The sequence below is a fragment of the Eschrichtius robustus genome, chromosome 13 (genome assembly GCF_028021215.1).
Source record: "Eschrichtius robustus isolate mEscRob2 chromosome 13, mEscRob2.pri, whole genome shotgun sequence".
Classification (NCBI taxonomy): domain Eukaryota; kingdom Metazoa; phylum Chordata; class Mammalia; order Artiodactyla; family Eschrichtiidae; genus Eschrichtius; species Eschrichtius robustus.
Genome location: NC_090836.1, coordinates 11948036 through 12193076, shown reverse-complemented (window position 1 = coordinate 12193076; position 245041 = coordinate 11948036). Strand labels below are relative to the sequence as shown.

Below are 245041 nucleotides of genomic sequence, written 5' to 3'. Positions count from 1 at the left end.
TGCAGCAAGAGTCCTTCCTTGGAATCTGGAGGTTTACAATCTGTCTGTGTCTCTGTGTCCAGCACAAGGAGACTTTATACACAGGGATGAGGTCGTGGCATGGAAGTTCTTGGTCATTCATTCATTCAGGAAACATATTTGACCTTCTCCTTTTATTCCAGGGACCGGGCTTAATGTAGGCGGTAGAGACATACGGTCTCTGCCAAACCTTGAATCTTATAGGAGAGAGAGAAATGGAAAGAGGTAAGTGGGCGTGGGGACCAAGCAGCATCCTTGACACCAGGCAAACTTAGCAACTCTAAGGTCGACCAGAAAATTGTTTTTAATGCTCACAGGGCACTGATGAAAAACTTCTCAGTTGAAGGCTCCAGTGTTTGTATTCGATCATAGACTCTACGTGGTTAAATATTTCTTGACCTTTAAACAGATGTGTGGCCTCGGCTTGTCCACTTAACAGTGTGGATGTGTAATACCAGTGATGGCAGTGACTAAGAATGGTACCGGTCAAATTCCTTCTCTGCTCTTTTCTAGCTGTAAATTAATTAATGTCTCCAAGCCTCTGTTTCATTAATAAATCGTTAATCATAATATCCACCTCAAGGAGTTGTTAGAATGATTTTTTTAATGAAATTTGTCAAGAACCTAGCACAGTGGTTCATATAGTAGATTTTCAACATATAACCTCTACCTTCAATTTTTCCCCCCTCTCTCTACTTGCTTAATTAGTCAGAACTAAAGCATTTCAAACACAGGACTTTCATGTGCAATAAGCATACTTAAGATGATTTTTTTCAAGAATTGATTATAGAATTTTTCAAATGTACACAAAAGTAGAGAGAATAGCTTATGAATCCCCATCGAGTCATCATCAGTTTCAAGAATTACCAATATTTTCCCAATCTTGTTTCATCCATCTTCTACCAACTTTGTTTGTTTTACCAGATTGTTTTAAAAGAGTTTCCAAATATCCTTTCACCTGTATATACCTCGATACATCTTTTTTTAAATTTTTTTTTTATTGAAGTATAGTTGATAGAAGATGTTGTGTTTCAGGTATACAGCAAAGTGATTCAGTTTTATATATACATATATATATATGTAAACATATATATATATTCTTTTTCAGATCTTTTCCATTATAGGTTATTACAAGATATTAAATATAGTTCCCTATGCTATAGGTCCTTGTCGTTTATCTATTTTTATATATAGTAGTGTGTATCTGTTAATCCCAAACTCCTAACTTATCCCTCTCCCCCCCTTAACCAGTTGACAATCAGTTTATGTAAAGGGCCAGACAGTAAATAGTTCACACTTGGCAGGCAACCCTCTCTCTGTTGCAACTACTCACCTGTGCTGTTGTAGCACGAAAGCCGCCATAGACAGTATGCAAGGCCACGGGCAGGATGTGTTCCAATAAAAGTTTATTTTTCTTTGCAGCTATTGTTTGCTTGCCCCTGCTCTAGCAGATAAGGATTTTTTAAAAATCATAACTAAAATACCATTATCATAGCAAATGAAATTAATGAAAAGTCCTTAATATCAACTAACAACAGGTTCATTTTATTAAAAATCTCCCTAGCTGTTTCAAAAAAATATTTTACGTTAGTTTTTTCACGTTGGGATCCATAAAGGTCCATATGTTTACACATGCCTGAAACATCACTCTAGTCTCTTTTAACCTATACCGTTTCACCCATACACACTTTTTTTCTATGACATTTATTTGTGGAAGAAATTGAGTCATTTTTCCTACATAGTTCCTCAATGAATTTAGCTGATTGACTGAATATTCATGGTTATGTTTAATTTGTTCTTATATTTTCCATATTTCCTGGAATTTGGTAGTTAGACCCAGAAGATAATTAGAGTCAGGTTTAATATTTGCCCAAGATAATTTATGTAGCCAGTCTCCCAAAGGAGAATTTAGATGTGGAGAATAATACACTGAGATTCCAGCTCCAGTGATCAGTAATGAGACTAGATTATAATGCCACACTTGGCATTAGTTTTAATCACCCACTCCCACCTCAAACCCCCAGAATGACAGAAAATTACTTCTATAAAGAATTGGGAAACAGGAAAGAATATCCTCGGTGAACCAGAAATTATGAGGCAATTCTGAAAGACAGAAAACAGATGGGATCAGACTAAAAGAGAGAATAGTAGCCCAAAGCAATTGTAGAAGAGGACTGATGGAAAAGGTAGGAAGGGTTCTGGGGGAGCTCCAAGCTCAGAAGGAGCAGATAAAGGGGCAAGAGAAAATCTTAGCGTTAATCAACACTAGGGTGGAGGCTACCATTGCCAACGAGAGTACACAGACTTAGGGGGAATGGAGCCAGCTCAAACCCTGGCCTGGCTCTGCCTCTGACCAAGGCTGAGGCAGCCATTGCCAGCATGCACATTCCTGCCCACACTTGGGAGGAGGGGAACTAGCTCCAGGGTGGAGACCACCGGAACCAGCGGGAGCGAAACCAGCTGAGTAGTGTGGCAACAGCCCCCACTGGCCCTGACCCAGCCTCTAACCAAGTCACGCATACCAGGGAAAAAGTGAAGCCAGCACAAAAGTGCAGCCCCAAACCCTCAGGCCCTGGCTATGATGCAAACCAAGGTACAGACTACCACCAATCTGGGAGAAACCCAACTCCCTCAGGGCTCCTGCTTCAGCCCCTTGGGTCCCAACTCTGCTCCCGACAGGGTGATAACAGCCATTGAGCATAGGAGAAGCTCCAGCTTGCACCTGGCTCTGGCTCTAGCTGCTCCAGCTCCAGCCCTACCTCCTACCAAGGTGGGGCTGCCAGCACACCTGTGGGAAGACATGCTCATTTCAGATCCAACTCTCCCACCAAACCCACTGGGTACCAGAGACTGTACAGGATGCTGCATTCAAGGACACCACTTTAAGACCACAATAAGTAACTGTTTCACTAATTTCATGGGGACAGAGAAAGTTAAATTGAGAAGACAAAGGAATTTGTTTAAAATGAAAGAACAAGAAAGAAAAAAACCCAGATGAAGCAGAGATAAATAATTTACCAGATAAAGAGTTCAAAGCATTAGTAGTAAGAATGCTGACTGAACTCGGGAAAAGAATAGATGAACACAGTGGAAATTTTGACAAGGAACTAGAAAATATAAAAAAGAACCAGTCATCACTGAAGAATACAATAACTAAAATGAAAAATATACTAGAAGGAATTAACGGCAGATTAGTTGATACAGAAGAACACGTAAGTGGCCTGGAAGATAGAATAATGGAAATCACCCAATCAGAATACAATAAGAAAAACAAATTTAAACAATGAGGATACATAAGGATAGCTTAAGGGACTTCTGGGACAACATCAATCATACTAACATTAGCATTATAGTGGTCCCAGAAGGAGAGGAGAGAGAGCAAGGGGTAGAAGGTGTATTTAATGAAATTGTGGCTGAAAACTCTCTGAACCTGAGGAAGGAAATAGATTTCCAGGTACAGGAAGCACAGAGAGTCATCAAGCAAGATGAATCCAAAGAGACCCGTAGGGCTTCCCTGGTGGCGCAGTGGTTGAGAATCTGCCTGCCAATGCAGGGGACACGGGTTCAAGCCCTGGTCTGGGAAGATCCCACATGCCGCGGAGCAACTAGGCCTGTGAGCCACAACTACTGAGCCTGAGCGTCTGGAGCCTGTGCTCCGCAACAAGAGAGGCCGCGATAGTGAGAGGCCCGCGCACCGCGATGAAGAGTGGCCCCTGCTCGCCGCAACTAGAGAAAGCCCTTGCACAGAAACAAAGACCCAACACAGCCAAAAATAAATTAATTAATTAATTTAAAAAAATATTTAAAAGAGTGTTAGAAGCATATTCACCAGTTACAAAAAACTCAAAATTATATGAACTATTAAAAACAAAAACAAAAAAACAAAGAGACCCGTATAAGACATCTCATAATTAAAATGACAAAAGCTAAAGAGAATTTCAAAGGCAGCAAGAGAAAAACAAAGAGTCACATATAAGGTAACCCCCATAAGGCTAACCGCTGATTTTTCTGCAGGAACTTTGCAGGCCAGAAGGGAGTGGCATGACATACTTAAAGTTTTAAAAGGGGAAAACCTACAACTTAAGATACTATACCTTCAAGGTTATCATTCAGAATTGGAGAGAGAAAGAGCTTCTCAGAAAAGCAAAAACTAAAAGAGTTCATCAGTACTAACCCAACCTTAAAAGAAGTGTTAAAGGGTCTTCTTTAAGTGAAAAAAGAAAAGGCTACAACAAAAAATAAGAAATCATAGGAAAGGAAAAATTCCCCTGGTAAAGGCAAATATATAGTAGAGGCTATAGTGGCTTAGGGGCTAGGATTCCAGGCTTTCACAGCCGTGGCCTGGATTCAATCCCTAGTTGGCAAACTGAGATGCCACAAGCCACGTGGCACAGCCAAGAAAAAAAAAAATACCCTTAAAAAAAAAAAGACTAGGGCAGGAAAAATACAAAATAAACCCGGAGCACCTTGTGTTGACAGAAGGTAATGAAGTGCTCAAAAACAAACAAAAAAAAGTTGGGGGCATGTCAAAATGACACAGAAGCCAACCTGAAAGAACTCCCAAATGGTTAAAGCTGGAAGAAATTTAGCAATAAAATAAATAATGAAACTTAAAGGATAAAGTAGATATCCATGATTCCATACCAAAATAAATGTGATTAAATATACAAATAGATGATGGAGATGAGATAACACTTCCTTATAGGATAATCCAATTAAGAAGTGTAGAAAAATGCAGGAAAAAGAAAATGGCTATGAGAACACCAGAGTAATAATTTTTACGGACAATATCCATCAATTAATGCTAAAATTAGTGGGTGACAGTTTAAGGACAAACAGGATGTTTGTATAGTTTCAAAGTATCTCCCCTCAAATGTTTATTATTACAAAGGGAAAGTAGTCATTTAAAGTGGAAGAGCCTCCGACACCACCTTAACCAGATAATTAAACCTAACTTCACCAGTAACAAGACATATTAACATCCTGTACCCCCTCATACAGTGTCTTGAGAGGGTCTCTTCACCTATGTGATATTTTTCCTTAATATGCATAACCTCAATCTCATCATGTGAAAACATCAGACAAAATCAAATTGAGGGACATTCTACAAAACACTTGACCAGTTCTAGGAATAAAGTTGGAGGAAATAGTGAGACCCTATGAGAATTAGCTTAGGAGATTCTATCCTAGGTTGAAGGACTAGGAAATGAAAAATGTTTGAAGTTACAGAGATGATCAGTAGAGGTACTGATGGGGATGGAAAAAGATATTCCATGCAAATGGAAATCAAAAGAAAGCTGGAGTAGCAATACTCATATCAGAAAAAATAGACTTTAAAATAAAGACTGTCACAAGAGACAAGGAAGGACACTACATAATTATCAAGGGATCAATCCAAGAAGAAGATATATAACAATTGTGAATATTTATGCACCCAAAATAGGAGCACCTCAATACATAAGGCAGATGCTAACAGCCATAAAAAGGGAAATCGACAGTAACACAGTAATAGTGGGAGACTTTCACACTCCACTTACACCAATGGATAGATCATCCAGACAGAAAATTAATAAGGAAACACAAGCCTTAAATGACACATTAGACCAGATAGACTTAGTTGATATTTATAGGATATTCCATCCAAAAGCATCAGAATACACTTTCTTCTGAAGTACACACGGAACATTCTCCAGGATAGATCACATCTTGGGTCACAAATCAAGCCTCGGTAAATTTAAGAAGGTTGAAATCGCACCAAGCGTCTTTTCCGACCACAATGCTATGAGATTAGAAATCAATTACAAGAAAAAAAAACTGTATAAAACACAAACACATGGAGGCTAAACAATACACTACTAAAGAACCAAGAGATCACTGAAGAAATCAAAGAGGAAATCAAAAAATACCTAGAAACAAATGACAACAAAAACACAATGACCCAAAACCTATGGGGTGCAGCAAAAGCAGTTCTAAGAGGGAAGCTTATAGCACTAGAGGCGCTGATACCATTGATAATGGAAGGAGGTGGAGAACAAGGTAGAGAGTATTGTAGGTGAGCCAACTCTTCCTTTATCCTAGCAGGAGGTCAGATAATGTCAGATTGATAAAACGAGAAACAATAGTATAGGCATATTGGCTTGATTGATGCTGGCACCTTCAGAAGACCTAAAAACAGAAATAGTAAAAAGGGACAACGTCAGAGACATTGTACTAGAGGAAGAGAAGTGTAGGTCAGGTGATTTGCTTCTCATTATAAACACTGATTATATTCGTATTCTTTAAACTATGTGCATTAATTGCTTAGATTATTTTAAAAAATAAATAACAGGGGGAGGGGCAATATAGGGGTAGGGAATTAAGAGGTACAAATTATTAGATATAAAATAAGCTACAAGGATATGTTGTACAACACAGGGAATATAGCAAATATTTTATAATAGCTATAAATGGAGTAGAACCTTTAAAAATGGTGAATCACTATATTGTATACCTGTAACTTATATAATGTTATACATCGACTATAAAAATAAATTTTAAAAAATACAAAAATAAATAACAGATAGTATTCCATAAAAATTGGGACTACTATGTGTTTGAAAGACTCAGAATAAAATTTGTTTAAAATTTAGATGTTCCCCATGCATAGAAAATGAGATTTAATAAAACAAGGAAAAAATAATTCATGCAAATTTTTTTCAGAACCCTACCTATTGCACAAATGAAGTACACGTGTCTTTCTGAGAGCATCTTTTAAATGATCACGTAGCCTTTGTTTTTGTAAATGAGAAAAAAACAACAACCGAAATGATGTGGGAAATTGCTCCTTTTGTGCTTGAGTCACATGAATTTTTATTCAGCCAGCAGATGGTAGACCAGATGTTGGATAATATGTTCTGAAAATGACCTTGTTTTATTAAGTGGTGATAAGTTAACCATTATAGAAATAGAAGACTTTCCAGCCTAGAATTCTCATGGAGACTTTGTATTTGCAGCAATAGCACATTGTTTTCATGTTTGCTAAAAATGCCATTATCTTCTTTTCTGTATTTTTATAGAATATAAAACTTTGTGTATGTGCTTACATATACACATATATCATACAATGCAATCCCAGTTAAAACACATCTTATCTAGCACCTTTAAATAATTGCAGTTTAATATTGTGTAGATTATTCCATCAAATTGTTTAATGTATTAACCTGACCGCAGTGTAAATAGAGCTCACAGCAGAGAAACCAGTGACACACTCCTGGTTTATGTCCTAATATTTGGGCAGACTCATGACTCAGAACACATTTGTTACAAAAGACATGAGTTATCACTTCCAGTTCCATGTTTCTTTTGAAATAAATAATCAGATCTTGTGGTTTGTGATTAGGGCACATGTTTGGTAAGAGTGGGAATTGCACAAGAACCTTCTGCAGCTTCTAAAGAGATCCTAGATTACTCAGTCACTCATTCAGCTTAGAAACAAACATTCTATAGAGCAGTATTTCTCACTCTGTGATTCTGTGATCAAGGATCTTTTTTCATTTCAAATTGACCAGACAATGATACTTTTATAAAACACAGAAGCACACGCTTAGATGTTATGGCGATGTCCATCTGCCACTGCAAACCAGGACCGGTCTGCAGAGGCCCTAGTAGAGAGGACCATACATTCAGAAATGTAGATTTCAGTCTCAGCTTTGCCGCAAGCTAAACCAAGAGCTTCTGGGCCAGTTGCTTAACCCTCAGGGCTGCTGCGAAGACCAAAGGAGTTTTTATAGGTAGAAGCTTTGTAAAGAGAGGAGAACTATATTCATATTAGTTATTATTCTGAACCTCTCTGGACCTCAATTTCAATCTGACTCAAAGAGAATTGGAGGAGGTGATCTGTAGAGTACTTTAAACTTTAATGATTCTGTGTATTGATGCATTTGTTTAAATAAAGCAAGGAGGGTGGACGGTGTGTGGATACAGTGTAGTGCCAAGAGGTTTCTAAGGAACTGGGCATAGAGCAGATAGTGCCTGGCCCGTTCTGTCTCCTCACCCTTGGCTCCCTGTGTTGACTGATAAGAAGACATCCGAACAAAGGCTGCTCTTGGACACTTACAGGCTCCACTTGGAAGAGAACTTTTGTGAATCCTGACCAGCAAGTTGGGCACCGGACTCAGCATTACCGTGGGAGCAAGAAGTCCTACATCCCACCACCCAGCCCCCTCCATGAGGCCTTTTTCTCCAGAGGAACAGTGTCCTGCCTTGATTCTGCCTTGTTGCTTGTAAACTTCTTCCCCAGTGAGAAGGCCCTGTTTCTCAGCTATAGGGAAAAGCGTCTACTCCAGCTAGTTTAAAAGTAAGGAGTTCATCAGTAGCTCCCCCAGTCTCTGGAAGAGCAGGAGAAGCGGACTTAGAGGCCACAAAACCAGGAGCCTGCAAAAATGAAACCTGGATTGTCACAACAGAGAACTGTTTCAGCGAAACACCACAGGACCCTGCTCCCCAGCACTGTTAAGAACTGTAATCCAGAAACCCACTACATTTGCCCCAAAGGACCAGATGCTTCTGCCATATGCATGCTGAAAATACCGTCTCCCCAAACACGGCCACCTCTCTCATTGCTCCAAGTTTTCCAAGATGATCTGCTCCATTTTCATATGGACATGCCGTATGCCACCACCAACCTGTCTCAACCAGTGAGAAGGAAGCCATGTAGTCCTTAAAAAAAAAAAAAAAAAAAAAAAACTAAAACTAAAACAAAGCAAAAAAAAACTCGAAGAAGAAAACCTATCCCATAGCGTTACATATAGGAGGTAATCAATAATACAGGTTGATGATTTCACTGCTGATATTGATCATGACTTTGCTTATGCTGATTCCACTGCCTAGAAATCTCTCCCACATTCTTCACTTGTGCTTTGAGATTCCTCTCAGGTATCATCTCCTCTTGCAGGACTTCTATGACCTCCCCTCCCCCATCCCCTCCATGCTCAGTGCCCATCCTCTGTGCCCCCCAAAGCGCCCTGTGCTTACCTCTGTCACAGCACTTACCACACTGTGAAGTGAACTGCTGACCTTCTAGGCCCCTTCAGACCATGAACTCCTCAAAGGCAGGGGCTATGGTTCATTCATCTATAGCCACAGAGCCTAGCACAGTGCCTGGAGTACAGTAGGCACTTCACACGTGCTTATTGAAATGCAACTGTGATTGAAATTGATTTGATTTCTTAACTATCCTTTGGCTGAAGGTCAATTGGGCCTGAGATTTGTCAGGAGCTCGCTAGGCTGGGAGAAAGATCTGAGCTGCTCATCGTCTGTGTAGCTGATTAAAGCAGCAAGCCAACAAAGAGAGCGAGGCCTCTAATCATTTACTGAGATGGTATAAGCAAGAGTCTGAAACCAGAGGAAACACCACCTCCCCCTGTTGCATTTCCCCCCACGGAACAGCACACCTGTTAAGGGTCAGGGGGACCAGCACGGATGGCATCACCTCACTGTTGAGGGAGCCTCCAACAAAAGGCTCTGGCTGTCTTCCTGACTCTGGGGTCAAGAGAGGGCAAGGGAGCAGGGCTAGGAGTGGAAAAGTACTGGGTCCTGGATCAAAATGGGGTAAAGTGTCTTCAAGTTTTCCTCTTCCTCCTCCTGATAAGGAGGTCTCCACAGAAACACCTGGAGGGATTCTCTAGCCAAGGCTTCAGATAAAGAGACCTAGGAATGAAGGCACGGGGCCAGGAATGCAAATGTACAAACAGTACGACTGGCCTGAGGGCCTGAGTCCTTGACTTCACCTCCCTCCAGAGATAGCAGTGCGTGACCTGTGCACCAGGCCTGGTGTAGGGCGGGCAACGTTCCCTGTGAGGCCTGCTAGGCAGGGCCTATGGAACTGCCTATGGTCGGGCCTGAAAAAATTCACACGTAAGTTTTTAACTAGGACCCATCCTCCTCAGTATTAAAAAACCAAAACACAGAATCAATAACCTAGAATGTCACAGCTGCCTCCCAGGCTTTCCAGGGATGTGCACACAGTAGTATATCCCTCTGGGGACGAATTCCTGAGAGAGGAGTCCAGACCCACAGCTCAGCTAAAGTGAAGAAGGAATGCATGCTTCTGTAATTAGGAGAGGCCAACAAAACTGACCTAGAATTTATCTATACCTTGGAAAAACTGATGCAGTTCTTCTGTAAAAAAGAGTAATTAAGAAAAAAACTCCAAAAGTTAATATGTGAGTTTTTTCTTCTCAACACCAACAGCCAGTTCTCTGACACCAACTGGGTGACCAACAATTCAATTCTATTCTGACAGGAGCTACCAACTCAGCACCGACTCCACAGGTTAAGGGCTCGGTCTCACAAGACTGTCTCCACGGCAGGTGCCTGTCACAAGTCCCAGAGGGCCACCCTGAAGCTATAATCCAGAGGTTCCCATGACCCCCTCCTCAGGGTCCATAATTTGCTAGGACAACTCACAGAACTTGAGAAAACACTTTATGTTTACCAGTTTATTATTGTTAAAAAGAAACAACAGGCCCCAAATGGAGTCATTTGTGCTGAGCCCATGTCACCAAAGTAAGACTTAATACCTAACCTTATATTCCCAACCCCTCAGGAAACTTCAACTAGTCGACCTGGAATTACCTAGTCAGCCCTAAGTGAGGTAATCCTCTTCCATTCCCTTTAGGAGGTGACCTTGCCTGAAGTAATGCATTCTTCGCTAATAATTTTCCCCCTTTCTGCCTTTAATTAATCTTTCCTTTTGTACAGCTTAGCAGAATGCCCTTCTATTTGCTAGATGGGATACTGCCTGAATCATTAATTATTTAATAAAGCCACTTTGATCCTTAAATTTACTTAATTGTATTTTTGTTATTTAATAGTTTGATGGCAGCAGCGGGACTGAGGGAGACTTTCGACAGCTTCAAAGACAAGGAGAAACACAGGAGTGGTACCCTGTGACCTGTTTGAGTTCACTGTCTTTCTCACCGTTTCCAAGGCCCATGGGTAAGTCCCTTCTTGGTTCTCAGCTCTGCCCTCTTCGCGTGGAGCTCCTAATCTAATTGGCTTTTTCCATAGATACTTATTTGGTTGGAAACCCCAGCCCTTGGTTTTGTCCCCAGATCCCCAGTTCCACATCGGGAACTGAAGGTAATTATTGGCCAGAGTTGGGCTGGGTCTGACTTAAAAACTGGACTAATCTGGATTCAGACTAGATCTGATTTAAATGGGACTGGGTTCAGTGTGAGGCCTTGAGTGAATAAAATTTTAAGTAAAGGCTATAGCTAATGGGAATCTCAGAAACAAACAAACAAACAAAAATCACAAAATTGGTGAGCATGGGAAGAGCATTTAATAGAAGCTGTTAGAATATTCACCACCTAACCCAAAGACTCTGGTGTTAGGACAAGTTGGTCACAGAATGGGTTAGATCAACACTAGGTCACCTGCCAACCTCAAGAAAATTTCTGTGCTGTGCGGTACCCTGCAAAACGCCACACAATCCCCAACCCAGCAGCACATCCCTTTTATGTATTATTTTGGCTCTGAAAGACCCAAAACTTTCTCTTAAAAAAAAAAAAAAGGGAATCCTTAAAACCCAAAGAGTTAAGCACGCTACCTTCCTACATACCTGCTTAAGAACTATGGTCCAAGAAGCTATAAATATCTACCAAATATGGTCAAAATCTTGTTAAAGACAATCTAGAATTTTGTGTCCTGAGAACTTGCCTTGATAACCATCAGGTTGGGGGCCCCAAAATATGGCCAGACAGAAATGTGGGTTGCCCCATCTGTGGCTAGATATGGCTGGGCAGAAATGTGGGTTGAACACCATTTGGTAAGGGTCCTACCACACTGCTGCCAGCCCTCAGGGAAATCACAGTGGCCAATATGAGGAATGTTCCAGTTGGTTAATATCATTTAAGAAGTGCATTTAAACACAAGGGGTACATATTTTAATTGGTATGAAGAAGCCTCCAAAATGTTTCAAAATTCCAAAATAGCCCATTAAAAGATTCATTGCAAAAGGCTAAAATGAAAAAAGTAAGGACATAAAAGGTACCTAAAACAAAAGACTATAGGACTGATGTAATTCCTATTGCTCCGCTCTATCCTCCTTTATTCGAGTAGTTATTCTAGCAATCCTCTGTCTGAATTGCCTTTCTATGCTGGAAAGACTATTAAACAGTTACCTTTCAAAGAGCTTGGCCTGACTTTCTGCCTCCCTGGGACATGCAGGCTGTTGGTTCTTTCTTTTGGCTATCTTTGGGAGTGACTCTGGATCTTGAGAAGGCAGTACCTTTTTCACTCTCTTTGAGGATGCCTTTGGGTCCATGAAGTTGTTTAATTTTGCTAGAAATATGTACTGTTTGTCCTGGCTGAAAACTGACAAGACAGTTAAAAGAATTTTTAAGTAGCTCTGTGGTCAAAAGTTGCTCAGAGATTGGAAGCTGATATTCAGATCCTGATAGGAATTTTTTTAAAGCCTTGTCCCCTAAAGAAATTAAAGATAATGCAGTTGGATGAGTAGATCAATCCATAATATCATTTAAGCCTCAACCCAATTTCTTATGGAATTGAGAGCAACTGTCACATCTTTACAAAACTAGGAAGACAGCTCTAGAGGCAATTCAAAAGTTCACTGTTTGTTCCTTTTTATCAATCCCCAAACCTCCCCTGTTTATCTTAAAAGGCTTGTAACTTACATTGTTTCCCTCTGTCTCTGAGATGTAAATGTTGAAGCACAAACTTCGGGATGTAATTCTTATCATAAGAAAAATGAAAGAGGGGAAGATCATTTGAAACTTAGGATCAAGGAAAAAAAAAAAAACCCAACAACTTAGATCCAACTTCTTCAATAACTAGTAAAATGAAAACTATTAGGTCTCTTTGTGTTTGGCTGTGTTTATGTGTTGTAGATGTGTGGCATTTACTACCTCTGGATGGTATTACTAAAATTAATAGTTTGTAAAAGAGCTCTATTTAATTGGCTTAAGTGCTTATATAAATTTAGTATTCATAAAAATTCTTATAAATGTAATAGAGACTAACCCAAATGTTTTTCAGGTTCACATGATCTGGGAAAATATTCAGTATTAACGCTAGTTTAAGTTTGCTGGTTTAATTAAAGCAAGCATGTCTTTAGGGTTATCAATGTTAAATGTAAAACTTTTATTCTACCTGGGTTTACTAATCAAATAAGGTCCTATTATCTCTGTTACAAAATTTGTCTGCCAGAAAAATAACTTTGGATGACGGATGACTCTGTCTAATGTCCCATGAAGTTCTTCTGGGTAGCTTAACCTAAATGTTGAGAACAAGTAAATTAAATAGATAAGAGTTTCTAGGTAAACTTTCTAAGCCATTTTTCCAAATCTTTCTGATATCCTAAAACCTTAGAACTTTGCTAAGTTAAATTAAATGAGGGAAATTCATTGAATATTTAGATCATTTCTAAATGAAAGACTGAAATATAAATTACTGACATAAGTTTATTCACTTTTTTTTTTTTTTAATTAATTTATTTATTTTTATATTTTATTTATGGCTGTGTTGGGTCTTCGTTTCTGTGCGAGGGCTTTCTCCAGTTGCGGCGAGCGGGGGCCACTCTTCATCGCGGTGCGCGGGCCTCTCACTGTCGCGGCCTCTCCCGTTGCGGAGCACAGGCTCCAGACGCCGCAGGCTCAGTAGTTGTGGCTCACGGGCCTAGTTGCTCCGCGGCATGTGGGATCTTCCCAGACCAGGGCTCGAACCCGTGTCCCCTGCATTGGCAGGCAGATTCTCAACCGCTGCGCCACCAGGGAAGCCCCAGTTTATTCACTTTTTGTTTCCTTTTTTATAGAGGAATTAGACATATTTGGATCTATTAGTAAACATGTTTTGTGCCAAGCTGAGAAATTTACTATAAAAAAGCATATCTCCAGAAATTACAAAAAGTATAAATTTGCCAGGCCATAGAATGCTAATATAAAGAACAATTTACAATTGCTTACTTCTTAGCTTTCACTAAAAATTAAGGGCTTCTAAGGATTAAAAATAATTCTAATATATGTGATTGAAGCTACTAAAAATAATAAGGAAAACATTTCCATATACAAGAAAAGATATGTGTTTTCAGTAAAATAGGTATAAGGAATGGAAATGCATTTTGTTAAAGGAAAAGAAAGTAATTTTGTCCTGGCTGGGAATAAGGGAAAAAATAGGACAAAAATGAATCCAAAATGTATGTATGCAAAAAGAAAATTTGGAAGTTTGTGGAAAAGGAATATTCAAAAAAGAATTTTAGGTGTAGTCAGGACAGTCTATGAATTAAAATAAATTTAATTAAGTAAATGAGCTTTCATATCAAAATTAAGCTGGTTCAAAATTATAATTTGGTTTTCTCTCTCTTTTTTACAAAGTTTTCTTGGACTTTTGGTCTGCTTTTGATAATAACAGATTGTAAAAGATTTTTCTTTATCTTTTAAGTTACGTACCCAGAAAACAAAGATTTTGTCTTTTATCAAAATAATTTCCTGTGCTTCATGTTATCTTTATCATCAGGTCTTTGATTACTTAAGTAAACCTATCTTCTCAATATTGAAAAGAGATAAATTTTACTCAGAAGTGTATAATTTTCTTTATTTGCCTCTGAAGTCTTTGTCCCTTTGGTTAAGTGGATAACTGAGTATAGTTTCACAGTGACCTATGGTCTTATATTTGACCAAGTGTTTTAAAACCTTTTTTGACATTTTTGACAAACTTTCTAAAATTCAAATTCTAAACAATGTCTTTTTGACCTTGAACTAATTTGGGTTTTTCCAACTTAGAAAAACCCAAGTTAGAACATCTGAAAAGATTCATTCTTTCTCCTTATAGAAAGAGAGATGTTACACTAATTAGACTTATCTGGCATATTAAATTACATGAGAAGCATTGTGAAATAAGTGATGATCAACCTTAGGTTATATTATGTGGGTGAATGTTACTAATATAAGTGTTCTAGACATTGTATAAAATTCCTAAAATTCAGATATGTCCTGCCATAATGTTATGTCATAAATCTAGTTATCTTGAAATGTTATGTGTCACAGAAATAACCAAATTTTCTTGTCAATTCCATTATAATGAACTTTCATCAGATCTTTAACAATGGGCATTTTAAGCCTCTTGTCATTTACAGGCAATTATTGTTTACTATAACAATTTTGCAAAAGTGTTCCTACAAAGGTGTTTGAGCTTTAGAAAAATTCATAGAAAGTACTCTGACAGGTACTGTAGAATACAGGTTTCTGATCACTTTAAGATCATAAAACTGAACTGGGTAAAAATTTCCAGAATTAATAGAAAAACAATTCAAGCAGAGTAAGAATTAACATGGGGCTAATTGAAATGATGAAGATGATTATAATTTTTATGAATTTTGCTCGTTCTTTTATGTTTTGCTTTTCCAGATTTAAGGAAACCTTTCTCTCTTTTCTCTTAAAGCTATCAAGGATTTAGTAAGATATGCCTTTGGAAACAAAGATGAAACATTTACTTTTTCTTCCTACCTAATCCCTCTAGAATTTGGAAACTTGTTAAGTATTCTTTTCATGGCAAAAGAGTTAGTTGTTTGCTAAGTTCAGTGAGAATCTGTTCTCCTTGTAACAGAACACAGTTGGAAATATTGACTATATCAACAAGGCTTTGACTGGAGTATCAAATTTGCAAGAGATATGCATAGACTCAGATATGACCAGACAGCTTTAAGGAACTGCTTGAACTTTGGATTGGCTACTTGACCAGGAGAGATTTTTTAAGAGTTCAATCTATTATTCTTTATAAAAAGTCCTAGCAAGGCAGTCTTTAAAAAGCTTATATGATCAAGCACTAGTCTTGCTGCACTCATGTAAATAATCAGATGAGGTTTGATGCAAATAAATTAGTTTTATTTTGATTATCTTTGATTAAAAACGGGGGCAAGTGTAGGAAAAAAAAATTATTTTTGCGCCTTTTTAGGTATCAGATTTTAGTCTTTAATGGTTTTGTTATCTCCCTGTAAACTGGACTGGATCCTGAATTCTCCTAGTTTCCTCAAACATCTGGCTACAACTTTCCAAACTAATGTTTTCCAACTTTCTCCCACCCTTCTGATTTAGAATCACTAAGAACAGAGGCTACTCTTGAATCTCCTTAGAAGGGACTGTACCAGGTCCTCCTTACTACCCAGATGGCAGCCAGACTCAATCTCCAATCCCTCTCCTCTCCCCAGAGGTGGAGGGGCAAGTCTGAAAGTTCTAACCCTGTAATCCCCTGGTTGGTTTTTCTGGTGACCAGCCCTCATCCTGAAACTATCTAGGGGCCCCCAGCCTTGGATCATCTCATTAGCATACAAAAGATACTCTTACTGCCCAGGAAATTCTCAGGGTTTTAGGAGCTCTGTGCCAGGAACAGGGGACAAAGACCAAATAGTTTTTTTTAATTATATCACTGTCAGGCTTGCTGAGGGTGGACATCTTGGGAATAGAATTAGGAGCTAACTTGCAGCTCCCAGAAACTGCTATCTTAAATGTGATGCTCAACAGATGGAAGATAGTAGTAGCAGTAGTACGTATGCTCATTATTTATGATTAATGTTGACTGGATACTGCATTGATTCCTAGGGTTGCTTGTAACAAAACCATAAACTTGGCGGCTTAAAACAACAGAAATTTATTCTCTCACAGTTCTAGATACTGGAGTCTGAAATTAAGGTGTCTGGGGGTTGTGCTTCCTCTGAAGTCTCTGAGGGAGACAGTTCCTCATCTCTTCTAGCTTCTGGTGGAGTAACCTCTGCCTCTGTTTTTACATGGCCTTCTCCTCTTCTCTCCAAGTCTACCCTCGTTGTCTCTTGTCTCTTAAAAGGACACTTGTCATTGAATTTAGGGCCCATCCAGATAGTTCAGAATGATCTCCTCTCAAGATCTTTAATTTAATTACATCTGCAAAGATTCTTTTGCCAAATAAGATCACATTCACAGAACATGGACATATCTTGGGGGCCATGATTTGATCTACTATAGATATATCCTGCCCTACTCATATAATTTCAAAAGGTGGGCACAAGCCTTCCCCTTTTGCTTTACTCATTCTCAAGGCAGAGAAATTTAGACACAAGTCTGGATGAAAGCCAGTGTGGAACCAGAGCATCCCTGCAGGAGACATGAATGCAGATCCTTGTTCTTTTCTTCCTCCTCTTGACTCTCTTGCTCCAGACTTCTGTGACCAGGAAGGCCCAGGGGACAAGGGTAGAATCCATTGAAAAGTACCACAGTGCTGGCTGCTGGAGATAGATAGGAAATGATTAGGCTTTAGGTGAGAAGGGTAAAAGAAATTGAGATTCCTAAGTCCAGCGCCAATCATAAGAATGGCAGATCAGATAGAAATTTGAACGCCTCTCTGGCACTTTATCAACACTATCTCATGAAGCTTCATGGCAATACTGCATTTTGTAACTGAGACTCCAGGGACTTAAAGCAACAACTTGCCACTACTAATTGGTGGAGACAGGGCTTGAAACCAAGGCTGCCTGTCTGCAAAGTCTCTAAATCTGTCAAGCCCAGCAGGGAAATTGAATAGCATTCTGTGAAGAATGGTGATACTCAGCAGAAGTAGCCATCTATGGAGTTGTAAGGGGAAAACCTCCTAACCACAAGATATCTAGAACTGTGGGATAACCATTTCCCTTTTTCCAGAGATCTTACAAAATTAGAAAGGCCTTTTCCGGGCCTTCCCTGGTGGCGCAGTGGTTAAGAATCCGCCTGCCAACTCAGGGGACACAGGTTCGATCCCTGCTCTGGGAAGATCCCACGTGCCGCGGAGCAACTAAGCCTGTGCACCACAACTACTGAGCCTGCGCTCTAGAGCCCCCGAGCCGCAGCTACTGAGCCCGCATGCCTAGAGCCCCTGCTCCGCAACAAGAGAAGCCACTGCGCCGAAGAGTAGCCCCCGCACACCGCAACTAGAGAAAGGAAAGACCCAATGCAGCCAAAAATAAATAAATAAATAAAGATCATTCACTTATTTAAAAAAAAAAAGAAGAGCTTCCTCACTTTAAAAAAGAAAAAGAAAAAAAGAAAGGCCTTTTCCCAACTCATCCATTTCTGTCTGCAACCCCAGCTTTCTTCAGTTTTCCTATGTTCGTTAAACATAGGTACTAGGGATATCCTTTAATTTAATCCACTACAACCTCTTAAGTAACCATTATCCTTGCTTTACAGACTCTGTAGCAATAAAGATGAGCAATTTGCCTAACATTACACAAGTACTGAAAGTACAGGCCAGTATTGGGACATAGGTTGCCCAGATACCAAAGCCAATGACGGAATTGAAACTTTGGGGTTATTATTCGCTCTCTCTTCTCAGTACTACTCATTTGGCACTTGTATTTATTCTTTAGTCATATTGGAGATATATATATGGTCATCATTGATTGGTCTAAAAGTTTCTTGCAGGCAGGACATTTGTCTTACACCTCCTTCACTCTTCTGTCACGAAGATACAGAAGTTTAGAGAGATAAGTTTCTTCTATATTTATCTGGGCTGGATATCTTCTTTCTGTTCTCCAGATCCAATCTGCCTAGTATGGCAGCATTGAGGATGAGAAGTAGTCAGATCCTGGGTGTATTCTGAAGGCAGATCCAGCAGGACTGGCTGACAGTTTAGAAGTGGAGATAAAAGAGTGAAGGTCAGTTGAAGGTCAATCAACTGAAGGTATTTGTCCTGAGGAACCGTAGGAAAGGAGTGGCCCTTTACTAAGCTGAGGAGGACTGAGGGAGGAGCAGTTTGAAGGAGTCAGTAGAGGTGATAGCAGTGCTTGAGAGTGAAAAGAAGATGGGGTCAAATCACGGAGGGCCTTGAACTCTACATTCATGGCTTTGGCCTGGTTTTTGTAAAGTAATGGGCGATCAGAGAGGCGAATGACACAAAGGAAGGTAAGTCTACATCAAGGAAGATGCAATAAAATGGCAGAGAACAAAAAGCCTCTTTCATTTTCAGCATCTGTGAGCAGACTATTACCAGAGTCATGTACCTTGTATGAGAGCAAATGAGAATTTGAAAATCCAAAAAGAGAATCGACAGGATTTAGTGACTGATTAGAACTGGGGGATGAGGAAATGGGAAAAGTCAAATGGAACTCCAAGTTTTGGAGCCAATATGACTGGAAGGTATTACATTCCTGGTGGAACACAGAAGTTCTGTTACCTCAGGAGACGTGACGTTGAGTATGGCTTTTGAGCTTTTGCAGGGTGGTGACCTTGTTTTTTTCACGCAAATACATCCCAAGCACGTGATAGGAAGCCAAAAATATTTGTTAGATACTTTTAAATGATTGAATAAACAAATTAGGAGATGATGGAACAGATTGGAACTTCATGCTAGAATGGAAATGATAACAAGACACTTACTGTAAACTTAGAAAGATATTTGCAAAGTATTAGTTGAGGTCTGTAGTGTAAACCCTGACAGATGTTTCTTTTTTTCTTCTTTGTACTGCAAGTGCCTGACTTACGCTTTAGTTGCTGAGGCAACCATTTCAAAGGCAGATATCCCGAATAAACACACGGCCAGCCACATGACTAGATAAGAGCCAGACACCTCCCTGCACTGAAGCTACTTTGTCTTAGAGGTCTTGACTGATTTCAGTAGCTGACCATTGGAACCACTTGTTTTTTCTCTTCCCACACTTTAAATTCCTGCTCTTATGTTTTAAAGTGACTGATAAAGAGTGAGCCTGCAAAGCCCTGGGACCCCTACCCTAGACCCCAGTAAAAACAGGACGCCAGGCCCTCAGCTCTCTTTCTCTACCCGTGACCGCACTGTGCGGCCCCAGGTGTGCTGTGTAATTTCTAGGTCCTGTAAGCAGTGAGCCTTTATTTTTTTTTCAAAGTTTCCTGATGGTTATTGCTGAAGGGCGTCTTGAGATCATAATAAGAACCACAACAATAACATTGGTTATTGATAGGCTGAGACCAGCACACAACAAGGTCACTAAGATAGATGAAACCTCTGTGGAAAATGAAGGACGAGAACAGAAACTTGAGGTCCCCTGCCTATAGAGGCAGGAAGCAGAAGGTCCATGAAAATGAGTGAAAGAAAATAAGAGGTGGCCTCATAAACACCAAAAAAGGAGGATGTTTGAAAATAGGGACCTGTCACCTGAGCCAAACACTGCAGAGGGCAAATAGAATCCAGATTTAAATTAAAAAATCAATGGTATGGCAATTAGGAGTAGACTTGTGAACTTCAAGAAGTTTCTGGAGAATGGGCGAAGGGCTCGCTATCAGATCGGAAAAGACTCCTACCTGCCCTGAGACCTTGGTGTATCCTTAAAATCATAATTTCAATTTTAGCAAATAATTCCTCCTACAGAATGCATGCTGACAAAGAGAATTACAAAAGTCGTGCTGCAATGCTGGGTCTTTGGGACCGTCTGCTGACTTCCTCCCATTTGATCTAGACTTTGTGCCTCAGCGAAACCTCTAATGACTACATGTCATGGATATTTGGGACCTCTCTTTGATCGTTTAAACTATGATTACTGAATCCACAAATGGCAGAGGTCTTCTGTATATCAAAGGAAACCACTCTGGAGCCTCCTGATTAAGATCTAACAAGGGTTGGGTAAAGGCTTTTGCTACATGCCCAACAAATCTACTTAAGTCAGTGGTTCTTTGTCTTTAATTAGATTCCCAAGCCTTACTGTAGAAATTCTGATGTCATAGAGACCAGGACTCTGTATTTTTGATAAGGATCTCAGGTGATTGTGATGCTGGTGGTTGTTAGAACTGGTATTTGTCATATAATCAGAACTTTCCTAATGTTTATTATTTTTTAGAAAATGATGCCCTGAGAGTTGTGTCTAAGTTTCTGTTTTCTTGCTACAATTTCAATCTTAGACTAGTGATCATTCTTTCCTATGTCCTGTAGAGTTCTCTTTTTTTTTTTTTTTTTTAAATACAAGGAACTGGATTGTTTTAACTTGGCTCCAAAGCCAAGGAGAGGATTTTGAAGGAGGACACAGGGTTGCCCTGAGGACAAGGGAAAAATCTTAGGTATGAGCTCAAAGATGCGTCTCTCAAGCATGCACACCATCAGCCCAGGGTCTCGCCCTTTCACCCAGCTCCCCTTGACTACCCAGTCGCCTGTCTCATAACCAGGATGAGGATCCTCTGGGCTAACCCCAGGTATGAGGGCCCAGAAGGGCCAGAGCAGGATTTACTCCACTGTCACACAGCCCTTTTCGACTTGGGTTCATCATCTAAACCACAGGATGCAGAAAATTATTTGAGTGACTATTTTCTTAATTCCCCCAAAGATGGTGCCTAACTAACTCCATTCTAGACGCATAAGAGAGGTTAACTCATTACATACAAAGGATGTCTTTGGCCCTTTAGGGCTAGATTTTCTCAAGGAATCCTGTTGAAAAAGTCTGGAAGATATCCAGGATACAACCATACTCACTCACCCTCGTTAGGCTTCTACACTCCTTAGAAGCGAGTCCTAAGAGAACACTTGCCCTGACCCTGGCTCCCGGTGGAAAACTTCAACAGTCACTTAATTGTCATACAACTTCTAATTGAAATCAAACTAACGTCTGTAAATTGGCCCTTATATTAAAATCCTTTTTTTTTCTTTTTGCCCATGCCACGTGGCATGCGGGATCTTAGTTCCCCCACCAGGGATAGCACCTGTGACCCCTGCGGTGGAAGCGCGGAGTCTTAACCACTGCACCGCCAGGGAAGTCCCTAAAAGTCATTTTTAATTTGGCAAAGCAATATATACTAGGTTCCATTCCGTACATAAATATAAATAATGTAGAAAATGAAATTGATGTGGCCTCCTTTAAATGCCTTAGTACACATTGGAAGCTCCACCCCACAACTTTGCTGAGAGAATCATGCATTATAAAAGGCCGCATCCCACAGGTTGTGAGAAGTAGCATTTTCAGTATCGTGGAGTTCTAAGTATTGTCAAAGTTCCCTTATGATTTCTTCTGTCATCCATGAATTATTTAAATACGTATTTTAAAATTTTTTAAATGTTTGAGGGAGGTTTTTGTTACCTTTGTGTTATTGATTCTGATTTAATTTTATTGTGATCTATTAATTCTTTGTATAAGTTGTGGATACTTGCTTGATAGCCTAGAACATGCTCGATTTCCATAAATGACTCTAGTGTGCTCAAAAAATAACATGTGCATTCTTTACGCAAGATAAATATTTTTGTTGCTGGCTCTGCCAACAGGAGGGGCATTTAAAACTCCTACCAAAACTAGTCCCTTCCTGTTTCTCAGTCCAAACCGAAAAGAAATTCCTTTCTGTGCGGCAGCATGGCCCTTTCTACAAGCTTTTAAACACACCCCTTTCCACTACCCTTCTTAGTGTCCCCTATGGTCTTAACCTCTTCACATCCAACACCATCCAAGCTGCACAACTATTAGCTGTTCCAGTGAGTGTGGGAGACATTCAGTCTTTTTTCTCCCATGCTACTTTTTTCTAACTTTCTATTTCTTTATTGCATGAGTAGCACATTTTTATTCCAGAAAATTTTGGAATCACAGATAAAGCAAAAAGAAAATGAAGAATACCCGTGTTTTCACATAGGTTTCTTTATAGAGGAAAACCACTCCTAATATTTTATATACACATCCATACTTATGCATCTATGCATCCACACTTAATTATTTTCTGTAAATGGGTAATATGCATAATACTCTGAATTTATGTTACTATGCTTTATCTAGCTCTCAAAGGTTCAGAGATATCCCACTTTCACAGCCAATGTGGCACTAATAATTTGGCAGGTATACGTTCCCTTGCTAATTTCTTTCCCGTGATGTCTCAACATGACCTCAGCTTATAATGCTGCCTCAGCAGGTGGTATTTGTGTCTATTCCAAAATGCATTCTGGTTAGATGCTTATCCGCCTAAGACCTACCCCTGTTTCCCGAGATCTCATCTTTCAGATAACCGCAATCATGAGAATTTTTAAATCTAAGAAATCACACAGATTGAGGTTTTGAAGAATCGGAACAGGAAATTGAGTCCATATTCTGAAACGGGCAGCTGCCCGCTCTTGCTAATTCTTTTTGTTCTGACTTCAGGATCTCAAGACAACTGTTTAGCCTGCCCTATATGGAGCATGTGTACCAGTCACGACAACATGGGTATTTCAGTTTGCACGAATTTCTTATTTCTTATTATAAATGAACGCATTGTAGCTTTTACTTTCATCTCCTCTTTTTATTTTATTTATTTTTTATTTTTTAATTTATTTTTGGCTGCGTTGCGTCTTCACCGCTAAGCACGGGCTTTCTCTAGTTGCGCCAAGTGGGGGCTACTCTTCATCGCGGTGCACGGGCTTCTCATTGCGGTGGCTTCTCTTGTTGCGGACCCCGGGCTCTAGAGTGCAGGCTCAGTAGTTGTGGCGCACGGGCTTATTTGCTCCGTGGCGTGTGGGATCTTCCCGGACCAGGGATCGAACCCGAGTCCCCTGCATTGGCAGGAGGATTCCTAACCACTGTGCCACCAGGGAAGTCCCTCATCTCCTATTTTTAAATTGAAGCAGTCCTCAAGAGATTGATCATCTCTTATTAGCTGATAATCAACTTCCTGCACCATCAAAGCTGAGGACCATGTGACATCACTTAGGCATTTTAACATTGGTAGTAGCCTATCTGGGCTCCCAGCCAGGATGTTCCTTGAGATACATTGTGTCACTCTGTCTACAGCAATTCCTGCTAAGTTCCACTCCCAATGAAACAAAAGTTTTGCCTCATCCTTGTATTATCACTTAATACCTTATTCTTTACATTTCATTTGAATGATAGGCCAATGAATTTCAAATAACTTTTTAGTAGTACAATTTTTTCAATTAAATAAAGCATGGAATTCTCATGCTTTTGAGTTAAACTGTGTGGACGGAGGAACTTCAAAACCTTTCCCCTGTCTGCCTCCTCTTTCTTCTTCCTTTTTATTTTTTACTTTGTTTTATTTATTTATTTTTTTTATTGTGGTATAGTTGTTTTACAATGTTGTGTTAGTTTCTACTGCACAGCGAAGTGGAGTTCCCTGTGCTATACAGCAGGTTCTCATTAGTTATCTATTTTATACATATTAGTGTATATATGTTAGTCCCAATCTCCCAGTTCATCCCACCCACCCCCCTCTCCCCCCTTGGTGTCCATACATTTGTTCTCTACATCTGTGTCTCTATTTCTGCCTTCCAAACCGGTTCATCTGTACCGTTTTTCTAGATTCCACAAATACGCACTAATATACAATATTTGTTTTTCTCTTTCTGACTTACTTCACTCTATATGCCAGTCTCTAGGTCCATCCACATCTCTACAAATGACCCAATTTTGTTCCTTTTTATGGCTGAGTAATATTCCATTGTATATATGTACCACATCTTTATCCATTCGTCTGTCGATGGACATTTAGGTTGTTTCTGTGACCTGGCTATTGTAAATAATGCTGCAGTGAACACTGGGGTGCATGTATCTTTTTGAAGTATGGTTTTCTCTGGGTATATGCCCAGTAGTGGGATTGCTGGGTCACATGGCAATTCTACTTTTAGTTTTTTAAGGAACTTCCATACTGCTCTCCATAGTGGCTGAATCCATTTACATTCCCACTAACAGTGCAGGAGGGTTCCCTTTTCTCCACACCCTCTCCAGCACTTATTGTTTGTAGATTTTTTGATGATGGCCATTCTGAGTGGTGGGAGGTGATACCTCATTGTAGTTTTGATTTGCATTTCTCTAATAATTAGTGATGTTGAGCATCTTTTCACGTGCCTTGTGGCCATCTGTTTGTCTTCTTTGGAGGAAAGTCCATTTAGGTCTTCCACCCATTTTTGACTGGGTAGTTTGTTTTTTTGGTATTGAGCTGCATGAGTTGTTTGTATATTTTGGAGATTAATCCTTTGTCAGTTGCTTCATCTGCAAATATTTTCTCCCATTCTGAGGGTTGTCTTTTCATCTTGTTTATGGTATCCTTTGCTGTGCAAAAGCTTTTAAGTTTCACTAGGTCCCATTTGTATATTTTTGTTTTTATTTCCATTACTCTAGTAGATGGGTCAAAAAAGATCTTGCTGTGATTTATGTCCAAGAGTGCTCTTCCTATGTTTTCCTCTAAGAGTTTTATAGTGTCTGGTCTTACATGTAGGTCTTTAATCCATTTTGAGTTTATTTTTGTGTATGGTGTTAGGGAGTGTTCTAATTTCATTCTTTTACATGTAGCTGTCCAGTTTTCCCAGCACCACTTATTGAAGAGACTGTCTTTTCTACATTGTATATCCTTGCCTCCTTTGCCATAGATTAGTTGACCATAGGTGCGTGGGTTTATCTCTGGGCTTTCTATCCTGTATCATTGATCTATATTTCTGTTTTTGTGCCAGTACCATACTGTTTTGATTACTGTAGCTTTGTAGTATAGTCTGAAGTCCAGGAGCCTGATTCCTCCAGCTCCGTTTTTCTTTCTCAAGATTGCTTTGGCTATTCGGGTCTTTTGTGTTTCCATACAAATTGTGAAATTTTTTGTTCTAGTTCTGTGAAAAATGCCATTGGTAGTTTGATAGGGATTGCATTGAATCTGTAGATTGCTTTGGGTAGTAGAGTCATTTTCACAATGTTGATTCTTCCAATCCAAGAACATGGTATATCTCTCCATCTGTTTGTATCACCTCTGATTTCTTTCACCAGTGTCTTATAGTTTTCTGCGTACAGGTCTTTTGACTCCTTAGGTAGGTTTATTCCTAGGTATTTTATTCTTTTTGTTGCAATGGTGAATGGGATTGTTTCCTTAATTTCTCTTTCTGATCTTTCATTGTTAATGTATAGGAATGCAAGAGATTTCTGTGCATTAATTTTGTATCCTGCAACTGTACCAAATTCATTGATGAGCTCTAGTAGTTTTCTGGTAGCATCTTTAGGATTCTCTATGTATAGTATCATGTCATCTGCAAACAGTGACAGTTTTACTTCTTCTTTTCCGATTTGTATTCCTTTTATTTCTCAAATAAACAATCTAACCTTATACCTAAAGGAACTAGAGAAAGAAGGACAAAGACAACCCAAAGTTAGTAGAAGGAAAGAAATCATAAAGATCAGAGCAGATATAAATGAAATAGAAACAAAGAAAACAATAGCAAAGATCAATAAAACTAAAAGCTGGATCTTTGAGAAGATAAACAAAATTGATAAACCGTTAGCCAGACTCATCAAGAAAAAGAGGGAGAAGACTCAAATTAATAAAATTAGAAATGCAAAAGGAGAAGTTACAACAGACACCGCAGAAATACAAAGCATCCTACAAGCAACTATATGCCAATAAAATGGACAACCTCGAAGAAATGGACAAATTCTTAGAAAGGTATAACCTTCCAAGACTGAACCAGGAAGAAATAGAAAATATGAACAGACCAATCACAAGTAATGAAATTGACACTGTGATTAAAAATCTTCCAACAAACAAAAGTCCAGGACCAGATGGCTTCACAGTTGAATTCTATCAAACATTTAGAGAAGAGCTAACACCCATCCTTCTCAAACTCTTCCAAAAAATTGCAGAGGAAGGAACACTCCCAAACTCATTCTATGAGGCCACCATCACCCTGATACCAAAACCAGACAAAGATACCACAAAAAAAGAAAATTACAGACCAATATCACTGATGAATATAGATGCAAAAATCCTCAACAAAATACTAGCAAACAGAATCCAACAACACATTAACAGGATCATACACCATGATCAAGTGGGATTTATCCCAGGGATGCAAGGATTCTTCAATATACGCAAATCAATCAATGTGATACACCATATTAACAAATTGAAGAATAAAAACCACATGATCATCTCAATAGATGCAGAAAAAGCTTCTGACAAAATTCAACACCATTTATGATAAAAACTCTCCAGAAAGTGGGCATAGAGGGAATCTACCTCAACATAATAAAGGCCATATGTGACAAACCCATAGCAACCATCATTCTCAATGGTGAAAAATGGAAAGCATTTCCTCTAAGATCAGGAATAAGACAAGGATGTCCACTCTCACCACTATTATTCAACATAGTTTTGGAAGTCCTAGCCACAGCAATCAGAGAAGAAAAAGAAATAAAAGGGAGCCTAGTTTTTCTTCTGCTCAGACCTACTCACTTTAAGAATCAGCTCTAGTTTCACCTCAACCAGGAAGATTTCTTTGATTAACCTCACCCCAAGCTATATACATCCTTCTTTGGAATTCCAAAAGTACCCCGTGTTTATCAGTCACTGAGCTTACCACACTGTATTATAATTATAGGTTTATGCCTTGACTGCTCTGAGACTGTGAGATCATTGAAAGCAGAGATTTTGTCTTATTCTTCTTTGTAATCCCTAAGGTCTAGCAAAGTTCCTGATACATATGTTTCTTTATGAATGAATAAATGAATATCTAAAGCACTAGTCAAACTTGAAGGTCAAAGACAGCTGTATTACTTTATGTTTATTTCCATATTGAATATGTATGCTTTCATATTTAGTTGCACAAACCTGCCCCTCTGATAACATAATTACACTTACAAAAAAAATAACAGGTAACATTCATTGGGCATGCTACATGTCCAAGATAACATTTGCAGATCTAATATCTAGTAAAAGTCCTATATCTAAAATATATAAAGTGGGACTTCCCTGGCAGTCCAGTGGTTAAGACTCTGCACTTCCACTGCATGGGGCACGGGTTCGATCCCTTGTCAGGGAACTAAGATCTTGTATGTCATGTGGCACAGCCAAAAGAAAAAAAAAGAATAAGGGAGGTAAGAATGGTAAGAAGGGAAGCAAAAATAAGTCATTCCCTAGGCCATCAGATCCTAGTGTCAACAAGAGTTGCTTGATGGAAAACATAATGGCTCAAAAGGCAGAGTGTCATTCTCTTAAGAGCTTCAGAATGTAAATACATATGTGAAGCTAGTGAAGCAATGTGGTTGAGAGGAAGAGCCAGAGACCAATCTTGGAGATCAAAGAGCAAGCGCATTGCTTTTACCTAGCTTATTGTTTATTTGGAGAGACTTAGTGGAGTCTCTTTCTTAAAGCCTGGGGCATTTAAAGTCATTACTCCAGTGGAATGATTGCATGACCATCATCCACACTGTCATGTAATCCACCTAAGCTGGAATTCAATTCCATACAACCCAGGTACCCTACTGTTTTGGGCTACTCTGGGGGAAAACAAAATTCATTTATGACTTTCCCTTGATTTCAAGGTGTTTGAGGAAAGTACAGACACATAAAACACACATGAAACAGAGAATAAGGGCGAAAATTAGTGGTATAAATAAGAAGTGCAACAATAGTTCAGGGAAGGAAAAGGTCAACATGGATGAACGCAGCTTCAGAGTAGAGCTCATTCCTCCCTCTCTGAAACTCATCGAACTCCTACTTGCATGGCACTTAGTATTATTCTGTCTTGCGTTGTAGTGATTTGTGTTCTTACCTAAATCCCACTACAAGATAGCGAGTTCTTAATCTAAGACGGTAGCCACAAACTTTCTAACCGGGACTCTTAACAGTATCTAGCATAAACTTACTTTTTACCAGGTGTTCCAAAATGCTTATTTGAAGGTGTCTGATTTGGGCCTAGAGCTGACCCTTAAATGATAGATTGTTTTGGAAAGGAAGAGAGGAAAGGGATAAGCTAGGAGAACAGTCTCGTCAAAAATGGAAAGAAAGGGCAAGATATTTCAGATCCAGTGGTCAAGCAGGAGGGGGTTCACCCAGGAAAGATACAATGAGATAGAAAGGCATATAGAGTCTTATTGCTAAGGCTGAGTTATGAAATTTCAGCTTTCTCATATGGGCTGGTCACTTTCAACAACACAGGCTAGGGGAAGTTCAAGTCTTCTGAGGTTTTTGAAATCCCAGCCCAGAGAAGATCGGGTTGATAGCAGGACATTAAGCAACCATGATTATTCTGAAAATGCTTCCTAGATGATTCATACACCCAACTTTTGCTTCTGGCAATTGAAAGGCTTTGAAGAAAAAGCATAACAACAACTACGAAAATTATATGAATGGAACTGTTAAAGCGTTTATTCAAAGTGAAAAGGCTTGATCTGAAATATACTTTATGTTTCAAAGTGTACAATAGCCAATTTAAAACTCCTAATTCTAGTTAGAATCTAGTAAGAGGATTTGTTCAGTCAAGACACCTTCAAATATTTTTTAATATAAAATGATATTTCCTATGGATATTGCAAAATTAAAATTTTAGATGAGAAAGCTGCCATATTCTTGTCATTGAATTTTGGGAAAATACTGACAGGTGGGGGGAAAAATCACCCCCAAGCCCACCAGACAGAGACATCCATTATAATATGCTCACATAATTTTTTTTATACATCTTTATTGGAGTATAATTACTTCACAATGCTGTGTTAGTTTCTGTTGCACAACAAAGCGAATCAGCCATATGCATACACAGGTCCCCATATCCCCTCCCTCTTCTTTCCTTTGCTTAGCCAGCTTCGCTTCCCCAATCCCATTTAAAAATAATATCCATTTGGGTATATAACAATGTATATATAAATATGCATGCAGTAAAACAAACTTGGTTATGATACAATTGCCAATTGATTCCCTTCCTCCCCCCAGTCACCATTATTCATTTCATTAACCTTGCAAACGGGTGTCTGTGATATTAAACTATTTCATTTTGGGACTCTTTTCATAGCATCACTGTAGGGTTTCCATATATATCCACTTTATCTTAACAGTGTCAATGCCGTTTGGCTCCCCATGCAATTTTTACTTAGTGGAAGCGATGCTTTCCTTCTCCACTCCATGGCCCATGCTGTCATCCAGCATCAGAACAAAGCTCTAATGGTCCCAAGTATCAAAATCTCCTTGAAATCTGTTTCTTCTGCTCTGCCTGAAACCCCTTTCTCTTTCAAAAGCTGAAACCAGGTTAACAAAGCAGGCAAATTATGGAAGAGACACCATGCTTTTCTTTCCATCCCGTCATCCTTCTCCCCACCTGCTCTGCTTTCCCCCAGGTGCCCACACACAAACCTACTTTTCCAGTGTCCTTCCTCAGTACAACCCAATTCAGGTAGATGAATACATGTGGACTCATGCATTCACCAGACACATCCAAACATGAATCCTAGTTTAGCTCAGCCAAAGGACCCACACTACCTAAGCATAATTAAAAATATCGATCATTCCCTAGAAGAAGAAGAATAAGAGGATGAGCTTCATGACTGCTGATAGATTGCCCCTGAGTCATTTGCTTTTCATAGCCAATTTTTAAAAACATGATGCACTATTCAAGAGGAGTTGTCAGGATGTAGAAAATCATTGCTCAATTTATTTGGCAATGAAAATGGCCATTATGGTTTTTATGCAACTTTGCTTCTGTTATGTAATTCTTGTTGCCATACTGTGTCAACCAAATTACTTGGTAGCAAGTGCTGAACAGGAAAGCACCTACAAGTTATCAACCACAGCAAGGACTCAATGTGGGTTGTACTGTGAAGAATGCAGCTTGAGAAATACACCTTGTGTCACTGGGCAAGAAGGGGAAGCAGAAAAAAACACAGTCTTGCTAATGGAATCACTGAAGGGCAAGCTGCTGCCTAGGTTGAAGAATCCACCTGAGAATACAGAACCCACTCAATTCCTAAATGTGGAGTGCTGAAGTTATTAAACTGACTGAAAGATTCTTCTCTAAATTTTTACATTATGGCTTCCCTATTCTTCTTAATTTTGACCTGTCATTCAGTCTGTTGGAGTATATCAAAGTAATTCTTTCAAAAATGATTCATAGAAGTTCTATTTTCTGAGTCCTTAAACATTTGTTACCTTAACACATGAACTAAAATTAACTCAGTATAAAATTTCATGGTCACAACCTTTTCTCTCAACAAAGTCTGCAGATGATTCTTCAACGGCCAAGTCAATCTGATTTTTACTATTTTGCAGGTAACATTTTCCATTTTCCCTTCACTGGAACGTTCACAGTTCCTTTTTTTTTCCCCCCTTATGTACCAATTCAGAGACTACTATTTTCTTAATAGTTGGTATGCAGTTACCCCTAGGGAGAGACTTACCTTTGTTGAGCAAAGGTTTTGATAAGCCTAAAATGTAAAGGTTTAACCTCCAGGACCAGGGCCCATAGACTGATGGGTTTAGGCTTGAGAGATGGGGTATATTTGACTGAACATGTCATGTGCCCATGAAGCTAGCCCCAGCCAAATGTGATCCTCATGATTTGATTTAGGTGAAACATTTTTGCCAAGACTACTACGTAGGTGATGTTGTGCACCTCCCATCACATCATATCAGGAAAAAACACTAAGATTTGTTTATTCAGTTCAGGAAAGTTTTCTTGGTAGTGTTTTGATCAGTGCTTCTATTCTATTCAATATTTAATTTGATTTAATCTTCAGTAAGAATATCATTCTTAGGCTGGACTTTAAATTCTTTTGTATCTCTCACCTTGACATTCCTTTTCCTTTTTATCTTTTCCCTCTAATTTTTGGAGGGCCTCATCAATTTTTCCTTCAAATTACTGACTCAATTTTCAACAGTGTCAATTTCTGCTCTTTACTATTAGCCTCCAATGGAAATATCAATTCTACTATGAAATTTTGAGTTTTCTATCAACCTTTTCTTATTCTGTCCATCTCCCCTTTCATCTCATGCATTTTCTTCTCAACCTGTTTTTCTTTATAAACTTTCTTCTCTTGGTAAAGAGAGGCGATTTTCTCATCTCCGATAGAATATGCTAAATTTTTTTTCCTAAAATTCCTCTGGGTTCCTAAAATCAGCTTTTAGAAATCTGAGCTTTCAGGATGATGTTCCTTTCCCCTCAGTCTGCAATATTTTTCGAAGACTCCATGTTGTGCTGGTTCTTGTTTCTGATTTAAATTGAAATCTTTAAATTGAAAGAGCTAGCAGACAGTGTGTGTTTCTCAACAGAGACAGTATTCAAATTTCTCTTGGCAACACTCCTCAGAACTCCCTTCTCAAACTGCAGTTTTCTGAAAGATTGATATGCACAGTTTGTAACAAAATTCCCTGTTTCCAGGAGATGTTCATCTAATTTACTCAGCTAGACTGAATTAGGATCTTTTCCCGGGTTATATTTACATGTTAATTTCTAGCCACTTTCCAAGAATTAACTGCCTATGATTTGTGTTCTTACTGTCTTCATTTTAAAATTATCAATAGCAAACTCGACTCACCAAATATTGATCAAGCACTTTTCATTTATTCATTGTTACACACCATTCAGGCTTAAATCCTTCCTCATAACCTGAAAGAAGATCGGGGACATTTAACACAGGAATATTTTGCATCCGTAGTCAAGGTTAAACACCAGTAAGAAAGGGTTGTGTTTTGCTAATTGTTTTTATTTGGCATTTGTACTTCTGTCTGTAGAATGAGGAGAAAATGCTAAGATGTTAAGAGTGGGAGAAGAAAAGTAAATTGAGGAACTTGGTGGCAGCTACTCCAGGATATAGCCACTTAATTTAGAAAAGAGGTAGAAAAAGAGAAATTATGAAGAAAAAGAGCTGTCAGGCAAAAAAAGATTACATCCCTTAAACAATGCAGAAAATGTTCTTGGCCCCAAAAGTATTCAGGAGTGCCTTTCTCAGCCTCTTTGGAAGTAAAGATAGAGACCAAGATGCCTATCAGCAGGGTAAAAAGTGTATAGTGGTCATCTGTAGAAAAAAAAATAATAATAATAAACCATGTAATTAGTATTCAACTTGTACAGAAACTTCTCTCCTAACCTCTGCTCCTGCTTCAGTCAGCCCATGCTTGATTCACATCTCACTCCTATACCCTTGTCCCAAAGCCAAGACATGCTAGTGGCCTTACAATCACTGACCAATGGCAGCCCCACTTTTCTGTACCCAATTTACAAGACACCTGCAGTCTGGAAATTATAATGGATTGCAGCTTTTATAAAGCACGAGCAAATGAGTTGCAGAGAGAATCGGCAGACAGCACAGAATTGTATTATAAGTCATCAAGGGACTTCCCTGGTGGCGCAGTTGTTAAGAATCCGCCTGCCAATGCAGGGGACATGGGTCTGATCCCTGGTCTGGGAAGATCCCACATGCCGTGGAGCAGCTAAGCCCGTGCACCACAACTACTGAACCTGCACTCTAGAGCCCGCGAGCCACAACTACTGAGCCCACGTGCTACAACTACTGAAGCCCACACGCCTAGAGCCCGTGCTCCACAACAAGAGAAGTCACTGCAGTGAGAAGCCCGCGCACCACAACGAAGAGTAGCCCCCGCTCACTGCAACTAGAGAAAGCCTGCGTGCAGCAAAGAAGACCCAATGCAGCCAAAAATAAATTAATTAATTAATTTTTTTTAAAAAGTCATCAAAACAAGCTCCGCAGGCATCAGGCTTGAGCCCAGGATTTCTGAGGAATGTGCATTTTTTCTTTGGTTCTGCAGCAATTTGAACTCAATATTCTGATCCCCATGTACCAAATGATCAGTTTAACTACCAAAACAACCTACACACAAAAAAATGGAGGAAAAGAATAAAAAAGAAAGGGAAAATTAGCTACAGAAGTAAATATACAGAAGAGAAAAAAGAAAGGGAAAATTAACTACAGAAGTAAATACACAGAAGAGAAGTTGAATAGTAGTCTAAAATATTACCCTACACATTTTTCTTCTGAGAAATTCATGTTTAACTTAGTAAATTTTGCACTACTAGGTTAATTCTAAGAGGCTAAGGCTTATTGCTCAAGGAAGAAGAAAACAAAAAGACCAAAGAGTAAAATTTGTGGTCTTGCGTAGACACAAACCATAATCTTCAAAGCCATTAAAATGTAAGGTTTGTGCACCTGAGAAAGAAAAATGTTTTGAAATATTCAAAAGCTTGGCTTGGACACTTAAAAGACACAGTTGGAATAAAAGGCCATAAAGTATATTCAAGAACAATAAATTGGAATAAGGACATATAATAAGGTATTTAGTAGATAATAAATGTTTGTAAGGTAATAATTTATAAGGATGTATAATAACTCTTATCCAAGCAACTAAAAAGTTTGAAGAGTGGTTAAGAGAAATACACAGTAGTTTGATGCAAGGACCAGCACCATCCTTCCTCTAGGGGTTGAGCTGCCTATTTGATGGGTGGGGCAGGATGTGGGAACATTTGGTAATAGAAACTCCAGACAGGTCTAGAGTTACCAGAGCAGAGGAGGTTATGTTTAAACTTCCCAGAATGTAGCTCATGAACTTGCAAGGAGTTATGTCTCCTACATGACATCTGAGTTGTAGACAAGCAATGACCGAAGGTGGCATCTGGGGAGGCTGACTGACACACACCAAGTCGGAGTATCTTTGACTCCCTACTCCACACACTCCCCCACAGGGCTCAGAGGGGTCTGATAATGAGCCAGAGGACCCAGCAGAATCCAAGTCTGGTTGGAGAGGTTGCCAAGAGTACCAAAAACAGCTGGCTGACTTCCCAAAAAATGTGTGTTTTACTTCCGTACTGAGAGGTGACATCCCAGCTGGAGGCTGCATTTCCCAGCCTCTTTAGCATCTAGGTATGGCAATATGTCTAGTTATTGCCAGTGGGATGGGAGCAGCAGTGATTGAGAAGCAGGAGAACTTTCCCATATTCTTTCCCCTTCTCTGGCTGGAAGAAAACATTCCAAGACCCCGAGTGATTGTTCCTGCATACAGTTTGACAACCACAATGAATTCACAAGGGGTACCTAGGATATACTAAATATTCACAGGAAATAATATTATCAGTAGGACCTACCACAATGAACTAAAGGGGGCATTTGAGATATTATAAATCTTTGAGGAAAACATAGTACCATCTGGGACACCGAGTAAATTACTACTTCTCAATTGTTTGGCCCTAACTAATTAATAAAAGAAACTGTTAGATATTTCTTTGGGCCTGCAGCCCCAAGAATGTATTATTGAGACTCTCAGGGCACTATGAACAAGGAAAGAATAGAACATCTGCCTTAGAGAATGGTGGAACCACAGGTGAAAGGACACTGGATTCTTACATTTCTACATGAAAGAAAGCCAGCAACTAAGCAACTCCCACATTGGTCTGCAATATGAGTCAGAAATACATTTTGGTTGCATTCATCCCTTGAACTTTGGGAGTTTATTTGTCATTACCTAACTAATACACAGAGCACATAGGAATCCAGACCTGAGGCCAAGAGCTTCAGATGTCAACAGTGGATTCCTGCCACTGTTGTACCACAAGGAGGACAGAACAGATGAACTTCATCTCACTGGAGGCCACCAAGCCAAGAAGATGACTCACAGAATAGATGCCTCCTATTCAATGCCCAGTCAATACATAAGCCCCTGAAATGACGATCAACCTCAGGAAAGGGGGAAAGAATAAGGAGGTGAAGTTTGCTTAGAATTTAGCCCAAATGAGACTGAGTAGCCTTAAGTTTGGTATTCTCAAATTTCTACCATCGATGGATAAGTGTTTGAATGCTAAGTTAATTATACCTTTTGGGAAAAAACCAAATTTACATGATGTACGTTTTTTATTCTAGAACTGTAAAATTTTGAATCCACCACATATATGTTACAGCAAGGGAAGAAACATAGACAGAGACCACTGTCTCTGTTTCTACAACTGGTCCCCCAGCTCTAGTTATCCGTGACTTCTCTTTTCCTGTTCCCTTTGCTTTGGGCCAGCATCCCAGCTGGATGGCGTCCTTTGCCCATCAGAGTGAGGAGCCTGAGTCACTGGTGGGGCGGCCTAGGCGAGGTGACAGCACTTTAGTTAAGCTTTTCAGGAGGACATGGTGGTACAAGGGACTCTCCTGAGCTCCTTCTGCTGCTCCCTCCTGCTGAGTAGCAGTGCTGCATTCATTCAATTGTCAGGCTCAGTCACTCTGACCAACACTGTAATCCTATTCTTGCCCGTTTCTTTCAGAGGAGCCCAATAAAGGCCAGGCAGAAATTTAAAGTCCCAATTCAGTGAAACAGTTATTGTGTCTCTTGGTGGAAACATATCTCCTCCCTTGCTCACTGAAACTTCAAAACCAATAGGGTCCAGATTCATGAAAAGTTGGCAACAGGAAGTGGGTAATGAGTGGTAAGTGGCCCGAACCACACGTGTCTATCTACTACAGAAGTGATAAAAACATTGCACGGTCAACATCTTCTTTGGTCCCCCTCCCCTCAGCTTTGCTGAGTTTAGCTGCTCATCTCCCTCCTGGATATGTAAACTGACAATTTAAAGAAGGCAAGATTTATCATCCTCGAATTCAGTGATTCTCAACTGAGGGCAATTTTGCTCCCTAGGGGAACGTGTGGCAGTGTCTGAAGACGTTTCTGATAGTCCCAACTTAGAGGGAGGTTCCAGTGGATAAAGACCAGAGGATGCATAGGACCACACCCACAACAAAGAATTGCATGGTCCAAAATGTCACGGCACTGAGGCTGATAAACCCTGATCCACTTAATTTGTTTACATGTATAACTTGCTTCCCACACTAGAATGCAAGCTCTGTGAGGGCAGGGACTTTGTCCTGCTTACTGTTCTGTGCCTGGAACGTGGAAGTCAGCAAATATTTGATGACTAAATAATAGATGAATGAGTGTCTCTCGTAGTTCGCATCAGGCATTCTTACACATGATCGCATCCAACCACTTGCTTCTTGGATTGGAAGGGTTATAAGGTGAAGGAGGGTGGTGAAGGGTAGCATGACTGAAATATTTGGGGTGGCACAACATCCTTTTTTAAATTTTTTTTATTATCTATTTTATACATATTGGTGTGTATACATGTCAATCCCAATCTCCCAATTCATCCCACCACCACCACCCCGCTTTCCCCCCTTGGTGTCTATACGTTTGTTCTCTACAACTGTGTCTCTATTTCTGCCTTGCAAACCGGTTCATCTGTACCATTTTTCTAGATTCCACATGTATGCGTTAAAATACAATATTTGTTTTTCTCTTTCTGACTTACTTTCTGACTTCCTTGAATGTCCTAATGTAGTTCTCTTCCCGACATGGCACAATCAAAATGTTCATAATTTTCCTTCACTTTTATTTTCTAACTTGAAGAAAAATGGACATTGCAATTTTTAGTGTCCTCAGTTCCTTCATTCATGTCTATTCATTACATGATATTATCATCCAAGTACTGTGATAGGTGTTGTCACCAAACAAAATTATGACTTAGGATTCGTGTTTAACATTTTGCACAGAGATTTGATGTAATTGTTCTGTACCTTTTCTAGCGATTACAAATGTGTTTCCCTTTCTAGGAAATGTGCCTCTTTCCCCCCCTTGCCATTAACACTTCAGTTAAGCTTGGAAGAAAGATGGAGAAGAAGGCGGTGTCTCGGCCCCCAGCTGGGTTCCCTCACTGACCCTTAAGCAGAGCTCTATTGCAGCAATAACGCCAGCTTCCAGTACCTGTTTATTTATACAGTTTTATCCCTGCTTGCCTGTCATAGACATGCTGTTAATGGTCTTTATATCACTGGTACCTGACACAAAAGGTGGGCTCAACAGATGCGTACTGAATAAATAAAATGCCTTTTGCCTACTTCATAATGTCACCTAGGACACCCTCTGCCAACTTCACAATGTTACCCAAGGCATAGTTTTGCCTACTTCACAATGTCACTTTCAACTGATCCTGCACAGAAATGGGGACTTCACAGGGGTTTGGGGGATATATCTGGTTTCAGACCCGTCTGAATCACTCGCCAGTGGTGGATCCAGCCAATGAAGAGAAAAGCAAGCGATCCAGAGTCTTGAGCCGCAGCCAATGGATTTAGGTTAAACAGCCTGAGATGGAAGGGCACTAATCCTGGAGTTAGAAGAACCAGTGAAGACCTCTCCAGAATGGCGAAGAATCGGAGCTGCGTGTAGGCAGGGGTATGCATTTCTCCACGGCCCAGGGGGTCTCCTCCCAGCTGCTGCAGACGAGTGGCCGGCCCTAGAGGCTAGCGGTGTGGACATGAACTGATTTGTTCCAGCCCTGGGCCGCCAAACCTCCCGAGGAGTGAGGAGAAAGCAGCCAGAAGTGCAGGAGGGGAACTGTCCCAGCCCTGCCCACAGGGCGCTAGAGGGTCAGAAAGGACCCGCCCTTCCCCGACTGGGGCCCAACAGGGCGAAGGTTGTCCTCAAGGCCACGTGAGGCTTCCTCGCCTCTAAAAGCCCCAAACAGGCCGGGCTCATGAGAGAGGAAAGTTAAGGACGCCCCAAACTCTGCATCGCTGCGCCCCGCTACCGGCCGCAGAACCGCTCTGCCAACAGCCGCCTGGTCCAGCCGAGCGGGGATCGCGGCCGCCGAGCGATGTCCCGCCGCAGCCCGGACGGGAGCCTCGGGCTGCCCTCGCCGCCGGCCCCGCTGCTGCTGCTGCTGCTGCTGGCCGCCGTGGTGCCGCCGGGCCTGGCAGGTGAGCGGCGCGCCCCGCGGGCAGCCTGGGCGGGGGGCGCCGGGAGGGTCCCTGGACGCCCGCGCGCTCCCCGCTGGCCCGCGCCGCTCGGTGAGCTCCGGAGTCCGGTCAAGTTTACTTCCCGCGGGTGTGTCCGTCTGGCTTCTGGGTGGGCGCCAAGGAACGCGCTTCTGCCGGGGTTGCTCCAGCCCTGCTGGAGCTCGGGGATGGCCCCAGATGAGGGCATAGGGTGTGTGCTTCTGCGAACTTAAAAAGTGCTGGCCAGAATTCTTGGCAGACAAATCGGTTCAGCTCCTGCACGACTCTTGGCTTTGCTGAGCCTTGGCTGGTCCTAAAAGCGTCAGCCAAAGGACATATGAATATATTTATTCGCACCATAAAGAGGTATGATCCCGGAATGCCACTTTCTTTTTTTTTTTTTTTTTGCCTTAATTGACAATGACTTTGGTTTAAAATGATGAGAAGTGCAGCCTGGTATTGTCAGCTTGCTATGTGCCAGGCAGTGTGCGGAAGGATTTGTGTTCTTTCCTATAATGCTCACTACAATCCCAAGTAGGCTTATTATCCCCATAATACAGATGAGAAAGTTTGAGACTGAGAGATTTCAGTAATTTGCATAAAGATACACAGCCAATGAAGGCAGAGCTGAAATGCAAAAGGCCATTTACTTGACTACTCCCCTCTTAGTAAAACAGGTTTTAAAAAGGTTTTATCCCTACAGGTATTGACACTGACCCTTTGCCTCAAAAAAAAAAAAAAAGTTTGGGCTTTGTCACTTTCACTCCCAATGAATAAAACCAAGATTAAGTAAAAAAAAACCTGAAAGACTTGAAAAGTAATATTAAGAGAGGATTCGTTTCATTTTATTTCCTAATCCCTTTTCTGCGCTGACCTTGTGCAAGACTAAGGTGGGGTTCGGGAGAGCGACCCCTTCCTAAAAGCACCTGCTGGTTCTTGTTCCTCCACCTTCCATCAACAAGTGTGTGCAGTCACCAGATTTCAAGGCCTTTGCTTTCGCAACTTGCCCACTTATCATTCTTAAATCTTTCCAGTCTTTGAAGCTGCCTGGGCTTCTGAGCTCAGAAGTGACCAATCCCAGGCTCCTGACCCGTGATTTGCCTGCACATTCTGGAGGTGGTGGAGCCCGTGCCACCTTTTAGCCCATTGAGACTGCTCATTAGGACACACCTGGGACAGGCTAGGGAGTGCCCTGGAAATGGAAATGGCTTCTGTGTCTGGAGTGCTGGCGGAATCTTCTCTCCCTTTTCTGTTCTTCTTTTGGATTATTGGGATTGTTTTCAATGTTTCTGTAGATGTGAGGGGGCAGCCTGAGGAGTGAGGTGGAGACGTTGTTTTTCTGAAGATGGGGCACTGTTTATTCAAGAAAATATCAGCCTACAAGAAACAGCTTCTTAAACGGAGTTCCCCAAATAAGAAGCTTGAAGCCACGCCAGGTGGAGGAGTCAAGGCAAAGAGTGAGGGCACTTCTGCTGCAACTGATCCTGGTGGCACTGTGCCCAGCAATCTAGAAAGATGTCTTATCATGGCATTGAGGAATGGCTGGTGATGCCCACCCCGACTGTCTCAAAAGATGCGATCTCTGTTTCCTTTGTTCCACCCATATTAACCTGTTTTCTAATGCAGCTTTTGGGGTCTTTGTCTTACCCTCAACTGCTGGACTGCCAACAACTTTTGGGCAGAAAATGGGGCCTTTGCTACCCCTTGCTTTCCATGTTCTCTCTGAAATGCCCAGCTCAGTACTCAGCATTTAACGAGTGCCCGATAAACACTAAAGGGATTGTATTTTCAACCCCCTGGAATGAATTTTATATCTGCTAACATACACCTCTTTATCCAAAACCAACTTCTTTAATTTTTGATAGTCACGTTGTAGTTTCATTATTCTAGAAATCGGCAAACAACTACCAATTCATCCTAGCCATATATTTCAAACTATTATAGACTTCAGACATATAATCGCATTGCCTTTATCTTTCCAGACTTTCAAGCCCCACATGTGTTTTTAGGATGTCTTGTATAATTTTTCTTTTCTTTTCTTTTTTTTTTGCCGCATAGCTTGCAGCTCCTACCAGGGATTGAACTCGAGCCCTTGGCAGTGAAAGCTCGGAGTTCTAACCACTGGACCACCAGGGAATTACCAGTTTTTCTAAGTTGTATGTATAGTGCAGTCAGGTTGTCACCAGGGAAAGAGATAGGTTGGTTGCCAAGAGACTCGTAAGGTGGCATGTGCCTTGGTAAAACTGGTTCCAGATCTGGCCCTGGGACTTGCAGGACTAGACTCCAGAAATTCATTCTTTCCAGTTCTCCAGAGCTGATCAGATACAAGGAAGCTGATTTGTCCTGATAAACACACGTCTATTCATCAAAATACTAATTGTTGTTCATTTTTATCAGACTGGCTATTTGTGTAGCCTGCTCCAGGCACATCCTCACTGCAATCAAACTACACAGGATACAAGAATATCAGGGATTCTTAGGCTGGGGGCCTGATTCATCTGCGTCTCACTAGGACTGGACACTTCAGTCAGCCCATGGGTCCTCCTTACCAGACACTGCTTGCCCAAAAACCTGGTCACCAACTCCGTTTCCACTCTGCCGTGACTCACCAGTGCCACGTGAAACTAACAGATTGCCTCTCTAAAGAGGCTAATCCCTTTATGTGGCTGTCCCTTTATGAGGAGTTTACAGTCCTGGGAGTTGTTCAGTCTCCTTAACTGATGCAGCAGACCTATGGCTGAGGCCAATCTCAATTGATCCTTTGTCGCTGAGAACTTTCTTATTTCCAGATTCCCTCAGGAAGTTGCTCCCTATGTTCACTCTTTCTGTGGCAGGTCTTCATTCTTGGAAGTCAAGTATTAGAGAGATATGATGGAATTCCAAGACAGAAGCCGTAGAGCCAGACTGCCTATGTTTGAATCCTGGCTCCAATACTTACTAACCACATGACCTTCGGTCAATTATCTAACCTCTCCATGCCTCAATTTCCTCATCTGTAAAATGGGTATTATAATAATATCTATATCATAAGTTTGTTGTGAGGAACAGTACCTGGCACATAGTAGGGGCTATGTAATTGACCAGCCATTGGAGTTACTTTTCTCTGAAAAAGCATCATGGATCTCTTGATAAGGCAGAAGGATTGCTGATGATAATACATGTTCTGTGAAGTAATAACTTGGTATAAAAACAGAATTTTTTCTTAATCATGGCCTAACATTTCAGGGAGTTGGGGTCCATACCAGCACATTAAGCAGCTGTTTCAGAAAACACTTTCCTGGGTTATAACTGTCTGAAATCATCTTGACTATTTTTGCCAAAGTGCAGATTTTATTAACCATGGCTGCTTTAGAATTTCCCAACACTTTTCTGTCTTTCTGAGACTCACTAAGTCTTCCTACAGCTCATCCCCATTGTCTTAGTGTTTTAGACCCAAAAGAAGACAGCGCTCTGTGTGAACTCAAACGTTTTCTTGTGCTCTTTCTATACTAGCTTTTTTTTTTTTAATGTGGTATCTTTTTTTTTGAACTTTTTATTTTATATTGGAGTATAGCCGATTAACAATGTTGTGATAGTTTCAGGTGCACAGCAAAGTGACTCAGCCATACACGTATCCACTCTCCCCCTAACTGCCCCCCCATCCAGGTTGCTACATAACATTGAGCAGAGTTCCCTGTGCTATACGGTAGGTCCTGGCTGGTTACTGGTTTTAAATACAGCTGTGTGTATATGTCAAAACCAAACACCCTTACTATCCCTTCCCTCCACCCTTACCCCCTGGTAACCATAACTTCATTCTCTAAGTTTATGAGTTTGTTTCTGTTCTGTAAATAAGTTCATTTGTATAATTTCTTTTTACATTCCGCATATAAGCGATATCATACAATATTTCTCTTTCTCTGTGTGACTTACTTCACTCAGTATGACAATCTCTAGGTCCATCCATGTTGCTGCAAATGGCATTATTTCATTCTTTTTAATGGGTGAGTAATATTCCACTGTATATATGTACCACATCTTCTTTATCCACTCCTCTGTTGATGGGCATTTAGGTTGCTTCCATATCTTGGCTATTGTAAACAGTGCTGCAATGAACATTGGGGTGCATGTGTACTTTCGAGCCATGTTTTTCTGTGGATATATGCCCAAGAGTGGGATTGCAGGATCATATGGTAGCTCTATTTTTAGTTTTTTAAGAAACCTCCATACTGTTCTCCATAGCGGCTGTACCAATTTACATTCCCACCAACAGTGCAGGAGGGTTCCCTTCTCTCCACACCCTCTCCAGCATTTATTGTTTGTGGACTTTTTGATAATAGCCATTTTGACTGGTGTGAGGTGATATCTCACTGTAGTTTTGATTTGCGTTTCTCTAAAAATTCACGATGTTGAACATCTCTTCATGTGCCTCTTGGCCATCTGTATGTCTTCTTTGGAGAAATGTCTATTTAGGTCATCTGCCCATTTTTTGATTGGGTTGTTTGTTTTGATGATATTAAGCCACATGAGTTGTTTGTATATTTTGGAGACTAATCCCTTGTCCGTCACATCATTTGCAAACATTTTCTCCCATTCTGTGGGTTGTCTTTTCATTGTGTTTATGGTTTTCTTTGCTGTACAAAAGCTTTTGAATTTAATTAGGTCTCATTTGTTTATTCTTGTTTTTACTCCCATTACTCTGGGAGATGGATCGAAAAAGATATTGCTGCAATTTATGTCAGAGAGTGTTCTGCCTATGTTTTCCTCTAGGAGTTTTATAGTGTTTGTTCTCACATTTAGGTCTTTAATCCATTTTGAGCTTACTTTTTTGTATGGTGTTAAAGAATGATCTGATTTTATTTTTTTACATGTAGCTGTCCAGTTGTCCCAGCACCATTTGTTGAAGAGACTGTCTTTCCACCACTGTATAGTCTTGCCTCCTTTGTCATAGATTAATTGACCATAGATGCATAGGTTTATTTCTGGGCTTTCTATCCTGCTCCATTGATCTATATGTCTGTTTTTGTGCCAGTACCATATTGTTTTGATGACTATAGCTTTGTAGTGTAGTCTGAAGTCAGGAAGCCTGATTCCTCCAGCTCCGTTTTTCTTTCTCAAGACTGTTTTGGCTATTCGGGGTCTTTTGAGTCTCCATACAAATTTTAAGATTTTTTGTTCTAGTTCTGTGAAAAATGCCATTGGTAATTTGATAGGGATTGCAATAAATCTGTAGATTGCCTTGGGTAGTATAGTCATCTGGACAATATTGATTCTTCCAATCCAAGAACACGGTATATCTTTCCATCTGTTGGTGTTGTCTTCAATTTCTTGCATCAGCATCTTATAGTTTTCAGAGTACAGGTCTTTAGCCTCCTTAGGTAGGTTTATTCCTAGGTATTTTATTCTTTTTGATGTGATGGTAAATGGGATTGTTTCTTGAATTTGTCTTTCATTGTTAGTGTATAGAAATGCAACAGATTTCTGTGTATTAATTTTGTAACCTACAGCTTTACCAAATTCATTGATGAGCTCTAGTAGTTTTCTGGTAGTGTCTTTAGGATTTTCTATGCATAGTATCATGTCATCTGCAAACAGTGACAGTTTAACGTCTTTTCCAATTTGGATTCCTTTGATTTCTTTTTCTTCTCTGATTGCTGCAGCTAGGACTTCCAAAACTATGTTGAATAAAAGTGGTGAGAGTGGACATCCTTGTCTTGTTCCCGGCCTTAGAGGAAATGCTTTCCGCTTTACACTGTTGAGTATGATGTTAGCTATGGGTTTGTCATATATGGCCTTATTATGTTGAGGTAGGTTCCCTCTATGCCCACTTTCTGGAGAGTTTTTATTGTAAATTGATATTGAATTTTTATCAAAAGCTTTTTCTGCATCTATTGAGATGATCATATGGTTTTTCTTCAATTTGTTAATGAGGTGTATCACACTGATTGATTTGCAGATATTGAAAAATCCTTGCATTCCCTGGGATAAATCTCACTTGATTGTGGTGTATGATCCTTTTAATGTATTGTGCATTCGAATTGCTAGTATTTTGTTGAGGATATTTGCGTCTATGTTCCCTTGATCATTATGTGGTGTCCTTCTTTGTCTCTTGTAATAGTCTTTATTTTAAAGTCTATTTTGTCTGATATGAGAATTGCTACTGCAGCTTTCTTTTGATTTCCATTTGCGTGGAATATCTTTTTCCATCCACTCACTTTCAGTCTCTGTGTCCCTAGGTCTGAAGTGGGTCTCTTGTAGACAGCATATATATGGGTCTTGTTTTTGTATCCATTCAGCCAGTCTGTGTCTTTTGGTTGGAGCATTTAATCCATTTACATTTAAGGTAATTATCCATATGTACGTTCCTATTACCATTTTCTTAATTGTTTGGGGTTTGTTATTGTAGGTCTTTTCCTTGTCTTGTTTTCCTGCCTAGAGAAGTTCCTTTAGCATTTGTTGTAAAGCTGGTTTGGTGGTGCTGAATTCTCTTAGCTTTTGCTTGTCTGTAAAGGTTTTAACTTCTCTGTTGAATCTGAATGAGATCCTTGCTGGGTAGAGTAATCTTGATTGTAGGTTTTTCCCTTTCATCACTTTAAATATGTCCTGCCACTTCCTTCTGGCTTGCAGAGTTTCTGCTGAAAGATCAGCTGTTAACCTTATGGGGTCTTGCTCTTGTGGGCAGGGATGTGCTCAGTAAAACCTTAGTCCACTTGTCTGTTGATGGATGTGGCTGTGTTCCTTCCCTCTTGGTTGTTTGGCCTGAGGCAACCCAGCACTGGAGCCTACAGGCTGTTTGCTGTGGCTAACGGCAGTCTCCGGGAGGGCCCATGCCAATGAGTATTTCCAAGAAGTGCTGTTGTCAGTGCCAGTGTCCTTGTCCCTGTGATGAGCCACAGCCATCCCCCCCCCCGCCCCCCCCCCCCAGGAGACCCTCCAACGCTAGCAGGTAGGTCTGGTTCAGTGACCTCCTATGGGGTCACTGCTCCTTTCTCCTGGGTGCTAATGCACACAGGACTTTATGTGTGCCCTCCAAGAGTGGAGTCTCTGTTTCCCCCAGTCCTGTGAAAGTCCTGCAATCAAATTCTGCTGGCCTTCAAAGTCAGATTCTCTGTATCCCCAGGTTGGGAAGCCTGACATGGGGCTAAGAACCTTCACTCCAGTGGGTGGACTTCTGTGGTATAATTGATCTACAGTTTGTGAGTCGCCCACCCAGTGGTTATGGGATTTGATTTTATCATGATTGCGCCCCTCCTACCATCTCATTGTGGCTTCTCCTTTGTCTCTGGATGTGGGTATCTTTTTTGGTTGGTTCCAGCGACTTCCTGTTGATGTTGTTCAGCAGTTAGTTGTGATTCCGGTGCTCTTGCAAGAAGGGGTGAGTGCATGTCCTTCTACTCCACCATCTTGAACCAATCCAAGCTCTATGCTAGTGTGCTTATAAGAATGTATACAAGATAAGTTCCAGAAACGGGAAGAGCCTCAACTAAAGTGATACATAGGGAAGAAAAGGAAATAGATAAAAGCCTGAGGACTTGGTAAATGGCCAGGAGGGATGACTTCCAGATCAAAGTGGTGGATGTTTCTTGCCTTCATCAAGGTGAGAACTAAAGGAAAAGGCACTTATTTGAGGACTGGGAACAGGGTGACTTTAGTTTGGGACACATGGAGTTTGGAATATTTTGAGAAAATTTAGGGAGGTTCTCTCATAAAGACTAACATACAAATATTTTGACTGAACATTTATTATAGACTTTGACAGGGCAGAGACAAGCATAACACCACGTTTATTGATTAGACCTTAGCAAAAAAATTTGTTTTCAAATAGATAAGTTCCAGAAGAATTTCTGGGAGAAGTACTTATGAATCTTTATTATTAAATTTTGTTTCCTGGTCCTGAATCTGATAGCAAAGATCAAAAACTTTCTCTGGAAGAAAATTTAAAAGGTCTTCCTTCAGTATTGAAATTGAGGTAGAACATTTTAAGGAACTATTTCATGGTGATTTACTTTCCATAATATATTAACTGTTTATCACGTGAACTTAATCTTGGGTCTTGCTTCTGACATGCAAAATAGAAACTTTAGTTTTCACACTTATCTAGACATTATTTTTACTTTTGTCACCTGTTATGTTTTGTTGGATTCCAAATTTCAAAGCATTAACTATTGAAATAGCAAAAAATGTAGTAGCAACAATAATGGAATGAATCTCAAGGGATTAATTTTGTTTAACATTTTAAGAGTTTTTTTTAAAAATGCATTTGTTTCACCTTTTTTTTTAATAGAGAAGATTCCAGTTGCTCCTACAACTTATATTTCACAATCTTTTGATAATTTGGCTTTAAGATGTGGCTAGAAAATGTATTAATAATGTTATTATGTAGATTTTTTGTACTACTGTGAAACAGGAATTTACTTAATGTGGTTAAAAAATGAAACTAATAGAGGTAGTGAAATTATGAGGAAACTGGAGTCTAAAATTTGAAACTCTACGTCTGTATAGACAACAGATATGTTATCATCTTCTTGGGGAAAATTGTGAAAGTCTCTTGATTGAGAGAGACAGGCTTGCTCTGAAATTTGTCCTTCAGCCTTTCACACACAGCTACGATTCCAACGTAAGGTAGTGTCGAGTTACTCAAACCAGACCTAAGATATCAAAATTCTAATTTGCAATTAGAAATTAAGAATTAATATACTGTAGATGTGATGTGAATCTGTCTCCGGTGACCTTCCAGCCAGTGTGAAAGTTGGGGATTTAGGTGGCCATTTAATAAAGCATTGTGTTAAGCCCAAAGGAGCCAATACAATGAGATTTAAGATGCTACCCCTCATTCTTAAGAAGTTTGTAATGAAATTTATTGGACCAAATACACACAAATACATATAACTAAAGAGTGATCTAGATGAGCGGTGAGCTGAGTGCCAAATCAGAATGGGGCAAAGTTGACTTTCTGTTGATAAGACTTTTGGCAAGAACTCTGATTTAAGCCAGCAATGAAGAACAGGTACATTTTTAGGAGATGAAGGGAAAGAGATCATTCCAGCGCCAAGCAAATCTCCAGCATTTTTATGTATTAGTATTTTGTTTCCTTGAAGCTCTTTTTTTTTTTAAACTAATCCCTTTCAACCTGCCTTGTGTATCAGGCACATTATTCATCCCACCTCACGTCTTCTCACCTGCCTTTTATTCTAGTTTCTCGTATATAAGCTGAGGCACCTCACCTCAGCCAGACTGCAGGAGCCCCCTGCTTTCTACCTCAGAGCTCCTCCGAAATCATAACTGTTTAGCACTGGAGCATGTGCAAACCTGAGAGTGAAGGATTTAACACTTCATTTAACACTCCCTTTGACCTATGTGGGATGGGAGCAGTTGGATAAATGCTCCCTCTTCCATCCCTGCGATGGGATCTTCAGAGGCTTATTCTGCACACCTCCTTGGACCATCTCAAAATGCACTCTCCTGCTTTCCCTCCCTCCCTGTTTCACTCTCCTGGCCCCCTACTCCTGTTCTCTGGGAGCACTTCCCCAAATAATTCTCCTTTCATCAACAATCCCAGGCTCTGATTTCTGGAGGGAGTGAGAGCTAAAATACCTACTTACAGTTTTGCTGCCTAGAGGTTGATTATTCATGAATCAGTTATTTTCTTAGTGACTCTGATGAAGAGACAAAGCAAATCTAAAAACCAGGTATCAATTTACTGAAAGCCCTTTTGAAGAAGGAAAGGTGCAAAGCCAAGGTACACAGAGGGATGCTGAATGACCACGCTCATGGAGCATAAAAGAGAAAAGCAATTCAAGGATCACAGTCAGTAAATTATTAGCTAAAACCAATCTGGATAGATTAAGTTGCAATTTTATTGTTTTTATATTTTTCTCTGACATATTCTGCCTCTGCTCTCTCATGTTTCTTTTTTTCTCTGACTGACTATATCAGGCAAAAATTGTACTGCTCAGGGTTGAAAACTACTTCCTCTTTCATAAATGAGGTGCTAGCAAACTTAGGTTCCAAATATGGGAAAGAGTGATTTAGGCCACTTGTGATTATTTTACAAATTCTAAGACAGGGTCAGGAATTTTTTTTCAACTGAAAACAATTAACTCATAGAAAATATTAGAATAAACAGGTAAATAAAAGAAATTCTATTTGGGTGTTTGGGTTTTTAGAGAGAAATAGGAAAATGATGGGACCTCTTTCATCTTTATTTATAGAAGAAAAATACTCTGTTTTTAGAAAGTAATATTCCCATTCATTCAACAAATATTTATCAAGTGCATTGATTCTAAGGATGTTGATGTTAAAAATGTTTAAATCTGGGACTTCCCTGATGGCGCAGTGGTTAAGAATCCTCCTGCCAATGCAGGGGACACAGGTTTGATCCCTGGTCCGGGAAGATCCCACATGCCACGGAGCAGCTAAGCCCGTGCACCACAACTACTGAGCCTGCACTCTAGAGCCTGTGCTCCGCAACAAGAGAAGCCACCACAATAAGAAGCCTATGCACCGCAGCGAAGAGTAGCTCCCGCTCGCCACAACTAGAGAAAGCCCGCGCACAGCAATGAAGGCCCAACACAGCCCAAAAAAAAAAAAGTTTAAATCTCATTTTCATTTTCATGACCCTAGAAAAAATATCAACACATGGCCCTTGCCCCTTGGGCATCTGAACGTCCTCTAGGCTCCTTACCCAAGCTTGAAGACATAACGGCTTGAGTTATTTTAGATTAACTTCTGTGAATGTTCAGATAAATTTCACTTTTGGGTCAAGAACACACACAATTAAAGTAGATTCATCACAGAAACATTACTGTGCCAGCTACAGCACTCCCAGGATACAGGGTCATAAGCAGAAGTGGCCCCTGCCTTCACAGAGCTTGTATCGAGCTAGGTTGAGATTAGAATTATGTGATATTTTTCTACCTTTTTGCTATTACCCTTTCCGCACCATTCACCTCACAACATGGAGATGTTTTTTTAAAAATAGAAAAGCATAAGGCTTAAATTATTCGAGGATTTAAGAAAATCAGAAAAAAGCATGGAACTGGGCAACCAGGAAGAGTTGATACATGGAGAAAACATTGAGGAACAGAGGACATCAATTAGGGGTAGCAGGAGAAACTCAGAGTTTGGCTTAATTCTCAAAGCATTTGCTAAATTGGTCAGTGTGTTAGCAGTAAATTTTTCTCATTGAATTCTCTTGAGGACTGGGTAGAAGTTTTTTTTTTTCCATGCATGGGGGCACATGAGTGTCAAAAAAGCACAGATTTACAGAAGTTTATTATTTGTGGTCAGGAAAGTAGGTAGTACCAGCAACAGTGAAACAGCCACCCTTTTTCATTTCCTGCAAAGCTCACTGGAGGTGAGGGTGGGAGAGAAAGCATGAGAAAAGTTGGGGAGGGGCTGAGGCTGTGGCATTTGTGTCCCAAAATCAGTTCGGAAAACATACTTATTATATTTGGGAGGAGAAGAAAGGACATAACTATGGATGATGCCCACAATTGTCCAACTGTGGTCAATTGACTTAGTAACAGTTAGACTCATTCATCACCAGGAGCCTGTTGGCAAGTACTCTGCACCTGCCTATGTTTATCAATGCCATTACTTCCACTTTACCGTTTTTAAAGAAAGCCCACCAATATGGTCATGACTCAGTTCAGAATAAATTGACTTTCCCACTCAAGATCATTCTTTAAGGGTCATAATCAGCATTAGCTGATTAGCATAGCTTGACCAAGTCCCAGTGTATCACCCTCTTGGGCCAAGGTGCCACGATCCTCTAGTATTAAGTTTCTAATTTTAGTGCTCATTTCATAGACAATCTTTGCATCAAAAAAGATAAAATACTGAGTCAGTTTTGAATGTGGAAAATAGATAACCATATATAAATATTTAATCTGAGCTTTATAGTATCTTAACCACTAAAAACTTAGTGTGTCCAAAACTAAACTCATATTCCCTCCCAGACCTGTTTCCCATCTGCTCCCTCTCTCAGTGATGATACAACAACCATCCACTGAGTTACAGCCTAGAATCTGAGTCATTCTGGCCTCCTCCCACCTCTTTGATGACCTTAATATGTTTGTCTTTAACCTGAGCAGCTGTACAGTGGTTTCTTAGGCAGAGAAATAAATGCACTACATACCATTTCTTTTCTTCATTTCTTCTTTTTTCTTTTCTCTCTCTTCCTAAGTCTTCCTTCCTTTCATAGATGTTTATTGAGCACCTGTGGTGGGTCAGACACCATATCAAGTGCTGAGGAAACCATCTCTGGCCTCGAGTTCATAGGCTAGGAGCAGGGGCAGACATACAAATTACATTACAATGTGATAAAACTGGAAGAAGACCTGCTTTCAAAGTACATGGAGCTTGTAGAGCAAGTCAGTCCCTACAAAGGGGGTGTTGCTTCCTGAGTCTTAAAAAGCAATTTTGAGATTGCTAGGTATTTAACAAGAGAGAAAATCTCAGACATAGGAAACAGCATATGCAAAGTCAGAGGTGCTGGACCAGCTCATGGCAGGTTGGAGAGCTGTGTGTGCAATGGTTTCGAGATCACAAAGTGCATGGAGTGTTGGATGAAACTAGATAGGCAGGCAGAAACCAGGTCATGAATGCCAAGAGGGTAAGTCAAAGAATTTTAATTCTAGGAAGTAGAAGCCATTGAAGATTTGGGGTAATTAAGTAAACAAATCAGTTTTGCATTTTAGAAAGGTCACTCTGGCAAAGTATGAAGAATGGATTATTATCAGTAGAAGTGAAGTATACCAAATTTATATATTCAGGAGAATGTGAAACTTATACCATTGATTGTTAAAGGGTTTTAAAAGCTTTTTATTACATTTGGTAACAAAATTCTAGGCTTAGTTGTAAAATCCTGGGTTAACTATCATTTGGAAATTTAAATATACATTACAGTAAACATTTAGAAAATGTTTTTCTAAAATGTTCCATCTAGGTCAATAAACTTGTCTGTAGAAGTCTTTTATAAGGATAAAAAAAAAATTAAAAAAAGAATGGATTAAAGGTCAGAGAGACCTGGAAAAAAAGCCTCTTCATAGTTCAGACTAGTTGTGTTACCAAAACTAGCATAGAAATGTAGAGCTAAAGAGGCACTTACTAGTGGTAGAGATATTTACGAGGTTTTTGTTTGTTTGTTTGTTTTTTAATTTATTTTATTTTTTATTTTTGGCTGTGTTGGGTCTTCGTTGCTGTGTGCAGGCTTTCTTTAGTTGCGGCAAGCAGGGGCTACTCTTCGTTGAGGTGCGCAGGCTTCTCATTGCGGTGGCTTCTCTTGTTGCAGAGCCCGGGCTCTAGGCGAACAGGCTTCAGTAGTTGTGGCTCGCGGGCTCTAGAGCGCAGGCTCAGTAGTTGTGGCGCACGGGCTTAGCTGCTCCGCGGCATGTGGGATCTTCCCAGACCGGGGCTCGAACCCGTGTCCCCTGCATTGGCAGGTGGATTCTTAACCATTGCACCACCAGGGAAGCCCAGGAGGTTTTGATTAAACATGAGTTATGCAGGAGAGAGGAGACCTGGATGGACTTGGGTTTCAGGCTGAAAGATCACAGAGCTAGAAAGCAGAGGATGGTGGATGGATTGGGAGAGAATATGAATTTTGTTTTGCATATTTTTAATTTCTAGTGCTGATGGAATCATCCGGAAGGTGTTATCCGTTGTGCTCTTGGGTGTAAAGAGAAAGAGGAACCCATGGGAGAAATAGGAAAAGGCAAGCAAAGGAGGAGGTGACTCAGGAGAGATTGTTGTTCCATAGGCCATGGGAGGAAAGAGCTTTAAGAATAAGTGGGCACCAAGGTCAAATTCTTTCAGAAATTCACGTGGCATTAGGATTCAATGAACAAAATGTATTGTAAGAGGTTTCTATGTATCCTGAGAATAATTGGAACCACGCTTTTTGAAGTTTCTCTCCTCCTTGGAATCACAACTGCATATATTTTTGGCTACCAATTTATCCAAAAAGATAATTACTATTTCTCTTTTGGACTATATGGTGCCTTTTTAGCATCACACCTCCTCATCCAAAGCCTGTTTGCCTTTTGGAGCGCCGAAAAATGAAAAAATCTCTAGAAGCCCCCATTAAGTTGAACAGAACTGTTGCTCTTTGCATTGCTGTATATCAAGAAGATCCAGACTACTTATGGGAATGTTTGCAATCTGTGAAAAGGCTAACCTACCCTGGAATTAAAGTTGTCATGGTCATAGATGGAAACTCAGAAGATGACCTTTACATGATGGACATCTTCAGTGAAGTCATGGGCAGGGACAAATCAGCCACTTATATCTGGAAGAACAACTTCCACATGAAGGGTCCTGGTGAGACAGATGAGTCACATAAAGAAAGCTCACAACATGTCACCCAGTTGGTCTTATCCAACAAGAGTATTTGCATCATGCAAAAATGGGGTGGATAAGAGAAGTCATATACACGGCTTTCAGAGCACTGAGACGAAGTGTGGATTATGTACAGGTTTGTGATTCAGACACCATGCTTGACCCTGCCTCAACCGTGGAGATGGTAAAAGTTTTAGAAGAAGATCCCATGGTTGGAGATGTCAGGGGAGACGTCCAGATTTTAAACAAGTATGATTCCTGGATCACCTTCCTCAGCAGTGTGAGATACTGGATGGCTTTTAACATAGAAAGGGCCTGTCAGTCTTATTTTGGATGTGTCCAGTGCATTAGTGGACCTCTGGGAATGTACGGAAACTCCTTACTGCATGAATTTGTGGAAGACTGCTACAATCAAAAATTTATGGGCAGGGGACTTCCCTGGTGGTCCAGTGGGTAGGACTCTGTGCTCCCAATGCAGGGGGCCCGGGTTCTGTCTCTGGTTGGGGAACTAGATCCCACATGCATGCTGCAACAAGGGTCCCGCATGCCACAACTAAAGACACGGCATGAGCCAAAAATAAATAATAAACAAATAATTTAAAAAAAATTTATGGGCAGCCATTGTAGTTTTGGAGATGACAGGCATCTAACAAACTGAGTGCTGAGCCTGGGCTATGCAACAAAATACACAGCTCGATCCAAATGCCTTACTGAAACACCTAAGGGATGTCTCAGATGGTTAAACCAGCAGACCGGTTGGAGCAAGTCCTACTTCCGAGAGTGACTGTACAATGCCATGTGGTTTCATAAACATCACTTGCGGATGACCTATGAAGCAGTCATCCCTGGGTTCTTCCCTTTCTTTCTCATTGCCACAGTAATCCGGCTCTTCTACAGGAGTGAAATTTGGAACATCCTCCATTTCTTGTTAACTGTCCAGTTAGTGGGTCTCATAAAATCATCTTCTGCCAGCTGCCTTAGAGGAAATATCATCATGGTCTTCATGTCCCTCTACTCAATGTTATACATGTCAAGTTTACTTCCCACCAAGATGTTTGCAGTTGCAACAATAAGCAAAGCTGGGTGGGGCACATCTGGAAGGAAATCCATTGATAATTTCATAGGACTCATTCCAGTATCAGTTTGGTATACAATCCTCCTGGGTGGTGTGATTTTCACCATTTATAAGGAATCTAAAAAGCCATTCTCAGAATCCAAACAAGACAGCTTTAATTGTTGGAACATTGCTCTATGCAAGCTGTTGGGTCATGTTTTTGACACTGTATGTGATTCTCATCAAAAACTGTGGCAGGCGGAAGAAGGGACAACGGTATGACATGGTGCTTAATGTGTGATCTTACATGTGATGTTTGCAGTTACAGATGCAGACACACACAGAACCTTAGTTCCTCTAGGGACTGTGCGGTATTGTGGCATCAGATAATGCCACCAAAGGAGACACATCACTGCTGCTGGGACTTGAACAAAGACATTTGTATGGGTTTATTTTAATTCTGCCCAAGTAAAATGATACATGAAGAAGAAGAGCTCACATTTAATCTGATACTCCTATGAAAATGGGAAGAATTCTTTGTTTATGCACTTTTTCCTTATTGTACATCCGCCTAACAGTGTTTTGCCCTATATACCTCACTAGTCATGCTTTATGTGGGTAACCATGGAAGAAGAGGATTTTGGAAACTCAAGGAAATGTTCTTTCAACATATACAACCTAACTTATGGACTGTGTTGATAGCTAATTTTTTTTTAAGAAAGGGTTTTCTGTTCAACTCTACCAAATGAAATGCCGAAGGACATTTTACAGGCCGTTGTCTGTGCTGTATTTTTATATAATTGTACTGTGTTTTAAAATTTTGTATGCCAATTTTAAAACAAATTTTGTATATTTTATATTCTACTTCTCTGCCAAAGTACACCTGTTCTTCCTTTTTTTTTTTAATAAAATAGGTTCTGAAAAAATTCATACTTAAAAAATTTCTACCCAAAATGTGAAGCTTGGTTGACTGATGTTGTTCATGATAGAGAGAATAAAATGTTTCTCTCTCTCTCTCTCCCTTTAAAATTGAATAGTTTGTTTCTGTGAAAAACTATTTAAACTTTCAATATTTTAACTTTTTTTCATTTCTTTAGAAAAGGCCAATATACATGTCACACTTCGTGAGTAGAAATTCATACTTATGTGTACAAAAAAGAAGTCACTGAAAATCAAGGCCAAAGAGGTAGAAAAGTACAATTTTTTCATAAGACTGAAAAAAAAGAGGATGCTAGTTCTCAAAAGAAAACACTAGTAATCCAGCAGTGGACAAAATCTGAGTATTAAAGATAGTCTTTGGAGATTCTCACAGTGTTTTCCCAGGCTACGTAAAAAGGAAAGTGGGAAAAACTATCTGTACAATTTGGACAAATACAAAGCAGTTCATCATTTTGTTCTGTGACCTGTGTTCACCGGATCCTGTCTATATATTGAACATACTTTACCTACCTTTTTTTTTTCCAGCTTGTCAGTTCACTTTACATGTTAGTATGAGGTTTATATGGGTGAGTGGGATAAATTATAATAAGGCTAAGGCATACAGATTCAAAACTGGCAGAGTCAAACTCCACATTCCTCTTTAACTTTCTAGGGAAGATTTTTTCTGAATTATACAGATAATTGCTTCATCTCTTCTGTTCTGGCCTACATAAATGTGTTTACATAGTAGACATGATATCAAGGTTTGATAGTTATATCAAGAATTGGCACATAAAAAATTGATGGACCAGGTACCCTCAGCCTTGTTAATTTAGTTACTCTGGGGTCTCAGTTACCCAGTTTGACTTTTGACATGACCCATCTTGCCTTGTAGCTGGTGCTGTGTAGACCTGTGTTTAGAAACACAATTGAACACATGAAGAGTTGCATAAAAAGTGTTGTGATGAAGCATAAATGTGGAGAAGTATTCGACCATGTGTTTCTTGCCTTTCTGCTTCCTTTTTATGCAGATACCTATATTCCATCCATCCTGCTTAAGAAAAAACTGCACATTCTACCTTCAGAGTACAAAAAAGTTACATAATGTTCTACAACTTAGACTCTCACTGATTGGAATGCTTGTGAGAAACAAACAGACCACGCCATTAAATGAGTCTAAAGCTTGAGTTTGCCTTTTTGACTATTTATGTTCTAACTTAAGCTTTGATAACATTCAAATGCCAAATTCTCTCATTCTCATAAAACATTGAATTAATTGCCTATATTTATTCTAGCAATTATTCAATGTATTTCCAGTATAGGATGTACAGTATAATTGAATTTTTTTGTAAATAAGATATTTTTGATAAGGAAAAAAAAAAGAATTAAACAGGAGAGATAGGATAGAAAGTGAGAGAATATGGATGCTTTGGCCCAACTATTGAGGGGGATGGAAAGGGTCGCAGACCAGGGATATGAACCCTATTCTTGGTTGAATGACAAGGTGGGTGAGAGCTCCAGCTCCTGCCTTGCCCAGAATCCCGTCTCTAAGGATGAAGCGCTTAGATCCACCTCTTTGATGCTCCAACTACGCCCCTACCTTTGACCTGGTTCTTTGTGCTCTAGGCTCATCCCCCGTGGTCAAGGCTCTGGTTTTTTCCCACTTGTAACAAGGACAAACTATAGTGTGGCAGATTTCCCAATTCTGTTGTAATAGGACAGAACTCTTTAGAAGCAAATGTGCTGGAATTGTTGGTTACATAGAAAAAAAAAATGTTATCAGCAATTCAGTTCAATGACATCCTATCATTATTCCTTTTTCTTTTTTTCCAGGGGTCTACTATGCAACTGCATACTGGATGCCTACTGAGAAGAGAATACAAGTCAAAAATGTCCTAGACAGGAATGGGGATGCCTATGGCTTTTACAATAACTCTGTGAAAACCACAGGCTGGGGCATCCTGGAGATCAGAGCGGGGTACGGTTCTCAATCCCTGAGCAATGAGATCGTCATGTTTGCAGCCGGCTTTTTGGAGGGTTACCTCACTGCCCCGTAAGTACCCAGTCGTGGTGGAGAACTGCCAGGCAACCTCTGTCCCTTTCTTTGCCCAACAGTGGTTTTTTCTTCCTGGCATTGTACGCTAGAATTGAAAAGTTGCCATGGTCTTTCTCATATGATAGAAAGATTATCAGAATTACATTTGAACCTGTAGTCATACCTGCCTAGAAGGAGCAAAGCCCCCAATTGTGACACATTTTTAAATCTTTCCCTCTCATGAAACTCTCTTAAAAGACTGCTAAGCCATTTCATCTTACTAGTCATTTATTGTCGGGTAGAAAGCAAATGGAGGTGGAGTGGCTCTTTGAGGACCACAAACAGAGAAGATTAATTAAAAATAAAAATAAAATGTAAGAGCATTTATTTTCAACCATCTTAGAACAATACTTTCAAGTGGGCGAAGATTTTAAGTTGAAATTTTAATGTCTAACATGAATGTTCTTTCCAATTCTATTGTTATTTAATTCTTGTGTTCTTCCCTTGTCTTATGGAAATAACAAAAAATGTACTTATAATAATGCAATCATGACTCATCCTTTTTAGAGAACAGATCTTTGAGGAAAGGAAAGTTGCAACTCATTTAAACAAGCCTCATTCTTCCTTTGATATAAAATGTCTTGAGGACGTGGCTTTCTTCTTTTATGCTCTGTGACCTAGATTGTTGAGTGCAGTTTAACCAAACCTTATTTTGCACTGTTACCATCTTAGTCATAGTAAATGCAGTGCTGATCTTAATCTGTTTCTGAGTACTGGCAATTATATCAAATGTTGAACGACTAATTACTGGACTCTGGCTGCTCTTTTTTAAAATTTAAACTAAAAATTCCTGGGTTTGTTTTTATACCAAATTTTTGTTACCTTACCATACAAGTCCCCTTAATAGGGCACTCTCAATTTGGAGATGTAGAAAACTTGATAAACTAAATACGATTTAAAAAACATGTTTAAAACTGTATTCAACATGTAAAAATCTGAACTTTTCCTTTTCCCCTACAAATCTTTATTTCGGGATCCACTGGTTTCTGATTGCGTTCTTTAAATTGAGTTGCAAGTTTGGAGAAATGATTCAGATTGAAGTTGTGTGAACATAAATATATTCAATGAAGTCATGCGTAAGATACATATGAGTTATTAAGGGAAGCTATGTAACTTGAGTGGAGCATCTCTAATCTGTGTTAGAGATGCTAACATAGATTGAATGTTGAGAGCCTAAGCTTGTCTTCCTTGGACTTTGGCATCGCTACTAGAGAGCTCAGGGAGTGTGACCGAGGAGACTTCTGACAAAAGTGACCCTTCTGTTATTCTTATGTCTCAGGAAAACCCAAGTTTTAACATCTCACTTTGGGAAGTAGCTTTATCGTTTCTGCCTTATTCATAATATAAAGTACTGACCTATCCTTGAGTTCCTTTATCCATGACCGCAAGCTGTGCAGCTAAATAAATAAATAAATGCTACGATGTAAAAAAAAAGAAAGGAAGAAAGAAAACCAAAACCATCTTTAGAAGGGCATCTCCCAGAAGCTTCTTTTCTGACTGCATTGCTGAAAAGTCCAATAAGTAGGGGAATTTCTGAATCAGTAAGCATTCAAAGGCTCTGCTCTGTGCTTCACTCAAAGCTCAGAATAGTGGGATGTGACCCGGCAAGCTTAAAACAGACCCCTGGCAATGGGTTGGGGAAGAGGTAAGAGACAGAGGTGGTTACCAGTTTCCTGCCTTCCTCTTCTGATATGGTCTAGGAGGTGAAGGCTTACTACACATTCTGTTGCCCAAGAGTTTAATTTGGAGGAAGGAGAAATGCCAAATGGAGTAAAGAATCAGGGCTCACAGAGACAAGAGCTCTGGCAGGGAGATAGGACAGAGGGGAGGCTAGAAGAATTCACGTGATTGAGACCATCAGACCCAAGGCGCCACCCAGGAAGGACTGCAGCAGTAGGCACCCCGTGCACTGTCTCAACTGAGCAGAGAGGCAGTGGGGCTCCCTCCGAGCAAAGGTATCCAGCATTCTCTGAAGCAAGGCAGAAGAGCTTAAAATGTCAACATTCTGGAAGTTGTGACTGTAGCCACAAACCAATGGCGGAGAAAGAATACAAGTCATAGGCTAGAGTTCTTTGTTTTCAGCTACACAGGGACAGTTGTATGAGAAGCAATAGCATCTTCATACACAGACATCGTTTTATCAATTTAAAACATATACTGCTGGGGACTGTTTTGCAAAGGACAATTCCACGTACCAAGACACAGCCTTGGAGCCAGGGCAGAGAAGGTGAGTTTGTGCCAGAGGCCAAAAGAAAGATCTGCCTTGTTTTCTCTCATCTTGCGGAGTTGCTCAGGCAACTGCCAAGAGCAGTGGGAAGTATAGGGCTGCCACGTTTTTCCACATCACCACATTTAAAATGGAGTGGTGTGCCTTACATTCTCCCGCACCTCGGGGGGAGATGTGTGAAAAGACGAACATCGTGGGATGAACGACTGAGATAGGCAGATAAGGACGTTGGTTTGACGGCCTCAGAAAATATAATTTGCTTTTTCCAACCTATGAAATACTCGAGAGGCCAAATCAAAACACAAAGAAATACGCTCAAATCCTCCATCACTGCCTTCGAAGCACGCAGCAATTTGTTGCTTCTTTGAGCTTTTACGACACTTTTACGACGCTGTCCCGGGCCCGCCCTCTGTCCTGTATTCCGAAGCTCCCGGCCGTGTACGTGCGCGGCTCCTGCAGGGTTATCTCCCCGTGTGCGGCGGAGGCAGGTCCACCAGGGCCACAGCCTGGGGTAGGCATTCACTATTTTCAGGAGCTTCTCTCGCTGTCTTGCTCTTCTTCACACTCTCTTCTCCCTCTTCTTCCACTGGCCCACCCCCGGCCCCTGAGGAGCCCCTCACTGCGTGATGCGCCACGCAGACGTGCATTCCGGAGGGGCCCCTGAGGCTGGCTGTGGTGCCCCCTCAGCCTCCCGCACAGCCCCTTCCTAGCATCTCTTAGAGCTGTGATTCCTGAGAGCCAGATGCTGCCTCTTTCGTCTCCACCTATCAAAATCCTGCTCAACCTCCAAGACCCATCTCAGATGCTCTCTTTTTCTTGTTTTATGCTTTTTTTTTTTGAAATTACAGTATTTTATATTGTGTGCCAATATGATGATACATCATATAGCTGTTAGAAATGACTTTTTTTTATACATCTTTATTGGAGTATAATTGCTTTACGATGTTGTGTTAGTTTCTGCTCTACAACAAAGTGAATCCGTATATATGATGCTCTCTTCTTGATGAAGCTCTTTCTGATTCCATTTCCACTGGATCGGAGCCCCATCTCTCCCCCTCCACCACCTGTTAGTGCCTTGAGGACAGGGTCCCCATCTTATTCATCTTTATATACCCCAGATGCCTGGCACAGCACTTCTGCCCCCCAGTGGTTACTTAACTACACGCTTATGAAGTTTCATTGAATCCTGTTGTTGTTCCAGTTTTGTGAGAGATGAATCGGAAGTGTCAGCTATGCATTTCCATGTAATGCATTGTCTAGCAGCCTTGGCCAAATGGAATTTCTGCCTTCATTTTTTTTTAACTCTACTGGGTGGCTCCCTAAGAGTTGCAAATTAAGAGTCTCTGATGGCTCACGAATGATGTAAAAGCTGATAAACAGTCATTGATTTTTAATAAAATAAGTCAGGAAACCTTTCTGGAAAGAATGGTGATGGGGGTGTGAGGACCTGGTCTGCTCTAGTTTTTAACAAAGTGACTGATCTCTTGTGTTGCTGAGGCAGATGCAGAAATGACCTCCTCTGGAATTACCTAGCCAGTTTGGGTGCCACAATTCAATGCGACACGCCCTCGTTATACTACCTTGTGCCGGGCTCTGGGGATAGAGTGACAGTGGGGAGTGAGTTCCTGAGTACTCTCTCCACTTGTTTTAAGGTAATGTGTTGACACAACAGTTGCTAAAACTATGATGAAAAGAGGTTCTAGCAAGATTATGGCACAAGTAGAGAGAATAGTCAAAGGTGTAACCTTTTTGGGCGTTTGTCTTACCATCAAGAGATACTTCAAGAATCTCCTCCGTACCCCCAACTTGCTCCTTCTGATATTAGAAACTGAATATGGCTCCAGGTCAAGGCTGTAGCCAAAGCAAAGATAAGTAAGACACAGTCACACCCTTAAAATTATCAGATGACTAGCACTTATATTTTTATATATATATATATATATACACACACACACACACACACACACACACACACACATATATATATAATTTAAAATATGCCAGGCATTGTTCAAAACATTTTATATATGTTAAATTATTTAATCCACAGCCGTGCTGTGAGGTATATATTATTACTATCCCCATATTACTGATGAGAAAACTTGGGCACAGAGAAGTAAAGTAAGTAGCTGAAAGTCACAAAGCTAGTAAGCAGCAGCCAGAATTGGAAACCAGCTGTCCAGCTTCGGAGTCCGTGCACATGCACACACATACACACACACATGGATTAATCACAGCGGGAAATACTAAAGGAGCCTGATATGGCCTCAGACCCAGGAAGTAGGAAGTTGAAACAACTAGGAAAGAGTAGGAGAGATCACCTGACAAGCACTAAGTGATATGGTATTAACATAACGCAAAAAGATTCAGGGAAAAGTAGGTGTCCATGTGTCTTCGTGATTGTCACAAAGTGTGTGTGAGAGATGGAAAGATGGGCAAAGTCTCGGCCAACTTAGGAGGAAACTTACTGACTTGACACACCACAGGAGCTGAAACAAAATCTGACACATCCTTGACATGGAGACTGGTCTTGGCTCTGTTTGATGAGAATTTGGAAGCATGGAGAAGTTGGGAATCCTGCTTATGGTCGTAGAGCCTACAAGGAGGGATCAAGCTTTGAGTTCAGAATTCAAAGCCTCTGCTCTTATCTGCTGTCCTGTGTTGCTCCAGCACGCCAAAGCATAGGGCCCCAGGCTCAAAGATCAGAGAAGGGCCTCAGCCTTCTCAGGGGACTGTGAGTGGATTATGTTCCTCAGGACCCCTGGGCGGGGCAGGATCAGGTGAAGCCTCCACTTCTGATCTCAACGTGCAGGTTTCTCTTCCCCAGCTCTGAATATCAGAATCAAAAAATTTAGTCCCTGCCCCCCCAAAAAAAGAAAGAAAAAATTTTAATAATTCTAGCCTAGTTACCCTCCTTTATCTACCTCTGTCTTTACTGTTATAGGACCTCCTCAGCAGCCACCCCCACGTCAGGATGAATGTTCCTCTGTTTCAGGGTTTCTCAGCCTCAGCACTTCGGACATTTGGGATTGAATTATCCTTTGTTGTGCATTGTAGGAAGTTTAGCAGTATCCCTGGCCTCTACCCACTAGATGCCAGTTGCACCTTCCCTCCCCCTATTGTGACAACAAAATACGTCTCCAGACATTGCCAAATGCCCCTTGGAGGGAAAAATCACTCCGGTTGAGAAACACAGCCCTATATTGAAATAAGACTGAAACATTGAGAGGATCTGGAACTCTGGGTGGAGCTGGGCAGGGTGCAGTGATGGAGACTTTAGGTAAGAAGTATGAATTTTTGTTTCTTTACCTGAGTGAGCATTGGTAGGTCAATAGCCCACAAATTATTTTTTCCAAAAGCAGAGAACTTTATTTCCATTTAAATCATTTTAATTTTAAGAGCCCATTCCTCCTCATGGCAGGAAATGTTACCATAGTCATTTCAATAGGAACAAAATGTCATTGAAACTGAGTCAATTCAGAATGTTCCACTCCTCTTCCAAACACTTTTTTCCAGAATGGATTAGTGTCACTGAGGCATCTTGGAGGAAGGGGAGATGTTTAAGCAGTGATTGTCCTGTGTCCTTCTCTGGCACATTTACTGAAGTGGAACAGTCTCATTGAGTCTTTAGCTTGGGTGTTTCCCCACCTGACATCTGATGAGGCTTCCATGGTCTCCCTGGTCTCCAGTTGCAAAATCAATGCCATCGAGGTTGCAGTAGTCACCTCAAGTATAAGTCCTCTGCCCCCAGGAGGTCCATCAACTCCCAATGTCCTCTTATTCCACCCTAGGCCAGACAAGAAAGCCTTTGGCTGCTCCCTGAAACTCATGGAGGGGTGCAGGGGTGCTGCATTTGGCTCATGAGCCCAGACAGTCCTGGCAGCCATCTCTACTTCCCCATGCAACCTCAGAGGGAAAACGGAAAGGCTTTTGCTTCCCTAAGCAACTAAATCAAGTCATCCAACTCACCTGGAGTTTCTGCATTCCATTCACCTGAAATATGAGGCCAGGGCAGAGGGTCCCTTCCCTGTCACCCACATACCTGTCTAGCTTTATTGCTGTTCTCTCCCTCAGTTTTAGAGATGATAGAAAAGGGACCAACTTGATAGAAGAATAGGCATGGCAGCATAAAAGATATATGAACAGAAGTTAAATATGATAATTCAATTTTTAAAAAATATTTACAGATAATTTGAAGGAAAAGCACTCATGAGGTTTGTTGAATTCAAGGACCATAAAATAAAACATTTCAAAGGATTTTAATGTTCTTTGCCTCACTGGCAATAAAATTCTATTCTCATCTTATCAGTTTCAGTGCTGGAAACCATTAGATAAAGATACCTAAAAGTTCCACAGTGCTGACCTCTAGGTCGATAAAAAGCATCAAATAAAAACCACAACTCAGACTTTAGGTAAACTTCCAGTCCAGAGGGTGCAAGGGGCTCACAATTTGACCCACCTTGCTCCAAACTTAGAGCAAATAGTAGATAAAATGTATAGAAAGAGAGCATCATGGTAATATAGCTGGCCCCCCCAAACAAGATTAAAGATCTCTTGAACCAGAAATGAAGCAGAAAAGCAATGGGGTATGGATCTGCTGGGCCCTTGGCCTGAAGCAGGCAGAGACAGCCACTCCTGCTGGTGGGTGAAGGCCTCGGTGATCTGAGGGAGCTGAATCAAGGCTGGGAAGCAGAAGCAACCTTGCTGCTTTGGACTGTTTGGAAAAATAGGAGGCCACAGAATAACTTCTGCTGATGTGCACTCTGGTGTAGAGATGTATAAGAAACCGTGAGCTTGACGGGAGGCGGGGTGGGCAAAAGAACCAAATCATCCACGTGCTGGTTCCAGGACACATAAACGTGCAGCATTCCATAGGAAAGAAGTCCCCAAAGCCGCTATAAGACCTGGTTCTCAGGGAGTCCGATGGAAGTACCTAGAAGAAAATGAGAGGCAAGAAAGAGCGAGGGAGAAAGGAAGGGGGTGCGGGGGAAGAATTTAAGAATGTAAACAAACACATAACTTAAAATGCCTGAATACCAAGTTCAAAAAAGCACAAAGAAATTGAATGCTAAGAAAAAGTCAGCAAAATCAACAATAAAGTCATTAATACACTCCAGATTAATTTTGTAGATGGGTTTAACAAAGACTTTAAATATGCTTAAGGTACTCTAAGTTTTAAATGAAGGAAAACTTGGAAATTCCCTGGTGGTCCAGTGGTTAGGACTCTGCGCTTTCACTGCCGAGGGCGCAGGTTCAGTCCCTGGTTGGGGAACTAGGATCACTCAAGCTGCAGGTCACAACAACAACAACAACAACAAAATATATGTATACACACACACACACACACACACACACACACACATATATATGAAGGAAAACTTGAAAAATTTATGGAACAAAAAGGAAGAAATAAGACAGGTAGATATTTTAAAAGAACCTGCTTGAAATATCAAAATGAAAATATCATAAATTAAGGAAAACTTGAAAAATGTAGGGAACAAAAAGGAAGAAATAGGTGGATATTTTAAAAGAACCTGCTTGAAGTATCATAAATGAAAATTATGGAAATTAATTTTTAAAAATATCAATAAGTGGGCAAACCCTGGACTAGACAAACTCAGAGAAATAATTTCTGAATCAGACATTAGTACCGAGGGATTTATACAGTACACTACCCAAAGAGAGAAAGGGGTAAAAATAATGAGAGAGCTGTTATTAAATAGAGAAGTTTGATTGAGAAACTCCAACATATGTCTATTAGGAGTCCCAGAAAAAGAAACTGGAGGGAATTGCAGATAAGCAATAGTTGACAGGGTAATAGTTGAGAATTGATTAAAATTGAGAAAGACACGAGTCCTTAGTTGGAAGACACAGCCTATTAAATTGCTACAACACAGAGGATGAAACTACAGAAAGTTGAGGATAAAGGGAATAATTTTAAAAGCTATCAGAAAGAAAAATATTGATTACAAAGGAATCTCAGCTTGACTGATAGCATACCTCTCATTAGCAACAATATACCCAGAAGATACGAGGATGATATTTTTAAAGTACTGAGGAAGAATAACTAACTAGAGTTTTAAAACCGTTTAAATTATCCAAGAGCAAGGGCAAAATAATGATATTTTTAGATACATAAGTTAAAATATTTTACCATGCACAGACTTCTATTAAACTATTATAGGACATACATTAACAAAAATAGCAAGAGGGAACATTTGGGATATAAGGAACAATAGTTAACACAAAAAACAAAGAAGTTAATAAAATTTGATTGTAAAAGTTAAACAATAAAAATTATTTTAATATTTTTTTAAATGAAAAGGTAAAACTAAATCTTCGAACAATAACATGATGGGTGATGTCAATGGGTAGGTAAAGCTTGCTTAAATATGTATGTTTGGAGGAGGAGAGAAATAGAAAATTCATTTAGATTTTATATAAGAATTCCCTGGCAGTCCGGTGGGTAGGATTCCATGCTTCCATTGCATGGGACACGGGTTGATCCCTGGTCGGGGAATTAAGATCCTGCATGCCACGTGGTACTGCCCCCCCCAAAAAAAGTCATTTATATTTTATAATAAAATGCATAATAATCAATGTTTTCACAGTTTTTAATGATGATCACTAATGGAATAGAAATGCAGCTGACCCTTGAACAATGCTGGGGTTAGAGACGCTGAGTCCTCACCCCCAACCCTGCACAGTCAAAAATCCTCATGTAGACTTACGGTCGGCCCTCCATATCCAAAGAGTATGTATTTGCTGAAAAAAATCCATGTATAAGTGGACCCTTGCTGTACAAACTCATGTTGTTCAAGAGTCAATTGTACATTTTATATAAAGCTTCTAAATTAGCAGAAGTAAAAAGAAGGTTAATGAAAATGTTATTTAAACAGGGAAACCATAAAAGAGGGACAAAAAAAGGGATGGTAAATGGAAAACAGAAGGGACTGCAGAAATAAATCCAAGTATATTAAAATCACAACAGATGTAAATGGATTATTTTCATCAATTCAAAAACGTTTAATTGAGGAGATGTTCAAGGATACAGACTTGCAACTAGTAGATAAGTCCTGGAGAGCCAATGCACAGCATTGTGATTATAGTCAACAATACTGTATTATAAACTTCAGAGTTTCTAAGAGATTAGATCTTAATTGTTCTCACCACCAAAAAGGAATTACAATTATGTGACATGGTAGAGGTGTTAGCTGATGCTATGGTGATAATCACATTGCAATATATAAATGTATCAAATCACTATACAATGTTGTATGTCAGTTATAGCTCACCAAAAATGTTTACTGTATAGCGTATGAGGGACATTTAACTTTTTAAATAAGTTTTAAAGAATCTCAAATAGCCAATAATGCTGAGGGGAATGGAAATTAAAACAAAGAATCATTTCAGATACAACAGACTGTTGAAAATTTGAAAGTCTGACTGTGCCAAGTGTTGGCAAGGCTAAGGAGCAAGGAGAGATCTACCATGTAGTTGGGGAGAACGTAATTTGGTACAATCACTGTGGAGAACAATTTGGCAGTATCTAGTAACTATAGGTGTATAGAATATTCACCCCAGCAATTCTACTTTTATATGTATATGTATATATACACATACATACTAGAAAAACAAATGTGTAAAAAGAGACGTTTACAACAATGTTTGAAGTTGCATTGTAATAGCGAAAAATTAAAAACCAGTTAAATGTCTATCATAGGACTGCATAAATGAATTTTTATATAGTCATAACATGGAATACCATCAACACATGAAAAGAATAAATTTAAGCTGCAGATGATAACAGATAATTCTTTTAAAATATCATGTGGAGAAAAATAAACAAGTTAGGGTGGTAGATAGTATGATCTTATTTATATTTGTTCTGAAACATGATTAATAATATACATTATTTATGATTAAATATATATATAGAGAGAGAGATGGTATAAAAATGTGCATGAGAACAATAAGTCACTCATTCAAGACTGCAGTTGCCTCTGGGGAGAAGGGAGGACATTTAGTGTCAGCGGTTGAACTCTAGCTTATGTTTTATATCTTTTTTAAAAAATATGAAGCAAATATGGCAAAATATAATGATTTTATATAGTTGGGTAGTGGATACTTGGGTGTTTGTTATATTCTATGCTTTTCTATATGCTGGGAATATTTCCCAGTTTTATTTTTTTTTAATTAATTAATTTATTTATTTATTTTTGGCTGCACTGGGTCTTCGTTGCTATGCGCAGGCTTTCTCTAGTTGCGGCAAGCGGGGGCTACTCTTTGCTGCGGTGCGCGGGCTTCTCATTGCGGTGGCTTCTCTTGTTGCAGAGCCCCAGCTCTAGAGCACAGTCTCAGTAGCTGTGGCGCACGGGCTTAGTTGCTCCGCGGCCTGTGGGATCTTCTCGGACCAGGGATCGAACCCGTGTTCCCTGCATTGGCAGGCGGATTCTTAACCATTGCGCCACCAGGGAAGTCCCAGTATTTCCCAATTTTAAATTGTGCATTTGATTTATAAAAGAAGATAGGGAATGTTTGCCATAGGGAACATCCCAGTTAGCCAAAATACTGGGTAATTTACTGTGATGGGAAAATCCAAGCAGAAAAATGGAAATGTAACAATTTTCATCCCTCCTTTCAGACATATGTATGACCACTTCACAAACCTCTACCCACAGCTGATTAACAAACGTTCCGTGGTGGATAAAGTACAGGAGTTTTTAACGTAAGTATAATAGCTTTCCTCTTCTCATTGCTGTTGAGGCTTCAGGGCTTGAATCTGTCATTTCAAACAGCAATTTCTCCTTCACCAATTTCTTTTCCGTCTCTTAGGCAGGACTCTGGAGTAGTTCTGGTAGTTAAGTATAGCACCTTTTGGTAATGGCATGAAAACTGGTTGTGGACAAATGCCTGCTAATTTGTGCTCTTTCAGAGGTCAGGTTGAATATCCCATTATCAATTGCTGACACAGCTAGAGGAAGACCTCACCAGTGCAAGACAGGCAGAGTCAAACCCCTGGATCCCTTCCACCTGGGGGCTCCTCTCCTTGCAGAAATCCCTCCTCCTCCCTCTGAAAGGTGCTTCCGTTTCGTGGACCTGGCGACTCATCCTAGCTGGGGAGTTAGCTCATATCTAAAGTTATAATTCTTAACATCCTCCGAGAATATTTCCATTTTAGTAAAGTTTTCTGAAGACTAATAATTCTCAATATTCAGAAAATTTGTTTTATATTTGTGGAATGACAGACTATGAGACTAATTTGGGGATAAAGGAGCTCTTGGTTTGGTCCTCCAAATTATATACTAAGCAACCCCTTCGTCAGGTGCTAAGGTCCTACAGAGCATCTGGGCTAGATCCCATGAAGCAGTGACACTGTATTTTTAAATTGATCTAGAGATAGCCTGAACACATCAGAAATAGCTTTTAGTATACAAATTTATATCAACTCATCCTGCATAAAGTGCAGACAACAAAAAGAGAGAGAATGAAAGGACTATTAAAAAAAAAAAAAAAAAAGGACTTTTCCCCAGGACAGAGGCATTGAGGCTGTTATTAGCGACAACTGGAATAGGGCAAACCATAAACTATGAAAATGATCTGAGAGAAATACAAACAAATACACACCACCCGGTCCTTAAGAGCTTTTGTTTTTTCCTGTTGTTTATCACTTCTATCTACAAAGTAAAGTTAATCAACTTGTCCTTACCGATTTAGTGAAACATGATTTTGTATAAGATACATTTGAACAGTCTATCCTTGACTTTCTTAGGTCTCAGTATCACAGATAAGTAAATATTACACCTGTGTTTCTAGATAATTCTAGATAGAGCATGGGGGAAGTTATAATGGAAGAGTCATAGTCCTTGGGAGAAATCAAAAATCATTTAGGATTTGCTCTGATATCCTTTCAAAGTGATTGGAATGTTGTAAGATCCAGAATTTAAATTATACTAGCTAGCCTAAGTATCTGAATATATAATCTCTAAATACCTGGGTTTAATTTAGTTTTGGATGAACAACCATGGAGACCTCTAGTACAAATCTAATTTGTCTTCCAGGAAGCAAGATCAGTGGGCCCGGGATAACATCAAAAATAACAAGGATGACCCATCTTGGAGACACACAGGCTATGTTATGGCACAAATGGATGGGCTGTATGTAGGGGCAACGAAGAGGGCTATAGTAGAAGGAACAAAGGTAAGATTTTTTAAAAGCTACTCAGGATTTATATGGTATGGCAAGAATATTGAAATTATCTTTAAAATTATTGACACATTCCAATTAAGGAGAAGATCAAATTAGGACTAGAGAATAAATCTCTTGCACAGAAGAACTGTCTTATCTATCTCATTGCTAGCACCTGACTCAGTGTCAGGTTAACTCACAAATAAACCAGCTTGTTTCTGTGTTCTTTCAGTCTCATTCATGCTATATACTCTGGGGTAGGTTAAAGAGCCCCATATGAATGTACTGGCTATTTAATTAACCTAATAAAGCAAGTGTTTTAGACAATATGTTTGTTAAAGAGAAATGTCTAAGTTTTATAAAATGTACGCGTTCTATGCTTTCATCCTCCACAGCACGCACACACACACACAAACACATGCCCATGCAGCATAATTTTTTTGAGAGGTTTACTGAATCATTGAGGATTGAAAGGTACCGTGTAATATACTTCCAAAAATTAGGAAGATTTTATTTCCTGGGGGTAATATATATACCATACACACACACACACACACACACACACACACACACACACACACATGCCCATGCAGCATAATTTTTTTGAGAGGTTTACTGAATCATTGAGGATTGAAAGGTACCGTGTAATATACTTCCAAAAATTAGGAAGATTTTATTTCCTGGGGGTAATATATATACCATACACACACACACACACACACACACATACACACACACACTCACACTGGACAAAATATATAAAATGACAGTTTATAGAAAATAGATGCAAAAAATGCTCTTAATCATATGAACTTGGCCTTGCTAATAAAATTAGAAATACAAATTAAAATCATACTGAGAAATACTTTCTCACTTATCAATTTGGAAAAAATTCCAAACTGTGAGAGCGTACTGTGTTGGCAAGGCAATGGGGGGAAAGATGGGGGTGGGGGGAAAAGGTACTTCCCTAGAAGACTGGTGAGAATACAAAATGGTGTATCTGCTATGGACAGGAATTTTGGCACCCAGTACCAAAATCACACACTCATTTACCCTTTGACCCAGTAATCCCATTTCTAGGATTATCACAAAGGTTCACTGGCAACAATGCAAGCCTATTCATCACAGATAATTTATAATAGCGAAAAGACCAAAAACAGCCAAATACATGGAAGACTGGCTGCATAAATGATGTAGCTGTAAACAGGAATAAGGTGGATCTCCATGTACTATTACGGAATGACCTTCAGAATCTGTTATTAAGTGTGAAAATGGGAAGACCGGTGTATATCATGTGCTACCTTTTGCATAAGAAATTGAGATAGATAGATAGATAGATAGATAGATAGATAGATAGATAGATAGATAGATAGATAATAGATAAATAGATAGATAGATAGATAATAGATAGATTTGCTCATTGTTTCAAGGAGAAACAACAGTGAAAGAATAAGCCAAAAACTAAAAAATAAATGATTACCTATAAAAGAAGGAAGAAAAGAGAGTGGAGGGAACAGAGATGAAAGCTACATTTCTCTGAATGTAACTTGCTTTTTACATTTGACTTTGGAACTATGTAAATGCTGTTCATACTTAAAAAAAATTTTTTAAAGCAAAGCCGTTCCTAAGATCTGAAAACAAATTGACACAAATATACCTAATGGTGTATCAAGTTTGTGGCATAACCATACGGACAGCAGTTATTTCAAGTGACCTTAAAACACAGTTACTGTTGTACATCCTCAGTGGAATAGATGCTACAGACAAGAAGAATCACCAAAACCAAAACCAAAACAAATGACCTTGAATTGTAATCTTACTTTAGTAAAAATATTGATATTGCTATTTTGAAATTTGATAGAGTTCACTTGATATAGTAAGATAAAGCAAATAAGTATGTTAGATAACAAGATTTTCAGCATAAGAAAAATCAATGAAGTAAAGATCCTGTGTTTTGGTTTTTGTTTTTAAGTTGAAATATAGGTAGCAAATCATTACTTTTAAAAAATACACGTTTCCCAGGAATTCCCTGGTGGTCCAGTGGTTAGGACTCAGCACTTTCACTGCTGTGCCTGGGTTCAATCCCTGGTTGGGGAACTAAGATCCTGCAAACCTCATGGCACGGCCAAAAAAAAAAAAAAAAGTACACGTTTCCTTGCTTTGTCCCTTGAAAAAGCCTGGAAGTAATGACAATAGCCTAGACCCAGTATCATTCAGTCTTCACTAGGAGGATACGACATAGGGTAGGCAACAAGGTCTTAAGACACAAAAGCACTAACCATGAAGAAAAAGATTGACAAATTCAGCTAATTAAAATAAGAATTTCTTTTTATCAAAAGACAGTATAGAGAGTGAAAAGATAAGATGTAAACCAGGAGAAGATATTTGCAATACATTTAACTAACAAAGGATTTGTATCTAAAATACATAAAGAACATCGACAAATTGTTAAAAAGAAAATACTCAGTAGAAAAATGGGCAGTGGGCAAAAACATCGAGAGGAATTTCTTGGAAGAGGAAATACATATGGCCAATAAACAGGTGATGAAAGGCTCTATTTCAAGAAAATGCGTAGTAAAACCACAGTGAGATCCTATTACACACCAGAACTGGGAAATCCCAAGCACTATTGGAGTAAGTAAACTATTACAGCCACTTTGGAAAAGGATTGGACATTACTTGAAACATTTGAGGATAACACAGTCTACAACCTGGCAGATCCACTCAGATGTTACATAGTTTCTCAAAAATGGGGCGCAAGTACGTAAAAGTTCACAGTACCATTGTTTTGCTGTGAACCGGAAACACCCCAGATATTTATCATACGTATATTGTGACACTATATATTCATGTAATGGGATACCATATAGGAATGAAAATGAATGAACTATTTCCACATGATCAACATTGATAAATGTCAAAAAATAATTTTGAGCAAAAGAATGAACACAGTATGATTCTATTTGTACATATTCAAAACCAGGAAAAGTTTTAAAAATAATTGTTTAAGGATTTATACATAGATGATAAAATAATAAAAGCAAGTAATGAACAACATGAAATTTAGTAGAGTGGTTACTACTGGTAGGGAAGGGAAGGGAAATGAGATTGGTGACTTCTAAGGCACAGCTAATATTCTATTTTTTAAACTGTGAGGTGGGTAATAGGAGTTTATTATTTTTCCTTAAACTGTGCATATACATCTTTATTCTTTCATATGTATGATATCATTCTTAATTTTTAAAATAAAGGCAAGATATTTAAAAGCAAATTACAAACTGAAAGATATATTGCAATTCATCTTGGAGACAATGAACTAATCTCTCTAATACTTAAAGAACTCTTAAAAGTAGGTAAACAAGTATAACCTAGTAGAAAAACAGATAAAGCACATTCACAGTTCACAAAAAATAAATCCAAAGATTTTTAAACATATGCTCAGCGGTGCTCATAATAGAAAAAAATGCCAGTATAAACTACAATGAGATACTGTTTTTCACCTATCAAACTGGAAATAAACTAATTGTTTAGTATGTTGTTAGGCTGTACTAGTATAATTGAAATAAGCCCTATGAAGACAATTTGGAAACATCTATTAAAATCAAAATCATTTCTAGAGATCTATCCTACACACAGACTCACACACATACAAAACGATGTGTCCAAGTCTGACTATTGTTACATTATTTATATTAGCAAAAGACTAGAAACCACCTGAAAGTCTACCAATAAAATACTGGTTAAAAATATTATAATGCATCCATTCATTGAAATACTGTTTAAAAGCATGAGGAAGATTTTTATATCAAATATGGAAAGGTCCCCAAGATATGAAAAGATATTAAGAGAAAAAAATCAAGGTGAAGAGAAGTATATATAACACACTATCGTTTATGTTAAAAAATGTATTTGTAAGACATTTTTAGAAGTCTAGAGAGATACGCAAGAAACCAATAAAAGTGGTAAGCTGGAGACAGGGTGGGTCTTGAGTGAACAGAGGATAGGAGTGAAGAGAATTTCCACTATAGATCTTATAATTTAAAAAAAAATTGAATAACGAATGGATTACTTATTCAAAAACAAAACAAAGAGAATGTTTATATAAATAAATAATCAGGTTTGGGGTTTTTTTCTTGCTTTTGCTTTTGTTAAAATTGTCATGTGTATTTGTCTTCTCACCACCTCTGCCCGAAAACCAATTTGTTTGTAGATGCCTAGCCCTGGGCGACTCTGGTGGTTTGAATCTTGCTGGAGCAGTGCTCTCTAGTTAACACAGAGTTCATGTTCAAGCCTGATAATTGCTTCAGGTTTAATGCTGTCAAGTCTGTTAGTCCTGTGTTAAACATACGATCAAAATCAAAAGCACCTTAGTTGAATATTTTTGCTGTAAAGCAGTGCTTCTCAGCTGAGGATGACTTCTCACCAGAGGACATTTTGCAATGCCTAGAGACATTTTGGGTTGTCCAAATTGGGAGGGTGCTACTGATATCTAGTGGGTAGAGGCCAGGGATGCTGCTAAACTTCCTACAATGCCCAGCCCCCCTGCCCAACAAGAAAGACTTATTTGGCCCCAAATATCACTAGTGCCAAGACTGAAAAAACCTGCTGTAGAGGAATGCAAGCAAAGTGCTCTGTGTACTTTACTCTCATAGGACCCACTCCCAAAATCTGTGGCTAACAGGCTAAAACGTCTCACAAACTATAAAGTAATAAAAATCACTTTATAAACTACAATAAAATCTAGTGTATCTGTTACATTAGGGAACCTTCACAAAGGAATAATGTAATGGATACCTAACAAGAGGAGCCCTCACAATAGAAAATGACGTCTGATTGTCTGAAATCAATGTTAAGTGCAGTCTCTGTCTTTTCCCAGCCCATAACCCTGTTCCAGATTCAGTTCCTGAATGCTGTTGGAGATCTGCTGGACCTGATTCCCACACTTTCTCCCACAAAAAACTCCGGCCTGGAGGTTTTTAAGAGATGGGACATGGGACATTGCTCTGCTCTCATTAAGGTGAGACATGCGGCAGCCTTTCTCTTTGTCCTTCTTCTGGTCCATATGGACTTTTTCTATATGTCACCCAAGTATGGTAACATCTCACCACTCCCAGCTATAGTTATATATCAGCTCATGGGTTCCTCTGTCATAGAAGTTAAGAACTGGAAGGAACTGATGGAGGGAACTGGATGTACATGATGTTACCCGTTTCTTCCATCATTTTTCCCGTGCTCTATGTACCTGCCACTCCCACCATCCAGAATCTTCCATTTTGGAAGCTAGGACAGACTCTGTCTGTTTTGTGCACATTAAAGGTTGATTTTCCAGTAACAAAAACAGCAATAAACACCTTAATTGACATATCCCTCTACACTTCCTACATTTGTAGTCAGTTATCTGTATACTTCACTATGATTCTGGCTATAGGTTCTTCCTGGATTTGAGAACATCTTTTTTGCTCACTCAAGCTGGTACACGTATGCTGCCATGCTCAGGATATATAAACACTGGGACTTCAACATCATTGATAAAGACACCAGCAGTAGTCGCGTCTCTTTCAGCAGTTACCCAGGTAAATAAATTTAGAGAGACATCTGAGTACTTTGAGTACTATTTCAGGATAAAACCTTAGTGATTTAGAGTAACTGGAATGGAAGAAGAAAGGTTTAGTGATTAGCATACATTAATGAAAATTGGTTTTTAGAGTGCTATGAAATATAGCTCTAATACTTGAATTTAATAGAATGTCATAAACTATGTTAATAGGGTTGACAAAAGTTCACTTCCACAAATGCCAGTTGAGTATTTATTAAGCACGAGGCACTTGCCTAGGCTCTGCAGTGGAATCAAAGATGAGCGAGATAGATCCTGATCTCAGCATCTCCTTGAGAGCCTGTCTCCATTTCTCTTTTTTTATGATTTCTTTTTTTTTTTAATTGGAGTATAGTTGATTTATCCATTTCTCTTATTCTTTGCAATATCCACAGCAGTTTACCTAGTATGTGGCACCTAGTACTTAATAAATTTTTGCTGAATGGATGGGTGAATGAATGTACAAGCTTATAGATCTTACACAAACAAGATAAGTACTATACAGATAAGAACAATATTATTACTGGATACTGTATAGGCTACAAAAGAAGTGTAAGAAATGTTGTGAGTATTCAAAATAGGGACAGCTCACTTCTGATTGTTGGGAAAAAGGAAAAAGGTGAACATTTGAGATGAACCATGAACGATGACTAGAATTTGAGCAGGTAGAGATGGATGGGAAGGATGGTCTTTGTAGAGTTGGGATTGCAAACTCCTGTACCTAAAGGAGACAGAAGATGATGCAAATGAATAAAGGGGGCTGGTATAAGAAAATAGAAATGGAAACAATTGTAGCAAACACATGGTCCATTGACAGGGAGCCAGTCGGCTCCCACTGACTATTGTCACCCAGCCATGTGGAGATCAGTATTTCCATATCCTCTAGCTTCTCAAGAGAGAAATATGGATTTGAAAAACAAAACCCACCGTGTGAACCCCAAAACGTGTGTCTGCTAGCTGTAATTGCCCTCAACTGCAGGTTTGCAACCTCTTCAGGAAACATCATGAGCAAAGGCAAGGGGTAAATTCTTACCAAACATCTAAGTGTCCGATGCAGATGTGATGTGGACACTTTTGACCTTTAATTACATATATGCAACTTACAGGGTGGTTATACCAACCACCTGTCATATCTAGCTTTGTAAGAGTATTTGTGTCAGAGTATTATTGTCCCTTCTGGCACTGTTGTTCTTGATAATTTTTTTTTTTTTTAATCAATTTATTTATTTATTTATTTTTGGCTGTGTTGGGTCTTCGTTTCTGTGCAAGGGCTTCCTCTAGTTGCGGCAAGCGGGGGCCACTCTTCATCGCGGTGCGCAGGCCTCTCACTGTCGCGGCCTCTCTTGTTGCGGAGCATAGGCTCCAGACGCACAGGCTCAGTAGTTGTGGCTCACGGGCCCAGTTGCTCCGCGGCATGTGGGATCTTCCCAGACCAGGGCCCGAACCCGTGTCCCCTGCATTGGCAGGCGGATTCTCAACCACTGCACCACCAGGGAAGCCCTGTTCTTGATAATATTAACATCACCCTAGCGGGAATTCTCACCAGGGGAATAAAGTGATGTCTCTCTGTCCTTGTGACCTGATCCTTCCTTTGAGACCACTTTGATTTCATCTTTGTCATAGTTTGCTTAATTGTTTTAGTACTGAGGGGGACTGAGAACTCCCTTCTCCAAGTTAGACTGTGCTTTGATTCTTCTGTGTTCCTTTGGACTGAAATTTAAGGACAGCAAGATACTGAGACAGTCAAATATTCATACTCTTCCTCTTATTTGTGATAAAATGCAAAGTTCAGCTGTTACCTGAAATTTTTGCTTTGAAATCTCTGCAGAATGGTGTTCTTCCATAGTCTTAATAGTCTTGAATCCCAGAGGTAGTGATGGAGAAGGACATGGAGGGATTTCCTATGAAACTTTTGACCTTGCTCATATTTGCATATATAGCTTCCAGAATAGATAGATTTAGAAGTAGATATATAGATAATAGAGATTTGTAGCGCAATTAAACTGAGAGAAAACAAAAGACTTTTCTTTTTTTTTTTTTACTCCAAGATGTTTTTACAGGAGCCCGTGGAGCAATGTCATTCATAATTTCTCTAACTGGACTGCTTTGTTTTCAACAGCCAACATGAAGAAACACGTAGAATTTTATTTATATTACAAAGAATTGTTTAGTTACGGGATCAGCCATACGGAATTCATCGCACAGATATAAAACTAAGCTTTAGCATGAACTTTATGCCATGTGTATGTGCTGTTGATCCCGGAAATAAGCTAGGTGACTTGTTGCTTTTCTTTGGTGCAGGAGGACCATGATAGATTGAGTGGGTTAGGAGCGTGGTGTCAGTTTTGTACTCCAAGGGGCAGGACCTGGAGGCTCTTCCTGATACGGACAAGGATATTAAGAGTTATTGAGTCAGAACTGATAGATCAAGTCATGATATAATTTATTCATCTACAGTTTTCTATTAAAATGTGCTAAGCAGAGTATTTGTGATGAGAAAACAGGACAAATGCAGCCCCTATTCTAACAAACTTTACATTCTGGTGAAAAATAGACACAAATAAAAAAGCAGTGATTAAAGTGTGATTTGTGTAATAATAGAGAAGCCTAGTTTGGGGATGATGAGATAGCTTCTAAGAGAAAGTAAAATTTAGGTTGAGACACAAAGGCAAGTGTAAATTCCCCAGGCCAATGGGGATAATGGGGTGATAGAATGTTCCATGTGGAACAAGCAGCACATGTAAAGGCCTATAGGCAAGAGAAAGTGTGGAGAAGGCCAGGGAGAGGGAATGAAGGGCAATGCAAGACCATTAAGATGACAAGTGGAAGTGACATTAATAGATCTGCATTTTAGAATTACAAAATGTCTGGCCCACGAGAGGAGGACAAGAGAGGCTTCCAACAGAACACGTAGAAGCCTGAGGCAACAATCCAGGCAACTCAAACCACATAAAGTTTTGCAGATGGTCAGTCAATATACGGATGGAAGATTGATATTCCTCTTCAAGAAGAAAACAAGATGTCAAAAATGACCGCCGAATTCATATAGCAGTAATAGTGTTCCTGTTGTCCTTGCCAGAATCCTTGAGGGAAAATTGCCTAATAAGAACTGTTGGAAGGGCACTCCCAAAACTGTACTCTTAGCATAGGAGAATAGGAGGAACCATAGTAATCCTTCACAATACATTCATCAATATTGCAAAAGGATGTGCTGACCCCAGCTCACCCAGGCTTATCTAAGCCAATCTCATGCTCTGTGTTCACGAGAGTCCCAGCTGACTCCATAAAAATACAGGTAGTTATTCAAGGAAATAAATTAATATAATAACCCCCCTCTTAATCTAGAAAGGATTTAAGGTGGGGTCCAAGGTGGCAGAGTAGGAAGATTCTGAACTCACCTGCTCTCACAGACACACTAAATCTACAGCTACATTTGGATCATTTCCCTCTGAAAAAGATCTGAAAATGAAATGAACTGATTCCCACAACAGAGAATAAAAGGACCACACTGAGACAGGTAGGAGAGGTAGAGACATGGTCTTGCAAAAGACCCCACTTTATTGTGTGCAGCAACACGCGATAAGGAGGGATCTCATGAGACAGGTGCTTCTCCAGGAGGAGCAAGGGATTGGTGACCCCCACCAGGCACCCCAGCCCCTGGGATCCGCACCAGAATGATGAGCTCCCAAAACGTTTGGCTTAGATACCCAACACGGCTGATGTCCAAGGGTACCAAAGTGCTATAGGAAACTGAGATTCCCCTAGTAAAGGATTTGCACGTGGTCTTATTCACCCCAAGACCCAGCAAAATAGCAACAGTTTGGAAGGTGCCATGTGTGAGGAAGATTCATTTGCCAATCTAAAGGCTGGAGAGGCAGGGGGCAACTGAAATGGTCCTGAAGGCAGAGGCGCCGGCGGAAGCCATTGGTGCGGTCTCCACCTAGCATGCCAGCGCAGGTGGGTGGGCTCGGATGCAGCACCCTCCCACTGCCTAGCTGAACAGGCAGGGGGGAGTGGTGGTTGCAGTGTCCTACTTCCTTGCTGAAGTCTGCACATGCAGTGGTTGCAACACTCCCCTGCCCCCTGGCTGGGGCTGAAGAGCTGCCTTTCTGAAGCCAGTGAGCGGGCCCCATCCCCTCCACTCTCCAGCTGCCCTGCTAAAGCCAGTGAGCACATTCAATCCACATAGGGGACACCTCTTGATCCCCTGGCCTTGCTGGCCAGGGGCCCTGGCATTCCTGAGCTCCACAGGACGGTAACGATCAGGAAGACAGCTCTTGGCAGGCTACCACGCCCAGGGCACTGCACAGACAGCAAGCTGAAATAAAACCCAAGTATGCCTGTGAAAAAGACCTATTTACTTAGCCTGGTGCTTCAGCTTCAGACAGGCTTCAGGTTTCCCGTGCATCTAGAGGCTAAGGAGACATTGCCAGGGGACATAAGCTGGGAGTCACCATCCTTGTACATCCCCTTGGCCTCACTACAGCTCGGCAACACTTCCCAGGTAAACACTCCAGACACTTGTCTGGAGCCCCAGTTTTTGCAACTGTCACTAGGCCCTAGGCTGCCAAAGGTCACGCTTACCCTTGGGCTTAAGCGTCTGCTTTCACCTGTGTTCTCACTGCAGTGCTCCTTCCTTTCTACCCAAGGGCAGCAGGGGAGGTGACAAGTGAGCTTTACTCTGTATGCTCCCCCACTGGCCCCTGTGGCAGTCACGGCACCCCCTGCAGGCTCTGCACCACGTGTTCAGCAGTGCTGTGGGGAGGGCTGGCCCTGGCCCCTAAAAGGGCTTTAAAAACCTTGCTTTCTAACACAACCAGGCCTTTGTAACAGATCTCATGCCTCCAGTTGATGAGGTGACTTCCTACTCTCACGAGTCGTTAACAAGTTACAAGTTGGATGGGTATTCTGTGGAGCAGTTGAGACTGCTCTTCTGGCTCCTGCCTCAGGCTTCTCACCTCTCCTACCCACAGGCGGGAGTGTATCAAAGGTAGGGGTGTAGGCAGCATGCATAGAGACCACATTCTAGGAGAGCACTGATTATAGCATAGGAAGTCTGAGAGAAGACAGGCAAAAGTTGGAAATACGTTGATGTATGTTTACTCCATAAAATTCTGAATGTAATTAATGACCAGAAAAAGAATAATCATTCACATTTTTCTTAATACTGTGGGTAAGAGTTGCCATTGTGGTCATGATTAACAAAGCACAGTGATGATTTCTGAGAGAGTCATTAGAATTCAGTATTCACAGGTGACACGATAAACGTTGCAGAGTCATTAAGTAAATGGCGTTAAGGAACTGCAGAGGCAAAGAAATCTATGTTGTTTCAGTGCAAGCAGGTTACAAAGAGTCATGGCTTTGAGAGTAATAGTATTGCTGCTTTTTTCGCATGAAGGGAGATATAAAATTTTCCAGAAATAATGCATCGGACTATAAATACAAAGAGGTGGTACCTGGACATTACAAAGCATCTTCACATACACTGATTGGACGATAGACAAATACATTAGTATGTTTCTCTACTCATTATTCTAAATCTTCATTAATAAATCACTATACCTCACATGGGCCCTTGAATTTTGTCATATATTTCTTAATCAAATTGTTTATATAGGCAGGGGCCCTGCAAAAATTACTTGCCTGAAGCTCTGGATACTCTAAGAAAGGTGGCCCTGTATTATTGAAGCAAAAAAAGAAGCTTTTGAATAGCCATGGTCTGTTTTACCTAAGAGGTGATAGGGCAAAGGAAGATAAAAGCCCTGGCTAGTCCTCCGCCAGGATACTGTATACAGACAACTCTTGATTTTGGCTATGCAGTCAAGAATCCCATAGGGAATGACAGCATTGAAAAGGTAGGCATCACCACTGCATGAACACTGCAGTGCAGAGATCTACTTATCATCAAAAAGAACACAAATAACAAATGTTGGCGAGGATGTTGAGAAAGGGAACCCTCGTACACTGTTGGTGGGAATGTAAATTGGTGCAGCCACTGTGGAAAACATTATGGAAGTTTCTCAGAAAACTAAAAATACAACTACCATATGACCCAGGAATTCCACTCCTGGGTATATGTCCGAAAAGAACAATAACACTAACTTGAAAAGATACATGAACCCCAATGTTCGTAGCAGCTTTATTTACAATAGCCAAGACATGGAAGCACCCTAAGTGTCCATCAACAGATGAACGGATAAAGAAGATGTGGTACATATACACAATGGAATATTACTCAGCCATAATAAAGAATGAAATCTTGCCATTTGCAGCAACATGGATGGACTTGGAGGGCATTATGCTAAGTGAATTATTTCACTTATGTCAGACAGAGAAAGACAAATACTATGTGATATCACTTATATGTGGAATCTAAAAACTACAACAAACTAGTGAATATAACAAAAAAGAAGCAGACTCACAGATATAGAGAACAAACTAGTGGTTACCAGTGGGGAGGTGGGGGAGGGGTTTATAGGGTAGGGGGAGTGGAAGGTACAAACTATTGGGTGTAAGATAGGCTACAAGGATGTATTGTACAACATGGGGAATATAGCCAATATTTTGTAATAACTGTAAGTGGAATGTGACCTTTAGAAATTGTATTAAAAAATAAAAATAAATAAAATTTGTTCATGTCAAGAAAAAGATCTGCTGATTTCCATTGCATTGAAGGTTTAAGTCAATCAGAGATAATCAACCTGTCAGTAATACTGAGTCTTCCAACCCACAAATATTGTTTCTCTATTTATTTAGGTCTTCTTTAATTTGAGCAATGTTTTGTAGTTTTTAGTATATGGGTCTTACATACCTTAAATTAATTTGAATCCTAAATGATTTTTGATGCTACTGTAATCAGAATCAATTTTTATTCCTTTTTCCAATTGTTCATTGCTTGTATATATGCATTATTTATCTGTCGCTACATAACAAATCACCCCCAAAATTAGTGACTTGAAATGACAGTAACCATTTAGTATCTCATAGTCTCTATGGATAAGGAATTTAGATAGGGCCCAGTGAGGAGAGCTTGTCTCTACTTCTCTATATCTGGGGCTTTAGCTGAAGACTCAGAGACTGAGGGGCTGAAATCTCTGGTAACTTAACTAAAGCTAAAGGATGTACTTCCAAGGTGACTCACTTCCATGGTCAATAAGATGGTGCTGGGAAATTGATTCCCCTCCATGGGCCTCTTCACAGGACTGCTCAAGTATCCTCAGGACAGGATTCCTGGTTTCCCCCCGACCAAGTGATCTGAAAGAGCATGGCAGAGACAGCAATACCTATTATGACCTAGTCTCAGAAGTCATATACTGTCACTTCCACCACGTTCTATTTATTAGAAGGAAGTTATTATGATCAGCCCACATTCAAGAAAAGGAAATTAGAATCTATCTTTTTTTTTTTTTTTTTTTTTTTTTTTGGCTGCGTTGGGTCTTTGTTGCTGCGCGCAGGCTTTCTCTAGTTGCGGGGAGCAGGGGTTACTCTTCGTTGCGGTGCGCGGGCTTCTCATTGTGGTGGCTTCTCTTGTTGCGGAGCACGGGCTCTAGGCACGCGGGCTTCAGTAGTTGTGGCACACGGGCTCAGTAGTTGTGGCTCACGGGCTCTAGAGCACAGGCTCAGTAGTTGTGGCACACGGGCTTAGTTGCTCCGTGGCATGTGGGATCTTCCCGGACCAGGGCTCGAATCGTGTCCCCTGCATTGGCAGGCGGATTCTTAACCACTGCGCCACCAGGGAAGTCCCTAGAATCTATCTTTTAAAGGGAAAATTGTCAAGGAATTTGTGGAAAGTTAAACACCACCACAATATAGAAATATTATTTTTTTGTATATTTACTTTTTCTCTTGAGAACTTTCTAAGTTCATGTATCAATCTAATAGCTTTTTTGTGGATTTCTTGGGATTTTTCTAGATACATAATCAGGCCATCTTTGCATAAAGACAGTTTTACTTCTCCCTTACCTTGTATGTCTTTGTTTTCTTTCATGAATGTACTGGATAAGACCTCCAGGACACTGTAGACTAGAAGTGGCATGGAAATCTTTGCCTAGTTCCTGATCTTAAGGGGAAAAGTATTCAGTCATTCACCGTTAAGTATGATGTTAATTGTAGGCTTTTTGGTTACCCTTTATAAGGTTAAAGAAGATCCCATCTCTTCCTACTTTGCTTAATGTTTTTATCATGAATGAGTGCTGCATTTTGTGCAATTCTCAGCTTCTATCTATGATCATATGATATTCATCCTGTATTAATACGGTGAGTTCCACTGATTAATTTTCAGATATTAAATCAACTTGGCATTCCTGGGATAAACCCCACTTAATCATAATATATTATTCTTTTTTATTTATTTTTTATTCAACATACTAATATTTTGTTAAGGATTTTTTCATCTAGTATTCATGAAACATATTGGACTGTGGTTTCCTTTTCTTTTAATAGTTTTGGTATTGGGGTAAGCTTGTTCTTATAAACTGAATTTGGAATTATTTTTTCCCTCTGTGCTTTCTGAAGGAGTTTGTGTAGGACTGCAATTATTTTTTTCTTTAAATGTTTTAAAGAATTCATTGATTAAGCCATCTAGACATGGAATTTTATCTGTTGGAAAGTTTTTAATTATGAGTTCAATTTCTTTCATTAATATAGGTCTATTCAGGTTTTCTAATTCTTCTTGAGTCAGTTTTGAAAATTTGTGTCTTTCAAGGAATTTGTCCAGTGACTCTAATTTATCATGTTTATTGATATAAAGTTATTTATAATATTTTTATTTACCTTTTAATGTCTGTAGGCTCTGTAGCTAAGTACCTTTAATCATTCATGATATTACGTCTTTTTTCTTTATCAGTCTAGCTAGAGGTGTATAAATTTTATTGATATTTTCCAATAACCAGATTTTATTTTCATTGATTTGTTTCCTATTGTCCATTTTTCTTCCTCATTGATTTTCATTCTTATCTTTATGATTTTCTTTTTTTCTACTTACTTTGTGTTTAATCAGTGTAGTTTAATAGAGAGCCAAGGGGTTTGGCAGGGACTAGCTGAGATTTTAGAGCTAACTCTCTCGTGATTTTCTTGTTTCTAAGGTTGTCTCTAAATTTCCACTTGTTCTTCCAGCTCTGGATTTTGCCCTTTGATAGCTGGAGCAGTCTGAGCTGTATATGAGCTCGGAGGGGAGCACCCTCTGTCAAAGTTGCAGCAGACTTGTATATCTCACCAGTAAGAATTCGGTCTTACAAGGGTAAATCTCTCAGTTCTTTCTGGTTTTATCCCAAGCTCTTTGGCATCTCTCACATTCTCGCATAGTTAGTGGTCAGCCAGGAAACTAGGTAGAACTTATGTTCAGATTTTGGATCTCTGCTCTTCTATACTTCTCTCTTGCTTTCAAAATTTCCCCCTTTGGGACTTTCCTGGTGGTCCAGTGGTTAAGACTCCCTGCTTCCACTGCAGGGGGCATGGGTTCGATCCCTGGTCCGGGAACTAAGATCCCGCATGCCACGTGACGCAGCCAAAAAAAAAAAAAAAAATTCCCCCTTAAATTCTCAGATATCTACAGCACTGAACTTTGAAAACCATCTCAAGTCACTATGGCTGCAGTTTTCCACCACCAGAGCTGGCAGTGGGGGATTAAGGAATGCACTCAAGCAATGAAGCCACATACTCATATTCTTTTCTTCAACATTTTTTGTTTGTTTGTTTTGCCACACTGTGCGGCATGCAGGATCTTAGTTCCCCCACCAGGGATTGAACCTGTGTCCCCTGCAGTGGAAGTGCGGAGTCTCAGCCACTGAACAACCAGAGAAGTCCCCATACTCATATTCTTAACTAATAGGATCAGTGCTCAGTTTTCCCTGCCTTTGGTCATTTTCTAGTACCTTCAACTAGTTATTTTAAATAATTTTATACAGTGTTTATCCTTTTTACTTGTGGTGCTGCCATTGGAATACTCACCCTTGGTATGAGCATTTTTATTGCCTTTTAATGCGTTTTACCCAAATGTTTTCCATATTAACAAAAGTATCACAAGAGCTCCCCGTCGAAGCCTTCGCTAATTTTCAGGCTGAGTCAGCTACCCCTCCTTTCAGCTTCCTTGGTGCCTTGCGCACAGTTTCTTCAGAGCCCACGTTCTGTATTCATGTCTGCATCCTCAGGGCCAGCAGAGAGCCTTGCACATTGTAATCACTGAACAAATATTTATGCAGGGAAGGAGGAAAGGAGAAAAGGAAGGAAGGAGGAAAAGATAATGGGAAGAATAAAGAAAGGAAACAGGTAGACAGGTTACAGATAACCCCTTCTGATGTGGACAAGTGTAAACTGGAGAAAGACCGACGGGGAGTGCAGTGAGCGGTGGAGGAGGGGCTGCCTAAGAGGTCATCGTCAATCAATATATCACAAGCTCCTTGTTTTCTCTTCATCCTGCCCTCCCTTTTACACCCTTGATTTGAAGAGAAGAGTCCGAGATGTTCGTGAACTGGTATCAAGGCATCTCAGATGCAAACCTGTATGTTCAGCACAGGGACTGGACCCTGAAGCTGATCCTTTGGAGCCACCCTGGTGATGAATGACATGAACAGCACCCAACTAGTTTTATGGGAATTAGGCAGCACCCAAGTTTTAAGTGAGTTACCTTAAAATCGTTTGTGCTTAACTTGTTATTGAAATAAAAAGAAAAGAAGTAATGTTTGTTTAGCTCGTATTTATGTGCCTGGCATTATAACTGACACTCTGTGTATGCGTAAGACACATTTGGTGTGTATTATGTCACTTAATTTTCATAAAAACCTAGCAAGGAGGGTATTGTATCAGCATCTTTCAAATAAAGAAACAGGTTCAGAGAAGTTAAATAGCCAGCCCAAAACCACACTGCTCAGAAGTTGGGCACTGGGGTTCAAACACAACATATCTGACTATAAAATACCCATTTTTTGTTTTCAGAAATGGTTCTGTTTGTATCTAAGTTAAATGGTTAAAACTAAAAGAGCCATGAACTCAAAGGGCCTCCTGGGATGCCAGGTGGGTGGAGCTTTTGTGTGGGAACAAAAGCTGGAACCTATTCAAAGTGTTTTAATTGAGGATTACCGTAAATAATGATGATCCCTATGAGGCTGAGGCTTCATGCTTAATTATCTGTAAGTGGAGCTCTCTGGAACACACTTAGTGTGTTTCACCAAGCATGCATGTGTTCCTACTTTGCATTACATCTGGGCATCCCATCACCTCCCACACACATGTACATACCCCTTAAAATTTCCTGTGGAGCTTGCTAAAAATGCAGATTCTAACGTGCCATCCATAAGAATTCTTATTTAGTTGATCTGGGCTGGTGCATTTGTAACAAGCACCTTAGGTGATTCTAACACATTGGGTCCAAGCCCATCCTTTCAGACTCTGGCAGCCTTTCTGGTCTGGGTAGCCATGACTTTGCTCAGCGTTCTCCTGTTTGAAGTTCAAATACTTGAAAGTAGGTGCACAGGAAGATAAAAGAATGGTGTCAAAGCCCCAAGAAAATGTAGTCAAGTCTCCTTCATAATCCATAATGTTATTACTTTCATGCGTTATTAAATTGCCTCTGTAGTTGTAAACCTTTTTAATGTAATAGTATAATTATTTTTATTAATTTCATGTCACCTCTTTTATCTTAGATCCTTTGATCATAAGGCTGAAATATGTACAAACAATCTGTGATTTAACACATGCCAAGATTCATATCTTCTGCCTTTAAAAAGTAGAACCAAAGGAGGAGAAGAAATAAAAGTAGAACTAGGGCACCCATTCCAAAGGACCATAGATAGATTTTGTAGCACTTCATTTCTGCTTTCCTAAGTATCAATACCTTTCTTTTGTTTTGTATTCCTCTTTGGCACCATCCCAGGATACTGATGACTTCTGCCAGGCCACAGCTGTCTTGAACATCTTTCCCCACCTAGCTAAGGAAGCTTCCTCCCTTCTATCTTTCCAGAAATCCCACCTTATTTTCCACACTTTTCTTTTTCTTTTTATTTATTTTTATTTTTGCTGTGTTGGGTCTTCGTTTCTGTGCAAGGGCTTTCTCTAGTTGCGGCGAGCGGGGGCCACTCTTCATCGCGGTGCGTGGGCCTCTCACCCTCACGGCCTCTCTTGTTGCGGAGCACAGGCTCCAGATGCACAGGCTCTGCAGCTGTGGCTCATGGGCCCAGTTGCCCCGCGGCAAGTGGGATCCTCCCAGACCAGGGCTCGAACCCGTGTCCCCTGCATTGGCAGGCAGATTCTCAACCACTGCGCCACCAGGGAAGCCCTCCACACTTTTCTTGACTGACTGGTCATAAGGTGATTTTCCCCAACTCCACCCTGTCTAAACATGCAGCCCCCCATGATTCACTCTCTTCCCAATTGCTTCAAATGTATTTGCTCTATTGTGTATAAGTGTTGTCACTGTTTGCAATGACTACCTATCCGTTTCCCTCACATTTGTCAGGCGTATGTTGTAGTGGAAAAGGCATGTGTTGAGGTTCAGTCCTAAATTTATTCCTGACAATGCTGTTTATTAGCTTTAAATAGCTAAATATTTTTTTAATTAGCTCATCTAAGTGCTCTTTTTGTGAAGATCAAATGATGGTATCCATCCTTCTAAAGCAAGGTTTCTGGTGTGTCGTAGGTACACAGTAAATGTTAGTGACCACCATCTTCTCTTTCTTCCTTGGATTTAACAGTTATTTATTGAGCACCTACTATATGTCAAATCCTTTTCTTGGCGCTGGAGTGAACAAGACAGAAAAAGTTCCTGCCCTGGTGGAACTTACATGCTATGGGATAGATGGAAAAGGAAGCAGTGAACAAGCAAATAATATAGCCTAAAATAAATAATTTATTATTGAAGAAAAACAATTTTATGTGGATAATAACAGAATATTGGTTAAATGTAAGCCACCTCTTCATAATTACTTGCTATAATCTTTAAGAGATTATTACTATTATCTTAGAATTAGAATTATACTAATTCTTTTATTTGGACCACTGCAGGATATTCAAACTCCAGAGTATGGCTTCATGTGCTTGAATATCTAATAGTATGAATCCTTCATTGATCACCTTCCTATTGCAGGATTAAGCAGAAATGTGCTAAAAAAAAAAAAAAAATACACACTTGATAGAAGAATAATTACTGGAAAGTGAAGGGGAAATTGATTGGTTCCAGTTAGGATCTTGGCAGGAAGAGAAGTAAATGAATGCCATTCTGGAAGGTAGGAAGACTGAGTCCATTGCAGAGTAGACAGAATAAACGGCTGGAGGATTTCCTGGGATAACAAGGAGAGCACAGGCTGCCTTTTCTTAGGCAGGAAGCGGAAGACTTTCCCGCTGTAGACAGTAACCTTACATAGGAGTTCTGGTGGAGACTCAGAGGGGAGCAGAGGTGGGCAGAGAGGGCAGTCTGGGCATATGCCTTCTGAAGAAGCTCCTGAGGGAATTCTGATACAGTCTCTGGGCTGAGACCCATTGCACAGCGCTTGAGATACAGTAAGTGTTTAATAAAAATGTATTGACTATCAGACTGGCTTAGAGAAATCAGACAGCCCAGCATAGCTGGGTGCTTTCCACAGGTCTGAGAAGTGATACTGTTCCTCTTCAGCTGTGGGAAAAAGCGGAGCAGAAAGGCTGAGTATGGTGCCAAGATGTTATTTTGTTTTTTCTCTTTTTAAAAAAAAAGAAAGAAAAGAGTTCCTGAAGTGTCACATCCATCTGTGTTAAAATCAAATGGCAGGGCTTCCCTGGTGGCGCAGTGGTTAAGAATCTGCCTGCCAATGCAGGAGACATGGGTTCGAGCCCTGGTCCGGGAAGATCTCACATGCCGCAGAGCAACTAAGCCCATGCGCCACAACTACTGAGCCTGCACTCTAGAGCCCGCGAGCCACAGCTACGGAGCCTGCATGCCACAGCTACTGAGCCCGCGCACCTAGAGCCCGTGCTCCGCAACAAGAGAAGCCGCCGCAGTGAGAAGACTGTGCACTGCAACGAAGAGTAGCCCCCTGTCTCTGCAACTGGAGAAAGCCCGCGGGCAACACTGAGGACCCAGCGCAGCCAGAAATAAATAAATAAATAAATTTTTTAAAAAAGAGAGAAAAGAATCAAAGTAAAATAAAATAAAAATTTTTTAAAAATCAAATGGCAGTAAGACATTTCAAAACAAAATATGTGGTATAATTGGATTGCTATTATTATATTAGCTACTGCTGAACCTCCAAATTTTGTGCTGGAAGCATGTGATTATTATTGCTTTTGAGTCCACACGTCAGCTAAATGGTTCTTTCTGGTGTCTCCGCTGGGCACATCGTGCATCTGAGGTTGGCTGGGGTTGGGTGGGCAGCTCTGCTGACCTTGGATGAACTCTCTAGCACGTTGGGGGACTGGCCAGCTAGAGGCTGGCCCTCCTGCACGTGGTCTCCCATCCCAGAGACTAAATTAGACTGGGCTACTTTACACGGCTGTAACAGGGTGACAAGAGGTGAGAAGAAGTATGCAAGGTCTCCTGAGGCCTAGACTCAGAACTGGCGCATTTTGTTAGCCGAAGCAAGTTCCGGATCCAGCTCAGATTTAAGAGATGGGGAAACAGACAATGCCTCTTTCTGGGAGATGTTGCAAAGTCCCATTGCTGAGTATGGATAGAGGGAGGGGTGAGGAAACGCAGCACAGCTAGTTTTACAATCATGACCCACACTCCTGACCCTGAGTTGTATGTCATTTATGTCCTTTGTCAACACTGAATCTACTCTTTTGGAAGGAAGGAATGTGTGTGGTCTTCAGAGGTTTGGAGCAGCTAATGCATGTGATATGCAAATAAGCACATTTTAAATTTTTTATTTTATTTTTTAATGGTTTATAACATTATATAAGTTTTTTGTGTACCTAAATATTATATTTCGACTTCTGTATACACTACAGCGTGCTCATTCCCAAAGGTTTAGCTTCCATTCATCACCATGCAGTTGACCCCCTTTATCCATTTTGCCATCCCCCTGCCACCCTTCCCCTCTGGTAACTGCTACTCTGTTCACTGTATCTATGTGTTTGTTTTTGTTTGGTTTGTTCATTTATTTTTGTATTCCACATATGAGTGAAATCGTATGATACTTGTCTTTCCCCATCTGACTTACTTCACTTAGCATAATACATTCAAGGTCCATCCATGCTGTCACAAATGGCAAGATTTCATCTTTTTATGGCTTAGTAGTATTCCATCGCACACACACACACCCCACATCTTCTTTATCCATTCATGTGTGTATGGGCACTTAAGTTGTTTCCATATGTTAGCTATTTGTAAAGAATGCTGCAGTGAGCATAGGGCCGCATATATCTTTTTCCAATTAGTGTTTTCGTATTCTTTCAATAAATACCCAGAAGTGGAATAGCTGGGTCATATGTTAGTTCTATTCTTAATTTTTTGAGGAACTTCCATATTGTTTTCCACTGTGGCTGCACCACTTTACCTTCCCACCAACAGTGTATGAGGGTTCCCTTTTGTCCACGTTCCCTCCATCACTTGTTTTTTCTACCTTTTTGATGATGGCCATTCTAACAGGCATGAGGTGATATCTCATTGTGATTTTGATTTGCATTTCCCTAATAAGAGTGATGTTGAACTTCTTTGTATGTGCCTGTTGGCCATCTGTATGTCTTCTTTGGAAAAATGTCTTTTTAGCTTCTCTGCCCATTTTAAAATTGGGTTGTTTGTTTTTCTGTTGTTAAGTTGTATGAGTTCTTTATATATTTTGGACATTAACCTGTCATTGGATATATGATTTGCAAATATCTTCCCTCATTTGGTAGGTTGTCTTTTCAATTTGTTAATGGTTTCTTTTGCTCTGAAGAAGCTTTTTAGTTTGATGAGGTCCCATGTGTTTATTTTTGCTTTTGTTCCCCTTTCCTGAGGAGACATATTCAGAAAGATATTGCTAAAACCAATATCAAAGAGCATCTTGCCTATGTTTTCTTCTAGGAGTTTTATGGTTTCAGATCTTACATTCAAGTCTTTAATCCATTGTGAGTTGATTTTTGTGTATAATGTAAGATAGTGGTCTAGTTTCATTCTTTTGCATGTGGCTGTCCAGTTTTCCCAACACCATTTGTTAAACAGAGTATACTTTCTCCATTGTATGTTCTTTGTTCCTTTGTCATAAATTGATTGTCCATGTACATGTGAGTTTATTTCTGGGCTCTCAGTTCTCTTCCATTGATCTCTGTGTTTGTTTTTCTGCCAATATCATGCTGTTTTGATTACTATAGCTGTGTAATATCATTTGAAATCAAGGAGTGTGACACCTCCAGTTTTGTTCTTTTTTCTCAGGATTGTTTTGGCTATCTGGGGTCTATTGTAGTTCCATATAAATTTTAGGATTTTTGTTCCATTTCTGTGAAAAATGTCATTGGAATTTTGATAAGGAGTGTACTGAATCCAGAGATTGCTTTAAATAATATGGACATTTTAACAATGTTAATTCTTTCAGTCAATGAGCACAGAATATCTTTCCATTTGTGTCATCTTCAATTTATTTCAACAATGTCTTATAGTTTGCAGTATACAGGTCTTTCATCTCCATGCTTGAATTTATTCTTAGGGATTTTATTCTTTTTGATGCAATTATAAACGGAATTGATTTCTTAATTTCTCTTTCTGCACAACAGATTTTTGTATACTGATTTAGTACCCTGAAACTTGACTGTATTCATTTATTATTTCTAATAGTTTTTAGGTGATGTCTTTAGGGTTTTCTATACATAGTATCATGTCATCTGCAAACAGTGACAGTTTTACTTCTTCCTTTCCATTTTGGATGCCTTTTATTTCTTTTTCTTGCTCAATTGATCTGGCTAGGACTTCCAATATTATGTTGAATAAGAGTGGCAAGAGTGGATGCAGAAAAAGCTTTTGACAAAATTCAACATCCATTATGATAAAAACCCTCCAGAAAGTGGGCATAGAGGGAACATACCTCAACATAATAAGGGCCATATATGACAAACCCACAGCTAACATCATATTCAATGGTGAAAAGCTGAAAGCATGTCCTCTAAGATCAGGAACAAGACAAGGATGCCCATTCTCACCCCTTTTATCAGTGGTTTTTGTTTTTTTTTAGTACTATGTTTTTGTCTAGTACTTTTATGTAGATGTCAGAATGGCATCATCAAAAAGAACACAAATGACAAATGTTGGTGAGGGAAAGGGAACCCTTGTATATTGTTGGTGGGAATGTAATTGGTGCAGCCACTGTGGAAAACAGTATGGAGGTTTTTTAAAAACTTAAAAATAGAACTACTATATGACCCAGCAATTCCATTCCTGGGTATATATCAAAAAAAACAAAAACACTAACTTGAAAATATACATGCCCTCCAATGTTTATGGCAGCATTATTTACAATTGTCAAGATACGGAAGCAACCTAAGTGTCCATAAACAGATAAATGGATAAAGAAGAAGATGTGGGACATATATATATATATCACACACACATACACACACACATGCACACATATATGATGGAATGTTACTCAGCCATAAAAAAGAAATATTGCCATTTACAGTATTACTAGAATCTTCCCTCTTGATACTGCTTTTGCTTCATCCCATAGATTTTGGTAAGCCATATTTCCAGTTTCATTTGTCTCTAATTTTTTTTCATTTCTCCTTTGATATCTTTGTTGACCCAATAATTGTTCAGTAGCATGTTGCCTAGTTGCCACATATTTGTGATATTTCTGGCTTTCTGCTTGTAGTTGATCTCTAGTTTCACACCATTTTGATTGGAAAAGATGCTTGATATGATTTTAATCTTCCTAAATTTATTGAGACTTGTTCTGTGTCCCAACATATGGTCTATCCCTGAGGATGTTCCATGTGCACTTGAGAATAATGTGTATTTGGCTGCATTTGGATAGAATGTTTTATATATGTCTATCAAATCAATCTGGTCTAAGGTTCATTTAAGGCTGCTGTTTCCTTGTTGACTTTCTGTCTGGATGATCTAATACACTGATGTAAGTGGGGTATTAAAATCACCTACTATTATTTTGTTGTCTCCCTTTAGGTATGTTAATAATTGCTTTATATATTTCGGTGCTCCTATGTTAGGTCAATATATATTAATAATTGTTATGTCTTCTTGACGAATTGTCCTCTTTACCATTACTTAATGTCCATCTTTGTCTCTTGCTACCATTTTTGGCTTGAAGTCTATTTTTTCCCATGTGAGAATGGCTACACCCACTTTCTTTTGGCTGTCACTTGCTTGGAGTATCGACTTCCATTCCTTCACTTTGAGCCTATGTTTCTCTTTAAAGCTGAGATGAGTCTCCTGGAGGCAGCATATAGTTGGGTCTTATTTTCTAATCCATCCAGTTATTCTGTGTCTTTTGATTGGTAAATTCAATCTATTCACATTTAAGGTGATCGTTGATAGATGAGGACTTAGAACTGCCATTTTATCTTTTATTTTCTGGTCGCTCTGTATCTCCATTGTTCCTTTTTTTTTTTTAAGCATCTTTATTGGAGTATAATTGCTTTACAATGGTGTGTTAGTTTCTGCTGTATAACAAAGTGAATCAGCCATACGTATATATATATCCCCATATCTCCTCCCTCTTGCGTCTCCCTCCCACCCTCCCTATCCCACCCCTCTAGGTGGTCACAAAGCCCTGAGCTGATCTCCCTGTGCTATGCGGCTGCTTCCCTCCATTGTTCCTTTTTCCTTGTGTTTCTGTCTGCCATTTTAGTATGGTGGTTTTCTATGATGTTTTTCCCAATTTCCTCTTGTTTTTATGTTTCCTCTCTCTGCTCTAGATTTATGTTTTGTGGTTACCATGAGATTTGTGTGAAACCTATCATGGATAAAATTGTTCTTTTTCTGCTGATAGTATCTTATCTTCATTTGCCTACATGGGTTTCCTCCTTTTCCTCTTCCCTTTTTACGTTTTTGTTGTCTTAAATTATTCCTTTTTGTGTTGTTCGTTACTAAATTAAAGTAGCTAGAGTTATCTTTACTGCTTTTTCCCCTTTAATCTTTATGCTGTAATTAAGTTTTTAACAACCTATTCTGATATAGAATAAGTTGCAATTTTTTTATTCCGTCTGTCCATTTACCATTTTACTCAAAGTTTTGTGTACAGTACTTTTGCCTTTTCATTTCAGGTAGAAGAGCTTCTTTCAACGTTTCTTTTAAGGCGCATCTAATGTTGATGAGCTCAGTCAGCTTTTGTTCGTCTGGGAACGTCTTTATTTCTCCTTCATATGTGAAGGATAACTTTGCTGGATAGAGTATTCTTGGGTGATGGTTTTTATCTTTCAGTATTTCGAGTATGTCATTCCACTCTCTCCTGGCCTGCAGAGTTTCTGCTGAGAAGTCTGCTGATAGACTGATGGGGATTCCTTTGTAGGTTACCATCCTTTTTTCCCTGGCTGCCTTTAGAATATTCTTTTTTGTCATTGACTTTTGACAGTTTTAATACACTGTGTCTTGAAGAAGGTCTTTTTTGTATTGAGGTAATTAGAAGTTCTCTTGGCTTTGTGGACTTCTCCATCCAGTTCCCTCCCCAGGTTTGGGAAGTCCTCAGCTATTCTTTCTTTAAATAAACCCTCTGCACTCTTCACTCTCCCTTCTCCTTCTGGGATACCCATTACCCTAATGATGCCCTTCCTAAAAGAGTCACATAGTTCTATAGGATTTCTTTACTTTTTAGATCTTAATTCACTCTCCTCTTCTCCCTGTATCATTTCTAGATTTCCATCTTTAAGCTCACTAATTCTCTCTTCCATGTGGTCTGCTCTATTTCCAGTGCTTTCTAATGCATTCTTCATCTCATTTATTGAGTTCTTCAGCCCCAGAATTCCTGTTTGGTGCTTTTTTCGAATTTCAATCTCTTTGGTAAAGTATTCCTTCTGTTCATTAATTTCATTCCTGAGCTCATTGAACTGCCTTTCAAAGTTTTCTTGTAGCTGGTTGAGTATCTTCATGACAGCCATTTTGAATTCTCTATCAGATCACAACATTCCATGACTTTAAATTTGGTTTCTGGAAGACTGTCATTTTCTTTTTGTGGTAGGTACTGTGTTACCATGGTTCTTCATGGGGCTTGATGAGTGCTCCTCTGCCAGTGCATTTGAAGTGGTGAACATGTTTCTTCTTTAGGTAAAGCTTTTTTTCTCACTTGATTGTAGCTATTCAATAGGTTAGTAATTAGATGCCTTTCTTTTGTTTCCCAGTAGGTGGCGCTATAGCACAAGTTTTTGGTTTCTCTTACCCGCGCTGCCTCTGGTTATTTTTGAGAGCTGGCACTTTCCACCCTCCACTGTCTGTGTCAGAGGTGTCGCCTGGTGCCCTCCCTGTCACTATTTCTGTCTCCAGGGTTGTTGGTTCCTTGCTGCTGCCGGTGTTGCTGACAATGCCACCTGGGGCACGGAGATGGCAGGCACTGCCTTCACCGTCCCTCTGGTTCCGCCTGCTTTATGTGTTCCAGGCCACGCACCCTTAGATGACAGATGTGTGGAACCCTCCAGCATGCTGCTGTGTCGGGCCGAGGAACCTTTGTTGAGTTATGGATGTCTTACTGGTCGTAGATGGAAGGGGAGAGACAAAGGGAGTGTCTCACACCCCCCATGATGTTGATGTCACTCTTCCAAATGGGCACATTTTAAATACACTTGATAGGATAATAAGGGGAAACTTTTCTGTGTTGTACTAAGCAGTAGATCTAAATGGAATCAGAGGAAAGTGGTCATTGTTAATGTTTACGATTCAAGTGGTTACGTATTTTTCAAGTCCTGAAAGATGCTTTATGAACTGTAAGGGTTCTCTTATTTCTTAATTAAATTTAGCAAGAAGCTTACTATGAAATGTTATTTGCTGGCTGGCTTTCATACCGAAGTGTTTCACTTTACCCTGTTCTAAAATAGTGTGCCTTCCAAAGCTGCTAGTGACAGATAAGAGCAAGAACACAGCTTTACGTAGTCAAGGAACATTTGTTTCTCTTATAATGCACTGTTTCAGGACTCTGTCCCCTCTCTGGGCCTTTTCCTTTTTTTAACCTTAAACTCTAAACTATAGAATTAAACTCCTTGACTGAAGTTTTCTGTAAGACAGTTTATCTTCTTTGTTCCAGAACTCTGGGTGGCCTCCATTTTTTTTGTCTTCAACAAACAGTCTTGCTCTTGAATGAAAGGCTACTCCTTTCATGTATTAGTCACGCACACATATTAAAGAATGCCTGTCCTCTTGTGTCCATAGAAGCTGCTACAATAAGGAGTGAATTAGCAAGTTTATCACGCCAGAAATACAGAGTTCTATCCTATATAGGGAGATTTTCTACCAGAGTTTGCTCAAGGCTGCCAAGTATGGTTGTACAGTTCAAACACTGCAGAACAACCTCAGCCCAAGAGCTGAATGAACAGTCATTGAGGGACTTCCCTGGTGGTGCAGTGGTTAAGAATCCGCCTGCCAATGCAGGGGACATGGGTTTGAGCCCTGGCCCAGAAAGATCCCACATGCCGCGGAGCAACGAAGCCTGTGAGCCACAACTACTGAGCCTGTGCTCTAGGGCCCGCGAGCCACAAGTACTGAAGCCCTGGCGCCTACAGCCCTTGCTCCACAACAAGAGAAGCCACCGCAATGAGAAGCCCGCGCACCACAACGAAGAGTAGCCCCCGCTCGCCGCAACTAGAGAAAGCCCGTGCACAGCAACAAAGACCCAACACAGCCAAAAATAAAAACAAACAAATAAATAAATAAATTTATTTTAAAAAAAGGACTTGTGGCTCTGTTGATTTTCCAACATTTGTAAAACACATTGACCCAGAGTGTCAAAACCACGTTCACTTTTATAAATGTAGATACTTTTTCTACTTAAAAAAATTATGTAGCCTCATTACATAAAATTTGGAAAATACAGAAAAGGAGAAAGAAAGAAGGCATCCATATTCTTACTATCCAACAATGAATCCTGCTAATATCTCCCCCTAATTAAAAGTTCTCCTGCAAAATCCTAGCAAGTGAGGATCTACTCTGTTCGTCATTTTGGAAACTTGGAATAGTCCCGATTTAATGTATTCTTGCCATCCCAAATCATAAAATCAAAAATTTTCAATGGCAAATCCAGGGATGGAGGTCCACTGGCACCTTTAGAAACGGCAGTTGAGTAACTGCCACAGAGGGGAACCAAAGCTGGGAGAGGATAATAATGGACACTGCAAAATGCATTGTGTACACAAAGCTCTGTGCTAACACTGATGCCTCAATATTTTGCATATGTGTTATGCTGATTTGTATATTCGTGTTTCCTGTAGGGTTTTTGGAGTCTCTGGACGACTTTTACCTTCTCAGCAGTGGTTTGGTATTGCTGCAGACTACAAACAGCGTGTATAATAAAACCCTACTGCAGCACGTGGTACCCCAGTCTCTCCTGGCCTGGCAAAGAGTCCGGGTGGCCAATATGATGGCAAATGGAGGCAAGCAGTGGGCAGAGGTCTTTTCAAAATACAACTCTGGTAAGTGGCCCTGCAGAATAACTTTTAGGCACGCACGTACGTTTAGATCTGGAGTTAACCGGTAAAGCCATACCCATGCCCTGTCTTCATGTCTCCCAATATTTCAGGCACGTATAACAATCAGTACATGGTCCTGGACCTGAAGAAGGTAAATCTGAACTACAGCCTTGATAAAGGCACTCTGTACATTGTGGAGCAAATTCCTACATATGTAGAATATTCTGAACAAACCGATGTTCTGCGGACAGGTATTTTCTTCTTGCTAGAGGTCTGGAAGTCTGATGTGTGTGTGTGTGTGTGATGGATAATATGTGGTGTGTGAATGTATGTTGGGGGGAGTATATGCTGGGGAAGGAAGGAGGGGAATGCCATTGCTAGTCACACAGGGAAAGAATGACCAGGTTCAGCACAACATGTAAAACCTGCACCTCAGACTCTTACGTGACAGCATAATCTACTCTTATGCGTAGACTGGGACAAAGCCAGGCATTCACAATCTTATGACTACTTATGGTTCCAATATTACCTTCTCTCCTGAGTTCCCAAGTAAAACTTTTAGTTCAGCAACTATTTATGGGAGTGCTACTCCGGCCCAGGGACTGGAAAAGCGTGGATGTAGAATCCCCAACACACAGTCTGATAGGGAAGCAAGGCACCCAAGGAAGCTATTCGAACCCAGAAAGCAAAGAGCAGTGATAAGCTCTGGTGTAGCAAACCTGGTGGTGGAACTAAAGAAGGCACCGTGTCAGTGGGAGGGATGAGAGAAGGGGGTTCTGGAGGGCAAGGTCACAGCCCAGACGTTGGAAGTACTGGTTTTGGAGTCACATTGCCTTGATTTGACTATCTGTCCCTCAAAATCTTATCCACTCTCTCCAAGCCTCGCTTTCCTCATCTGTAAAACCTGACAGTAATGGTACAGGTCCCTAGTCACTTATTTGTAATTACAAAATCTCAAAACTCTAAAACTAGAAGTTCTTTGTTCCTTTGTCTTTTGTCCTAGCTCGCTTGTGGTAGCAAAATATGACCTGATCTGAACTCACTCGGTAGCAAAAACTAACTTGAACTATTTATAGTCTCTATTTATTTCCTCTCCTCTGGAGAGAATTTATACATCAGGCTACAGAGTTATCAATGTCTTTGATTATGAGGGGCTCCCCACAGAGACTGCAACATCGCCTGTAATTTACACACCATTGCTGTTCTAAAACCTGGAAAACCCTGAATTCTGAAACACATCTGGCCCCCAAGAGTTTTGCGATGTGGGAGTGTGGACCTTTGCAATTTCACAGGGTTGTCATGATAATTAACTGAGATAATTTTTGTCAGTTCTTGAGCACGTTGCCGACACTTAGCAAGTCCTGACACCTTGCATTGAACGTAGTGCTCAGCGCACATAAGAAGTCCTCACTGAACGTTTGGTAATAAATGAAAGAGAAGATGATGTCTGCGTGGAGGTTTACAGGCTAGAAAGGAGCTCAGCAATTTGACAAGGGGACAAGGTCAAACAAATAGAGGCATGAAGACCGCGGCGTGAAGGAGAAACTATTAGCCCAAGACAGCTAGAGAGAAGGCTGTGACACGGAAGATAGGTAGTCAGGGGAAAATACAGCCTTTGGATCCTGCTGAGCAGTCAGTTTAGCCTTTATAGAAAGTCCAGAGATAAACCCACGCACCTATGGTCACCTAATCTACGACAAAGGAGGCAAGAATATAAAATGGAGAAAAGACACTCTCTTCGATAAGTGGTGCTGGGAAAACTGGACAGCTACATGTAAAAGAATGAAATTAGAACACTTCCTAACACCATACACAAAAATAAACTCAAAATGGATTAAAGACCTAAATGTAAGCCCAGACACTATAAAACTCTTAGAGGGAAACATAGGCAGAACACTCTGACATAAATCGCAGCAAGATCTTTTTCGGGCCGTCTCCTAGAGAAATGGAAATAAAAACAAAAATAAACAAATGGGATCTAATTAAACTTAAAAGCTTTTGCAAAGCAAAGGAAACCATGAGCAAAACAAAAAAACAACCCTCAGAATGGGAGAAAATATTTGCAAACGAAGCAACCGACAAGGGATTAATTTCCAAAATATACAAACAGCTCATGCAGCTCAATATCAAAAAAACAAATAACCCAATCAAAAAATGGGCAGAAGACCTAAATAGACATTTCTCCAAAGAAGACATACAGATGGCCAAAAAAAGCACATGAAAAGATGCTCAACGTCACTAATTATTAGAGAAATGCAAATCAAAGCTACAATGAGGTATCACCTCACACCAGTCAGAATTTCCAACATCAAAAAATTTACAAACAATAAATGCTGGAGAGGGTGTGGAGAAAAGGAAATCCTCCTACACTGTTGGTGGGAATGTAAATTGGTACAGCTACTATGGAGAACAGTGTGGCGGTTCCTTAAAAAACTAAAAATTAGCCTTTATCCTTTAGAAAACTGGAGTCTTTGAAAAGGGAGAACAGACAGGTCAGAGAGAAGACAGGAGGAGAATTAGGAAACTGTTGAAATAGATCAGCTGAGAGATGAGTAGGAGCAGAACCAAGATAAGGTGTGGGTGCTGGGGATCAGGGCTGGTCCTTCGTTTCCCAGGTCCTCGAATCCATTTTGTAACGACACCCAGAGGGAACCGCCTCACTCCAGGGTGGCTCCTGCCAGCTAAATGCATATAATGTGCATAAAACAGAATTAACTAAGGTGGAAACTTCAATTGCCAAGAAGATCAGATGCTACCAAGTAGCGGACCTACCTCCTCTTGTTGGAAAATCCACCTGAGAAGTCACATCATTAGGTGGTTACTTGGGTAGCATGGCAGTTCAAAACTGAGAACCTAGCTGTCTGACTTGGTCCTAAGAGCCTGATAATAATAGGAAGCCGCTGATTATATGATGGTAGATTCAGGTTCTTTGCAATCCCATTCCTAGATCCCATGAAGAGGTCTACCCTGGGACTAAAACAAGTTGATGCTGATCTGTCTGTAGTTTGTTTTGTTTTGTTTTCCCCCAGAGGCAAGAAGAACACAGAGTTAAATTCATCCAGTGTCTACTATATACTTGACATACCTTTTACTTATATTCTTTTGTTTGACCTTCATAACATATTTCCAGATAAGTAGTATTGTTACCATCTTACTGTAAGGGAAGAAAGGCTCAGAAAGAAACATGTGATTTTCCTAAATAATTAAGCGATATCATATAGCCATTAAAAAAAAAAAAAAAAGAAGTCCCGCAAACCTCCTAGTATTTGGAAGCAGCTGTGATATGTCCATAGAAGCCCTGGGTGTTTTTAGTCAGAAGGAAGGCATTCGACCTCTCTGAACCTCTGTTTCTTCCTTTAGAAGGAGGGATGTAATATTTATACATCAGCAGGTGGTTGTGATATTATACAAGATACTCTATTTTAAATCCTTTTTTAATCATGAAGCTTTATGAAAATGTGAAGTATAAAGCAGCCATTTTTATTATTCATTTGAGCTATTCACATAGAGAACTATAATTATAAAAGTTAATATTCATCTAGTGCTTACCAAGTACCAGACCCTGTTGTAAGCTACTCCATCTGTTTGAACTCATTTAACGCTCACAATGATCCTTATAAGGTAAGTACTGTCATTGTTCACATTTTATAGACGAAGACACTGAGGCACAGAGAGGTTAAAAAATTCATGTAAGGTCACATACCTAATAATGGCAGGACCAGGCTTAAGATCCAGGCAGTCTAGCTCCCAAGTTGTATAACCTAGGTATACTGCAATAATAAATGTGACTTTTAGCCTGCACTTTCAATGTTGTCTTTATCTCACTTCTTCCTGATGCTGGCTCTGTGCCCCAGAATCAGCAAGGTTGAATGTCTTGTCATTTGTTTTCTCTTAATAACTTCACCCCCGAGTAGGGGATCCTATAAAACAGTAAGAAGGGAAAAAGGCAGACAAGGGCTAAGAGAATATGGGAGTGGGAATTAATCCCTGAATGGTGAAGGTTGACTGACTGTCCTATAGGCAACACCCTAGGCCACTGTAATCTGAGCTGTTCCTGAAATGTTGATTTTACTAAAGGTGTGTCACATGTTTGATGCCTAGTGACCTTGGCACACCGTGAAGCTTTGAATGAAGCTGAGCCTTTATGAATGTTTAGCTTCAGAGGAGTTAAATGCCTACTGGAGCCTTAAAGACCATCTCCATTCCCCTCACGTTATGAACTCTTCCTTTCCCTCCTCCTGCTAAAAAAAGGGGTTGGGGGAATGAGGTTAACTGCCTAAGGTCTAGTTATTCAACCCTGAGCCTAGAATTCAGATTATCTTCTGCTTAATAGATTGCTTTAAGAATTTGGGGTGAAAAACCAAAGAATCCTGATGCTCTTCTTCCCCTAATGGAATAATCTAGAGGTATACCGAGTCTGTAAATTTCAAAGGATCTGTTTGATTGCCAGGGTTCACAGTCATTATTTTCTATGTAGTATCATTTTGTAATTACACAGCTGTGGCAATTTTCAAAAGAAAGTACCACGAATAACATTTCTTTTGTTCCCTCTCTCTTCTGTCTTCCTCCCCGTCCATCCCACCCTCCCCTCCCTTCCATTCCAAATTAGGATACTGGCCCTCCTACAACATTCCTTTCCATGAAAAAATCTACAACTGGAGCGGCTATCCAGTGTTGGTTAAGAAGCTGGGTTTGGACTACTCTTACGATCTGGCTTCACGAGCCAAGATCTTCCGGCGCGACCAAGGGAAAGTGACCGACATGGAATCCATGAAATATATCATGCGATACAACAGTACGTGGCACATTTCTCAAGAATCATTCTTCAAAACTCCTTTTCTTCCCCATGGATAAAGAATCCATGTAATTTTATCATCTCTGTACTAGAAGGAATTATAAGAAGTTATTGAATTTAGTATTCAATTGATACTATGCATATTATATACTCAACAAATAGAATTTTGTCCTCTTTTATAAAAATGATAGGGAAGAGGATTCTACATATTTTTTTAACTGAAAAAGTTATGTGTAAAACACAGAAGACAGAACCCATGTAGGGTACTTTTTTTACCCTACCGTCCCAAACACAGATTTCCTTCCAAGGAGAAAAGCAGCTACTAAAACAACAATTATTCATAAACACTTTATTTTTGATTAACAGTATCGAGTCAGATTTGTATTTATTTTGTTAAAAAAAAATGTATGTACATTTGTCCTCTGTTATCTCTCTTCCATCCATTCTTCACTGTGCACGGTTCTTGAGACCAGGCTGAGCCTGGAGCAGGGGACTTGCGGTTGCCTCTTCCCAGTACAAGTCGGAGGTGACTTCCGTATATGGGAGCAGGCTGGGCCGAGGAGGTCTCTGGGGTACACTCTCTGATCGTCTAGGCTTTCACAGGTCCAGTTTACTGTGGATAAGTGGATCTCGGAATGGTCAGTGCTCACTCTTTTCCCCATCACTTGTTTCCTAGATTACAAGAACGATACTTACAGTAAGGGTGATCCCTGCAATACCATCTGCTGCCGTGAGGACCTGAACTCACTTAATCCACGTCCTGGAGGTTGCTATGACACCAAGGTAACACGCTATTGGTTGTTTTGTTTTGTTTTTTAACTTTTTGTTTTATACTGGAGTATAGCCAATTAACAATGTTGCGATAGTTTCAGGTGCACGGCCCAGTGACTCAGCCATACATAACGTGTATCCATTCTCCCCCCAAACTCCCCTCCCATCCAGTCGCCATTGGTTTTTGAATTTAATTTCCACCAGTACCTAGGCCTTTTCAAAGGCAAAGCTGCAGAGGTTTTTGTGGCATAAAACACAATGATGTCTCTGAACACAAACTCAGTTCAGGAATCAGCTTTTTCAGAGAGTCTGGTGGTAGGTCCTACTGCCTCACTTCCAGTTCCTGCTCTGCCGCTCAGCTGTAAATCACATCGTCTGTTATGCTTCTGTGTCCTCATCTGAAAAATGGAAATAAGCGTACTTGCCTCAAGGGTTGTTGTGAAGAATCAACATTTACTATCTATAAGATGTTCACAGCAGTACTCAGTGGGTTATTTGTAAATGTGCACAATCATGCTGCTGCTGCTGACGGTGCTGGGGAGGTTTTGTTTTACCAGGACCGGCCCGAAGTCCAGAGAGCATACTGAGAGCAGCGTGATTTCACGTTACACAGGAACTGAATGTAGCTGAAGGAACAAGTATTGGACCAGATGCTCAAGCAATGAAGCGTTTTCACTATGCTAGAATTCTTAAGTGCTGTAACGTGTCTCACAATATAGGTAATAAAAAGTTTGCAGTGGGGCTGAAGCCCACTCACATAGGCTTGTGAGAACCAGTTGTTAAAATAGTTGACACCATGTTGATAGCTTGAAGTGGTGGAATATTTACATCATGGAAATCAGCAAACACTACAAATTGGGGTCTTTTTCCCTCAGAGAGCTAGTTAGTTAAAAATTTACCAGCACACTACTGGATTTGGGATGTCCAAGGTTGTGAGTTAGCCATCTAGTTGGTGGAAGGAATCATTCTACCACATCCTTTTGCACTTTTGGCTTGGGCATGTGTCTTTTCATTTGCATCTCCAGTCCTAAATTCTGGAAGAAATCTCTTACAAGCGGAGTTAACTGTTCTATCTGAAGCTCTCTAATAACTGTAAGAATGCCAACCCCCCCCCCCCATACATTATTTTTTCTATCAGCTTAATGTCTAAACAGAAGATGCTTTAGAATAGTTTGAGCCAAGCTTTAGCCTTAATGACTCTCAAAATGCTGTGTAAGAAAAATTTAGTGGATGTAGCGAGCCTGGCACACATGAAGCCCCAGTGAATGCTTTTGTATTTATTTCTTTTTAATGGTATTTGCAGACATTCAGTAAAGTGTGTGAAAAGTGTTATGTCCATTCCAGAACACACAAAGAGAATTACTTGAACTGGGGAGAACCCAAGCCAAGCTTCCATCTGCCAAATTTTACTTTTTTCAGGAGACAGGAGCCTGCCAATTTTTCATCAAAAAAGTCTCTGTTGAAGCATATACTTTAAAAATATCATTTCTCTTGAGCCATTTTGAATATGAGGAAAATCAGAAGTTATGAGACATTTCCTGCTTTCCCCTCTAAGCTTAAGATCTGCTGCTACCCAATGTTCAAGTGTTTTTAAGACACGGACCTCACTTTTTATCGAGTTCCTTCTACTTCAATACTCGTTAGTGCCCTGATTAATAACAACTTTTACTGAGGAATTAATCTATTCTAGGCACTGCTTCAAGTATTTGCTCTCATTAATCCTTATGACAGCTCTTCTATGAAGCAGGGTTATTAGTTTACTTTTACAAATGAGAAAACGGAGTCAAAATACATTTTGGAGCTAGAATTCCAAACATGAGTAACCTGATTCCAGATCTCACACTTTTGGCGGTTAATTTAACACACTTCTACTAGTCAGTGCACATTTGAATGCCAAATGGAAACAGAAGAGCATTATCGTGGAAGCTTGCAAGATTTTATTTTAAGGGGAGCTAATACTGTGACTTTGGACAAACAGCAGGAACAACAGCTACAGCAGGGACGTAGTCTAGCTTTTCCCCAGTGGTTTCCTAAAAGGTCCCCCTCTTCTCTCTTTGCAGGTGGCAGACATCTACCTGGCATCCAAGTACACAGCCTATGCCATTAGTGGGCCCACAGTACAAGGCGGCCTCCCTGTTTTTCACTGGAGCCGTTTCAACAAAACTCTCCATGAGGGCATGCCAGAGGCCTACAACTTTGATTTTATTACCATGAAACCAATTTTGTAACTTGACATAAAAAGGAGGGAGATGAGACACCAAGGGCACTATTTTAACTATGTTCTCCCATTCAGAATTAGTCTTAATAAAATATATTCAATCCAGGCTATCACTTTCATTTTTCACTGCCAATTTTGTCATTTTTAAAACAGGCATTTACTATAGGGTGGAGCGCTGTAGAAGAAAACATTACATATGATAAGTGACAGTACCGTTTCAGCACACAAGCTTATACACAACAAAGTATGGTAGAAACTGCTCCCTTGCTCACGAAAATCCATTCTCTGCTCTTAAGCCTGGCCCCACAGACCACACCTCCCAGGCGCCCTCGGGCAGCTGTGCCACGTGGCAGAGTTCTCGCGAGTGGACTGTTCCCAGGCCTGGCCCCTAACAGCCTGTACTCCTCGTGCTCTGTCCCCTTCTCCCAGCTGGATGTGCTTAACGACAAAGCCCTAGGGGGTGGTGGGACCTCCAACAGGAATACTCCAATAGTGTTCTTTTTCTGGTCATTAAGAAGCAACAGCTGAGTCTTTTTCTGGCACAGGATAGGCACATAATATAGCAAATTTTAATGTTGCCTCCCATTAGTTAAAAGCAGCCTATCTAATCTGGGAGCAACTCTGCATAACAAACTTTTCTTTCAAAGCTGGAGAACTGTATGTGGTTTGAGTACCGTGGTACTGTCAAGTTAAACGAACCATACTGAACAGTGTAACAGTGACTCTTAACAAGGTGAAAGACTCCCAAAAGAAAAAAAAAAAAAAAAACACACAAGGGCTGAGAATAATCAGAATGAATCAGAGTACACAGGATGTTAAAAACCCAGTAGTTTATTTCAAAGTATAAATTTCAGGCTTGCTGAACAAAATCCCACTACAGTTAACACTTATACAGACAACACTCTACTGTACATTTAAAAAAGAAAAACCCCACAAAAACCTTCAAAACCTAATAAAAATAGGGCAACTTGCTATAGCCCAGTTTCTATTAGACATTAGGAAGGTCTTACATTGTCTTATTATTTACACTTTCAACTGCAATAAAGAAAAATCAGGATGCAAGTTTACTACAAAGGAATTATTTTTATATTTAACTTTGAAATGGTTGATAAAACACTAAAGCCAGGATTTCCCAAAAGGTGTTTGATTGCCCAGTTACCTTATTTACAAACAAAGTTTTTTTAAAAGATGGCAATTAAATATAAATGATGGGTATTAACTGACTCTACAAATTAAAAAAAATGAAAAACTTACTTAGCACGATAAAATAATTTGACCACAAGACAAAGCATGTGTTTGTATCATCCTATTCCTCCCCACTGGCTGGCTCAAAGGGAATAAGTTTTAGGAATTGGATAAACCTGCTGCACTAACAAAACACCTTATAGGAATTGTTCTAATCTTTTTTTTTTTTTTTTGTCCCAAAATTTTAGAAAAGGGGAGGAGGCATCATTTGCCCAGTAAATAGTAAGGCAGGCAGAATCACACATTGGTTTTAGATAAGAGTTATTTTCAATAATCTAATACTGGGACATGGTTTTTCTGGAAATTAAAACAGACCAATGATAAAGCTAAAGTAATGAATAAATCATAGGATACTGAAATAGCCCAAGAAGGAAAGTCCCAGAGAACACTTGGAAGTGTTTGCCATAACCTACTGTGCTAAGATCACAGTGTATAGAAGTGAGAGAGGAGGATACCAGAGGCATTATTTTGTTAATCTTGTACAGTACTGGAAAATTCGCAGAACAAGACAAAAATGTATGTAGTATTAACAAACACCTTGCTGCATAAATGATCATTTTGAAAATGTAAGCAAAAGAGCAAACAAAGAAAAACTACGTTAACACTTAATCCAATAGCGCAAGAGAACAGTATGGTGTGGCCCGCTAAGGAGTTCTGCTGACAGATGGTCCTAAGATTCCAGGCTCCTTGCTTTAGGTCATTTTTTTCAATTAAACCTTTCATTTACTATCTGGCAATGGGGGTCAGGAGAGTGGGGAACACCTCTCTGTGAGGCAAATGGTATCCCAATAAATACTCACTTCTCAAGGAAGAAAGCTCTACTCTTCACTTCTCTCATAAACTTCTACTGTGTTAAACAGCACACAGTTTTCTGCATATTTTAAAAAGTGAGTCCAGAGAAATAGAGGGATATAGTTACCTCATAAAGTTACCTGTTAACAACAGATGTCTTTGTATGTAATCTATAAATTTACTGGCAAGAACGTAATTTTAAAATGTGAGGCTTACACTTAAAAAACAGGGTGAAGATTACTCTGACAAAGTGCAAAGGAGAGAGTAACAAACGTCACAATTACCTTTAAATGTCATATAAACATCCTGTATTTCAGGTTGAAGTATCAGAAGTTTCCAGGATTTCCAATAGGGCAATACTTACACAAGTATTGTCAGGCTAAAAAGGTAGCAAACTTGCATTCCCAAAATGGGATTATCAAGCTTGTTTATAACACTCTGTGAAAAGATATTGTGAAATAAAAAAAGGTACCATGGAGTGTGAACTGCTATTAAAAAAATCTGTAACCAGTAGCTATTTCTAGTTGAGTCCTCCATTCTCTGTCCCCAAAGAAACAAACCAAACAAAAAGAAAGCACTCCTCAACATTAAAACCTGCCCCAAATAAAAGCCTAGAGTTCTAGCCTAGCACCCATCAGTAACTCCAATATAGCTGTTGCCTATAAATCCCATGGCAGGCTAACTGAAGGAGACCATCTTGTAATATCTTTTCCCTCAAATAATCACAATTTCTCTTTGTACCTTCCCTCCACCACCTGTAATAAACAGTTTTATTTTACTGTAGAAAATCTATTTTTAGGGTTACTATTTAAGTTTTTTTTTTTCTCTGACAGAAATGACACAATATAGGCTAAAATAATATTTTCATTCTACTGGGCTTTCTTCACCTGATTATATAATGCTATGAAAACTTTAAAAAAAAAAAAAAAAGGATTAGTGAATATAAATAAACGTTCATCAAGGGAACCTTTCTAGGCTAGGTAAGCAAATCATTATCAAGTGACCACAAAACCGGTCAATAAAGAACAGTTTTGAACGTGGGCTTTCTATTCTGTAGACAGGAATGATCTTGAACACATAACACTGCAACCATTGCAGGTAAAAACATATATACATGCAGATATAAGATAGGTGCTCACACACATCTAGAAGATCATCAATTTCTCCCTTTAAAATTTTTCATTGGCATGACATTGGCAACTTCTTTACCATCATCATTAGTCCTAGAATGAGTAACGTCTACATAGTTGGTTGGCAAATATGATTAGTGGAAACTTTAATTCTCATTGTGGTCTCATTTTCTGAAAGCAAAAGGAAGATTTTGGATTTACTTTTGGCAATCTGTAGGCTTTCTTCAGCATCAATCAAACTTCACACCCAACATGACAGTACACTGACTGGTAAAAGTCTCTAAAGAGTTTCTTCACAACAAGAATGCTTCCTTATTACAAGCCATCGAAGTTGCAAACAAAGCAGCATTAATATTGAAGCCATAGCTCCCACTTATAATTCCAGGAAAAATTAATGACTAACTTATTTAAGAAGGTAGGAGTATGAATTCAAATATGATATGGGAAGATGAGCTGAAAATTTGTTTCACAAACTCCACAAATTCCAAGTATGGCCAACCACACTCTCACCCCCACCAAATTACACCAGCTCTCCTGTCTTAAGCTATCAACACTCAAACACGTACCTGACACCACGTATAGCTGGCATTCATAACGAAAATCCATGACCTAAGCTGAACTTGATTAAAACTTTGAAGAAGAACAGAGATGCACAGAAGTTATATCTAATTGTTACATTAAATGACTCCAAAGGATATACTCTAAAATCCTATCCAAAGCTGACATACGATAAATCAGACAAAACTTAGCACCATCAAAACAAATTTAAAAGATTAAGACAGGAAGAATGATAGGAGAATAAAGAAGAAATGGAGCTTTCCCTTTGATAGTTTACTCACTGTATTTTGTGAATTTTACTATTTACTTCCTTTGAAAGAATACTATGCTTTGGGTGATAAGGTAAACTAGAATTGCTTTCATCATCTCTAAAACCTTGTGCAACATAGATACCAAAATATATTTGAAGGAAAATTTTCTTACACAACGTGGTCCAAAAATAAAAAGCATTTATATTCTTGGAAGAAAAGAGCAAGTCAAATTTTTGGAGTGAAATGTAGTGATGTCACTGATGAGACTATTTGTAAAAGGCTTGGTCTAAAATTTACTTGAGGGAGATGTGCTACGTTTGGGGGAGATAAAGGAGAAATGAGGGTGAAAGGCTGTCAGGGAAGAGTAAATAATAATGGACAAATGGCCCTGTTTACTTGTGTCGTTAACCTTTAAGGCACAAAATAAATGGAAAAACCAGATTAGAAAAGAGAGGGCCCATTGCAGATCTTTTTCATCTAATTGACAACCCAGAAGAGACAAAAGAAAAGATGAACAGATCCTTTCCTGTGTTCAAATTAACCTATTTTATACTATTTAACCAATTTGCTTTTTATTTTTTCTTTGGGTTCCATTTAGATTCAGTTTAAATCATTTATCCATGAACCTACAGATCTCTGAGAAGCAGAATCATGCCAGATACATACCTCAAATCCTTTGATCTACTTACTTCACACTGGAAGAGAGGTAAATTTGAGAATGAAAATGGGAGATTCCACTGCAATAAACATATAAATACAGAAAAGCACAAACACCCACACATATACCCCAGCCTCAAAACTAAAGCAAGGTGCACATTTACATTTCAAAACCCTGAAGCTTGAATTGTTCAGGAAAAGATTCTGCTTTATGGGCTGAGTTTATTCTGATTATAAACCAATGTAGTGTATATACACATCTGTCCAAGAAATCTTGCACAGTGTGGATTTTACAGTGGGTATCATGCACAAGATTAAAGCGAGACCCAAAAGTGGAACTTTTGAAAGAGGAAGAGATAAAGGCTCCAAGGTTTAACTGCTCTGGGAAGAAGAGATCACATCCGTTGACTGAGGATCACAGAAAGGTCCAAAACGTCCATAAATATCCTTGGCTCGTACTGCAAAGTAGTATTTGCTGCCAGATACAAACTGGGTGAGAGTGCATGCCATGGGCAACGGAAGTGCCTTTACTTCTCCAATCTTCTTCCACTGTGAGGGCACAGTGGCACTGGGTTCCTCATGGTAAGCATACAGATGGTAGCTGTCAACGGCGGCACAGCTTCTATCCACCTCAAGGACACTCCAGGACAGCACAATGCCGTTTTGACTCTGCACCCGGGCTAACTTCAAGTGTGGCTTCTGAGGCGGCGATGTGCTGGCGGCCTCCGGGGGCAGGCGCTGCGGCTGCGGGGCTTCTGGTAAGGGCGCCGGGTGCACAGGGCGTGAGGGGGGCTCCTAGAGGAAGAAGAGGCACGCCGGTTTATAATGGCCACAAAGAGGGCCGCTGCTGAGGGCAGAGCACAGCATCCTAGAGACCATTTAGAGGGGCTTCACCTTACACCAAGGACCCTGGGAGACACCAGACCCCATGCCATTTCTGGCAAGTTCTAGTTGATGATTTGTAACCAGTCACACCCCGCACGATGAGAGCTAAGGTTCCTCCCACTCTACGTTCGAGGTCTAAAATACTGTTTTCCTTGGGAAACAAAAGCCCTTGCTGATGGAACATCATCTTGATAAAAACTGAAATAAGCATCTACTTCTAACAGAATAATTTATGATTTGATGATCTACACTACAGATACTTATTTTAATATAACATAACATTTTTAAGTAACATGTGTAGCAGTCTATCATGTAAAATTGGGTATCAACTCTACTTTCATTTTCAAACTGTTTTTCCATTTAAAGACAGCAGCGTATTCTTATAAGTAAGCACATTTAACGCTGAATGTATATCTTGTTCTTGGTCAGTTCTTGGTCAGCACGAAAAAGGTGACATTTATATTGGACTGTGAAAGACAGAATTTAGAAATGTAGAAATAGTCATGGACCTTTCTGCCAGTAGGCAAAAGCATGAGCAAGGGCATGGGGATAGGCAAGTGAGGGGATGTATAGGCAAAAACAAGTATTAACTTTTATCTAGATATTGGGTACGTGAAGAACATACACATTTGGAAAGGTAAGTTAAGGCCAGATGACGAAAATGTATGAGGTTATGACCTTGGGCTGGTTACTCAACCACTCTGTACATTAGCTGCCATACCTATAATAAAGGTATTAAATAAAAACTGAAGTTAGAACATGAAAAGATACTTTTTTAAATATCCTTTTTAATACTCAAAAGTGCTCTTTTTAATTTAACCATGCGTTTAAAATGGTCTATTTCACTCTGCATGCCCCAGATGTGGGCTCTTTTTATACACTGTCCACCACCACAAGCAAACTCAATGATCCTCAACCATCATTCCCTACGAACATTTGCTCACAATGCTAAGGTCTATTTTCTTCAATAAACTTCTGCTGGAGACACAGAAGACCTGTCATTTCCTTTTGACACAACCAGTTTAAAGAAAACAGTGCCAACTGCAATGCTACTTGACGGCTGTGCAGGTGAGAACTTTGTGAAACCAGGCGTCCGCGCTTACGGCGTGCACTTGCGGCGGCCGGTGATGCACCGTGAGGTGAGGCCCTGCTGACCCCAGGGTTAATCCATTGTTTACAACGTACGCAGTTGCTTGAGGCACTCGAACTGTAACACCTATGAAAGAAAATTCAGGGACAAGATTAGAATTCTATTCCAAATTTGGCAGAACACTGAATTAAACATTTAAAGCCAGTAAAGTGATGTTTTTAAAATTCAAAAGGGAAAATATTTCTCTTCTTCCTATAAGGCTACACTCAGCTAAAGTATTATTTGAGCACGAGGATAAAGAAATTCTCACATATGCGAGCTACCAAAATAAAATCCACCTCCATGAACTTTTCCTCAAGTAGCCACTGGAGGATATATGCTACCCACGTGAGAGAGAAAATCAAGAAAGAGGAAAACAGGAGACGCAGTGAACAGGAGATCCAGCACAGGAGAGAAGTAAATGCAGTCAGTCCCTACCAAAAGGACTATAACGAAAAATCCTAGAACGCTGCAACACTGGAGGTAGACACGTGCAAGGCACACAGGTCAGAAAGGAGCAGTGTGACTCTCAAGACAGAAGATGGGAAGCTATCTTCACAAAGATCTCTGCTGCCTCCAGGACAGGCAAGTTATCCTTGCCTTGTGTGAATGAGGTTCCTCTTTCTTTCCATGCCCTGCTGATCAGCTGAGGATACTCATTTCATCCAACAGAAAACTCTCCTGACGTACATCAGGGCAACAAAAGCAGAAAATTTAGAAGCCACCCATGCCTCAACCACATTCCTGCCATATATTCAGTACCGCCATGTACCCTGACTGGGGTGAGCCCAGTTTCCCAGAATTCATTCATGACACTGTTGACTGATTTCCCCAGAGAAAGCTCTTGTAAACTTGAGAAAGCTGAAGCCAGAATGTGAACCAGAGACTCTGCTTAGTTTATTTTCTCCTAGGAGCCATCACCTAATAATGGCATTACTGAAGTTTCTTTAAACAGCTGGATTTGCCCTTGCTATTAAATTGTGCAAAACTAAATATTTTTAGTGATACCTATATAGATTGCAAAACCATACAGAAAAACAGAAAGTAAGTAAGGATGATGGTTACCTCTGATGGAAAGGGAGAGGGACGCAATTAAGGGCGGGCATATAGTAGACTTCTGGATACTGATAAAGCTCTATTTCTTAGGCTGGTGGGGAGTTCATACATGGTTCATTTTGCCATTTTTCTTTAAACTTTAAATACATCTTTTACGGAAACTTGTTTGTATGATATATTTTACTACTAAATATATATATATATATATATTTTTTTTTTTTTCCATTTATCTACACATACATATACATATGGAAATTACAAGTTACCTTGAACATTTTCCCATCTTTTATTTCTCAGCCACTTCCCACACCTTTAAGACTCTCTCATTGGAGGCTGTCCTTTACCATTATCTCCATCTGGGCTAAGTCACAATTGATCATTCCCACTTTAACTAGGCAAGGTGTCTCTTAATAGAGTATAGACCAACATCAAATAGGGCACTGTGATAGTACAGGCCATAAAATAATTAAATTGAAGACAACACCCAGAACACATATCATATAATATACAAGTCCAATTTTTCTGGTTAACTCTCCTAAGGGAAGAAAAATGAATTAATAATAGTTTTAATATGATATTTAGCACTTTTTGCTAAATCTAATGTCAATATAAGCTACTCCAACTAAGTGCTAAAGAACTACATGTAACTTGGAGCCATATACAGGCAAAGAGTCTCTTACTATTTTGGGGATTGACCTGCCGAACAGCAGGAGCCTGCATAACAGTTCCTCGCAGGGGAGCCTGAGCTGGTGGTGCGGGGAGAGTTGTATAAACCACTTGATGGTTTGCAGGAGCTCTTGGTACAGGGAGCCTCGTGGTCACCTGAGTTACTGGACGATGCGTTACATTCACGGTGGTTGGAGCTAATGAAAAGCAGAAAAATGTATTAAAAATGCAGTAAATTCTATGCTAAGTAAACAGTATTAAATGATAATTAACTTTATACAAAATCGGATTTACTATAATAAAGAGAAATAGAGACAAGAGTCTCCTTTTGTAATCGTGAAAGGTAAGAATGATAGGGCCAATGAAAATTAATATTATTACAATCCAAGCTTCAGAAGAAAAGAGTACCTCAACCAGGTCCAATGCCCTTCCTACTCTAGTTTAACCAGATAAATAAGCAAGTGAAGATGAAGAAAGGGTTTAGACCTTGAGAGTATGATCTTATAGGAGTGATTTAAAAGAGTAAATTTTCCCTTCCTCAGTGTTAAATTATTCTTAGCAGAGTGGAACTTTTGGCCCTCCAGGCCTTCTACCGATGGGTATAAATCCAAGAGAGTAACTCTGTGTTCCCACAGTTCAAAAAAACTGGCTATTATAATTGACATTTTCTTCAGATGAGCCAAACCATCTCTTACTCAAAACAATAAAACACCCATTAAAATACAGGCTTCTTCCTCATTAGGCATTCCTCCTAATTTATGTTCCAGAGAGCATTAATGCCTTGAGTGATATTAACACATATTTATCAAAATATGAGTCCTAAATGTTCAGTGACAGCATGGAAGTACAGTAATGATTTCAGGAGTTAACAGTTTCTTGTTAATAACTCTCTGAATTAGAATTACATTTTACAAATGACCACATATTAACTATATAATAAAAATCAATAATAAATATACTTTCATATGGAAAAATGTGCTCTATAATAAAATAAATTTGGAGGTAAACACTGGATATAATAAAGATAAAGAGACTGCTTAGTCTTTACATATCCTAACTTTCAACGTGAGTCTTTCGAAAGAGGAAAAAAAGTAAAGTATACAGGAGGAATACTTATATCTTCATCTCCTTATTCTCCATTTTACTATCTATATTGTTCATGGGTTTGCATAATGACATTTCCTTCTAAATTATCTAAATTAGGTGACTGTCATTTTAATTTATTTCACTGGATCAAATTCCATGTGAGCTCAATGTATACCTTAATGAGAAGAGTGCTTATATAAGCATTCTGCAGATAAATCTCTTAAGCAACAGGCTACTTTCTGAAGAAGACAACCTGTCTTGATTGGCTTCCAAACAGATTAGGAGATACAGGCTACATCTTGAAAATGTCTGATTTATAGCTTCTTGAGAGGTAGCAGGTAAAATATTAGTGGTTATCTTCTGACAGTAGTGTTAGGCCAGTTAAAACTATTTCAGAGGTGGAGAGAAGGGGTTAGATTCTCGATATATTTTATAGTCAGAGCAGGGAAGATTTGCTGAGTACGGGTGTCAGAGGGAAAGAAGAGAGTCAAGGATGAAGCAGGTCTCTTAAAAAAAAACAACAAAACTATTTCTAGTTAAGAATCATGTAAAAATTCTTGTTTGATCAGTCAATTATAACTTCTTGGTTATAATCAGAATGAATCATTACACTCATCCCTTCCAGAGAAACTATGTTCATTTCTGCTGTTTACAGTGGCAGATGACAAAGACATATATAATTGAACTCTTCTTTATAACTATTCTGTATCAGTGCTGCTACTTAAGACTGTCCACGAAATTAAGTCATACTGCATTCAAAAACATACACTGCCTTCAAAATAACAATGAGGACTATTCTTAATTTTCTGTCTAATCTTTTTTTAAAATAGTTTATAGTTTTTATAACTTATTACTAACATAATTAGGGTTAAAATCCAGTTCATCTCAAGGGAATGAGAAGACAAGCCACAGACTGGGACAAAATATCTGCAAAAGACATATCTGATAAAGGACTATTATCCAAAACATACAAAGAACTCCTAAAACTCAACAATAAGAAAATGAACCACCCGATTAAAAAGTGGACAAAGAATCTGAACAGACACCTCACTGAAGAAGATAACAGATGGCAAACAAGCACACGAAAAGATACTCAACATAACATGTCATTAGGGAGATGCAAATCAAATACCAATGAGATTCCACTACACCTATTAGAATGGTGAAAATCTAAAACACTGACAATACCAAATGCTGGATGCGGAGCAAGAGTTCCTCACACTCATTGCTGGCAGAAATGCAAAACGGTACAGCCACTCTGGAAGACACTTTGGCAGTGTCTCACAAAACCAAACACATTCTTCCCGTATGATCCAGCAATCACGCTCATTGGTATTTACCTAAATGAGCTAATTTTCTGTCTAATCTTTCCACTCAATTTCATAGTCATATTTCACTGCAGGCAAAACTAAAGTTTCAGCTCAGTGATTCAGCACATTTACCTGTAGGTAGTAAGTGTATGGTTGTCTGAGATGGTCCACTTGTTGGCACCCCAGATGGCTGAAGAGGCGGTGCTGGCTGGATGGGTTGCAATGGTCGAGATATAGGCTGAGAAGAGCTCATGGTTGACACAGGAGTGTGATTTATCTTTTTAGGGTCTGTTAATTAAAAGTGAGACAATATGATTATTGATAGAAAAAAATTAGAAGTACAAGTTCATCCTTGCCATTCAGTCACATTTACCCCTAAGAGAACAAGTTCTTTGTATTTTAATTAAGTGCACTTTTGCCAATTTGAAAACCAAGTCAGGGCCTTAAACAATTCACTGTTGGCTCTATCACAGATTCTAATTCACATTTAAAGAAAACAGTGTTGATGAAGAACAATGCACTTTAGATAGGAGAATTTAAGTAACACTCAGTGGTGGGGCAATGGAAAGAGGCTCCAAGAGGCAGAGGTGATAGAAAAGGAACTGGCAAGAGCACTGATAACAAACTTTGCTTACTTTACTTTTTTATCTAGAACCAGCCCTACCTGTGTCTTCTCAAAAATAACCTGTATTTATTTTTGTGCTCTAGGAAATTCCTTCCATTAAGATTTCTCTATTAAAAAGAATAGTAAAAGCAATACAGAAAATCTGAAACTTTTAAACAATAATCAGACGGGCATGAATTCAACCCTGACAAATGATGGGGCAAACCTTCCAATTTTACATCAGTTTTATACAAAAAAAAAAATTGACTTTAATGTCACATAATGAATTGTATAGCTACTTAATTTTGTTTTCCTAAAACCAACTTAACTATCTTATTCCCTAAAATGTAATTTTAAAAAATCTTTAGTTTTTTAAAAAATTTAATGTCTTTAAGGTAAAATAATTAGTACCTGATCCTATTAGATTTTCCACATGCATTATATAATTACCACCACAAAGTTTTACAAATATGTTTGTGAACAAAGTTATTCTCAAATAAGTTTGAGAAATACTTTATAGCTTGAATCATTCTTGGAGATTTACACTGTAAATTAGCATAGCAAAGGCTCGGAGAAATCTGTATTAAGGAAAAAATCCATATAATTTTAACTCAGCATTTTCCAAGCATATTTAACCATGAACTTTTATTCACAGAACACCTATTAACACTGTGGAAGAATAACTGGGAATATTGGTTAATATCTAACCAATATAATTTCTAAATATTATAACTCAGAATAATATTGAGAATTCTGGGTGTGCATGGTTTTTAACATTACTTTCATTTAACATCTACATTAAAACACACAGACACACACGGAAAAAACATTTAACTTAAAGTCAAAAGACCTGGGTTTAATTTGCACTCTGAATCTATCCTCAACTCTAAAATGAGCAATATAGGGTTATTGTAAGGATCAAGCGAAATAACAGATATAAAAGGAGAGGTGTTCCACAAGTCAAATATTCTCCTAGTTGCTCTGTTTTCCTTTATGCCTTGTTCATATACATTCAAGATTTGATTTCTATTTTTTAATTCTAATCTTAAAAACCCTCTTTCTAAAAAGGACACAAATAATGGGGTAGAGATCTGTGTTCACTGAATATAATGGATTAAGAGAGAAAAATGGTATCAAAGCATTTCTTAGTATGATTACTTATATTTAAGTACCTTGTGAAGCTCCACTCTCTTCATCATCCATCGTCAGATCAATGACCCCACCTGAATCGTTGCCTGTGGCTTTTCCACTCTGAAAAACAAAACATCTGCATTTTGCAAAGGAAACTCTGGCAGACATAAGGAAAATAAAATAATACTGAGGGGAAACAAGGATAATGCATAGCCTGGTTCAATTTGGACACCTAAATGGCTTTACCTGAAGAAAGACTGTTTGTCAGATAAATGACCCAAGGATACTCGTGAGCTAAATATCTGCCACATAAAAAATAACTCTGAAATCTTTTCACAATAAATTCTTTTTTTTTTTTAATTACACTGTCAATTGCATAGAGCTATTAAAGTGATGATCAAGTGTTTTAAGTGATTAAATGTAAACAATTCATTTTCTTTTTTTAACTTTTTCTTTTTTTTTGATGTGGACCATTTTTAAAATCTTTGCTGAGTCTGTTACAATATTGCCTCTGTTTAATGCCTCGGTTTTTGGCCCCGAGGCATGTGGGATCCCATCTCCCTGATGAGGGATTGAACCCACACCCCCCGCATTGGAAGGCGAAGTCTCAACCACTGGACTGTCAGGGAAGTCCCATACAATCCATTTTCTAACATTTAAATGTTGACCAATCCTACACTAAATTATCAACGTTAATTCACAAACACACCAAAGGCAACTTTAAAGCCAGAATTAGGTTACATAAAATAATATATTTTTTTCCCTGAAGAATGCTGTCATATGATAGGATATGATGTGCTGTAATCAACTGCCATCTAATTTGACTGAAGTCCACCCACTGTCCAAAATCATTAGAAATGTAATTTTAAAAAAATTTAACTATAAAATAGCAACAAAAAAGGAAAGCAGTACAAAACAGACCTAAAGAGCCAAGATCTTCAAGTCAAAAAGACTGAGTGCATCTTTTAGTTGCAACACATACAAGCTATGTGAATTTATGTTAAAAGGACATTTCCTCAATTTCCAAAATTTGGATATTAAGTCTATTATAAGGATTAATCCAAATATGCATACAAAGAGCTTAACACCAGGCATGATACATGGTAACTGCTTAATAAATGCTAATCATAATTATTTTATGATATATTATATCAACTCCAAATGATTAAGGCTTTCATCTACAAAACTCCAAGTTTGCAAAATTAAAGAAAATAATTCTTTGATGTTAGATATTCAGGCCAAATCCAAACACAATGATGTAATTCTAAATCCAAACACAATGATGTAAATCTAAATCTAAATTCTAAATCTAAATTCTAAATCTAAACACTTATAAACCTTTCTTTGATAATGACTTCATAGAAAATGACTTGTTTACAAACATCACAAATCTGAAAAATTCAAAATGAAAAGTTCTTAACAAACCCTTGAAGAATGTAACAGAATCCACTTGCTACAACAGATCTAAAGGTCCATTTTTCAAAATAAGGTCCACTTTTAAAATTAAGCTTTAAATTCATCAAAAATTACTAGACAAACACGCAAACACCAGTAAAGTAGAACTCAACTAAAAACAAAAGATGGTCAATAAAAATAACTAACTCCAAGTGGAGCCAGATGTTGAATTCAGCAGACTTCAAAGCATCTGTTAAAAATATGCTCAAAGAATTACTAAAACAAATAATCCTAAAATTTATATGGAATCACAAAAAACCCAGAATTGCCAAAGCAATCCTGAGGGAAAAAAACAAAGCTCGAGGCCTAACACTCCCAACTTCAGACAATAAACAAAGCTACAGTAATCAAAACAGCATAGTATTGGCATAAAAACAGACATATGGATCAATGGATCAGAATAGAGAGCCCACAAATAAACCCACACACCTACGATCAATTAATCTTTGACAAAGGAGGCAAGAATGATAGTGGAGAAAAGACAGTCTCTTCAGTAAGTGATGTTGGGAAAGCTGGACGGCCACATGTAAATCAATGAAGATAGAACACTCCCTCACACCATACACAAAAGTAAACTAAAAATAGCTTAAAGACTTAAATATAAGACATGACACCATAAAACTCCTAGACAAGAACATGGGCAAAACATTCTCTGACAGAAATCATAGCAATGTTTTCTTAGGTCAGTCTCCCAAGGCAACAGAAATAAAAGCAAAAATAAACAAATAGGATCTAAAGAAACTCATAAGCTTTTGCACAGCAAAGGAAACCATAAACAAAACGAAAAGACAACCTTCGGACTGGGAGAAAATATCTGCAAACGATATGACTGACAAGGGCTTAATTTCCAAATTATACAAACAGCTTACACAACTCAATAAACTAAAAAACCAACAACCCAATCAAATGATGGGTAGAAGACTTAAATAGACATTTCTCCAAAGAAGACATACAGATGGCCAATAGGCACATGAAAAGATGCTCAACGTCGTTAATTACCAGAGAAATGCAAATCAAAACTACAATGAGGTATCACCTCAAACTGGTAAGAATGGCCATCATTGAAAAGTCTACGAACAGTAGATGCTGGAGAGGGTATGGAGAAAAGGGAACTCTCCTACACCGTTGGTGGGAATGTAAATTGGTGCAACTGCTACGGAGAAAAATAAAGAGGCTCCTTAAAAAACTGAAAACAGAGTTGCCACATGATCCGGCCATCCCATTCCTGGGCATAGATCTGGAGAAAACTCTAATTCAAAAAGATACATGCACCCCAATGTTCACAGCAGCACTATTTACAATAGCCAAGACATGGAAGCAACCTAAATGCCCACTGACAGATACCTGGATAAAGAAGATGTGGGAGATAGATAGATGATATAGATATAGATATAGATATATAGATATAGATATACACACACACACACACTCATATAGACATATACATACATACATATAATGGAATACTACTCAGCCATAAAAAAGAGTGAAATATTGCCATTTGCAGCAACTTGGATGGACCTAGAGATTATCATACTAAGGGAAGTAAGTCAGACAGAAAGACAAATATATGATATCACTTATACGTGGAATCTAAAATATGATACAAATTGACTTATTTACGAAACAGAAAGAGACTCACAGACATAGAAAACAAACTTATGCTTACCAAAGGGGAAAAGGGGGGGGGAGGGATAAACTAGGAGTTTGGGATTAGCAGATACAAACTACTATATATAAAACAGATAAACAACAAGGTCCTACTGTATAGCACAGGGAACTATATTCAGTATCTTGCAATAACCTATAATAAAAAAGAATATATACATATGTCTAACTGAATCACTTTGCCATACACCAGAATCTAACACAACATTGTAAATCAACTATACTTCCATTTTTAAAAAATGAAAAAAATATATGTCAAAGAATTAAAGGAAAATACGATATTAACAAATGTGCAAATAAGAAATCTCAAAAGTAGAAAATGAAAAATACAGGAAGAAACAGAAAAATTAAGATAGAGTATTAAAAAATCAACACAAAATAAAAGTAGGAAAAAAGTACTCAGAAACAAAAAAATAGATGACATATTTTTTAAATTACAGAACAGCAGACCTAAATTCAACCATATCAATGACTATACTAACTAAATGGAATGAAATTTCCTATCAAAATTAGGGATTGTCAGATGAAATAATATATCAAGAAATCAAGAAATAACTAGTTTTCTTCTCCTAGATACTCACTTTAAATACAAATACACAAACACACTAAAAAAAGCAAGCATAAAAAAACTGTTGTAATCACATTAATGTTAGACAACATATAAAGAGGTAAACCTTATAACGATAAAAGAGTCAATTTGTCTATTTCTTTTATTGTTTTTCACTCATGTTTTGATGCTCTATTATAAGGTGCATATTCTTCTATAATGTATAATCTATAATAGGAAGAGAAGATCTATAATCAATGATCTAATCTACATTATATTTTTATTTACCATAACCTGACTGATAAAATTCATCTATTATCACATACTACAGGTAGTTTCCTGGTTACATATTCTTCTTGAGAAATAAAACTGAATTATTTCAATAACTATTAACAGCAATTATAAGACAGTCATGATAGCTGGCACTATTCCCGCCAGGCTCTGTGCTAAGTGTTTTATCAGTACATTCATTAACAAATTTAATCTTTACAATAATCCTGAGGTTGAGACCAGCATTAGCCATATTTTATAAGTAAGAAATCAAGGTGTTAGATAACTTATTCAAGGCTTACACATTATTAAGTGACAGGAGCCACTGTCTGACTCTAGAGCTTATTATTTCTATGCCACTAGGTGCAAATTTATATATCTTCACATTTTTTCTGCCATCAATTCTGAGAAAACTTATGTAATCAGAGACATTACACACCTATATCTGCATTTACACATATTACAGAATTACTCAAGTTGAAACTATTAAAAAACATCTCAGTTCTGTCAAATAAGTTTTAATACCAAGAATCTATTTTATTAAAAAGTTACTTAATCATGTGTCCTTCCCCCAAATGAGACCACTCTCATTAAGTGAACACTAAGAAAATTTCAAGAAAGCAAAGATACTGGCTTTGTAGGGTTTTTGGGTTTTTTTGTTTTTTTTTTAACTGAAACAAATAACAAGAACATATTTGAAATGCAATAACTAGAACATATTTGAAAGGCTAGAGTAGGGCACTTCAAAAATTACAAGGGAAGTTATTAATACAGAAGACCTGGTTGTTCACTCCACACACATCTCTCCAAGGGGACCTGGGAGCTACAGTCAGGCTTGGTTGGCTACCAGGAACGTGACCCTTAGAAAGTTTACATTAATAAATGATAATTTTCCGATGTACACCTTAAACAGTGTCATCCTGGCTTATCAGGATTGATCTGCACAAACATCAAGTCTGACGATGCACACCTGGTCTCACTGTTGGGGTCCTGAGTTTTGACTGCCATGGCTGGTTACAAAGAAACACGCAGCTGTATAGTCAGCTCAGACCCTGATACTCAGTCAGGCTTCCTGGGCAAAGACTATTGGCTCATGTCCCTGCACTTAATAACCACAGAGACAGCACATCCTGTGCAGGCTGGATAGGAGAGAATATGGAAGCCTCAGCCTGACTGCACTTAATCCCATTTGATGCATATTTTTTTCCCGCTGTTTTTGCTCTCTACCTTTTGCTGTGATAAACCATAACCATGAGTATAACCTGTCACAGGTCTTATGAGTCCTTATAGCAAATCAACAAAATTGAGGCTGATCTTGAGTCCCTCAAAAAAGTAATATAAAACTACAGATGCGGCAGAAAAAGATTTCTACACTGTTTTTACCACATACGATGATACTTCGAATAAATAATTTTTTTCACCATATGAAATATATTAGTAATGTACTGTATGAAATGAGATCTATGAATAAAATATGCAGTAATAACTCATTATATGGAAGTGTGTTAATAAATACTTATTTGGAGGACATTAGAGAAATCTTCATTCAAGGACTACAAAGAGAATATTTTACACATTTAATTATTTTCAAATTAGCTATGTCTGAACAACGGTCATTTCCATACAAGCCATCCAGATTCCTTCTAATTTATAATAGCCTTAAAGTGTTCAGAAGTACAACTAAGTAAGATTTGGCAGAGAAAAAAGAAGTTGGCAGAGTATACTTAGAAAGTTAACAGTCTAAAGAATCACAAGCTACCTGTTTCATACCAGATTCTATTTGCTACTAAGTAACATACAGGGGAAAAACCTAACGATAATTTCTTAATATATCTTCAAAAAAACAATAGTGTTACCTTAATCAAGGTATTCAGCACAACAACAAAAATTTTATTTGTAACCCAAAAGAGCCAGTAAAGCATCAATTTGTAACTGGTAGCACATATATATTTCCAAAATGGTTCTTTATTATATAATAAAACTTGCATATTATATTTATTATTTAAATCACTGGTACTCATTCAAAGCTGAAAATCTTGCTTTTTTTGACCAGGCATGACTTTGGCAGGTTAGGTCCCTAGTCATGCTACTTGTATGTGTTTTTCATACAATGGTATTGAATTACTCTTCCTGTAAGCCAAATAAAATAACCACTGAGAACTTAATATTTGGTTGCACTGTCTCCTTGCTACCTGATGCAGTCACTTACTATTTCAGGCGTCTTTTGGATCGACTGGTACAAGTTGGTTCATCAAAATGTAAGTTATACAATACAATGTAAAGTAAAACATTTTAGATTCTAAAACCTGTAAAGTGGGGAGTAACACATGATGTTTTAGAATTTCTAGAACATAGTAAGCAGCTGGGTGTGACTGGATTTTATATTATTTTGTTCTGTTGTTTTTCTTTAATTTAAAAAGGATATTTTTAAGTAAAGAATTTTAAAAGTATAGCAAACTTTTATATCAATTTTAATTTCACCTAGATGTTTACAATATTACATACACTTTATTTCAGCAATCCAGTATAACTTTTTGCAATGATGAAAATGTTCTATATCTTTGTTTTCCAATATGGTAGTTACTAGCTATATTTGGCTATTCAGCCTTGAAATGGGGCTACTGTGATATAGAAAGTAAATTTTTTATTTAAGGCTAAATTAAATTAAAATTTAATTTAAATGGCCAACATGTGATTAGTGGCTACCACATTAGACAGTACAACTTTAGAAGAATCATCATTTTTAACAAGATAAAAACACAGCCATTACAATGTCCATTTTTGTGTCTTGAAACATTACCTAGTGTGTCCAGACAAACAAGAAAAAAAATAACTGAGGGAAATAAAGTTGTTTGTAATTTCTTTGTTTAGTTTTAGGTTTACTTTATAAAGTAAGGCTAGACTTCCTATAAATGTTACATAAAAGTCACTGAAGGGGCTTCCCTGGTGGCGCAGCGGTTAAGAATCTGCCTGCCAATGCAGGGGACACGGGTTCGAGCCCTGGTCTGGGAAGATCCCACATGCCGCGGAGCAACTAAGCCCGTGAGCCACAACTACTGAGCCTGCGCGTCTGGAGCCTGTGCTCCACAAGAGAGGCAGCGATAGTGAGAGGCCCGCGCACCGGGATGAAGAGTGGCCCCCACTTGCCGCAACTAGAGAAAGCCCTCGCACAGAAACGAAGACCCAACACAGCCGAAAATAAATAAATTAAAAAAAAAAAAAAAAAAGTCACTGAATATATCAACATTTCCTATACCATGTGTCTTCCAGAAAGTACTCCATATACTTTTAATTAAAAACATAGCTACTACAAGACATCCTCAGAAGCAATCAAAACTTTGATCTTTAATATCATATAAAAAGACTGCTAAAATTTTTAAGAAATAAAATATTTCTAATAGCTTTCCATAAAGCATGGTGTACACCTATCTTTGGTTAAAAATCCATCATTTTAAAGGAAAACAGCCAAAATTAAAGATCATTATGCCCTTGTTTTAAAATTCATGTAATTTATTCATGCCTGACTTCTTCAAGATTTTTTATTTTTCTAGGAAAAATATATGCATTTCTTGATATGATTAAGAGGAAGGGAAGAAAATAAAATTAGACTATCAACAACCTAATGACTTCCCTATAAATCTATTACACCTAAAGCAATATAGTAAAAGAAGTATGATGAACATTGTTAATTTAATACAGGAAAAAAGTAGTTACTCCATTCCTGAGTGATTTAAATTTAACATGAAAAAGTACCAGGATGGCAAAGTGCTAATAAGCTATCAGAAAGATCAAGATTTTCTTTCCATAAAAGCTATTTCTGATCAGCTTTGAAGAAACTAAAATGATGTCTCTGTGTGTGCTGGCAATGGCAGGACAGAGGATGGGGGCGGGGGGGAAGGGGGGACCCCCCCGGGGGAGGTAAACCAGTGAGACCTTCTTAAATAAGATGGGCCAGGAAGAAATTACACATGGAGACTTAAAACTTCACAATATATGAAGAAAAACAACTAGACTGTCGATTATATATAATCCAAGCAGTTAGTTAATTTAATAAACATATTATTTCTAAGAGAATTACTAAGCAAAAAAACTCAATTCCTGTCAAACAACACAGAGATGCTGTTTGAAAATTTGTGGACAGTTGTAAAAAACAGACTTAGAATAATTTTCATTTTACCAAAGAATACTGATAGAAATTCATTCTCTTATGGACTGTAATTACAATTTTACTTTGAAACAGTAGGAAAAATCTTACCTGTGATGTGCTATCAGCTGCTTTCTTATTAACAGAAGCATCTATTGTTTTGTTTGTCTGGTTTTCTGAGGAGTCAAAAAACAAAACAAAGCAAAACTCAGAGCTATTCTTAAAGGCACCTACAAAATGTGAAAGGATGGGTTGCTTTACATACAACAATTCATGTTAATTTTCTCCAATTTTTTTTTGTCGTCAACATGTTACATATGTAAATAGATCCTCTCATAGACCACCACTACAAAGTCTTTCAGAAGGACAAATTCATAATAAAGATCAAAACACTTCACATACTCATTAACCAGAAATTTTAAGTCTAACCTAAGGAATATTGCAGGGAAACAATTTAAGACGTGTGTAACTTAAATGCTGTAACATGAATGGTTAAATAAAATATAATCCTTCCATACTATATACCTTTGGAGAAAAAAAATTTAATAACAAAATTTAATAGCAAAATGTATTAAATTAAATGTATTAAATGAATAGCAAAAATGTAATAAATTCACTAGAGAAATAGTTACAAACAGTGATTCTGATGAAATATACATGGATAATCTCAGTAGGTCAATCACAGATGATTTTTCTTTATTCAGTTTTCAATTAACTTGTGTTGAGTTCGTGGTATATGTATGTGTGTGCATGCAGGTATGTACACACACACGCACACACATACATATGAAAGTTGTATGTACAGAACTACAACTATATAGTTGTAAAAAAGATAGCTGAATGAAAAAACAGCACAGAAAAGAAACCAAGTAGGTTTTTCTGCCTCAATTTCTAAAGAGAAGGTATTAAATTTTATCAAATGTCTTGAGCATCTACTGAGGTGATTAATCAGTTTTTTCTCTTTGGTAATGTGGTCAATTATATTAATAGGAATTTTCTAATGTTGAAACATCCCATCCTTGCTTTTTGTCAGAAAAAAAGTTGGTCAAAATATGGCACTCCTTTCATCTGTAAATCTTCATAACACACATATAAAGTAAACTATTTATATTAAAAAAACAAAACCAGAAACAGGAGACAGAACCATGTATTTCTACATATAAATCTGTATGTCAAAAAAATCAGGATAAATATCTACCTATTAAAAAAGAGGGTTTTCTAGGCTAGGCAAGTAAAAGGAGGCCCTTACAATTTCTCCCTACCCTATCTGAATTATCTTAGTTCCTTTCGTAGAAAGAATATATATATTATATATATATATATATATATATATATATATATATATATAACTCTAACCTAAGGAATATCGCAGGGAAATAATTTAAGATGTGTTAACTTAAAAAAGATATATACATATCTTTAATACCTTAAAATTACTTCATTTACAATGAATCAGCTTCTGTTCTGGACTGTGAAGTTCTTGAAATACTACTTAATAAAAAACTACTTCCAGGGTACTGATCCTACATGGTTGAGTATTAAATTACACTTATGACATTACCAAAACATCAGCAGTTTACTACCAATTTTTTTAATACATATATACAATGTCAGAATACATTCATTTGGATTTAAAACACATTTTCATTTTCAAATGAAAATAAAAGGTAAATTCAGAAGCAAAGTAGGTGAGGGACCTTCATTTTTATTTTCTGTTGAAATATCCTCATACAATTATCTTCAAGATTCAGAGAAGATTTAGATTGCTTAATAAAATGTTTTACTTCTTTACACACACACACACACACACACAAATACTAATAACTATGAGAGTTTTGTTATCCAGAGTGAGTCTTTGACCTAACTGTCTCAGGACAAAGAGTTAATTATTCACAGAGCTGTAATAATATTCCTTATTCTAGATTTTCAGTTAACTTCCCCTACCCCTTTATTACAGATTGTTTTCTTGATTCTTAATCATTTTATAGTCTCACTGCATCTTTTGTTTTCTTTTACTATAATATCTACTTTAGATAAATTCTGAAAGTTAAAAGTTACAAATCAATCTATCAAGCAATAAAATTGGCAGGGTGTAAAGTCAAAATTGTACCTCAAATTCTTTCTGTCATATGGGAAACATCTCTATCTCTTTATTTTGAAAAGATATTGTCACTTTTTACCAACACTGCATTTTTACCAGAATAATAAAAAGGTTTTACAGGAGTGCCAATTAGTAGTATACCCCGGTAGGTGCTGGATAATGGTAAGAAAATGAATGCAATGCAAGACCTTTAAATCATTTTTACCACACCATGTCTCATCCAGATCACTCCAAGAGCCTCCTAACTGGTCTCCCTGTTTTTCCCCCTCTAAACCATTCCCCTCACTGCAGCCAGTGTTCATGGATGTCACACTCCTTCCTCTCTGTAAAAATCCTTTAAAACCCTATTTCCCACCATCTTTCCATTCACTCCATTCTCATACCATCCCAGATCTCCCATATCCTCTCACAGAAACCTTCATATCTTTACACTCATCTCATTGATAATTAATTATTTATTTAATATCCAAGTTCCGTATTTGATTATAAGCTTGTTTAGAATAGGGACTATTTTGTACATTTCTGTGTATCTACAGGATTTTAGAACAATACAGGCATTCGATATTTTATGAATGAATGACATAAGCTATAATTTGGTCTCTAAATTTCCAAGTAGTCCTTAGGACAATTTTCACATTTTACAAAAAATATTGACTTACTCTACGGAATATATGTATATAAAATACATACAAATGCATGCTGTCTAGTTATACAGTATATGTTCTCATTAAGTAAATAAAACCTACATAAGCATAGGATTTAAAACTAATTACTTTATCACATTAGGGATGTATTAAAGTTTGGCTTCAACCTTCATATTTAGCCAAAATTTGCTATTTGGCTTCAGCTTAGGCTTTGGCAAGCCTCAATAGCTAAATGCCTACTTTAATGCCATTTATGGCACCCCTAAAATTATGCATGATCAAAGAACATATCTTCTCATAGGATCTCTTTCTAATTAACATTATGAACAACATAAAAACAAAGCTTATCATTAACATTTTTGGTTAATATCTAATAATTTACTTCCAAAAGTAGGTAAGCATTCTAAATAGAACTCAAAATGAAGATCTCCTTAATATAATTTATGTATTAAAGGACATATAAATGTGTTAAATATATGTTAAAATATAAAATTTTAAGTATAAGTATAAATGTATATTATCACAAAAGTAGACTGATGTTCTAATTAACAATAATGGGGAAAACTATTAATTTTATATACAAAAATAATCAAGGACAGTCAAGTAATTAAATAAATACAAAACAGACTAACACTCATTACAACTAATAAAGCGCACTAAGCTAGATAACTTTGGGAAAAACATACCTTTTGTGTCAACAGATGTTCATACAATGTTAACAGGATAATGAAATTGAATTACAATTCTGCTATTGTAGAAGTATTTCGGGTACTTGCATTCATAACATTAAACAAAATAATCTTTCAAGGTATTTATTTCTTTTCAGGCCTCGGTCTTTCAGGGAAAGTTCTATATTTAAGAATATATCTTATCTTGTGACCATGAATTAAAAACAATGTCAACTAGGCTCAAAATTTCATAAAGAAGAAAAACTCCACAATCACATAAAAGAATGTCCATGATAATCATCTTCCACCTGACATATTAAAAAACAGTAATGACTGGAAGAAAAATAAATTAGAGAAATATGAAGTAACCCCCAAAATCTTGCTCATCACTGACCTCAATTAAAAGTAAGCATCTTTAGCATATAAGGATGTGATAGCAGATAATGCTAGAAAAATATGGTTACTGTACCATGCAAATATTTAATTTTAAATACTAATAATAATTCTATTTGAAATTTCAGATTTACCCTTATATCCCAGATGTTAATTGTATGAGGATGATATTCAGCTTCAGTCCAGTATTAATTTTTATCTGCCATTCATTTTACTCTCTCAATAACTCTATGAAACACCATCACTATTTTATGAGAAAATATACTCAGAGGGCAAGTACACTACTGAAGACTGACTACATGAGAAATTTAAAAAAAACAAGGCTTGTATATCTCACTTGTAAGAGTAATTTTGTACTTTATAATCTGTTTCTTAAATTTCATGGTCACTTACTACAACAGTAAGACAGATACTATTAGGAATTTCATTATATACATGATGCCTAGGCTCTCTTTCCTGTCTTTCCAAAAGCAGTGGGGATAAATGTGAAATCAGAAATGAAGAATAAGCAAGTTCAAGAATGCATACAAAATGTATGCTTTTTAAGAACAAGGAAGACATATAGAGTTTTACAGATTTTAAAACAGGAACAATCAAGTTCTCATTTTTGCAATACTTCAAAGTATATATACATATGCAAACTTAATCATGTAATATGTCATACGGGAAAATATATAAAAGAGAAAACAAAAAGCAAATATTCTGTAGTAAATTAAAGAGGGAAGACCCACTTTTAAACCACTCAAATTTGCAAGATATGAGGGATGAATGCACAGAGGATTTTTCCAAATGGGTAGGGAAGATATGTGGTTTTTATTTTCTTCTTATTAGCATATATTATGTCAATTAGATACTTTAAAATATACTTGCTCTATTCAGATATATCTGAAAAATGTATTAGAAAAGTAACTCATAATGCTTGCTACAAAGCCTAAATTAAAAATTCGCACAGATTAGGAAAACTAGTAAAAGATAAATTACAAATGCTAACTTCTCACTCAGAATAAACTCTCTCTCAAATCCCACTGTAACAACATCATTTCTCTTAGGTAACAAAAAACTTACTAAAAATAATCTCTGTGAAAATTCTATTTACTCTGTTCTTCCAATAATGCTAGTCACTTACACACACACACACGTGTTCAATTACCTATAGACTATTAACATGCTTGCATTTCTATTATTAAACCTCCATATTGACTTACCAATTCTTGTGGTGGTAGTGCTGCTCTGTTCTGCAGGAGATGAAGTACTAAAGGCAGAAATTGGAATTTTCATCTGTATAGGGCCTCGATTATTTGATGCACTATAGAGTCCTGATGGGCCTACTGTGGGTAAAGAAGTCCTTGTGGCTTGCACGATCGAGTGCGCTGTTGGAACAGCCTGTACAGCAAGTGTTGTTCCTAGTGGTGCAGCACTGGCAGGAGAATTCCTTTGAATACTAGGACTGGGCACAGAAGGAACGTTGTTTGGTTTAGTGGGGTTTGGCAAGGATGGCAAAGATACTGGATTTTTGGTAAGACCACTCATTGTAGGTGGGCTTTGTACAGAAATGAATTCAACGTTGCCAGATGGTTGATTGGTCACTAAAGTCCCTGGATGGCTCTGCAGGAGCTGAGGTTGGGAGGATACAGCAACAGGTACATGCAAAATCACTGGTAAAGACTGTAAAGAGATTGTAGGTTGGGGATTTCCACTAGGCACCTGAGTAGAAGCAACTACTGTAGCTGTGTTGGGTGCAGGAAGAACTGACGTTGCTGTCAGAGAACCCGAAGTCACTGGAGGCTGCAATTTAGGTTGACTACTGACAACTGTTGGAGGAGTGACAAGATTGGTTGAAGATACTATAAAAAGAAAAAAGAAGTCTCAGTTTAAATAGCTATCTTTATCAGCTAAGATATAATACAATAATATTATATTATTATAATATGTAATATAATATAATATAATTATAATATAATATAATGTAATACAAATTTGATGTATTGCAGTATATACAGTAAAGTCTCTCATAATTAAATTTTTAATTCAAGATTTAAATCCTTGAATTCTTAGATTATCTGTAGAAGCATTTTTGCATCTGTATTTGGTACATTATGAAAACAGCACATGTTTTATGATTAAGGCAGAGGACTGCTATCTCTGTATAAAAAGAGTCTCTGAAAATTATTATACTTACTTCAGAGTAACTAGCTGGAAAAACAACTAAAAAACATTGAAAACTAGGTAAAACTGTATAGACAATTTTGAAAGTACATTAAAAATATTATAAATGCCTTAGAACACTGGCAATACATAAACTCAAATAGAAAATCTAGAAAGAGTACCATTAATGAATAACAGGTAAACCTGGTGATGGTATTTTGTCATTTGGACAATGTGAAACCTCTATCTGTGGATCAAAAATTTTACTGGATTCCCTGGGGAGGAACTGGTGAGGAGAGGCTGTCTCTAGTAACACTCTATTGACATTATGTGATATGGAAAATAGCACGGTGAAGATGGGAAATGAATTAAGGAGCAGATAACAAAGAGCAGAGAAAATCAAAATGCTTGTCACTGCAGTTTTACAGTCATTTTAGTTCAACCATTTGTGTTTATTCTCATTTGAACAGGTTTAAAATCAATGACCAAGTTTCTTCTCAATGATTTGTAGTCTTTCCAAAATCATAGGCACGCTAGAGCAGCAATTCTCAAGGTGCAGTCCAGGGAGACACCTGGGGATTACTGAGACCCTTTCAGGAAGTTTGAAATGTCCAAACTATTTCCATAACAATAATAAAACATTATTTGACTTTTTCACTGTGCAGATATTTACAATGATGGAGCAAAAGCAATGGTGAGTAAAACTTTTGATGTCTCAGTATAAAAATCAAGGTAGTGGTACCAAACTATCACTGCATTCTTTAATACCACATGTGCACAGTAAAAACCAAACAAAATCAGTTTCATTTAAGAATGTTCATTATGAAGTAGTAAAAACTACTAATTCTATTAAATCTCAATTCTTGAGTATAGTCCGTCTTAATATTTTATGTGAAGAAATGGGAAGTACACATAAAGCATTACTGCTGCATGCCAAATAAGGATGTCCGGCTCAAGGAAAAGTGCTTGTAAGACTGGCTGAGTTGTAAGCTGAGCTAACAGGCTTTTTTAATGGAAAACCCCTTTTACTTGAAAGAATTACAAGCATACTGTGGTTATTCACACTTGGGTACCTGGCAAATATTTTCTTGAAAATAAACCAAATATGGCAGTCACTTCAAAGAAAACGACCAACAGTATTTATTGGCAATAATAAAATTTGAGTTTTAAAAAACAAAAATTAGAACTTTGGAAAATACGTCTACCTGCCACTGAGGGCAGGACAGCTTCCCAAATCTTTAAAGACTTGTCTGAGAAGAACTGATAGTGAAATAAATAAATATGATTTAAAAAAAATATTTATTAATGAAATGTGTCAACATTTGGAAGACTTAGAAAACTCAGTGAATATTTTCCAAATGATCAATGATATTAGTAAAAGATCCATCCAAGTACAAGACAGACAAATGAATTTTAATGAAAAATTTAGAAAAGTTTATTGGTGTGGTTTCTGATTCCACTTTGCAACTAACCTTTAAGAAACTACTACTTGCTGTATCAAAGAAGAATATCCACAATTCACTAAAAGGGCTAGGCCTTTTCCAACTACATATTTGTATGAGGCTGAATTTTCTTCACATATTTCAACTATAACAACAAATTGCAACAGATTGAATGCAGATGCAGATATGAGAATCCAGGTATCTTCAGCCATCTTAATGTTTTAAGTGAGGTATAAAAGAGATTTATAAAAATTTAACACAATAACACTCTTTTTCCTAATTTTTTTAAAGCTTGGAAAAGAGCTACTTTTCATCAAAACATGTTACTTATGGTCCATAATATAGATTTGTAATCATTTTAAAGTGAATAAATAAACATTTAAAAATTTTATGTTTTAATTTTCACCATAGTAAATATCAATTAATACACCCACATAAACAAAGCTCTTTGGATTCTTAATAATTTTTAAGATTATAAGGGGATGTGAAGACCCAAAAGTTTGAGAACCACTACAGTAGAGATCTGAATTTCTGTATTTTCATGCATATCCGCGATCCTGATTTTTAAATAAACCTTGTGCTTAGCACTCAGTTTTACATAACTGTGCTCAGTTTCTTAGTCCATTTCAACCTCAAACGAACGTAAGAAAAAAGAACCAAAACCTTCAATTCCTAAGAAAATGTATTTCAGTGTTAAGAATATTACCTGTATTCACAGGGGTTTGAAAGGATGGCGGTGTGCTCTCGCTTATATTTCTTTTGGACTCCAACATCTGTCTCACTGTGTTTGCATTTCTATGAAATATATATACACACAAATGGTCACTTGATATGCCATTCTAGTGGATATCTATTTATGTATAGAGAAAGCAGTGGCCCCTTGGAAAAAAGGGTGGCTAGACTTGGATATTAAAGCATTAAACTGAGAGTGAATGCAGTGAAGCAAAGCTGGCACAAAGACTTGGGAATGTTGGGGTCTACAGCATTAGGGGAGAGTCTTCCTTCTATATTCTATGTCCTCAATACTTTAACCTGAGAACCAAATGTAGGTCCGAATATCTGCACACATTAGATTTTATCACCCCTGACGAAAGCATTTCTCAATTAATTAAGATAATACTATTTAACACAAGTGGTTAAAAAAAGCCTTATAATAAATTAGCAAAATCAATACCCACAGGTGAACAATTACAACAAAGCAAAAAGGAAGCAAATATACTTAATCCAGTGTACCAAACACTTATCTCTACATAAATACACAGAATCACATTCCAAGGATTTTTCTGCAAAGAAAATCAGAACTTTGTTCTCTTAATTAAAAACTTGATAAATAGACTGTTTATAATTCTCACCTGTAGGGCACACTGTTATTGCTGCCGACATCAACTATGGACTTTCCTGGTGATACGGGTGGGTTTGGTGGATTCTGGGGGAGAAAAATACCAAGGTAAAATAAAACCCAATTCACAAGGGATCTTTAAAAATAAGACCTTTAAATGCCTTGTCAATATGTTATCTGTTATTGCTATAATACAGTGGAAAATCTTTCTGAGAAAAAAATTTAAATCTTGGCATTGCCGCTTGTTAAGCCCCTTACACAGATTACTTAGTCTATTGACACAACTGCTTATCATATGAAAAGTGAATAGAATAATTCTTAAACCTCAGTTTTTGATATGAGTAAATAAAATAGAGAATATGAAAGTAGCTTATATGCTCTAACGGTTCAGTAAACATTAATATGAATCTAAAGAATAATTAGACACTCATTCAATAAATATCTAGTGAATGCCTACTATATATCAGGCAGATCAGGCACGATTACAAGCAGAAACTCAACAAACAAGGTAAGTATTTATTTTTCCCCAGAAGTAACTGATTGCCAATTAAGTGGTATCCTAGGTCACAAATCAAAATTATTTTTACAATTTTTGTTTAAAAAATAAATACTTGCCACTACATGACTTACAATTTCATTTAAAGATGTCCCAATTCTAAACTTCAGAACAAACTAATTTAACCCTTTTCTGCTCCCCAAAACAGGGAATATAGAAAGAGAGTTCTAATATTTATATGCTAATTACCATTATTTGGGCCTCCATCATTAATGACACTATCATCATTTATTTCTTAAATTGAGAAAAATAAATAACTCTACTCAAGAGTTAATTAAGTATAATAATAATACATATAATATTAAACAAAAGGTGGTAAGTGCTTAGGATCACATCAAGCAGATGCCACTAATCACTCTTCTCAACAACAAATATATCTTGCTGCTTTTTATAGGATAAAAGGATGATTTTAACCAAACAGTATAGTGTTGTACTAGTTATCTGTGTAGAGGAGACAAAAGATAAAGAATTAAGATAAACTGTTCTAACCTGGCTGTGGACGCAAAAACATTTGAAATAAATATAAAAGCAAATGAAAGTAACACTGTAGTATCACTCGAAAAAGTTTAAAATTTTTAGGGGAAAGAAATGCATCTTCTAACAAGTCTTTGAGTAATTAGTACACTCAAAATAGTTAAAATGAAGGTAAACAACATTTCAGGGAAAACAAAAAAACAAAAAAGGAGCAGTATAAGCATAATAAATAAGTATAACAGGGCTTAGAGTCATCAGATGGAGGACCTTAAACACTACAGTGTGGTGACATCAGCAAGATGGCAGAATTGGAAATCCTATACCTTCCTTCCCTCAGGAAGACAATGATTTAGCAATATAAGAACCAAATTTCACTTGTAAGAAGTCCAGAAACCTGTTGAGAGATTATAGAACCCCAAGTGAAAGCAAGCCCCAAAAGAGATACATGGTAGTGGGTAGGAAAGTCTGCTGCTCTTACCCACCATACCCCATCCCCTTCCTCACACAGTGTGGTGCAATCAAGAAAAAATTCCCAACAACTGTCCTCTCCTTTGGGAAGGAAAGAGAAGAGTGGAATTTGCATGCAATATTCTGGCTTTTTGGGGTATTGATAAGGCACTGGCTTCAGTCTCACCTGACTTGGATAAAGCAGCACAAGTTGGATGCCTGGGGACTAGATGAGAACAAAGGTGAACCCCTTGGCTTGGTACCAAACCAGAAAAATTGCAGCAACACAGACAGACAAAAGGGGTAACTCCAATATCATGGCTTGCTAAAGCAGCAGCAAGACTGCAATATGGAAAGTAGATACCAGGTGAGGGATGGGAAGTTCCCAAGTAGAAATAGATAAACCTCTTCAGATGGGAGATACATACACAAGCTCCAAGAAAATGCATCTTTAAAAATAGGTTTGCGAGGACACCAGAGTATCTACCCAGACTGACTAGTAAAGGGCTTCATCTGTATAAAGATATTCCAAAAAGATGGGGAGGGTATTTTTTCAAATGCCCTGATTTCAACAAAAGAGAACCAGACATACAAAAAAAACAGGGAAATATGGATCAATCAAAGAAATAAAATTCCAGAAACTGAAGAAACAGATCTATGAACTACCCAACAAAGAATTCAAAATGACTAACATTAAGATGCTCAATGAGATAAAAAAGAACAGACAGAAAACGAAATGAAATCAGGAAAACAATGCAAGAAGAAAAAGAAACTTTATAATAGGACCAATAGAAATTCTGAAGCTGAAGAATACAATAACTGAATTGAAACCTTTACCAGAGGGGATCAAAACCAGACTGTATCAAGTAGAATAAAGAATCAGCACACCTGAAAACAAGTCACCTGAAATTACTGAGTTAGAGCACCAAATAGAAAAAAGAATGAAAAAAGTAAAGACAGACTAAGGGATTTATTAGACACCATCAAATGGACCAATATACAAATCTGGGAGACCAAGAATGAGAAGAAAGAAAGTGGGCAGAAAGCCTACTTAAATAATGGCCAGAAACTTCCCAAATTTGAGGGAAAAAACTGACAAATTCAAGGAGGTGAAAAGCTTCCAACTGGAATTAACTCAGAGACCTACACTAAGAAACATTATAGTCAAGCTGTCAAAAGTCACAAAGATTTTAAAAGTAGCAAGAGAAAAACGACCCATCACATTTAAGGCAGCTTCCATAAGATTATCAATGGTTTTCTCAGCAGAAACCTAGCAGGCCACAAGGGAGTGGAATGACATATTCAAAGTGCTGAAAGAAAAAAACTGCCAAGCAAGAATACCATAACCAGCAAAACTATCATTCAAAAATGAGGGCAAAATTAAGATTTTCCCAGTAAATAAAAAGCTGATGGCATTCATCACCACTAAGTCCACCATACAGGAAACGCTAAAAGGAGTCCTTCAAGTAGAAATGAAAGGACACTAGACAGCAACTTGAAAGCAAATGAAAATATGAAATTCTCTGGTAAGAGTAAATACACCAACAAATGCAGAATCCTGCATTATACTGTAAAGTTGGTGCAAAAATCACATAATTCTGGTACAGAATTTAAGTATAAAATATAATTGTAAATCTATGTTAAAGTATACACAATACAAAAAGATATAATGTATGATATCAATAACATAAAGTGGTGGGAGGAAAGATGTGACTGAAGTTGTTACTAGTTTAAAATAGGTGTAAACTTAAGATATTTTATGTAATCCCCATGGTAATGATAGAGAAAATACCTATAGAAGACACACAAAAAAAATGAGAAATGAATTAAAGCACTGACACTACTAATTAAAAAAATAAACAAAACACACAGGAAGTAAACAAAAAATGAAGACAGACAAAACAGCTCCAAGACAAACAGAAAATATTCTACAAAATGGCAATAATAAGTTTGTTCCTACAATAATTACTTTAAATCCAAATGGATTAAATTCTCCATAGAAAGACATACCCTGGCTTAATGGATTCAATAAAACAACAACAACAAAACAAAAACAAAAAAAACCAAGGTCCTGCTATATGCTGTCAACAAGAGGCACACTTTAGGTCTAAAGACACAAACAGGCAGAAAGTAAAAGTAAGGAAAAAGATATTCCATTCAAATGATAAGCAAAACAAAGTAGAGGTGACCATACGTATTTAAGACAAAATGAATTTGAAATCAAAAACTATTACAAGAGACAAAGAAGAACACTATATAATGAAAAGTCAACTGACCAGATATAACATTTATAAATATATATGGACATATCATCTATGCCCCCAAATATAGGATGTAAAAATTGGTGTTTTTTTTTTTTACAGAAAACCAGAAACACCATAATAGTAGGAGTCTTCAGTACATCATTTTATATAATGGATAGATGTTCCAGACAGAAAATCAGTATGGAATCCCTAGAAATGAACAAGACTAAAGATCAAACAGACAAATGTAGAAATTTTCACCCAACACACAGTCTTCTCAAGCACACACAGAACTTTCTCCAGTATAGATCATATATTAGGTCACAAAACGAGCCCGAACACATTTAAAACGATGAAAACCATACCAAATATCTTTGTGAATCACAGTGGAATAAAATTTGAAATCAACATCATAAGGAAAATGGAAAAAAGTCACAAATATGTGGAAAACTTTTAAAAATCCAGTGAGTAAAATAAGAAATCACAACAGATACTAGAGGATATCTGAGATATACGTAAACAAAAACACAACATACTAAATTTATGGGAAAACTGATGCAGCAAAAGTAGTACTAAGAGAAAAGTTTGTGGTGGTAAATGCTTACCAAAAAAAAAAAAAAACAAACCTCAAATCAATGGCCTAACTTTACACCTCAAGGAACTAGAAAAGAAAAAAACAAGCTAAACTCCAAGTTATAAGAAGGAAGGAAACAATAAAGATTACAGCAGAAATAAATGACATAGAGAATACAAAATCAATAGAAAAAATATTTTTAATTGGTAAAACCTTATCTAGATTACCTAAGAAAAAAGAAAGAAGGCATAAATAAACAAAATCATATATGAAACAGGAGGCATTATAACTGATGTCATGGAAAGAGAAGGATCATAAGACACTACTGTGGCAACAAACTGGATAATCTAGAAGAAATGGATAAATTCCTAGAAATATGCAACCTACTAAGACTGAATCAAGAAGAAATTAACTTGAACAGACCTAAACAAGTACAGAGATTGAATCAGTAATCAAAAACATCCTAACAACCAAAAAAGTCAAGTACCAGATGGCTTCACTGGAGAATTTACCAGACATTTAAAGAAAATCAACAACAGCCCTTCTTAACTCTTCCAAAAAATTGAAGTGGAGGGAACACTCCCAAACCCAATTTATGAAGCCCGCATCATCCAGATACCAAAGCCAAAGACACCAAAATAAAAGAAAATTACGGGTTAATATCCCTGATAAACATATATACAAAAATTCTCAACAAAATGCTAGCATATAAAATTCATCAGCACATTAAAAAGAATTATACAACATGGCCAAGTAGGATTTATCCCTGGAATACAAGGATAGCTCAACATATGAAAAACAATCAATGTAATACTCCACATTAAAAGAATACAGGGAAAAAAACCCACATGATCGTCTCAATTGTTGCAGAAAAAGCATTTGACAAAATTCAACACCTTCTCATGATAAAAACACTCGACAAGTTAGGAAACTACCCAATATTAAAAAGACCATGTGTCAAAAGCCCATAGCTAATATCAAACTCAATGGTGAATAACTGAAAGCTTTCCCTCTAAGATAAGGAAAAAGGTAAGTTTGCCTGCTCTCACCAATTTCTTCAACATGGCACTGGAAGGGCCTCACAAGAGCAATTAAGCAAGAAAAATAAATAAAAGGCAGCCAAATCGAAAGGAGTAAAAGTATCACTGTTCACAGACGACATCTTATATTTAGATAACCCTAAAGAGGCCACACACACATGAAAAAAGTCTGAACTAATAAATGAATTCAGCAATGCTACAGGATAGAAAATCAACACGAAAAATCACTTACATGTGGAATCTAAAAAATAAGACAAACTAGTGAATATAACAAAAAAGAAACAGACTCATAGATACAGAGAACAAACTAGTGGATACCAGTGAGGACAGGAAAGGGGAGAGGGGCAAGATAGGGATAGGAGATTAAAAGGCACAAACTATTATGTATAAAATAAATAAGCTACAAGGATATATTGTACAGCTCAGGGAATATAGCCAATATTTCATAACAACTATAAAGGGAGTATAACTTTTAAAAATTGTGAATCACTATGTTGTACACCTGAGATTTACACAATATTGTAAATCAACTATACCTCAACAACAAAAAAGAAATCCGATGTACGTCTATATACAAACAATGAGCAATCTGAGAAAGAAATTAAGACAATAATCCCATTACAATATCACTAGAAAGAATAAAATATTTAGGAGCAAACTTAACCAAGACAGTAAAAGACCTTTACACTGAAAACTACAAAACCTTGCTGAAAGAAATAAAAGACACAAATAAATGGAAAGACATATTCATGGGGATTGAAAGACTTAATATTGTTAAAATGTCCATCCTATCCAAAGCGGTCAAAAGTTTCAATGCAATCCCAACCAAAATCCCTGTCATTTTTTGCAGAAGTAGGAAAAAGCATTCTAAAGTTCATATGGAATCTCAAGAAACCCTGAATTGCCAAAACAATCTGAAAAAAGAACAACGCTGAAGGCTTCATACCTCCTGATTTTAAAAGCTACATTAATCAAAACAGTTTGGTGCTGGAATATAGACAGACACATAGACCTGTGAAACAGAATAGAGATTCCAGAAATAAACTCTTATGTATACACTCAAATGATGTTCTACAAGGGTGCCAAGGCTACACAATGGGGAAATGACAGTCTTTTAACAAATGGTGTGAAAACTGGATATGCAAATGCAAAAGAATGAAGTTAGACCATTAAACCATACACAAGAATTTATTCCAAATGGATTAAACATCTAAATGTAAAACCTAAAACTATGAAATTCCTAAGAGAAAGCATAGGGGGAAGCTTCATGACAGTGGATTTGGCAACGATTTCTTGGATCAAAGCAAAGGCAACAAAAGCATAAAAAGACAAAGGAGATTACATCCAACAAAATTTTCTGCACATGAAAGGAAACAATCAACAGAGTGAAAAGGAAACCTACGGAATGGGAGAAAATAACTACTGCAAATCATGTATCTGGTAAGGCGTTAATATCCAGAACATATAAAGAACTCCTACAACTTAACAACTAAAACACAAGTAACCAGATTTTAAAATGGCCAAAGGCCCTGAATAAACATTTCTCCAAAGAAAATATGCAAAATGACCAACAAGCATATGAAAAGATGCTCAGCATCACTCATCAGAGAAATGCAAATCAAAACCACATTGAGATACAGCCTCACATCCATTAGGGTGGTCACTATCACAAAACAGAAAAAAACAAGTGTTGGCAAGAATATACAGAAATTGGAACCCTTGTGTCCTGCTGATGGGAATGTAAAATGGTGTGGCTGCTAAAGGAAAGTCTGGAGGCTCCTCAAAAAAATAATCACAGAATTACCATATGACCCAGCAATTTCACTTCTGGGTATATATATCCAAGACTTTGATCTCAAAGAGGTCAAAGAGGTCACACCAATGTTCATTGCAGCATTATTCATAAGAGCCAGGAGTTGAAAGCAGCCCAAATATCCATCAATAAAGAAATGGATAAAGAAAATGTGGTATATACATACAATGGAGTATTATTCAGCCTTAAAAAAAGGAAATCCTGTCACATGCTGTAACACAGATGAACCTTGAGGACATAATGTTTTGTGAAATAAGATAATCACAAAACAACAAATACTGTATGACTGCACTTATGAGATACCTAGAGTAGTCAAAATCATGGAAACAAAGTAGAACAATAGTTTCCAGGGGTTAAAGGGGAGGGGAAATGGGAGTTGTTCTATGGGTACAGTTTCAGTTTTGCCAAGATGAAAAATTTCTAGAGATCTGTTACACAACAATGTTAACACAGGTAACACTACTGAATTGTAGAGTTAAAAATGGTAAATTTTATGTTAACTATTTCTATCATAATTAAAGTAAAAAGAATTTAAGATATTTTTTAATAAAAAAATTGAAATGTAGGATTTAGAGTCAATCTAAAATTTGTTTGAGAATCAATTATAAGTCATTGATTTTCATAGATAAAGGATGAGAAATATCTTGATATTTATTTTACAGTAAAAAACTAGAAAGGATGAAAGTTAAAGGTATCAGTCATAGAGCAGTAAAATAGATTAGATTATGCGTGTGGTCTTAATAGCAAACTGCCTATGAGGATTTTCTATTCTTTCAGAAATTAACAGGAAATGTTTTAAGACAAACCTGAATAGTGGGGTTCACTATTAACTGGTTAATATCAGAGGACCAAGGAACAAATCTAAATAGAAGAAAAGCATCTGAAGTGTCATTGTTTATTTTCGTAAAGGGGATAAAGTTCTAAACATTCTTTCTATATGTCTTATTTTTAAAACATAGCAAGACACAGATGTAAAAGTACAGTGGATACCATAATTAAAGAGAATTAAACATGAAAGAACAAATCTTTGAAATTTCTAGAAATCTCTCTCACAAGAAGAAAACATTAACAAGAATGAGTTAGAAAGATGTCCAAGTTTTGAAATTTAAAATTGGCCTTATTCACAAACTAAAGAAGGAAGGAACAAAATTTGAAAAACTGAATACTACACCTTAACATTTCCTTCAAGTGCCACATATACTAACTGTCCAAATTAATCTTTTCCAATCTTTAGGAATTACACAGTATTTGTCCTTGTTTCCACACCAGTTGTAGCCCTTCAAGACAAACTTTTCAGGGATTGTAATATTTTCATTTTTATTCCTTAAGGTCTCTGCCTATCTTCTTTAACTAAACAAACAAGAATTGGTTAAGTAGTTTTGAGAACAAATTTGATATGCACAAACACTGGAAAAGTACACGGTGGGCAGCACTGCTTAGTTCAGACACAGGATGAAAGGAAAAAATAGAAATTCATATTGCACAAAACAATGGAAAAATTTCAAACCTCTATATTTCATTGATGCATAGCAAATAAAGGTTAAACAAAGATTTGTACCAATTTTCTAATATACGAAATAAAACAGCTTAGTTTTTATACTGTGACAAAAAAACAAAGCTGAGAAAGTGGAGTTTAAAATCAGAGAATTAATTACATCATCGAAGAGGACCATAATTTAAAAATCTTTGGCTGTGGCCAAATGAGGGTTTGATGAGACTAGCCTGTGTAAACAAAGATAAAAACTATCAGTTGTTCAAGAAAAGGGAGAAATCAGAGCTTAAAAAGTTTAGTTAAAAGAATACAGAGATGCAGAACAGATTAGCAGTTGCCAGGGTACAGGGAGTGAGGGTAGGGTTAAGGCAAGGTTGAAACTATAAAGGAACAGCATGAGGGAGTCCCTTTATGGTGAGGGAACAGTTCTGTATCTTGACGGTGGTGGCAGGTTATATAAATCTATACATGAGATCAAACTGCACAGAAATACACACACACACACACACACAATTAATTCATGTAAAAACTGGTGGAAACTGGTAAGGTCTACAAAACTATTTAGTAGAATTGTACCAATTTCTTGGTTTTGATATTGTACTACAATTATAGAAGATTTCACCATTGGGGGAAGCTGAGTGAAGGGTTCATGGGAGTCTACGCATTATTGTTACAACTTCCTGTGTATCTATCATTATTTCAAAATAAATTTTGTTTTAAAAAGTCAAGTAAAGAAGATATGAAAATGATTCAAGACAGAAAAATCCTACAGTGATAATGACTACTACTGAAATAATTACTATTGGCAATTACTATGTCCGAGGCAATGGAGATATCAAGACACAAAGAAATGTAACTTGCTCAAATGATAAAAAAAAAAAAAAAAAAAAGAAGAGGAGGAAAAGAAAGAAATTCAACTAAAAACAATACTGCAATATACAAGTGCTATACTAAAAATACATATTACTGAATAACTAAGGAAACAACAAAAGCAAAAGTGTGACTACAGACTACAGTTTGTGTGCTATGCTATGACGCTTGGACTAAACTACATGGGGGAGAAAAGGAAGAGGAGAACCAGGCTACTTGAGGCAGTGTAATACTAAAACATTTTGGAGGAAATAATAGTCTAGACTAGGACACTGGCAAGTACAGGCATACCTTGTTTTACTGCACTTCGCAGACACTGCATTTTTTACAAATTGAAGGTTTGTGGCAACGTGCGTCAAGCAAGTCTATAGGTACCATTTTTCCAACAGTATTTCCTCACTTCGTGTCTCTATGTCACATTTTTTGGTAGTTCTTGCAATATTTCAATATTTTGTATTATTATTATATTGCTATGGTGATCTGTGATCAGTGATCTTTGATGTTACTGTCATTGTTTTTTGTTTTGTATTTCTTAATTAAGGTATGTACATTGTTTTTTTAGACACAATGCCATTGCTCACTTAATAGACTATAGTGTAGCATAAACATAACGTTTACTTTTTTTTTTAACAAAAAAATTTTTTACAAATTTGTGACCCGCTTTATTGCAATAATCGCTTTACTGCAGTGATCTGGAACTGAACCTGCAATATCTCCAAGGCATGCCTGTATGTAAAAAGAGAAACATGGTAAGGCAAATCCCCAAAACATAATTTTAAAGATGGATAGAAAAAAAAAAAAAAAAAAAAAAGATGGATAGAAAATACAATTTCAAGAATGCCTTATATAAATAGATTAATATGTACTGATGTATGAAAACAGTGAGGATTAGAAATGGTTAATAATTAGTTCTAGAGCAGCAGCTCTGGAAACAACATGCAGGAAGTGCACAGTATGAAAGCAAATTTCAGACCTGTAATAAAGAAAGAGTTTCCTCCTAAATCAGCACTTCTTAATATTACCACTTAAGGCTAAATATTAATTATCCAAGAATAGAAATTCTTACTTCTTGTCTTTTCTTAAGATCTTCTTTGGCTGCTCCAAAGCGTTTGGTTAACCTGGCTATCTTGGCCTAAAAAGAGCAAAAACGAGACGGAAATCAAATGGCATTATAGTATTAAAAAAGGAACCCATGCATACATAACAAGAAACCCACAGGTAATAGGATCCTCAGAAGATAGCTAACAGCAAAGAAAATAAGGCAAGTTGACTGTAAAGCATATATTTGAAAAATACAGAAAATCATAACAAAAACGTAAACACTCTTAATTTTATAAGATTGGCTTTTTCCCTCCTTGAACTGTGGATGTTTGCTCACAAACCAGTATATTTCTGAACGTGTGCGCTTGCGTTTGTTATTTTTTAACACAGTTGTAACCACACTTAATTTTCTCACTGAGAAGTGTGCAGTAAGCATATCTATAAATCCCTTACTGATAGTACATATGAGTATATGTATAATATATTGAATCATTAGTTATACAGTCTCTCCTACCGGATGTGTTCAATTGTTTCTTAACTAACTGCTGCAGTCAAATAACATGCAATTAATAATTTTGTTCTTTCAGATTACTTACTTAAGCTACATTCACAGAGGTGGAATTCCTGAGACAGAGTATATTTTTAAGGCTCCTATCTAAATGCTTTTCAGACAGGCTTTGTTAATTTACACTTTCAATAGCAATGTATATAAATGTTTACATGATATTACTCTTTGAAGTATTTAATTTCATATTGTGTTAACCTTTAATAAACTGACAAAAATGTTACCTTCTTAGTGTTAACATTTAATAAACTGACAAAAATGTTACCTTCTTAGTGTTAACATTTGTCAGTGAGATTATTTTATTAATCATTTGTACTGCTTATTAAACACTGCCTGATCACATATTTTGCCCACATACATATTCATAAAAATTTAATACCAGAGGCAGAAAGGAAAAAAATAGAAAAATTACCCCATCACCACATGAATATTTTCTTTGTATTTATTTCCTTTAAGTCTTTTACTAAGGCATTGCTATGATACTCAATTGTTTTTCTTGTTGCTGCTGCTGTCATTTTATGATAAATATATTTTTAAGAATTTTAAACTTCTGAGTGCGTTCATGAGGCCTGCCTAAGGAAGTGCTCTTCCAGATAATTTCAATTAGCCAATACAATCATATCATAAAAAGAAAATATTATTTACTTTTAAAAACCTTCTTTCCCAATATAGTCACTTCTACAGGAGACCCCAACACTTAAAAGTATTCAAGTCCACCGATATGGGCTAGGCAATCAATTACCTATGACTCCCAAGGTGAAGATTTTCCTCAGGACTTAATTATTTATGCATATTATTAACACCCGAGGACATGTACAGCACAATTTTTAGAATTCTTAATATGGATTTACCTTCCTGTAACTAAAATATTTCAAGTAATTTTTTCAAGAAAGGTATATGAGAAAGTGTTTTCTGTACTCCAACTTATACAAGAATGTCTTTCATTTTTTCTTTTGGCAGGCTATCTGGTAGGTATTCTATCAATTGCATAATATGTATAGTATTATTATTTGCCCTTAAAAATGAAAGCAAATTTAAAACATTATTTTGTATATGTTATATATGGGGAAAGGTCTAGAAGAATAAACACCAAAGCTAACGGTGGTTACCTCTAGAGGCTATGATTGGCAGACAGTGTAAAGAGAGCTTCAATTTCATGTCATATACATCTGTAGTATTCAAATATTTCTTAAAAAAATTTTTTATCACTTCAAAATTTAAACTACTGGCAGAGGAAAAAAATAACAAAATTTAGACACAGACATGTTTTCTTCTGCCATTTAAAATTATAAAAAAGAAATCAAAGAGCAGACTTTTTGTGTTGTTTTAATCTAGGGAAACTACAATTTTTTAATTATAATTCAAAATATCTATCATAATATGTCTAAGATTGGGTCTCTTTTTCTGGCAAGTATTCTGTGAGATCTTTTAAAAACTCTATAAACAAGTCATTTTTTTAGTGAAGGAAGGTACTATTCTATTACTATATCTTTGACTACTACTACTATTTCATTTGCTCTTGGTTTCTTAGGCACATCTATCATTTCTTGTATAACGGCACAATGGTACCTGTTTAAATAAAAGTTGCATAAATTGTTGGGATTCAGACACTCTGGGGCCTTGTTTAGCAAACTATGCAAACCAAGAATTTCTTTGTTATGTAACCAAGGAATATCTCAGGAAATAATTCTGTGTGGAAAAAAAAAAGTAATCGTACATCGTTTGCCTAATAACAAATATTAGCACTCAAAAAAGCTAGTGAATAAACAGACACATGGTATTCATTATTCAAAACTGTCTCTTAGATTAGGCAGCCACAGATTTACTCGTTGAGGGAGGCGAGTGGGAGGAGAGACTGAAAGAAAAAACTGAAAAAGCTATTTTCAGTTAAAACTACTTAAAATGGCATTTTATAAATCATAACCAATGGAACATTGGATTCCAGAGTGTGTTGACAGCTTTTCCATAAATAATCCAGTTGAAATTTTGAGTATCCTGAATTTGCATAGTGATTTGAGAGGAATCAAGTCTTCCTATCCAGGAACATGGTATATCACTGTTGACTCATGTTTTCTTTTTCTGTCCATTTTCTTCATAATGGTCTTGAAATTTTGTTTTTCGGTTTATTCTTAAGTATTTTCTTATTTTTAAATGTCTACCATATGTGAAACCTTTTTCTCATTACAATTTCCCACTGGTTGTTGCTGATGTACAGCAAGGCTACTAGAATATGTTTTCCTTTTATCAGTTAGTTGCTAAGCATTACAGTTTATCATTTACCATTATTACTCCTCATTCCTTTTTCCTGTTTTTATTTTATTGCCCTGTCACCAAAGTTCTAAATAGCAGCACAGATAAGGCATCCTTGTCCTATTCTTAACTCTAATGGAAATATTTCCAAAGATCCACTATTCAATATGATATTTATAACAGGTTTCTGATAATCTTTATGAGATTTAAGGTACTTCCCTCCTATTTTTTCCAACAGCTGGTCAGTTTTAGCAAATCCTCCTTGTTTGGTATCTACTGAGATGATCACACAATTTACATCCTTCTGTTAGTACAGTGAAATATAATGGTTAATATTGAACCAGCCTTACATTCATGAGAGAAACCAATGCTGGAAAATAAAACTGGCCTATATTTGTTCTTTTCTTATGGCACAGAATTCCACAGTTGGGTGTGCTTCATGAAATGAGGCCTCATCTTTTCCTATACTCTGGAAGTGTTTATATGAGAAGTGAATTACCTGTTCCTCAAATGTTTGTCAGAATTTTCTGGCAAGGTTTTTGGGGCCTAATGATTTCTTCAGAAACAGATCTTTCACTACAAGTGACTACAATTTTAACAGAGTTTCTCATAATTTTCAGCTTTCTACTTTCTTCTTAGATAAAATGGACTTCATAGGTATAAGGTCGTATATAATAATGTTCTCTTACTTAAAGAATCTTCTCTAGATCTTTATTTCTTGCCTTTTGGAATCCTTATACAGTTTATTTGTACTTACTCTTATTTGTAGATCAAAAATGTATCTACTTTTAAGGCTTTTCAATAAGCTTTTGTCTTTATTGCTCAATCTTCAAAAAGGGTCAGCTTTTTTGTTATTTCTATTCACTCCTTCCTCCTTCTCTGGGTTTTAGTTTGTTATTGCTATTTTTCCCTAGCAAAGGAGATGCACATATAATGCTTTTTTATTTTTGTTTGTCAGTAATAAATTAAAGTTATAAATTTCCCTTTGAATACTGCATCAGCTTTAACTTACAAGTTTTAATATGTAATGTATTATTATAGTTCTGACCTAAAGAGTTGAGAATGGGACTTCCCTGGTGGTGCAGTGGTTGAGAATCTGCCTGCCAATGCAGGGGACACAGGTTCGAGCCCTGGTCCGGGAAGATCCCACATGCCGCGGAGCAACTAAGCCAGTGCGCCACAACTACTGAGCCTGCGCTCTAGAGCCCGTGAGCCACAACCACTGAGCCCACGTGCCACAACTACTGAAGCCCGCGCGCCTAGAGCCCGTGCTCCACAACAAGAGAAGCCACCGCGTGAGAAGCTCGCGCACCGCAACGAAGAGTAGCCCCCGCTCGCCACAACTAGAGAAAGCCCGCACACAGCAACAAAGACCCAACGCAGCTATAAATTAATTAATTAATTAATTAATTTAAAAAAAAAAAAAAAGAGTTGAGAATGTCCATTTTAAAATTCCTCTTTGTAATTATCTGGAAGTATGTTTTGGGGGAAGGTACCATCTGGGAGAGGAGAAAAGCTAAATATCTGTCAATAATTTCTAATTTTATTACGACGGTGGTTAGCATTTTAAGACGTTCTTAGAAATCACTACATGTCTAATGTGACAATGAATTAAAGATATATAAACCTAAAAATTATATATTTTCCTACTTAAAAAATAATAAAATTCATGGAAATAACTGTTTGGATTTACCTTACAATTTGACATCTCTGAAAAAGTGAAAATACATAAAACTTTTTCAAGATTCAGAAAGCAACAATCCCTAAACTAACACAGAAAATAGTTATATAATGAATTCTCCATATATTCCAATGTTGACAATTTTTTCAGCTCTTATAAAATATGTTTAGCACACAGAAAATAAGCTAATAATTACAAACAGGCTTTATGGACAAAAGTCGTAACACACAGTGAACTATTATTTAAAACTTAAAAATGACTTTAATCAAGAACTAGCCCATTGAAAAACTACATAAGAATGACAACTAATTTGAAAATCCATAAAAATCTAACTTCCTTTATCTATAGAGAAATTTATACATTAAAAATTATAGCAGAATAGAGACCTTCATGAGCGTTCCTTCTAGAGGTAAAGTCCACATTACTCAATTCTATCCTCTTACCACAGTTTTTAATGTATGGTAAATTTTTATACTTATGGCAAAGGATCACAAGTCCTTTAAAAGTCTATTTTTTTGTAACTGCAGTGTTAAAAAAAAGAAGAAGCCACTAATACTAAAATTAATAATATTAGGGCTTCCCTGGTGGCGCAGTGGTTGAGAGTCTGCCTGCCAGTGCAGGGGACACGGGTTCGAGCCCTGGTCTGGGAAGATCCCACATGCCGCGGAACAGCTGGGCCCGTGAGCCACAACTACTGAGCCTGCGCATCTGGAGCCTGTGCTCCGCAACAAAAGAGGCCGCGATAGTGAGAGGCCCGCGCGCCGCAATGAAGAGTGGCCCCCGCTTGCCACAACTAGAGACAGCCCTCGCACAGAAACGAAGACCCAACACAGCCAAAAATTAATAATAATAATAATTAATAAATTAATTAATTTAAAAAATAATAATAATAATATTAAATTATGTATTCCTTAAAGCAAAATACCTACTAAGCCACTGATGATTAATTATTTGCTTTCAATTGTGTTTTGACTTTGAATGTTATAAAACTCATACGGGATTCTGCCAAAGGAAGTCAGGTATAATAAACGAATATATATGCATATCAGGAAGATGTACTCATCTACTGCTATGATATGAGATACAGAAGTACTATATACACACTGCAATATTTTCAAATAGTTTATTGTCAGCTCTACCTAAAAAATAGTAAATTATTTAACAAAATACATAATTATTTGCTGAAGCATATGATAAAATAGGCTTTAAGTTGAAGAACTTGAAAACAATAATTATTAAAAAATACTGAAAGAGTTAAGTGACATCACCAAAAATGCCTGAGTGAGGAACTTCAGGGTTGTCTCTTCCCAAAAGCAACTAATTAGCTTGCAAGCATTGTTAGAATCAACTCTTGGAATCTACTCAAAAACTTACAATAGCTAAGGGAAGACTTAGGGAATAATAAAGCTGCACTTTGCAGTATGACAGCAGTGGGGTCTTTTAAAATTGTCCTTTATGATTCCCCACACCCAGATCAGCAGCAGCTATAAGGATGACAGCTGGGATACCTGGAGTAAGTTATGAGTGCCACAGGAAGCAATATGCACCTTATTTTCTCTAGTAACTCCCTCAAGAACCAGCACAGAGGCTGGCCTTTGATTCACCCAAGTCTGAGTAATTCCCAAGGCTGGGGCAGCATTCCAGACAGATTTTCCCGAAAAGATTTAAAGGTGCTGGTACTGGCAGAGCAGCTTGAGGCACAGAACAATTTGGACAAAGAATATAAAGAAAAGCCTGGGATGGAAAAGAGCAGAAAAAAGACACACAGCAAAAGGGGGCTTTAAAAGCTCTCACCCATGTCAGGAAATTGAGAAGAATATCTGAGTGTCCAGGGCAGAATGCATGCTCAGAAATGGGCTGAAAAGACCCTAAGCTTTCACTTCTGACTGGCCTTCAGAGTCTGTGCAAGCAGGAAGGGAAGGATAAGACAATTCTGATAAAGCAGGTTGTAAATGGCCTAGATTATGTGTGGAAGGAGTGCCCCAACACAGCCAATCTGCAAAGACTTGGGAGAGTAATTTTTTTCCTTCTTTAGGCTCCAGGCATTTAAGGTAACTGTCAAAACACAAGCTGACCACTAAGCTAATAAAACATAGACTTTAGTGGTCACACACAATAATGAATACATACTTTCCAAAAATAGTTGAGAAAACTCACTAAGCAAGCAAACAACAAACCACAACAAGCAGCAACAACAAACCCTGGACAGGAGGGGAAAACCTGATTTTCTGAACTGCCACATTACAATATTCAAAATATCCAGTTTTCAACAATAACAACAAAAAAAATTAGGTGGTATACAAAGAAATAAGTATGGTTTATTCACAGAAGAAAAAAGAATTAACAGAAATATAGCTCAGGCATAGGACTTACTAGACAAAGACTTTAAACAGATGGTTTTAAATCTATTCAAAGAGCTAAAGGACACAACAGAAAAAGAACTTTAAAAAAAAAAAAAGGAAAATAATGTCTCACCAAATAGAGAATATCAATAAGGAGACAGACATTATATAAAGAAAACAAATATAAATTCTGGAGCTGAAAGTACAATAACTGAAATTAAGAAATTCACCAGAGAGGTTCAACAGATTTGAGCAGGACAGGGCTGTAAAGGAACAGTTTTGTATACTATTGAAGATAAGTAGGTATTAATTCAAGATGTTAAGTGTAATCCCCAGAGTAATCACTAAGGAAAAAGCTAAAAAATTTACAGAAAGAGAAAGACAAAGAGAATCAAAATGGTTCACTAGAAAAAAATCAATCACAGACGAAGGCAGTAATGTAGGAATTAAGGGAAAAAAAGGTGGAAGACAAATAAAATGGCAGGAGTAAGTCTTTCCTTATCAGTAACTAATTTAAATGTAAACAGACAAAAACTCTCCAATTAAAAGGCAGAGACTGGCAAAGTGGGTAATAAATCATGACCCAACTCTATGCTGTCTACAAGATTTCATCAAAATTTGAAACTTTTGTGCATTAAAGGACATTATCAAAAAAGGAAAGTGAAAAGAAAACTTACAGAGTGGGTGAGAATATCAATAGTTATAAATCGTGTATTTCTAAGTGTTCAGTATCCAAAATATGTAAAGAACTCTTACAGCTCAACAACAGAAAGGCAAAACAAACAAAACAAAAAGAACTTGAATAAATATTTCTCTAAAGAAGATATGCACATGTTCGACAAACACAGGAAAAGATGTTCAACATCATTAGCCATTAGGAAAATGCAAACCAAAACCACAATAAAATACCACTTCACACCCATTAGGATGTTATAATAATAATTTTAAAAATACACAGACAGTAACAAGTGTTGGCAAGGATGTGGAGAAATGGAACCCTCACATTGCTGGTGGGGAGTAAAATATAAAATGGAGTAGCTGATCTGGGAAACAGTTGAATGCTCTTCAATAAATTAAACAAAGAATTACCATATGACCCACAATTCCATTCCTAGGCATATGCCCAAAAGATTTCAAAACAGGTATTCAAACAAATACTTGTATATGAATGTTCATAGCAGCATTATTTACAATATCCAAAAGGTGGAAACAACCCAAATGCCCATCAAATGTTCATCAGCCAAATGCCCATCAAATGTTCATCAGCCAAAGAATACATAAACAAAATGTGTGTGTGTATACACACAAGTAAACATCTTGAATTAATTCCTACTTATTTTCAATAGTACAGAAATATAAATATTACTTAGCTATGAAAAGGAATGTAGTATTGATACATGCTACAACATATATGAACCTTAAAAACATTATGCTAAGAAAAACAGGCCAGACACCAAAAGTCACATATTGTATAATTCTGTTCATATGAAATATGCAGCACAGGTAACTCAGTAGAGACAGAGAGCAGATTCATGCTTTCCGAGGGCTAGGGGGAGGGGGAAATGAGAAGTGACTGTTTAATGGGTACAAGGTTTTCTTCTGGATTGATGAAAATGTTTTGGAACCAGACAGAGATGATGATCATACAACAGTGTGTATGTACTAAATGCCACTGAAGTGTAAACTTTAAAATGATTGTTATCTGAATTTTACTTCCATAAACAAAGAAAGAGATGGGAACTAAATTGGGCGGAGTAAAATTTAAATAAATGGCACGGTAAGGGCAGATCATAAATGAATGGGAGAAGCAATATGAAGTCAGAGGCCTGAAATAAAAATACTATGAACATTAATACTCTGTAGGACAGTGAAGCAACTGGTGGGTATTAGGAAAAGTGGATCAAAATCTAGGAGATCCGAATTACAAATTGAAGAATGAATACAGGTTTAAACTGGTACACAGTTGAGCAAACTGGACTATACAGAAGAGAATGAACAAGCAGTATTTTAGAAAGATGAGTACAGTGCTTGAGAAGGACCAGCAAAGACTTAAAAAGCAGTACCAAAGTGGTCATGTAAAAGGTTGTTACTATAATCAAGAAGTTGGGTAATGATGGCCTTGCAGACAGAAGAAGCAAAAGATAGACTTTTATAAGAAACAAAAAAAGTTGTAATTTGGCAACCCACTGTGCATATGTGAAGTGATACAGAGGAATCAGTTTCCAAGAACTAAAAAATTGTGAATAACAGGAACAACGGGAAGATATTCCTTGAAGATTTTTCTAAGAATTCAAGAATTGTGAGTAAGAGGAACAATGTGAAGGGGGACATATTTGTGGAGAAGATGATTGGTTTGATGTTGGAAAGATTCAGATTCTGAGGTTACAAAGAAATATCCAAGTGCAAAGGTTTATTAAATGTTAGATGCACACTTGCACCTTAAGTAAGACTATAAGAGTCAAAATCTCAGGTTCTAGAAACACAAAACCATAGATGCAGCCATGGGAGTGATAACAAACAATGAATGAAATTACTTTCTTAAATCTTCAGATATTTTCAAGTTCTCATTCAAAATTCTTAACAGTACTAGTAAAATAAAGTTTAATGATGAGACAATGCTATCACTATATAAGGACCTGCTAAAGGTAAGAAACAGGACTAGTGTTGTCCTAAATGACACATTACAAAATTATTAATAATAAAGTCTTTGTAGTAAAGTCTCACTGTAAACAAAACTAACAATATGAAACCAAAAAAATAACTTGTAGGCTGCCAAATATAATACCTAAATTCTAGTCACATTTGGTTGCAATTTGCTTTTAACTGTGAAGAAGCGACTTTATTTTCATGGACCACTTCTCCCTCATTTGTAAAACAGGCTCTATAAGTGGTTTGCAAGTCAGCATCTGAGACTATGCTTATTTAGAATGAATGTACTGATAAAATTTTCCAGTTTCTTAGTCTTGGAATAAAATGAATTACTGCAGCATGCTACCGTGTGCTCATTTCAACTGATTAGAAGCTCTAGCACTACATGTTAACATACAGATGTATTTAATAAAAAATTAAAAGTAGTAATTATTAATAAATATAGATTAACAAGCTAATATCTTTAAAAAATACGATTCATGGGAGAAGTAGATTAATATAAAAAGAATCACAGCAAATATTATTTAGTACTCATGACATTTTAGATGATGCCAGCCTTTCTTCACTGAATGAAGAAATATTTAAGATGCACTAAGTTAGATTATTTCTGAAGCTCTGCTATGGGTTGAACTATGTATCTCAAAAGTATATGAAAGTCTGAACCCCAAGTATCTCAGAACATGACCTTATTTGGAAAGAGGGTCATCACAGAGGTAATTACAGCTGACTCTTGAGCAACACAGATTTGAACTGTGTGGATCCAATTATACATGGATTTTTTTTCAATCAATATAGTACCTATATTTTCACTTTACAGATCTTTAAATTAAGTGTGGGGAAAAGTTTGTGTTCAATTAGAGATCACCAGATGTGAAATCAAAAGAACTAGGGCTTGAGTTCCGATTCTATCTGAAGTGTTTCAGCTACTACCTTGGGTGAGTCATTTATCAATTCCTTCATTTTTTGAAGCAGATACCAGTGTACAGATTTTCAACTGCAGGGGGTGGAGACAGCACCTCTAACCTTCACATTGTTCAAGAGTCAAGTGTAGTTAAGATGAGGTCACACTGGAATAGGGTGGGTCCTAATCCAATCTGACTAGTATCCTTGGAAAAAGGGAAAATTCGGAAACAGACAAACATACAGATACAGCACCATGTGAGGATGAAGCCAGAAATCAGGGTGATACTTCTATAAGACAAGGAATGCCAAAGACTGCCAGTAAACCATTTATAGCTAGAGTAGACATAAGGAACAGATTCTTCCTCACAGCCCTTAGAACCAATCCCGACGACAGCTTAATCTTGGACTTTCAGCCTCCAAAACTATGAGACAATACGTTTCTGTTGTTTAAGCCATCCAGTTTATGGTACTTTTTGTTAATTGATGGTAGCCCTAGCAAAATAATAGAGGCTCCTTTTATTTCTAATACTTAAAAGTTAAATATACTTTATTGTCAACTTCAAAAACATATCCCAGAAAGTAAGTTATAAAAATGATGACACACGGATATGCAATTCAAGTCAGTGTACAAACCTGTAGTTCAGTTAAAACTGTTTTATGCCTCTTGTTACACTCAATCTTTTCCACTCGTGTTTTCAATTCTGCCAACGTCTTATCAAATACACCACACTGTAGCGCACACAATTTTTCTTCCAGCAACCACTGTACAACCTAAAAAAATACATATTCCTTTGTTACAGCAAAAAAAGAATTTCAAGCAAGCAGCAAACAGTAAATATTCTGAAGTACTAATAAGATAGTACTAAAATATTAATTAAAAAAACATACTGGCATCCGTAACACAATGCTATCTGCTGAAATCCTCCACTTCTACATATATAATATCTACTATAACACAATAAAATGTACTAAAAATAGAAAATTTCCAGAGGGTGAAATTTTTAAAACAATTTGAAATTGAAGTTTTAATATTTTCTTCCCACACCCTCTACTGTGATTTAAAAGAAACCAGCTGAAGGTAAGGAGCAGGTTTTAAATTTTCTAATCCGTTACAGATGATATTTTTGTGAGACACTAAGAATGTCACTGCACTATGAAATTCCTATAAAACATTTCTAAATGCCTACTCACAATTTCCATATTTATCTCATTATGGACCCACAACAAACAGGACACACAGTGCAGCCGACGGACCATCCCCAAATTACACTGCTCTAGAGGAGTAAACCCTCAGTATATACAGAAGTATATTTCAAAATGCTTTCTCATAGCTATCTTCATATTTCTAATAGCTCTACAAGAAAGACTAAACAAGCATTATTACCACCATATGGTTAAAAGAAAAAAGACACTGGGAGAAAAAAAAGCCACTTTTGTACTGCCTCTCTGTTCCTTTCTCTAACGGGGATATTTATACTTTATCTGAGTAGAAGAATACTGACCTAGATTATTTATAATTTCACCATTAAATCTATAAGACCTTGAAAAATTTTCACCTGAGTCTTCTATTCTTCTCTTAAAAAGGCATTTGTCATCAGTATTTGTGAACACATCTTGAAAAATATATTAAATACTTTATATTTTCATTATTTCTATCTCTAGTCTAACACATATAGGGGGAAGTTTCCAAAGTCTGTACTTTAAATATTCCCTTTCCCTAGTCATTGGAAAGCCTTGTCCATACCATTTTTAATACTAAGTCTAAGGTACATAACAAAGATTTTAGAACGTAGGGACTTACAGCCATGAAACCAGCTTATGATAAAAATTATAAAAACTAAAATGTTAACATATAAGACTCTAATGTTTCCACTAGAATAAAGTTCAATATAGAAGAAAAAATGAAAGCTGAAAACTGGTATTCAGTTTTGTTACTAAAGCAAATAAGAAAAGAAGCCATAATTTCTCTCCCATTTTGAAAATTACTACCATATCTAAAAAAACAAAACAACAACAACAAAAAACTATTTAGCTTCAAAAGAGTCATAAGGAATTTTAGAATTAAATTATTAAGGGTAATAAGCTTAACCAATTTCTTCAAGTTCTTTCTATGAAAAAGCTGAATATTTCAGTAAAATACAGAGTAATGTCAAAAATCTAGAAGAATAAAGATGGTGGTGTTTTTTGTTTAATATGCTTTTAACTTATAATCTCTAACACCTTTTGTAGTTTCTGGTTTATATCTCCTTTGGCTGTAATCTTTACTTGAAACTCTGCCTCATATTCTTCTTCCATATATCGACGGCGTTTGGACTGTACATTGTCCATGTCTTCTGACTTAGAACGTTTTCTTCTAAAAAATTCACCTGAGAAGAAAAAGCATAATGACCAGTCAGGTGTTTTTATTATAGATAGACCTTAATGCCTCTTCTCCATCCTCAGGAAAATATTATTTCTAGCTATCAAAATAGCACTCTCAATAAATTATTTTATGAATTGGTTCTTGTGATCAGAAAAGTAAATAGATAGCTTTTACCTTAAACTTGAAATGGTTTTCAATATGCTAAATAAGAACCTCCAAATGCTAAATAAGTAAATGTACAAACAACATGAACAAAGAACATTTTTTCCTTGAAATCTTCGTATTAAGATGGAAGCCCAACTAACAATATGGGATGAGAAGAAATCATCGCAAATTCATTCCTTTCACTAAATTCTCTAGTGTATATGAATTCTCTGACAAAATACAGTATTCATTCACAAGTCACAGATTTCTCAGTATTTATTCTCACATCACATGCTTCTACTAACTGTGCATAGTTTTAATTATTTAATTCTTCATCCTCAGTAAATTTTCTTCCTCAGTAAGTTTAGGAAAAATTCTTCCTTAATCACCAGCCTTAGGAAAATAGTATTAGTTATTCTTAACATATCCTAATAAATTTCAAATATATAAAAATAATCAAATTAATGTCATTATAAAGGTAAATTTGGTAAAGAACAAGACATTCAAAGACCTTCACTTAGAAAATTTCTGTTTCAAATATTGGTAACACTCATGAGATCATAACATATTTTATCTGGTTTCTTTTTCAATACAGAAACAGGGAAATATTAAAATATTAAAATCTCCACACTATCTATGAGCCTATTATTAAAATCCAATTCTATTCTACGATTTCCCTTGTATCATAACTTAGGTAGTCACAGAGAGATTAGGTCAAGATGGCAGAGCAGAAGGAGGTACGCTCATCCCTTCTTACAAGAACACTGGACTCACAACTAACTGCAGAGCAACCATCGACAAAGAAACACTTGAACCTACCAAAAAAAGATACCCCACATCCAAAGACAAAGGGGAAGCCATGGCGAGACGTTAGGAGGGGCACAATCGTGATAGAATCAAGTCCCATACCCACCGGGTGGGCAACCCGCACACTGGAGAACAACCATACCACAGTTCTCCCACTGGAGTGAAAGTTCTGAGCCCCATGTCAAGCTTCCCAGCCTGAGGGTCTGGCAACGGGAAGAGGAGGCCCCAGAGGGTCTGGCTTTGAGGGCCAGCGGGATTTAATTGCAGGACCTCCACAGGACTGGGGGAACCAGAAACTCCACTCTTGGAGGGCACACAGAGGATCTTGTGCACATCAGGACCAAAGAGAAAAGAGCAGTGATCCCATAGGAGACTGGGCCAGACCTGCCTGCTAGCACTGGAGGGTCTCCTGCAGAGGTGGGGAGCGGCAGTGGCTCACTGCAGGGACAAGGACACTGGCAACAGCAGTTTTGGGAAGCACTCATTGGCATGAGCCCTCCCAGAGGCACCATTAGCCCCACCAAACTGCCTGTAGGCTCCAGTGCTGGGTCATCTCAGGCCAAACAACCAACAGGAAAGGAACACAGCCCCACCCATCAGCAGACAAGCAGATTAAAGTTTTACTGAACTCTGCCCACCAGAGAGACACAACCCAGCCCCACCCACCACCAGCCCCTCCCATCAGGAAGCTTGCACAAGCCTCTTAGATAGCCTCATCCACCAGAGGGCAGACAGCAGAAGCAAGAAGAACTACAATCCTGCAGCCTGTGGAATGAAAACCACAATCACAGAAAGGTATACGAAATGAAATGGCAGAGGATTATGTCCCAGATGAAGGAAGAGGATAAAACCCCAGAAAAACAACTAACTGAAGTGGAGATAGGCAACCTTCTGGAAAAAGAATTCAGAATAATGATAGTGAAGATGATCAAGGACTTCAGGAAGAGAATGGAGGCAAGGATCAAGAAGATGCAAGAAATGTTTAACAAAGACCTGTAAGAACTAAAGAAGAAACAAACAGAGATGAACAATACAATAACTGAAATGAAAAATACACTAGAAGGAATCAACAGCAGAATAACTGAGGCAGAAGAACAGACACGTAACCTGGAAGACAGAATGGTGGAAATCACTGCCATGGAACAGAATAAAGAAAAAAGAATAAAGAGAAATGAAGACAATCTAAGAGACCTCTAGGACAACATTAAACGCACCAACGTTCTCATTATAGGGATTCCAGGAGAAGAAGAGAGACAGAAAGGACCTGAGAAAATATTTGAAGAGATTATAATTGAAAACTCCCCCTAACATGGTAAACAGTCACCCAAGTCCAAGAAGCACATAGAGTCCAAGGCAGGATAAACCCAAAGAGGAACACACCAAGACACATAGTAATCGAATTGGAAAAAATTAAAGACAAAGGAATAGTATTAAAAGTAACAAGGGAAAAACAACAAATAACATACAAGGGAACTCCCATAAGGTTATCAGCTGATTTCTCAGCACAAACTCTGCAGGCCAGAAGTGAGTGGCACGATATATTTAAAATGATGAAAGGGAAGAATCTACAATCAAGAACACTCTACCCAGGGCTTCCTTGGTGGAGCAGTGGTTGAGAATCTGCCTGCCAATGCAGGGGACACGGGTTCGAGCCCTGGTCTGGGAAGATCCCACATGCCGCGGAGCAACTAGGCCCGTGAGCCACAATTACTGAGCCTGCGCATCTGGAGCCTGTGCTCCGCAACAAGAGAGGCCGCGATAGTGAGAGGCCCGCGCACCGCGATGAAGAGTGGACCCCGCTTGCCACAACTAGAGAAAGCCCTTGCACAGAAACGAAGACCCAACACAGCCAAAAATAAAATAAATAAATAAATAAACCCAAAGTTAAAAAAAAAAAAAAAAGAACACTCTACCCAGCAAGGCTCTCATTCAGATTTGACAGAGAAATCAAAAGCTTTACAGAAAAGCAAAAGCTAAGAGAACTCCTCTAGGTGGGAAAGAGACCAGCAACATAAAACAACCTTCTACATATATAGACTGCTACATCAAAACCTCATGGGAACAGCAAACCTAAAAACTACAATAGGTACGCACTCAAAAAAGAAAAAGCAACCCAGACACAACACAATGGATGGTCATCAAACCACAAGAGAAGAGAACAAAAGAGGAAGGGAAGAAAAAGGACCTACAAAAACAAACCCAAAACAATTAAGAAAATGGTAATAGGAACACACATATTGAGAATTACCTTAAATGTAAATGGATTAAATGATCCAACCAAAAGACACAGACTGGCTGAATGGATACAAAAACAAGACCTGTATATATGCTGTCTACAAGAGACCCACTTCAGACCTAGGGACACATACAGACTGAAAGTAAGAGGATGGAAGAAGGCATTCCATGCAAATAGAAATCAAAAGAAAGCTGGAGTAGCAATACTCATTTCAGACAAAACAAACTTTAAAACAAAGACTGTTATAAGAGACAAAGAAGGACACTACATAATGATCAAGGGATCAATCTAAGAAGACATACCAATTGCACATACATATGCACCCAACATAGGACCACCTCGATATATAAGGCAAATACTAACAGCCATAGAGGGAGAAATCAACAGTAGCACAATAATACTGGGGAACTTTAACACCTCAGTTTCATCAATGGACAGAACATCCGGGCAGAAAATCAATAAGGAAACACAGGCCTTACATGACACATTAGACCAGATGGACTTAACTGATATTTATAGAGCTTTCCATCCAAAAGCAGCAGAATACACATTCTTCTCAAGTGCACACGGAACATTCTCCAGGACTGACCACACGCTGGGCCACAAAGGGAGCCTCGGTAAATTTAAGAAAACTGAAATCATATCAAGCATCTTTTTTGATGACAATGCTATGAGATTAGAAAAACAAACTCCAAGAAAAAAACTGTAAAGAACACAAACGTGTGGAGGCTAAACAATATGCTACTAAACAACCACTGGATCACTGAAGAAATCAGAGAGGAAATCAAGAAGTACCTAGAGACAAATGAAAATGAAAGCACAATGACCCAAAACCTGTGGAATATGACAAAGGCATTTCTAAGAGGGAAGTTTAAAGAAATACAATCTTACCTCAGGAAACAAGAGAAATCCCAAATAAACAACCTAACCCTACACCTAAAGCAACCAGACAAAGAACAAACAAAACCTAAAGTTAGTAGAAGAAAAGAAATCATAATGATCAGAGCAGAAATAAATGAAATAGAGACAAGCAAAGATAAATGAAACTAAAAGCTGGTTCTTTGAAAAGATAAACAAAATTGATAAACCTTTAGCCAGACTCATTAAGAAAAAAAGAGAGATCACTCAAATTAATAAAATTAGAAATGAAAAAGGAGAAGTTACAACTGACACCACAGGAATACAATGGATCATAAGAGACTACTACAAGCAACTGTATGCCAATAAAATGGACAACCTGGAAGAAATGGACAAATTCTTAGAAAGGTACAGTCTCCCAAGACTGAACCAGGAAGAAACAGAAAATATGAACAGGCCAATCACAAGCACTGAAACTGAAACTGTGATTTAAAAACTCCCAACAAACAAAAGTCCAGGAACTGATGGCTTCACAGTTGAATTCTATCAAACATTTAGAGAAGAGCTAACTGCTATCCTTCTGAAAATGTTCCAAAAAAATTGCAGAGGAAAGAAAGAGAACTCCCAAACTCATTCTATGAGGCCACCATCACCCTGATACAAAAACCAGACAAAGATACCACAAGAAAAGAAAATTACAGGCCAATATCACTGATGAATATAGATGCAAAAATCCTAAACCAAATACTAGCAATCAGAACCCAACAATACATTAAAAGGACCATACATCACGATCAAGTGGGGTTTATCCAAGGATGCAAGGATTTTTCAATATTTGCAAATCAATCAGTGTGATACACCACATCAACAAACTGAAGAATAAAAACCATATGATCATCTCAGTAGATGCAGAAAAAGCTTTTGACAAAATTCAACACCAATTTATGATAAAAACTCTCCAGAAAGTGGGCATAGAGGGAATAAACCTCAACATAATAAAGGCCATATACAACAAACCTACAGCTAACATCTTACCCAACGGTGAAAAGCTAAAAGTATTTCCTCTAAGATCAGGAACAAGACAAGGATGTCCACTCTCACCACTTTTATTCAACATAGTTTTGGAAGTCCTAGCCACAGCAATCAGAGAAGAAAAAGAAATAAAAGGAATCCAAATTGGAAAAGAAGAAGTTAAACTGCCACTGTTTGCAGATGACACTATACGTAGAAAATCCCAAAGATGCCACCGGACAACTATTAGAACTCATCAATGAATTTGGTAAAGTTGCAGGTTACAGAATTAATACACAGAAATATGTTGCATTTCTATACACTAACAACAAAAGATCAGAAAGAGAAATTCAAGAAACAATCCCACTTACCATCACATCAAAAAGAATAAAATATCTAGGAATAAACCTATCAAAGGAGACAAAAGACCTGTACTCCAAAAACTGTAAGACACTGATGAAAGAAATCGAAGACGACACAAACAGATGGGAAGATACACCATGTTCTTGGATTGGAAGAGTCAATATTGTCAAAACGAGTATAGTACCCAAGGCAATCTAGAGATTCAGTGCAATCCCTATCAAATTACCAATGACATTTTTCACAGAACTAGAACAAAAAAATCTTAAAATTTGTATGGAGACCCAAAAGACCCCAATAGCCAAAGCAATCTTGAGAAAGAAAAACAGAGCTGGAGGAATCAGGCTTCCTGACTTCAGACTACACTACAAAGCTATAGTCATCAAAGCAGTATGGTACTGGCACAAAAATAGAAATATAGATCAATGGAACAGGATAGAAAGCCCAGAAATAAACCCACACACCTATGGTCAATTAATCTATGACAAAGGAGGTAAGACTATACAACAGAGGAAAGACAGTCTCTTCAAGTGCTGGGAAAACTGGACAGCTGCATGTAAAAAAATGAAATTAGAACATTCTTTAACACCATACACAAAAATAAGCTCAAAATGGATTAAAGACCTAAATGTGAGACCAGACACTATAAAACTCCTAGAGGAGAACATAGGCAGAACACTCAGACATAAATCATAGCAATATCTTTTTCAATCTGTCTCCCAGAGTAATGGAAATAAAACCAAAAATAAACAAATGGGACCTAATTAAACTCAAAAGCTTTTGCACAGCAAAGGAAACCGTAACCACAATGAAAAGACAAGCCACAGAAGGGGAGAAAATATTTGCAAATGATGTGACTGACAAGGGATTAGTCTCCAAAATATACAAACAGCTCATGTGGCTTAATGTCATCAAAACAAACAACCCAATCAAAAAATGGGCAGAAGACCTAAATAGACATTTCTCCAAAGAAGACATACAGATGGCCAAGAAGCACATGAAAAGATGTTCAACATTGCTAATTATTAGAGAAATGTAAATCAAAACTACAATGAGACATCACCTCACACCAGTCAAAATGGCTATCACCAAAAAAATCCACAAACAACAAATGCTGGAGAGGGTGTGGAGAGAAGGGAACTCTGTTACACTGTTGGTGGGAATGTAAACTGGTACAGCCACTATGGAGAACAGTATGAAGGTGCCTTAGAAAACGAAAAATAGGGCTACCATATGATCCCGCAATCCCACTCCTGGGCATATATCTGGAGAAAAACATAGTCCGAAAGGATACATGTACCCCAATGTTCACTGCAGCACTGTTTACAATAGTCAAGATATGGAAGGAACCTAAATTTCCATCGACAGAGGAATGGATAATTAAGCTGTGGTACATATATACAATGGAATATTACTCAGCCATTAAAAAGAATGAAATAATGCCGTTTGCAGCAACATGGGTGGACCTAGAGATGGTCATACTGAGTGAAGTAAGTCACACAGAGAAAGAGAAATATCACACGATATCTCTTATATGCATAATCTAAAAAGAAATGACACAAATGAACTTATTTACAAAACAGAAACAGACTCACATTCTTAGAGAATGAACTTACTGTTACTGGGGGGTGGGGGAAGCGTGGAGGAAAGGGATAGTTAGGGAGTGTGGGATTGACATGTACACACTGCTATAATTAAAATGGATAGCCAACAGGGACCTACTGTATAACACAGGGAACTCTGCTCAATATTATGTAACAATCTAAATGGGAAAAAAATTTGAAAAAGAATTGATACGTGTATATGTATAACTGAATCACTTTGCTGTACACCTGAAACTACCATGACATTGTTAATAAATACTCCAATATAAAATAAAAAGTTAAAAAAAAGAAGATGTAAAAAATTTAGAACTGTGTCTGGTACATAGGTAAGTGTTATCAACACAGTTGCTTTTATTATTATTAAGTAGTAGTATTATTGAAAGTTTAAAAAAATAATAACTTACATAGTCACAGATGGAGAGCAGTATGACAGGGAGAGTTACAGAACCCAACCTAATGACATTCAGTAACATCGTTTCCCCTTCTCATACAGCTTAAGAACTTTTAAGTAGATTGAGACACATACTTCCATTTGCCTATATCATCCCAGACAAAATTCCTATGGTCCAATGCTCTAAAAGCAAATCTAAAACAATTTCTCTCAAGACATTCAGATAGCACCTTACTAAATAGTAAGCTTAAATCTTTCTATGGAGCAATGGAAAGAATAAGTAAATAAAACAATAAAGTACATGAAATAATTAATACTTTCAAAGATCCTTGGGTTAGCCATCAACAAAACGATTTAACTGTGGCTTACTTAAACTGAAAAATTTTACAAGCATCTCAGGGACAGAAAAATATTTTCCACAGCCTTAAAAGCAGAAACAATTTTTAAACCTATTTCAGGTTTGTTTGTACATGCTTACTTTTCTCAGAAGGTCTTTCATCTTCATGTATTACTTGCTCTTCTTCCTCAGGTTTGCTGTCCTTTTCATTATTTTCTACTTCTTCTGTAACAAAAATAGAAAAGGAAATTTTCTTCCATCAGAATTTGTAACAGTTCATTATAATTTATACTTTTGGTGTAATTATCCAGTTGATAATGTTTTAGGAAATCAGAGCCTCAAAATGTAAAATATTGGGAATAAAAAGGGAGCATGAACTGGTGGAAATAAGTGGACAAGTCTAGTTTTAAATGTTTCTGCAAGTTCATAATAAACTCTTAACATGGAAAAAAATTAAATAATATAGATTTTAAAACAAAGAATCTTAGTAATTTACTGTCATCAACAGATTAATAAAATGTGAAAACAACTACTACAAAGCCTTCAGACTCCTTTACATTCAATTATTAAAACTAAAACAGTAGTTGTGGCAATTACAAAAAAAATTATAAATTACTGGCGAACTCAGAACACCTAATATTTTGACCAGACAGGTTGAATCATTAGGTTACTTTAACGGTTACGGATAGGGAAAAGCTATCCTAAAGATAATAAAAGTTTTACTTAAAAGTAATAGCTACTTTGATAACCAGTGCCAACAACTAACTTAGCTCGGTGCTTGACATATATTAGTTCATATCCCCCAAAAAATCCTACACTATAAACAGTATTTTTGCCATCATATATATAGATGAGGAAAGTAACGTTCAGAAAGGTTAAGTAATTTTCACAAAAGGCACATAAAATCTAACAACTAAAGAGTGCTACCAAAAAATATTGCTAAAAATAGCCATACAATTGCATTGTTACAACAAATAAAATTCCAGAGGCACCAGAAATGGCCTTTGGTCAATCAATCTATAGCTCCTCAACTAACTTAATCATTTAGGGGAGAAGAACAAGTCACTAACATGTTTGGGTTTCTATTTTTCCCCCTTACATCCTTGCAAGTGGCTCCCTTGCAGCTTCAATAAAGCATGCCGTATTTCATCATATTCTACAACCACAATTAAATAAACAATCATGGGTATATAGAACTATATAAAGATTTTGATATGGCATCTCTGCTCCAAACACCAGGGTTTTAATTTCAACAGCCCTGATGGTAGAAGTCAAGGTTAAAAAAACTTAAAAGAATTTTTAGGTGAAAATAGGCAGAGACTAGGATCATTGATGAACCTATTACAATGTTTTTCACACTAAGATAAACAATAAAGCTGTAAAACGTGAACATAGTAATACAAAAGAAGGACGTTTACACAGTACATATAAAGATTACTGAGACTATTTTTAAACTTTAACATAAATGAATATTAAAAAATTAACTTTCCAATTACCACCCTATGCTCATTAAGAAATTTTTTTAAGATCTCATCCCTCAACCCCAGTTCAATGAAATGAAAGTTTGTTTCGCTCCCCTGTAGACTGCACACTCATTACATAGCATTTTTTCCTATATATACTTTTCCAAGTTTTCCTGCCTTTAATACTGAGGATGGTGACTCCTATAGTTTCCTAGTTTCCAGAAACACAGAGTAATTGGGTTGCTTAAGATGAAGGTTTACTTAGTCTTTATTTAGCAAACCATCCTTCCACCCAAAGAACAAAATTAGCCCTGGCTCCAATTAGGGTTACTTCAAGCCAGATCAGAAAACAGCAAAGCAAACTGGCCTGGTTTGGTCTGCCTCTTTTATGCATGTTAGCTCCCTCTCCTCCCACAGATATGTCAAGCTTAGCTCGCAATTCCTTCATTCTATTCAAACAACTCCTCTTATCATCAAATTCCCATTTTCCAGGTATGTTTAGAAGATATGACTGGATTCTCAATACTTAAAACACTCATTAGGAGTTTGAAATAGACAAACAGAATTAAAATTTAGGCTCGAGTTTTATATAATAAAGAAGTTGGGATTTAAAAAAATGGTACTAACAGAGTCTACAGAAGGGAGTAAGGCCCTATATTTCTTTAATTTTTTTGTTGTTGTTGTTCACAAAGCCCGTAGAGAATCTAAGTGAACCTCCATCAACTCAGAGTAATAATCAGAGGCTCATGTACACAGTGTTATGTATAATTTCAAGTAGTTTCTGGAACTCCTAAAACTCATCCAAATACTTGGGTTAAGACTGTCTTTTTTAGAATCTGTCTTCATTCACAGTTTCTGCTATAATTCCTCCCATCTTGAGTATAGCCTCATATATTGGCATACATTCACAAACAGTTCTATCTTTCCTTTCAACCAGCCTAGACAGTAAGCTCCTTAAGAGCATGTACCAAACCTTGTAATTTTGGTAACCCTTAGAACTTTGGGGAAGAGCTGAGACAAAGTAGATATTTAATATCTTTCTAATGACTGTTATCTTTAATAAAATTCATTAAATGAAGGTGGAAAAACTGTATTGTAGAGGTTCAGAAGACAGAATTTACATTAGGGGTTAGTTTCCCATTTTCAGAATTACATAGAACTTTATTCCAAGAAAATACGGACGAAACCGTTGCCCTGGATCAGGGGTTGGCAAACATTTTCTGTAAATGGCCAAAACGAAGTATTTTCGATCTTGTGGGCTCTATGGTCTTTGACACAACTACTCAATTCTGTCCTTACGGTGGGAATTGATGATAAACAATATGTAATATGTAAACAAATAGATGTGGCTATGTTCCAACAAACCTTTACTGACCAAAAACAGTTAAGGCCTATAGGTCACAGTTTGCCAATCCCCTGTCTTAGATTAATGGCTCTCTGAGAATACTTAAAACGAAAAACTCCTACAGACTAACTGAAGACAATATATCCATCAGAAAAAATGGGCAAAGAAGAGGAACAAGCAATTTATAGATAAGGAATACAAATGTAAGATTCTCAGTCTCACAAGAGCAATCAGAAAAATGTGGCATTACTGGCAATGTGACTTTTCCAGAAAACTTTTTAAAGCTTTATTTAACTAATACAAATCTCTAAATAGTATCTTCCACAGTAAGTTTTTGTACTCCCTTTTAAAGCAAAATTGGGGGGTAAGTTACATTTTATTATCTCCAATTCTTCTCCTCCCCTTCTCTCTGAAACTCAATTATCAACTAGGCTTTCAACTGCACTGCCCCCTGTCAAGGTCATAAATGATCTCCGGGTCATTAAATATTTCTCTTCCATCTTAACTGAACAAACAGCTGCATCTGATACACAAATAGAGTTACTCCTTCCTCCTCAAAACATTCTTTACTTGACTTCTTGACAAAATCTCCTAATTTTCTTTCTAGCTGAAGTTTTTTCTTGGTCTCCTTTGCTGGTTCTTCCTCATATCTTCAACCTCTAAATACGGGACTGCCAAAGACCTCAGTTCTCGGATCTCCTCTCACTGAGTTATACTCACTCTGAGGTGATTTCACCTCATCACTCAACTTTGACTAATGTCTATAATGGTATCTACCCCTAATTTTCTCTAGACAGTCCAAGCCTCTGCTCTAAAATCCAGACATATATCTAACTCAGGCAACAATCGTCATTTGAAACTGATCTTCCTCCCACACTCCCCTTTCCAAAAGTTGCTTCATCTTTGATCTCCCTCAACTCTGAAAAGAAAAATCTGCAACTTCTACAACAATGTACAGGAATACAAGATTCCATAAAGAAAATCCAAGTATGTAAGACACAGTTGAATATAAATGGGCTGAGATAATGAAGAATTTTAGCTGAACACATTAAATAGTGAAAACAAAATATCAATAAATTTTAATTATCTAAACCATGGCAATTCTACCACTATTAACCTAAAGCAAAATTAGACAGAAACCTTAAATTCTATTCCCATGCAATTATCCTCATTAGCATTTATGTTCATCTGATTTATCTTAAGGATCCAATGAAAAGGGAAAAACAACCAGATATTTTTAAAATCTGAAATAATATTTGGAAGCAAAGTATGTCAGAGCTTAGGGTAAAATCTTATTTACTCTGAAACATTTTTCTCCTCAAAAATATTAAGAAAAAACAATGTTTAAAAAATTTTAAAAGCCAAGTAGAAAAGAGCTCTCCCTCTCATTTCTACATAAGAAACAAAATGAGAAGGGCCAAAGGGAAGAAAATAGAGAATGCAGTAGCCTGAAAGCTAAGGAGAATCTCAAGAGGGAGGAATTGTTATTAACAGGTCATCTAAATATGAGAGAATAAAGACAAATAAAGGATGCCCCTGGATTTAACAGCATGAGCATCAATGTCACTCCACTGAGAACAATTAGGGAAGAGGCTGGGAACGTGGAAATCACAATTCAATTAAGTTAAAGAGTAAACAGGAGGAGATGAAACTGTGCTAGCTTTGTTAACATAACTTGAAGAATGGCACTGAAAGAGAGGAAAGTTGGAACAGTAGTAGAGGAGAGTATAGGGTATGGAGAATACATGGAAGGTATAACTAATACGTGTACCTCCTCTGGTGTTGTTTGAATGTTCCCAAAGAGAAACCTTTATTTTCCTAGACTTCTTAAACAGACTATGATTTTAAACACTTAATGAGTATCAGGTATTATACAGTATTAAGCAACAATATGACAGTGTCCTCAGGCCTACTAAGGAATATCTGCAATAGTTTTTTAGGTCTTTCATCTATCTTTGTAAACCTGAAATAGCTTTTCTATTTGTTTTCAGATATCTTTCATTATTTTTTGCTGCTGCTCATATCCATCATAACTGCTATATTTAAAACAAATTTGCTAAAGTGTCTGAAATAATAGAGGTTTATGTTTTCCTACTAGTACAGCACATAAATGTTAGTACTCAGAGGGAAAAGCCAGACTTATAATCCTGTGTTCTGAAAACATTAAAAATTAGTTAAGAATAAAGAATCTGAAGAAAGTAATACCTCAGCAGATGAACAACAGCAAATATGACATGTAACAGATTCTACTACCATATAAACAGAACAGAGAACAGTTTAAGAACCAATGAAGAAACCATACTTCAACTTACAATACACAAAATCTCCTTTGGGTCAGGGGACAGAAAATGAAAGTTCAGTTACCAGCTAAGAAATTAAATCTATCACTAAACCTACTCTAACAGCATACAATCAAATAAAAGTCTAAAAGTAAAATAAAAATAAACCGAACTCTGAATTTTCAAAGTATACAATAGGGATGGCTTAATATTCATCTTTCTGCATTTAACAGCACTGGGTGGGAGGGATGGTCTCCAATCTCCAAGATTCTGACATAAAGGTAAAATGTATAAACTCATTAAATAATTAAGCTTCAATTTGCTATGACTTTCTTATACACACTACCAAAAGATTTTTTTAAGGACTTACCCCAATATTACTCTCTATAGTCTTACTGAAAAATGAGTGAAGTTCTCCTTAAACATTGTTATTTATTACCTTTCCAAGATGTAAATTTCATCGTGTCATTCTTCTCTGCTTGAAATCATTCAATGGTTCCCCGGTGTTAGTATGTTTTAGCATTGTAAGCAAGGTCCTCCGTAACACTCTTCTCTTATATTACCAATTAATTAATTCTACAAACATTTACTGAGCACTAACTGTGACCCAAGCATTATTTTGGCCTGATTATGATGGCTCAAAGCAGGGGTGATAGCAGTGAAGATGGTATGAAGAGACTATATTCTAGATCTATTCTGAAAGTAGCACCAACAGGATTTCCTGACAGATTGGATATGGACTATGAACGAAAAAAATAAGAATGGCTCCAAGATTTCTGGCCTGAGCAAGTAGTATGGAGCTGCAATTAAAAGGGATTATCTTCATTAAAACCCTATGTTACACAGAGAGTGAAAGGAAAGTGCTTCCCTGAATACATCTATATTCTCATAAAGTTACTCTCCTCTAAACTCCCAGCATACCAATTTAACATTACTACTGTATTCACAACCATGTATTTAATGGCTTGCAATTTAATTCTTGTCAGAATCCTCAGGGCAAGTAATAAACTTTATCTTTAAATCCCCAAGCCAAGAAGAGCTTGGCCTTTCTATATATACAGGTTTAATAAATGAATGAATGCTGCTTGGAAATGAAGTCATTTTTTAATAAGAAAAAGTTTCTATCTCCAAAAGTGGGTCTGATATATTGGGGGGGGGGGGGTGGGCAGGGAATCCTCTGTGTCTTCTAGGCTTTTTTTCTTTGAACAAACTAAAAACCAGATGTTGTGTTTCTTATTACAAGGTCATTCCACTCACAGGGCTCTAAGGCTAAGAGAATGTGACACTATGGGAACATAAAGGTATTCACACCAGTCTGAAAGTAACTGAGAAAGTTTCACATAGGAATGATGTTTGAGTTTGACCATGAAAGCAAAGTAGGATTTTTCTCATTCGCTCTTTTTTCTCTAGTAATAATAAAAGAGATGGAAAAGACAAGCATTGACCAAATCATGAAATTTATATAGCTTTTATACAAGGAGTCTGAAATTACCCTAAAAGTACTGGGTTGGCCAAAAAGTTTGTTCAGTTCTAAGTATAAATAAAGGACACATTTTTCATTTTCACCAATAATTTTATTGAACAGTGTATTCACTAACCAAACTAACTTTTTGGCCAACCCAATAATAGTGATCTAATGAAAGAGAGGAACACAATCAAAGAAAAGAGATTTAAGTTATTGAGAGATCATTCAGAAAATGAGGGGAATACGTTAGGTAGAATCAAGAAGGCTTAGGAAGCAAATGGATAAAGTCTTTATCAAACATATAATTAGACCTCTAGGTTTTTGGCTTCCAGCAATGGTGGTGCCATTCCTTGGACAAAGAATATTAAAAGAATCAGATTTCAACTGGAAAATTAATTGTAAAATGGCATTTGTTACACTTGAAGCAAATAAACTAGTAGGCTTTTAGATTCAAAGTTATTTGGTTGCTAAGCGATAGCATGAACAATTGCTAGGATTTTGATCAATTATGTACTGGAAATTGTTATATCATGGTGTTATACTGGTCCATCTTATATCTATTCCCAGTCTATAAGTCCCTTACGGGCAAGTGCAAAATTTTCTACTTATTTTATCTCCCTTCTCAGCACTTACACAATGCTGCTCTCAGAGTGGTTCTCTGTAATTCTAAATTCTGTGAAGTTAAGAACCTATGAAGTTAAGAGATCATTCTAGTTACCATCATTCTCAACTTTCTCTGTAACTAAAAGAAATTTAAACTTTAAGAGAATGTTTTACTAAGCAGTTTATCAAAGCTAATCAAAATCTTTAGAATTTAAATAATATGCTAACCTGGAGAGCATGTCTCATTTTGTGATACAACTTCAGACTCATCCTTTTCACCCGAAATATCCTCTTCGTCAGAGAGGACCAAAAAGGCTTCTTTTGGCAAACTCTCACTACTTTCTTGTTTAGATGGTGAACCAAAAGAACCTTCCATCTTTTCTTCCAAATCTGGATTTGTCTCATCAATTGGAAGGAGAGAAGCTTTAGAAAAGCAAGTAAGTTCATCTTCAGCAGGTGCAAGCTTTTCCAAAATAGGAATGATTTCATCTGTCTCCATAGAATCTGTATTTTCTAAGACATTCTCATTTTTGTCATCTTTTATAATATTTTCACTAATGGTTTCTGCAAGGTCTGCAGAATTTTCTTCTTCAGTCTTTTCACTTTGGTCAATCTCAATACTGCTAGATATAGCTTCCTCTCCAAGAGAAGATTCTGTGATAGCATCTTCTTCTACCTTCTTTTCAGGAGACACCTCTGAACAAATAATTGTATCATCTGTTTCTAGAGCTTCTGCATCAACATCAACATTACTATCAGCTTTATTTTTCTCATCAAATGGGAAAATTTGATCTAACTTTTCATCATCTCCACTTTTTTCAAGAAAATCATCACCTTTATTGCTACTAGGCTCTATACTATCAGTTTCAGGAACTGGTTCACAAACTGGTACAGAACTTGGTTCAACAGTGGGATCAAAGACTGACTCAGAAGTTGGTTCATCAGAAGTTGATTCATCAGAGGCTGGATCACCAGAGGCCGAATCACCAGAAGCTGGATCACCAGAAGGCAGATCACCAGAGGCTGGATCATCAGAGGCTAGTGATTCAAAAGCATGATCACCAGAGGCTGGATCATCAGATGCTGAATCACTGGAGACCAGTTCAGTGGAGACCGATTCACCAGGGACCGGTTCACCAGGGACTGGTTCCTTGGAGACCAGTTCATCAGAGACTGGCTCACTGGAGACCGGTTCACTGGAGACCATTTCACTGGAGACCAGTTCATCAGAGGCAAGATCACCAGAGACAGGATCAACAGAAGCAGGATCACCAGAGGTTACTGCTTCAGAGGCCAAGTCTCCAGAGGCAGAATCTCCAGATACCAGACCTCTAGCAGCTAGCGCACCAGAGGCTGTATCACCAGAAGATGGTTCAGCAGTCAGTTTAGAGGCTAGTTCAGGAGTTATATTATTAGGAGACAAAGGTTCACACTTTAAATCACCATCCTGCTTGTTTTTTACATTAACATTTAAGGTAGAGGGTGTTTCTTTCCATTCTGATTTACTTTTTTCAGGGTCAAAACAAAGCTCTTCAATGCCATTCACCTCTTCCTTGTCATTAATATAATCCATATTTTCCAAAGGTGAGGTTGGGTCCAAGTCTCCATTTTCATGGTTGCCATTTAATAGCTTGACATCAGTTTTCAATAGTTCCTCTTTGACCTTGTACACTGCTTCAAGTTGTTGACGATCACTCACTCGCATTGTTTTTCGAGCCTTAAAGACTTTTTTCTGAGGTTCTTCTATACTATCCATTTTGAATCTTTAAAAAGAGAAAGAGAAAGATAGAGTTTAACAATTGAAACCGAAGCCACCTAATTACAGACTTACTGCAAACTGATCTTCTAAGCAAGCAGCCCTTTATGTAATTTTGAAATAATTACATATAGAAAGCATAATGATCCTTGCTGTGTGTTAGTTTTCATATTTATTGAACTTATATAATATAAAATTGATAATAGATACAGTTCACAGGAGATCAATTACTAGGCAGTATTAGGAAAAAAGTGACTAATTTCTAGTTTTCATTCTCAGTAAGCTAATGGATTCACAGTGTCCGGAGGAGATAGCATTAAAAAAAATACATGAAATAAAAAAGTAGCTGTCAAAGGAAATATAAAAGTATGAAGAGAATGAAAGCAGTAGGGGAATGGGAGAGAGGTATAGAGATAAGGGGAAAAAAAGAAGGGAGAATTAAGGAACATAAGGAAAGATTACATTTGCAACCATGAATATCTAAATTAACAACTGTAAACACATTAATAAGAGGTTACTATCAAGACAGTGAAAAGACACAACAGAAGGAAATACAGTCGACCCTTGAACAACAGAGGTTTGAACTTCATGGGTCCTCTTAAACTTGGAATTTTTTCAATAAATACATACTACAGTACTACCTGAACCACAGTTGGTTTAATCTGTGGACGCGAAGGGACAACTATAAAGTTATACGAGGATTTTCAACTGTGCGGAGGGTCGGCCCCCCCTTAACCCCCACATTTTTCAAGGGTCAACTGTATTTATCATATATTTGCAAGTAATGTATCTGGTAAGAGACTTGCATCTGGAAAATACAGAATATAAAATATTGTTGCAGTTGAAAAATAACAACAAAAAAACCAATTTAAAAATGGGCAAAGGACTTGAACAGACATTCCTCTAAAAGATACACCAATAGCCAATAAGCAAGAAACATGAAAAGATGCTCAACATCATTTAGTCACCAGAGAAATGAAAATCAAAACAAAATGAGATAACAGCTCACACACACCAGGATGGCTATATCAAAGAAAATAATGAATGTTGGCAAGAATGTGGGCAAATTTAAACTCTCCTGCAATGGCAATGGGATTGTAAAATGGTGCAACTGCTTTGGGAAAACAGTCTGGCAGTTCCTCAACATGCTAAACATTAATCATTAATTGTTAATCTTTCCCTTTTTTTGTAAGTGTATGCATATAAAGCTATAAATTTCCCTCTAAGCACTGTTTTAGCTGCATCTTACATTTTAATGTGTCATATTTTTCACTGTTGTTCTATTAAAATATTTTCTAATTTCCATTGTGATTTCTTCTTTCATCTGTGAGTTATTTAAAAGTATGTTTCTTTAAAAGGTAATACACTATGACCATGTGAAGCTCATTAAAAAAATACAAGGTCAATTTCATATTAAAAAATCAAGCAATGTAAGATTTACGAGTGAGTCACGAAGCATTATAGCTTTATTTTAGGCCCAACCAAGATGTCCACTTGATAAAAATACATTACAGCCCTAAGCCCTAATTCCTCAAATTGTGACCTTATTTGAATAGGGTCTTCGCAGAGATAATCAAGTTAAAATACGGTCTTTAGGGTGGGCCCTAATTCTGTATGATCAGTGGCCGTATAAAAAGGGGAAAATCTGGACACAGACACACAGACACACACACACACACACACACACACACACACACACACGGGAGAACGCTGCATGAAAAATACAGCTGGGAGAGAGGTGTGGAACAGACCCTTCCTTGGCTTCCTCAGTGGGGGCATGGCCCTGTCAACACCTTGATTTCAGACTTCTAACTTCCAGAAATGTAAGACAATACATTTCTGTTATTTAAGAAAAAAAATTTTTTTCAAGCAGTGTGATTTACCACATAAACAGAATAGAGGATGAAAATAAACAACAGATCATCTCAACAGACACAGAACATTCATTCATTTGACAAAATTCAACACTGACTCATAATTAAACTCTCAGAAATCTAACAGAAGGAAACAACTCAAATCTAATAAAGATTATCTACAAAGAAAACTGCAGATATCATACTTAATGGTAAAATAAGACCAAAACTAAGATAAGGATATTCTCTATCATTGTTTCTGTGCTAACATCTGGTCAGTGCAGTAAGGCAAACAAAAGATTTGGTCCTAGAGAAAGACAATGTTGCCAGTCTATAGTGGAATAAAACAAACGTCCTTTAAGGACTAAGATATACGGAATCAAGAATATTAATTTTACATTGGATATTCACTTAACATCACCATTACCAGTAGGAATGATGTTAGGATATATAGTTGCTTTGGTTGGAGAAGGGAAAAAAGCAGCCTCGGAAGTCTGGGAACTTACCTAAGGCTCAAAGCTCAGTGTTGTTATAAACTGATTTGATGCTTATAGCTAAATCATGTTGGACATAAAACGACCTCACCATTCAAATTAGACAAGGTCACTGTGCAACCCAGCATCCCGTAAAATACTAAACATCTCCCTCTCTGACTAAATAAGTGATAGCTACACTTTTTTATCAATTGCAGCCTTATCCTCGCTGTAGTTTGTCCTCCCTATAGATAACAGTTACTGAGATACACAAGCATAGAATTGCCCCTGCTTTCTGACAGGACCTAATACAGAGTAAGGCTCTACTGCCTCAAACCACCACCACCCCCCCCCACCAAAACCCAACTATACTATAACTGAATCCTTTACCAGGTTTTTTTCTAACATCCTCCTACTGATATGCCTCGCTGTTTCCCCATGGTGAACATTCTCTCTCACTGCAACAAATAATAAACCCAACTTGTTCAATTACAGGTGTGTTCCTGGTGTTCCACTGTTCCTCTAGCTGAAAGGCATAAAACTATGGCCCAGCCTATTTGCTGGAGGCCAATAAAGCCTGAGAACCAACCATTTTGTCACAGTACTTCTAGACTGCGGTATAAAATCTGCATTCATTCTCTTACTTTAAGCGAATTACTTATATTTCTTGGTCTTTCTAGGTTTTTAATTTAAATTATGGAGCTGAGTGAAACTATTTACAGAAATTACCTTAAAATTGAGAAGAAACGTCAATGCAAAATTATCATAGGCACTATTTTAAGGGTTATTAACTGAAGCTAAAATTTAAACTTCAAAATTTTTCCCACCTACCATCCATTCGAAACTCACACTAACTGAAAAATTTTCTGCAAAGATACAATGCAAATTTTGTAGTCACTTTTCCTTGCTGACTCCAAACATACAAAAGGATTAAATTTACAGTACAAGGAGTATGGTTACCCTTTAAATATTTTCAAACACTGAACTGCAATTCTTTTGGACTTTGATCTCATAACAGCCACATTTCTCAACTACTATGCATAAGTGGCAGTTATTGCCAGCTGCATTAAAAGCAAACATTCCTCTTTTTTTAAAAAAAGTATATTTTCATAATTTTTAGTAATCCCATTAAGAACATGAACTCTGCAAACAGAAACATGGATTTGAATTCTAGCTCTCCGATATACTATGTGACAGAGGGCAAGTTACCTAGCATTTCAATGTTTAGTTTCAGCCACCTTAAAAAGGGAATATCAGTACCTGACACAGAGGTTGTAATAATGACTAAATGAGATTCTATACATTAAGCACCTAGAAGGTAGTAAGCACTCAATAAATGTTATTATCATAATTGTCTATGTATATTCAGAATGGTTTTAGGCATAAACTAGAGAATCTGAAACAAATTTCTCTTAAATACTTCTGGGATTTTGTATATGAATTAGAAAATGCAACATGCAAACATCACATTCAATGTTAATTGCCACCACCAAGTAACATTTAATAAAAATAAATGTTATCAAAGCAAGCTGGTTTTATCAACAAAACTGCCATTCAATTCTACACTAAAGGACTACCTATACAAAGAATTACAGAATAACTACCATCTATACCCACAAGGGTGCACACTACAGCCATTTACAAGATTTTTTATGGGTTCTAAGTATAATGAATAACAGACACAGCAATAAGGAAGTAGCATGAACAACCAGTTCAAACTAGTTCAGCCATATCTACGCAAACCAATCAACACTTAAGTTTTTAAAAATCTATTTTGCATGAGCAATGTATATTTAAGAAAGACACACATTAGAGAAGGGTGTGTTTACCTGAAAACAAGCCTCCATGACTGTATTACCGGGACAAAACATTTCTAAAGATCATTTTAAATACTATCATCTGGAACTGAGATGCCATTCACAAAACTATTTGACAAAAGAAATACTACTTTTTTAGGTGGCAACACTAGAATCATGAAGCTCTCACAAGACTGTAATTTATTTTCACAGGAAAAAGCATTTATATTTTACAGCAGAAAATGTCTGCCATATCTAGCAGTGAATGTGTAAAACGTGATGAACTACTTTCTCCTGAAAACATTTTTTCATGAGGAAGACAGTAAGAAAAAAGTGTTTTTGGGTCCTTACTCTATGTATTCAGATTCAAGAACTCTAGGGAAATACTATCACTGTAAAAAAAAAAAAAATCTTTTTCTACAGCATTAACAAGGATTTCACCTTTACTAAAGGAATTTATATTTAAATAACCAAGAAGGGTGTGTTAACCTGCAAATAAGTCTCTATGGCTTGGAATTTTTTTTTGAAATTTGTGTAAATTATTTTTAAGTAAAGCCCAATGAGCCTCTTCTTAAGTGAAACCATTATTTTCTTCTCTGCTTCATCCCCCTCCACCCACTCCTTTACACTCTTCATTCTAGCAAAGAGATTAAGCTATGAAACAACAAAGGGAAGTATTACCAAAAGCTGCAATGTCTTAGCCTACAATCTGCCTGCTCAAAAAGCTCAAGAATTTAAGTGGCTATTCAAGAGCTGGTCACAAGCTCAGCCAATCAGTAGCCAGCATTCTGATTCCTGCCCAGCAACAGGAGACAGACAATAAGGTCAGAAAAACATAGTTAAAACCTGGATTCACAACACTTCAGTGAGGTTCTTTGTCTGATAAAAGTAATCTAGAACATAATTGCATAAAATTCTAAGTCCATAAATATACATTAAATATACCATATAAATAAATTAAAATAAGATAAAAGGTATAAATCTTATTTATTTTCATTTAAAGAATGTTTCCAGAAATATAAATCCATTCCCTACCTGGGGAATGAGTCAAACATGGACAATGCATAACAAGAACATACTTTTCTACACAATGGGTTAGAATCTGCAAAATTCAAATGTAAATTTCTTTTTAAAATTCCATAGTCCTTAATGTTTATAAAACATTTATACTAAAAATCCAGCAAAACCTTAAATCCAAACAACTAACAAGATTATTTTCATACCCACCTACCTCTATTGTTACAGATTTCCAATTCCAAAAATTAATTGTGTTCTGGACCCAAAGGTTTACTATGGATAGCATTATAAATTGTTTTGTTGTCTACTGCACTTATTTAGTTTGATTCATCTAATGAAATTAAAATGTGATTCTTGATAACCTGTATTAAGTGTTGTAAGTACAATTACTACATTCTTTTCTCCTTAACTGCCCTTGGCAGCAGGTTACAAAAAGGTTATGAGCTCTCTCCCCTTTTGAAGAAATAAAGCAAATGTGTATATTACATAGTAAATACTCACGTAAATTGAAGGGAAATTTTTCCTATATTACATCATTCTACAGTCCTTTAAATGTAAAATTATAAAATAAAAATAGGAAATCTGTCATCAGAATTTTTTTTCTCAAATTTACTACCTATAAAATTTTCTTAGTAATAAACAAGTTTTTTAAATAAACCTCATTTTTTTTCTCCTTCAATTACAGATAAACCCTGTAATTTTTCAAACACACCCAAGAGGGAGCTTGCTGCAGCCATACTCTTAGTTTATATAATCTCCCCATAGGAAAAATAAATCAGCAGCTGCTTGAATGCTTCAGTCCTGTGAGAGAACTGAAATTCACTGTCTGATTGGCTCAAAGCCGTAGTTGCCTAAACCAATCAGACATCAGCAACACGTACCTTGCCCGGCAACAAGGGAAGCAGATGAGGGCAAGTGCTCTACCAAGAATCCAAACGGTGTGAAATTAAAGGTGAATGATGAAATTGACACATATTCGTAATATACCCCCAGATTCTTTGCTTCAATAACAGGTCTATGGTCGGGTTTTTCAGAGTAAATAAACAAGGATCTATACTACTGCTTTCCACGAACTGCCTTATCTAACAAAACAATAGTTAAGTACCAGGACTGTTGGGTCAAAACGCGCACACACACATAAAACACTATGTTAATTCAAAGTATGGATACTTGATGAAGTATATTTAAAAATAAAACTTTAGCAAAAATTTGCAAAATGTTAAGCAAAGCTATGTAAGTGGACTTGACACTTCTTTGACACAGTTACTCCAATTAAATGCATGCTGTTAACTGACATTAGTATAACATTATTCTGAATAATGGGATGCTGAAAATAATTTTTATTCAGATCTGAGTTTCTGTTAAATGGCTTAAATAAATATTAGTCAATAGGCTTGACTAATAATGGCTTACTCCTAAATAATCACTTTATGCTGAGGATTCCTAGCCTCTAGAGGCTCTGCTACTGAGTTCTTTAAGAATCCCATTGTCAGTTGAGAACTGTGTGATTTTACTTTGCACTCCTAAATTTTACTTGAGAATTCTGCAATAGTCCTGGAAATAAAACCATAAAGAATAATCAGTGTGTTCCACAGTAAATGTTAATAATCTGCGTACTGTTTACTGCCCATTAATGAAGACTGGTGAAACTGCTAGTGCAGTGATTCATCCTCTTGATACTTACCTGCTCAAATTTAGTATACAGACTTGCTAAATTTTTCTCTTAAATACTGGATATCTTGTCATCTCTGTCAATAATTATTTTTCTAAAACTGTAGTAAAACAAAATCACTGCTTCTGTTAAAATCCCCGCAAAGATTTTCATCTTGTTTCCAAACTTCTCTCTCCCAGCCACTCACAAAGCACTGGCAATATTTACTTGAGGATCCAGAGTCCCTTATAGTTCACAATTCTTCATTTCTACTATGCTATGGTTCTTCTCTCACATGCATAAAAACACTGTCAATGGCTATTCCTACCACACTTTAAAAAACGTTAATTGGTGAAATCTGTTCCTTACCTAATACCCACAAATTCAGTAAAGTATTGAATGTTCATAATATTTGACACAACAAATAACCCCTTCTGCCTGTCATCAAGCTAATGATATAAAAATATGTAATGGAATATCCCCTAGGAAACAGGGAGTTTGCTTTACCAACAATTCCTTGGACACAGCAGGAGCAAATCAATCTTGGTTATGCACATTAAACCAGAATGGTCACTACAGTCTAACTTGTTGCATTCACTGATATTGATCTTTTGAGAAATTCTAAGGTAGTCTACATGAAAAAATGCAAGATACCTTAAAATCACTTCTCCAAGTGCATTCTGGGGATCATTCTGTTATACAGGCAAAGTCAAATTAATTGACCTGATCCAACAAATGCAATTTTAGAACACACTTACCAAATTACACCCCCTTAGAAAATTAGCCAGTTATCCATCAGAGCCCTACCCACTAGCTTATCCCACTCACCAAATTCCACCAGCAATGAGTAAAGTTACAGAAGGCCATGTATTTTATTTCCTCAGGAATTTAAGAACCACTTGTCCAAAATTTTTCACACTTTACCTGGGTGAATTAAAACACTCAGAATGATTTAGGACAAGTTGAAAGATGTAAATCCTTCAAATGCCAGGAAATAGCTCTTACTTTGCTTATTGACCCAACCTAAGGAGAAAGAATGGAGAGCTTGCTTTCTGTGTCGGTCAGCTTTCACTAGGTGATAATGCAGTATGAAAAAAAAATCTTTATTGGCTAATAACTAAGATTCGTCTTCATTCGAAGTCATAGGCTGAAGGAGCAGCAACTGTTCCCCCACCCCCTGCAATTCCAGGTCTTGTGGCAGAGAAAAAATCCACAATGACAGAACCATACAGTACACAATGGTTTCGAAGCTTTTTCTTAGACATAGTACACACTACTTTCACTCACATTCCATTGGCTAAAGCCAAGTTAGACATTAAGAGGGTAGAGAAGAAAAAACCTCTCACGGGGAAAGATTTCACGTCACATGGCGAAAGGCAGGGATATATAATCTTACCGGGACAAGAGTAACAGTGAACTATATAACCCACCACACCTCAAAAATACATAATTATAAAATCTTAGCACAACAAAGATTTCTAAACTAACAAAACTGAATCTACACCACGTTCCAGCATTACCGTAACAGTTGTCATAGGATAAATCACCCAAACTCTCTAGATCTCACGTCGCTCAACTGTAAAACTGAGGTTAGACCAGATGGTTGCTAAGTTTGGTTCTAGCTCAAATTTTGTATTATTTTACTAATGTCTAGCTATACTGATGCTCTTTTATAATTAATTTCTCACTATGAAATACAGTGAACATGCAAGATATAAAGTCTGATATAATGAACGTATGGGTACCCATTATCCAGATAAATTAAAAACAAAGCCCTCTGTATAACACTACCAGATAGCATGCTCCTCCTTCCCCATCCCCAACTCCTTAACACAAAGATAAGCATAATCTTGAATTTGATGTTTATTATTCCCAGGCATACCTTATACTTTTTCTATACTATAAATTCCCCTTTTCATTAACGAAACAACACACCTTAAAGGGATAAAAGGAACTGACATTTATCAAGGCGTAATTATATGTCAGGCCCTAAACCAAGGCGTATTCTTTTCCCATTTATTTAAGTGACAGGTTATACAAATTCAACTTTACATCTGAATTAATATATCAATAACCATGCTGCCTTCATTCATTCCATTACACAGATAATAATTAACTTAGTAAGGTCAACAGACACCCAATTTCAGCATGAAGTTGTCTTCATTGCATATGAGCCTTTCTTATGCATTTCATCCTTTAAATTTTGCAACCAGGGAGTGTTCTAGCATTCAAAATGCTAAGCGATAAACTATACTGTATTTACCACAATTTTCTTCTCTATCTCTTTGAAAATGGAAGAGTCATTTAATATAATTGCTAAGGCCCATCCACACAGTAAATGAGTTCTGACAGTACACACTCTATTTCACCACCCTGCAGACAGGTTCATATATTAGCTCCAACAGTATTACCAAGAGGTTCTTAAACATTCAAGTATCTTTTTAAAAGTAACTTTTCATTAAGTCATCCAAGCAAATAACAACAGAACTCACTCAACAAACCAGAGAGGGTTTCCTCAATCTGATACAGAGCATCTAAGAAAAACCCACAGCTAACATCATACTTGATAGTGAAAGACAGAAAGCTTTCACCCTAAGATCAAAAACAAGACAAAATGTCTGCTCTTAGCACCTCTATTTGGCACTGACTAGAGGTTCTAGCCAGGACAATTAGGCAAGAAAACGAAATAAAGGTCATGCACCTTGAAAACAAAAAAGTGAAACTACCTCAACTTGCAGATGATAAAATCCTGTACATAGAAAATCCTAAGGAATCCACTAAAAATTGTATCAGAACCAGTAAATGAGTCTAGAAGGTTGCAAGACATAAGATCAAGATATTAAAAAAACTGTTGTATTTGTATACACTTGCAATGAACAATTTAAGAATGAAATTAAGAAAACAATTCCATTTACAATAGCATCAAAAATAATAAATTTAATAAAAAGTACAAAACTTAATACTCTAAAAAACTACAAAACATTGAAGAAATTAAAGAAGACCTAAATAAACAGAAAGATACCTTAACCTCTTGAATCAAAAGTCTTAATATTAACATGTCACTACTCTCGAAACTGATCTACTGATGCAAGGCAAAGCCTTGGCTAGGGTTGAGGGTTGGGGTAGAAATGAGGAATGGCTGCTAAAGCGTACAGGATTTCTTTATAATGTAATAAAAATGTTCTAAAATTAATCGTGGTGATGGTGGCACAACTGTGTGAATATTTCAAAAACCACTGAGTTATATACTTTAAACGGGTGAATTGTATGGTATGTGAACTACATCTCAATAAACCTGTTATTTTTTTTAAAATAGCAAAACTAGAGTATTTTTTCATTTATTTTTAACCTATGACTTTCACTGAGTCACACTTTCAAGATGGACAAAACAACTATACCAAAAGAACTGAGTACCGGTTCCTACTTTAGGGAATTTACATTTCTAGGCCAACAAGTATATGTGTAATTATACTAGTGATAAAAGGCAATATACAGAAAATAACAGCAATCCTGTTCTCCATGTGTTCATCTTAGATAAGCCAATTACTTTTTTTCCCTTTCCTAAATGGGACATAATTCTAGGATACGTTTATCTCACAGGATGGTAATAATGGGCATGAGATACTCATATAAAAGAACAAAACAAATTGTATCAACAAAAACAGTACTGAGCATGGTGCAAATGAACACTCCAGGTACATATACGAATAAAGTCTTCTACACACGGAAAATGCAATTAACCATCTTTACCAAAAGGACTAGGAAGTCTTAAGTGAAGCAGGAGCATTCTCTTTTATTATAAACTGGCACTATAACCAAAAGGCCTTACACGTAATTAATGATAATATTTATAAATGAGGTATACTTACTGAACTTTCTGGAGTTACATAAAGCTTTGTCACATTTTATCAATACTGTCTTTATTCAATATGAAGTGTCTTGCCACTGTATTTACCAGTACTTTACATGTATCTTTCTAGAAATAATTATTAGGGGAGGTAATGGGGGAATGGGTGAAACAGGTGAAAGGGATCAAGAGGTCAAACTACAAGTTACAAAATAAATAAGTCACAGGGAAGTAATGTCACAGCACAGAGAATATAGTCAATAATATTGTAATCACTTTGGTGTGCAACATATAATAATATCGAATCATATGTTTTACACCTGAAATATATAAAATTGTAAGTCAACTATACTTCAATATTTTTAAAAAAGAAATAATTAGTATAAATTGACTGAAATACCTATGTTTAATGGAACACTTTCGCACAACTCATCATGTATTTAGCATAAGATTAATACATTTTAAGTGTCCAAGCTACGTTGTCAGAAAACATCTTAAAATATGCTGGTATCATTATGACGTACTTCAGAGGTCATTTAACAAAAGAACAAAAAATAAAGTAAGTAGCCTGGAATAATATTTATGAGCTATACAGTGTCTGGCATATAGTATACACTTACTTAGTAAATACTGACTAAAAGAATAATAGGCTATATACATACAACTAAAATCAAAAATAATTCTTAAGCGAAAAAACTAAATTATTCTTTATAAAGCAAAGGTAGTAATCTAGAATATTTCTGACAGAATTGCAAACTAACATGCTGGCATGTTCAAATACAGCAGGTTTACATACAGAGGTCAATCTTCCTTTGAGGAGTCAGAATGCTTACTTACTAACAAAAAGTAACATATGCCTACTTACACAAAATGCTGCCTCTGACAGGATGCAATACATAGCACCATTAAAATTAATCTAATCTGACATGAGAGACATTTTTCAAGGCTCATAAAACTTGTTTAGATAGTTGATTTTACATTTCAAAAACTAAAATACCGTTTTGAAAGAAATCTACTTCTGCTTATTACTACATAATGATGAAAATCCTCTAAAATAATAAACATACCCCAAAGGAAAACCCCTGCAGCCATCTTATCAGTTCTCTCACTGCAACAGAAACTGAAATACAATTTGCATAGTCACTGTGGTTGGCTAAAGAGAGCAGGTTCATGTAACCAATCAGAAAGCTAGAAACTGGGCAATCATAAGGGGAGAAATTTTTAATCTGCCCAGCAACAGCCTAAAAATAGAAACAATATGCTAGTATGAATCCCAGAATAGATGCGACTATAAGAGCAAAACCACAAGCAAAAACACTTTACTTACTTGGGGAAAAAAGGTGTACCTTGCATTTCATCATCTAGAATATTAAACTTGCAACTTTTTCTTACTAAGTGGCAATTAAAGAAAAATGAATGCTAAGCTAAATTAATGGGCCACTTTCAAGTTACATGCCATTATCCATATTATTTTACTTATATACATATGTGTGCATGTACATATATATTTAAGTGTTCTTTTTTCAGGAGAAAAATTAAGCACTTTAATCATAGTTCTTACCTCTCTAAACCTCTAAAAATCTCTCAAAATCTGAACACCACTGCATTTTTTTCTAACACTTTTCCCCTGCAATCATTTGAGAATCTTACTTAAGGGTAAAAGACTATTTACTGTGTATTAAAAATACAAAGATTAAATAATCTATCAAAGCAGATCTCTAAATAGGGTGGGGATTATGCCTTATTTATTTTTGACACAAACTTGTTCCAACATACAGTAGTGTCTTCCACATGGTAGACATTCAATAATTGTTTCCTCAATCAAAGTAAAACAATTCCTGTCAGTGAGGAAAACAAACCATCTTATTGTATCTGTCAAGTAAAAGTTAAACATGTAAATATATAATCTGTAAAATACTGCTATCTTTGGTTTTTCAATTTTGTCTAATGTGGGATAATATTAAAGTTGACAACACGTGACTTTTCTTATTCTGTCACCCAAATAAAAGAATGTTTTTCATCATTCTAACTTTCCAACCTAATTATGCTTAGTATGCATGTTTCCTTGTACATAACAAATTTACTTTAGAGAAATTTTAATTCCTAAAGATGGCAAACAATGTGCAGTCTAATGTAATAACTATGAAGATTACGGGCTACTGAGGAATGACCAAATTTAAAAATAAATAAATAAAAAGAAAGTAAAGAGAAAAGGAAAAGGAAAAAGAAAGGAAAAAAAACTTTTTAATTTCAAAAATTTAAATTATAGCTGCTGAAATGAAAGGCTGGTTAGACAATCAAACCATAGTAAAACAAATGCTATTTATCAAATTTCATGTTCTGTATACTTCTTAAATCAAACCCTCCATCAGTATGTTTTAGTGATGTGGTAAATTAACTTTAAAATGTTCTCTTTGGTCAAAAAATGAATTCATATATTTGATACTAGGAAAGTCTTAAAAAGTTCATTATGAAAATTACGTGTAAAGGACTTATTTTAATAAAGCTTAGAAACAATGTCTCTAAAACATATAAGAACGCAGAACAATTTTAAGTAACAAAAAGAGCTCCTGTGAAGGACGAAGAAACATCAAATGAGCAATCTATTGAGTAGTATAACCTTTTAATCTAGACATTTAAGGATAGCTAGATTTTAAAATTAAGTTTAACCATGCCTTTAAAAACATAAATACTATTATTTTAAACATTGGTCTGAATGAAAAGTAACTTAGCTTATTGTCTTCACTTTTCTTAACGTTGTATTCACATGTGACTTGGATATACAGATCTAACTACAACTGTATTCACATCTTTAAGATAACGTAAATATTATATGTACACAGATCTTGTTTACTTATCTGAACAAATAAACGATGATCCTCATCACAAAGGAAAGTAGTATGAATTAACCTATGAGTTACAATTAGTGGGGGAGAATATAACAAATGGGTCAAAATTTGATAACAAGGCATAAGAAGTGGGAAAAAGTATTTTATAATTCCAGATATGTAAGTCAAATATCACTTTAGATATACATCTCAGCACTTCATATTTTCTTAGGTATTATTTAAAGCAGTTATAATACTTTTTAGTTTTACTTACACTAGCCAGTTTCATTTCAAGAGAACAGAAAAAGCATGAGGTTTGCAGAATATTATTCAAAGTAAACATTTTATCACACACCAATCGGAATTTTGGGGGGACTGAATAATCAATGGCACCCTAGTGTTAAAAATTAGTACAGCAACTAAAATGCCCTGGACAAGTTTAGATACGTTCCAGAAACATCACCCTCCATTCTCTTCCCCATCTGTAGACCCTCCCCTCCAACAACCCACAGGAATTTAAAATGTCAGCTGAGAACCAGATGTTCTGTGGCCCTAGCCTACGGGTACAGAAGTCTAACTTTGTTATTAAATATAACTAAACTAAAAGAAGAAACCTAATCTTCTTTCATATCCCAAAGGAAACTCAAATTCTTCTTTGTACCTATAATTTTTCTCTTCTGTAGCAAAGCAATATTGCTAGTATGTTATCCCTTTGCAGCTCTAACTAAAATTCTATTACCCACAACTTTTTGAGCTGATCTTATCTGCAAATCTGTATCTTTCTTCAGTTAGAATTTACAGGAAAAAAAGTTATGCTTTTGGTAACAAGATCTCTCCTGGGCATACAACTCAGAATGGACCAGCACCCCTCCAGGGAGCAAAAAAAGAAAAATTACATTCCCAGTCTGAAATCTTTCTGGCAAACAATGAATGAGAATATAATCTACTTGCTTCAGGCAAATGTTCCTAAAAAGCTGAGTTAATACAGGTTGGGCTATCAGAAGCTAGTATCAAATGTTTGTGATGTATTTTAAGAAAATACAGAGTTCCTATACCCAAAACCAAGGATTATCACTTTGTTTCCTCTTTCAGAACCTAAAAAAATCTGCAGATCTGACCAAAAAACACTATACTTTGGAAACTCTCTTAGCCTCTCTCCTCTTAACCATCAGACCAAATGAGCTGACGTTTTCCACCCATTCTATGAACATACAATTGATAACCACAAGCATACTGAGATCTCATGTTCTTCTACTCTCATCTAAATCTGTTCATATTAATTGTGCTTGTTACTGAATTCAGTTGTATGTTTCTAATTTAAATTACAGAATACAATTAAACTTCGTATAAACTGATGAAACATGAGTGCAAAAAAAAAAAAAAAGAGCTGTTAGATCTGTATCAGTAAGAGAATAATGCAGAAAAAACACAGATTGGAGAGATTTGGGTTAGGCAAATCATTTAAAATCTTCAGGTCTAAAGTTTTCCATCTGGAATAAATGGAAAACAAATTAGAAGACCTGAGAGAATACTTATATTTTGATTCTTAAATAAAATTTTAATAAATTCCACTCTAAAATCCACTGCTCTACTGAGAAATGGCAAAGATAGCTTGGTGTATTCATGCATTTATCAAATGCCTACATGGTCACTATTATAGGACAATTTTTAATACACTAAAGAAACAATGTGATTAAAAGTATAAAAATATAGCCAAAATTTAAGTGTTACAACATGTAGATTTTAACATAAATGTGGGAAAAAAATATAGGCAGTAATACTATGTGTGGTAATCTTTCCACGTGAATGACCATGAAACTTCTCCTAAGAAGTACTCTATTTTCCATTAACTGCCATCTCTCCAATATAGACTATTTAATCCTAATAATCAAAAAAAGGCTTTCAGATGTGTGATTACAAATAAGACCTCTACAGAGCCCTTACTTTCTTCCTGCTAGGGTTAGTACACCCAAGTTTTATGAGCCAGATTTCTAAAAACTGACTCTGCATAAGGAATAACTCAAATTTAAATGGGAGAGAAAAAAAGAGTATGCCTTTCTTACCAATCTCAATTTCAATTGCACTTCTGCTCATAACCCTATTTATAATTCAGTTAGTTACATCCACAAGACTTCACAAGTAGTTGCTAAGAAACAGCAACATGCTGAGTTCAGGGCTATTGGAAATCTGGCTGTCTGCCACATTAAAATATTTAACTGAGCCTAGAGCCTCCAGAATTTAAAAAGAAGAAAGGAAAGAAAGGGAAAAGAAAGGGCGTGGGGGATAAAAAAAAAAAGCCCAAAGAAATACAATGATAAATGCAATACTCCACCAAGCTCTTTTCAAGGGTTCACAAATTCAGAATCAAAGACCTTATTTTGGTATTTCCAAATATTTGTTATATTTCTCTAGGAAATTTTTTATCATCTTTTAAATGTTGGAATAAAGACTCTGAAGCTATTCTACTGGAGAACAGAAGACATGTGATTAGCCACGTCACTGTTAATGGCATAACAACTGACTCAATAATATACTGTGCAAAGAATAGCCCCAGTCTGTAGCAAAATGAATGAGACTTCCTATGCTAGATCTTGAAGGCCCAGAGACAAAAAACTATACATTCTCATCGAAGTACTCTATCCCTGTAGGCCTAGTTAAATACTAAATGAAGAGAAATTTTCTACCCCAAACTGCACTGTTTTTCCATTTTAAACACCTCTAATAATTAAAAAATTAAGAATATTCAGAAATGTATTAACAACCTAAAAATTAACTGTCATTTTTCAACAGAACCTGAAAAGGCATTGAATATGTTTCAAGACTCATTTACTGACAAAAATGAAAATTAAGAACATAAAGATTGCTCCTTCAGCTGATAGTGGCTACTTCAAACCAACAGGAAACTTCACATTTAGTAGTAAAACACCATAGGCATTTCCACTAAAGGCAAAAACAAAAGTGTAATACTATATTCACACATTTATTGTTCTAGAAATCCTGACCAAAGCAGTAAGAGCTCAAACAAAAAAGATACAAAGAAGAAAACATTTAATTCAGAATAGCAAGAAAAAAAGGTATCTAGAAACATTAATATATAAGAAAAAGATTCACGAAGCTGTGAAAATATGTGAAATATTAGAACTATGTTGGGTATATGACTCAATGTAGAAAAATCTCAAAGGCACAGAAAAGTACTACAAGCAACCACACGTTTTGAGAAATACATGAAAGATAAAAAACATGGCGGGGTTGCACGCCGGCCCTTCCCAGCCGGCCCTTCCTTCCCTCCTCCGCTCGCCCGGTCTTCCGTGAGTGCTGATCTGCTGATCTTCAGATCTTCCGAGCACGCCGGGCGCGGCACTCAGTCGGGGTGCCTCGCACGTGCCGGCGGGCGGCAGGGGGCCAGCTCCGGGCTGCGCCACCGAATAGGCGGGGCTCGTGGCCCGGGGTTGGGAGGCGGGCCTACTGCGCAGCCGCAGTGGCAGAGGAGCCGCTCCCATTTAAAAAAAAAAAAAAAAAGAAGCATAGTGATAAGGAATTAGTTCCCAGAATAAAAAAGAACATCTATTAGTGAATAAAAAGGACAAAAAAATTCAAAAGAAAAGTAAAAAAAGAATCAAACAAGTAACTCATTAAAAAAAGTTAGAAAAAATGTTCAACTTCAAAATAATCAGGGAAAGACAAAACAAAGAGAAAATACATTTTTTTTTTTTTTACATCAGATTGGCAACTACTTATTGTTAGCAATGAGTAGCATCATACACAGCTGGTAGAAGACTTCACTGTCATAACTATTTTCAGGGGCAAATAAGCAGGAACTGTGCATCACTTTGACACACCAAAGACACTTTGAGATATGTATATTAAATACACTAATAATATGTTTTAAAAAGGTAATGTATCAGGATACCTACTGCTGCACTGTACTAGCAAACAATCAAATTTAACATCCATCACTAATAGTTAAAAAAAAAAAACTTCAGCATCCACAGTAAAGAATAAAGAACACTAAGAAAAGTAAAGAATGTGGTAGATCTCTTTTAAAGGCATGAATATTAAGTGTACAAGCAGCTACAGAATTCACAGTACTTAACAGTACAAACACTGAAGCCAGACATACCTCTTTGAATACTGGTGTGATCATGTCCTTGTTAAGTTACCTGTCCAAGATATTTATTCTCTCCTTGCCTCAGCATCCTCATCTATGAAACTGAGACTATTATAATGCCTGTCCTCATAAAAATGTTATGGGGATTAAATGAGAACGTAAGTAGAAAGTTCTCAGACATATAAGTAGTCAATAAGTGTTTCCAGTTTTTATGCAATTATGTTTTAAATGCAAAATAATATATTTCTAAACATTTATATATCTTAATATATAATCTCTGAAATATCTCAAGTGATATTTCAAAGTCTGGAAGGATAAATGCCAAACTAGTTACAGCAGTTCACTTAGGGAGAAGACAGTAGAATATATAGACTTTCACTTAGACTTGCTATATCAGTTTCAATTTTAAAATGAAAACACATTCATGTGATTTTTATCTTAGCAGTTAAGCTCATTCCACTTCCCCCAATCTCTTTCATGCTAATGCTAAACCAGGGCAGCAGTGACATTTATGAATGTGGAAAGGGTAGTGACCCACACAAACACTAAGCTCCAGAAGAGACAGGGAAGGAAGGCTACCATTCAAAACACAAATTCCCAGCATATGCCATGAGCAGCAAGTACCACCTCCTTCACAATCACTTGGGTCAGCATCTACCCAACATAAAATAGGAAAACTCAAACACAAAAATGAGTACAATCAATTAAAAATTCGGGGTGGGGGGGGCAGGTAGGGATTATACAAAGGAAAAACAGAAAGAAAGGAGGCATAGGGGATACACCCAGAAGCAACAACTTTCACCAAAGAGGAGTTATAGAGAAAAAAAGGAGAGAAGTAAGAAAACAATTCACAGACACCCCCCCCAAAAAAGTTTTCCATAGAAAAGGCCTACTAATTACCAAAACAGACTAAATTAAAATAAGAAAAAAAAAGTCTTTAACACTTAGACATACTGTGTTAAGATTTCAGAAAACCAATATGAGTAAATACTAATATCTTAGAGAGTTTTTTAAAAAATCATTTTTAACTAAAAAGGAATAAGAATTAAACTGACATCAGACTTGTCATCAGCAATACTGAATGCTAAAATAAACAACAATATCCTCAAAGTTCAGGGGAAAAGTTATTTTTAGCCTAGAATCCTATTGCCAGAAAATCAACAAGGATAGAAAAACTAAAGGTATTACTTCTGAGCAAAGACTGAGGAAACAGATTATTGCTAACATAATTATATAAAGATATACTACAGACATAAGACAGCAAAAGGCCCTAGGAAGAAACTCGGATAAGGGAAACAGCAATGCTCCACAAAACAAGTAAAACTCATGGGCAGACTGAAATAACTGAGGACCCACCATCTTTAAAACAAATATTCTGGAATCAAAATCCAAGATAATTACAAAATGGGAGTTAATGGACTTAGAGATTGTGGAATATGGCACAAAAATAAAAAAAACTATCATCTAAAAATAACTTAGGTTTCAAGCTGGGTAAAATATAAATATCATCAAATACGTGCTATAAAAAAGAGGCATACCTTAAAATAGCATAAAAGGTTGAGAACTAAAAGGTGAAAAATGATACATGAGGCAAATGCTAACCAAAAATACAAAAAAAAAAGTTAAGTATACATATAAAGCCTATATATGTAACATATTAAAAAAAAAAATTCAAATTGAAAATCAAGTAATGGGACAAAAAAGATATTTCTAATTAATAAACGGTACAATCCACTAGAAACATTATCTTTGATGTATCTAAATAATATCGCTTCAAATCACATAAAGAAAAAACATGCTTTTAAAAATTCAGGAAAAGACTAATAAACCCACAAAGACACACCTTTTTCTAAAATCTACAGATAAAAACAAAAGTAATATAAAAAAATGCATTTCTCAATTAACACGCTAGAAAAATAGAAAAATAAATAGAATTGTATATCCAAAAAACCCAGTATATGAATTTTTTATGAACAAAACCAACATACATTAATATTGACTGTGCATGTGGTGACAAGGAAATCATAAATTCCAAGACCACCCCCCAAAAAAAATTCCCACAAGGCCACATTCTCTGGCCATAACATAATACATTTAGATAAACAATAATGAAATGAGAGGGAAAGTTATCTCCTTATAAATTAAAAAAAAAAAAAAAAACGAAAAACAAAAGAACTTTGGATTAAGGAAGAAATCGGTGGTAAAAATAATAAAAATGACAAAGTATTAACAAAATACAACCCAGGGAATTCAACTAAAATGATACTCTGGAGAAAACCTTAAATGCATGTATTAATAAAAAAGCACAAACTCAAAAATGCTAGTAAAAGTTATAAACCCAAAGCAAGTAATTACAATAAAAATGGAAAATTATCATGGGAAACTCAATAAAACAGCAAGCAATCAATGAAACCAAAAGCCAGTTCTTTGAAAAGACTACTAAAAGGGGGAAAATATAGCAAGGAGAATCTAAAGAAAGCATAATAAACAATACTAGAAATCATGAAGAAAATATAACTACAAATATAAGGTAATACTCTTGGTTCAAATATTTAAGTATATTAAATGTTATCAATGGAATACATGAAAAAGACTGAGGGATTTTAACTTACCGCAAACACAGTAAAATTCAACAGTGGGAGGTGGCTGCCAAAAATGTCAATGCAAAGTTAAACTGCTGAACAGAAGTACACAGTCAGAGGAAAGGGACATTTTTTAGTAATACATTTACTTATAAGCATCACAGATAAAGAGAGACTTTTAGGAACAGCAGGATAAACAAGAGGATGACCAGGCTAAAGAAGGACCTAGAACAATGTAGTGTATGAGGAAACGTTGGAAAACAGAGGATATTTAGCCTAGAAAACACAAGGGAATTTTAATGGCTTTCTTTAAATAGTGCAGATCTGTCATGTAAAAAAGATAGATACACAGAGAAAGAGACAGAAACAAGGTAGAGGGCAGGAACAAAACAATGAAAGGCCGATTTTGTCTCAAAATCTGCAAATGTTAATTTTTTTCAGATGTCCAACAAAAGAAGGAACTGCCTTAGGAAATTAGAGCCTCTCTCTTCTGTCATTAGAAAGGGTGATGCAGAAACTAGATAATTACCTGTCAGAAATACCAAACAGTAGACTCCCATGCAAAGTGTGATGTTAGAACTACTAGATCACTTAGGTCCATTTCACTTTGAAGATTTCATAAGTCTACACTGCTTGCTAAATAACTTTTGTTGCCTAAGAGGAACACAAAAACTAAAAATTCACATTTTATCCCCCAGATTTTTGGATCACGCACACTCAACCTCAGCAGTCTCAAAGATTACACATCTTTATGCTCATGGCCTTTATTTTTTTGTCTTACCTGCTTCCTTTTAGGTTTATTTCTCTATAGACAGAATACTCCTCTGTCCTACTTTCCATCATCTTTCTCTTCCATAACCCCCAACTCTAATACCAATCAATAAATTCCTCTGTTTTTTGGTCTAACAACTCCTTGCCTCTTTACCTATATATATAAACCTGTCAGTCTATTTCCACCGTCTTCCCAGCCCAATATTCTCCCAAACAATGGCTCAACAAAAGTCTGAAAATATTTCCCAACCATGCTCTCCACACCAGGAGAGCACATCCAACCTCATTCTTCCATCCAACCTCAAGCACATTAATCAAAATTGATATATTTCTACTATCAGCATTTCTCCAATCCTAGTGAATTTGTTTACTTAGAGGAAACACACCCACAAACATAAATTTTTATACTTCAACAGAACATACATTAAAACAATCATTTTAAAAATCCCTAGCAATACTGTCAAAAGGCAACAGGAAATAGTTCATGCCCCTGAAACATGAGTGTGCCTTCTATCACAGCTGGCCTCTAGTTTTTTTTAAGTACTCAACTACACAGTAGTAACAAATGACGAGCTACCTTTCAGAATCTAGAGAACTGAAGTCCCACCTAAAACTAACACTTTCAGTTTGCAGAAAGAACCTGCTATTTAACTCCCAGAGAAGAAGGCAAAGGCAGAGAACTGCCTAATCTAATTCATTTCCTCCACTTCTCTAAACTAGCCTCTCTAAACTACCACTAGAGTGGTAGCCTCTAAACTACCACTCTTCATTTCATCCAACCTCCTCACCTCCCCACTCTCATCCCCCTAAAATTATTATTAGATCAATCAGTAATATATTTTATCATTGGCCATACTCGTATCAGTATGCATTTCTTTATAAACATAAATCTTCATATCTTTACAGTAATGATTATATATTCTTTATTTTACATAGTTCTTTACTTTTATTTCAATGAGATTTTTTTGTATGCAATTCTTCAGACATACAAAAAGAGAATAATATAACAAATGCCTGTGTACCTTTCACCTACCTTAAGAAATAAAATATTAGATTCACTGGAATTTCTAATTAATGCACTCATGTTAGTTTTAAATTCTTAAATTCACTTTGTAAAATGGTGATACATTTAAGTATGTGGAAATGGAAACGAGGATGGTAGGGAAAACTTGACCATGTTATATATATTTTTATATATATATATATACACATTATCTAATGTATGCCAATGAGCCCCTTGTAAAAACATAAGCATTCTGATTTTGATGAAGTCAAAGGGGTACATTTAAACTAAAACTTTATAGTTTAGTAAGGTTACAAAATGTCATCGCTCCATATGTACCAGTTGGTGTCACTACAACGGAGAACACAGTAACAGGACTATAATGAAGAGAGACCTAAAACCGATTTCTATGTAATATGAATATACTGTATGCATGAGTAATATTCACATATGACACCCACTGTTAATTTCAATTCGAACCTGAGGAAAATTAGAGAAGGCGAAAATAATATTTTTTAAAAAATCAAATCCAAATATGACATTCAGAATCTCCTGAAAATTAACATTAAACAATCTAGTAATCCTGGTATTACTAAAACTAAAACAAAGAAAAACTTCCCAAAGGTGAGAGACAGATGTTAAGGCCTGAGGAGGGAGGGGAGGCAGAAGGGTTATCACAGAAAAAGGACCTGAATCTCTTACCTGTGGGCAGCTTGATACTGTGAAAAAGACTTCCTCTTCTGTTAACCACTGCTACTCAGTTCATCTGTATAAGCATTAAAAGCTAATGCAGATTTCTAGATCAGCCTTTTTGAGCCTGAATTCCTCGTTTGGTAAATATTCATTAAAAATAATAGTAATAATAGGAATACAGTAGATTGGCTACATATTAAAATTCCTTTCAAACAGTGGTTCACATCTGTTGTGTAGTTTGTGCAGCAAACATCCCATCAGCCACAAAAGCCAGAAAACATCAGACAGCGTGTCAATGAAGCTCACAGAACACTCAACATACATCTTCCAAAGGACTGTTGCAAGTGAAGATGCCTAGAATCAGAATTCTTTTGTATTGCTTTCTATGCCGCCAACTATTAGGTCTGCAGCAACTGTGTGCAGTTAGGTACCTCCCACATATTACCCAATAGTATCAATAGGCATGAATCTATAAAAGCGGAATAGAAACTTAAAAGGCTTATAGCTTCTTACTATTCCACATATTCACTGGCAATTGTGCAGGTCTCAGTATTCCTATTCTAATGCATCAACTCTGTTCTTTCAGTCCAAGAGGCTGCATTCTTATACATTCCAAACAGAAAATCCATGACACATATTATTTGCTGCCCTAGTACAGCCAGACTGCAGTTACAGCTAGCTGGCGCCAGAAAGAACAATTTACATAAAGCAGTCCTCATTTCATGACCAAACTAAAGAAGAATACTGCTGAGTAAACCCTCCCCCATTCGTTCCCCAACAGGCACTGACTGGTTCTAGAATATATCTAGTAATCTATTTACTAATATGATTAAAATCCAGGTAATAAGAAAAAATCAACTTGTAGTTCTTATATAACTGAAATCCCACCCCCACCCCACCAAAAATATTTTTAACCCCCAGAGATATTCAAAAGCCTTAGTTTATTTGTGGCATGGGCCAATATAATTACATAAATCCAATGACTGCTATTTTTAACAATCATTAAAAATATAAACTATAATTCATATTAGCTAAAAGCTGTCCTCATTCTACTCTACAGCTGCCTTTCAAATTTAACTAATCACTTAAATAGTAAATGATCATTAAATAGATGTGCTCTTAGAACCAAATTGCTTTATGTTTCACCAAATATAACAAGACAATACATCTTCAGGTATCACTGCTATGATGTTTAAATAATTCAACATATTTACCACTAGTTAATACTACTAAAGCATGCACTGAATATCAAAACTCAGGCATGTTATATTACAAATATCTACACAAGAACATATTCTGTGTGGCATATTCTTTTTTGAACCTAAATCATTTGTGTATTGTTTGAATTGGCCAGATCTGACTGGGCAAGAGTTGAATCATTATCTATGAAAGTCCTCTGTTTAAAATTTTTTTTATAGTTACTTTATGACCTACTAATAAATAGTTCTATACCTCCATTTCTATTTTTCCACTACTTTATTGAGTTTAAATATATTAAATTTCATTTTCAAATAATAAATGCGAAACTAGTTTAGTGCCACATCTAAAATGGTAATAAAATGAAAAGTATTTAATACGCTAACTAGGGTTTATCCAAAATATGTTCCTTATTTTTAATCTTATTTTCAGCTGTCTTAAAACATAGGTCTTAAATTATCCCTATTACACAATAAGGATAATAAGGCTCTAAATAGGGGAATGATAAAGTTACATATCAACAGGAATTGGTAGACTTCTAATATGTGGATAATCCTAAATGTTACCCACATTATCTTTGATAAGCAGTAGTAGATTTCCTCAAACAACTATACTCTCTTCTTAGGATCTGTGCCCCACCAGTGGCAGATGAAGGGACAGGGACAAATGCATAATAAGATGGTGTAACTTCATATAGTAGACCCTGTATAAGCAACACTTTGTGGAAGGAAAGGTCTTATACCAAAAGAACAATTGATCATAAAATCTCAGAGTTGGAAATCATCTAAGTATTGCATTCCTTCCATTTTTAATTTTGCTTCCTCCTTCTCTCTTTCTACTTTATATACACAACTATTTGAATAAAAGTACCTAAAATCCTTTAGTCCATCAGAAAATATAATGTTAATAACAAGTATTTAGATACTGTTTTTGAAAGCCAAATAAGTTAAACAATCCCCTCACAATGAATTAATCATAAGAAGCTCAAATTCTCTACAGCCTGCTTAAGTGCCAACAATGGAAGCTACCAATCTAGCTCAGTGTTTCTCAGACTAACAATGGTAAAGACCCAATGTTTTATTTCCAATCCATTACATACCAATATTCTTGTAAAATACAATGAAAATGAATTATTTGGAAAAAAAGGCATATAAGTTAAGCCTTTTTCTTATTTGATCTGATATAAAATTATTTTATTAGATTGATGTAAAATTTCTAGACACTTTTTTTTTCTTCTAGACACTCTTAATTTCAGTTATCTAATGGCGAACCAGGAACAGATGAACTGATCAGAACTGACCTTGAACTGATCCACAGAACACATTCTGAGTAGGGCTCACCTAGGCACTACTTATCCCATCCTACCCACCCCTCCCCCCCCCCCCCCCCCCCCCCCCCCGCATTCTCAATCTCTCAGCATTTTAAGCATCTCATATTTACTTCTCTCTTCCTTTTTTCCCTGCCCCAATGTAAACTCCTTGAGGGCAAGGGATCTTGTGTGCCTGCCATCAAAACAGTGCCTGGGGGCTTCCCTGGTGGCGCAGTGGTTGAGAGTCTGCCTGTCAATGCAGGGGACACGTGTTCGAGCCCTGGTCTGGGAAGATCCCACATGCCGCGGAGCAGCTAGGCCCGTGCGCCACAACTGCTGAGCCTGCGCGTCTGGAGCCTGTGCTCCGCAACAAGAGAGGCCGCGATAGTGAGAGGCCCGTGCACCGCGATGAAGAGTGGCCCCCGCTTGCCGCAACTAGAGAAAGCCCTCGCACAGAAACGAAGACCCAACACAGCCAAAAATAAATAAATAAATAAATAAAATTAAAAAAACAGTGCCTGGCAAATAACAGGGGCATAATAAATATTTGTTAAATTTGTTGAATCAATTGATCAATTCGCAGTCCATTTTTGTTTTCACTCTATCATGCTGCCCTAGCACAAATAAGAATTCTTGTTTTGTCCCCTTTAGGTTCTTTAAAGTCTTCAATTAGAGATTTAAACACCTTGCTCTCGCGTATTTTTACTGTATTATCAGCCAGGTCCCTAACAATCCCCTCTCCCTAAAGATCCTTTTCTAAAGTATCCAGTACCCCAGATTTCCCCCCAATTTCATAATGATTGAAAAAAGAAACACAGAGAAAAAAAAATCTGTGCTGGAGGAAACCTTGTGAGGAAAAAATAACCAATCTTACTCACACTTAATTTGTATCACACATACACTAGGTACTTTGTTATGCCCATTTAAATCCCAGTATCAACTCTGTATGGTACTTTATCCCCATTTTAAAGATAAGAAAACTAAAGTTCTGAAAATAAGCAACTAGCCTCATCCCATAAAAAATAACGCATAAGACCTATTGAGCACTTACTATAAATAGCCATTATACTTTGAGCACTATTATACACTTTTCATATAAACTTCTAACTAGTGAGTGGAAGAACATGAATTCACCTTGACTCCAAAGTTCGTGTTCTTCCCTGTAGTCCAACCACCTCCCTTGTTTAATGGTCACAGAATGGCATTAAGAGCTTAAATAATTTATCCAAACTATACAACTACTCACTAGCAGCACCAGAACTATCATTTCCTGACTTCTATACTAATACTTTCCACTTTGCATGCCATGATACTTGTATGTCAGCAAAAGAAAACACCAGTCAGATGACTCCACTGGGCAGCAGTGCCTGGTTTACTTCAGCAGGGAAGGTAGAAGCCCTCAGGCAGATGCAGAAGCAACTCTTTTCTCTGGTGTTAAACTCCCTTCTTCATTAAACTCAAAGATTCATTGAGTCAATAAGCACTATTTTCATCATTTCCATATTCACACATTAATGTCCAATAACAGACTGTTACAAATTACTAATGAGAACACTTAGTGAAAGTTCTAACCTGAGCAATTTATTAAAAATCCCTTCTTTGAATAAACTTTAAGCTTTCTCCCAAATCACTTTCTCTTTCGGGAGTGAAGAAGTGGAAAACAGGGGAGCCCATGAGTGTTTCCTGTGCAAGTTAACTGGTTTTTCAACTTTCGCTAAAGCTTTCTCTCTAATTTGAAAGCCATTTTCCAAAACTGAGTAAATTTCTTTTAGCACTTCCCTAGAGTTACCTATGTCATGGTATTACATGAATGCTAAGAAGCTGGCTTTTACTCTGGAAAATGTGGAATTCAAATTTAAATCAGATCATTATTATACACCGCCAACGTTTCGCGGATCATCAAGGTAGTCTTCACATAGTTGAGATGGTCAATGTTTTGTAAACAGAAGTGAAATTTTAACAAAAATAACAGCCTCTGAAATTATCTAGCCTAGTGCAGTTAAGAAAACTTTCTTTTGGGAACTTACTCATTTTAAGTGCTAAAATTTCTTAGCTCAATCAATTTAGGCAAAAATCTTTAATAAAGTTCATTTCATTTACCTGTTCAGGAAACTGCACATCTTGAATATAATTTAACATTTTTTTATTCAATATCATCATTAAGAACATTAAGTCAATAAATAGTGATGTCTTTAATAGTGATAACATGTAAAGAAAAGAGAATTTATTATCACATTAAAAGACCTCAAGGAACTTGTATGTTTCTAGTTTGTATTTTTTTAATCGCTTCACTTTCAACCAATTGTCAGTTTTTCCTGATGTCACTGGATCTCCTTCAATCAGCCAACAATGGTACTCTAATATAAAAATCAGGACAAGAAAAACGTTAGCAATGTGCCATATCTTCTCAAGAGTACGCTGACTTTACGTATGCTATCTCTCCTACCAAGTGAAGTAGGTTAGATTTTACTTATGTTTACTTTCTTCTGGATGAGAAGCTGTATTTTAGATATTAAAGGTTGCCAACAATCTGTCAAGTAAGTAGGATAGGGATTTAAAAGGAACAGCTCTCAGGGGCCCAGAAGGTAATGTGAATCAATGAAGAGGACCAGCTGTGTGGAGTAGGCCCTATCTGAAGGATACAGTAGCTACTCAACTGTAGGTTATTTTTCTCAAGCAAAAATACATTTCTAGCACTGCCCAATATTCTATTTTCTGAAAGATGAGACATGCAGATTTTTGTGTAAAATCTGACAACTTTAAATGTTAACTAGAGAAATACGACAGTGGTTCAAGGACAAAAGAGGTCTGCTGGCTGCCAGTTTGTGGCCACTGAAAGAGAACTATACTGTAAAGATTCTCATTTGTACTGAAACATATAAAACTCTAGGCCCTGAATTCACATCATCTCTTTAGAGAAGTTATTTTCTCACTGCATATTTGGACTACTCCGCCAGACTAGCACTGAAACATTTCTCCTACTCTGATTCTGTAATGACAACATTCTATATTGGCTTTACTTAATAAACACATCTGCCACTACCCACATACAGCAAAGGATGGCTAATTTATTTAACAGAGTAGAACCCAGGAGTGCAAACATGAATATATCAATTACCAAGTGGATGCTTGGTAATTACTTCTTGCTTCTGAGCATGAGTTCTGCTTTTTGCTACTTCTTGCTTCTGAGCATGAGTTCTATGAGAAATTTCCCATTCTTTCTAAACATACCACATTCCCTGATCCAATCACATTTGATAAAGTATATGACATCTGAGAAGCAAAGAAACTGAAGAGCATTCAAATACTACTGGAAAATTAGCATGCCAGATATTTGTAGAGTATTTCCTGGTACTATTCAGAAACATTATATAAACTAATCTTCAACACATCCTTGCCAAACAGATAGGATTTTTTTCCTCCATTTTGTACATAAGGAAATGAGAGTCAGAAAATGGAATGAGTTGGCCAATATAAGAAAAGGGTAGCAAAAATAGAATTCAAATTTTGGTTTGAACTCTTGGTCAGTGTTCTTTCCACTACCTCAACATTTCTCTTAAAGGTTTATGTTAGTGAAATGGCTTGTGAAAAAGGGTAAACAAATGGGGAGGACAAGAAGTGACAAAATAATAACATAACACCTCAATTACCCAGCACCCAGATTTATTATGCCCTCAATTATTCAGCGTAATAGCTAACCTGGAATTCAGCATAGAAAATTTGAAAACTGTCACCAACCCCAAAAGTAATAATCCCAGTGAGGTCTAGTTTATGTTTATAGTTGCAAAAATGCAACATGGCACTGAAAGAATTAGCAATAACATCCTGAGTAACCACAGAGTGTTGGTATTACCCCATGTATAAGTAATAATCAGTGGATTCATCTTGTGGAGGGGAGGGTGGATGTAAATATTACAGTCCACAATAGAAGGCAAGAAGAATGTATCATTAAAATTTCCCTGAGGTCCTACTCTGAAGGTTAACATAAATTGATCAATAATTTCAACCTGGCCAGTTTCTCTCCAGCAATACAGAATATCAAACCAAGTAGCTGGTTTACATGGTATGCAATTTTTGAAATCCAGTGAGCTGTTCATACTATGAGAGGCAAAAAAAATAAGAGTGATTAGAGTCACAGCACATTCACTTTCCTATGTCATACTCACTCTAGGGCACAACCTTACTGAAGTGAAATGCACAATGGATAGAACCTCTCACATATATTGGATTTGTCACGCATATTGGATTTGTTGTTCTTTTTCCCTTTCAGGAGCAAGCTCCTATATACATTTACATAAAGAAATGTTCAGATTATGAGAATCCATTATATCACACAAAATAGTCCTAACAATGTTACAAAGCAATAAGTCAATGGAAGTAAAATAAGCATACTACAGCTGTTGATAAAACTGAGCTAATTATTCCAAAAACATTTTAGGTCACTGAACAAATAAATACTGATTAAGTTAGGAAAAACAATAATGTTCCTAAAAAATTTTTAAAATAAGAACAAGTAAAAACACAATTTCGGGGCAAGGCAGCAATTTTAAACTGTTAAATCATGTAAATATAGAACTTATATACTACCTTCATGAAAATTTGTAAGTCAAAAAAGAACATGAAGAATATATGTTCTAGAATACTTCTCAAACTGAATTCCATAGTCCCTTAGCGTCTGGAGGTCTACAATTAAGTGACCTAGATCCTGACACTAATAATAAGATCATAATTGTCATACATGATCTGGTTTCAAACCTTTATTTTCATTGTAACAGCCTAACTGTTCTCATTTTATTAAGAAAATTAATAAGTAAATGTTATAAATTTACATTATAAAATAATTACACAATAATAAAATACCACACATATATCCCTTTAATATACTGGGGTCCTTCATAAGAATTTAAGGTGCAAAAAGTTGCTGTCTTTTAAAAGTTTCTGTATTTAGAAAGATCAAAACTTACTGTTCTATGTCATATTAGTCAGGGATATATTCATAATACTCTACTGACAAAGCTAGAGGAATGCACAATTCCATTTAGAAAAAATTTTATTAAGTACTGCAATTCAAACATCAGTGCTTTAATTATAACTAACTGTTGTGCTATCTGCAATAATACATGAATAAAAATTTCATTCTCCTACCTTCTGGGTCACTATGGACTTACAATATCTCAATAAACGTTTCTATTGATACTTCAGAACAATGTTAAGAAAGCTTTTTGAAAATTTTGAAACTAAATTTACAAAATTATTGAGTCATTACTTTTAAATATATCACAGGTTTTAACTAAGATAAGGTGGACATCAACAGTTAATATCACTTAACTAAAAAACTGAGATTTACTTCAGCCCTGTTGTACAAGCATATATTAGATACAAAGAAAAAGGGTATCCAGACCTAGAAGATGTGAACTCTTTCTAAATTCAAAATCTGAATCTGAATGCCAATTTAAGCAAAAAATAATTAGGATGAAAAGTTAGCCCCATCAAAAATATGAAAGAATTGGATGGCTGGGAGGAGGCAGCATAATGAGAAAGAATTGAAACCCATAGTAAAAAAAAAAAAAAAAATCTACCAGTGTTAAAAATTTGTTTATTTTTGTAACTGTGATTTACATCCAGAGAATTAACATTCTTCCCAAAAAGCTACCAAACAATACCTCCAAAACACACACACACACCACACACAAACCCAGAAAAGTCATCACAATCTTCATGAAAAACGCGGCTTACTTATGGCTTCTTTTTAAAAAATCTACAGAGATAATATATTGCTTTTAATTTCTACAAATAAATATCAAGCAAACTAAAATATCCAACATAAAAGGAACATTAAGTTAATCAGGACCAGAAAAGCACTACTGTGGTGATCAATTGTTCTGGCAATGTCAGAACATAAGACGGTGAGAAATTACAGGAATTTAACCTTTGACCTCACCATCCTATGTACTGTTTCCATAACAGAGGCTTCAATGTTCTATCAGCAAACATTTCAACTTCTTAGCAAGCAAGCTCTAAGTTCGCCTTCCTATATAAACTTAGTAAAATTCAAATGTTTTTTAATTAAAATGTTCAGAGATAAAGAGTAATTGGTTCTTACCTCTGGTCCTGATGCATGTGACAAATCTCCTCAGTGGCATAGTGGCTGCCTAAGCAGCTACAAAGACTAGGTTAGCAGCCATTTTGAGACAGCTGCACTGTCTCAGTTGCACTAAAGTGTAATTAAGATGGCTGCAGTGTGCACTCAAGAACTCACAGTGGAAACTCAGCTATGTATCAAACAAAGCCCCTCCCACTTTGTCAGCCTGCAGGAAACTGAACACTGACAACAGCTAATGCATATACTGCAACAAACAATGCAGCTACTCAGAACACAGCAAACAGAGAAGGCAGCAAGCCAGTTTTGTAACATAATGCCTGTGAATCCCGACTTGCAATACAGAGTTTGGGCACATCCTGATCCCAGACAGCTTGAAGTCCATGCCACATATTAGCAGTTACAGAGATGGAGCCAAATCACACACAGCAAACATCAGGGAATTTGCTTGAAAGAAAGCCTCCATTTCAGTCCAGAAAAAAAAAAAAAGTCAAACTATGCTCAAGGTCCTTTTTTTTTTTTTTTTTTTTTACTCTTTTATAGTACTTTTTACATGAAAAGAGTGCCAATTTTTATAATTTCTAGAAAGTTAAGTTGTTTAAATCCTGATAATCAATTTCCATTTATAGAAGGCTAATTAAAGGTTTTTCCCACAGAATCTAAGCCCCAAAGTGCTCAAATCTAGCCGAATGGTTAAAGCTTGCAATCAAATTATTGAATCTTGACAATAATTTTAAATAACTGCTGGGGAGGACTAGAGACATTAGAGCTACAGTGGCAACAAAGCTTATTTTGAGTAATCTGCCATAAAGATAAAAACAATTTCTTCTCTTCTGTAGTCCAGATGGTCACAAAGACATCTCCAGGTGAGTGGTTGGTCCCAGGGCAAATTAAATTTCATGCCGTGGCTCAGACCTCCCAACATTCTGACATGGGTGAAAAGCAAATAAAATAAAGAATGTAGACACCCCCGGGGGAAAAAACAAATAGGAAGAACAAAAGGGTAAAATTCAGTCTGAAAGTGGGTGTATTATGAAGACAAATTTGTTTTAACAGTAACCAACCATCAAGAGAAGGACAAAAGCACAGAAAGAACCTGTTTGCTTGATAGCTCACATCAGCTAGGAAATCCATCTTTTCCTTTTGTCTTACTTGGTTTACCATCCTAAAATTTAGCTGCCTTGTGCTATTTTGTCTCTATCCACCACTAGATGTAGGTATTTATTAAAACACGTTAAGGGTGTAAGGGGGTGGTAGGGGTATAGCAAAAAGGAGACTGGCCCCATAAACTGATGATTGTTCAAGCTGAGTGATGGGCACATGGAGCTCATTATTTCATTCTATTTCTGTATATATTTGAAATTTTTCCATAATAAAAGTTAAAAAAAATACTCAGCTTTTAAAAAGTCCTTATTTATTCTCCCTGAGGTAAACCAGATAACGTAAACTGCTTTAAGTACTGCATGAGGGAAAAAAAAGTTTATAGTTGATCTAAGCCACGTTAGTTCTTCAAAAGTATAATGGATTCTCTGAGGGTGGCTCAAATCTATTTGTTAAAAGCAAGAGGTAAACTGGGAAAGATTCGAACAGGATAGACATTACTGGAGCACTAGAATGTGGCTAAGGTTAACGGAGAGACAAACAACCAAAACATTTAGAGCTGCCTGATGAAGAGCAGCTGATATTCAAGAAGCAGATTCTTTCGGAAGCCTGTTCCACAAAGGTTTAAATTATGTAATATACCTTCAAACGTGCGGTGCTCCCCACACCCGCCTCAGCCTTCCCCGTCTCGCCAGACACCTTCCAATGTAAATACTAAATACTTTTTTCTCAGTCTAAGCTTTCCCGGGAAAGCTAAGATGCTGGCTATTGGCTATAAGATCTACCTTTTCACCCAATTTAGACTTCAAAATAAGAGACATAATCTAAGTTCCCTCCTTATACCAATCCTCCATCAGCCACTACAATCATTTTACTACTAATTTACTATATCCTCTCTATTATCCCAAGGCACGTAAGTCAAATCAATATAATGATTGCCTATTTCATGCAAGGGGCTTTAGAAGACAAAGGAGTAGGGAAGTCCATTAATATAAATCAAGCCTTCATATAAGTTTTTATATACATTGTTTAAACTAATTCTCACATTAACCCTACAAGATAGGTTTTATCTCCAACTCGTGATTGAGAAAACATGCTCAGAGATTAAATAACTTCACGAAAGTGCTAATAGCTAAAATACATCCTAGACTACACTCAGCCCAAGCCTACTGGAGCTTTGTCTGTCCCTTCCCACACTGGTTCTGTTTCTGTGCATCACGGAAACAACTTAGGAAAGAATAACGGTTAGGCTGTTATTCAGGTAAGTGGTGTCACTGCCAATGTTTCATTCACTCTTTATCCCAAAGAGACTATCCCGGTTCACCCAATAAACACTATTCATGATTCAACCTAAATTATCTTATCACTGACAATCCCTTCCTTGCTCTCCTTTCCCCTTACTATGCCCAACCCCCAAACCAGGTGTAATTGCTCTCTCAAGGTCTTTTATATATACCATCATTATACCTAGCATATTTCATTATTTATCTTTATTTATGAGTTCTTAAAGGACAGAAACAACTTAATTCATTTTCCACTCACTTTCATAATGTGAAATAGTATTTATTTGCTCAATAGATGGTGAGTTGAAAGTAATTCCCTGTGTTTTCATTTCTACCACAAAAATCTCTGAAAATTCTACATCCTTAGGAACCTTCATTTTTAGGATCTCAACTCTTACTTTCTAGGAAGAAGAAGAAGTCAGCTAAATTTTTAGTCTTGACCTAAACAGCTCTGTACTTCAAAACCCAAGGTGGAAAAAATACCTTTTGCAGGGCATTTTTCAGTTTTTAAAGTGTTTTTAGAGGCACTACATAGGAGCTAATGTGTGTTAGACTAAAGTCTGAAAAAAGTCTATAAAAATTATAGAAATAAATATATTATTTACTTTAAAAAGTTTTTAACATTACTAAGAAAGAGTACAGCTTGTTTATATAATGTCATAGATTACAAGAAATTTGTTTTTGGAAGGGTTAGTCAATAAACCCAATCATTGCTTATTTGTGAAAGCAAACACATTTGGAAGGCATTTCTAATGTAAGGTAAACATCTCCATGATTACTCAATGTTTTACCTCTTCCTAAATAAAACTAGCTCTTTTCATATAATTTTTTCATTTCACTCTTACAATGACCATGTAAAATAATAGTGCTATAATCTCAAATTTTTCATAACCAGAGAATGTAATCATTTGCCAGAGGTCACACAAGTAGTAATGAAAAAGAACTATAGGAGAATTAACTTTAGTCAACTACTACACTTTTTATATATCATATATCACACTATTAGAAAACTCTGGGGCTTCCCTGGTGGCGCAATGGTTAAGAATCCGCCTGCCAATGCAGGGGACATGGTTTCGAGCCCTGGTCTGGGAAGATCCCACATGCCGCAGAGCAACTAAGGCCGTGCACCACAACTACTGAGCCTGCGCTCTAGAGCCCGCGAGCTACAACTACTGAAGTTCGCGTGCCCTAGAGCCCGCGCTCCGCAAGGAGAGAAACCACCACAGTGAGAAGCCCGCGCACAACAAAGAGCAGCCCCCACTCGGCACAACTTGAGAAAGCCTGCGCTCAGCAACAAAGACCCAACACAGCCAAAAGTAAATAAATAAATAAATACATTTATTTTTGAAAAAAAAAACTTCGCACATGCAGAATACTGAAAATTCCATGGAACCTAAATAAATGGTTTCAGTGTATTAAGTAGAAAGTAAATACACTTTTCATTAATTTAGTTAATACACTTTAGTTACACAAGTTACTATCAACATTATATATATATATTAAAAGAGAAAAGGAACATTAGAATGTTACTAAGATGATAAACTGAAAACACCTAACTTCACTCCCTCAAATCCCACTAAAACTACAGTGGAGGTATTTTTTGAAGGCATAAATCCTCAAGAACAAAGAGAAAAGTAAAACGGACAATAGCTACATGATTTTGGGAGCTGGAAAATAAGCAGAACCACTGGTAACTAAGTCAGCAGTTCCCAAAACACTATATTCTAAGCTGCATTGGGGATAAATTAAGAACCAATTTGATTTACATGGCAGAAACATCAAAAGACATAGAGACTAGAAGAACGAAGCACTTTGGAAATTGGGGTGAAGGGAGCAAATAGTAGGATGGTATGACTAAAAAAGAGAATATTAGTGAAAGCTGTTTGTGAAGCAGTAAGATACCCTAGATGTCCCTCATCACATTCCACTGAATGCCTGCTCTCCCCAATCCTAGCAGAGGTCTGAAAACAATATCGACAGTTAAAAATGAGAGTAGCATACCAAAAAGAGGGACTGAGTGCTCACTGAAGAGAACCCAATCCTCTTCCTCCATTAATCTCCCAGAATGCTGGCATTCCGATCCTTACTCTCTATGTATGAAAATGTAAGACTACTCTCTGAGGGTAGTTAACAAGCACAAGACACAAGGCCTTAAGGTCTTGGGAGCTCTCCAAAAACAGCCCACCCAGATCAGCCTCTATAATGAAGTCCAAAACTGACAAATTTAGATATGCTAATCAACTTTTTACTCTTCCACAACATATTACATACAGTCAGGCAAGGAAGAGAAAGGCAACTAAGAAAAGTCTAACATGGAAGACAGAGACTAAAAAAAAACAATAAAACACAAAGCAACAGACTACACAGGGAGAAAACTTCAAAAATAAATTAATATCTATATATATCAAAAGATGCTGCATTCATTTGTCAAGAATAGAATACTACAGGCAAGGATTACAAAACAGAAATTAAGAATATGATAGAAAAAAAATGAAAAACTCAATGAAAGGACCTGATGATAAGAAATCTACCTGAGCAAAAAGACAAAGCTGTAAACAAGAGAGAGAAAAAAATTTGAGTATCCATCCAAAAATTCACATTGGAATGATAGAATGGCAGAAAATATCACCAATGAAATCATTTAAGAAAAATTCCAGGACTGAAAGGCAACAACTACTAAACTGAAAGGGCCTGATGAATTCCAGCAAACAATAGTAAATAGATCCATATCAAGGAATTAAAGTGAAATTTCAGAACACCTGGAAACTAATAACAGATTCTACATGCTTCCATTGAGGGAAAAAATCAAAAATAAGAACGGCTTCAGATTTCTCAGTAGTAACAGAAGCAAAAAGATAATGGACCAGTGCCTTTAAAATTCTAAAGAAAAATGATTTCCAACCTAGCCTTGTATACCTAGCCAAACTATCAATCAAGCATTAAAAATATAAAATGACAATTTTCAGACACACATAAGTCTCAAAGAACATATCTCCTATATATTCTTTCTCAAAAAGCTACTAGAGAATGTGGTCCACTCCCCCTAATGACAGAATAAGTCAATAAAAAGACATAGCACATGGAAAACAAAGGTCCTACACAGAAGAGGGGTGAGAGAAATCCCCACAATGGTGAATAAAATTCTAAGGATGAAAGCAGTATACCAGATGTAGAAAGTAAGTAGGCTAGCCTGGAAAAATGAAAATCAAGAAACAAAAATGAGTCACGATCCTTGCTGCCACTGTACCTGAGGGGGAAAAAAAGTGTCTTCTAAATAAACATTAAAAAATCCTTAGTAAAGGATTGTACCAAATCATCTCAACTATTACTATTACATGGATGAGATTCATGGATACAGGCATCCTGGTATAAAATTACCTTCATGGATGGACCTCTGTCATAACTGTATCAAGAGAATGAGTCATGATTTCCATAATTCCGTTAGTTCAGGGCAGACAACTTTGTGTAAGTAGACTACTTAACTCTAGATCAGGAGAATAAGAATTACTTAGGACTAAATGAAATGATTTAATTGTGGTTAACATTTTATTTTTAATGGTCATATGAGAAAAATACTTTCTTCTTAATCTACCTTTAATCCTCAATTTAAGATATATTTTGTATAAATAGTAATTTAAATAGTATCTTGATCCAATACCCTCAGAATTCCGGGGGGCAGAATATCCTATGAAAGACCTTAATACAGGTTTTAAGTTAATAAACTATGAGAATATTTTAAGAACAATTCTATAGAAAAATACTGAATATATTGATTGGCCTTGTTTAAAAACTACTTAGAAGAATGATTAAATCTTGTATAAAGTATCATAACTGAGTCTCTCTACTTTTTATGAACCCACTTACATAGTTTCAATGAGAATCTGTTTTCCTTCCTTTCAGAATAAAATGGATAAATCAAATTTGTAACCATGACCACAGAAAAATGCAACGTTTAAAAACAAATCTCTTTTAATTAGCTATGACAGGGAACAAGGACTGCATCTCAAACGTAGAAATGATGCCTTCTAGGTCTTCACAGGAAATCAATATAGTATCTCTTTCATAACTTATGGATTCCCAGCTTTAAGAGGAATAAAGAATATCACTTCTTGACAGACAAGGAACACTGACAAATGTGGGACTCTTAGAGAACCATGATACCCTACAGTTTTAAGTAATGCAGGCAAAATCTCATTGAGATAAATTAAATGGCTCTTGGTTCCTAATCTTGTAATCAAGCAAATAAATAAGTAAATTATTATGCTTTATAAAACTAGACAGAACTTAACTCTTAACTCATATCAAATGGACATAGTTTTGTTAAGCAAAGGGAAGCCTTTCTATACTTATCAATATGTCATTAGTTCAATAAACCAAACAAAACATCGAAATAAAGAATCAGAAAATTATTAAACAAACTTATATGATCAAATCTGTACCTTAAGGGGCAGAAACTTGGCCACGGGAAGGGTTATGGAAGAAAACTGACACCTTGTTTTGCCTCAATATTAAGTGAGCATGCCCAGCAAGTTCCATAGCTGAAGGGTAAATAAGGGGTGAGGGATCACCCTGCATCCTAAAATTACAAAAAGAAAACAGGATAATTCTATGTGGATCTAGCTCCCAAAATAAATGACTTCATCTCTAACTTTGGCAATAATGACAGTCTGAAGAATTATGACAAACCTTGAAGATAAATAATTAATGTGAGAAAATGGCTGCTTTTTCACCATGATGAGGCTCAGAGATTTAGTAATCTTTGAGGGGTTTTTATTCTTTAAATACTCTGGTGGTGTTTTTTGGTTTTGTTTTTGTTTTCATTTAATGAATAAGTCCTAAAGCTGGACCCTCTCACAAACCTTTGCAAATAAACTACGTTTCTAAATGCATATTTTTCCTACTAGTAAGGGGCATGATCAAACCTACTTTTCTAAGTTGCTTTTTAAATGTATATAAGTTCTAGCTCCAGTAAGGAAGAATACTGTCATTTTCCATATATCTCCTTGTACTGCAGGGCTCCCTAAAGCTTCACATAGCTGCCTCTTAGTAAATATTCATGTCTTACTAATAGATTCATCAATTGGTTGAAGCCAGAGATGAAAAGTGTGTCAGGAACAAATGCTAACATTTTATATAATTAATCTCATTTAATCTCTCAAAATAAGCCTACCAGGTAGGTAGTATCACCATTTTATATGTAAGAAATACTGCTGGGAAACACAAATTGGCCAGGTTCCAATACAAAATTACTATACTTTCCACTTCATGATATTACTAACTGGTTTTAGGAAAATTCTTTGTCTTTTCTTTTGTTCTTTCTTTTTCTTCTGTCAATTTGCTTGCATATTTTTAATCTGCCAACTATTATATCACTTAAAATATGTTTGATGGAGAAGAGAATTACACAACACAAAATTATTATGTCATTCCATCTTTTCATCAAACCCTTATTAATTTCATACATATGTCCTTCAGAATTATATTTTAGAAACATCTTATTAATAGGTAAGCAATGGTGTTCTTTAAATTTTTTCTATTTCTTAATGAATGGGATTGAAGAATTTTTTCCAAAAGTTATTTTACTATTTATAATTTTCCAGATGCAAAGTGCCTGTCAAATCTTTTGACAATTTACCCAGTGGACGCTTGGCTAAGTAAACTTCATGGTTAATTATTTAAAAACAACAACAACTAAAAGTTCTGACGTGTAGATTATCATGCATTAAATGAAAGGAGCTAGAACATCTTACTCTTTTTTTTTTTTTTTTTGCACCTAAAACAAAGGGGTTCTATTCTTTCAATAAGCAAATAGTTACTGAATATTAAGGTAGGTATTTGTGGAATGCAATTTTATACTTTTATTAGCAGTCTTATTATACCTAATTAGAAAGGGTTTGTCTTTAAAATGCAACATTTGCCAGATACATCAGTAAGATAAAATTCCTAACTGCAGGAAGCTTATAAAGTACTACACAAATAACTATAAACATAAAAGTTGAAAGGAATAAATGGCTTTAAAAGAGATACAAAGTAAAAAGAGAAATTAGAGAACTTCCAGCTGAGGATAACAATATCCTTTATTAGGTACATTATGCAGGCAGCATGGCATCAATGATTTTTTATTTACAAAAATCAAGGATTTATATCAGAATATGTTCTCCTAAACACAATACTTTCTTTCCCACTTCTGAGATTTTGATTACCCTCTTTATTCCCTTTACTAAGAATATCCTTCTAATTCTTCTTTTAAAATACAACTCTTCTGGGACTTCCCTGGTGGTCCAGTGGTAAGACTCTATGCTCCCAATGCCGGGGGTCCAGGTACGATCCCTGGTCAGGGAACTAGATCCCGCATGCCACAACTAAAGATCCCACATGCCGCAACTGAGACCCGGTACAGCCAAATAAATAAATAAATATTTTTTAAAAAAATTTTTTTAAATACAACTCTTCTAAGGTTTCCTTGATCTCCCTCCAACAGAGTCCCACTTTCTGTGCCTTACACAGATATCTACTGTGTTACACTTATCTACAGAGAGCTGTTTGTTAATTACTTACTTATTACTTACTTATCAGATAAGTTTTACTTGTAAGCAAAGAATTTATGACCACAGTTATTTTTTACCTGTGTATATTACAAGGCCCTGAAAAATCACATTTTCCATCTTGAGAAATCATAAACTCAACTTTGAAACTAAAAGAAGCAGTTCAAACAACTGTCAGAGTTTACCTACAGTCCTTCATCCTTTTAAAGTTAACTGGCAAGATTCAAAGATAGTACACTGAATTCTTGCAAAACTAATCATGATTTAATGTTTTCAAAAGCAAGCATAAAGAGGAAAAACTCTACCTAATAAGGTAAATATTTATAGTAACTACAATCTGTCAGGAATCATGACTACAAAGCTCTCAAAATTCCATTTCAAAGGAAGATATATAGAGTTACAACTGGATCTAATTCTTAAAACAGAAAACCAGTTTTCAATATCAAATTATGAATTAATTAGAGACCACTTCTCCAGCTGCCTTTAGTAGCAGAAAAGGCTAACTGTTCTCTAATACCCATTTCTCTCCTTCTTTTATAAAATTTTCTAATTTTAGCTGAACACATGGTTGTGCAGCCAGATACTACATTTCCCAGCCTACCTTTCCCAGCTAAGTATGTTCCAGTGATTAAATTCTCACCCATAACACATGAATCTAAATGATAGTACTACTTCCAGATGAGGCTCTCAAAACAATGAGTGTGCACTCCCACTGTTCTTTCTCCCTTGCCCCTGGCTGGTGAAAGCAGCCATGTTCAACCTAGAAACCATGTTCAACATATGGAAACCATACATTAAGCCAAAGCCACTTACAAACCTGAAGAGTTTTCCTCTGTATTATTACACAAGAGAAATAAACATCATCCTTAATAGTAACAGAGTGTCTCAGAGCAGTTTAGCCTTTACTGTAATCCAATCAGCTCCTGACATTGACTACCTAAAAGGAAATAAAAGAAGTTCAAAAACAGTCTCTTTTCCATACTCTTCCCCATTTCTCCCTTTTCTTGAGACATTTAATCTAATACTGGTAACAGGGCAGGTACACTCCTAAGCTGGAAAGTCTTAGCTGAAAATGAGCTGAAGCAGTCAAGTCATTCATTATTGTTTCACCAATCTCTTTTTCTTTTGCTCCTGGTCCTCAAAACAGCAGAAACTCTTCCTACCTTCTAAGTTTACCTTTCCACAAAATGGAAGACATCATCTTGGACAATTACTGGCTCAAGGAGAGATCCTTTTACAGCCCTGTCAGTTCTGAGAACCACTATTCCAACATACAATTCAAGTTCCTTATTAGAATGTAAAAGCGGCATACACATAATTCCTGGGTACCTACCAAGACAGTAGTTCCCAAAGCAGCACAGGGCTACACAAACAACAAAGAAAGGGAGAAAGGGTTATACGGTTTGACATAATAACACTACTACCTCACATCATCATCAATAAAAAGGGGTCTCTCTCCCAAACTAAAGGGAATATATCTAGTTATCCCTAGTTATCAGAACTATAACTGATAATTCTATTATTTTGTATAACACAAAATAACACAAAATTCTTAATAATATTCTAAACAATGAAAAATTGCAGACATGAATAAGTGAATATTTCTGATGGTAAAGTTAATATTTCTGATGGTAAAGGTCATCTTCATTTCCCAGACATTCATGTTTACATAGGTCCAATTATAAAGACTCTCAGGAAGATAATATCAACTGTACCCTTAGGCCTGCCACATTTTTTGGAAGGTGACCAAGGAGATGCCCGGGTCATTCTCTTAAAGACTCAAAAACCCAAAGATCAACATTCAAAACTGAAAACGTTCACACTGTATAAAGAAACACTAGCGCCCTGGTTTTCTCACTTTGCAGCACTTAAAAAACTGGAAATGCTGCCCAGCAATCATAGTGTCTCCAATACAAGATGGATTCCACCATACAACTTGAAGCATATATAAACAGTTTAATTTTATGGAATTCACTTCTCTGTTTTGAAAAAAGTAAAATAACAGAAAAAAAACACTGATTTCCTCTGCAGATTGCATGACAATCTAAGAACACTAAGAAGTAATTTTTAGCCTTGGACTCTCTAAAGAACATAACAAGATCAAATGGGCAAGGATTTTAAAAAAAAGAAGCTCCACTAATGGATAGGTAGTTTCTAGATACCCTAGGAAACTAACAAGGACAATGCTCCCCAGAGCTACTTGATATTTTTGTAATCTACTGTTAAAATATCACCTTATTTTTATTTATAATGCCCTACAGCTGTTAGGAACTCAAAAGCAAGAACTTTACTCTCAACTTCTTTCTGCATGTGACTCCTTTGAAAAACTCGGTATGACAATGTATGACTTTTCCATATACCTCAAAACTTAAAAAAGTATAATAGAAATCTTTCTAAACCAAATCATACACCTCTTTGTCTTCTTGAACAAATTTAGCATAATTAAATATTCTTATAATTCAGAATCATAATAAGATCATCTATTACCATAATGAACGTGCTATAAACACTAATTTGTCTTTAAGAATAACAATTCCCAAATTAAATAACCTCAAAACTAAGTTTTTAAATTCTTGTTCTAACACTTGACATCTGACCGCTCTTCACTATCAAGATGCCAGCCATCTCTTCTTGCCCCTATCCATATGCATTTTTCTAGTAGCATTTCTCCTGTCCCTAACTATCTATTATAGTCTGAAAACACAAATCACAATACATCAGAACTATGAAAAGTTCTCAGGTAAGGGCAAAGGTCATACACAAAAAAATAAAAATACGCAAACTTCTATAAGTGGATTTGCTTGAAAAATATCCAAAAACAAAATTTTTTCATTAGAAAGGAAGAAAATGCTGAAGACAAGCCAATAATATCTTAACACAATTTCTACCTATTTCCTAGATTTATTTTTATGAAGCCAATAATATTTTACCATTTGATTTCTATCTTTAACTTCCTTGATTTCTTCTTTACATGCAACCACCAATTTTTCAAGTTTAACTATATTCAACAAAAATATTTTTACAATAATCTGACATTCTTTCCTGTACCTAATATAAAAATAATTCTTAAAAAGTAGGATTACAACTGAAATACACTATCAATCAAGATTATACTTTTCTCTTCAATCAGCACAAAGAATAGATTTAATAGAGAATGAACGTATACTAATACTTAGGGAAACATCCTTATGAGAGAAATATTTAATGTTACCAAAGAGACTAAAAAGAAAATTTTTTACCTTAATTATATATTATTTATTAGGCTCCATACTGGCCAAAAAATGAATCAGATAACTTTTCAAAATCTCTGTTTAAAAAAAAAAAAAAGGTTGGGCTTCCCTTGTGGCACAGTGGTTAAGAATCCACCTGCCAGAAGACCTAAATAGACATTTCTCCAAAGAAGATATACAGATTGCCAACAAACACATGAAAGAATGCTCAACATCACTAATCATTAGAGAAATGCAAATCAAAACTACAATGAGGTATCACCTCACACCAGTCAGAATGGCCATCATCAAAAAATCTACAAACAATAAACTCTGGAGAGGGTGTGGAGAAAAGGGGACCCTCTTGCACTGTTGGTGGGAATGTAAATTGATACAGCCACTATGGAGAACAGTAATGGAGGTTCCTTAAAAAACTAAAAATAGAACTACCATACGACCCAGCAATCCCACTACTGGGCATATACCCTGAGAAAACCATAATTCAAAAAGAGTCATGTACCACAATATTCAGCAGCTCTATTTACAACTGTCAGGACATGGAAGCAACCTAAGTGCCCATTGACAGATGCATGGATAAAGAAAATGTGGCACAGATATACAATGGAATATTACTGAGCCATAAAAATAAATGCAATTGAGTTATTTGTAGTGAGGTGGATGGACCTAGAGACTGTCATACAGAGTGAAGTAAGTCAGAACGAGAAAAACAAATACCGCATGCTAACACATGTATATGAAGTCTAAAAACAAAAATGGTTCTGAAGAACCTAGGGGCAGGACAGGAATAAAGACGCAGACATAGAGAATGGACTTGAGGACACAAGGAGGGGGAAGGGTAAGTTGGGACGAAGTGAGAGAGTGGCATGGACTTATGTATACTACCAAATGTAAAATAGATAGCTAGTGGGAAGCAGCCACATAGCACACGGAGATCAACTCAGTGCTTTGTGACCACCTAGAGGGGTGGGATAGAGAGGGTGGGAGGAAGACGCAAGAGGGAGGAGATATGGGGATATATGTTTATGTGTAGCTGATTCACTTTGTTATAGAGCAGAAACCAACACACCATTGTAAAGCAATTATACTCCAATAAAGATGTTAAAAAAAAAGAATCCACCTGCCAATGAAGGGGACATGGGTTCGAGCCCTGGTCCGGGAAGATCCCACATTCCACGGAGCAACTAAGCCCATGCACCACAACTACTGAGCCTGCACTCTAGAGCCAGCGAGCCACAACTACTGAGCCTGCACGCTACAGCTACTGAAGCCCGTGCGCCTAGAGCCCATGCTCCACAACAAGAGAAACCACCACAGTGAGAAGCCTGCGCACCACAATGAAGAGTAGCCCCCGCTCGCCGCAACTAGAGAAAGCCCACACACAACAATGAAGACCCAACACAGCCAAAAATAAATTAAATAAATAAATTTGGAAGAAAAAAAAAAGGTCTATGTTAAACACAGAAGAAAACTTCTATTTTCAAATACTGTAGAACACTTTATCTTGGTAACCTATTTTTCTCATCTCTAACTTCATACTTGCACTATTTTCATGATGCTATATCCTAAAGCAGATTAAAACTGGAAATGTTGTCCTATATTCTCTACCATGTCATTCCTATTAACATTATACCATTATAGGAAACCAGTAAAATAACACCTTAATAAAAAGTAACAGTAGCACAATTTTTCTCAGAGTTCCTAAAAACAATACATTTTTGTGGGATCTACAGGAAATGCATCATATTCATGAATTTAAAAAAAAAAACTAACAGTATAAATATGTAAACTTACCCTAATTTAGGTTTTATGCAATTCTAAACAAAACTTCAAATAGTTGGCTTTTTTTAAACTTTGCCAAATGTATGTACAAAAGGAGGGAAAATTAGCTTAGAAAATTGTGAAAAGGAATAATATCTACTGCCCCTTCATATATTTATATAGTCTATAGCACTACAGCAAATAAGACAATGTAGTACTGCTATAGAAAAACAAGGCCCAGTTCCAGGGTTGTTAACCTGCTTTTAGATTTTACATTACATATTGCTGTGAGAAGCTGATAAAACTGTAACTCTTTCCCCAGAAAAAAAAAAAGCACATATGTACACTCACACAAAATTGCGTATATCATGGAATCCACGGAAGTTAAGTATCTATAGAACCCCCAAAGGCCAATGGACTTCAAGTTAAATATCCCTAGTAAATGAAGCAGAATTGATAGCTCAAACTTAGTAAGTTATGATCAAAAGAAGAAATGTATCATCAACATAAAATTCTAAGAAAATTAGGAAAAGATGGAAACGAGCAACCCATCTTTACGCAATGTCAAAATAAACTCCATATAGGCTAAAAGGTATTTTTTAAAGTAATTAAAACATCTAGAAAAAATAAACAGAACAGACGAACATTTAGTTCATCTTACAATATTTTTTATGCAGAGAACTCCTGGAAGAAATAACACATGAAAAAGCAGTGCATTTGACTTCATAAAAATGTAACAATTCTGGGCTTCCCTGGTGGTGCAGTGGTTGAGAATCTGCCTGCGCAATGCAGGGGACACGGGTTCGAGCCCTGGTCTGGGAAGATCCCACATGCCGCGGAGCAACTAAGCCTGTGAGCCACAACTACTGAGCCTGCGCATCTGGAGCCTGTGCTCCGCAACGAGAGGCCACGATAGTGAGAGGCCCGTGCACCACGATGAAGAGTGGCCCCCGCTCGCCGCAACTAGAGAAAGCCCTCGCACAGAAACGAAGACCCAACACAGCCAAAAATAAATAAATAATTTTTTTTAAAAAATGTAACAATTCTAAATATGTAAAACCATAGCAATTTTTTAAAAAATCTTAACGAAAAAAAAACTTCAAGAAATATGAAAAGCAAAGGGCTAATATCCATAAATAACTTACACATAAGGAAGACATTAACATTTACCACAGAAAAAGATACACAAAATAACCTCAAAAAGCAAAGTCACAAAAAATGAGAAAGTTGCATATATATTAAATATTTAAAAGTTCAATTTTACTAGTTATCAGAAAAAATGCTAACCACCAAATTGATGGTGGTATAGGAAATGCTTTTCAATAAAACTAAGTTTTTATCAGTTTTGTAAATTACTTTAAAAGCCCTTTGTAACAGTAATTTCAAAAAAATATTATGAGATGTAGATCATGACTCATGTACAAGGATGTTCACTGCAGCTTTATTTACAATACAGAAATGGGCAACAAAATGTTCAATACGGAAAGAAAGATTTAGTAAGTCACAGTACATTCTTATTAAAGACACCAATATTACGTAGCCATTTAAAAATATATTTCAACAACATTTGATAATTTGGGATATTTTCACAAAATAACTATTATGTAATCATTAAAAAAAAAATTTCAAAAGAATAATGAAATGGATAAATATCCACAATATAATACTAAGTTAAAAGGGCAGGAATGAAATTATGATCCAAATGATAAACTAATTGATCAATCAATAAATGGAAAGTCACAAAACTCACAAAAAAATAGTGTTTATTTCTAATTAATTTTCAATACTTTCCAAATGTGCTATAATGAAAAAGATTTTAAATGACTCCCAGTAACTTGATATTCATTCGGTAACCTATTCTTAATATTAACTGAAATTCCAAAACATGCTTGTTATTGATAGAGTACCAATGAACAAACAGTAGATGTTCAGACAATTCATTAAACTTAGTTTTAAATTTATAGAACTATACTTGCCTTTCTAACAAATGTAACAGCAAAACTGTCCTACCAATACATATTTACATAGTACATTATGTTCTTCAGTGTTTCAAGTGCCTCTTATGATCTTTCACATTAACCTAAGAGGCAATCATTTGTATATGCAAATGAAAACATAAGCTTAAATATATAAACCAAAATATTTCACTTTTTTGGAAGTGCAGAATGAACCATGCCCTATGATCAAAGTTCTTTTCTTAATCTAACACATACACACAGACATAGACATAGATACAGAAAATACAATGTATTTCCAACTCTAAAACACCTGAAATAATGTCTGGAGGGTGGAGGCGGTGTGCTGGGTAATTACTCTGGAAGCATAAAAGGGAAAAGATTACACAACTGCCCTCTAAATATATTTCTCTGTAGAAGACTTCGGAGGTTCGAAAATTATATCAACAAATTTTCTGTTGAGAAAAAAAGAATTATTCCCATCACTGCATTCTATCTCCTTTGTGATGTCATTTTTTAAAACTCCACCAACCAGAAGTACTCCCTTCAATTACATCTATTTAATACTTAACCGTTCTTGTAGGCAATAAAGTCCTTAAACCAACCAAGATTATAAAGCAACAGCCACTTCTTCATTTGACAAGTGACTGACAAACTCAGAGTTACATAACCAACCAAGAAAACAATTGTTGTATATACAAACCACAGATGAAATTTATGACAACCATTTACAAGTTTTCAGCCCAGTAAGAAATAATTTACACAATGGTAGAATTATATCAAATCGTATAAAACTCCCAGAGGTTTATATCAGATTTAAATATAGTGACACTACCATTTTAAAGTAAAATAATCAGTAACACACTTATAACTACTTTAAGAAACTAAAACCAGGAACACACAATTTTTAAAAATCTAACACAATTGTATCTTACACACATGTATATATGGCAGTTTGGTTTTTTTTAATCAACTGATTTATCAATGATTCACAATTTCCTCATAAAGGCCTCAGTGTAGTTGGGAGTTCTTTGTAGAATTCTTTATCAGAAAAATTTACCAAGTTTAAGTACTATATTTTATATATCAGTACAAACAAAATGCTAAGGAAATGATTAATTTTAAAAGTCAAGGTACCAAAAATAATCTAACTGAAGCAGTAATGGACAAGTGATCAGAGACAGAAAAAATGCAGAACTCAAATGCAAGCAAGATCAGAGGCACACACTGATTAAATTAAAACTTCACCGACTGAGGATCAAATATTCTTTTAAAAATAAATACCCAAGGAGATTGAGATTTCTTTTTCAACATTATATAGATTCTTCCAATGCCCTCTCCCTCTCATTTTTCCAAAACTCAAATTGTTTCTATTTTGAAAACATTCCATAACAGAACTGGTAAAGATAGGGTTAAAAATGTATTTGCAAATATGCAGTTCAAATAATTGCACTTCCCGTGAGAACACCACTAGGTGCTGATCTTCCGCCCCCTAAATATAAACTTGAATCCAGCAATACCCTTAAAGTGAAATAAAAATCGAGAACCACAAGGGGACAATCATTTTTACACAAAATTAAGTCCACAGCTTCTCAGAGTATCGGAGAAATACAAGAAGGAAGTTTGAGGTCGGTACAGGAATACAACATAAGAGAAATGTTTTCCTTTTAAAATATAGGAATTCGAGCGTAACAAAACGAAACCCCTCAAGAATGAGGAAAATTAAATCTAGAACCCGAATGGCGTCCAACAAGAACATTAGATCTTGAAAATGAATATTGCGCTTGCGCAGCCACCGCCCCGCCAGCTGCACAACTGCAGCTAGAGCCCGACCCCGCAAGATCACGTGCTCCCATGCAGCGCCCGCCCGCAGCTCCGCAAGCGCGCAGGCGCAAACACAGCTCCCGCAGCCGCCATAATGCGGTCTTGACTCTTCAGAAATACAATAATAATGTAACAAAATGTGGTTATAATAGCCCCTGGGACTCACATATACCTTTCGAGGTGGGAGATGAGGGAGGGGGAACCAAGTTCCTTCCTACAGAGCCGTCCCGCGCAGCCGTCCCCACCGCTGCAGCCTCAGTCTCGCACGCTTCAGTCGCCGCGCCGCCGCCGCCGCTGCCGCCGCCTCCGCAGATTCAAAAACAAACCCGCTTCTCCCTTGCACGCGCCGGGGCCGTTATGCAAATTATCGTAGGCGGGGCTCGGCGGTCCTAATATTGGTCACGCCCACCATGCTTTTAGCCAATGGGCTCACAGACTGGCCGTTCCCCATGCAAATCTTCTGGTTTTTTATTTGAATGAGAAAAATTGGCCCCGCCTCCTGCCGTGGAAAAGAGAAGGAAGTCTGAGGTGGTGGCGCTGCGCCTTTCAGTTGCAGTGAGGTGTGTTTTTTGAGTGGAGCCTTGCTCAACCAGTGAGTAGCGCTTTGTGAGCGCCCTCTATGAGCCTCAGGAAGGAAGGGAGGGAGGGAGGAAGGAAGGAAATAGGTAGGTGAAAGTTAAAGAGCTGAGGGAAAGATTTTCGAAAAAGGCTGGAGTATGTTAGGTTGTTTATCGTTTATATTAAAAAGTCAGAAAATATACTTCAAACTGTGTAAGTCACGAGGGAGTGGCGCAAACACATCTTTTCTTTCAGTCCTGTGCCAGAGCAAGCGCTTCCAGTCATACCCTTCCACCTGTTGTATCCCTGTTATTCAGTTTTATTTTGGGAGCCAACCCTTCATGAAGGCCACAGAGTGTAATGAAAAAGGTGCCTCTGTATTTGTTGGGATATCTGGGCTCACGTCCAAGTACTCCTGCTTACGTGCCTGTTGCTTGAAATAAGTGCGTTACTCAGTTTTCTCTTCTCTAAAATGGTGATAATGGCTATAATTCAAATCAGTTGAGAGGGCTAAATGAAAGGATAAATATAAGTGTGTTTGGCAAAGCAAAAGCAGCCTAGCAAATATATGGTGAGGTTTGTTTGTCGTTTTTTAACATCAATTCTCCCTTAAATTAATCTATTCGTTCAATATTTATTTAGCAATGCTGGTGTTCCAGACCTATATTAGGTGCCTGTCCTCAAGAAATCTCTACTACAGTGAAGGAGACAGAAAAGTAAACAGGAAATTTTTGTAAGTAATAAGAACTTAGTGCAGGGTGGTTAATACTTATTTCTATAATTTGGGGCTTTCAACTTAGTTGAAATACTGCGTGGCTTTTAGGAGGATCACCTAATCTAGACTTGGAGAATCAGTAATGCCTTCCTAGAAGAAGTAATCTCTAACATGAGAACTGATTTAATAGATTTCTTGCCTAAAAGCTGGACTTCATTGTGAAAGCAATGAGGAATCACTTAAAAGGTTTTAAGTTAGGAAATAACACAATTAGATTTGCATTGCTTAATTGCTAAGCTTTGTAAAGTCCTTAGCACAGAACATAGTACATGGGTGCTCAGTAAATTACAAATAGAAGCTCAGTTATAACAAATTATGTATTGTAATTTATTTAGTATGTAGTGCTCAATTATAAAATAGATGCTCAGCAAATTATAAATAATATCAATATTTAAAGTTCCATTCTATAATAAGAGAAATGGGATAGGAATAACAGAGTTCATTAGGTTTCTCTTTGTCTTCTATAAGCAAATAGAAAGGAATCATTTTTATAATAGTTCACTCTCAATTGTCTTGGCTAATGGCAAAGGGAAAGTAATTGAACATGAACTCACCAATTGATCACTTTTCTTTCTTGCTCATATTCTAGACTTGCCTCCCTAAAACTCCAGTTAGACAGTTTTATTGTGTTTGAATCTCCTCAAATATCCTCAACCACATGTTTACAGTCTCTTTAGCTGTCTACCTGCTGGTTAATCTAACCAATCATTCATTGTTTCATTCAACAAGTACAGCCTTTATTATTTATTCACACACTGTTCTAAGCATTGGGGATGCCCAGAGGAAATGACACTGCCTCTGGTAGGGAAAGAGTCATATATACAGATACACATTATGAGATCATTACTATCATGGAGGTATATACTAAGTAGAAAAGAAATGTAAAACAAAAGAACCTAAAACTTCCTCATGGAATATAGGAAAATTTCACAGAACAGGTGATGCTTGATCTGACTTATAATGTAGAACTTAAAGTGGCTGTCAGAATAGGTACAAAAGAAGGAGAATTCAAATTAGGTAAAACAGAAATGCAAAGACACTGAAAAAAGATAAAGGCATGGCTTCAATTTATAGGTGGGATGATATTCAGAATGTTTATCAATCCTTGTGGTACCAGGCACTGGTCCATTGGAATACAAGAAGGTTTGAAGACCCCCTACTTTGTCAAATGTTAATCCTCTAGTTGGAGGATTGTGGAGAGGTCCAGGGGTTCTTCAGCTGGGCACCAAGACAGACTGGCTGGTAGGAGGGGTATTCAGGGTAGGGCAGCTACTTACCAATCAGTACTGAAGGATTTCCATATCTTACCCACCATTGTGGGCTTATTTATATATACAGGCTGAATAGACTTCTAGGAAAAAAGTGCTGGCATAAAGCAATATCACAGAAAAAAAATCCAAAAACAAAAAGCAAAAAACCCTAAAATAATAAACATTTTTAAATGAATTTCAGTTGCAGCAATTGAGCAGCAATTGAGCAAGAAAAACTGAACTTTTGAAAAACAGTAAACTTGAAAAAGGAACAACTGAAGAGGAAAACTGAAGTTTCTAAGTACTGTAATATGAGACAGTCTAATTTAGTGATTACAAAAATGGGCTCTGAAGATTTACTACCTGAATTAAAATTTTTTCTCTAATTCTTACTTACTGCCTGTTCTAAACTTCTCTAACCAAATGGTTCCAGAAATATCAAATGGACATGAAAAAAATAGCCCTTATCTTTTAAGGTTTTTACAAAGATTAAATTCTGGTAAAACACTTCGAGGAATACTGGGTATATAGTAATACTTTGATAAGTGTTAGCTAATAGTAATCATAGTAGTAATAGTAGTAGTAGTACTAGTAGTACTTGTCAGAGTAGTAATGGTACAGGCATAGATCAGCTTGAGCAGTTTCTATCTGTACATCCTATACTACCATTAAGAAAGAATATGAATTAACCATAACCTGATAATTCTTATTATTATCCTCCATTTCTCAGAGAAGTTTACTGAGGTGTTAAGTAGGCAAACCTGGGAAAACTTAAGAAATAACTTCTTGGAATAGGAAGTGTGATAAATAGAATTCTAAGATGATCTCCACCCCTTTGCATTCACACCCTGTATAATCCTCTCTCCTTGACTGTGGACAGAACCCATGACTTACTTCTAACCAATAGAATATGGCAAAGGTGAATGAATTTTTCAGATGTAGTTAAGGTCTCATAAAAATTGATTATGAATAACTAAAAGAGAGATTATCTTGGATGGGCCTGACTTAATCTGGAAAAAGCCCTTTAAAAAGGAACTGGGCCTTCCCTGAGGAGAGAGGTTCTCTTTAATGGTTTGATGAAGTAAGCAGCCATGTTGAAGAAGCCCACATGGAAAGTTGCTACAAGTGGCCTATAGAATCTTTGGATAGCCTCTAGAACCTGAGGGTGGGCATTAGCCAACACTGAGCAAAAAAGCCAAGACTCTCAATCATATAGCCATAAGGAAATGAATTCTACCAACAAACCAAATGAACTTGGAAGTAGATTCTTTACCAGTCAAGCTCTCAGATGAAAATTCAGCCCAAATAACACCTTGATTATAGCCTTATGAGACTCTGAGCAGAGGATCCATCTAAGTCAGACTCAAACTCCTGACCCACACAAACTGAGATAATAAATGCCATTATTTTAAGTTACTGAATTTGTGGTAATTTGTTACTTGGCAATAGAAAACTAATACAGGAAGTCATCAAAGAAGGGAAGGGATACCTTAAAATCTTCGAAGGTAGATAGGTGACCTAAATGGATAAAATGGGTCCTAAGTAAAAGACATTGCCTGGCATTCGTAAAAAGGCTAGAACTAGTACTATAATTATAGCTGGGCAAGAGGGACCTGTGTTTGGGTCCTCATATTTTAGAAGGCCCCTACATATAATAAACATACACACACACATTTAAAAGAACACATGAATGCCTTTGTCGCTCGGAATATGACAATCAGCAGTACCACATGGGGAACTGTGATCTTAAATATCTGCTCTCCTAATACTTTTCAAGGCCTCACAGGAATGATTCTCCATATTTCTTGCTCTATGTCCTCAAAAACAAAAGGAAACTATCAGAATGTTGTGAAGGTTAGTGAGTAGAGACACACACACAGCTTTAGAGTATGCAAATATTTGAGCAGCAAGAGAGGTAAGAAAAAACTTTAACTTCTCAGATGCTTCTCTGCTATTAGTGCAGACTTAATAGATTTTTGCACAGTGAATTCACTTGCCAATAGTGTCAAACCTCCATTTTCTTGCTTTTTTGAATGTTCCAGTTTGTGGTTCTGTAGATACTCAGAATTTATTGCAGTATTCCTAACATTTGGGGAAAAAAATTTAATATTAAATAATCCATGTTATTCTTATATTTGTATACCATACATGTAGATGTTGATGGAACATAAATGAAACATGATATTCAGTTTTTAAATTAGCAACTAAATTACACTGAGTTCTAGGATTATAAGTAATTCTATTTTCATAAAAATACTTCATTCCTGAGCAATGGGTCAAAAAAGAAATCAAAGAGAAATAAAAAAATACATTGAGACAAATGAAAAAGGAAACACAACATACCAAAACTTATGGAATGCAACAAAAGGATTTTCTAAGAGGGAAATTCATAGTTATAAATGCCTACATCAAGAAACAAGAAACTAAACAAGACCAAAAGACAACCCTCAGAATGGGAGAAAATATTTGCAAATGAAGCAACTGACAAAGGATTAATCTCCAAGATTTACAAGCAGCTCATGCAGCTCAATAACAAAAAAACGAACAACCCAATCCAAAAATGGGCAGAAGACCTAAATAGACATTTCTCCAAAGAAGATATACAGATTGCCAACAGACACATGAAAGAATGCTCAACATCATTAATCATTAGAGAAATGCAAATCAAAACTACAATGAGATATCATCTCACACCGGTCAGAATGGCCATCATCAAAAAATCTACAAACAATAAATGCTGGAGAGGGTGTGGAGGAAAGGGAACACTCTTGCACTGTTGGTGGGAATGTAAATTGATACAGCCACTATGGAGAACAGTATGGAGGTTCCTTAAAAAACTAAAAATAGAACTACCATACGACCCAGCAATCCCACTACTGGGCATATACCCTGAGAAAACCATAGTTCAAAAAGAGTCATGTACCAAAATGTTCATTGCAGCTCTATTTACAGTAGCCAGGACATGGAAGCAACCTAAGTGTCCATCATCGGATGAATGGATAAAGAAGATGTGGCACATATACACAATGGAATATTACTCAGCCATAAAAAGAATTGAAATGGAGGTATTTGTAATGAGGTGGATGGAGTTAGAGTCTGTCATACAGAGTGAAGTAAGTCAGAAAGAGAAAAACAAATACAGTATGCTAACACATATATATGGAATCTAAGGGGAAAAAAAAAGGCCATGAAGAACCTAGTGGCAAGACGGGAATAAAGACACAGACCTACTAGAGAATGGACTTGAGGATATGGGGAGGGGGAGGGGTGAGATGTGACAGGGTGAGAGAGTGTCATGGACATATATACACTACCAAATGTAAAATAGATAGCTAGTGGGAAGCAGCCACATAGCACAGGGAGATCAGCTCGGTGCTTTGTGACCACCTAGAGGGGTGGGATGGGGAGGGTGGGAGGGAGGGAGATGCAAGAGGGAAGAGATATGGGAACAGATGTATATGTACAACTGATTCACTTTGTTATAAAGCAGAAACTAACACACCATTGTAAAGCAATTATACTTCAATAAAGATGTTTAAAAAAAAACAAGAAACAAGAAACTAACACAACATTGTAAAGCAATTATACTCCAATAAAGATGTTTAAAATAAATAAATAAATAAATAAAAAGAAACAAGAAAAATTTCATACAACCTAACTTTATACCACAAGGAACTAGAAAAACAAGAACAAATGAAGCCCAAAGTTTGTAGAAGGGAGGGAATAACAGAGATCAGAGCAAAAATAATTAAAATAAAGGCTAAAAAAAAAATTTAAAAGATCACTGAAACTAAGAGGTGGTTTTTTGAAAAGATAAAAAAATTGACAAACCTTTAGCTAGACTCACCAAGGGAAAAGACTCAAATAAGTAAAATCAGAAATGAAAGAGAAGAAATTATAACTGATACCCTAGAAATACAAAGGCTCACAAGACACTACTGTGAATAATTATACACCAATAAATTGGACAACCTAGAAGAAATGGATAAATTCCTAGAAACATACAACCTACCAAGACTGAAGCATGAAGAAATAGAAAATCTGAACACACCAATTAACTAGTAAGGAGGTTGAATTAGTAATCAAAAATTTTCCAACAACAAAAGTCCAGGACCAGATAGTTTCACTGGTGAATTCTACCGAACATTTAAAGGCAAGCTAATTCCAATTCTCTTCAAAATCTTCCAAAAACATAGAAGAGGAAGGAACACTTTCAAATTCATTTTAGGAGGACAGCATTACCCTGATATCAAAACCAGAAAAGGTTGCCACCAGCAAAGAAAATAACAGACTAATATCCCTGATGAACATAGATGCAAAATCTTCAACAAAATATTAACAAACTGAATTCGATTAGCAAACAATACATTAAAAGAATCATAGACTATGATAAAGTAGAACTTATTTCAGGTATGCAAAGATGGTTCAACATCTGCAAATCAATCAATGTGATACACCACATTAAAAAAATTAAGGATAAAAATCATATGGTCAGCTCAACAGATGCAGAAAAAATGTTTGACAAAATTCAACATCTATTTATGGTAAAAACTGTCAACAAAGTGGGTGTAGAGGGAACATACCTCAACATAATAAAGGCCATATACGACAAGCCCACAATTACTATCAATCACCCTCAAGGGTAAAAAGCTAAAAGCTTTTCCTCTAAGATCAAGAACAATACAAGAATGCCCACTCTGGCCACTTTTATTAACACAGTATTGGAAGCCCTAACCAGAGCAATTAGACAAGAAAAAGAAAGAAAAGTCATACAGATCAGAAAGAAAACAGTAAAACTGTCATTATGACAGTTTTATTATGTAGATGACATGATATGATATACAGAAAACCCTAAAGAGTCACAAAGAATCACACACACACTCACACGCCTGAATAGCCAAAGCAACCTTGAGAAAGAACAAATCTGGAAGCATCATGGTCCCTGATTTCAAACTATATTACAAAGCTATAGTAATCAAAATAGTATGGTACTGGCATAAAAACAGACATATAGGTCAGTGGAACAGAATAGAGATCCCAGAAATAAATCCATAAATATAGAGTAAATTAATTTACAACAAAGGAGCCAGGAATATACAATGGGGAAAGGAAAGTCTCTTCAATAAATGGTGTTGCGAAATCTGGATAGCCACATGCAAAGGAATGAAGCTGGACCACTGTCTTACACCATATATAAAAATTAACTCAAAATAGATTAAAAACTTAAGTGTAAGAACTGAAACAATAAAACTCCTAGAAAAAAACATAGGTGTTATGCTCATTGACATTAGTTTTAGTGATGATTTTTTTGGACCTGACACCAAAAGCAAAGGCCACAAAAGCAAAAAAAATAAGTGGGAGTATATCAAACTAAAAAGCTTCTGCACAGCAAAGGAAACCATCATCCAAATGAAAAGGCAACCTACAGAATGGGAGAAAATATTTGCAATTTCATAATTGATAATGAGCTAATATTCAAAATATATAAAGAACTCATACACTCGAAAGCCAAAAAAAAAAATCCAATTGAAAAATGGGCACAATATCTAAATAGACATTTTTCCACGAAGACATACAAATGGCCAACGGTACATGAAAAGGTGATCAAATCACTAGTCATCAGGGAAATGCAAATCAAGACCACAATGAGATATCACCTCACTCTTATTAGAATGACTATTACCAAAACGACAAGAGATATCAAGTGTTGATGAGGTTGTGGAGAAAAAGGGAATGCTTGTGCACTGTTGCTGGGAATGTAAGTTGGTGCAGCCACCATGAAAAACAGTATGGAGATTTCTCAAAAAATTAAAAATAGAACTACCATATGATCCAGCAATTACCCTTTTAGGTATTTATCCAAAGGAAATTCAAATACTAACTCAAGAAGATATATGCACCCCCATGTTCCTTATAGCATTATTTACAATAGCCAAGACATGGAAGCAACCCTAAGTGCCCATCAATGGCTGAATGAATAAAGAAGATGTGGTATATATAGAGAGAATGAAATATTATTCAGCCATAAAAAAAAAGAATGAAATCCTGCCATTTGCAACAACATGGATGGATCCTGAGAGCATTTGGCTAAGTGAAATAAGTCAGAGAAAGACAAATACCATATGATCTCGCTTACATGTGGAATCTAAAAAACAACAAAAAAGCAAAGTAGAAACTAAACTCATAGATACAGAAAACAGACAGGTAATTGCCAAAGGTATGGGGTAAGGAGGTGAGTGAAAGGGGTCAAAAGGTACAAACTTCCAGTTATAAATAAGTCATGTGTATGTAGTGTATGGCTTTGTGACTGTGGTTTAAAACACTGTATTATGTATTTGAAAGTTGATAATAGAGAAATCTTAAAAGTTCTCACCATAAGAAGAAATTTGTAACTATGTGTGGTGATGGATGTTAACTAGACTTATTGTGGTGTTCATTTTGCAAGATATACAAATATTGAATTATGTTGTATATCTGAAACTAATAAAATATTATATGTCAATTATTTCTCAATGTTTTTAAATTAAAACTTTTTTGCATCAAAGGACAATATCAAGAGAATAGGAAGACAACCCACCTAATGGGACAAAATCTTTGAAAATCTGAATGAAAATCTAGAATTTATAAAGAATTCCTATAACTCACAACAATGACAACAACCATACCCAATTCAAAAATGGTCAAGGGACTTGAATAGACACATCTCCAAAAAAGATATACAAATAGCCAATAAGCACATGAAAAGATGCTCAACACCATTAGTCGTTAGGAAAATGCAAATTAAAATCACAATGACATACCACATTATAGCAATTAGGAGGGCTATCACCAAAAACAAACAAATAATAATAACAAGGGTTGACAAGAATGTAAAGAAATTGGAACTCTCATGCATTGCTGGTGGGAATGTAAAACGGTATATCCTCTGTGGAAAACAGGTTGACATTTCCTCAAAAAGTTAAACGTAGAATTACCATAGGATCCAGCAATTCCATTCCTGGGATATAAACCCAAAAGAATGGATAGAGGGAATCAAAGAGATGTTTGTACACCCATGTTCATAGTAACATTTGTCACAATAGATGAATGGTGGGGAAAAAAAAAGTGTCCATCAACAGGTTAACAGATGAACAAGACATGGTATATACATACAGTGGAATAGTATTCACCCATAAAAAGGAAGGAAACTCTGCTACATGCTACAACATAGGTAAGCCTTGAAAACTTCATGCTAAGTCAAATAAGCCAGACACAAAAGGACAAATACTGTATAATTCCACCTATATGAAGTACCTAAACTTGACAAATTCATGGAGATAGAAAGTAGAATAAAGGGTTACCAGGGACTTGGGGAAGTGGGGAATGGAGAGTTACTATTTAATGAGTTCAGAGTTTCTCTTTGGGGATGATGATAAATGTTCTGGAAATTGATAGTGGTGATCGTTGCACAAAATTGTGGATGCATTTAGTGCCACTGAATTGTATACTTAAAAATGGTTAAAATTGTAAATTTTACATTATGTATATTTTCCCATGATAAAAAAAAAAAAGAACAGAGGACAAAACACAATCTTGGATATTATAAATATCATCACCAAATTTTTAAAAATTAAAGTATTTTTGGAATAAGTTGTCAAGTTCAAGAAAGACCAACAGTGGAAAATAGGAGAAAAAGAATTCTTTAAAAAAGGATTGCTCCAGAAGGTCCAGCATCTAACTAATAGTTCAAAAAAGAGAGAAAAGATCCAAGAGAGGGGAGGAAATTTTCAAGATATATAAAGAAAGAATTTCCCAGAACTAAAGGATACAAGAGTCCTAATTCATAGTGATCCTTGCAATTCAGTACAAAACATAAAACATGTACCTAGGCCCTTCACTTTGAAATGTCAAGATCTTGGGAAGAGAGGAAAGATCGTAAAAGCTTATGTCAGGGTGGGTGTAGGGGGATAATAGGCCACATATTAAAATAAATAAAAGTGATATTAGTCTTCTTCTGTATTGGAAGCCAGAGAAAATTTTGAAGTATTATCTTAAAATTTCTGAGTGAAACTGCTTCTCAACATTTAATTTTATAACTAAGCTATCAATCAAATATGAAGCTAGGATAGAGACATTTTCAGACATGCAAAATGTCAAAACTTTACCTCTCATATGCAATTACACAGGAATCTTAATCAAGGATGCCATCTACCAAAAAGAGGACATTAACCAAAAAGAAGTGAGTAGGTTTCAGGAAAGAGATCCCAATATAGTAGAGAGACAAAGAAAATTCAGAGGATGAATTAAAAAGGAAAAGAAGTCATGATTGGAGCAGGACAGGAGACTGCTTGAGAGAGGTCTCGAGAGAGAAATACTGGAAATATTAGATAATCTGATACATTGAACCATGTGAAAAATTATCGTTAGAGGATGTTTAAAGGTGGAGTAAGATAAACCTCGATAAAAAACTGCTCACCAAACAAATGAAAAGCAGGGCAATTACTATTCATAAGAAAAATTAACTTAGGCAAGGATATATAATCATAGGGTACTATTTGGTTCAACAACAAAGAATATTTACCTGGTCTTAATAATGTAAATACTGGATGTTCAATTCATAATGCTTTAGCTATATTGAGAGAATAAAGGGAAGGGTAGTTTGGAGGAATGGGGTATAAGTGAGGTTAATCCTAATCTACCATACCAGTAGGTTATAAGTCAATGGGTGAACAAAGAGATGGTGATATATGAATGTCACTTAGAAACATGTGGCCAAACAACAGAAGAACAGAGCATCAAAATTGTAAGTGGTTGTTTTTGGAGAAAGGGTTAGAGTAGGGAGAGGAGGAATAGTAGAGTGCTTTTTTTACTATAAGACTTTTAGCACTATTTGATTTTTTAAACTATAGACCTGTATTTGTTTGGTAAAAATAAAAATGAATATTTTAATAAATAACTTCAGCAAATAAAAGGATAAGTATGGTAATAGGATAAAAAGAATAAAACTATTAAATGTTCAGCTATCAACAAATATAGAGCTTCTACAATCACTAGTAAAATGACAGCACTGCAGTAAATTATGTATGCAGCAGTGACCCTTTGGTGGGAAGAATTTCTTAAAGCAGAATCTTTCTAGTTCTTTTGTTTTATACATGCTAAGCAATATTCTTGCTTAATTATATTGAGCTGAAGAATATAGAATAATTATCAAAGCATCTTGTCCCTAATTTTCATATCCCAGGTCTCATTCAATCTGTACTGATAAAATCACTTTTAGAAAATTAATTCTGGAAATCAATCTCTCTAATCCCCCTTTGTAGAATTATAGTGTTTTCAGTCACAGTATAAATTTAAAAATGACAGTACTGCTTTTGTGTGGAAGGAACACTGTGATAAATGAAAGAAGCTGCTTATGGTCTGTGAAGAACAAAGATAACTGGGGTTCCAGCTGCCCTAGACCCAAGCTGACTGTACTGATAGCTGAGAGGATCAGTGTTCTATACACCTGTAACCCACACATGGCACATCAATGCACCTTAGCACATCATTGTACCTATGTACATCAGTTAGGAAGCTCTAGACTACAAGACCCAAATTAATATTTTTTTCTAAGAAGAGGAAGACCTGTATTTAAAGTTTGTTGGAGAAGAAAGGAAACTAGAGGGGGAAAAAGAAGGTTTTGGGGGATGTTAAAGAGGGTAATACATATATATTCAGCAAGGAAGTATTTTTAGTTTATTTATTTTTTTAATTTTTATTTTATTTTTGTCTGCATTGGGTCTTTGTTGCTGTGCACGGGCTTTCTCTAGCTGTGGGCAGCAGGGGCTACTCTTTGTTGCAGTGCACGGGCTTCTCATTGCCATGGCTTCTCTTGTTGCAGAGCATGGGCTCTAGGCGCACGGGCTTCAGTAGTTGTGGCACGCAGTCTCAGTAGTTGTGGCGCACGGGCTTAGTTGCTCCATGGCATGTGGGATCTTCCCGGACCAGGGCTCGAACCCGTGTACCCTGCATTGGCAGGCGGATCCTTAACCACTGCACCACGAGGGAAGCCCAAGGAAGTATTTTTAGAAAGGGGAAGCAATGAAGAAAATAATATACTATATGCTGGGCCATATATTGGGTGCTTTTAAAAATTATAACAAATTATACATAATAGATATTATCCTAATTTAAAAGAAAAAACATTTAGTTTCCAAGGTAAAATAACCTAAGCATTAATGTGGTCATTTGAATCTGTATGACTGTAAGTGTGAATTAGAGATATTCAGCACAAAGCCAGCCAGTCCATATCCCTTCTAATGAAAGTTCCTGAAGTTCACAATAGTTGTTTTTGTCTGTCCACAGACATTTCTCCTCCTTCTGGTAAGAGAAGTACATCATTCTGGGTTCAGTGAAGGGAGAAGAATCACTAATAAGTGTTAGAATAGGATAACGATTGGTCACATGCTTGCAAGTGATAATGGCTGATCACATGGTTGTAAGTGGTATTTATAACTGAATTCTTCTACTACTCATTACATGTTGCTATTCCCCTCAAATGGTTCTATTTCCTTACCTGTGATGATCCAAACTTTTGTTTCTGAAGGGTTTGTTCCGTTAATGGTCCTGATTTTACTGGTTTGTTGTAGTGTTCCCATTAATTTTGTCACAGGATATGGGTGTACTAAGAGACACCCCCAGAGTATCTCCTGTGTTCCAGACATACTTCTCTTTATGTCCATTATGTAGCAACAATCTAATTTCCCCTTAATAGTATTAATTACTGGTATTAATTAATACCAGTACAGTATCATTCACTGGCATGAGTTGCCCAAAAACCAGGTAATTTCTAGTTTAATAAAATCAATGTATTCGCCGGTGAAACAGTCTTCACTTGGGAACCAATACCTCCAGATCAGCAGAGCCTAAAGTTGTGGGATAGAAAGCAAAGAATTCACTAGTGGAACATTAAGTGTAATTGCAAAAGGAGGCACTCGCATATCCAGCCCTTGGTTTTGAGACTCACGAATCTTACTTTTGTCACTGAATCAGAGTATATGTCACAAACTGGAGAACATTATCTCAGCCCCACAAAGTGTTGCCACCCAGTTGACATCATAACTAAGCCTTCAAAAGGCCATTCTTGGCTTCCAGATTTAGCTCAGAAAGCTGAAAAGAGTGTCACCCTTACAGCAAAATAAATTAGCTGTGCAAATTAATGGCTTTTGCTGAACCCGTTTGAGAACTGCAGCTATAGGGCAAACAACTAACCTGAAAGCTGGAGAGAGACAGAGAAAAACAAGGTCTGAGCACTTTTTTACCTTGGCAGATGCTTCCAGATGCCATTTAAGCCAGTAAGAAGATGCAGCTAGCAATTTTTTACCAAATTGCTAAAGACCAGGTATGGGCTAAAATGAGTGTGAGGCTCCTGAGGGACGCAGACATGCAGGGCATTGCACACTCTTTCAGGCTTTTCCTCCAGGAATCCAACCAGGCTTCCATGAGGAAGAGTGGGGGAATCCTGAGAAAGATTGCTTCACAGTGCCGGGTGGGAGAGGGGAACACAGCCACTGCTGAAACCTGTCTCTCCTACCTCCTCTGTGGAACAAAAACCTTAATTTGAAGTGGAAAAAGCAACAAAAACTAACTGTAGGACAAAAAGAATGCTCTACCCCTATAGGAGGAGCAGGAAGACATGCTAGGCCTAGTATATATCTGCAAGAGACACAGAACACTTATGAAATCCATACCCCAAGACCCAAGTTTACAGTGCCTGCTTAAAGCTATTACTTAATCTCCACATTATATCCCCCACCCTTCCCCACCACCTCATGCTAAAATGATTTGACTTTTAAAATAATAGTACATTATGGCTGGGAGAGCTAAAAAAACCACAGTAATGGAGGTGAAGAATGCCGTAAATGAGCTTATCAGTAGACTCAACATAGGTAAGCAAAGAACCAATAAACTTGAAGATAGGTCAACAGAAATTACCCAAAGTAAAATGCAAAAAGAAAAACAAGAATGAATGAACAAACAGAACAGAATATCCAAGAGATGTGAGATAGTATCAAATGGTGTGATACATACATAATTATAATCCCAGAAGGAGAAGAAAGAACAAGGCAGAATATTTGACTAAATAATGGGCAAAATTTTTCCAAAATTAATGACAGACAATAAGTCATACATCCAAAAACCTCAGAGAACCAAGTAGGATAAATACCAAAACCCCACAACTTAGACGTATCATGTTGAAATAGCTGCAAACCAGACAAACAAAAATCTTGAAGGCATCCAGAGAAAAAGATACATTACTTACAGAGGGGCAAGGCTTAGAATTATAACATATGTCTCATCAAAAACTATGCCAGCAAGAAGACAATAAAGTGACATCTTTCAAGTGCTGAAAGAAAAAAAAAATCAACCCATAATTCTATACCTGGCAAAAGTATCCTTAAAAATGAAGAAGAAATAAAAATGTTCTCAGACAAATCAGAACTGAGGGAATTCATTGTCAATAGAACTACTCTAAAAGAAATGTTAAAGAAGTTCTCAGGGAGAAAGAATATTAGATAGGTGAGAAACATGGATCAACATAAAGCAATAAAGAGTATCAGAAATCAATAAATGGGGGGACTTCCCTGGCGGTCTGGTGGTTAAGACTTCGCCTTCTAATGCAGGGGGTGCGGGTTCAATCCCTGGTCAGGGAGCTAAGATCCCACATGCCTCTCGGCCAAAAAACCAAAACGTAAAACAGAAGCTATATTGTAACAAATTCAGTAAAGACTTTAAAAATGGTCCACATCAGAAATCAGTAAATGAAGGTAAAAGAAAATATTTTCAATTACTCTAAAAGACAACTTAGTCTTTAAAGCAAAAGGCCATTCTACCATTCTATTAGGACAGTTGTTTCAGGTGATGGGGACATGGTAACACTAGCAAATTCTATGAGATGAGCATATCACCATACTTCATTTGCTGTAAAATGAGTTCCTTGGTTGGAAATGCTATTCTTTGGAATATTATGATGAAGGCATTCTGTAAATCCACAGGTTGTAGTGATTTTGGCAGCAGTACTGTAGGCAGGGAAGGTAAATATGCTTCCAAATTATATTAGTCTGAAATAGTCTATTTCAATGAGAACAGTGTGTACCCTTTGAATGATGGAATTAATCTAATGTAATCATCCTCCTACCAAGGTTGGCTTATCCTCCAGGAATGGTTCTAAAGCAGGAGGGTCATTGTTGATCTCTACTGTTGTAGCTTGGGCTCACTGCAATGGTTTTGGTCAGTGGAAATTCATGTTGCTAAGTCTATGCATAACCTCCATCCCTGACCACATGACCACTTTGTGCAAAAGCCCATTTAACAAGGACAGGGATGTCTGAGGAAAAATGATGCCTGACATCTGCAGAATGGGTCATCTTTTCTACCTTATTATAAATATCCTCTTTTGTTGAGGTTGCCCTTTGGTGATATTCACATGGGACGCAAATATCTCCATACTCTGTGCTCATTTGGAGAGGTCCATTCATATACCTCTACCCCAGACGCTGTGTCATCAGTCTTCCAATTCTGTATTGTCCCTGACCATCCAGCCAAATGTCAGCAAATGCCCACGAATGTAGATCCATACTTCTGGCCATCTCTTTGGTCCAGATACAGTAGACAGCTAAATGTACCACTTGAAGTCCTGCCCAATGAGTTTTTTCCTTCACCAGTATTCTTCAGGTCCACCCCAGGGTGTGGCTGTGGGACTGCAGCCACCCAATTTCAGGTGGTGCCAGCATATAATTCAGAACCATCTTTAAACCAGGCCCAAATTTTTCTTAGTTATAGGAATTTTCAATGCATTCACAGGTGCAAGAGAGAGAAGAGGCAATGTAGCAGGAGATGGAACCAGACTCATAAAACTTACTACTTTCTGTAGGAGTTTCTCAAGACCAATCTAGATTGATGATAGAGGGCTGCTGTGCATACTTAATTTTATGGTTTTATGTGTCATACAATACTCAGTTCATGATGGGCAGCTGAGGTCACATGGTAACTTAGTGGCTTGTGGTCAAGCTATCAGTCTGTATTAGGGCCAATAGCAGGACAGAGCTATTTTTCAAAGGACAGTAGTCATCTGCAGAAGATGGCATTGCTCTGTTTCAAAATCCTATAGGAGCCTGCCAAAGGCTTCATACAGTATCCCTATCAATACCAAAGAAAGCACAAGCACAATCATATCTGCTGAGTTATATGGCCCAAATGACAGAGCAGATTGTGCAGAAGCCTCAATCTGATGCTGAAATTCTTCCAGGATCCACACCAAACCAGCAGCCTTTTGGGTTATCCAGTAAGTGGATCAGAGTATGTTGTCTCTAAAATCCAAAGAGGCCCAATAGGCATCCTGTCCCTTTCTTACTTGTAGGAAGGATCAGATGAAACAACTTGTACTTTATCTTGGAAGGGGTACCTTCCAAGTCCATACCCTGGATCACTGGACCCTATAAAGCAACCAATTCAGGAAAGGTCATTACTGGTTCTTCAGACAAGAGGAGACTAATTTACAGAGACAGAATACAAAAGGCTATTTCTGATACAAAAGATGCTTGACAAAATTTGGTTCTTAGCCTAAATGGAGTCTCCTCTATGTTCCCACCCCAATTCTCTCACTCCTTCGAATCAATGTTCTAACATTAATATAAGAGACCATTTGATGTTATAATTTTAATTTGCGTTGTAACCTAGCCATCCACATGACTAGACTTTGGGCTTGGTCAGAAACCTTGACACTCTGCAGCTAAAAGAAATAAAGGTTTATTTTAGGGCAGTCATAGAAGCCATCTTGTTCCTTACCTGGATCTAAAACTGGGAATTTAAAGTTCTGAACTCATCATTTTCTTTCTTCAAGTCCTACAGTGCATCTGGAAGCAATCAACCAACACTATTGTTTTTCCCCTAAGATAATCTATGGTATCAACTATTTGTATAGGCAGTTGATTTCTCATGACCGTGTGTTATAATTTAAGTAACTATTTTGCCACTTAATGCAATAGGCTACCATTTTATTACTGGCAACAGGGTCATTAATCCCAAATTTAGGTAGATCAGAGAATCAATTCTAAAGCCCCATCATCATGTTTCTGTTCCCCTGGAACAATTTTCAGTACCAATAACAATATCAGCTGGGTTTAGTAAGAGAAGCAGAGATCTTAATAAGTCTTATGGAATAAGAGATTTACTATAGGATTTAAACCTTCTACACCTGTAGTAGGAGCTGGGGAAGTAAGAGTCAGAGAAGGCTAGTTGAAGGAACAGAGAAGGAGTCACCAACTAACTAATCAGAAAAGTAAAGCATATATAGCTGCCTAAGTGGGACTGCAAAGGGAAAGCTATTGCCTCTGCGTAGTTAGTTATTGCCTCTGTGTTTAAACCAAGTGTCTGTTGCTCATCAACAGGTTTGGCAGATAGGAAGACAAGCTGGAGGTGAAGTGAAGGAGAGTGAGGACCATCTGAAACTTGTCAAGGTCAATATATGACCTCTTTGTTCATCACCACATTTGACTAAGATGACCTTCACAGAGCAATGGCCAGTGCTTCACTTCAGCTTGGTATGGGCTTAAGACGGTATATATGCCATGGGTGGGTATTTGGTGGGTGGGTGAAAAATGGAGACACAATATGCTATATTTCAAAAAACAAAAATCAAATTGACATCAGACTTCTCTGTTATATTAAATACCAAATACTTAATTGAGCAATATCGTAAGAGTTTTGGGAGGGAAAGGATGGGCCATTAGAATTTATGTTTAAATTGTCTTTCATGTAGAAAAGTAACAAATTTTATTCTTTGATACGCAAAGGTTCAGAAAATATATGACCTATCTACCCTTTTAGAAAAGCTACTGACAGTTATAGACCTATTTATCCAAGAGAGTCACCAAAATTAATACCTCCAGAATTAGAAGGTTTGGGTATTAGTTAAAAAGATTTGTTTAAAAGAACTATTTAGAGGCACAGCACACAACTCCCAACAAAAATTCTGAGAATAATAATTTAAGAAGCCACAATGAATTGACTTTACCATCCTAATGATCTTGCAAGAATGCAAAAGTGTGGATGCCTCCTTCTCAAAGAAAATTCAACAAAATTTAAAAGCAAGCAGTCTCATTATAAATATTATTTTCCTTTAGGACTTGACAAAAAAAAAATATTTCTTAAGTAACCTCACCTCAAAGTATATACTTACTTTTAGAATTTCAATTAAATAATGAAACAATTATAAACTATCTAGCCCCAGGATAATTTATGTAAGAAAATACATCAAAATAATGATGTAGCTTTACTGAAGTGATGGCATTTTGATTGAGTTTTGTCTTTCTATTTGGAATTATTTTCCAAATTGTCTTTCATAAGCAATAGTAGGGCTTCCCTGGTGGCGCAGTGGTTGAGAATCTGCCTGCCAATGCAGGGGACACGGGTTCAAGCCCTGGTCTGGGAAGATCCCACATGCCGTGGAGCCACTGGGCCCATGAGCCACAACTACTGAGCCTGCGCGTCTGGAGCCTGTGCTCTGCAACAAGAGAGGCCGCGATAGTGATAGGCCCACGCACCACGATGAAGAGTGGCCCCCACTTGCCACAACTAGAGAAAGCCCTCACACAGAAATGAAGACCCAACACAGCCATAAATAAATAAATTTAAAAACAGAAAAACTAGTGAAAGTAAATTCAGCATTGTTGTTTGCTGGTGTAGCCATTAAAAGTAAAGGTAATTTCATAAAAAAAAAAAAAGCAATAATAAATTTGTTAATTGCAGGAGTTATGCTTCCAGGTAAGATGTAGCCAGTCTCACAATGCCTAGTCTAAAAGTCCAGCCAGAGGAATGGGTATGTTATACACACAGGAGACAACTCCAGATTTCACCCTCAAGATGTTTGAAACCTGAGGTGAACTCAAACAAAATAAACTTGTAATCTAAACCCAACAGAGCATAATCCTGATTGGATCAAAGTAATGTTTCTCAGTCTAGCTTCCTGACAGTGGAAAAGACACGCACTCTCTAGGACAAAATAATATTTCAGTTCCCATAAATTTTTAGATATATAATGTTCAGCATACAATAAAAAAAAGAGGGGCTTCCCTGGTGGTGCAGTGGTTAAGAATCCACCTGCCAATGCAGGGGACATGGGTTCGTGCCCCGGTCTGGGAAGATCCCACATGCCGCGGAGCAGCTAGGCCCGTGAACCACAACTACTGAGCCTGCGCGTCTGGAGCCTGCACTCCGCAATGGGAGAGGCCACGACAGTGAGATGCCCGCGCACCGCGATGAAGAGTGGCCCCTGCTCGCCGCAACTGGAGAAAGCCCTCGCACAGAAACGAGGACCCAACGCAGCCAAAAATAAACAAATAAATTTATTAAAAAAAAAAAAAAAAGAAATGAGACATGCAAATATGAAGGAAAATGTGACTTATCAACAGGGAAAACATAGCCATAAAAAGCAGAACCATAGGGCTTCCCTGGTGGCACAGTGGTTGACAATCTGCCTGCCAATGCAGGGGACACGGGTTCGAGCCCTGGTCTGGGAAGATCCCACATTCCGCGGACCAACTAGGCCCGTGAGCCACAACTACTGAGCCTGCGCATCTGGAGCCTGTGCTCCGCAACAAGAGAGGCCGCGATAGTGAGAGGCCTGCGCATCGCGATGAAGAGTGGCCCCCGCTTGCTGCAACTAGAGAAAGCCCTCGCACAGAAACGAAGACCCAACACAGCCAAAAAATAAATAATAAATAAGTAATAAATAAATTAAAGAAATCAGTATAAAAAAAAAAACTGGAAACTTTAAAAAAAAAAAAAAAAAGCAGAACCATAGATTACCCAGATGTTGGAATTGGCAAACAAGAACTTTAAATTACTATTAGGAATGTGTTAAGGAAAACAGGGGGAAAGACATATAAAACAGTTAAAATATAGAGAACTTAATAAAAATAAATCTCTAAAAAACAAGCAAGTATATATTCTAGAACTGAAAGATACAATAATTGAAATTAAGAATTCATTGTATAGGCTTAACAGCATACTGGATGTAGGATAAAGGATCAGTGAACTTGAAGAAAATCAATATATATTATCCAAACTAAAACACAGGGAAAAGAAGAAGAAAAAAGAGATGAGAGAGTAGGAAGAAGTAAAGGAGAAGAGAACAATTGGAAGAATTTTGGAAAATTCTCTGCTGTTATCTCTTCAAATATTTCTTCAGACACAGACTTCTCCTTTCCTTCTAAAACACCATTTAGATTCATATTAGACTTTTTCATTGTGCTAACATTTCTCTTATGCTCTTTTCTGTATTTTTCATTCTTTTTTTCTTTCTGTGCTTCAGAAAATTTTTCTGTTTTCAGTTTACTAATGATCTCTTTTGTGCTAATCTTCTGTGGGACACTTCCATTAAGTTGTTAAGTTCAGTTACCACTGAGGTGAGATTTTACAGTTTAGAATTAGAAATTCCATTTGATTCCCTTATATAGATTCCAGTTTTCTGATTAAATTCTCCATTCTTTCATCAGTTTTGTCCATCTCTACCATGATTTTCTTGAACACATTAAAGTTCTTGTCTGCTGTTTTCAATATCTGGATCAGCTGTGGATCTATTTCTGTCCTCTATTTTGTCTTCACATCTATTTTATGTTCTTGTCTCTTGGCATACCTAGTAATTTTTGACTGGATGCTAGATATCATGTATAGAAGTTGTAAAATCTCCAGATGATATTGCTTCCTTCAGAGAAGATTTACCCTCCCTTTTTCTTTGAAGACAATAGGTGCTCCTTTAATCAAGGGGCCATCATTTGGGTAAGGATTTTTGTCTGCCCTTGATTTTCCCCTATGCTTATGGTATACTTCTCCAGGGCTTTCAACGAAATGCCTGATATGTTAACCTGAGCCCTTCCCCAGAAAGTTCTAAATTCTAATCTTTACCTCCTTAGTACCTTGAGATTGCAAAACTCTCCACTCTAATTTTTGGAAGCACTCTACTTTGTTTCTTAGCTTAAGAATTGTACAACTTAAGAATTTAGCAAACGACAAGGAGAAACTCTCTGCATGTCAACCTCAATTCTCCATTCCTCTCTTCTTACTAGCATCTTAGCTCCTCATGCCTTCAATTGTGTTTCTCTAGC

General features: G+C 37.1%; 2 protein-coding genes and 1 pseudogene across 6 annotated transcripts; 2 read left to right on the top strand and 1 right to left on the bottom strand.

The window, feature by feature from the left end:
- Positions 1–10928: 10928 nt before the first annotated feature.
- On the top strand, positions 10929–105234 carry PLBD1 (phospholipase B domain containing 1). 3 transcript variants are annotated; one of them, XM_068560639.1, is made up of 11 exons: positions 10929–10995; positions 56574–56793; positions 67707–67790; positions 69124–69262; positions 74127–74267; positions 74679–74823; positions 97152–97352; positions 97460–97600; positions 102022–102144; positions 102821–102927; positions 104976–105234. In XM_068560639.1, the coding sequence occupies exons 1-11, from the start codon at positions 10992–10994 to the stop codon at positions 105141–105143; spliced, it is 1473 nt and encodes a 490-aa protein (XP_068416740.1). In that variant the 5' UTR covers positions 10929–10991; the 3' UTR covers positions 105144–105234. The 3 variants fall into 3 exon arrangements, with proteins under 3 accessions (XP_068416740.1, XP_068416739.1, XP_068416741.1); XM_068560638.1 differs by having other exon boundaries at positions 101959–102144; XM_068560640.1 differs by lacking the exons at positions 10929–10995; positions 56574–56793 and adding an exon at positions 59491–59573 and having other exon boundaries at positions 101959–102144.
- On the top strand, positions 52280–54123 carry LOC137775277 (hyaluronan synthase 2-like; annotated as a pseudogene).
- A 712-nt stretch (positions 105235–105946) lies between the features above and the next one.
- Positions 105947–223665, bottom strand: ATF7IP (activating transcription factor 7 interacting protein). 3 transcript variants are annotated; one of them, XM_068560141.1, is made up of 15 exons: positions 223507–223665; positions 172883–174417; positions 165641–165724; positions 157610–157755; positions 156023–156160; positions 145025–145090; positions 134463–134536; positions 133817–133905; positions 130729–131367; positions 125829–125893; positions 117675–117753; positions 116031–116186; positions 113517–113699; positions 111755–111867; positions 105947–110561 (listed from the first exon to the last, which is right to left on the bottom strand). In XM_068560141.1, the coding sequence occupies exons 2-15, from the start codon at positions 174408–174410 to the stop codon at positions 110139–110141; spliced, it is 3783 nt and encodes a 1260-aa protein (XP_068416242.1). In that variant the 5' UTR covers positions 174411–174417; positions 223507–223665; the 3' UTR covers positions 105947–110138. The 3 variants fall into 3 exon arrangements, with proteins under 3 accessions (XP_068416242.1, XP_068416241.1, XP_068416243.1); XM_068560140.1 differs by lacking the exon at positions 223507–223665 and adding an exon at positions 205642–205795; XM_068560142.1 differs by lacking the exon at positions 223507–223665 and adding an exon at positions 186115–186142.
- Positions 223666–245041: the final 21376 nt, after the last annotated feature.

Bases quoted from the DNA above. Each gene is read 5' to 3' on its own strand.
- ATF7IP (XM_068560140.1), bottom strand. The intron at 157,756-165,640 runs GTAAGCATGTAC...TTTTCTTCTCAG, and splicing joins TGAAAGACCTTCTGAGAAAA to GTGAATTTTTTAGAAGAAAA. The intron at 156,161-157,609 runs GTGTTAGAGATT...GTATTTTTTTAG, and splicing joins TAAACCAGAAACTACAAAAG to GTTGTACAGTGGTTGCTGGA.
- PLBD1 (XM_068560638.1), top strand. The intron at 67,791-69,123 runs GTAAGTATAATA...TTTGTCTTCCAG, and splicing joins AAAGTACAGGAGTTTTTAAC to GAAGCAAGATCAGTGGGCCC. The intron at 97,353-97,459 runs GTAAGTGGCCCT...CCAATATTTCAG, and splicing joins CTTTTCAAAATACAACTCTG to GCACGTATAACAATCAGTAC.